This window comes from Lichenostomus cassidix, chromosome 12, assembly GCF_008360975.1.
Source record: "Lichenostomus cassidix isolate B80296 chromosome 12, HeHo_3.0, whole genome shotgun sequence".
In the NCBI taxonomy this organism is placed as follows: domain Eukaryota; kingdom Metazoa; phylum Chordata; class Aves; order Passeriformes; family Meliphagidae; genus Lichenostomus; species Lichenostomus cassidix.
Genome location: NC_139493.1, coordinates 4,462,008 through 4,689,708, shown reverse-complemented (window position 1 = coordinate 4,689,708; position 227,701 = coordinate 4,462,008). Strand labels below are relative to the sequence as shown.

The 227,701-nt window shown below is 44.9% G+C and overlaps 6 protein-coding genes across 13 annotated transcripts; 1 reads left to right on the top strand and 5 right to left on the bottom strand.

Annotated features, from left to right (window-relative positions):
- Window positions 1-3,911: 3,911 nt before the first annotated feature.
- EOGT (EGF domain specific O-linked N-acetylglucosamine transferase) lies at window positions 3,912-19,262 on the bottom strand. The gene is made up of 15 exons (XM_085072323.1): window positions 19,053-19,262; window positions 18,598-18,698; window positions 17,940-18,048; window positions 17,759-17,853; window positions 16,584-16,688; window positions 15,390-15,496; window positions 14,757-14,860; window positions 12,737-12,829; window positions 11,954-12,025; window positions 11,388-11,474; window positions 10,245-10,313; window positions 9,358-9,419; window positions 8,349-8,468; window positions 7,298-7,400; window positions 3,912-6,920 (listed from the first exon to the last, which is right to left on the bottom strand). The coding sequence occupies exons 1-15, from the start codon at window positions 19,260-19,262 to the stop codon at window positions 6,774-6,776; spliced, it is 1,584 nt and encodes a 527-aa protein (XP_084928449.1). The 3' UTR covers window positions 3,912-6,773.
- Window positions 19,263-21,758: 2,496 nt separating this feature from the next.
- Window positions 21,759-39,023, bottom strand: TMF1 (TATA element modulatory factor 1). The gene is made up of 17 exons (XM_085072317.1): window positions 38,718-39,023; window positions 35,466-36,706; window positions 34,556-34,659; window positions 33,571-33,697; window positions 32,564-32,669; window positions 31,783-31,925; window positions 30,941-31,107; window positions 30,640-30,796; window positions 30,112-30,204; window positions 29,308-29,464; window positions 28,417-28,609; window positions 28,093-28,162; window positions 27,917-28,009; window positions 26,800-26,910; window positions 26,124-26,270; window positions 25,689-25,814; window positions 21,759-24,868 (listed from the first exon to the last, which is right to left on the bottom strand). Exons 1-17 carry the CDS (start codon window positions 38,857-38,859, stop codon window positions 24,725-24,727), a joined length of 3,321 nt encoding a protein of 1,106 aa, XP_084928443.1. The 5' UTR covers window positions 38,860-39,023; the 3' UTR covers window positions 21,759-24,724.
- Window positions 39,024-39,714: 691 nt separating this feature from the next.
- On the bottom strand, window positions 39,715-51,652 carry UBA3 (ubiquitin like modifier activating enzyme 3). 4 transcript variants are annotated; one of them, XM_085072314.1, is made up of 18 exons: window positions 51,544-51,652; window positions 51,385-51,426; window positions 48,544-48,664; window positions 47,519-47,599; window positions 46,382-46,464; window positions 45,778-45,858; window positions 45,137-45,180; window positions 44,790-44,854; window positions 43,799-43,954; window positions 43,579-43,681; window positions 43,004-43,117; window positions 42,117-42,170; window positions 41,708-41,744; window positions 41,548-41,629; window positions 40,951-41,051; window positions 40,753-40,816; window positions 40,595-40,649; window positions 39,715-40,491 (listed from the first exon to the last, which is right to left on the bottom strand). In XM_085072314.1, the coding sequence occupies exons 1-18, from the start codon at window positions 51,561-51,563 to the stop codon at window positions 40,403-40,405; spliced, it is 1,392 nt and encodes a 463-aa protein (XP_084928440.1). In that variant the 5' UTR covers window positions 51,564-51,652; the 3' UTR covers window positions 39,715-40,402. The 4 variants fall into 4 exon arrangements, with proteins under 4 accessions (XP_084928440.1, XP_084928438.1, XP_084928439.1 ...); XM_085072312.1 differs by having other exon boundaries at window positions 51,533-51,592; XM_085072313.1 differs by having other exon boundaries at window positions 51,554-51,572.
- Window positions 51,653-53,460: 1,808 nt separating this feature from the next.
- On the top strand, window positions 53,461-63,474 carry ARL6IP5 (ARF like GTPase 6 interacting protein 5). The gene is made up of 3 exons (XM_085072315.1): window positions 53,461-53,750; window positions 61,212-61,429; window positions 61,738-63,474. The coding sequence occupies exons 1-3, from the start codon at window positions 53,575-53,577 to the stop codon at window positions 61,908-61,910; spliced, it is 567 nt and encodes a 188-aa protein (XP_084928441.1). The 5' UTR covers window positions 53,461-53,574; the 3' UTR covers window positions 61,911-63,474.
- A 1,806-nt stretch (window positions 63,475-65,280) lies between these two features.
- On the bottom strand, window positions 65,281-71,636 carry LMOD3 (leiomodin 3). The gene is made up of 3 exons (XM_085072310.1): window positions 71,164-71,636; window positions 67,931-69,316; window positions 65,281-65,808 (listed from the first exon to the last, which is right to left on the bottom strand). The coding sequence occupies exons 1-3, from the start codon at window positions 71,458-71,460 to the stop codon at window positions 65,782-65,784; spliced, it is 1,710 nt and encodes a 569-aa protein (XP_084928436.1). The 5' UTR covers window positions 71,461-71,636; the 3' UTR covers window positions 65,281-65,781.
- A 7,147-nt stretch (window positions 71,637-78,783) lies between these two features.
- FRMD4B (FERM domain containing 4B) lies at window positions 78,784-198,998 on the bottom strand. 5 transcript variants are annotated; one of them, XM_085072321.1, is made up of 23 exons: window positions 198,902-198,998; window positions 135,209-135,274; window positions 134,404-134,498; window positions 133,404-133,496; window positions 130,042-130,126; window positions 119,779-119,835; window positions 118,820-118,842; window positions 105,497-105,580; window positions 104,235-104,300; window positions 103,120-103,177; window positions 102,146-102,232; window positions 92,958-93,034; window positions 92,413-92,551; window positions 91,764-91,905; window positions 91,505-91,638; window positions 91,300-91,419; window positions 89,827-90,055; window positions 87,094-87,150; window positions 85,479-85,626; window positions 84,152-84,277; window positions 82,680-83,485; window positions 81,998-82,130; window positions 78,784-80,502 (listed from the first exon to the last, which is right to left on the bottom strand). In XM_085072321.1, exons 2-23 carry the CDS (start codon window positions 135,272-135,274, stop codon window positions 80,385-80,387), a joined length of 2,943 nt encoding a protein of 980 aa, XP_084928447.1. In that variant the 5' UTR covers window positions 198,902-198,998; the 3' UTR covers window positions 78,784-80,384. The 5 variants fall into 5 exon arrangements, with proteins under 5 accessions (XP_084928447.1, XP_084928445.1, XP_084928446.1 ...); XM_085072319.1 differs by lacking the exon at window positions 198,902-198,998 and adding an exon at window positions 188,239-188,260; XM_085072320.1 differs by lacking the exon at window positions 198,902-198,998 and adding an exon at window positions 167,480-167,677.
- Between the last annotated feature and the right edge of the window lie 28,703 nt (window positions 198,999-227,701).

Here is a 227,701-nt window from a genome sequence, read left to right as displayed (position 1 = left end):
CCTCCCAGAGCCCTGCCCAGCTCACCATGCCTCCCTGTGCTGGACACAGCCCTGCAGCCACCTCCTGCCTGTCCCAAGGGTCAGGGCAGCTTCCTACACCCGACAGGTGAGCATGATGAGGATTTTAACTATCTGCAAGATGCAGAACAAATCAAATGCCAAACTGGGATAAAACCTGCTGCAGGCTCCACCAGAGCTGCTCATACTTCAGGATCTGTCCATGTTCCTCACCTGACACAGATCCATGGAGAATGGCTGAGAGATGATAAATTGCACCATTCATTTGCTTCCCTGTCCATGGCAGCCTTCCTCTTCTCCCAGGGCCTGCCCACCAGATGGTTCTGAACTGGTGTTAGTCTGCATGGAATCATTTAGGTTAGAAAAGGCCTTTTGCATCATTCAGTCCAACCATTTACCCAGCACTGCATTAGTGAAAGTAAAATGAGAGTTTAGATGTTTTCTCACATATGGGGACACCAATGAGCCCCAAAGCTGGTGATGAACACACTGCTCTTGCATCACATCTCTCTTATTTCAGTGCTTCCATCATACTACAAACCTCCCCTGCTTTCCACCCTTCTTGCATGGTAATTCAAACATCCCTACCCTGTATGAATGTTAACAGTTTATTTTATTTTGCTCATCTGCTGACAGCTGTGGATCAGATATCAGGCAGAGAAATCATCTGGTCTGGTTTTAGCCAACACACTGGGATAACCCTGGACACCACAGCCCTCCTTGGGCAGCCAGAGCCCTCTGCCAGCCCAAAGCTTCCCAAAGCTGCAAAGAAAAGTCAACCAATCCCATTTTTAGCGAGCAACTGGGGGATAAGTTTGGAAAGGAGGCAATCTGCAAAGCTCAAATATTTATTTTTTTTAAACCAAGTCTTCATGGTAGTTGTGTTTTTTAGATAAACAGAATAACAATTCTGCCATTTTCCAATCTTTTCTTACTGTTTTTCAGGTGTCAGTGGTCCATATTTCTGTGACACCAGATGCTTCTGCACACACACCACCCTCCTCAGTGAGCTCCACTGGAGAAGTAATTAGGCAGTGGAAGGTGCAGGATATATTGCAAGGCTGGGTGATGTGTTGCATGAGTGAAAATTGAGACTTTGCAGCAAAACAGGAATTGCAGTAGCTACTAAAAGGTGACCATTTGGCACAAAGTAGTAGTTTTAGAACAAAACGTGAAGCAGCATTTTGTTACAAAAGATTGACTGAAAGTTATTTTCCAACACCAACTAAGTCGCTTAAAGAAAAACTGAAGAAAAATACACCAATATTACAGCTTCTGAATCATCCTAGGCTAAAAGCTAAAATCTCCATGGATTAATTTTTTCCTTCCACAAACAGGAAAGGGGAAAAACAAAATCATGACTGCAGGAGCAGTTGCTCTGCCGGCGGTGAGCAGATCGTGCATGTGAAATGAGATTCCCTTCAGCGGTGGAAAGGGCTCTAGTGACACCTACTGCACTCTGCGACAATAGGTAGGGAATGCTCTCCTGCCTCACCTGGAATAGGCTGTCCCTGGAAGGTGAGAGGCATTTCCAGCCTGCAGAGACTCTCTGAGCTGGGGCTGTCACCTCCCAGCACCACTGGTGCCACTGTGATCCTCTGAAAGAACCTCTGAGAGTCACTGAGAGAGCCACAGCACTGCCAGGGAGAGTGTGAGCAGAGACAGCAGATTGCAGGTGCTGAACTGGGGAGAAGCAGCATGGAATCATGGAATTCTTTAGGTTAGAAAGGAGGTTTTTCATGGATGCCAACCATTAACCCAGCACTGCAAGGCCACCACCAAACCATGTCCCCAGGTGTCACACCTCTGTGTCTGTTAAACACCTCCAGGGATGGTGACTCCATCACTGCCCTGGACAGCATCTTCCAACACTTGACAACCCGTCTGGGAAAAAAAAATTCCCTAATATCCAATCTAATCCTTCATTGGCATAACTTAATGCCATTTCCTCTTGTCCTGTCCCATGTCCTCTGGGAGCAGAGCCTGATCCTGGCTGTCCCCTCCTGTCAGGGAGTTGTGGGGAGCCAGAAGGTCCCCCAAGCCTCCTTTGCTCCATGCTCTACCAGTGATGATTTGGCAAAATTTCATCCTTTTCTGTATATTGTCTTTACTGAGAGTATTTGTATCTGACAGTGACTTTCTTTTCAGCTCAAACTAGAAAATAACTGATGCAGTCTCAAATTTCTCTTTTAAAATCTTGACTGAACGTCATCTTTTGTTCAGTTTTCACCAAACCCAACCCTCCACTACCTGGCAACTAGAATTAACATTGCTGACACTGTTTTGTTCCCCAGTGATGGGGGAGCTGATCTAGACAATTGATTTCTCACCCATTACTCAAAAGCTTTATGCACTTGGTGTACTACATTAATACTTTTCTAAAGGTCAAAACAAGATCTGATTTTGAAAAAATCCAAGCTAAAAGAACAATACCTCTGTAGAAGTTATACATATTCAAAACAATTTATTCTCAGTAATAGTGCAATTTGTCTCTTTTTTTTTTTTTTACCTTTCCTCCTTTTTGATTTGCTGTGGAAGGATTGGAAAGGGAAGGGAAAACAAGAAAACATAAATGGAATTAGAGACAGTTTGCTATTTATTTTTGAGTTTTATTCACCTTGTTGTTATTACCAAAAGATAATGGTAATAACAAATACTTGATGTTATATTATATATATTTATATAGTATTTATTCTATTTTATTTATATGTGATGGTAACTTTTGTATTTTATCTATATTATATTGTTATATTATAAAAATATTTCAGTATTCCAAGAGAGGACAGCAGTCAATAAAGAAGAAGGTGCTGTCAGCTCTACCCAACTGTGCCAACAGCCCCTTCCAACCTCATCTGCCCTTTCCTTCATCACTCCAGCACAACTCCCAGCACAAAAAGCAATGTTCCCAGCCCCCCCCCAGTCAGGGATGCTTCTCCCCTCTTCTGGCTCAGCCTCAAGGGAATTCAGAACTTTTCCCTCCTGCACCTCCTTGGAGTTTGTGATGTGAATATTTTCACTGCCCTCATTTTTGGCTCTGTCCCAACAGGGTTTCCACACATTACACATGATTTATAACCACATCCCCAGAGGTCTTCTGAGCTCCAGGCCTGGGAATGACTCCCTGCCTGTTTTACCCATCTGAAACCTCACACTTGTTCCTCCCTGCTCACCTCTCTCCTTCCCATCAACAAAAAGCTGTTTTCAGCCGCACTACTGGCACAGATCAAACTGCAGGGCTGGGTGAGGCAGCAGGATTGGGCTGGGCTGAGCCCTGGCACTGCCCCAGGAGGGCTGCAGTGGCACCTTCACACTGAGGTGTGGAGCTGAAATGCAAGAAGGAGGAGAATTCACAGCTGAACAACAAAAACCCAACATCCTGTGGCCATTTCAGGGCCAAAGCCAGAGGGTATTCAGTAGCAGTTCATTTATTTCAGGCAAAAAGCCCAATTCATGAGAAACATGTGTTCAGAGGAGTGGAAGTGAGAGCTCAACTTAAGGCAAACACTGCAAATTGAAACAATTATTCAATGTTGAAATCAAACATTTTAGCCCTCTGAGCACCTAAAAAGCTCTCAAGGAAAACATTTTCTTTGGTTTTTCTCCTTAAAGAAAATTCAAGATTAAGAGATATGCTAAACCCTGAGTTATCTCATTAATGGTACTGGTAAGATTAACAGCAAAAATTAAACCATTCCATTATTACTTAATGGCTTTTAAAAATGTATTGCCTTAATATTTATAATTGTACTCTTAAGATTAATGACGCTGATTTGCCACCTCCCTATCACAAACCATTTTTCACACTTACCCAATTTCCACAGAACTTCCCAAAGAAAAAAACTGAAATTACATTCTGTTGACTCTTGAAGTAAAAAGGAAAGAAACCACATGCATCCATAAATTATTTTTTATTCCAAATCCAGCTCTCAGTTTACATTGTACATTAAACACAAGCAACCCCAAATGCATTCAGGATTGGCAACATTACACAAAATCCCAAAACTGAATCCATCATGCTGATGCCAATGTGCCACTTAAACACAGACTTTAAACTTGGGTAAACTGGAGAGTTCAGAATTTTTTTTTTTTTTAATCAGAAATAGAAAGGAACAAGATTCCCATGGTCTGTTGGGAAAACACAACCTAGAGCTATATCCTGCCTTAAGATCAAGTGGCCCAAAAGTCTCATGGATTCCCTCAAATTCCAACTTCCAGACAGACCAAGACGGCCCAGATGCTCTTTAAGTCACAACCCAGACCTCTGCTGTTGTCCAAACTCCCTCAGGACTTATTGGCAAAACCCAAAAATCCAACCAAACTTCCTTCTGCTGCCAAGAAAATTTCGTGACTATTTGTAAAGTTAATCAACACAAATAGCATTTTCATCCCAGCAATATTAAGCCATAAAGGCTGAATAACATCTTGGCCACCAAGTGTTGACACTGCACTCAAATTTGCTGAAACTGGTGACTGTTGGCAGGATATTTTGCCCTTGGATTAAGTCCCTGCAGCCTCTCCTCCACACATATGTTCAACCATTTGTTTTAGTGATCACTTGAAAGAGCAGCTCCTCATTAGCTGCTTCTGTGCAGCTCAAGCACTCACTCACTGCCTTCAGCAGCATCACCTGCACCACAGGAAGTTAAATACAGACAGAGATTTTCACAAACCCATCTTCAAATGCCCAGCACTAAAGCCAGCAGTGCAGGATGGCAGGATTACCTCGGAATGATTCCCAAATAAAGAGATCTTAATGTCACTTTGGACCTCAGAACATCAGGCTGCCACGGCAGGAGAAAGCAGAGATATGTGACTCCATGCAATTGATAGTATTTAAAACATTTGCCTCTAAAACCTGGCAAACTATAACCAAAAATTTTACACTTTTTTTTAATTAAAAAAAAGCTTTTTATTTAAAAAAATTATGTGCACAGTTCATTATTAAATGTCTTCTTTACTTTGACTCAGTTTCATTCAAACTCAGGCATTTTACTGACTTAAATTTTATACTTTTTTTTTTTACTTTAAAAATTCCACAAGGTAAAAACACCAACAGACACATACAAATAGAAGAAATGGTATTGCTCAAGGGCTTTTTTTTTTCCCCTCACGTCAAGAAGTGCAATTTTGCTTCTATGGTTCTTTAAAGTGAAACAGTTTTCTCCCTCAGTAAAAAAACACTCTCCAGGAAGAATTGCACCACACACACAAAATATATGGAGGTCTCAGCTCTACCCAGCTTCCCCTACACACTGATTAAGGTCATGAGAGATCTATATGAAAATTGTGCTTACAGTAACTCATCCCTCCCAGTACAGACAGGGCAGTAAATGTTCCTACACTCTGTGAAATTGCTGGGGAAGGGAAGTCAATACCACCCACAATTAGAGTGGTGAAATGTTTGTATTTACCAGAACTCTCCTGCTTTTCCATACAAATGTGTTCCTGCTCTGAGCCACTGGGACTGTATGGCTGAGCTGCAAGTCCAGCATGAGGATACATTCCCCAAAAATCCATAATTTAATACAGAACTCTTGGTTTTTATCTCACTGATCTTGATTCTTCTACACATCCTTCTGGCCCCACTTAAGACAACAGAACTACCACCTTTATTTTCCCCACTAGGACATCTCAGCTCCAGGGGGAATTTCAAAAAGAACTCAGCTTTGGCTTAATATTCTCTTCACTGTAAACAGTGAACTGTGCTACTGACTTTGGAAAGATTTGATTTTAAAAGTTTTCTGGATTAACTTTTTAACATTCTGAGGAAACAAGAATATTAACAATTAGGTTTTTAGTGCCTCCAAGAACAAGGTTCCTCATGAATTCCTTTCAGCTGCAGCTGAAAGACACTCAATACATCTTATCATTGGTCATTAAAAAAACTAGAAGTCCATTCCCTTTAGAACCCTCGAAAAACTCAAGTTTTATTCCAATTTGCTCAAGTTTTCCAATGCAGAGTGCTGGTTTATGTGAAAAAGTAGGAAACACCCAGATCACCTGAAATTTTAAGTATTCACTTAGGAAAATATTTACCTGCTCTGAGACAGAAGACTGACTGAACCTACTGTGCAGAGCTGTTTTATTGGAGCATTTGTAACTACAGGGAGAAGAGTCAAAGTTTATATTTAAATGCAAAATCACAGACTGTGCTCTCTAACATGAAAGTGTTCCTAAATTTAAAGAAGAAGCTTGCAGGGTCTGCTGACCCTGGATCTACCCCAGAAAACCTTACATGAAATGGGTGGACATATCTTTGTACAAAAACGAGCATTTCAGAATTTGGAATGCAAAAATACAGTGCAAAAAAAACCCAGAAAGAGTTCTGAAAAATAGTTTTTACATATCAAAACCTCCCAGATTAGAAAGGGATTATAAAGACAAGGTATGGTGCTAAGAAGGAGTCTGACAAATTAATATTGGTTTATTTCCCTCATAGGGGGAAATTAATTTGCTTATTTATGGGCATGTAGTGAGAGGACATGGGGAAATGGCTTCAAACTCACAGGGAGTGGATTTAGATTGGATATTAGGAAAAAATTCTTTACTGTGAGGGTGATGAGGCCTAGAGAAGGTGTGGTGCCCCTGGATCCCTGGCAGTGTCCAAGGCCAGGTTGGACAGGGATTGGAGCAGCCTGGGATAGTGGAAGGTGTCCCTGCCATGGCAGGGGTGGGATGAGATGGTCTTTAAAATCCCTTCCAACCCAGGCCATTGTGTGATTAATTAAAAACAGTATTTCAGTCAGAAGTCTAATTTAGAATTCATCATGTTTTACCCTAAATGGCCACTTCGAATGCTGTGAAACATGATTTGCAGCCAGAAGCACCAAATACATGAATTCTTCCACATCAAAGGAGTAGTTTGTAAATTTTGGATGTTCTCCCAGTGTTGGGTGGTGTCCCTAGAAGAACAAGATAAGGACTTTTAGACAGAAAAAAAAAAAAAACCCAATACATCTTCCATTCAAAAAAGCAAGAAAAAAATTGAGGATCTGCCATTTTAATTTATTACTTCTGATCCACTGATCTGCTCTAAGGCAAAAGAACCAGCTAAATAACTGCATAACAGCCATGCTATGAATGGTTAATGGCCAATTAATTTCATTTCTCTTCTTCCCTCAGCCATTAATATCAAATGATTTCTTAATCACAACAGGGAAGTTAATTTGGTCTAAAGAATGAAATTCATATTTCAAATACCAGAACATAGGTAGGTAAAGCAAGATAACTGTGAAGTCCTTCATTTATAGCATCTCACCCTTCCAGTGACCACCCTCACCTGATCCTGAGGGAATACTTTACTCCTTTTCCTCCAGGTGATGTAATGAATGCCTCTCAGCCTTGCCAAATCCAGGTAACAACGTTCATCTTCACAATTATACCTAGGGACAGACAGAAAAACACATTTACCTACAGACATTATGCTGAAGTTTACCAGGGTGAAGCAGGAAAACAATCTGCAAGTTGAAATGTCTGCTGTCTGGTTCTAGGGGACCAAAACCATGGACAAATTCTGCTCCACTGATACAACAAGGGCTGCCTTCTGCTCTCCAGATGTGGCCTTGGAGGCAGTTTGAGGCACATCTGCATGTCAGACATGTCCCTGTCCAGCTGCAGCAGATCTTGGACATGTGGAAAACAACCTCTGGGCTTCTGAACTTATTTGGAGACTGGACAAAACATTCTCAAGCCAAGACTGTGCTGCAAAACACCAGCTCTGCAGCCTTCCCACAGCAGAATTTCCCAGGGTGAAGAATTCAGTGCTCTTCTGGATTTCTGCTCAGTTCTGTAGGACTGGAGTGTCTGCTAACACCCACACTTTTTGACAAAATACTTTTAAAAGGAAGTTACAAGAGAAATTTAGGCAAAACACAAAGCCACAGGGCTGACCTTGGCCAGCAAGCTGGTGCTCATGTCCTGAGCACAAAAAGAAGGCTACAGAAACCTCCAGGAGACTACTGGCACCCTGGACATGCACATAATCAATTCACCTGGATCACTGAAACACCATTAGATCTCAGACTTGCCAGGCAGAACCTGAGCAGTGAGGTTTTCTCATTATTTGCCATTTTCCCGTTATATTTACACCAGGGTAGATTAAGAAATCACAGGCTAAGCCTGCATGATATAATTACACTGTATTTTATAATGAAAGCTTTCTCTGTTTTGATCCCCAGGAGAAGTGGCTGCCAAAAAATGAAGTCCAAACAAGGCTGCAAGACAAACATCCATGGTCAAACAGCAGCAAGGGAGAGACTTCACTAACACACAGCAACAGACAGGAGCAGTTGTGTGTGAAATAGAGGGGAAGGAGAGACAAACAGACTTACAGCTCAAACACAACAGCCCAGTCTGGGAGAAAGAGCAGATGGGTCAGCCCAGCTCCGTGCATCCCAATGAAGATATCAGAGTTGTGGGTAATTCTCAATTGCTCCGAAAATTCAAGTTCCCTGCAGACAACACAGCAAAACTGGTGATGATGTGGCAGCTCCATCCACCACAACAAACATGGGGAAAGCTCAGAATTAGCTGAAGGGAATACTGAAAGAGAACTGATTTTTCAAGGAACTATACTAACAATGACAAATGCTGCAGCCAGCAGCTGAAATGATTCTGTTTCAGCATGGAACTAAAAGAAATGCAGGCAGGTTTCAAAACTCCAAAAGAATTTTTTTTTTAAAATATCTTTTGTCAGTTTAAAGTTTTTGTAAGTCTAAGGGTTTTTCTTTCTGCTTGCCTTTAAAAAAATGTATCACCTTAAAAAAACCCCCCAAAACTACAAACAAAATGCCCCAAACAAAACCTAAAAACTCAGCATAAAACACCTGTTTCTGAAACAGGATACAGTGTAATGTAAAATTCATAAATAAATTTCCTCCCACTGTCTCTGTTTGGTCAGAACATGGATCTCTCAGTGCTGCTTCAGTTTCTCACTCTTCCTGCATGATTCATGACAGCTCCAGATGGAGCTGCTGCCATTTAGGACAGCCATGCACTGTTTGGGAACTTTTCCTTCAATCCATTTCTTCCTGGCACAGTGCCTACTACACCTGGCACCACAAACTGACCTCAAGTGGTGTCTCCAGGAGCCACCAGAGCAGCAAATAATCAGATTATTAGTATTCATTCCTAAACCAAGGGTGATATAAAACAAGACACTAACATCATACAAGAGAAATGCTGACCTGCTGACCCACAGCTCACCCACCACTCCCTCAGGAACACTTTTCCTTGAATTTTGCCAGGATCAGAGCTGGGGACAGACACAGCACTGCCTGCAAACAGCTCCCACCAGCCACAGGCAGCACCAGCTCACACCAGTTTCCTCCAGCAACTCACTTGTATTTGTAGTCCACCACTCTGACCTCCAGCGTTGACACTGTTTTCAAGGCATTCACAAGCTGGGGAGAACAATAAAAAAACAATGACTTGGTGTTCTCCCTCAGTTAATTGCTCCCTTGCTCTCCTGACCTGGTAAAGATAAAACCAAGTTCTCCCTTTGCCATTTTACCAGAACACAACTTGCATGCAGCAGTGGAGGCATGGACTGAGGACAGCCCAGCAGGTAAAGCTCAAATGCCTTGCTCTGTCTGCTCTCTCACTGAGCTATTGCACCACACAACCTCAGTTTCTCCCTACATAAGGTGGGGATGATCATCCCAACTCATTCTTGTCAGGCACTAACAGCAGAGAATGAAAACAGGCATGAAAACTTTAAATATTATCATTTTACCATGAAAGAAGCTATACCACAAGTCCACGGAGTTGCATGATTCAAGAACATAAATCAGTATGAAAATTCATTAGGTTTTGAGTGCACAAACTCTGATTCAGGGGCTTGTGCATTTCAATCTGCAGGCATTACAAAGGGTTTTGTTAGACTTCAACACTGGAGATGCTATAAGTAAAAGGAATAATCTGAAAGTGAAATAATTTAATTTTATCAGAAGCTCTGCAGTGTCTGTTTGCTCAGAGGAAATACTTTTAGTATTACATTTGTAGTCTTCCACTGGATATTTAGAAAGGGCAGCAAGGTTCAGTGTCTGGGGTACAGAAATGGAGACTGCCTAGAAGCCATTTCAGAACAAATTAATATAAACATTGGACATATTTGTCCGAGCTTTGTCAGAAAATACATGTCTTGGCTGCACCTGAAAAAAAAAAATCAATCCAAAGAGAAAAATTTAACTCCTAATAAATCTTTTTTAAAAATAAAAGGACCACACCTCATTCTGGTTTAATATTTTCCTGTAATCTGTGCTGCGTGCGAGGATGGTGACTCGAATTTTCCCATCCTAGAAGGAAAGAAGCAGCAGTGTATTAGCTGAGAGGCAGCCCTCACAAAAAAACAACCCCAAACTCATCCATATTTACTTCTGGCAATTTTTTGAGCAACTAAATATGTTCCTTCCACATGTAATAAATAGATGATGTAATCACTTTAAAATTCATATCATATTTTCCAACAGATTCAAAGCATCAAAACCTTTGTGAAAGTCTGATTATTAGCCAAGAACAAAATATTTTCTGAAAGATTTGATTCAGTACAAAAGAGCCTTTGTATCACACATTACATGGCAGTTTTTGAAAGTGGGAGAGCTGGATGGCTTGTGCACAAGTTCCTTGGGAAAAAAATGTTTTACTTCTATAACAGCTCCTCCTTTTACCTCTTTTAATTAATTGGACTCACAGGGGTGAGCGTTCCAAGTGAAATAAAGAGATTTAACTGCATGACTCCCATTAGTGTCAGCAGGAGAAGCATAACTAAATGCCTGTGCAGAGCTCTGAATGTGCCCCTCAGCAATAATCTGTGGGCTACTCTCCAGCAGACACTTCAACTGGCCCAGAACTGCCCTGGCCACCAAGGCCAAGTGCAAAACCCAACAGTGGGAACAGCAGAGAAGCCCAGAGCAGACAGATGGTGCTGGGCAAGCATGGAAGGAGCAGATTCCAGTTTCCAGCTCTGATCTGAGCTCAGCAGCACCCAGGAGGGTTGATAAAGGGTGAGCTCTGCACTGCTCTGTGGGATCCCCACTGCTGCTCCACAGAACATGAGTCTGACTTTACTAGGGAGGAGACAAAGTCCTTGAGCACAGAGAATGGATGCAGGGATGAGACCCTAAGGTTGGAAGGAGAATGTTCTAAAGTCTGTCCTATGGAAATAAGGCACAAGGGCAACTTCCACAAGCATACACAAATATTTCCTGAAGGGCTTTACAGAAAAAAAAAAAACAAACCCTATACGTCACAGGAAAGGATAAAAAGTACACAAATACACCCTCATTCCCCACTGGGTTCAGTTTGCTGCTGCTGTTCTCTGGCAAGAGCCACCAGCTCCATATTACAGTTGCACTGTGCAGTTCCCATACCTTGGGTCCTTCCTGTGTAATGTTTAATCTGTGTAGCACATGCTGAGAAAACGCTCGGAACAGCCCTGTACCGTGACAGCCAGAGATCTGAAATTAAAAAAGCAATCGTTAACACACAAAGTTATTTTGCTCAGAAAACTGGGCTTTGTGCTCAGGTTTTTGCCATTCTTGTGGAACAAAAGCCCAGTATCATGCACTATGCTGCACATGTTATTACTCACTGCAACAACACGAGTGGCACTTTCATTTAGAAAGAAATAGAACTCTCTCTAGTGCTAGAGCCTGAGTGGGTGAGTTAATACCCTCAGGGAAGTCTGGCTGTGCTCAAGCTCTTGTGCTCTGCAGAAATACCAGTTAGTTCACAGGGAAGAGCAATAATATGCACCTCCTGTGCTGTGACATAAGAGGCTGCACACAGCCGTGTGAAGTAACTTTTAAATCCCAGTCTTTAGGGAAGATCATTCCATTTGAAGCTGGGGCATTTCATGATATTGGAGGGATTGATCAGCTCAGATTTTATCCTGCCACACCTCCCCTAGTGAGAATGGATGGATGAAGGGACTCACCAGAGGTGTGTTATAGAACAATCCATATCTCATCCGAGGCAGCAGAGAGAACACAGCTTCTTTAAAGCACACCTGCAAGGAAATCACAAGGAGTTACCCCACTGCTGCCTTCCCCATGCCCATTCATTGCCAGCCCTGCTCTTAATGAGCTAGTAATTACTGCTCCTGCCAAGGACAGCCTCACTTCCTTGGCTGTGCAAATGAGTGGAACAAAGACAGTCCTGATCCCAAAAGAGCTCTCACTTGGGACACTACAGATGCAAGTGTGGGAAGAGGTGATGAAAACATCCCAAAATAGAACAAATATGAACTAAATAGAAGGAAAACAGTGAGTTTGCAACTACATTTAAGAAACCAAAATGAGCTCTGAATGAATAGATCCATTTTTTAGTGTGAGTAAAATTTTTTTCATGATAAGCAGCAGGAATATCGACAGTTACAGGGGGAAAGAAACACCTCAGGAGGAATCAGAAGACTTGAAAAAGACCATTTGATAACCCTTAACTTCAGTTGGCAGTCCTGCAGAAGCAAAACCCATGCATAAATAACACTTGTCTGGACATAAAAGTAAGGTCCATCTATATAAAGGATAGACACACCACAGAATTAGGTTACAGCTCTGTCTCTGGTTTCTAAGGTAGAATACTCACATTACACAAATTAAACATGCATGGAAAGTATTAATGCTTTCCTCTAGAACACCCATAACCACAAGCAGCTCGAGAAGTTGTCCTATTTGTTCCCTGGTGACTATGAACTAAAAGAAAATATAGAATTCCATACCCTTTTAGAGTCGAAGGTTTTCAAGTGAATTATTTCATGATCAGTAAATGCCTTCCATGTCTCACTGAACAGGTCACCATAGCCATATGAGCTCTAGGAGGAAAGAAAGGGATACAACAATCATCTACAAGTTACAATTTACAAGTTCTGCATGTGAGTTTTAATATGTGCAACACCACCCAAAACAATCTAGCACAGAACACAGACATTACACAGCACCAAACCCTGTGTTTGCACTGGCAGGTAGTTCAAATTACCTGTCAGGTAGTTGACTTTTAATAAAAACTTCTATAAATTAGCAAACTAGACAATTTCTCCAGTAGCAGATTAGGGTTTCTAAGTTAGGAGTGAGAATTACTTACTACTTTTCCCAGAGTCAAGAGAACACAAGTTAAATTTGAAGTAACACAGACATAGGGATGGTAGAAGTCCTGAACCTCAACTCCTGAGACTAAAAAAAAGCACCTGGGAATTCAAGTGCAGCAATGAAGCTTGAGGCAAAAAGCCATCAAGCTTGTTTTGCTTTTGCCTGGTTTGGGATTGTCACTTTCATATTGCACATGTATCACAAATTGAAGGCAACGATCTGATTTGATGAAAGAAAGAGCTAAGGAGTTCCTATACAAAGAAGTAAAAATATTTCCCCTTTTCAGCAACACTTTAAGGAGCCATCTACTCCCCACAACATTATCCCAGCAGCAGAGGCTCCTGCCTTCAATCTGTCACATTTCCTACACATCCCAGGGCTGAGTCACCACCTCTTGCTCTTTGAATGCAATTAAATGTGCCCTCAGTAGCCCTGGTGCAGAATCTCACTAAGGCTTCCTTTCAACTCTGGGGCTGGCTCAGGCTGCTGGAAAGTTATGTGGGAACATTCTCAATAAGAAATTTGAAAATAAGACTACAAATGATAGCAGAAGGGAGCAGATACCTAGTGAAATGCAAAAGAATGTAAAGGGCACCAGATTTCCTTTAGTTCAAGGGGTCTTTCTCTTCCTCTGCCATTAGGTTTTAATGAATTTTACAATCCAGACTCCTTTCTGGCCATGGATTACAAGAACTGCTCTCCCAGATTAGAAGTGGAGAACTGATGAAAGCACCACTTTCTAACCCTCTCTGCTCTCCTTAAAAGTGCTTTATAAACATTGCTTCCCTGCTTTGACAGAGGATCTGCAAACCAACACCCAGTGGAATTCCTGCTCATTTTCTGCTTTGTTTAACCTCCATCTAAGGGCATTACTCTTTAATAAGAACAGTAGCTAGGAAGTATGGCCAAATCTAATCACATCAAGGGAGGAAAAAAAAAAAGAGAATGAATAATAAGCTCAAGTCCACCTTTTGATGAGCACAGACAGTTCATCCGCAGTTGACTGGTGCCATCACCTGGTTTTACACAGCAATGAACTCGAGCTGCCTGAGCAGGTAATGCTCATTTAAAATGATAACGCTGTGGCACTCCTTTGAATGGTACATTTGAAAGAGTTATTTGATTCAGCAACACGATATAAGACAAAGAGCTGCTTTTCAAAGTAATTTTCAATGGTGCCTGACACCTGATCTTTTCAGACAGCCATCAGAGCTGGATCAACAGGTCCCTGTACAACACCTAGAGAGCTTACTTATCTGCCAGATGGCACTGATTTTAGCTTTAAAATGTAATAGAATTTTTTAAAAGGGTTTCTTCTAGCCAAAAAGGTTTCTAATTGAATAGCAAGAAAGGGATACTTGCAGCTCTCTACTGAAGATTAGAAATACCAATCATGTTATTTTTGAGGTCACACAACAAAAGGCATAACTATGTACTAGCAAAAGCTGAGCATTTCAACAACAAATGGTTTATCATAGAAAATCCATTCCCTAACTATTACTCATGCACCTGTATTAAAAGGATCCAAAAACTTATCAGTTCCATGTGGCTATGTCCACAAGAGAGCTAAGGATTGGCCACTAAGACCATCAGAGCCTCTATAAAGCAGAAATACAACCCATTACAAACACATTAAAAGCACAACAGACTTACAGTGTCCCACATGACTATGTTGACATCAGTACTGAAGGAATTATTGATATGCTGGGTAATGTAAAGATTGACAAAATCACAGAAGTGATGGTACATATTAACACCTGAGAAAGAAAGAATTGTTAGCAAAACACTGCATTACTTGCCCCACTTTTATTGGTTTATGCATTTTGTTAGCATCTTGCATTTTATATTAGCTGCCCCTCTTGGAATATTTCTCTTGCCTGTCATCCAATCCACACAGAATTCTGTCACAGAGCACTACAGACACCCATATTTTGTGTGTCATGGTATGAAACTCATGCAGAAACACAGCCAGAGACTGTACAGAACAGCCTCTGGCACAAAGTCAAACCCTGCCAAACCACAGTCCAGAAAACAACTGTGCAAGGCAAACAACAGGAAATTGTTCTGATTTTTTTTGAAAATCATCTGTGGGAAATTATAAGATTTTCAAATTTCAGTTTCCAAGCTCATCACTGGAAGTACACAAAAAAAAAAGGAAATAAAAAGTCACACCATTTAAAACAAAATTACAAGTGAACTTAACAATCATAAAGGCACAATGTACATGGGCAAGTAGAATATGAGCTTTTTGACTGCAGTACAAAAAAAAGTAAATCTACCAATTACCTGCATCTAATTTCATGAAGTATGTTGGCTTTTCAATAACAATGTCACACTTCTCATCTTCTAGAGGCCTGAAGTCTAATGCAGTAAACGTCTGGAGCTCTGCAAACCTAGAAAGATTCAATCACACAGAACATGCTTTGACATCAACACACTTAAACAAATGAACTTCACATGTCTCAGGTTTAGTAACTGTCCATCCAGTCCATTTCACTTTACAGGACTGCTGAAAACTGATAGAGTCTGACAATTAAAATTATTTGAAATTATAACGGAAGGCTCTTCAGGGCTTCTAGAGGTTAAACACTGCCTTTGATCTCAGGAGGGAACAGCACCTTTGATCTCCAAATCAAGGCAGCAGAGATGTAACTAAGAGCCTCAGAGCCTGGATTTCTGGGTCCATCCAACTTGATCTGCATTGCCAAAGACACTTAAGCAAGATTTCCATGCTTTGGTTGGAATAACCAATGTAGATGCAGTATTTATTATTCCTGGATCTCAACAAGGATGAGCACTGTGACGACAATAGCAGACAGAGGAGAAAATTCTTCCTCCTTTGCAGCAATTCTTGACTCAAATTAACCATCAATGAAAAATGAGGAGGAGGGAAAGAAAACACAAGAAAAGCATAAAAATTAATTATTATATGGACCTTAACGGCTCCAGTTCCTTCGTCAATTAACTGGCAGCGCAGCCCTGAAGTGCTAACAAGCTAAAGTGATGCTCTGCACTTCCTGCCCAGCCTGTGGGCTCAGCCGACCTCACATTCCAAGCACAGGCTGCCTGGGAACACCGTGTGAATACACATCCTGATCACCCTCACCAAGGATTGGGTGAACTCACACACAAGTGCCAGCCTCAAGACATCTCACCACAAAACAATTACCCCTTCTACACACAGATGAGGCACAGCACCAGCACCTTGCCCAGAAAACACATGGAGGTTAGAACTTCCAATTGCAAGACATTTTCACATCTTTTGCTGCTGCAAATGAGGCAGGACATGATTACACACAGAATGGTTCAGACTTTCTACATAGATGTAATTACTTCTAATATGAACTCTCAAATTGACCTTAAAAGGAGCAAGTCTTTCCTCAGTACAAAATCCCCTACATGAAGCTGCTAATGCCAATGCCAAAAATCAGAAATAATTAGCAAGTGAACTTGGAAGCAGCCTTGACAGGAGATCCTTACCAAGACTGCAGAGGGCTCTTGCGCTGACCTTCAGCCAAAAATGCTTGAGCATCGAGGGTGCAATGACCGCCAATTTCTCCCTTCTGGAGAAAGTCTTCTTTGAATCTAATGCAAATTAGAAAAAGTCTATCAGCTTTTGTGCAACAGGGCTACCAGTGCCCTGCAATCTCAGTTACATACTCAAGCCAGTGCTGCTCAGTCTCACTTCAGCAAGGCACTAATACATATTTCAAAACCTGAGTATTTTTCTCAGCATAAATCAAGAATTTCCCATAACTCCCAAATAAAGATAGTGGTGTCCTTGAAGTTCAAGTCATCACCTAAGAAAACAGCTCTAATCACCCAGAATGTTATCAAGAATTATTTACACATACCCAAATGAGTAATTTAATTAGCTCTTGCTACACAATTACTTACAGGAGTATCACCACTTGGAGGTTTTGTTTGATTTTAACAATTTCTCACTGAAATTCACCTCAGATTTCACAACCCTGTTCACTACCCAAGGATTTTATGCCACATATGAAGAATGAGAACAAGTTTCCTGAAAACCAACTGCCAGCTAAAAGCTCTGTCTAAATTAGCTTTCAGGACAGGCTGTGAAAGCAACAAGCCCCATTCTGAAGGGTAATATCAGTGCCAGTCATGAACCAGATCAAGACATTGACTTCAAAGACAAGGCAGAGGGTCCTGCCAGCAACAGTGGCATGGCTTTTGATTCAGTTTCCCAATATGCAGCATTTTAATTTGGGATGTGGAGGATCCAGGTTCAGCTCTCTCCTCAGCATCTAAAAATGCAGCTCCTGGATCTGGTATAAAGGCACAGGAAAGGTATTGGTGCCTCAGACAAAACCAATTGTATTTTGCACATCATCTGATCAAGGAAGGGCATGACTGAAGACACAGAAAAGTCTTCCTCTCTTCCATCAGGGAGCATTTCAATCACCCATCAGCATTCCATAAAGCTGAGAACTTGGGTTTTTAAACAACCTGTGCTGCTGTCAGCAGCAGCAGGAGCCAGCAATGAAGAGGTGTAAACCTCAACAGGGCTGCAGCAACAGGACTCTGGTCAGCAGTAAAACCCATGGCAACAAGCAAACCATCTTTGTCAAACAAATTCTGAAATCCTCTTCCCTGCCATCCCATTTTTACTGTAACAGGCAAATCAGGGACACCTGTCGTGGTTTCTCTTTACAGCTCGTAAATCAATGTACAAGTTTGTTGCTCTGCAGTGCTGAAGGTACTGGGAACAGGTCAGAGACGAATCCCCCTGTTAAGAACAAGCAGAATTCTGTCAGTATCAAAGATTATGTTTAAAAACAAGTGCAAAGTATCACATCTGTCAGAAATACCCACTGTTGCTGCAGGCTTACAGTGGGTTTTCATTTCACTGAGCCTCTCTCGAACATATCCAAAGTCAGCTTGTTTCCAGAATATCTGCTGGGCTGTCTCGATGTCACTTGCCCTGATGTGTCAAGGAGAGAGGAAACAAATCAAGGTCTGTTGCTCAATTCTAGTAATAACTTCAACAGATAACATTTTTTCCACTGAAAGTGGAACAGAAGAACCAGCCAGTTATTTTATTGGCATTTAAGATGCCAAAACAGGAAGCACTTATCAGCTGCATGTAAGTGAAAACATCAATGACAATTTAAAGCTATCCTCCCGTAAAAGGGTATAAATTTTTTTTGACATTTTTTCCTCTGTTTTTAAAGCTAAGAAAGGAAATACAGTTATTTTGGGAATCTGAATTCAAGGCTAAATCAGAATAATGAAAACATTCTGGCAGGAAGCATTTCCAACAGTATTTTCTTCCTTAAAAAGTTAATTTCAAATCCTGTTGAAAGGCTCCTTATGTATAAATACATACATTATATATACACACAGGTGTCCACAAAGAATCATGCTTTAAATTCTAAAAATCACAATAATGTTTACTTCACAGCTATATCAAAGTGAGCACTACATTCTCCTTTTACCATAATGTACAGCAGAGTTTTAAAATGAAACTTACCATCCAGTTTCAACATAATCACACACTGGGTAACTAAACCTGTTCTCTGATCTGCAAGTTTTCTCATAACCCCAGCAGGATTTTAATTTCTTCAAGTGTTTCTGCAACACAGAATGACTGAGTCAGGTTTTGCAACAGGAAAAGGGGAAATGACTTAAGTTAGTTGCCAGCTTTTAAATGACCTTTTGCTCATAAATCTTGCATAAAAGGCTTTTGGTGCAGTCTGTTTTCAGAGTTTGAGAAGCAACACCCAGATTCTTCACACACAACAGAAACTCCAAAGGGAACACACATGCACAGCAATGTTACTCTTGTCTTTAACATGTTCTAAGGCAAACCCTTTCCCTGACTAATTGGCAAGGAGACCAATTAATCAGCATCTTAACTGCTACAACTCCCAAGAACAAACCACCCCAAGATGATATTTAAACAAACAGACAAAAAAAGCAACTTACTTTATATGGGCAAAGAGCATCCTGCTTACAGATGTCAGCAACATGCTGGTTATTGTGCAGAAAGTAGGGGATATGCTCATCTGGCAAGTTGATGGCTTTGTAGCTATATAATGGCTCTTCCTGGATGTTTATGAGCTCAGAAGGATTTTCAGCTTGGGAATTAGCCAGAATTTCTTGCAGTAGCAATCCAAACACGAGCAACATAAACATGGCAACCTGTGGGTTCTGTACTTTTAAAATAAAGTAGGGGAGGAAAAAGGAAATTAACATATCTGCAGCATTTCAAGCATACAAGACAAAATCCAGTCAGGGTCAGACACACACTCCAAGAATTTGTACTTGCATTTCTGGGGTGGTTTCTTTTTCCTGTGAAGACCAAACTTTCCCTGAGAGGCCAGACTGCACAACCTCAGGATTATCTTTGAATCATTAGTCATTGAGTGTTATTACGCACTACCAACTCCCAGTCAGACTAAAATGGGTGTGTTTACTTTAGCTAAATCCCAAGGGATCCCGAGAGTTCAACGTGGAAACTAAGTATAGAGCATGTAATATCCAGTGAGAAGGGAGAAAAAGTTGAAGAACTGGGGGGAGGGGTGAGAAAAGAAGGGTTTGTAGTTTCAAAATAAGTATAAAAATAACACATTCTCCACTTTGAACTATTCATTAGATGAAGGGAAACTATGCAGACGCAAATAAAGGATCACAGATAAGTCTGTTACAGGATGCCTGGTTTTAGTGCTTAACATCATGTTAAAGAAACTTGACTACTGAGTATATATATAATTCTATATGTAACTTTTATGTATAATATAAGTGTATTTATATATATACACACACAGGCCCACACATATCTGTATACCCTAAAGCTGACTGCATACCATCCTGGTAATACAACCTTCTCATCTAACACCTCTGCTTTGAACCATTAAACTTTCCAAGGAAAAAAAATGTATGGCCTGTATCTAAACTCCACCTTTTTTGGCATTACAATTTGCTAAAATTTGCATGGCTGCTTTCAACCGAAGCCTTTAGCAAAATTCCTGTGATACAAGTAGTTTTACCTGTTTGGTTTGAGGAGAACCACTTCAGATTTCCCAGCTACAGAAACCTAGAGCGGGGGAGGAAGGTGGAGTTAGATTTGTCCTGCAAAAGGAGATTTCCTCAGGACACTGTCCTGCTTCTAGAGATATATTTTCAGCAATGAGAGCTTCCACAGCCTGAGCATGCTGCTGAGCTGTCACTCAGGTCCCTTTCCTGGCACACACACCATGGGGGTGTCTTGCAAGGATCACACCTCTCCCATCACAGCTCAGACCCCGCCGTGTCCCCAAAACACGCGGCCCTTACCCACGCTGGGCTCTGGCTGACGGGCTGTCACTTCGGGAGGGTGTCTGACACCCTGTGCCAGGCCGTGTTTAGTGCCACAGTGACCCAGAGCTGGACCAGCCTGTGGCCCAGCCGGACCTGCTGCCCAAGCCACGCTCGCCATGCCCGTGTTGCACCCGGCACCACCACCCCGCCCTGAGCTCCCCGGCCCGGCACAGCATCACATCATCTCCGCGCATCTCCCCGCGGATCTCACCGCTCCTCAGCCCCGCCGGCCCCGCAAAGCCCCGCGGCCCTCGGGACCGGCCGCTGCTCCTGCTGGGCGCTCGCCGCCGGCCTCAATCCTCATGTCCGGGGGCAGCGCTCGGCCCGGGCCCGCCGGGCTCCGCGGGAAGCGCCGTGCGGGTGTGAGGGAGCGGCGGGCGGCACCGCCCCCGGGACAGCGAGCAGCCGCGGCCGCCGGGACCGCCCCGCCCGGGGCGGCGGGAGCCGGGCGAGGAGGCAGGGAAGGAAGGCAGGGTAGGAAGGAGGAGCCGGCCGGGCCGGGCGGCGGAGCAGTGCCCGGGCGCGGGTCGGGCTCCGGCGGCGCGGCTCAGGTGAGGCTCTCGGGAAAGCCACCTGCCCGCGGGGGAGCGGCGGCGGATCGGCCGCGTCTTCCTTCTGCTGCCGGAAATTAAGCGCTGCCGCCGCGGGAGCGGCGAGCGCAGGATGCGGAGGAAAAGGGCCTTTTCCTGCCGCCGCTCGGCAGGAAGCGCAGGCTCCGGCACCCCATTGTTCCAGGCGTCCCCCCGAGCCCCGGGCGGCAGCAGCAGGGCGGCAGCAGCTCACAGCAGCCCCCGGCGCAGGGCTCAGCACTGCCCGGCTCTCCGCGGCACACCGCACCGCTCTGCCGGGATTGGCACCCCGCACCCGCCTCCGCTTTGACCCAATTCCCGCACTGACGAGCGCCGGGGGAGGCACAGGCGCCAACATTCAAGAGCTTTGAATCCTCCAGCAGAGCCCAGACCTCTTCTCCCCTCGTCCCCAGGTGGGAACCGAGGAACAAACGCTCAGCCCGAGCCAGGAAACCTGCGGGAGAACGCGGGACGGAGGGCGCCGGCAGAGGTGCTGACCCCGCAGGGACACCGCTTCCTTACATAAAGGAAATTAGTCTAAATTTCAATTATCCACAATTCCATCACTGCGGTGCGTTTATAAATAGACCAGCCCCTCGTACCTAAACACCCACGGCACCGCACAGCTTTAACTGGCATCTGTAAACTATATTCCAACTACAGCTGGTATCTTCTAACTTGAGCAATACTTTCCTTTCACAGCACAATGTTCACACCCACAGAACTATTTTTAAGTCTTTTCTCAAAGAGAACCAGAGCACAGTGTTAGCAGAAAATTTTATTTCACCCTGACCCATGCTTTTTACAGTTTATACATATTTTACAACTAGAAACCAAGGGGTTTAATGTCACCGTGTGATAACCACTTCACCTCGTATTAAGGATCATTATAGCCCTTAGTAAAATGTAAGCACAGAAATTACTACAAACTTGTAGCAGGAAAGAAAATAAATAGAACTAACCCTTCTCTCATGTGCAGACACGTGGGATTTAGAACATGGGCTCTTGAGTTCCTAAAGGAAGTGAGCACCAGAGTCATCTATTCCTCATCCTAACCCACCTACATCCACAGAGGCATTTCCATTAGCAATTCAGCTCCCTCTGAACACTCCACTGAGTAACCTTCAACTAACGTTTCTTTGTACTTGCATATGCAGTGAAAATGAGATCTAAATTAGTTGTTTTCAGAAGGCATGTTCTAAAATAATTAATCTTGACAAAAGTTAATACTAGAATTCTAACCTAATTCTGTTCATTGTGCACATTACTCTTCTAAGCAATTTCAGTAAGAGCAATGAACTAAACATGTCCAAGCAGACATTAATGTTTCTTCAAAACAAGCATACAATTATATCAAAGATGATCAAACCAGAATACTTTAAATTCCATGTTACCTTCCAACAGCCACTTTGTTTTCTAAGGCTTTGATGATTAAGACACAGAAGGCCATCTGATTCTCAGGTGATAGTAAAGGTTGCACTAAAAGGGAATATAGAATTCAAAAATAGTCAATACAAATATTTACATCTACTTTAGTAAAATTTAAAAATCTACTACTTTTCACATTTTTACATCTAAAACAGTTAATGCTGATTGCATGTTAAAATTTCCCTTTTACCTAAGCTCTTCCTGAAAACTCAAGATAGCACAAGACATACTCAGAATTGCCTGTCAGCCCTTCAGGAGCATCTGCTCACATTACATAGGAAATGTTACCTTCAAAAGCACTGGCAGCAAGAGATCCCAACAAGAGTGTAAAGGATAATTTATTTTTTTTTTACTGCTGCATTTGTCTACCAAGATTGTAAAAAAAAAAAAAAAACAAAACTGAAAACCAGCAATTTATTGATTCACTGTGGTAGATAAAAGCTGAACAGAATTACTAATCTTTGACCATCATAAAAAGTTGTTTTCTTAAGGCTAAACTAACCCTTGCACATCATAATTTTAACACACAATAAATCAGTAAAGTTCCAGGAAGTGTTTTAATATGGACTGTTTTTTGCTTAGGGTTGATTTGTTTGGGGTTTTTCTGAAACTTAGAACAACCAACCATGCTTCAACATGAAGGCAAAGTGTTAAATTCTGAGGTTTTTAGAAGAAAAATTGTACCACCATGATTCCCAAAACTGCAATGAAGACAAGAGGGTAATTCCGTCCCACCACCTCCCAATGAAAAAAAAAAAAAAAGGGGAAAAGAAAAAAGTATTTTTTATTAAAGCAGTTAAAAATCTCTATGACAGATGGGGAGTTAAAATAAATTTTAGTGTTCTTGCTCTATGACTTTAATGAAATCCTCACAGAGTAACTGCGTGAATCTCAAACTAGACTAGGATTTTCCATGAACATTCTCTTGCCTGTGTAACTTCAGTGACTAACTGTTCTCCCAGTGAGGAATAAATCCTTAACACCCATAGTAAAATCATATTACCAAGAGACATTTATCCAGAAGCAACTTCTCATCCTTTGTCTGTCAGGCCACCAAATACCCAAGCAAGACAAGAGTTCCCAAATTACAACGTGCACTGGTCTGGGAAAAAAACCCTCTCCCAACAGAGGCACTGGTGTGATAAGCAAAGAATTTCAACTGCCCAGTATTTCACACGAGTAGGTTCTGAGATGCAGTAAAATATTTGCTCTCTGGAATGCAGAGAGGAAGACGAAAGCTTCTTCCCGCAATTCTCAGCATTCCCAAGGGTCCAATTCAAACATTTCCTCTGACATTACCAAAAATGCAGCTCAACTCCAAGTCATGTGAGTGCTATTTGACCAATACCTTGCTTCAGGAATGGCATGAGAAACACTCTGCAGCCACTGGAGACTTGCTCAAAAACTATTATTAAGCCACAGCTCATTTTTACAAGAAGTCTAACCCTTGCTACTTATATAAAAGGAACCATGAGATCTGCAGCAATTTATTTTAAAAAAAAAATCAGTTTTCTGCATTATTCTAAGCTGTTTTAGCTACTGTTAAAAATCAGCTACTAAATCTAGAACAGGTATTTAATAGCTCAGATTTCTGGTGTTAAAAGTTGAACACATTTATCATTACAAGCAGAGCTGTTGTCTCCAGACTGCTCATGAGAACACAAGCAATTTACAAGATGAAGCTGTAATTGGAAGTCTCATCTGAGTCTCACACTCTGTTTTAGAGGACTTAGTGTAGTCAGACTAATCTGATTTGTCTAAGAATAATCACCCTGACACGTTCAGATGTTGCAAGTACAAATCTAAGATTTTCCTGTCACAAAAATATCCACCAGTTATGCTTCAGAGAGCAAGTCTCTGCTACTTTGTCATTAAAAATTAAAAGATGAGATTTTAGGAAAAACTCTTCATATGAAGAACACTTAAGAAAGACTTCTAACTTGATTTTCATAGGTTTACAGAGATTATGAATCAAGGGCTGCTTTAGTACTACTCATGCCTTCCAGTGCTGTCTCTAACAACAACCATTTCTGCTGTTTCCAAGTAAAATGACCCACCTTTTAGCAAAAACTTAAATAAAGGGATGACTGAAGAAAAGAATTTAAATATTGCACAAATAATTTAACTGCAGACAGAACAGGACACTTAAAGCATTGATTCTTCTGTCAACATATGAACTCTATATAATAGTCACATTTTCTATAATACAAGGGCTTTTTACAAGACATTTAAATTCAGCATTTACATAAACAATTATCTTTACAGTCTGTCACCATCTAATGTTAAGAGTTCCATCAGGAGTTAATTTTGTCTTTGTTTTAAAAGTTCATCTATCTGAGTCTTGTACATGTTTTTCACATCTTCCAGATCCAGCCGGAGCTCCTCAGCCTCCTCTGCCTTCTCCCCATACATCTGGAGAATCGTGTTGTACCTTTGATCCAAATCCTGCAAGGACACAGTTTGTTATCCCACTGTTTCCAACTGGAAAGAAGTTGCTGCTGGGAGAGTGTTTTACACTCCCAGGGGAAATAAGTGCAGCATTGCTTTATCAAAGTGTAACTACAGTGAAGCACACAGTAAACTCTTCAAAAGTACTTTGTGCTATGAATATGGCAAGAGTTATATTCTAGGTGTTAAAGGAAGATATTCCAAAGATCCTAAGAAGAATTAGTGCTGGCTTCAGAGGACATCCCAAAGCATCTTCAAATTCAGTTGCTATAAGCATTAAAACCAGTTAGAAAACTGCACTGTTTTACTACAGGAATGACCAGCTTGTGAAATGTTTCATGAGAAAATTCAACATTCTGTGTTCAAAAATCTTTTCAAATATTTCAGTTTAAATTCTTTAACATTAGGATTCAATTATTTGTCCTGTTTCCTGTATCTCTGCTTGACATACATTCAGCTTCTGCATCAATCTCTCATAAATCCATGCTATTTATCAAAATACTCTCTTTATTGAAAAGTTCAGTTCCAGACAAGTGCCGTAAATGACAGAAACAGAAATGGTCTCTTCTCTCTGATTTAGCCCACAGTCTTATGCACAGCACACATTTCCAAAAACTGCTTTGAAGTGACTCCCTAACCATGGAGTGAGCATTTTTAGATTCTACTATATTAAAAAAAAAAAATCCTCAAAAATAAGGTTCTTCAGTCACTTTTGATTAGAGGCAGATTTGAATATTTTCTTAAACTGAGAGGACTATTCTTAAAGAAATGCAATTATCTACATTTTACAATAGATTTACACCAGGAATACACTTACCTTTAACTGTGTGCGTAATTTTGGTATTTCCTTCACTTTTTCTTCAAGTTCGTCGTTTTGATTTGTTAATTTAACCAGCTCTTCTGCCATTATTGATCGAGTTTTCTCCAGGTTTCCAATTTCCAGCTAAGGTAAACATACAGAAGTAGGAGAAGGAAAGAATTTACTGTATTTTTAAAACACTGTATCAAAATACACATTAATTAAGGCTTATTCTTAAGTCAGACTGTGAAACAGCACATCTCAGATCCTCTCCCACTGTCTCCTCAAATCTGTGGTTTAGGGTTTTTTTCATTTTTCAGATAGGTAAGTTTTCTGGATAGGTTCTTGCCAAAACAAAAAAGGAAGCAACAAATCCTTCTCATGCTCAACTCTGCACAGCTGTGCTGGTTCACAGAATTGTCATAATGCTGACCAAGCTTTCTGAAAAGATACCTGCAGATGTGAAATCTCTCCTTCTCTTAGTTTTAGCTGTGACTGAAGGTTTTCAATTATACTTGAACCTGATCCCATCCTTATTGCATCGTAGAGATTGCTCCCACTGGTAGCTATTGGTCCAAATGAGTGATCATGGGGATCATCCTACAAACAGAAGGTTGGAGAAGCTGAAAGTTAGACAAAACATGCCTATTTTGGAATCTTCCCTCTCCTAAGTAAGCCATCATTTAAGATTTAAAATCATGCTGTCCTAGGCAAGCATTTAAAAGCTTAAAACTTGTTTTTAAAAGAAAAGCTTAAGGTGAATAGGTACAGTTTGGGATAGCTCCTTACTATCAAGTTCTCCTGACACTGTGACATTGTTAACTGGATTGACAGGGGAGGAGCAGCAGTAGGAGACAGCAGAGCACAGCAGTCAGTGATGCTGCCTAGGGAGCTGGGAAGGAAAACTTTTAGTCCTAAACCAGGAGTGCAAATTAAAATAAATCAATTATACGTTTTACAGTCACAGACATTGTGTCAGCAGGTTTTAGATGTTTCTGCACAAGGAAGTTACCTTGTCTGAGGCCAGTACACTCCGGAAGAGTCATTTTCTACATTAGTAAAAGATCTTGAGGAGCAAAGTAAGTGGGTCTGTCAAGAAACATAAGCCATTATAGGTGATCTATCCTACCTGTGAGAGGAAAGAGGTCTGAAGACCTGCCATGTCCACCCCACTTATGGAACTGGAACGGGACATTGATGGAGTACTTGATACAGTTTCAACTGTAAATGACTTTCGGTCCTTAAAAGCAAACAAAGACATCCAATATCACCAGTCAGAAAAAGAAAAAGTTCACAATGTGGTAAAAGATTCTGTAAAGAGCCTGTCTTTTTCCACCAACAGTTACAGAACACTATGTGATAAACTTTCTACTTCTCCATCCCTAAAACATATGAAAGTTCAACAATGAAGAATTGCTGTGCTGCAACACTTTCCAGCCTATGTTCAAATTCTCAGACTTTTCAGGAAACTAAGACAGAAGCTGCAAATTACACCAAGAGTTTCTCTTTCAAGTAGCCAAGGGAGACTCAGAGGCAGTCTTGCATGCCCAAATGTATCATAGAGAAAATCTCTCATACCCAGAGAAACATCTCTTCTTTGAAAGAGCGTTAAGAGGAATGTTAAGACTTTCTTTCCACATTTTTAAATAAAGTGTATGGATTGAATTCTAGGATTTCTCACATGCTAAGGATTTAATGATATTCCTTCCAAACAGACTGGCCCCTTCTGCCAGGCAGCATCTACAACCATTCTAGCCTCTGAAGGGGAAAGCACTTAGATTTTAGGACTGGAGACAGTCCTAAAAGAAGAAGTAAGAAACAAACAACAGAAATCGTTTTACTTGAATACCAACAGCTAATTAGCAGTAATGAAGTTAATGACTATTGAGGTTTGCTCTGTGACTTGTGACTTCAGCTGGCAAGCATGTGGTACATTACACACAGTCATGTGAAACAAACCAGGAATTCAGAAGAGTGCTGGTCGTCTAAACAATGAAAACAAGTAGCTTCAGAAGAAAAAGGATCCAAGAGCACTCAAAGAACACAGAGGATTAAGACAATGATCCATATTTTATCTCTTAGGTTAAACAGACCATTACTCAAAACTTATTCAGTGAGTCTAACACAACACCTATTTCACTGGAAACATACTGCCAGGTATAGATAACTATGAAAAGTTTCAGGTTATAGAAAATACTAAAACAAAGGCTATATCAATAAGACTTAGAAATGTTAGGTTTTGGTACCTTCTCCTTTGCTGCCTCTTGCACAAGAATTGCCTTCTTTCTCTCCTGTTCAACTTTCATCTTCTCCATTTCTAACTGAGTCATCAGCAGTGCCTGCAAAAGTAAATACAAGTTGTTAACTTCCTGCTAGTTCAGATTTCAACCACAGCAGAGATTAAAGCTGAACTAGGCAATACCTTTTCTTTCTTTGCATCTTCCAAGGTTTTTGCATACTCATCTTTGAGCCCTTCTAGTTCAACCTCATACCTACATGGAGGAAAGAAAGAGATAGGGAAAGTCACTAAATAAGCATTCTGTGTTGTGTGTAGATTGGTATGTAAAAAAAAAAAAAATAGCTGCAAGGCTACAAAATGTTATGAATGTAACTTTTCAATCTTTAACATGAAACAAAATATCCTTAACAACACTTTGTAACACTTTGTCAACATTGTCCATAATTGTATCAACACTCCATTTCTTGACAGTTAACAAGAAATGCTGTTAATCAAACATGAAGTTACCTGCTGTTTTCATTTTCCATTTTCTTCAACTTGTTTCTCTCCACTTCCAGCTGAGCCTGAAGACGGGTATTTTCTTGCCTTAAAAGACTGTTCTGAGATTCAGAAGAAGACATCTGAATTTTATTAGCAAGAAGTTCCTCTGTAGCAGCCCGTTCTCTCTCAGCAGCTGCTGCTAGAAGAGTTTGAGACTCACCTAATAGTAAGAAAAGCAGGGAATTTAACCTTTTTTGATCAAACATCTATTATATGGGCCATTTATTTATGCATCAAAATTGATTTTGAGAATTTTTTTATATGCAATTAGTCTTTCTTAAAAATATATTATGGGGTTTTTTTTTTGTAAGGGAAATATTTTCCACACAGAGTCAGATGATCAAAGCAATGCAGAATGAGGATATTTCAAAAACTTTCAGAATGCAATATACAACAACAGATTGCCTCCACAAAGCAAATAATTTCTTTGGGTCCACCTTTGTCCTTCTAATGCACTGTTTTATTTAAAACAATAGGTTACCAGTGTACCAACCAATGTATGTATCATTACCTATGCAGTTAGGTAAGGAAATTATTCCAAACTTTACAATTCAGAATCTCAGCTGGAATACTTTCAGCGTCTCAATGCCTGTCATTTCTTTAGATGCTGTAAGGACATGCACACCTTAACCCCTCCACCTTACAAGCTTATGTTGCAGTGTGTTTTAGAGAACCAGTGGATCACCTGTCCAAAAACCATGGACAAACACCACTTCCTTACAGGAAAGCATTTTGTGCTCATCTCTCCTGATCCACCATCTATGCTTTGGCCAAATGTGAAGCCTTTTACATTTCCCTTCAAGCATCTCACATCTTCACCCAAGCCTCACAGTTCAGTAAAAGCTAAAACCATCTTACCCAGCCTATCAGAAAGGTTCTTTTCCAGTTTTTCCCAAGCAGAGGTCTGTGCTCCCAGCGTGGCCTGCAGGTTCTCTATCTGCCGCAGCAGGGGTCGAGTAGCAGAGGTGACACTTTGGCTCAATTCTTGGTTTCTGCTCTCTGCTTCTTGCAGTCTCTGAAGTCACAAATTAAATGTAATTAAGCTTTAAAATCATATGATGGATTGAAAGATTAACACAGAATTCATCTAAATGCAGAGCAGCTGTTCTACATTCTAAAATTATTGCTTTGCAGTTGCTTTACAATCTCACAGTTGTTTTCAGACTCACAGAAAAGTGTGAAATTCCAAAAGAGAAGTTGAACATTTTTTAGACACATGATACAGCAAGGGCCCAGAAATGTGCAGACCTCTGGTCATAATTTGAAACATTTTAGCAACAAATATTCTGGCCCTTAAGAAAAATAAAAATATTCTTAAGAAGCAGACAAAGAATCATTCAAAAACATATTTGCCAGCAATTTTAGATGAGTATCACAAAATTAAGGTCTGTATTTTGTCTCATATTTAAAAAGGACAGCATTCTATTAAAGAGGCGTCGTAAAAAACTGAATTTTTTTCCACTATGTGATTTAAAAAAACATTTCCATTAATATTTTTATTGCTCCTCTGTAAAAAACAACCACTAGGAAAATAACAAGGAAAGTAGCTAGGAAAATAAAGCCTCTCTTTCAGGCTGATCCTGTCATGGTGGCATCTTATTTTTGGGTTTTTAGAAGCCCTGCTTGCAGATACACATTGGCATCATCTATTTGTTTTAGTACCTGTTGCAGTTCACTGATTTCCTGCCGTAAATAATCTTCTTTTCTTGCTGCCTGCTGCTCTGCACGTTGCAGTGCCAGCCTCAGGTCTGCCACCTAAATAAATGAGTAATTGTTACTAAACTCTTGCCAAAAGTTCTGTCATCACCTATTCCTTGCCACAGTCCTACCTAATTTTCAGTGTTAGACAGGATATGTTTGTTTAGAAATTTTTGCAAGCGCACAAATAGTTACATTTATTTATCACTAAAAATTCTAAGAGGTAAGAGTACTACAAACTTAACATAAAGCCTACCAAAGTAATTTCATTTAGACAAGTAAAACTATAAGTATTTTAAAATAAAATAAGTATTTTAAAGCCTAACACAACCACCCCCAAGACCAAAAAAGTTCCATGGGAAAGAAATCCTGTGGGTGTTTGCTAAGTACACAAAAATTAGTTCCACCTGGTTCATTACATGAGGTGTACACAGCACCTCAGCACAGTCACTTGCTGAATTAAAAAGTTTATTGACAGCATTTCAGACCCACCTGAATTGCCAAAGCTTCTTGCTGCTGCCGAGCTTCATCCTGGGCCTTTTCCAGAGCCAACCCAAGCTCTTCCTTTGCCTTCATCTCCCGACTTAGGGCTGCTTCCTGAGCCTCACTGTCCTTTGTAGCATTAGCTTTATGAAGATCTGCAAGTTCTCTGAGGAGAAGAACAAACAAAAAAAAACCCCAATGCATTTACACTTTATACAACACCAACTTCGCAAATAACTTTGTTATATTTAATTATTTCAGCTAGCATTGCACAAGAGCTACAGGCTGAAGGTGTGATTGCTTTGCTTACTTGTATGCACTGTCAAGTGCTGCCTGGACACTCCTGTTCCTTTCTTCAAGGTCCTCCACTTCTGCCTGAAGTTTAGCAAGGTCCTTTTCTTGTCTCTCCACAACACTGTTCAGCTGTTTAATGCTGTCTCGATGCTGCTTCTCAAGGTCTTCCTTGCCATCAAGCACCTGTCAGTGCAATCGAGAAACATGAAGCAAACCTTAGGACGTGGGGCTGACAACACTGTCTGAGGACAGTGACAACAGTGGCAACCAATTTGGGATGAACTTACACAGTGATTAAACCCATCTAACACTTGGCAAAGAGAGAAAGGTTTTGCTTCCCCACTTTCCCCAGAGGAGGGAGCTGCTCTTCACCACAGTTTCACAAATTCCTCCTACTGGGTCTTGATTTTGTCATTATAGGTTTTCCAGCTAAAATGTAGTGCCCTGGATTTGGGCAGCTCACATGGTAACAGCAGTGCAAGTGCAAACAAGCAGCTGCTGAGACCCCTGACAGCAGTTTTACTGAGAATACACAAGTAAATCATAATTCAGTTCTCCAATAATGTGAAATGGCAAGGCCCTGGTACAGGGTGCCCAGAGAAGCTGTGGCTGCCCCATCCCTGAAGTGTCCAAGGCCAGGTTGGACAGGGCTTGGAGCAACGTGGGACAGTGGAAGATGTCCCTGCCCATGGCCTTTAGGGTTCCTTCCAACCCAAACCATTCTGGGATTCTATGAAAACAGAGAAGTCTCCAGAATTTTTTTTAAAAAAGTCTGTCTATCAAGAGCCCTCCCAAAAGGCAGCTCTGCAGCTTATATAAAAAATTAAAAAGAAAAAAAAACCACAACAAATATCTCACCTGTTTTAAATGCTGCAACTCCTCTTCCAATTCCTTAATCTTTTTGTTCTGTTTTGTGTTAATATTTTCTCTCTCTTTCTCTTTGGCTCTTAATTTTTTAATAATGTTGGAATTGTGCAGCTGCTGTTTGGAAAGCTTTTCTCCTGTGAAGGAAATGAACATAAAGTTAGTGCATACTGGTGATATTCTATGGATTCTCTCTATTCCCACCTGCCCTGCTCTTTAGTCCCATGAAAATAATACTCCAGTAAATATGGAAATACTTATGTTTTTTCATGCAAGTTCTTAAGTTTAAATATATATTATCCTGAGATAGCCTTGCTACTCTGAGCTACAGTGAGATAGGGTAGGATGTGGAAGGCTTTGAAAATAAAGCAAGTCAGCTCATCACATTAGGAAAAAAAAATGGCCTGTTTATTTTTAGCAATTATATCTTACTTCCAAAATTAAAAAGTATTAAAGGAGACACTGTAGAAATGTCATGAAAAATGCCCTAATTAGATTTCTTCTGAATGGAACATGGAACGCTGCTCTGCACACACTGCTTTCATCTCTCAGCACCTTTTAATGCATCTTGCAGGAAGCACTTCTCCAGCCATCTGTACCTGCCTAACCCCTCCTATTGCTCTTTGCTACTCACTAAATGCTTCACATGTTCAGAAAAGTGCAATATGCTTCAAATTTAGCATTTTTTCCCCACATAAAGAAGGCTTGTATGCAAGGCCAGTACATTTCAAACTAGTCTACACGTTTTTCCTACCAAAAAAAAGTTAACTCTCACCTTCCTCCATTAATCCTTTGATTTGTTCTTCTTTTTCTTTCAACAATTCTGCAGTTTCATTGGTATTAAGTCTAGTAGCCAATTCTTCTTTAACAGTCTTTACTTCCTGAATAATAGGATAAAATACTTAGTACCATTTATTAAAATGCATGTAGGGAAAAATGCACAATGAATTACACTGATCACTTTTTTTCTTCTGCCCTTTCTCTCAAAAGGCTTTGCTTGGAAAACAATTTAGGTTGGAAGGGAACTCTGGAGATTATCTGATCAAAACAGATTGCTCAGAGGCTTATTCCATCAAGTTTTAAAAACCTCCAAGGATTGAGACTCTGCAAATCCTCTCTACAATTTGTTCCAACCTCCCCATCCATTTAATTTTCTTGAAACTTTTGCAATAGAGAAAAACCAACCTGTCCTATTCACATATAGATATTGGATAATTTTTCTAGTTCAACTCACTGCTGTGTCAACACAGCGAAAAACAGCTGAAAAATATTTGTTTTCCAGTTACAAATTTGAGCTTCCTTTTTGCATTAAGCTAGAGAAATGAAATGCTGTGACACCAGGTCAAGATCACATAAGCCTCATAAACTTTGCTGCTGTAGATTTCTTTGCTCATTCCAAATCAATCTGCCATCAGCCCTTAATTTTCCTACTAGTTAATCCTCCAAAGAAGCCATTCCCATTCTTCACCACTTCCTCATATCCCCAAGCCATTCTCCCTCACCAATGCAAATACATATTTGGTACAAGGTGAATGAGAACAGACATTAAATCTCATTTTTTCCCCCAACCAGACTAACTTAAATGAGTTCCCTAACCTCATTCACAGCATGGCTCCAAAAGCTTAAGCGTCAACACCACGCAGCCTAGATGGCTGGAAACAGCTCATGTTGGTTACTCTCAGCCTCATGCTTTTCCCTAGGTTAATTTTTATTCATTTGACTCAAGAAATTAATTGTGTCATAAAATAATAAATATTAGTTTCACCAATAAAGTCAGATTACCTTTTTAGCTGCATCTCTCTCTTTGCAGGCCAGCTGGAGCTTTTTCTCAGCATCTGCAATTCGCTGAGCAAACTCCTCTTTAAGAGATGGAAGGCTACTGCTCTCTTCTTTCATTCTAAACATTTCACTACATTTAAAATGAACATTTCAGAACAGTTATGTGACATTTCAAGCAGTTTGCAACAGGTTGTCTTTTAAAAAGCTTTTTAATTGTATTACACATTAAAGCAGAAGTCAAAAAACCTCCCATCCATATTAGAAGTCCTAATCAAAGATCTTTAATAATACAGTAATTTACCCATGAAAACAATGAAATGCTTGATTTATCTTAAAACATTTTGCCCCTTAATAAAGTACTTTCTAACTAACCATAATCCATATAATATAGAGGATAAATTAGTTAATGTATTGTTTAAGTTAAGATCAATTTAGTCATTAAACAACAGCTTCACATATCTGTAAATTTTTTAACTCAGCATTTGCTCAGTGAACTGGTAAATACAACTATCCAATTTTTCCTCTTTCAACTTTAATCAAAATAAATAATGATTTCAGGTTTTTCCCTACAACAGCCCTTCTTCCACAGTTTCACTGCCTAGATTTTATCAGCAAGTTACTTAGTAAATCAGGTTCATCCCTCTGTATCAGGCAAGTCAGTCTCTCTTAATAGCTGTATCCAGTCCTGTAATACATATCTTTATTAATAACTAAGTCTGACTCTCCACATTTGTCATTCCTGCTGCTTGCTTACTGAAAAATTTGTCACCAGCCCCTTCCCAAGAGAGATTCTGGCACCCAGAAAATACATATCTTTTAAAAAATCCCATCACAGCACATGCAATCATTACTTCCACCTTTCCCAAACAGTGCACATCCCTTGCAACCTTTGCTCTAGTCATAAAGCTGCTTGTTTTACCTATTACCTGAGATTTTATTACAGCAAAGTCACAGTTACACCCACTACTGAGTGTATTTTCATACTTACTCTTTGAGGTTATCAAAAGCTTCTTCCAGGCGAGCCTTTTCTTTACTAGTACTTAATAACTGTGTTTCCCTCTTCTCCAGCTTCTCAGTTAATGAATCAATCATCTGGACAATGTTTTTACACACAGAGATCATATCAATGGGACAGTTAAAACACAAGAGGGACAGGCTTTCCCTTTCCCCCCACCCCATTCCATCACAAGATTATTTCAAACTGAACTGAACCTGTTTTCCACAGGACTAGAAACCCTACTAAATCAGCACATGTGGCTCAAGTAAGTTCCTCAACAAAATCATCAACAATGATATTTAATTATACATTAAATTTTTAACTAGTGCTGATAGCCTGTAAAACTATGACTATATTAAGCATTAAGACTGCCAATGTTCCTAAAGCCCCTCTTTACAGAATGACAGAATAACTTCTATGGGAAGGTCTCTCCTGTGAAACATTAGCACAAAGCAGCAGAACAACCTCAAATGAGGGAAGGAAACTTTCAGTCAGGGTCAAAAGCTCTTAGCTCATATCCTCAGAATCATTTCTTAATACCAGATTTTGGAAAGCTGAATATAGATAAATAACAAACATACAAGAAAACATACAAATATAAAAACCAAAGAATTAAAATAACAGATTTGACCTAGTAAGGCTTCCTGTTTGCCAGCCCTACACACAATTCACAATAATGATAACCAGGTGGATCAGGTGAAACCCACAACTATCGGATCAGAAATTTCACCAGTATTGTTTCACTGCAGGGTATTAAAGACAGTTTTCTACAGGGTCAGATAGTTCAGCATCAATTAATTAATTCAAATAAGCTGATGTAAGAGATATAGGACAATGTAAGGAAATGTCAGGAGTTCCATTTGTAATTAAAGGGTGTGCTTGCAATTCATGTTTTAGTTACCTTTTTAAGCTCTTGCTTTTCAGGGTCCTCTTCTACTACCTGTTCCCCAGCCTCCTGCTGGGGCTCAGCCTCCTCCTTCACAACCTGTTCTTCAACCGTTTGCACAGCAGCAACCAAAACAACATCTGGCTGCTCAGAATTAACAGGGGTTGCACTTCTCCCACTCTCTTCCATCTCAGCTTCCTCAGCATGCAACACAGGAGCATCATTCAAGTTTTCAGACTTATTTTTCAGGGCGTCAACCGTTTCCGTCTTTGGCACAGAAGGACTGACAGCGACAGACGCTGAAGCAGAAGCCCTGCCTGATAACTCATCATCTGAATTTATTTCACTAACACTCCTGCTGTCCAAGGACTGCACACTGAATGAATCAATTCTTTCAAAAGCATCCGAGGAGCTGCAGCTCTCAGTCATTTTCTGGAAGTCATCTAAGCGATTATAATCCGCACAGGCAGACGTGGATAAGAGCTGGAACGACGTCTGCATGAGGTGAAGGCTGGATTTTGAATCTGCAGCTTCCTGTCTGGAACTTACTGAGCTCTCACTTATCACACTTTCATGGTCCAGAACTTCAATATCACTCGTTGTGGAAGTGCCCGAGGAGAAGGTGCTGATGGGAGGTGATGGGGTATTGCTTTGTCTGTCCTCAGTCTTTCTCTCCTTCCCTTCCAAACCCAGGTCTTTTGTGCTTGCTCCAAGAGGCTGAGAAGTGCCCTCGGGTGCACCAGCTGCTCCATCCCCTCCTACACTGGATTTTTCAGTAGGAGAATTGTCAGGTTCTTCCAAATTTAGAGCAGACACCGTTTTGTCAGTAACTTCATTTGTGCTTGCTTCGTGCTGGGCATCAGATTGAAGCACTGCACTCTCTTCTAATTTCTCCTTGGGAGTATCGAGGCTTTTCAAGTCCAGGACAGCTCCAGAGGAATCCTTCACTTCTGCCTCTGTTGTCACCAGCCCTTCCAGCTGACTGGAGTCTTGAGACTCCTTTAAAATGCTTTTCACCTCCTCTTTGGGTCGCTGTGATTTGGCTGGAGGTTTGGACACCACTGGGTTTTTTTGTATACTCTGAACATCTGTCGGGGAGAGAAAGGCACTGAAGAAGTTTTCAGATTCATCCACCACTGTCCTCCTCACTGGCTTTGTGATGGCTGTGGGTGATGCTGGCTGATTCTGGGGTTCTGTATTTGACCCTAAGCCCCAGGAAGATGTGTCCCATCCTCCACTTATGAGAGAATTTGTTCCTAAAAAAAAATTTAAGATTGTTAAATTTTTAATAAAAATAGGCAAAAAATCCACTTTGAAGGTTGCAAGCAAGAGCAAATGTGGCTTCCTGCTTCCCTACAGTGAGAGGAGTCCAGGCAAAACAACCTGAAAAGCTGTAGTTAAGAGAATTATACTGATTACAAAAGCAGGAATAAATCATTAGCTCTTAAAAGTTATCTGCAAGTAGCACATGAATACTTCACACACCATTACAGAAAACAGAGGGGAAAATATTGAAGTATTTGAAGAATTTACACTGTAAGAAGGGTTCTTGCCCTCCAGTTTCTGACAGAGTTCATGTTTTTCCTCACACACCCAAGCACTAGCAAGGAGCTGACAATAAAAATCAGCAGCAGCCCAGTTGAGAATTTTCTTCTTCTGTGGAGAAATACTGAATTGTTTAGTTCTGAAGCTGCCCTAGAACAACATCAAAAAAATTTTTTTTATTTCTTGCAGGTTTTCCAGAACCTGTCAACAGCAAGAACAAGAATTTCAGCATGAAATTTCAGTAGCATCTGAAGTAAGAAAGGCAAATCAAAAAACAATATCCTATTTTGTACCTACAAACATAATCTGTGTAACATAACCATTTCAGGCTACTTAAACTCACTCTGTAGAGCAGCATCTATTAAAAACGCTGAGTTACAATATTTATAGCTGACTTCCACCTTCAGAACAGTTGATAGCTGTTGGCCTCATATCTCAAATTCAGATAATTACTGTTTTCATTGCCAAAAATACTACAAAGGTGTGATTTATTACTACAAACATCTGACTTATTGCTACCTTGTCCATGACTCAACAGCTTCAGAAAAAGCTCTAAATTAACTGTAATATTCAGAAGATATTTTGACATCTCTTAAAAACAAGTATGTTTTCCCTGAAAACCACATGCAGGTTGATCTTTGCTACTCTCCTTATGAATTACAGAACTACTACAAATAATACCGATATAAATAAAATTTTTAAAATTATAGGACAAGTCTAAAGCTTTGAGAAATTACGCAAAACACATTTTTCTATAAACAATTCCTGCAATTTGAGATGGCACTGAACTTCTTAAGTGACTGCCAAGTCCACAAAGGGACAAAGACATGCAAAACTGACCTTTGCTGAGCAACCAACTTGGAAAACACTTTCAACTGCTACAGGTTTCAGTTTTCAAAAATCTCACTCTGCCGTGCCTTCACCTGGAAAACAACCTCCTCCAAAGACACACAGTTCTTCTAGATATAGCTGTAACAAGGACTCTGATTCCAGATGACTTAGTTTCCCATCCTTTTTTAAAATTAATTCTCATTTCTAAGATATTATTTTAGAGGGAATTTTTAATGAGAGGACTCCTTTTTGCTCCTTCCCTTCCAACCAGCAGCTTAGGGCTGACCATCCCTGCAGGTTCTCCATTAGCACACCTACAGGGGAGACACTTCCTCATAGCCACGACAACTTTTCCACCAGCACATTCCTTTTAACAGATGTTGCAGTATTATGAACTGGAAGCCACGAAAAGTGGAACATGGACCAGACTTTCAGCTTCTACTCTGCCCTTCCTTTTGCAAAGAGCGAATCTATGCATGCTACTGAAAAGAGCACCATTTCACCTTTTTTATTACTGAGCAGTTTTTACCAATTATTAGCCTCTCGGCAAAAAAATACAAATAACGCCTTGAGGAGAAGGAGTATGAAGCTCGGTGCTCCCCATGAGATCGAAGCAGGACACTGGTGACACCCTCCAGGCTCTGAGGTGTCACCCTGCTCCGTGCGGTGTCACCCTGCCCGGCGGGCGCGGGAGGGACCAGAGATTATATGAACCAGGGGGGGCTTTGAATTGTATATACCCGGGGGCTTTGGGCGGGAGGGATGCGGTTAAACCTCCTCCAAGGTAAGGGGGACAGCGGAGGAGGCGGGCGAGAGGAAGGGCTGAGGGGAAGGGCCGAGAGGCTCGGCTCGGCTCGGCTCGGCACGGCGGCTCGGGCCGCCCGCCCTTACCGTCACCGTAGTCGGGGATGACGGCGTCGGGCCAGGGGCTCTCCTCGGCCTGGATGTCCAGCACCCGGTCGATGGACTTCTGCGCCTGCGACAGCGCCTGCTTGGCGAAGCTGGACAGCTGCGAGGCGTTGAACCAGCTCATCCTCGGCGGCTCCGCAGCGCCCGTTCCCCGCAGCTCCCCCCGCTGCCGGCGGGCCGGGCCGGGCGCGGCGCTGAGGGAGCGGAGCGGAGCGAGAGCAGCCCCGCGCAGGCGCCGCCGGATCCACGTCGCACCGGGCCAGGCGCAGCCGCGTCCGGCTCCGCACAGCCCGGGAGGCGGAGCTGCACCAGCCGGAATCGCGTTCAGTCCCACACAGCCCGGGAGGCGGAGCTGGAACCGCCTGCACAGCGTTCAGCCCCGACACGGCCCGAGAGGCGGAGCTGCACCAGTCGGAATCGCGTTCAGCCCCGACACGGCCCGGAGCTGCCGCGGCGGGGAGGTCGCTCCGCCTCAGCGCCGGGCCTGCCCTGCCCTCACAGCGCCTCCGGAGAGGGGTGAGCGCTTGAGCTCAAGGGCTGGAAGAGACCTTAAAGACCATCCGGTTCTACTCCTTGCTACGGGCAGGGACATCTTCCACTCCAGCCTGGCCTGGAACACTTCCAGGGGCCCACGGGCATCCACAGCTTTCCCGGAGAACCTGTGCCAGGGCCTCACCACCCTCACAGGGACGAATTTCTTCCTAAATTTTCCTCTTCCATTTTGTACCCATTACTCCTCGTCCTATAACCCTATTTCCCCGTTTCAATATGTACCCATTACTCCTTGTCCTTTAAAACTATGCAGTTCATAGTTTAAAAATAATGTAAACTTCAAACACAGCTAACTCATCAAACTAGAATTTTTGCTGAGGTACCCAGTGCTGCTTAGTCTCTGACCAAAACAACCAAATGATGCCCCTGATTTGTAACTGAGGTTATAAATGCTCTTGAATGTTCACAGAAAAGCCACAAACTCAGGTGTCTTTCTGATTTTTTTATTAATAAATACCTTAACAGCACCAGTGATATTTGAACATAATCTTGCAATGCTGTGCATGGCAGCTGCTCGGGGACAGTGAGGAGACACATCTGAATTTTCAGGTACAGCAGATCATTTTCTCCTTTTGTGTTTCTTGTAAACAAAGTCATCTCTTCCATATTTAACACCTTTCATAAAATTGATCAAATCAATACCAAATAAGAGGAAAATGCTCATTTTAATCTACTGCTTCTTTTGGTTTAAGGTGACTCAGCAAGTCTCAGGAGTGCTACAACTTAAAACCAGATCACTGTGGTTCCTTTCAAAAAGTCTTTTCTCTGCATATACATGTGCACACATGTTGAAAACAAGACTTTTGGCCACCTTAAAGTTCCATGTGTCTGAAAGTACATTAGCATGAACATTCTGACAACAAAACCAGGGAAAAGTGTATTTCTATACATCAGAGATCTGTACATGAATAAGCATTTATACAAATATAATCCACCAAATATTGGCTTCTACGTACAATTCTGAAATATGGTGATTCATTTAGATTTCCTAACCTTCAACCATGCTGGCACTAACAGGAACATTTCAGGCTGCTTTTAACACCCACAGAGTATGTTTGTTTCATAAGGTGGGCACAGATTTCTCTTGCTGTATTTGCACTTAACTTATGAACAAATTAAGTGGTAAAGTGAAGCTTGAACAACATAGTCTGTGGTGTAGTAACATCAGCAACTGCAAGTTCCTGGCCATCCACAAGCCCCAGCTCTGAAACAGAAAGAAAAGTTTATAAGATTAACCTAAGCACCCACAGAGGGCTGAAACTGACTTTCTGTAACTTGTAAATCTACACCTGACAGCTCCATGATACCTTTCAATGTCTTGGAAAGATTTGGTCTTGTTCGTTCTTCAATTGAAGCTACTGTCTGCAAATCGGAAAAAAAAAAAGCCAAAATAATTTTTTTTTTCAAATTCAGTAAATTTAAGTAAATTCACATTATTAAAGGCAATTATGTATGTTCCAATTACCTGTAAATACAGGGTTTTATTTCCTCCATACATAGTTGCTGTGATTGCAGGAGATTTCATTTGCCTATATATAAAACATTTAAAACAAACAAACAAAGCACAAATAATGCAATCTGGTTAAAAACACGTTTAGAAATTACCTTTTTTAAACACTAAACTAACAAATTATCAAATAAGTCAGAATGGTTGCAGACTTACAGTGAAGCATTATTTGTCAAGTAATCCAGGATCTCCTGCAATTTAGCTGATGGGGAAATCTCTATGTTTTGGGGAAGCTGGCTGCAGGCTGGACAGTTCTCCTACCACAAAATTGCACAAGAATACACATTATGTTAAATATGGTTTTAGAAATGCTGATAATAAGGTCTCAAAAGTGTTTGTGTTGGGATTTTTTTAAAGTTTAGCCCTGGAAATATTAATAGTTGCAAATATTATTGACAAAACCCATTTCCTTCTGAAGTCTGTTACTGTTTGATTGACTCTCAACAGCACTTAAGTATTTATGAATGATACATTTAACCTGAAATAAAATATAATACCACAAACTTTCAGATCAATTGTTGCCATGACCTCTTTTTGAGAATATTTGCCTATGAGTCGTCTTAGGTTTGAGGTTCTTATTTTGTAGTTCTACTCTGCAGACGTACCAGACCAGTAATGCAGTTTCCACTTTTAAAACTTCAGAATTATTGTTCAGTAAGGGCCAATTGATTCAGTATTGAGGTTCAGAAATACATACCAACTGCATAAATAAAAATCAAGGAAACAACTCTTCAAGCCTCTAATGGCACTAACCTTTCTTTCAGCTTCAAAACTGTATGTATATAATCCATCCACATCATTAAACACCAAGTAGTTGTTAAGGGGAACATATGCACTGTAATGACAAATATGTTATGTTCATACATGGCATTCTGCTGGAAATCATGTCTGTTATTAATAAGAAATTAAATACCTTGTGGCTATTTTAAAAACTTCAGTGGCGCAAACAGCTGGAATGAGAAAAAAGAAAACAATTTCTTCACCTTCTAGCTCTATCAGACAGGCACACATGACACAGTTGTACAAAAGAAGTGACTAAAAAAAATCAAGTATAGCAATCTATAAAGAGAAAAATAAACATCTGAAGGCAGCTGGTAGTTCTGTGCATTAACACTGCACATTTGACACTAATCTGAGGCTATGTCAAGCCTATGTACTGTATTTATACAATTTCTCAATAGAAAACAGAAATGAGACTGTAAGAATAAATCAGATACATTTAAAAATTACTGTTATCCTCCCCAAGGTCTCAATTCCAAAGTGTTGTCATACAAAACTCTCAAGTCAGTAAAGCAGAAGTGAAACGAGTTCTTTCAGCATACCTGCAATTACTGCATTTGTAGAAGCTACTGCTGGAATAATTCGTTTAACCACCCCTGTAAAAACAAAACATACAGCTCTGGGTTTCCCAAGAAACTCTACTGAGAGACTACTTTTAGACAGAGTAATTCCAAAGGGTGAGTTCAAAGGTACTTTAAAGTTTCCAGGCATTTCTGTAACAAACAGGTATAATGGCTTGCTGCCCCAGTTCTTGGGCACTTTTTTAATTTCAGGAATGGATCGAGCATGTTGAACAAAAGCAGGTATCAAACAAAGAGAACTTATGAACAAGCTCTGAAAGCAAGTATTCTGCATTTAGCACTGGAAATTATTTTTAAACTCTGTTCTACCCCTGTTTAACTGGAGAAATGCATAAAGGAAAGATAGTTGAGTTCTCTTTTCTATTTGGCTAGTGTTTAAAATGCTGATTAACTGAGTGTCAGCACACTGCACTTGCATGTGAACAGAGGCATGGACAGCAGTGAGGAACTGATGCTATAGACTTAATCAGCCTGAACAGCACAAAATGTTGCTATTCCTAAAAAAGAAAATCAAGTCCTTTTGTCCCTACTCTTTGACCCAGCAAGAGTGGTCACTGTGCAATGTAAACTGTGGAGCTGCTCCAAGTTAAAAATAAAATGACAAAAAGAATGTTCCGTTTTGTCCCAGATAAGTTCCTCTGATTCATCATGAATGCCTGAACATCAGATTTGTCATAAAAATATTTGTGCTGGCACAGAAAACAAGCTGCTTTAAGGGAGCAGTTTCTGTTTAAGAGAGAACTCTCTCTTTCTCAGCACAGCTGCCAGCTTAGTCATAACAAATACAAAGGATGCCAATCCAGCCTAGGTGCAAATGCCACAAACTTGGTGAAATGCCACCCCCTTACCTTGGGTGAGTCTGTAGGTAACACCTTTAATATTAAATTGTGATGCTCTTTCTAAAGCCTTCTGGTAAATCCACTGTATATGTTCAGGGTCATCTCCATCCAATGCAACACTTTCTACAGTAAAGAATTTACAGATATATTGCAATTATAGTAAGTCCTACAGAAACACAGCATTCTTTTGTTTAAGAAAAATCCCTTTAATTTAAAATGAAAACCCCATGAAGCTAGTGAAACTTGACATTTTAAATAACCAAAGTATTATTTTTACAGCATCTTTAGTTACAGCACGTCCTATACACCAACTATCTTCACTGCACAGATTAAGAGAGCTTCTACAGGTTACATTTTAATTCAGGGAAAACACTGTACAGTGTGACAAATATGAGCAAACATGGAGCTGGAGAGTGAGTTCAAGAAGAGAAAATCCATCTCCAGCTCATATGAGGCTTAGAGTCAATATGACAATCAATCACAGGAGGTTAAGAGACAGGATTGTTTTATTGAAAGTGTATACCCTTCTCAATTTAATTAAAAGGAGAAATATTCATTTAGCACCAGTACAATGCACTAATTACCTCCAAAAGGTTGTTCCTTTGGCCACTGCAATATCCTGACATACTCAATGCAATGCTCTGGCAGTCTGGGCATGGATGCAATGGTGCACATGGGAAAATTGACCTGGTTGGGCAGGGAAGGAAAACCAGAAGAAACCATGATACATTAGGTATTGTACTAAGAAAGAAATCAGCAAAACAGAGGAATATGAAAAAATGGCAATAGCATTGGCTGAATTACCTGTGGTGGATAAAGTGCAAGTGTGCACTCAACACATGCTGTCATACCAGGAATAATCACACGAACATTTCCTTTGAAACCTTCTGTCCCTCCATCTATTAGAGGTATGATGGAACTTGGATCCAGGACACCATCTTCATAATGCAAAAATGACATCTAAAGAATAAAGGGAGGGGGGTGTTTTTGTTTGGTTTGGTTTTTTAAACAAGTTGACAGAAGAAAAAAAAATCCTAAAATTTTATTCTTACTGGTACACCATAATATTGAATCCTTAATACAGAGTTTATTTTGAGGGTGCATAGTATATAAAACACTATTTATTTTTCAGTGCACAAGACTTTATCAACCATCTTTACCCTCCACTTCCTCCCCTTCATCCCTCTGAAAAATGCTGTTATTTGCTTAAAGTGGCTGGCTTTTTTTTTAAGGATTTGGGGGGCTGATTCTTGATTTATTGTATTGGTTTGGGGTTTTTTTTCTTAATACAGGTAAATGTTCCAAATCATTGTTTTAAAAACAAATGCACACTGGTAAAACCACCTAGTTTTTTTCAATTACCAGTTTTCTGGTCATTGAACTCTGTAAGAGTTCCAGCCCCAAAAAAATGGCATTTACAAGTTGCAGCATGATAAATACTGTTGGGGTAAGGAAGAAAAAAATCACAGTGGGAGCATCCAGAGAAGCTCTGGAACTTGCCTTCTTTATTTTCAAAAGCTGACTGCAGAAGGCCACAAGCAATGTAACACAACTTTGAAATTACCCCTACAGGGCATTGCACAAATGCTAGCTAACACTCCTCAATAAAAGAGCAGGTAAGAAAGCCTTCATTTCATTCTGCTCACAGAAAGAAAACAGAAATAGGTACAGAAAGCTGTGAGTTTCAACAGCCCTCATTCATTTTAATGACACATTCTACACAAGTACGTTCAATTTTAGTTACCTAACTAATAATCAAGCAATAATGAGGCTTTAAAAAGATTGAAGACTTTACCAGCATGCCATTTATCCATCTTCTTGCAATTATAGAGTCCAGCCCACAAACAATAATATGAAACTCTAGGGAGAAAAAAACATTATTCAAAATCTGTACTAATGCAGACTTCCTAAGACAAAGTATTCTGTTCATAACAAGGACAGTGACTGTAGCTTATCTCCCCAAGACTACCTGTTTCACAGAAGTACTTAAATTTTGTCTATTTGTTACTTCTATTTCCAGTATACAGTGGAACATTAAAATCATTAACAAGCAAACTACCAGGAAAAGCAGTGAGCAGCAACAACAGCAAGGCTCCCCTAAAGCACCAGTGGGTGTTTGTCAGGCAAACAAATTCCACTTACGTCGATAGAAGCTTTCATCCATGTCTTGAATCTTTTTAAAATATCTGAATGCAAGCCCAGTAAAGGAACATGTTTATAGTTAAGTTTATTGGTTTCTATTCGCTAACCTAAAACCAAAACAATTACTGTAGTTTTATACAATACCATTTTAAAAACTATGTGATTTGAGATTCAAATTCCCACAGCTGAAGCTGCAACATCTCACAAAACAAGTAAAGGGCATGATATAATAGTCACAAACAGGAGGAAGTTCAGCAGGTGAAATATTTAGGAAGCTCAAAACATGTGCTCTCACAAAGTCCTTTATCAGTAAGTGCTGCTCTATGTTTATAAACTAATGCCTCCTACCAGTACTTACTCAAAACTCTTTGGTGAATAATTCCAGTATCTCAGTGAAAATTACAATATTGCACTTGAATAAAACAACTCAATGGGAAAATACAAAATAGTTTCTGAGCCTTTCCCATGCAGATTCCCTGTATGCTAATGGCACAGAGAAAGAATTCTCAACTCACCAGCTGAATGAATGTATTCTTTATTGTATGTGAAACAGGATGGCAGCAAAATACTTCAGATACTCTTACCACCTACAGAGTTTTCTAGGGTTTTGAAGCCTTCAGGGCTTCTCTGTGAAAGGATACGGTACAACAGCACAGTTGGGAATGCGGCTGTTCAGGAATTCTGCTGCAACTTCTGCTTTTGGTCGCCCCACATCCTTCGGTCTGGGAAAAACCCAAGCAATTCCAAATGCATTATTTTAGCAGATTTTGTCTTTCCAGTCTCTATGCATTGTAGTACCGAATTAGGTGGCTAATTGTTACTTTAGGACAATTTATTGATATGGATAATAATAAGCATCCAACCCAAACCATTCCATGATCCCTGTAAAGCATCAGATGTGAGAACCTCAGAATTAACTAGTTATCAGCAACAAAAAAGTCCAATGATTTTTTCACTGTATGGGGAATAAAAAGGTACCAGAAAATCTACAATCTGTGTGCATTTATTCCTTGGTGTCATCTTTTCCATTAGTCATTAGCAAGGAACATATGTTGATTTTCTTCATGCCACAGATCCCAAAACAAGAAGGAATCACACGCAACACTTACTTAATCCTGAGTACTACTGGGATATGAAGGTCCAGTCATCTTTAATGACATTTTGTCCAACAAAAATAATGATTATATTAACAGGCACATTTGAAAAAACAGAAGTTGAACTGTGAAAATATAAAATATCACTCACCGAAACAAAAACTGTCGATTGAGGTTAGAAACATCTATAGTATCCATGTCAATAACATGGATCTGTCTAAAGCCAGACAGTGCCTGGGAAAAGAGAAGGTCAGCTTCATTTAATAAGAAATTAAATGCTTACAGAGCTCCAGAATTCACTCCACATGCCAAAAAAGCAACCTTTGGAGGAGCAAATGTATTTGCTCCTCACTGCCTGTGCAGACAGGTAAATGGCCATTCTTTGTTCAAAGGTGTTTTGTTGGGTTGCTAATGCTGGTATTTTGACAGATGGAATTAATAACATTCCAGTAATCAAAGACAATGTTCTCCTGAAGGTAATATTGCTTTAGTCTAATCCTAACACAGGGAAGCCAACAGTAGGTTGATTATGAGGGGAAACTGCAGTATTCCCTCTCACCTGGGGTAAATCAAAAGGGTATATTGGAGAAAAAAAGCACAGAATTGAAGCAAATACCATAATCACTTCCCTGCTTGGCAGGAATAGAAAAACAAAGTTTAATCCCTTTAAGAGGGTTCTTTTAGGGATGGACAGAAATCCTTGCTATTAAAAAGAAACATGGGAAACTACAGTAGTAGTCCCAACTACAGTAGTAGTCCAAACTACCAAACTCAAATGGGATCACAACACTGATACACTGAGATAAATATGACTGTCTGTAAGGACAAAAAAACATAATAAAAGGATAATTAAACCTGCATTCCAAACTACACTTCCTTGTACCATTATGAGCATGATTTGTTCTTAGTTGACCTCATTTCCCTAGATCTGGCAATTAGGGAAAATCAGCAATATCAGACTGGATCTAAGGCTGCACATGAACTTTTGGCTACTCTTCATAAAGAGCAGCCTGCTGTCCCTTAGGATGAGCTTTGAGATAGCTGAATAAATAACAAGCAACATATGAAAATGCCACCCTTCAAGTGCATCCTTCATGTTTGTTGTCTGTATCAACATGTATTTTACATATGTTGATTAGTACTTAGAATTCTAGTATATAATCTAGTATATAATCTAGTATATAATCTAGTATATAATCAAAACTGCAAAATTAGATAATTAAAAATATAGTTTTGTCAATGAAAAAATAAGAGTTCAAGAAGCAAAGGGTTAAAACTGAGTAATTACCAGGTTTTTCAAGAGTTCACATCCTAATCCTCCTGCTCCAATAACTAGCACTTTACATGTGCTTAACAAAAAATCCAGGGCCTGCAGAAAACATAAAATAAAAAATTAATACAACTTGTCCTTTGTTTCATAACCCTTTGCAAACACATTACCATAAATTTTCAGTGCCTTGTGAGTTACAGATAAAGCACATTTGCATTTGCAAGAGTAATTAAATATTGGACTTTAATCAGTTGTTGACTTCAAATAGTTCCTATATCCCCAGTTAAGAGAAAATCAAGACCTTTGCTGATATGAGTATTCTCTTTATGTTACTTTTGACCATGAAAAAAGCAAGGTCCACTCTTATTATTATTTGCTTTAGGGAGATCATGCTTTCCTTCTTCAAATATTTCACTGATACACAATACAAAATAAATCTAAACAGACAACTTGGCTAGACAAAAAGAACTGAAAATGTTAAATATCTAATTGATTTCTGTGAACTAGACCCCAGCCTCCAACCAGCAAACAATGAAACATTACATTAAAAAGATAACAGGAAAATACTTTCAACCATAAGCTCTGAAACAAAATGTACAACAAAAGAAGAAAAGCAGAAGAAATACTTAAAACAATCTAAATTTTGCTTTTCCCTACTACACATCTCACCCAATTCTCAAAGTACCCCCGTTAACGTTAATTTTCTCTTTAAGTACAATAAATTCCTCGCTGTATGAAGTTACTTAAAAATGGAGAGATAAATGCTGCATATTTCATGTGAAACTTAAAGACAGCATAATTCATATGTAGTTATATATTTATATATGATGACAGCAAGCTTGAAGTTGACAGTGTACAACTTAAAAATACAAACTTATAAAAAGAACACAACATGTTCTTCTAGGACCATAATGTTCAGTTGATTAAAACAAGCTTTTCATGCAGTTTTAGTACTCACACATTGCTGGCGAACAATTAATTAACCTGTTCACATTAATTTGCAACACACTACAGATATTTGATTGAAATTAAGTGTTTCTCACTTGAGTGCCTGGCTCGAAATCAGGATGTGTGAATGGTCCAGATCGCTCGAGGAACTTCTTTACATGGTTCCAGCGACCTTCCCAGTCTCCAGAGTCCCCACACCCACCATCAACAGCCATTCTGCACAGAACACAGTAAATTCAGCTGCAAAATCAGAGAGAAAAAGCCACACCTCCAACTTTTCTACACAACACCTAAAATTATTGACCATTCATACAAATGCATCTGCATATTCTTTATGGCTGTAAGTTATGCACGTGAGCATTTGCATGGGTGGGTTTTGTTTGTGGAACTAGAAAGCAGTAATATAAATATGCACAGAGGGGTAAAACAACCCAGGCATTTCAATAAACCCACTGATTCAACTGTTACTAGTAAAAGTTGACCTGCAGTGAAAAAAGGGTCCAGTCTTGTTAGTTTTATTTCCCTCAAATTTGAAGAAGACACAGAAGAAGAGCTTTTGCCTTTAGATTTTGAGGGTGATGGCTTTTTCATCAGTCAAGTCTTGTATCTTTTTTTTAATAGACTTATCAGCCTGTAACTGCAATTGTGAGGCGCTGAATACGTTACAGTACCATGCCCCACCATCATCCTCTGAATCTTCAGGATAGTTTTTTTAAAACAAATATTTTAAAAAGACATAAATCTTGAATGTTCTTCACCCTCAATTGCTATCATGGAGTTAGAACTGCCCCATTTCTCAGTCATCCTGAGCCTGTCTGCAGAAACAGTCTCACTTGAACAAAAAGGAATATTTGCAGTTATCTTCCTTTAAATTTTCAAGGCAGGATTTTACATCAAATACTCTACTACCCTTTTTCTCCTTTTGCAGGTCACTTTTAATAGCATATAAGTATAAATTTAAATTTTAAGAGACTTACTAGAATAGTTCAAAATCAGCTCTCAAGTAATTTTCTAATGTAAGATCAGCATCTACTACCCTATTAAATAGGAGTTCCACTCAATAAATACGATTATGTTCTTTGTTAATATAAAACTAAGCTTGTTATAAAAGAGCTCTGCCAATCCTGAGTGGGAAAGGATGTGCTACCACTGATAAAGTGTTATTTGCTTTCTCCCAGGAAGCACTATGAAAAACACTTGTCTAATAACTGTTGGGTAATGTTTAGAATTTTTAACAACTTCCTGGTAACTCAAAATAAAAGGAAAATGCAGTGAAAAAATTGTAGTTAATTCCTTTATCTTCACAGCATTCAGAAGAACTTGGAGAACACAGTATGTCTGTAGGAACTTAGATTACAGCCAACTGATTTTGCAAAAGATTTTCAGTAACAGGGAAAAACTTCTCTGAACTGCAGGAATAAATAAATCACAATTCACCTGTGGTCTCCCTGCCCATGGCAGCAGGTTGGAACTAGATGATCTTTAAGGTCCTTTCCAACCCAAACCATTCTAGGATTCTATGATATTTTGATTGCAGGCTGAACTCTTTCCTGATTAACTGTTGAAGGAAGTTACTTACTACATCAGCAATTAAATAAGACCTACAAAAATTATTTGAATTTGTAAAGGTCTTTTGACCTGAGTCGCACTTTCATGCCTCCTCCAGTTTTCACAATAATGTGAAAATGTATTTCACACAATGGGAAATGAATGAGTAAGTGCAACACTCCCTCTGCACAACCTCTCATCTGATTTCAGGAGGTGCCTTAAGCACTCACTTAAGCAAATAGAATGGGTTAACAGACATCACAAAAACTGCTTCTATGGATATTATAGTTTTTAGCTTTTCTGGAAATGAGTGTAGAAGCTGGTTTTGGTGACTTTAAGAATAATTTTTTTAAATTCTTTTATATAGTCCCCATAAACAGCCATTAAGCAGCAGCACTCCTTTTCTGTTTAGATGTGTATTTCTGTTTAGATATTATTTTTATCACTTAGGAAGGAAAATACACAAGATCTAGTTTCACTTTTGCAATACTACAGTTTGGTTTTTAGAAGGTTGGACATTGTGGAGATCTGAAAAACATCAGTAACTCAACCTGAGATTTTACATTTTATTTCAGAGCCAGTTTTTTCAGTGTTTATTTTTTGCGCTGTTACAGCATGACCAGGTGTAATCATAAGAGTTTAACAACATTTTTATTTATTTCATCGAGTTCTTTTCATTTTAAATTTTGTTCAAAGCATCAGAGCACCACAGTCCTTATGTTGCTTTAAGCTCAGACTCTTCCCTGCCACCTTGGCATCTCCAAAGCTCCATGCTTTCGGGGGACTTGGCATGCAGCTCTCCCATCCAACATGCCCAGGGAATGCTGTGACCCTCATCCCAACACCCATGCACTGCCAGTGCCCTGCTGATCGTGGCCAAGAGGGACACATGGAATGGACTAGCTAAGGGATGGAAGCAGATGATGCTCGAGATCTCTCAACAGTAGTTTCCACAGCCTTTAAGGCAGGTGCGGAGATTTTAAGGGTTTTAATACGCAGAGACAACCGTTCTGCAGTGTGGATTTTTAATTTTCAGCCAAAACTTTAGTCACCTGCTTCTAGCCTAGAGGCCCTCCCAGCTCCCTGACCGGCAAGGCAGCTTTTCCCCCTCTGGTCACCAAGCTCTTCAGCACACCATGCCAAGCTCCGAGCCGCACCTCCCACCCCTGCTCCTCTCCCCGGCAGCTTCCTCTCTCTCTCTCCCGCACTCCTGGCTGCTCACGGGCCCTGCCCCACCTACACCACCTTTCCTGGGGCTCCCTCCTCCCTCCCTGCGGTCCCGCAGCCTCCTCCCAGCCCTCAGCTCCGCGGGGCTGCGGCTCGCCCTCACCTACCCCCGCCCCAGCAAGCGCTGCCCCTGCCCCGCTCGCCCGCAGCCCCGCACTAACCCATCCGCCAGCAGCTCCTCTAGCCTCCTTCTTTTCTTCTCCCTAAAAGAGAGAGAATAAAAGAAGGGTCAGTATCGCGCTACAGAGACCGGGGAGGAGGGAGAGGGGACCCCGGGCCCGGGGCAGGGCCGGCCGAGCACACACATACAGGGCACTTACGGTTCCTCACCATCCGCCATAGTTCCCTCTGCTTCCCACAGTGCCCCGCGAGGGGCGGGGCCGGGCCCGCCGGGCCGAGTGCGGGCCTGCAGGGCGATAGTCGCGATAGTCGCCGCGGAGACACGGCAGGAGCCCCTCCGGACACCGCCGAGCCCTGAGACAGACACTCCCTCCCGCCCTGCCTGCCCGAAACCCGAGGGCCACCTCCCCACTCTCCCTGATGATCACGGAGTCATGGCATGGTTTGGTTCTTTCTTTAAGGAAAGAACCTTAAAGACCATCTTGTTCCCCCCTGCCATGGCCAGGGACACCTTCCATGTCCCAGATTGCTCCAAGCCCTGTCCAACCTGGCCTGGAACAATTCCAGGGATGGAGCAGCCACAGCTGCTCTGGGCAGCCTGTGCCAGAGCCTCATCACCCTCACAAGGAAGAATTTATTCCTAGTATTTAATCTTAACCTGCTCTCCATCAGTTTGAAGCCATTCCCCCTTGTCCTGTCACTCCAGGCCCTTGTAAATAGTCTCCCTCCATCTTTCTTGCAGCCTCCCTTCAGATACTGGAAGGCCACAATTAGGTCACACCAGAGCCTCCTCTTCTACAGGTGGAACAATCCCAGTTCTCTCTGTCTTTCCTCATAGCAGAGCTGCTCCATCCTTTGAATCATCTTGGTGGATGATTCTCCTCTGGACTCAGAACCTCCTGGGAGCCACGGAGGGCATCCTCAGGGACAGGTGTGTGAAGATTTTGGTGCCTTAAAGCTTCCAGAACGGCTGGAGTCCAAATGTGGAGATGGAATCAGGCTCGGGCTGGTCACTGCCTGCCACAACAGCTTTTGCTTTATCAGCACTCCCTGGACAGGGGCTGGACAGACACCACACATAAACCAGAGCAAGTGCAGGCCAGGAAGCAGATGAGCAGGACTAACATGGGTTGCACTCAAGTCTCAGGCTCCCAAACTTTAGCAACGTAAATGCTTCACGGATCAAGCTGTGAGAAGCAAGTGCCAACCTCTTTCTGCTATATGACATTTTAAGAAGGATTTTGATGCACAGTGCAGTAGTGCAGCAAACCTGGGGTGCTGTGTGATGCACAGACAGCCTGTGCTTGAGCCATGGTGGGTGAAGTGTGAAAGCCTGAAAGCACAAGTGTTCCAACAGGGACTGCTGGGGTCAAAACACCACAGCTGCTGGCACCAACATTTCCCTCGAAAGGAACCCTATTGCCCATTTTAGGAGCTCTCTAAGTACAGAGAGAGTCTGGTTTAGAAAGGACACATTTCTTGATCTGCGCAGGGTGTAAGGTGGAAGTTTCCACAAATCAAGCACATCAAGGGGTAAAACGTTACCTGAATTATATAGTGAAATTTACATGAACCCGCCTATCTAAGACACATTCTCCGCCTTCCTAATGCATATTTATTTCAGTGATGTAATCTTACGCAATGCTTGAAACCCAAAGTTCTTTTCTTCATTAGGCAACTTCCACTATAAAAATTATTAGACTACATGAATTAGGTTTGCAAAAGATGAGAAATTTCAGCCTGAAGAGAGAAAATTCAGCTTGGAAACATCAAAAACTCACTAGCAGAGCCCCCCCGCCATGGGACACCCCACCGTGCCCCGGCTGGGGCTGACACTCCGTGCTGCCCTCCCCACCCATCCCTTGCTTCACAGACGATGCCAAGTGGCTTCGCCACGTGAATGCTCAGCGCGCATCACCACTCGCTGAAGGAACAATGAATTTGCAGCGATTATTGACAGCAGCCCCTGTCAGCTGCCAGCCCTGGGCGGTGACACACGCCTGCCGCTTGTGCTGCTGCTCGTTCGCTCGCAGGTTCGGCAGGGCGGAGCGGCGGGGCCGGACCGGAGCGGGGCAGGTGTCGGTGCCGGTGTCGGTATCGCTGTCAGTGCCCGAGCCGCTGTCGGTGTCGCTGTCGGTGCCCGAGCCGCTGTCGGTGCCCGAGCCGCGGTGCCGGAGCCGCCCCGGGGCGGTGCCCGGCTCTCCCGAGCCTGCGCGGCGGCGGCGGCGGCCATGGAGGTGCAGGTGGCCCCGCTGCGGGCCTGGGACGATTTCTTCCCCGGCTCGGACCGCTTCGCCCTGCCCGACCTCAAGGACATCTCGAAATGGAACAACCGCGTGGTCAGCAACCTGCTCTACTACCAGACCAACTACCTGATGGTGGCCGCCGGGCTCATCTCCATCGTGGGGTCAGTGCGCGGCCTCGCCGAGCGTTCGCCCGGGCAGGGCTGGGGGCGGCGGGCTGAGTGGCCCCGGTCACCGGGAGGGGGCTGTGCGACCCGGCCTGGTGCCACAGAAAGAACCCGGCCGGCCCCCAGCGGGATGCGAGGCTACACGGGCGGGGGAGCTGCCTTTTCCTGTCCTCCGTCCTCCTTTTCCCCTTTCCCCCTCGGTTTCATCCCCGTTTTCCTTCCCCCTTTCTCCTCCCGCCCCTCCTTAAACCCTTCGTGTCGTTTAAAAATGCAGAGGCCTGGTGTGCAGCCTCCCTTGGCGGTGGTACGCAGTAACGGTGGGGTTTGTGATGTACCGGTGGGTCTGAGCGGTGTGAGGACTCGCTGTTATCTCCCTTTTCCCGGGCTGCCCCTCCAGGCTGTACCCCGGGCGGAGGCTGCGGACAGTCCTCCCGGCAGGAGCAGCGATGGTTGGAGTGCGGGATGTCGCTGCTCGGCGAGAACGGAGCTGCATCCTGCGCAGCGAGCTGTGCTTCCTCCTGAACCTGCCCCGCCGGGCTGCTCAGGCTGAGACAAGCTCAGCTTTGAATTTAAAAAAATGCATAGTTAAATTCTGCTCTCTGTCACAGTTCTAAAGCAATGTTCAGGGCAAGGGTTTATTTCTGAGCTAGCTCGTACTGAAAACACTTTGCTATAAAATAAATAAGATACCACTTCGTTTTATTTTGCCGGGAAGGATTGAGACCTTCGAGGCAGGACCATCTGCTGGTACAATGTTGTGTCACGCCCAGCGTTCCTGAAGGGAACCAGGAAATAACCTTATAATCATCTTCTGAATCAAAGGCTATGTGACTCTATTTCAGGTATTGCTCTAGGATCCTCGGTCAGAAAGCTCTTAAGTAAGACATGCAGCAGAAACTGATGATTAAGCTTTTAATATGGAAACTGGAATACTCCACTCTTCTCAACAAACAACCCGCAAATGCTTAAATTGGAGAATTGCCCAGCCACCGGGCCAGAGTGGCTTTGGCTGAAGTACATCTTATCTCTTCTGTTGCAGAGGCTTAAAATTATTCCCCTAAATCAATTTCTTTTTTTTTGGATGAGCATTCTGCATGCTGTTAGGGCTTTTGAATCTGTTGACCCAGCATTTAAGTTGGTAAAGATTCTCTGACTCACAGGGAGCTTTGACCTGTGCTCTGTGGAAGGATAGGCTCAGAATCCTGCATTTTCTTTTTGATGCATATGATAGTTTCAAGTTCAGCATAGTGGCATAGACTTTGCTCTTGTTGATTTTGGTGGGAATATGTTGCAGTGAGCTTTACAGACTACCTGTAGGTAAAATGAGACTTTGTGGTCTTGCTGTTCTTCTGCCACCTCATTCTAGATTTCTGTGTTCATTTACCCTTGTTTAGCAGCACAATGCTGTAGCCAGCTCTCAATGAAAAGGTAAATCACAGTGTCTCTGGAAAGCAGGGGTGCAGCTCTTCTGCCCTAGAAGATGGGGAAAGAATGTAAACAATCTTGATATCCAGTTGGAAAACAGGGATGGCAGCAGCTTTTACTCAGTCTCCTAAATTCCTCCTTTTGAACTCTGATCATTTTTCTTCAGATCAAGGGAGATTTGTCTCCCACTTATTTCCTGCTACTATGCTGAGGTGGGAGGCGGAGGAAGAAAAGAGCCACAGAAGTTGGAAACTTAATATCAGAAATGCAATTATAATATCTTAATATTGAGTGATAACCCTCCTCATTGAAAACTTATGGATGAACAAAACCTGAAGTGGGATCTTTATCTCAAGTATTTTTTTTTATTGCATGTCTTAGAGTCTTTGGTATATGATGAACCTGATTCTTCTAACACAGAAGTGAAATCAGATGGGAGAACTCTGAAGAAAATGGGATAATACCTCAATAGAAAAAAATCTATCAGTTTCTTTTGATAAAAATATTCTTTATTTGGCCAGACTGTGACTGGTAAAGAAAGGCAGAGAAAGGTAGACAAAGTTCTGATAAATTTAAATTGGTGACTAAGTTGTCTTGCACTTCATTCTATAATGGGCAGGAGCCCCTGAGTGATAAATGATGAATCATGGCTTTTTAGGAACTCCAGGCTGTGTCCAGGCCTAAGGGCAGGATTATTATAATCACTACTGTAGTGGTCTTCCTGTGATCAAAACTAAACTTAGCCTGTGATCAACTCTACCTGCTCATAAACCATCTAATTATATAAACAGGGTTGAAATGCAAAGGTAATATTTTCAGCTATTGCAGTACTTGGTAGCTGTGGTTGTGCTGGGCAGACACAGAAAATGTAGCCTGGAGCTTTCTTGATACTGGAAATAGTGCTTTTTGCCACATCTTTAGTTTACTTCCCCTCCTAGAAAAAAGCTGACCTCTCCAGCCATTTACCTTTTCTCCACAAGGTATGGAATAACCTTACCATGAGCAGAGTGCACTTGTAATCACCTTTACTGCATTGTGTCCCTGCCTTTCTCCCTCCATTTGCCTTCTCCCATAGCTACTGTAACATGTAAATGAAGTTCTGTGCTTTGCTACTTCCAGCCTACAGCGCTGGGTAGAAAATAATAAATTAGTGAACAAGAAACTACACTCCTGAATTAGTAGCACTCCACAAGTACAGGCTGGTGGTAGCAACTCTCTCTGTTCCACACTCCCTCCCTGCAAATTCCTTTAAGGACTCTGGACTTGTCTGCTTTTTCTTTTTTCCCCCTACAACTCTGTTGCAGTAGATTGCTGATAAAAACCAAGATCTTGACAAAATTGTGCCTTTTCTCCCAGTTACAGAGGAACTGGACTCCCTGTTCTTACCCTGAGCCAGGGCCCTGTCATTGTGAGTCCTGTATGAATTTTTATTAAAATTGGAGCCTTCTGTGCCTCCCACAACATCTTGCAACTCCCCTTAAACAGTCAATTTGGTTAATAAGTGAAACTTGTCTGTTCTTCCACCTACTCCAAGAAGGCCTCTCTATCATGTAGTTCAAACTTAACTACTTTAAATTAATGTAATTCCATCTAGGCTTTTGTTGCCATGTACTTGCTAAAAATTAGCTTCTAAATCTGACAGTTTTTAAAAAGCATGCTGGATTTCAGAGTGCTGCATCAGGGTGCTCATTCTGTCTTGAAATAATGTTCTCCTTGCAGTCTGAGGTTTAATGTCTCTTTCTTTTGCCTCTTTAAAACATTTACTGTCCATCTGTACAACCCCAGCAGTCAGTGACTGTTGTCATATTTTTTTCCTTGTTTCTCCCCCAGACCACTGCCTTAGCTAATGTACTTGTAGTGATTCCCTTTGCTGAAACAAAGACTTCAGAACAGCAAAATGTTTCATTTCTCTCATGACTGATGAAAGATTAAGAATAAACAAAACACGTAATTTTAAAACATGTTACATAATAACATTGGTGCATAACTTCATAAAGGTCTCCAGGAAGGAATCTGTCTCCTGTTCTCAAAGTCATGCAAGTGAGCAACAGTAGGTACAGAAGCATTGCTAAATCCATGGATGCTGAGGGCTGTCCCCAGAGACAATGTGCTATTTATAGTTTTGTGTGCTACCTCCAGTTACAGCTGTATAACTGAAGCTCAAAGTATGGGGAGAGAGGAGGCAGAACTTCCATCTGTTGAGTTATCTAAATTATTACAAATGAGGAAGGAGGCATTTTAATGCTCTAACCTGCCCATTGCTTGGGCTCTGATGGAGCAAAAGGAATTTTCATGCTTATTTCAGCCTAACTGAGCTGCTCTAAGTAAAAAAAATGTGGTTCTCAATTACTGCCAGTCTCCTACTCAGCGCCTTTGTTCAGACTTGCCTGGTCACATGCAAAAGAAACAGATGTGACAGCAACTGCTGAATAATCACCCCAAGACAATCATCTAAAATGGAGATGGTATGAGGATGGAGCTATCTTGGTTTTGCTTTTTATGTGGCCTATCCTATTTCTGGGCTCGTGCTGCCGGAGGCTACTTGTCTTGCACAGAGGATGTGCCTTGCCAAGCTCTTTTTCCCCTGTGCTCCAGCTGTATGTCCTCCCCCTCTCCTGCTGTGCACTAGAGCAGGTATGAAACAACCTGACAAGAAGAGGTGATGTGATAACCCACTGAAAGCAGAGATTTTTGGATTTTGCTGCTCCTGTGTGAGGATTCTAACCTGCTTGTGGTGCATGTAGGGCAGAGCCTAGAAATATGAATCTAGTTAAAAAAAAAAGAAAGCATTTCATCTTCATCTGTTTCTGCTGGCCAGAGGTAGCTGCCAGTACTGCTTCCCACCCAACTGCACTCCGTGCATCTCTGGTCCTCTGAGGCTGCTTCCCTGAATAGAGAGTATCCCATGGCCCTACTTGGCGCAGGACAATGCCCCTGTCCCTGCTGCCGTGCAGGGTGTTTCTTTTCATGTATTTGTTTTCTCTGTCTTTACTTTGTATCGAGGCAGATGCTGAAGGAAGCCTGGTATCTGCAGGGCAGCAGGAAACTGAATGTAGGTGATGGTTTTTCCTTGTCACTTTGTCCCAGCTGTACTGGAGGTCACAGCATCCCACCTCGTCACCACAGACAGCAAAGGAGATCATCCAGCTGGGGTCCTGTGGGCTCTTAGCACCCCCAAATGCTGTTAGTCTTGCCTTACTGACTGCTTTCAGGGTCAGAGAAGTTAATGGGCTTTATGTCCAGCCCTAAAAGAATTTTTCTTTCCCTGAGTCACCTGAGCAGTGTCAACTTCAAGTCACCGTATCCTTGCCATGCTGATAGTTCTGTGCATTACATTTTTAGGTATTTGAGGTCTCATAAATCCCTGCTAAAGGGAATTATATTTAGAAAGTATCTTGTAACATACTTAATGGCTGGGTTCCAGCCTCCTTGCCTGAGCACAAATTTTTTGCTATTGTGTTCTGACCTCTGTATAAATAAGGCCAATATCAATGCTGGTGGTTCAATAGTAAGGTGTCTTCTAGAGCTGTTACACAGTTCTCTTTTTCCCCAGTCTCTGGTGTTCTAATATTACATATCCATGTTTTTTCCGTTTTAGTGTTTAGCTATTGTGTTATTGAGAGCAGCATGCCAACAGATCTGAATAATGGAGGTCTGCCTTTCTGAAAAATACCATTGTTGTAGAAGAATTTTTAATATATTAATTTCTAGGATAATCTTAGTGCTGTAAATTATGCTGTGGGCGAGTCAAGCAGTAAAGGGTTGCTTTGGCATATGACATTCTATCCAGCACTGTAATCACCAGGAGTTAAGTCTATGGACACATGGCTGATAATTTGAATACTGGTTTTCAGTGGCAACTGTGATCCCCATCTGTGTTCATGTGCCTCTGAATGCCTTCACTTGATACTTCTGCTCACTGCTCCCTTGTACGCGTTGGAATGCAGCCCACTTCAGAAAACATGTAATTCAAATCACTTTCCTCAGAAAAGTGGGATCTTCTGAATGCATTCTCCCCTCACCCCCTTTCACATCCCTTACAGCCAGCCAGTTGCACAGAACCTGTTTGTAATACCAGAAAGAAATGTAGAGCAGAGAAGTTCTTTGGTCTCTTCCTTATAAATATGGAGGGATGGCTCTTCACCACAAGTTTCTGAAGTTGTAATAAGAGTAGAGGGAAGCATAGGGATGATAAGGCTTTGAGAGTATTTTCCAGGCACATGGAAAATGTAGAGTGGAGCTCTGCCTAGATCTTTGTTGCTTCCAGGATTATGTTGTCCATGGATTTTTAGCAACAAGAAATAGATTCCTGTGAGCTGTGTAAGTTTGGCCATTTCTGCTCCAAGACAGCTGAGGTGTGGAGGTGAATTCTACTTTAAGAATCTCACAAATATAACCCCGGCACCAGTGTGGTCCAGCCATGAGTCACCCTGCTCCTGCTGCAAAGGAGCACAGATGAAACTGATTTCTTTCCAGAGCAATGCCATTCACTTTTTCCAGCCTGGAAACTTTAGATTGACAATTCAGAGCTAAATATAATCTGGCTGGCTACGGGGAGTGACTCAAACGCAACAAGCAAGTCTGCCCTCTCACCACTTCCAAAAAGCCCCGTTGGCTTTTTAGCATGAGTAGCAGAAGCAGGTGGGGAGCTACTCTGAATTTTAATCTTTTTCTGTCCAGTTGTCCCATCTCTTGTTGGCACAACTGACTTAAAGAATCAAGAGGCTTTATTCTTGCTCTGAAATAATTCTTGGGGGTTCTTCCTTCTCCAAGAAAATGCTCCCTGGCACTTCAGGTGGAGTGCTGGCAATACCAATCCAGCAGCAGATTTCTTCTGCCTGGGCCGGATATGAAGCACAGACCACAAACCATAACATCCTCCTTGGCAGTGGGGAGGAGTGGTGAGTCACTGGGCCTGGTAGCTTTGGAGCAGCAGGACGAACTGCAAAGTTTCCCAGAGTAAACCTTGAGCATGTCTGGCTTTATCGGGGTGGTGTCATGCTGCTGCCATAGTTGTAATAGCCCAGAGGCCTCAGCTGCTGTGTAATCGGATCAGTGCATGTACAAGCCAGAAAAGCAGAATGCACATGAATTCACATAACTTATTACTATATAAGTGAAATACCATAGAGCCTTGAATCTGTGTGAGTACAGAAACAAGCTCAGCAAAGTCATTGCGGAAGGCTTGATTCTGAACGAGCTCTAAATACTTAGGAAAGTGGTTTAAGCAGGTGACATTCTTGCCCTCATCCAAAAAAGGGACTTGCTGTTTATAGTCCAAAGCTGATCCACTCGAAGGCTTGGTTTGCTTGGAAACTGATAACAATAACAGAACACAAACCTCAGCAGTTACTCTCTTGCCAGGCCTGACTCTTCCTGTAAGGCTTTTATCCCATACTCCAGTTGCTTCTGACCCTCAGGCATGCTTGCTTGGGACTGGGCTCCAATCTGTTGCGCTGACAGTGGCTAGCTACTTCTACACATTCATACAATTCTTTTGTTTGAATGTAAACCAGAAGGTTTATTTAGAAATGAGAAGTAACTTCCTTTACTCAGTGTTCTACCTTTGTCATTTTGCAAACCTAAACAAGATACCATGAAAAGCTAGTTCATCTAAAGGCCTAGCCTGAACCTGTTTTTGGTCATGTGTAGGGAAAGGTTGCCCTTAGGCAACTGTTGGCTGTATCTGCTCTCGGAGTGTGCTAACTCTGGGTGTGATATTAAATGAGTTGATTGTAGGGGTAGGAGGGGTCCTGGTGCCAAGTGCTTCTCTGATGTGCTGCAGAAACTCATCATCCTGAGCTAAGCTCAGGAAGAGAGCATAAAGACAGAGATTACCCAAATTCAGCATGAAGGGTTTCTTGTTCACTTTCACTTTTTACTTTTTTTAGCTCCTGCGAACTTGGTGAAGGTCTTGACAACAGCAACTGCCTTTTCAATGCCTTACCTCCCTAGTACCACTGTTCCTATATGGACACACATCATGAAGGTTCTGAAACTGAACCCTTTTTTGCTGTTCCCTCTTCTCTCCAGGTTTCTGAGTCCCCTGAACATGCTCATTGGTGGTACTGTGGTGGTGCTGGTGTTCCTGGGGTTTGTGTGGATGTCACACAACAAGGATATACTCCGCAAGATGAAGAAGCAGTACCCAACCACGTTTGTCGTGGCCATCATGCTGTCTAGCTACTTCTTGATCTCCTACCTGGGAGATGTCATGGTGTTCATGTTCGGGATCACTCTTCCTCTCCTCTGTAAGTATTTTTCTGTTCTCTGGGGGGGCTAGACTTATGTGACTTGAGCTTTCTCAAACGAGTGTGCAGAGTCTAAATCAGCTGTTACCTTTGTTATCTCTGTTTAAATTGTCCCAAAACAGAACTGGGGAAGAGGGGACACAAAACAGCACAAGCCTTCTTTAATGTTGTTATTATTAAATGGGTACCTGTGCTTACTTAAGCAGTCATTGATCTTCCAGTGATGTCATGGGGATGTGTCTTGAGTGCTGCAAGAACTATGCATTCCTCAGGTATTACCAACTAATGGGTGTGTTTGTGTCATGCAGTGATGTTTGTCCATGCTTCCCTGAGGCTCCGGAACATACAGAACAAGCTGTCAAACAAGATAGAGGGGATAGGCTTGAAGAAGACCCCGATGGGCTTCATACTGGATGCTCTAGAACAGCAAGAGGATAGTATCAACAAACTGGCTGACTACATATCTAAAGTGAAGGAGTAAGCAGCTGCAACATGGCATTTCTGCCTGTTGCAGGAGTGTAGTTGCTATTTACTATTGTTCAAGCTTGCTTTCAGTTTATGTACAAAACAGGAAATGCATGTGGTACAGGTTAATAGTTGCAGGATACAGGTATTCCAAGGTCTTCAGGGCTCCTCTAAGAATATAAGAACAGCAACTTTTTTTCTATTGTATAGCAAAATGTTCTGGTGTTTACACAAATACATACTAACTTAACCATGTTTGCTTGTCTCTTCTTCTGGGGTAGAGGAGGAAGAGATGGAAACCTATGGAATGCAGTCTCTCAAACTGTCTTGTAGCAAATTGGTATATCAAAGCAACATCCCTTTCATCTCAGTTCTAAAATATTGCGGTTTAGCCAGGTTATGCTGGGTAGCACCTTCAGCCTGGGTGATGCTCAGGTGAGCTGGAATGTATCAAAAGCAGGTATCTCTTGCATCCTCCAAATCCCACCCTCGAGTGCTTTGTATTACAGAGACCATGTTACCAGCTTAACTGGCACGTGGTAAAACTGTGCAGTGCTTGTACCCAGTCTGGGTTGCTGTCCTCACCTCAGCCCTCCTTTAGCAGCCATGGAATAATAGCTGTAAGCATGAAGAGTATACATGGCACTGCCTGCCAGTCCCAGTAACATTTACCTTCTGTCTCTCCAAAATCCTCATCTAGAGAACTGCTCCCTTCTGTAGGAGAGCCTTCCTTGTGTACCAGCTAAACTCTGGCCAAGCATGGGAGAAAAAGTTTGCAGATAGACTGGATTAGCTGGGTTTCTACCCCGTTGATGTTTTTGAATACTGCTACCTTAGGACTTACCTGCTTTAGTCTGCACAGGCTGTTTGTAGATGGAGGTGTATGTGTGCTCTTGAGCGTGGGTCATCTTTTTCTTTCTTCTCACCCAGAATGCAAAGATACAGGTCAAACCTGCATCTGTTGACTCTGTACTTCCAACACTCCTCAAAGGAATAAACTGGATTTCAGGTTTACAAGTAAAAGCAATAAATGTCAAGATACAATTTTTGAAAACCCATTCCAAATTCATGAAGATATTTGCCTGTTGAAACTCCTGATGTTGAGAGCAGTGTGGGGGATTCTTTTATATACACACAATTTAACTGCCAGCTCTGATGGAATCATCTGGGTAACAGGAGCTTACCAACAACAGGGGGGTAAAGTTATGCAGGTGAGACTCCATTTCAAATATTCTTGCATTTCTCTTTTCTAACCAAGTAATTAATTTAACAAAAAAGCAAGGATCCTTGAAGTTGAAGCTTTTATGTAACTTGCCATGCTGTTTTCATAGTGAACTGTGTAGAAATCTGAACATGTCATTCCATTTAAGTGTTAAAGTGAACAATATTTATCAAAAATGTCTGTATATTCCAGCTGAAGAGTCAATGGCCTGTTCCTCACTTGTAGCGCATGGTCTTTGTTTTTTGAAAACTGTTTCCACACCTAAAGAACATAGTAGCTATGACTTCATCATTACAGTAGCATTTTAAAAAACTGCACAGTTATGAAGAAAAATAAATTCTAATGGTTGGAAACTCGAGCTTGTGTCTGTGGTTGGGATGGTGGGAGATCTGCTATCACCCTTCAGCTCATGCTGCAAGTCTGTGCTGGGGATTAAGCTGCTGGCTCTGACTGCTCTGTGTCTGTGTCAGCTTTGTTGAGGCCTGAGGGACCTCTGAGCTGAAATGTTACAGCCTGGCTCTAGCATCCTTAAAAAGGCTTCTCTGCAGAGATGGAATACTTACAGTATTTGTTCATGGAGTTTTGGTCTCTTACATAACTCTGCTTTATTTAACTGGGATTTCACATTTCTGTTAACCTGAGAGGGATTTCTACTTCTAGGATTACTGGGAGCTGTTCCTTGAGCAGTACCAGGGAGCCAGCTCTGCTGCAGTCAAACTAATGGTGTGATCTCTGTGTCTGCCTCCCTCCTCCTGGGATCACTGAGAGGCTGCTCGGTGGGAGAACATGGATCAGAGCAGAGATTCACAGGTCCTGCTCTACCCACCCTGGAAATACGTGTCTGGCAGCTTCTGGGTGTAGCAGTAATTGGTGCCTGGCAGCTTGAATTGGAGATTGTACAGCACTATATTATATATTCCTTTGTGCTTCCCTCTCCCAACTGCTGCAGTGTGAGCTGTGCCAGCCTGGCCTTGAAGCTGGTCTGGAGAGCAGTGTGCTCCAAGAGCTTTCTGGGGGAGTTACTTGCTGCATTTATCACTTGCTCCTGTGCTCCGTGCAAGGGCTTGGTTGGAAGTACTAAGCTCCTTCCCTTTTCTACTTATATCCCTTACAAAAAGAGAGGGCTGCATTGAAAATCACTTCAATTTTTTATGTCACTTCCCCCTTACATACTTCAAAGCTACTCACTCTCTCAGGCAGTGCAGAAACCTACTTTCCCAAGTTTGGAGCATTACAGTTGCAAACAGAAGCAGAACTAAGAAGGAGCTTTACAAATTTGGAAGATGGAGATTGGAAAGAGATCAGGTGATAGGTACCAAAAGGACATATGAAAATTTGAACAAGTGATAGTAAAGACTGCCTTGGATTCAAGAGATCCTGGACATTGCTGATACTACAGGACTGTTAAAATATACCTGGGAAGGGGGAGCAGGGTGGGACTGGAATTTACCTGCCAGGGGAAGGTTGCTAAGAGTTACCATTTAGACTAACTCACCTGAAGGAAATCCTGCCAGGAGCTACAAAGCTGTGCCTTTGGATCAAGTATCAGCCACAGGAAGGCAGGGGTGCTGCATTTTAGCAAAGGGAAAGGCCTTTGTTCTTTCCCTATGCCTTTTAACTTTAAGAAAACCAAACAAAAAAACTCCAAAACAGCTGGTCTCTTGTGGATGTATTTCACAAGAGTGTGACTTACCTGCAGCTGCTTTACAAAAAGGACAGTGGAAGAATTTAATTATAAAGATTATAAAGAGGGAGGCAAAAAAGAAAATCACAAAAATATTAAAGAGAAATGAATTTGTGTATATATAGGCTTTACTCTCTGAAATCCAGCCCTGCCAGGGGTGTGATATCATACATCATGCTAGGAGGAATTAGGAGTTTCTTAAACCCCTGACACAGAGGTAAGGTTCATCCTCCTGCCACAAGAACAGTGTGGAGAGAGACCTAAAATGGCATTCCAAGGTGGCTGCAAGTAAGGATTACAGTAAGACAGAGGTGAATCATGGGGAATGAAGATCACAGCTCTCAAAGCAGAGCATGGCATCATCTTTTATATGCTGATCAGGTACAATACCCACTAGACGTTGTTCTGAAATGGAGCTTGAAAGGTGTTTGTTGTTCTATCTGTGAGCGCCTTGTTAGCGATGGAAGTGCTGCACACATCTTACAGAGAGAGCTTTATTTCATTTCTGTTTCCTTAGCCTAAAAAATGAAGCTGTATACATGGAAACCAAATACATTTCTCATGGACAAGAGAATAATAAAGTAGCATGTGTGTGAAAAGAAAGATAAGATAAAGCACAGCGCATTCCTGCAGAATCTGGCAGCAGAAGGACAACGTGGAAGCAAAATAGTTTGCTGACAAACTAGAAAGACAAGGTTATTGATGCCTCTGAGAAAATACTCCCACAACAAACTGAAGCCTCAACTCCACTTGGCAGACAGATGGCAGCGGGATTGTTTGATACCTGATGGAAACGCTCAGCACTGACTTTTCCCATGCCAGCCGTTTTCACCACACTTAGACAAGTGTGTATCGCAAGCCTTGTTCCCAAAGAGTTGAATTTACCACCTGGGTTCTGCAGAAAACATCTGCTGAAACAGTTGTAAGCAAAACTTGAATAGTCCTTATTCCAAGTTGTTTTCTTCAGGTCAGTCTGGTCTCTCACTCCAGCTGCTTTGGCAACGGCACCTGGACATGGACGTGAAGTGTTAGGAGGAGGAAATGTCTCAGGCTTATTTCCCAAGCCAGTTTAGTCTAATACAAACCCTCAGAAACTAAATATATAACAGCTGGGAGCTCCAAGAAGCTCTGGTTGGGAATTTCTTTTGTTTGTAATGCCCCACTTGATGTTTGGAATGCCTAATGCCCAGGAAATCAATTTGAAGGCATTGAGTCCTGCCATGGAGAGAACAAGCTCTCAGCTCAGCTCAAGCAGCAAAACACCATTTTAGAAATGAAGCTGAGGGTATTGAGGCAACTTAGGCATTGCCAAGATCATGCAGGATGAGGAGAATAACACACTTATGCCCCAAATCAAAGCCTAGTGGCCTGATGACAGAAGCCAAAAGAAACCCAACCCAAAACAGCCCCAAACAATCCACCAAAAAAACCACTGAACAACAAACCACCCCAAGCCCCAGCCATCATGTCCATCATTCATCTTTCCATGGGCTGTAATAGCAATTATCTGGCATATTTAGGATGCACCATGAACAAAAAACCTCTTGATCATTTTGGAGGGAATGGCTAGGATTCAGTATTGCTCCTGGCACCTGGCAGCACTCAGGTTTCTCAGTTATTGCTGTGCAAAATGAGGGCTGTGCCTGGCAGAGAACAAGTGCCATTGTCCTCTGTCTTCCTGAGAGCTGGGAAGGCAGCAGGTCCCACGGCAATGAAGGGCAAACCTGCTGTCACCAGCACAGATTGTGAGCTTCACATGAGCGAGTCTTGTTGCCTGGGATGTGAAACCAAAACATGAATCCTAGACTGGCCTAGAAAGGCCAGAAATGCCCTGAGGAGAGGCCCTGGCTGCAGCCAAGTTGGACAGGCCAGCAGAAACTCAGAATCCCCAAACTTGCCTAGGGACAGAATGTTCATGTTAATCCTGGACCAGGATCCGAGGTCACTGCAGAACCTGCACCTGCCAAAGTATCAGGACAAACTACTCTGTCTGGAGTTACTGAGGAAATAATTATTTCTTTGTAGTTATAAATAGAAGCAAAATTAGCCCCTCCATATTAAAATGTCAATCTTGAGAGAAAGAATAATTACAAAATACTACTTGACCATTTTTAATTACAAAGGATTTTCTGTCCTCTTCCTCAAGCCTTGGCAATGCAAACAGGCACCAAATACCTCAGTCAGCTTTTAGGATTTCCTGAATCATGGTACAACAGAAGGGAATATAACAGGTCAGGAGAGCAAGAGGTTAAATCTGGTGGCCAGCATTTTCAGAAGTGGCCCATGAATTTGGTACCCAAGTAAGAGCATCACCAGCAGGCAGTTTTCAGTTTTGGACTAGGATTCTCAAAGTCAGAATGATGTTGAGCTCACTTGAGTTGACCACTGAACCAATTTTCAGGGGCAAAGATTTACTTGAAAATAAATATAAACCCCCCCTGCAATATCACTATTCTTTTCCCATAACCCTGTTCTATCTTCACTGCTTGTCAATCTAATTTCTTTTTTTCCTGTTAGCACTAGAATTTTGCAGTTGATCTAAATAAGGACAAAAAAAAAAAAAAGGATTGAGCAGCAAAGGATCACTAAAATAACACTCTCCTTTTTACTGGGTGAGGCAGGGAGGAGCAGGGCTGCAGACTGTGAGTCCAGGCTGGATTCCAGTGTGGGCCAAGTGACAGTGCTCTCTTGAGTAAAGTGAGAGCTAAGGAAAAACACAGCTCTTGAAGAGAGAAACGTGGGGCTTATAGGGGACTAATATGACAAATAATACCTTTTGTACTCCTGAAACAGCCATCTCATAATGGCACATGCCTGTCATAAGTAATACACTATTACAAATATGGTGAGGTTGAGTTTCTGTGGGTTTGTTCACTTCCTGAGCGAATTTCCTCTTTTACCTTCTGGGTTCAGACAGGGATGCACAAGACTGCTGTGAGTTTGTGAGTTCCCTGTGCAAGCCACACCTAAGAGCTGCCACAACACAGCCACCTGCACCCCAGGTGACACGAAAGGGTGATGATGCCACATGCAGGTGCATTAGCAGCCCCACCCAGCATTTCCAGCCAGAGCTCAGAGCACAGCAGGTGAAGGTGATTCCCTCCCCTCTCTGCCACCCCTCAGCACTTACCGGCTTGAGATAAGCAACGTTGCTCTGACGGATGTCATTGAGGAGCTGATCTCTCGGGGTTATTTCCACCAGGGGAGGTGGTCTTCTCCTGGGAATTGGTTTAAGAGTTTTGATGACGTCCTTGAGGTTGGTTTTCTCAGCGGGTTCCACGTACTCTGGCACGGCGGGTTTGCGCTGAGTCTTCTTCAGCTTGACCACTTTGAAGCTGACAGGTTTCTCTCTGCGGGGCTGCTCTGGTGCTGGTGGCCTCACGTTCTCCTGCCTTTTGTTCAGTGACACAGCTGCAGGGTTGGGTGGTTTGGGGGCCTGCAGGGGCTCCTGCATCCTCAGCTGGGGCAGCTGTCCCCCCAGCATTTCCCACATCCCGGGAGGCAGCCCAAGTCCATTTTCCAGCATTGCTATCAACTCCTTCTGCTCTTTCATTTGCTGCTGCCTTTGCCCCTCTTGCCTCTTCTGCCTCTGCTTGTCCAAGTTCCTGCTGAGCAGGTTGGTCACCACCATCCTGGGCCCCGGCAGTTCAAAGTGATAGCCCATTTTAAGGAGGGTAGTGTTGGCCTTCAGCAGCCTGGCAATCTCCATCTCTGCCTGGTGGCCCAGCAGGCCCCTCTGGTTATGGAAGCGCAGCTCCGTCAGCGTCTCGTTGTACTGCAGGCAGCGCATGATGGCCACGATGCCTTTGCCAGAGATGAAGTTGGAGTCGATGTTCAGGGTGGTGATGCTCCTGTTCTCCCTCAGCATGTTGGCCAGAGCGAATGCCACGTTGTCATCAGCCCCCACATTGGCCAAGCTGAAGGTTTTTATGTTCTTATTCTTTTTCATGGCGTTGACAAAATCTATCAGCATTTCTTTGGGGACGTTTTCTATGTTGTTCAGGTTGAGCTCCTTCATGTCTGGGTTGTTTTTTCGGACTTTCTCCAAACTGTCTTCCAAATTGGTTTGATTTCCTGAGGGCCTGGCGCTTATCTTCATGAAGCTGGTATCCAATGCTAACTTTTGGGGGATGTTCAATTTCGATATTTTCTTTTCATTTTCCTTAGGCTTCTCTTTTATTTCTTCTGGTTCTGTACCTGGCTTCTTACTTACCTGGTTGCTGTGACTGTTCTCATTGGTGTAATTCTTTTTTGTTTCCAATTCAGTCTCACTTTTTTCTTCTTCCTCCTCCTCTTCACTATCTTCCTCTTCCTCCTCTGTTGCTTCTTTCTCATCCTCCTCCACCACTCTCTCTTTATGACTCCCATCTTTCTTTGTCTCCCCAGACTGTGTTCTTGAGTCAGACACGTGCTCATTTTGGTAATGTCTCTCTTTTCCCTCTGTTCCTGGCATCCTCCCTCCAGGCACCTCGTCGCTGCTGCTGGCCTTTCCTTCCATCTCCTCTGCAGCACTTCTCTGAGGAAGACAAAACCTCACAGCTGAAATAATTGAAATAACAAAGCTGGTTTGAGCTTTGTTACAATAACTTTCTGCTCAAATAAACACGTAGCAGCTGGATTTAGATCCCTCTATGACTATACGTTAGAGAATAATCCTTAAAAGTGTCATTGCTTTAAGTTCAGGCTGTGCTGGCTTGCTTGGGAACACAGGAACAATTTGTTCTTAGAGAGGCTGCAAACCAGTTTCTCATCATTGCCTACAAAATTAAGTCCTGACAATTAAACCCTGAATGTATTTAATGATATGTTAAGATATACTTTGAACCCTTCTAGGGGTTAAGAATCTCTGATCCAAAGTCTCTTTGTGGATTTAGTGTAATCTTTATAATTTCTTTGACAAGAGAGAAAGTTTCCTTCATATGCCACAAGACTTTGGAAATCAGTGTGAGGCACTGATGGTTTGCTCAGCCCAAGGAGGAGTGAAGAGGGCACATTGTGACACTGTGAAATCACCCAGCACAAGGGACAGCAAGGCCACCTGCTCTGGCAGCCCCAGAGCATCCCACCTAAGGCAGCACCTCACTGAAGAGAAAATATTTGCTCAGTTTGGAGGACAGAGATAACAAACCAGCCCCTGCACAAAGCAGTTGCAGGGCAGTGAGGCTCCTACCATCCAAATAAAATCAGTTGCAAACATCTACCAATCTCCAGAGACACTCCTAGCTGAGGTTTTTCTTTGTCAAGCATCTTTTTGCAAGCGGTTCCTCCATCACAGAGAAATGCTAATAAAGCACTAATAAAATCAAGCTACTTCTCCAAGATTTGCACTACTTCAGGCAGGAGAGTGTCATGGCTTGTGCTGCACCCAAAGTCACACAAAATGGTCCCAGACACTTCTGGGGCTGTGGCTCCTATTTGCTATGGTGGTAAATGGGTTTAGTATGGGGATTTATTGGCCAGTTGTGAATGCAGCAGCCAGTTCCACACCCAAATTTCAGATTTAACCTCAGAACTGTTTAAAAAAAATTGGTTTTTCGAGTATAAGAGAGTTGCAGGAGGAGAAAAACCCCACAGATTTGCCCTGACCCCCAAAGGCAGCACATGAAACCTGCCCTGGGATGTCTGTGATATACCGCGTTGGTGAGTATTAGCAAAATCACTGGTATTTAAAACAAAAATAAAATAAATCAGCTACCTCAAGCTCACTCAAGTTCAAGTATGGAGTGTTTCATCTGGCCAAGTTTCAATTCTATTAACCTATTTTTAAGTGTAGTCCTCATCCTGAAAGACATCTAAGTATGACCTTAACTTTATTTTAAAGTCATGGGGATAGTCAAATAAATTTAAGCACTGTATTGCGTAGGGTTGAACTAGTCCACAGAGTTTGCATGCTTGGTTGTTAGTGAATGTTTCACCCCATTAAAATACAGTGATTCGGGATTTTTCTCTAGTACCTCATTAAATTCTGTCAATTAATTAATTTAATATGTATGATTAATATAGTCTTCCATGGAAAAGCAACATGGTGCTGTTCCATATGCAAAATCAAACAAATTAGAGTCACATCCTCCAAAACTGATCTTGTGACAATTTCTCAGTGATTTGCTTTACTGAATCAGAATTAGGATTTCCTTCTATTAAAAAGCTTAAGCAAATATTTGGGGAAAGCAATTAAAAAATTACTAACCCTGACATCAGTCCAAGCTGGATTCTATCACTGATGAGGCTTTTAGGATTAATCTAAATTTGTTTGTACTCTACCTTATGTAAGGGACAGAAGCAGAGGCAGGTTAAGGTATTAAAGCTATCAAACACATCCCACTGCTGATGCTTAACAAATATTTGTGATTTTTTGCTTGTTACCTCAGAGGGCAAGAGGGTGACAGGAACTCTCTCATCCTCGAGCATGCGTCGGGACGCCTTCTGCCAGTACAGGTAGTCAACCAGAGACCTGTGGTCAAAGCTTCCCGTGGGGGGTTTCTCAGTTTGATCCTTCTGTATCATCCCAATGGGGACTTCAGGGTCTGGGGCCATGACTTCCATCTCACTCTGCAGCTCCTTTAGCTCCTCAGGGGACAGGTTTGCCAGGATTTCGTCTTCATCGATGTCCTCAGGACACACATCTTCGTCGGAGTTTTGGCCAAGATCAGACATGTTCATTCTTCCCTCTTTCCTCTAATACTTTTTAAACCTGAAGAGAAAGATAAATTTCAAAGGATTCTCCTTTTTTCTCCCCTCACTGGCAGCAGTTAATTCGGTTAAATCGACAAGTTCATGTTTTGGTCATGAGCTGTGGCAGCTCCCAGTCCCAGTGCTGGACACAGCCGTGCAGCTAAGTCTATATTAAGCTGCACTTGGCTGGATAAAGAGAATTTATGGCGATGCTCCATTTTCAGCAACCTGTCAGCTGTGCAAACCCTTCTGACATTTCAGTGCAGCTGGTGTGTCCCCCTCGGAGGGAGGCAGCAGACAGACATGTTCCAGAGGATTCCTGAGACGCTGCGCTGCTCAGAGCTTCACCCATGCTGGAATCACTGCAGGAGGATGGAGGGGGACATTAGTGGTACCTGTGAGGTGTGCAGGTGAAATCCTGCCTTTGGGAAAATTCAGAAAGGTCTCTGCATCCATTACATCTCTGATCTATCTCAAAATGGCCCAAGATCCCAGGCCCTGCACTGACTTTGGCCGGCTCTCAGCCCTGATTGACCATTGCAGGGGGTTTTGGTGTGAGCACAGCCACCCTCAGTTGGTGACCTCTCCCAAACCTCACATCCTGGTTGGGGAAAAGTCCTCCAGGATGGAAAAAGGCCAGTTCGGGTGGTACAACATGCACCCTGTGCCTGGGGACAGAACTCCATGCAAGGACAGGCAGCAGCCCTTTGAACAAGCCTGAGTGCTCCCAGAGTGAGCATTTCCCGTAGCATTTCCATCTCTGCTCCCACCCAGGGGCAATGCCAATCCCTGTTCTTGACTGGCCTGTCCCTATCATGGATGTCATTGTCACTGTCAGCACTTCTTGACAGGTCCCCTTCTACTTTCTACCTTTTTTGTTTTTTTCAGAATTAATAAGCAACTATAAATGTTTACTTCGTTATATTTGTAGACCTAATGTGACTCCCCAAACTCCTTTTTTTCTGTTAGGTGTCCATTCCATCTAAGAAGGGCCTCCCTTCTTTGTTCAGAATATTTTATAGGCTTTGAAATTCATACATCAAACCAGAAAGCCACACCTTCAGCATTACCCTGTGCATGGTTTCTTTGTAACAGCAGAGTAGAATGAGTGGATAATTTTGCTACTCAGTTTGGGCAGTTAATTGGATTGGGAAGATTTCTTCTCAAAATTTCAAGTTTTCTTTGCAGAGGTAATCCTCACCTTGCAAGTGCAACTTCCATAGGAACAAAACCATAGAGGAGAGGCTGTGAAATGAAGCCCCACCAATTTTTAAGCCACATTTCTCATCACAGTCTCAACCACACTCTGTTGGAGTCTGCCAGCAGCAAAATAGGCTCTGCATGATGATGGTGTCTCTTTGCTGTGTTTTGAAACATGAAACATGGAGTTCTAAGCCCTGTTAAACTCTCTTAAAAGTCCATTATCCAAAGGTCCTCATTTGATTCCTGCTGTTACACAGCAGGGAAGAGGGCAAAAATTTAAGAAGGGAGTAAGTGGTAAAGGAAAAGATAATAAAAACCCAAGCCAAGAATGCAATGGCTCCACTTGCCCCTTTGGTATTTCAGGGACATCCTTATCCTTGTTTTATATTATGCAGTGGCAAGCACAACAACAGACCCACACATCAATCTGTCCTAGCAGCTCCAACCCCCAGTGACTGCTGCCCATAATGGATCCATAAATAGTTTCCTCTTGTTATCAAATAAATCAATGCTCTTCAGTAGCCAGCATGTCACTCTCCCAAATGATGCAGCTTAGGCCACAGAAAGTGTCTATTCCGTTCTTACTTCTCACTTGCTAATTTCTTGCCTGTAAATAAAGCTCCATGCCACCTTCTTGGGTTTCCACCATCTTCAGCCAGGCCATCTTGGGTCTGTCAGATCATCTAAGTTAAGCTGGGTCAAACCCATGAAGTCCTCTTGAGAAGGAAAACAGGGATACTGAGAGCACTATCAGGTGTTTGAAAACCACTTTTTCTTCTGAGCAGAAATATATCACTTGTCAATACCACCATCAGGACACACTATACTGGGAATGATGCCTTCCCCATCAGATGCAGAGCAAGGGGCTGCCTGGTGACACCTCTCCTGGTGACATGGGTGCTAATCCCACAGATTTCCAAGGTGGGTATCACATTTTGCCTACTTTAGGACTCTCCTCAATAAATTATGTTTCCAGGATGTACTTCCTTTCCTAACACACTGCTTAGTGTTTTGGTGTTCTGGTAACAGCACATTAGAGCAACAAACAACACCCCTGAGGTGAGGACACACTCACAACAGGTCTAAAACACTTTCCCAAGCCTAAACTCCAATCTCCTTCCAAATAACATTTGCTGGTGCTCCCCTCAGAACTTTCCAAAATATTCCTGCATTTCTCAACCTTCATTAAGACAGGAAAGCCACTTCCACTGGTGGCATTTGCTATTTCCACACCAATTTGACACTTGCTCAGGAATCCCAGCACTAATAAGCTGCTGCATGAGGTTCTCTTTTAGCAGAGGGCAGAGCTGTGCTGTGCCAGAGCTGCACTCAAAGCCCCAGCAGAAGACAAGAGGGGCCTGCAGCAATCAGAGAAATTCCTACAGGTAGCAGCAGCTCAAAGTTCATGCTGAGGAGGAAACCGAGTGTTAAGAGCACTTTAGGAGCAAACTGATAGAAGAGGTCTGCCCTTGGTAATGAACAATTCAATCTCGCTGCTCGCTGTTTCTAAGGCAGCTACTCACATCTGGAATGAAACTCATAAGCAACTTCTCATTGATTCTTCTTTCATTTACATGTTTTTTTCAAAAATTCAAACCTATACCTCTTGAAAGCCAAAAGTCTGACAAATTCTTAACTCGAATATCAGGAAGGCCTGACCCCTGTGCCACCATCTGACACCAGGCAGCCCATGAACCCATATTTTGAGTGCCTAAATCTGTTCTATTTTTAAGGTAATTGATGGCACACACGCTGTCACCAAATATTTGAGAGCAGTGTTTATAATGTTGTCTTTTTTTTTTTTTTTTGCTTATAACCACCCCACACACATTTATTCCCCTCAATTACCAAACCATGGCATTTCCAAGTGCAACTGGAATGATCTGGAGAATGTGCCCATGTAACATAACCTTGCATCACTTTTAAGAACTCGTGGCCTGATGGGAGAGCCTAAAATTGACATCTAAAATTGACAAACAGTAGCATACACCAAGCATGTCCAGCAATGCAGTGTAACCCAAGACAGGGATTATAAAGGGTCAGATGATGGGATCTTAACAATAACAACCACTAAGGAGTGGGGCAAGTCAGAGAGAGACACCCTGTGGGAAAAACACCAAGATAAAAAAAAAAAACCACCCACCACACCTCCAAACTCTTCCAGATATAAATATATCAGATTAAGTTTGTTGCTTAACTAGAGTAAGGACATCTGTCTTTGGAAATCTTTGCCCAAGTGGCTTGACAGGGAGCTGCAAAGCCAAAGCAGCAGGCACAGCAGTGGCTGGATCAGGGCAGGATGGAGCAGCAGTGATGGGGACATGAGCCCTTCACTGCTGCTCAACACTGCTGCTCACTCAGCTCAACAAATCACCACATCTCACTGTGTTGAGATCTCTCATCATCTCTCCTGATCTCTCTCATCATCGCTGTGTTGATGTCTGGTGATTTCCTTTGCCTCTGGAGAAGCAAGCAGAGCTGCACCTCCTGCTTCACTGGGACCTGGATGCTTCTAATTTTGTCCTGTTCAGAGCCAAAGCATGTTCCAAATTTGACCCCCAAAAACTGAGTTTCTGTGCTTGTTTGCAACTGAGCAATGCTACACCTGCTCTGCCATCCCCCAGCTAATACAGATATGGTTTTTTTTAAGTGGATGGAGAAGCACCCCCAGCACAGGGGGGACACACTGCTGCTCTGCACTGTGTTCAGATACACAGGGCAGGTCTGTGGCTGCAGGAGGGAGTTTCTGCTCCCAGATACCATTTATAGCACAAACATGGGCAAAATGCTGAAACACTCAGCACTGGTTTCTGCTAACTTTGTATTTTCCTTTCCCAGTTTGTTATTTATGTGACCTTGGTGAAGTACTTCCCAATACCTGAATATTTTCATCCCTGGATGGTGGTTTTTTACCTCTTCTTCCCAAAGTACAGTGCTAACATCTGACAAAAGGAGTAGAAAACCAGCCTGTGGTGAATAGAAACAGGTCTGTGACAGACCATGAGCATTGGCTTCTGTCTGATGGCCACAGCTCGCCCAGACACAAGGAAAAGGTGGTGCTGAATCTCACACTACCCATGGGCATTACACAGAGCATTTACCCAAATGTTTGCTATTATTAACCAAGGGCTTGTTATTCCAAATCTGTGTGCAAAACAGGCTCAGAGATTCAATGTTCTGCATCAGAAATCAAGCTCAGACCTTCAGAGAGGACAATCTCCCCTAAAATGGTGTGAGAAGCTGTCTGCGCAGCATGTGCAATTCAGCAATTATTTACTGCTAACTCTACCTTTATTCTTATGATTTATCTGTGCTCTGGGTTTGCAGGGCAGAACCTCAGGAGTGGTAAAAGCCTCATGCTAAAATTAAATGTTAAAATGTTCCCTCTCTTTAAGACCAATCCATAGTTTCACTCCCAGCGTTACCTGGCAGCACTGTTCAATCAGAATTGCAGTAACAGAAATCCAAGGATTGTTTGGAATCATCACGACCTTTGCGAGGAGCAAACACCTCCACATTTTTGTGAAACTGAATTCAGCACATCAGAGGAGAAACAGAGCCATCCTAGGAAACAATGCCACCCTACACATTGAAATAGGGTGCATCATTCTTTTGTAGCATACAAACCTGTCACAGCCCCATACCTTGTATCCTTCTGCCACCAAAAGGTGTCCAGGGCAGGGATGCTGGAAAGGCCACGTGGGCACCTCGTTCTGTACACACAGGGCACGTCCTTCCCTAACCTCAGGCTGGGAACAGGTGGAAGGATTTCTTCTAGAGTTACTCCAGCTGAGCCCTGGCTGGCTGCAAACCCTTCTCCATCTGCAGCTCTTTGATGACACTCTAATGATTAAATATAAATTGGAACTCATTCCTGCTGGGCTGGAACTGGGCAGGAGATGTCCTGGGAGGCAGAGCACATCTCTCTGCAGTCAAGGACTTGCTGAAGGATTTATTGTGATTCCCTCCACGAGGGACAGACAGGGATAACGAAGTTGGATGGATGGCAAGGAGCTGCTTCTTGTTAAAAGTCTTGCTTCTCTGTCATTAAGGCCCTGAGCTTTGTGTTGTGTCCTCCTGGGCCACCAGCACTGATCACACCTCACACGGTGTCCTTTCTTCCAAGGTGGAAATGTCACCTCAGGCTTGACTTGCTCCATCAGAGCACAGGGTAAATATCTTTGATAAATCCTGCCCTGGGAATAGATTTCACTGAGAGAGATTTCACTACTTGTGTGAAGCCCTGCTGTAGCTGAGACTCTCAGTTTTATACCTTAGAAATGTATTAAATATGGTAGAAAAGTACAAAGGAGATGGAAGAATAGAATAGAATGCAATAACCTTCCTAGGAGTCGTGTGAACTTACCCAGACAGCGCCAGGCAAGCTCAGGAAGCTTCTCCCCAGGCTCAGGAGCAGCTCTCCTGCAATGATCCCAAAGCCCAGAAGATGGAGCAAAGCTTCAGTCTTTACAGGATTTCCTACACGCGTTTGGGGATGGGCTGGGTCCCGGTGGAGGCTTCTCACCCACCCAGGAGCTGCAAACATTGCTGCTGCACTGTTCACCCTTCAGCTGAGCAAGTCCAACATCATCAATGAGAAGAGAGCAGGAAACCTGCAGGAGTCATATTTTGAGTCACCTGGGCCAAAATGTTGCACGTAGGTAGAGTCAGGTGAATTTTAAAGATTAGTGATCTTTAAAGATTTTCTTGTGCTGGGGAAGGGGTTTCTGGCCTGAGCCTCATCCCTCCTTGCCCTTGCACTGGAGGAATGTCCAACATCAGCCTCCCACAGGGCTCATGGCAACTCCCACCAGTGTTAGTCCTCCCATATCTCAGAGTATTTTTGATCAAAACAGCAGAGAAAAAGCAGACAGCAATAAAAAATAACCAGGCATGGCTTATTTTAGCTCACTGCCCAAATTCCTTTTTAAGTATTCCTGGCAAGGACAGGGTTTTCTTCTCCATCCATTAACTAAAAGCACTCAAACACTCCACTACATACAGATTTAAGTGGGGTTTTATTTCCTCTTCACACTCCCATCAGCAGCATCTCCCTTCTGAAGAGAGACGTTTGTAAAATTGAACCCTGTGGGTCTGATGTTTCATCATGTTCACCTCTTGCCTTTGTTCTGGTTTTACCAAATAAGAGTTTCTAGATGTTTTTTCATACTGGAAGTGTCAAGGATTCCAGAGGAGCCCAAGAGGCAGGAAGGCTCTTTCCTTCAACTCTGCTGTCAGGCACTAGATGTCCTCAGTTACCCTGCTGAGGAAGGCTGTGGTTAAACAGCAACACACAGATGAGATAGGAATTCAAACAAAGCACAGGCAATTTGTATTTCAGCTGTGAACAAATAAGATAATGATTGCAAGTATGTCTTTATTGCCTCCTCAGCTGCATTTCACAGACCTGGTCTCCGTGAACAGTTGTACATGTGCATGAAAACATCACCCCAGAAATGCAACCAAGCAAGCTGCAAGTCTGCAAAGGGCATAGTCAAAGGTCCTGGGGAACAACTGGTAAAAATCAGGTGAAGCACCAGCTCCCTTGATGGGCAGGAGGTGCCACAGGGACGTCTTGCTCTCCCTTTCCCTCCCTGTGCCACCCAAAACTTACCCCTAAGCAACATCTGAGGAAAGAGAACTTGAATATTCTTATTCTCTCTTCTTCTGGGCCTCCTTCTTCTCTCTTTCTCTTCTTCTCTCTTATGAAAGGTGGTACTTCCACCTTTCATAAAAGTTCCTGAAAACAATTCTTGCAGAGCCAGGCATGCAGAGAATGACAAGAGGGGCTCAAGTTGCAGCTGCCACCACCCTGACTCAGTTTCCAGCTCCTCTGCTCAGCTCTTGCTTACTGGAAACTGCAACCAGGCTCTGAACTCTGGCCCTGGAGGTTTTATACACAAGACCCCCAAATATAGCAAACCATCCTCAACCCAAACCCACCTCAAATTCCCAACTTCATCCAAAATCACCCTGGTCTTGTCCCAGCAAGCCAGGTTGGGTGCCAACCTTGTGCCAACACAGATGTGCAGGGCTGAGCTAAATCCTGAAAAGCTAATACAAAACTCAGTGGCTACAGCATTAAAATAAATAGGAGGAATGCTGAAGTGGTTTTGGTAGCACACTTTGTAGTTTATTGACCTATACAAAATCATAGGTCTAAAAAATTCAGAAGTAGTAAAAGAATAAGCAAAAAGAGCTTTCGCATTTCTAGAAGGCTATACAAATATGCAAAACCAAGGAAATAAGTTATTTTTTATTTCGTTTTTGTTCGTTTAATTCCAAATCGCAACTCTAATAATACAAACAACTAAGTACCAGCTTAACGAGTGTCCTTCTGTATATATTACATGCTCTGGAATATTGGTAAAAAACGTCAAAAAAGTTTATCAGAAACCTTTCTATTCACAATATGAACAAGGAGTAACTAATCCTTTGTATAAAAGAACAAAAGAGCACCATTTCTGGAATCCTGAAGCACAGTACAGCTGAGAAACGAGAGAGATTTTACCGTATGCAGACGAGTCAGCAGGAATCAGGCAGGACAACCCCATGCCAATTTGTTCCTACAGATGGATGACCTGAGGTAGGTTTATCCCTCTTAAATCAAGACTGCATTCACCTTTTTTTCCCTACACAAATGGTTCTGTGAAAACGCTGTTGTGTCACTCAGTGACTTTGCAATGCACCTGGCAGTTCAGGTGGCTCGCAGTACAATCCTAATGCCCTCGTTTTAAGGCACCCACTTGGCTGTTTGTGTTTGCATCCACCTTGAAATACTGGCCAGAGCTACCCAATTGTTCTCTGGGGCTTCCCACTGCAGATCCTGTACCCACCATGGCATAGCAACCTGTCATTGTCACCTGATGGACAGAGGACACTGTGCAGCCACTGTGAAAATCTGCCTGCTCCTCCACACAGTGAAGTTGTGCCATGGAAAGGTCATTAAATGGGCTGTTGTTAATTATGCTTTATGGTGGAAAAGAGAGTTCCAAGTTTACTGCTTCTGTTTCCAAATCCACAACTACCTAAAGTTTTAGATGACATATTTGTCAGCAATTTTTTTTTTCTTTCCAGAATTTGCTTGTGGTGCTAACAAACACTCTTAACAACACGCCAAAACCTGGACAGACTCATTCAAACCTCCACAATAAAAAAAAAAATCCCAGCCTTCCTTCAAGTAATGTTCCAATACTGATTCAGTCACCCTTTGCCTCACTCACACACACAGTATCTATCCTTCATAAGCCTATGAAAGTCCTTCCAGGTCTTCATAAGCCATGGCAGAATAAATTTTCATTTTTTCTTCTTCTTTCAGGCATCAGACTTGTGCTCCTAGAATTCCCGGTTTTTCCACAAGAGTCTCCTTTTCACATTTTTTTTTTTCTTCTCTGAGGTTTGCCTTCAACACCTTCCAACCTTCCCAAAAAGTGCTTGCTAAATATAAATACTTCAACCAAGTGCTGCATCTGGTCATCGATGAACTGTGGCTTGCCCTGTGGGCTGTACGGATCGACAAAGAAACGCCATTCGTGCTAAGACTCTGTCAGTTTGCTGCAGTCCCCCTTTTAACGCTGAATATTCAGCCTTTCCCAGCAGAACAGCCTGCTCCCTCTTTGTGTTCCATTCAAGTTCCACCCGAGGTGCTCCTGGGAGCCGCAGCGCTCTGTGCAAGGCACGCAGGGTAGGAGAGAGGGGCTGCACAGGGGCTACACCAGCGTCCCAGGCTTGGAGTCCTCGTGCCAGAACAACCTCTGCTCGCTGCTGGGCAGGTCTTCCTCCAGGCCATCCTCATCACCACCCAGCTGGCTTGGCTCTGTGTAGGTCCTGCAGGACAGAAACAGCACCAGGATCAGCTGAGGGTCATCCCCAGGCTCCTAAATTTATGCACTTCCCCTGGGCTCAAAGCTATGCTGGTTGGTGGGAGTTCACCTCCAAACATAAACACATTTTTTGTGCTGTAATTAGTGGAATTATGGGCAAGAGGGATCTCAGCTGCTCAGAACTGTCATAGAATCACAGACTGGTTTGGTTTGGTGGGACCTTAAAGATCATCTAGTCCAAAACCCTCTGCCCAGGACAGGGACAGCTTTCACCAGACCAGGTTGCTCCAAGCCCCATCCAACCTGGCCTTGAGCTCTGTCAAGGCTCTTGATTATATTGATTGCTCATTTGCCCTGATCACATTAAACCAGAAAATAAAGCAGATGAACAATCAGATGAGTGATTCAGAATAAGGAAAATTAATAGCTAATGAACCTCATTTAGATAAAACTGCCAATATATGCAGAATTTTCAAAGCTCAATTATGGCAAATTAAGGAATTAGTAGAAACAGTATTTTTAAACACTTGCTGTAAATATTTTAAATCACTTCAGTAAAACAGCCCATAGCACTTAGCTTAGAAGAAAAAAAAAATCTAGCAGCAGCTTTTATGTATTCCCTTACACTTCCATTTATTTTAAAACAAACAAAATTAAAAATTCAGTATTTTCACACAAGTCGGTCTGGCAGCGAGCACAAACTGCAACCCACAAAGCAGGAGGCACACGTGGGGTACTTATTACACTGAGCATAAGTGTATTTAAATGTGATGGCATTTGTGGGGGCAGAGTCATTCCCCAGGGCAGGAGCTTCCTGTCCTCACAGCCAAGCACTCTGCAGCGGGGGGAACACATGGAAAATGTCACACAGAAGCAGTGAGAGCTGCAGGAATTCCTGCAAGGACCAGGCAGCCCCTGGGCTCTCTGCAGCCCCTAAAAAATCCCCCACAAGCACCACCACGTCCCCCCTGGCTCTTGGGTCCAGCTCTGCCAAGGAAGATGCACTTGGCAAAGGTGGTGCAGCCTCTGAACGCCAGCACTCAGACACGAGGCTGAAGAGAGGTTTTTGGAAAAACAAGGAAAAACTCTTTGTTTTTCCAGGAGTTTATCAATCAGCACAAGCACTACAGCTTCAGGAACCCAACAGGACTGTGCCCTGCCAAACTGCTGATGGGGTTCAGGAGAGATCCCCCATCAGCTTCACAGCTACCAGGAAGTGCAAGATCTCTTTTTGTCCACCAAAAAACCACCAGCCAGAGGAAAAAGTTGTGCAATCAATGAGTTCATCCCTCACTGGGACTGCTCCCCCCATCCTTCAGTGTCGGGGTAAAGTTGGTGGTACAGCTGATCTACTCCACATGGAAAACCTGCTCTCAGGATGCCAATTTTATAAGTACTCTCCATCCTGGCTCTCTGAAATCAAGCTGATTTTTGCAGAAGTTTTAAGAGCCTGTGAAATGCAGGAGGAAAGGCAAGAAATCTCCATATATTCTACTCACCTGCTCTGCAAAGGAAGGTTGCCATAAACATTCCCGTAACAGCTGGCGTAGGAGGAATGAGACAACGTATCGTAGTCTGAAAGTCCCAGTGCAAGGGGGTTTCTCCAGTTCCCAGCAGTATTTGTAGAAGATGCTGGAATTAAAAAAAAAATTACAATAAATTACATCTTTCTTCAGCTAAATCAGCTGAGGTAAATGAGACAATTCTCAGCGATCTCTGTGGGGTTTTGCAGGACACAGGCAGAAATGCAAACACAAAAAATTATTTATAAGCCACTGTACAGGTGGTATTCTGGAGCTTTAAAAATGCTTTCTGACACATTCAGTGATGTTCTCTGGACTGTATTTTGGAAGCCTTCACAGCCACTGCATTTACATGGCATGAAGTTTTGTCCATTGCTTCTACTTGGTAAATACACCTGTTTGAAATCCAAATGGCTCTTTGTGCTTCTCTGCGTTGCTGTGTTTACAATGAGCAAAAGGCTGTTTTACCCTTAGGAGAAAATAAGCAAACTATCTTTCCTCCCAAGAATGGAACAAGAAGATCCTACTTGGCTCCTCATCCACCTTTCAGGACAGAGCTCTGGCTTGGCTTCCACTCTGCTCTCATCACTGAGGCAGTGACGGGGGCAGAACCAAAAGGATTAAAAAAACACTCAGCCCAAGTGAAATCAGGATTTACCCGAAGAGAACGACGACACGCGGCTGCTCGGCGAGCACGGCGTCTGCAGACCAGCAAAGCCCAAACTCCTCTGAGATCCTCTGTCAGACTCAAAGCCTGCCTGCAGGCTGTGACCCTGCTCCTTCTGGCTGGAGGCACGCTGGTACCAGCCCCGGAGGTGCTCTGCTACTAAGGCCTTGTGAATGTTTTTGGTTATATGCTCCGTCTTAGCGACTTGCTTCCTCGGGAGCCTCAGGGTTGCGTAGGGGTTGTGTGGAACTCTGTCCACCTCGTCCTCGTGGTAGGACCGGAATTCCCTGTACCGGTCGTATCCATAGTGTGCCGAGGAGCGGTAGGAAGGATTGACACTGTACTGCCCCTCCGTGTCACTCTCATAAACGTATCCTCCGTTGTAGTAAACGTCAGGCTCGGTGTAGGGGGAGTATCCAGAAATATAGTAGTTAGAGGAAGGCTGCTCCTGATTTTTGTGGAAGACACCGTTGCGGACGTCCTTGTGGGCCAGGTTTGGCATGCTTCCTGAACTTGCAGCGGAAATATTGTGTTTCTTGGACCGCCTTCGACCCCTGGTCCTGTTGTCGAGGGTCTGAGTGGTGTAATATGGATTGGGAGTGGGTGTCACGCAGTAATACTCTGCACTGGACTGGCTGGTGTAGGATGAGCCATCGTCTAGGATCTCTGTGCTGCTGCTCCGCTGGGACTTGGACAGGGAGAAGGCTGTCTTTTCAGCAGGAGTCTCGGACAGCAGGTGGGTTTGGGATTCCAGACTTCCGCTGCGCTGCCGGCAGTGGTGTGGGGAAACATCTGGCCTGAAACAACACAGATGTTGGCAGGTTAAAGGCAGTCACACACAGACACACACACAGAGCTGGGGAGAGCACACAGGGACAGGTCAGCTGCCTCCCCAATCCGAGCACAACACAAATCCTGCCTTATCTTTCCACACAGGAGTATTTGCAGCACAGGGAACTCGGTTTGGCTGCATTTTGTATTGGCTGCAACAGTAGGAGATCTCTCATGCAATAATCTGTCACAGTGAGCAAGGTTAATCTGTGACAGGGACACACACAGCTAAGGTCACAAATGCACATTTGGTAGTGATTTATGGGAGGTCTCCCTCAGTTTTTAGGAAGGTAAAGCCTACAGAAGTAACAAGCTTGGAGCAGAACATGGGAAGATGAGTTTCCTTTGGATCTGTCTCTCAAGGCTGCATTGCCCCAGCCAAACAAACCTTGAGCTCTTGGTAACATTATAAGATCCTTAGCATCTCTGCACTGGAGACTGTCAGCTAACAAGACAGCTGAGCTCATATTACAGCTCTCTTCCCATAGCAACGTCTCTAATCGGCGTTTTGAGAGCCTGACCCTGCTGTGAGAAAACCATCCAGCAAAGGACCCTTTGCCTTCTCAACACCATTTCCTTTTACTCTCATGCCTCCCCAGCTGGCTGTGTCCCCTCAAGGCCAGGTCCCTTACTGGAGGTGGCTGCTGCTGTAGGCGTTGCGGGTGAGCACAGGGGTGGTGGGCATGCTCCTCCCGCCGTGCGGCTGCGCCGGCCGCTCCAGCGTCCGGAAAGGGCTGCTGTGCGTTGAGAGCACCTCCCTGCAACAAGGGAGAGGAGCAGAGTGAGGGGAAACAGCACAAAAGTCACAGCACACACACCGAGGATGTGCACCTGAAACCTTGGAGAAACAAAAGGAAGGGCAGAACAAACAGGAAAGGGCACTACTGGATGTGGTTCCCCCGTGGGAAGAGCAGAGTTGTTAAATAGGAAGAAAAACTCAACCTCTTCTTGTGGTTCACAGGATGATCTGCAGGACAAGGTGATGCTGAAGGAAAGAAGCAACAAAGAGAGATAGACCAGGTAACAAAGAAACAAAGGTATTAGGTTTTCAAATGAAGCACATCACAGCTAAATGGATACATATGGCTATAATTTGACTTCTGAACTTCATGTGGAGGAGTGCTCTGCTTATCTTGAGAGACAGATGAGAAAAAAAGCAAAGACATGGCACTGCTCAAAACCCTACATCGTTCTTAAGCTTGTCTTTTCCAACCTGCTCACACAAGACACTGTCCAGGAAATAGCAGGATCAGTGGGAATCCCTACACTGAGAACAGCTAGCACCAGATCTGACTCATATGATGTGATCACACATGACACGGTCACACAATCATCTGCAAACCTACAGCTATTGATGTGCTGCACGGAGCTGTTCTAGCTCAGCAAGTGCCCAAATCCCATGGATACACACAGCTGGCACCAGTGATGGAAGCTGGTTAAATACCAGTAATTATACTTGTAAATGGAGAATTGTCCATCAGGCCTTACATGTATTATGTCTGAATTTGACAATGTACCTGCTGAAATATTGATACCATCGGGAGGGGATGGGTAGGGTTTGGCGCTGTCTGAATCCACTAAGCACAGTCATCAGGAAAATGACAAGTTGTTTAACTAACACTGATAAAACCCCCAGAAACTGAGATGAAGAGTGACAGAAGTGGCAGGCATGAGCAACTCCTTAAACACAGCCCTTGCTATTACATTTCTCACCCACCTCAAGCCTCTTCACAAAAACCACACCACTTTTTGGTTCCAGATACTGTGTCAACTACTTACAGACACTTTTGTTCCTAAACAGGAAATTTAGCTCCCATCACTAAATCCTGTAAGCCCAGGAGACTGTGGAGGCAGTGGGCTCTGTTGAGTGCTGGGTAGGGGCAGGATGGAGCTCATGCCAGCAAAAATTTGGTTTTTTGCCAGCAGGTGGAGAGAGGGGCAGCAGTGAGATGTGCCTACCTGGAGTGTCTGGTTTCCAAGAGCTGCTCGTTTATGGATGACTTCCTGAGGTGAATTCTCTCCACCCCAAGGGACTTTGGTGGAGGAAGTCTTGGAGAAAGCTGTGCAGAGCTGGGTCTCTGTGCTGCAGCAGGTAGCGATTCACTAACTGTTGGAAAGGAATATGCATTTTGTTAGCAAAATCCCTATATAGGTATTTTTGCCCTAAATGCAAATCCATGGCCCACAAGGAGAAGCACTTTGAACTAGAGAGATGACAGGAGCTGTGGAGCTAGAAAAGCTCTCCTGCCTGCACTGAGCTCTCCTCCACATGGACAGGACATCGTGGAAGCTCCTACAGATCCCAGCAGCACTGACTCCTAGGGATATTGCACCCAGCTTGGGGCTCTGCCAGATCACAGAATGGAACTTCCTGGGAGAACATCTGCTTGCAGAGCAATCCTTTCCAGAGCCAAGCAGGCAAGCTCAGCCTCTGCAAAGGCCAGCTCCTCTCCCTCACCTTCCAGCTCTCGAAAATGACATTTTAAGAATTATTTTTGATCACAACCTGAAAGGGATTGACTTCAAAAGCGACTGAATGAGCAAAGACAACTGACAGACGTATTTGGCTGAAGGCAATTGGGAAGATGGTGGTTTGATCCTTGTTCTCACTTTGCTCAAGGCACAACCAGGTCCCGACAGAGCCAACAGGAAACTCCAACTAATACATATAAATGCAGGATGAGCATCACAGAGAACAAGTTCACAAGCCTGGCTCCACTTCTACTTGTACAAGCAGGAATCAGGTGTAAATCCGTTCTATAGCACCACTTGGTTTGTACAAGTCTCAAACTGGGACAAAGTGAGATCAGAATCAGGGCCGAACCGAAAAGTGAGTAATAATTCAGATAATGTTTGTCCCCAAATGATGATTATCCAGTTTAAGGGAGAGGCAGGCCAAGTCCTTTCCACCTTGTGGAACAGGGTGTGAGTGTGTCTGTGGGTGTGTGTGTGAAATGAGTAAGCTGAGCAAACACCAACCCATGCAAGATGCAAGCTCACTAGGGAACAGATAAAGGTAAATAGAGCGTTAATATCTGTGACTGTTCCACTTTTCTCCAAGTTTTATGGTAGCTGGGAGGACAGAAGGGCTGGGCTAATCCTCCCAGTCTGTAAGTCCTTCAGCTGCTCATCCAGCTCTGGCCAGGTCCTAGGGATGAAGCATTTGACATCCTCAGTGCCCTCAGCTTCCAGGTTGGTCACATTAAAACCAACTTCCTTCTCTAAAGATGACTCAGATCTGCTCACAGAGCAGAAACTTTCAATAACTAACCCATTAAGAGGAAGTACATTCCTGAGTAGCTACTTCTTCCTCTACTATAAAGTAATTTATCATCGAAAGCCACCAAAATTGCAGAATCATAGAATGACTTGCTTTGGAAGGGACCTTAAAGATCATCTTGATCCAATACCCTGCCATGGACAGGGACTCCTTCCACTAAAAGGTTTTGCTCAAAGCCCTGTCCAACCTGGCCTTGAACACTTCCAGGGATGGGACACGCTAAAGGACATTAAGTGAAAGAAATGTCTCCGAATGGACACATTTCTGGGGAAAAAAAGAGGGTAAGCATCATACCATCATCATAGGTGGTTGTGTCTGACAGGGAGCTGCTCTCAGATGGAATTATATCATCTGTGAAGAAAAACAAAACACTTTAAGCATAAAAGAGCCAACATCGACTGACAAATACCTGAATACAGTTTATTTTCCAGAGTTTCAGAGCCAGTTGATAATTGTAACTCTGCAATCCATTTTCTTTAGCCCCCACAGCCTGAAGACAGTCCTGGTACATCATCATTCTGTGTGTTCACTGCTGTTCAGCAAACGATCCAGGTAATTATCAAAGGAGATTTTTTTTTTTAATCTGTAGCAGGAATCAGGCCAAGATTTACAAAGGTGTTTTCCACCCGACTTCCAACAGATCTCACAGGGTGTTTTGGTGCTTCAGTAGGAGTCAGGAGCCTACACAGATATGTAGATCTTGGCTGTTAGCAGCTAATCTCCTCTAGGTACACCTGAAACCCCATCAGGTAGGTAAAAAAGTCTTTTGAAATCTGGCATCCGCTTTTGAATGTTTCATCAGCATAAAGATTCTGTTTCAATTAAATTAAGATAAATCCAGAATAATTCCACTGATCTCCATCAAGGTATTGCAAATTCCAACAACACAGAAAGCAGGAACTCTTGCATGGGCATACTAACTTGTAATTTCTTTCACATTTTGTTATTTATTCACAGCACTTCACTATACCTGCCTCACCTCGATGCTGCACACTGTCCCTCCCTGAGAAACAGCCTGTCCTTGCTAAAGTTTGGAGCAGACCAGCAGCAGCAGAGAAATAAGGCTGAATTAGAGATAATTAACCCAGTGACAACTCAATCCCTAGGCTGTTTCTGACAAGATATGGCACTGGTGGGGTGAAAAAACCTCCATGGATCTTCAAGCATGAGAGAATGGCAGCAACAAAAAATGACAGTGACAGCCACTTAGTGTGTGACACGTGGCTGTCCCCTCAGCCCCCATGAGCACATGCAATGTGGGTTTCTCCTGCTGTCACAATTTGCTGCCAGGAAAGGTATGCTTACAAGAACGTGGCAAATAGAGTAGCTGCTCAAGAACTGCAGAAGTCAGGACTGGCCCCTGCCCTGGGGGGACTTGTCAGACCACCAGGATGGGCTGCAGCTCTGCTTGCAACCTGACACTGGGAAAAAGCCCCAGGGGAGCTGATTCATGTGGATTTGACCACGGGGTGGTAAGGTATGGAACTGGGCCCAGTGCAGGGAAGAACAAAGGCTACCGAGGGAAAGAAAAAAGCCAGCCTGAAGCTACAGTGCTGGATTCAGGGGGGTCTGCAATGCTGACATATTCAGATATGGTGACATATCTGAATTTAAATCCCAGACCTGTGCTATTCCCTGTGAAGGAGGAAGAAACTCTGGGCTAGAGAGGGAGTCAAGGAAATGGAAAGTGGAAAATGGGGAGCAGTCCAACATGTCCTTCACTTCTTATCCCTCGGGGCTGGGATGAAAACAGGTATGGTTTGATTCAATAAATCAATAGGACTATTTAACATATTATTTCCAACAAGTCATTCCTCGAATTCACAGACACAAGTGACTCATCACTGCTCAGTCTCCTGAAACCTGGACCTGGAGCCTGAGAGCACTGCTGGTGATAGTGACAAGGTGACACATAAAATCAATTTCTGAAGCAGGTGACAGCTCTGCTTCAGGTAAACAAATACACACTGCAGGGTGAGAGTCTGGACTGGAAGGGAATGAAGCTGCTTTTTGCTGGCTTGGGCAGCAGGACAAGAAACTGCCAGGAACAAACAACAGCAACCATGGATGGATGGATGGATGGAGCCCCACAAGGCTCCCACTGCTCACCACCCTTCCTGGTCATTACCACACACCAGGTGTCCCAGGTAATACAGGACCTTCCACAATCAGTATCCAGACCGGTGAGCAAGAGAGTGGAAAAACAGATGTTTCCCTCCCTTCTGTCAATCAGGAACAAGCTGGGCCACATTAAATACCGATCATCAACCTTTCAGAACAAACACTCTGTGATGATGGATAGCCCAGTGATGCCTTGGTGTGTCAGGGGTGAGGATCCAAAACTCCTTCAGCTGGCTTGGATACTAACAGGTTTCCACAAATTATCCTATGAAGCAGCAAGAATCTCACTTCCCTTAGTAAAATCACACTTTCAGAGTGGAGGGGCCAAGAGTATCTGCATTTACTGTGCTCATCAGTGGCAAATGGGTTCAGTCAAAAATCTGTTTGCTACTAAACTGCATTCATAAACTCCTGAACTTCACTTAGGACTTCCTGGAAATCAGGAATTTTGAATCAAGAAACAATGCCTTTGATCCTTATTTCCTCGATCCTGCAGAAAAACAAATCTGCTCTATTTCTGCTGGAACTGAAGCGCTGCAGGAGGAAAAGGGCAGAGATCTCACATGTGGCAGCTCAGGTGAACAACTGCACTCAACACACCAGGAATTCAGGCACCAGAAAAGCTTCATCCAAGGTGTTCCTGCCAGCCTTTCTGTGCACAGCACCTTCAGTCCATACTTGGTGCTGGAACATGTCTGTGCTTGATCCTAGAAGTGCAGCTTACTCTGCCCTCAGCCTACAGCAGGGCACTGAGTGTATCAGATGCAGCAGCTGCATTTCTTTTTTCTTATTTAACTGCCTTGGAGAAGATAAAAACCATACAGAGAAATGTAGACACAGTTTCTAAATAAGCTAAATCACTTTTTTCTTCTCTTGTTTGCATCAGAACACGGGGAATTCTCTCACCTGGTAGAGCCAGAGTTGATTTCTGGGTTGGTTTTTTTCCACACTTGATTCTGTATTCATTTATGGAGTTTTCTATCTCTTGCAGCTTTTTTACAGCATCAGCATACTCCTGTTTTCTTTTCTTCTTCACGTTTTTGCAGAGGTCTGGCTCACTGGCAAGTTTCTTTGCAGCTTCCACCAGCTTTTGGTGTATGATAAAATTACTCTCCAAGTCCTGCAAAGTAGGATCCTGCAAATTCAAAAGATGAGTTATTTGCCAGGGAGTCCAGGGAGAAATTACCAATGAAGGTTATTAAATAGAAAATCTTTCTGGTTTTTTTGTGGCCATGTAGTGAAATCCTGAGCACAAAATACAGAAATATCAAAGTTTATACACAAGACAATCTCAGCATATAAAACCCTTAGATCTGACTAGGGTAAGATTATGAGATCACTTGGGCAAGGTTTAAAGTTCTCAAGCCTGGGTGACATAACAGAGATGTTTAAAATCAGGTTTAGGCTGCTAAACCTCCTGCTATGAGTCCAACCCTGAAAACGTATTTTCAAAATCTCTCTCTACTTTGGAGAAAATACAAATGGAAATTGGTATCACCATACCTACGTAAGAGGGAGTTTCAGGCTTTAATTAATTGTTTGTAAACTACTTTGAGAAGCTCAGATGAAAGGCATGGCAGAGGCACTAAGCAACACGTTATTAAATCTGGTCAGCAGGATTCTGGTTTAATAGCCTTTAAGCAGTCCACGTAAAATCACTTTGCTGCAGACATGGAGCACACCAGCCCTGCAAGCCAGGGCAGCCAGTTTCTGGTGAAATACAGATGCCAAGTGCCCAACACCTACTTACTTGAATGATACAGCTTGTTAACAAATATCACAAGGAACGAGGGGGAATGGAGGGTGAATTCATAAACATCTGAATTACCCTATCACTCCAGTCAGCCTCTGCCAGCAAAGTTCATTTTAGCTTCTTGAGCAATGCAGGGAGGTTTAACTCAGGTGGAGCCTGCATTGAGCCACAGGTAAGACTCCTCCTCCTGTCACCTGTCACACAACTATGCTCACAGACAGATGGTTTTGCAAGGGGGACAGTGCACACCCCTGCCACATTCTGGGTACAAACACAATCCCAACATGACACAAGTCAATGCTCCAGAAAAGCTCAGATCCATGGGCTGCCAAATGGCATCGTGCACCTGATCTTCTCTAATTAGAAGCAAAATGTCCATTAAAATTCATGCAGCCGTGGCCAATCAGGGGTTCAGGTCGGGTGAACCTAAGGCCATTAGAAACAGCCAATTTCCCGGTCAGCTCAAAGGCAGTGTGTCTGAAAGAAGGGCAGAACCCATCGAAATTTCCCACTCCATGCAAGCAACTGCCCCAGCTGCCTCCTCTTCAAACAGCCAGGGAAGAGCTGGGTTATTTCCAAGTGGCTTTGGCCACTGGTGTGGCCAGCAGAGGAGCTGCCCTGCTCACCTCCTCGCTGGGGAGCAGGTTGTCATCCAGCTTGAACGCCGTGCCAACGCGCCTTCGCACCTGGGGAGGCTCCTCTCCAGCTCCCAGAGGATATTCCTTGGGCATCTTGCCTGTCAGCTCCTGGGGACAGACAGGGCTCCAGGTAAGGACACTGGGACAAAAAGGCTCCCACCTGCCTGACCCCAGAACAAGGTGCAGCTCTCACCGCCTCTCGCAGGCAGATCTTCTTCAGCTCCTCAACCTTCTGAAGCAGTTTTTCCTGAAGGAGTTTCTCTTTCTTCTTTAGTTCCATGATTTTCTCCTTCTTTTGTTCTTCACTGACCTCTGAATCCTGAGAGCCTGGAAAACACGCTCTGTCTCAGAGGATTTCCAGGTAAAGGCCATTTTTACTGTCTGGTAGTTTAATTTCCCTTTTAACAAACACAAGCCCCATTACACTTGGCTATGCACACATGCAGTATTACCTGATGAGATCAAACTGCCATTGCTGGCCATAATAAGCTGGTTCTTGGCCTCTAAAGTCACCAGCTTTGACACTTTAGGTGTTCCCATCTCTGTCAGATCCATGGCGATATCATCCAAACTTCTGGCTGAAGGAATTTTTGCCTGAAGGAGTTAAAACAAAAAAAAAATCCAGCCTGATTGAATTACCTCTAATTAACTTCAGAACACATCACTGAAGACGACATTTCACACCTCATCTCCCACAAAATTAAGGGCTAAAGTAACAGCATCACACAGGTGCTTGTGGTGTGCAAGGGCTGCTCTGGCATTCCTCTCCCCTCTCCCCCAAAACCTGAACCACCTCCCAGCCCAAAATCTCTGCAGTTTTCAAAACAAACACAGGAAGGAGACAAAAGAAAAGGCAGATTAGATACCCAGACATGGGAATTCCCTCTTCCATGATTACACTTCCACAGCCCTTAACTGCAGGCAGGCTAAAATGGATCAAATAACAACAATACTGCCACTAATAGACTGCTCAAAAAGCTGACAAAAACAATTTGTAGTTTTTCTCTAGAGAGCAGTTCATCCGTGGAAAAACATACACTGAAGGATATGCAGGAAAGGTGTTGAAACCCATGCTCGCAGTAAAAATGCCTCATAACTTACTTTGCTTTGCTTTCTGTCCAAGTAAAACTGGTGCTGACTGATTGCCATCACCCAGATGGACTTGATCAGGGAAGTGTTTGCATACCAGGTCTGCACCACCAGCCCGCTCTGACCAAAGGTCCTTCTTGACACTGAAATTCTGAGGCGGTAAAAAGAAATGCAATTTCAAGACAGGTCTTTGAGGTTTAAATTCCACAACTCCTCTTTTTTAAGTAGGCAAGGCTCAGGCTTTACTTTAGCAAAGCCAAAACTCAGATTTCCTTCTCCCCATCACCCAGTCCTGCTGCAAATTTGGCCATGACAAATACTCCTCCCTCTGCTCCAGGAACTCCCTGAATGGACACACAGGGAACCTGAGAAGTCACCCAGAGCTGTGACAGCCCCAGCCTGCCCTGCCAAATGCTGGATCAGCCCCAAAGCCCAGAGCAAACCCATGTGTGAGTTAACCTGGCTGCACCTCCCACCCCATTCACCAACACGTGATGATGAGTTCCCATTCTGGGTGAAGATTAAGCCACCGACAGGACTGCCTCCTGCAGCCTCACCTGCGGGGATCGTGCACTTCCACAGCAAACTTCTTCTCACGGAAATAGAGATTTTCCAGCTGTTTCCATTGAAATAGCTAGGAGAGTTGGGAGAAAGAAGCAGAAGCTTGTTACTAAATTACCAGTCCTCTCTCCCCAAGGTGATATAATTTCAGCAAATTACAATTCCTGTGTATCCTCAGCTATGGCATGGACTGAGCAATAATTGCATTCATAACATCAATTAAAAGAAGCACATAAATATAGGATGCCCCCCCAGTAATTTCATACTCTTACAGACAATGCATCACAAATTGAGGATTTTGCCAGTGACAACATCTGCTTCCATCAACAGCACATCTAATTTCACTGCTAGAAGTTCCAAGAGACCTTGGCAGGGCAGCTAAAGTCATTTTCTCTCTGATTAAACGTAAAAATCTCTTAACAAAGCAATTGTACAGACAACTACGGTCTACTTCCTTGAGTCAGAACATCCCCAGGGAATGGCAGCAGCTCGGGAAAAGCAAGACCTTTCTCTTGTGAAGACACCGTGTGAGACATCCAGCGTGACATTTTGGAGCAGGGGTACAGCATGTACAGAGCAACAGCAGCTACAGGAGGAAGCCACCCCCAGCACATGCTCCTGCTAGAAACCCACATATTTCCTGCAAAGTGCCAGCTGGGAGAAGAGATCAAAGTCAGTCATGGCTTGGCAGCTGCACCCGTGGGATTAGAATTTCATACGAATTCACTCTCACAGCAGCATCAGCCACCCTCTGGGGACGAGCCATCGGGGACTGCATCTTCCCTTGCCCGAGCTGCTGGGTTGGCAAGATGCATGTGCACCCCTGTGGGGTCCCCAGGGATGTCCCCTGACCACGATGGGGTGCACAGGTGCAGCAGCAGCACACTGGGGTTTCCATCAGCTGCTTTCCAGAGCTGCAGCTCACAGGGAGGTACTGGAGGTGTTTCCATGGATCTGGACAGGCAGGGACAGGGCTCAGTGAGAGATCAGCCTCTGACAGCAGCGATCCAGCAGAGGCACCCAGGCCACCAGAACAACTCCCTCCTTCCCCACTGGAGTTTTTCCAAAGCCTCCAAGGGTGCAGCCACCACACCAGAAACCCCCAGGACACACAACATTCCTGCTGGCCTCTGCCAAAACCTGACTTGCCAAGCTCCCTCCCACTACAGAAGCACTTCAAGTTTTGTAAAAAATTACTTTTTACGCCGTGCTGCATCTGAGACATTTATAACACAATGAAACATAACCCAGTCCATTTGTTTGGGGGGAAAAGTGGCTTTTCCAGCAGCCTTTCCCTCTGTTTAATTAAAACTTCCCTTCCTAGGACTACAACTGACTATTAGAACCTGCCGTAGAAAAAGCGAAGCCAAATGGAAATTCAATTTACTTAAATTAATAAATCATTTTCCAGACGCTCGTGGAAGTTTCACTCTGCTGCCTAAGTAGGTTTGTCTTACAGCCCCTCCTGCCAATCCCACTGCTGAGAGAGCTGCCTCTTTACAACTCCGCGCTGAACTTTGAAAATAAATACATTTAAAAAAAAAAAACACAGAAGGAAACAGCCCAAGCGGAGTGCCAGGGCATTGAGCAAGAGCAGCGGGGCTGATCCCCGCCGGGATCCCGGCACAGCCCCGCTGCTCCCCGCACTCACCTGGCCGCAGCCCCGCCGCCGCTCCCGGCTGCCCGGCAGCCCCGGCCGCTCTCAGGGCTGGCATGGGCAGGGCAGAGCCGTGCTGTCCCTCCGTCCCTCCGTGCCGCTCTGCCGTGGCAGCTTCGCCTCCCTCTGCTGACACACGCCTGACATCACCACCCACCAGCTCCGCTGCGACGCCTCCCACACCCCTTTCCCCCAGATAAAGGGAGAACCCAGCGGCGCAGGGAGCCGGCAGGATTGTCCCGAGGGGCTGCAGCGCTCGGAGACCCCAGCTGCCTGCGGGGGACAGCGGTGTGGGGCTGCCGGGGTCCCCCCGTGCCGAGCCGCAGCCCCGCCAGCCTTGACTCACACCCAGAGGCAACAGGTTCAACCAGAAGCATCATCCCGGCGTTCCCGGCCGCGCTCCCACGCTCGTAAAAACCATGGGCGTGATTCAAACATGACCTCTGGAGAAAAAACTGCCTCGCTGCCTCTTATCGTGGCGGGGATGACTCCCTGTCCCCTTATCATTTCCTTTGGGTTTTTCCCCTCCGGACGCGCTGGGCATTGCTGAGGGCTGCGGGAGGAGGGAGCGCCTGTCCCAAGGCGAGGAGGGTCGCCTTTGGCAGCAGGACAAAATGCAGCAGCCCCAGCGGCTGGAGCATTCTGCCAGGGATCTGAGCAGACCCTTCCCTCCTTCCTTCCCTCTTTCCTTCCCTTTTGCCAGTGCAAGTCCGACACTAGGATCACTTGCGGTGCCGAGAAAGGAAAAAAAAAGCCTTTGCGTTTTTAAGAAAACCTGCATGGAATTGCCTCAGGATGTGGGTAGAGCTTTGCCCCATTTCCTCCCCACCCTGTGAGATCCATCCCAGCCCAAAAGGAGCTGACAGGCGCCCCAAGCATTCGCAGCTGGGTACATTCAGCACAAAGACATCTCTGCCTCCTTGCCCAAAGTCTGGGATAACTCCAGCTTCCCCCTCCACTGCTCCACAGCAGCAGGATGGGGAAATGGTGTTGCACCCAAAACATCTTTGTTCTTGAGCACCGAAAAGTGCCCTGTCCTCAAAACCTCTCACTTAAGAACAATATAAGCTCCTTAGCAATTAGCTCCTCTGGCAAACCCTCCTAACTCGAGTCCTTACAAAAAAGGCTGGTGATTAAATTAACAGCTTCAGAATAAGTTGTGAGCTAATAATATTTATACAGATGCACATAAAAATAATCCTGAATGAAAGTATTACAAGTTTCTGCTTAACACACTTGGTCTTGAAGACAAGATATAAAAAATGGACTCAATACAAACATGGACAAAAAAATTAAATAACCTTCAACTGAAATTTTTCTAATTCGTGGTCAAAATGCAACACTCAGGAAACTGTCACTGCACTAGAGATATCCTGCTCTCTTCAAATACTCCCTACCCTGTACAGACATGTTCCTAAATAATTCCTAATTTCAATCCTACCTAAACTACATGCATATTTAAAGACAAAAGAGTGGCAAAAAAAAAAAATCTGGAAATCAGGAACTGGTTTTTGAGGGCTGGAAGAACAATTAGGAATAATTAAAATGTTTTTGTGGAAGTTTTGCAATGTATGTTTCCTTTAACCAGATGATTAAGTCCACCTGAGCTAATTAATGTTTTCTTAATAGCCTTCCCATCCATGTAGGTTGTCAGATCCTTAAATGCTCCTGAAAACTCCCACTGAGCATCCCAGGGGCTGCTTGTCTGACTCTTTGGGAAGAATTTGGCTTGGTCAGGGTTGGTTTTCTGAGGGTTTTTGATAGAAGATGGAGATGCAGCTCAGATCACATCCCATTACCCAGGCACCTCTGTGCACCAGCCAGACTCCTACCACCCAGCTGCTGCTTTTCCAGCCCACGAGTTTAGGTTTCCTGCATTTCTACTGTGATTCAATTCCAGATACCAGGGAGCACTGAACAAAAAGAGAACTCCCTCCTTCCCGTGCAAAAAAAACCCTGTAATAGTCTAAGGCAACCCAAAGAGACATGGGGTGCCTAAATGTTGAAACACCTTAATAAAAGAAGCAGCTGGTTTTTTTTTCCTGGCTGATCTTGCATCCAGTTTTGAATAAAATGCAAGTTTGTCAGGGCCTGACAGCAGGAGCAAACTGGCTCAGAAAAACGGCCCCATCAGGATCACAGGCAGGAGCTGGCAGAGCCCCTGCCTTGAGACATGCAAGAGAGCTGCTCAGGGGCTCTTGGCTCAATATTCCTGTGAGCCTGATGGATTTTGTTTACAAAAATAATATTTTAAGGGGTTTTTTTCAAGGTTTTTTTTTGCAAGGAGGTGAAAATGTGGAGAGCAGCTGAGTGCAGGGGCTGTGTGGCTGCTGCACCTGGGATGTTTGCAAGGTTGATGATAAATTCCAACCAAGAGCTGGAACCAAATTACCCAAATCTCTGCCTTTCCACCCAAGGGATGACTGGATGAGGTCAGCATGGAAGTGCAAGCCATGCCACGGTGTTTGCAGCAGCCTTTCCCGGGGGAAGCACTTCCATAGCACCCCGTGGTACGTGCAGTGCCTGAAAGGAGGCTCAGCAAGCAGCACCTCGGGAACTGGCTGGGAACAGCAATCTGCAGACAAATCTGGCAATTCCGAGCAAGGAAACATAAAAGATTCCTGCCCACAGGAATGCACCCCACCCGAGGAGGGAAATTACCACCCTGCCAGCAGCGCTGGGAGCAGGGCTGTGTTTCAGCCCCTCTGCTGCACTCTGCTGCCTGGCACTGTGCCTTCAGCTGGAACCCTTCTGTGCTCCACTGCTGAGGTGTTTGAGGAGATGTTTGAGAGCCAAACTGCCCCACCTGCAGCAGCTTCTGAGGGAAGGAGGCAGACAGCTCCCACCTGTGCCAGCAGAACCTGGCAGAGCTCACCTGCAGGCATCCTTCATCCCTTAAATATTAAGCCAGTCCTCTAAAAAGCTCTCAAATAACTTTTTTCCCTAATACTTTATGATCCATCGTTGCCTGGTACTCACTAAACATTGGCATCATAACACTGAGAGATGTCTCAGCATCAAACTGCCCCAGAATGTTTTTTTTGCAGCAGGTGATGTTCAAGCAACTTTCTGCACATCTGTAAAGAACTGAATTTCAGAGCAGCCTTGTAAAAGCTCTGTGTTTATTTTAAGCAATTAAGTGAGCTTAGTATCTTCTATCTAAATCAATGGCTTGGTGAGAAATAAACACCATAAAAGAAATCTCTGCCTAATTAGAGCTGCCTGCTGAGAAGGCTATTCCAATGCTGCTGTGTTCTGAACTATTCAGCAAAGCAGGACAGCAAATTTACATGAAGTAAATGTTCTGCAAGGGACAACTTTCAGCATCAACTCTTAGCATATGTTGAGTTAAGAAAGAAATATCAAAATATCTCCTCCTCACAGCTCAGGAGCAATGCATCCCAACAAAGAGAAAGTCAGGCAGAAGCATCAGGAGGCTTGCAAGGATGAGCAAAGAGCTCCTGGACAAACTCCAGCACACACAAAAAAAACCCCTACAGAGGTGGGGAGAAATACAGAGAAATTGTCTGAGCAGCCAGGGGTCTGGTTTGGAAAGCTAAAGCCCTGAGATAACTGAATCCAGCCAGGGATATTGTGAGGGTGGTGAGGCTCTGGCACAGAATACCCAGAGAAGCTGTGGCTGCCCCTGGATCTCTGGAAGTGTTCCAGGCCAGGCTGGACAGGGTTTGGAGCAACCTGGGCTAGGGGAAGCTGTCCCTGCCATGGCAGGGGAGTTGAAATGAGTCTTTCAGGTTCCCTCCTATCCACACCATCCTATGATAAACATCACCCATTTCAAACCAAGTACATGCTAACAAGAGCACTTCTGAGAACACAATGCAGTCAGGACATCAAGCAGCAGAACCGATATTCTTGGACATTTGGGACAATAGCATAGCAAGATTAGTTCTTCTCTTCAGATAATGCAGTTAATTTATCACGAGGGAGTCGCCCACAGAAACACAATGAAGTGGGAGAACAAGTCCAAGAGCCAGCAGCCTGCCTTCTCCAGCTCTCAGAGGATCCCCACATATTGGCTGAACACAGAATCAACTCAGCTCATGCCCTAATACACCCTCCATTAACAAGACACACTTTGTTTATCTCGCCAGTGAGAAGAATGGGGTAGAGATAAAGGGAGATCTATTCTAGCTTGAAATGACAAACAAAGTCCTGGAACCTGTTTTATACTTTTCCTGACTGATTCAGAGGATACTGGGGACAGGATCTTGGCATGCGACCCCACAGCAAGCAGGAGGTGTCTCTCAATATTAACTGCAGCTGAAAAAGAATATGTTTGCAAAGCAGCAGGACTGCAGAGCTAATCCCAGGTCGGAGCTCAAATCTGGGCAAGGGCTGCCAAACCCAGTCTGTTTCAATGCCCCGTGAGACTTCAGGATGATAATCAAGTGAGCTCAGTGTAACCTCCAGCCAGTGTGGAGCCACTGCTTTTATCTACAAAGACAATTTTCATAAATGACACACAAAATAATGCTCCCTTTTCAGTCCATTACAGAGCTGGAGCACAGTGCTTCCCTCAACACCTCAGCTGGGCGAGGGGCAACACTTGGGCTCTGCAGAAATTCCTTCCAAAGCAACACAAGCTCCCAGGAGTGACTTGGAGCAACAAAACTCCCTTGTCCAAACCAGCCCAGGTCAACCAGCAAAATATTAATAGCCAGAGCCAAACCTCCCCAGCCAGCTCTACAGAGGCAGGCAGCCAGGGCAGGTTCTCCAGGTCCAGCCCCAGTCACACACAGCTCCCAACACCACATGCTCTCCTCACGGATGGTGATGATGGAGAGCTGGCAGGGCTGGCTGATAGGGATCTGCAGATTGCTTCATCCAGGCCTCTCCTGCAAGTTGCTTCCTGTGAGGAGCTCTCAGCCTTGGACTTCATGCAGCAGTGTTGATCCAACAACAAACTCTTGGGGATAACCACTGCGCTCCAAGGCTCGTATTTAGGTGTCTTTGCCTAAAGACCTGCTTGGATAAAGCCAAAAGATTTCACTTTTTGAGGAGGGCAGTTATATTTGTTTGGATTTAACTGATCCTCCGTTAATGGGTGCAGCTAATATATTTTTTATTTCTATTATTAATAAATTTATTCTAAATATGGACTTGGTTCTTGCCAGATGCCTTTGATTCTATTATTAAGCAAACACAGCAACATCTGACAGCAGCCATCAGCACTGCAGAAAAGACACAGGGAGCAGAATAAATCCGTCTGGTGTGAATTTGCTGGGGCTCAGGCACCAATTCCTGTTAAAAACTTCACATCCAAAATGCTGCAGCTTTCCCACCAAAACCAGTATCAGAGAGGTTTGCATGCTCAGAGATCACTTGTGGCTTTAAAATTCAGGAAGGCCAACTTGGTCTTCATTAGACTTGAACTCAGCCTTTCCCTTTCACTACTCTCTATTTACTAATCAGCTGCATGTATATTTAAACATCACCAACTGGAGAAGTGGAGCACAATGAGGATGCTCTTTTCCCAGATGGCTAAGGATAAACACAACAGCAGTTCTGATCCACAGAATGAACAGCTGGATAATACCAGCCCATGGCAGTTGTGAGTTTGGCTCCATCCCAAAAACCAAGAAAATTCCAAAAATCCAAGAAAGCAAGAAAATTCCACTAAATCCAGCAAAACTAGCAGCTCTGCTCCGAAAGACAGGAATAGTTTACATGCCTATTCCCCTCCTGCCTGCAGGCAAGCTGTGCATATTCTTCTTTCTCTGAAGTAAATTCTGGTACATTCATAAATATGAACAAACAACAATACTGATGAAAAGGAAACTTCTCCCAGCTGCATCGTAGGCAGCAGGGCTGTAGGTACACTGAAATAAGCAGCAGTATCTCAGCATTTGAGCTCCAAACCCAAGTCTGGATGTGGTGCCCCTCTAGACCTGATGCCTGCTTTTCCTCCCAACAGTGATTTGATTCAAGTCACTTATCCAAAGTGCACTTTGTATTTCAAACTCTGAGACATTTTTCGTATCAAGAAACTGCATACTTAGCCACATGTTAAAGGCAGTCATGGCTCAGGACATGCTGTGGCTTAAACCATTTTTGTCCCTTTGCACTGACACCAGACAAATCCTTAAGGATACCACAGCCATGTCCATCCCTACAGTTTCAATGAGCTTACTGGAATTAAACCTTCCATTTAGGCTCCTCTCTCTCACCTTCCCTTTTAATCTCTATCCTCTGTTGCATAATTGTAATTTCAGTAAAGCCAACAACTATTCTCATTTCCATTGTAACACTTCCACTGCAGAGATGACCTCTGGTTCTTATTTTATTTTTCTTAAACACAACTCCTGCTGCATTCAAAGGCAATGCCTCGTAACTAACTGTAGCAGGGTGTGACTTGGTATCTGGGCCCTGCTGACCTTAAAAAAAATTTCTTAATCTGCCTGGTTGATGTTGTAAACTGAAATTCCACAGGCATAAACAATGCTTGGCGAAGCAATGCTTCCAGCCAGGCAGGCTCCATTTTCTTGGAGAGCATTGCTGGTCACAGCTGGACATCTTGGCTGCAGCATGATCCTCTCCTGGCTGGAAAATCCTATAGATGTTGCCTAAAACCAGGGAAGAGCTCAAGGGCAAGAGGACCTTCTTTTGATGCCATCCTTTGACATCCAATGGCTTCATCAAGCTGACTTGATTTCCAAAGGGTTCCTCTTGTGTTGCTGTCTTTTAGTGCAAGCATGGGAAGAAACACCTGGGATGAAAATCTGTGTTTTACTAAAAAAAGCGAAGGAAGGACATGAGAGCTCAGCCTTAGACACACAGGTACATAAATACACCAAATGAAACCAAGTCATAGCCTGCTTTGGAAAAAGAGAAGAGCAAGTTGGAAGCTTGAAGGGGGATTACTCTTTAAAAAGGAAGTTTTGTTTAGCTGTGCTTTTTGGCACCAATATACTAAACAATATCATTTTGCAAATTTAAAAATTCCCTGGCGGGGAGCACAACTTTATGTGAACTCCTGCCCAGATGGTTCCTGGGGAAAGAAGAACAGCAAACTCCCAGATCTCCATCTCCTCATGGCTTAGCATTCATTCTCAATTCCCACTTAAAATTTATGGAAACACACCATTGCCTCTACAAGCCTGCAATTTCACACAGTTCCCCTCATATTCTGCCTGTATCAGTGGAGCCTTTTACACTTCATACACAAAAAAACACCTACAGAAGTGAAGTGAAAACACTGCCTGAGCACAAGGCCTTGCAGAAACACAACTGCTTCATATTTCTGCAGTTACCCCTGGAGGCTGCCAAAATTCCCATCCTGAGACCACCAAACTCAAGACACGTCAGCCAAAGCTCCCAAAGGGATTTTCCACTATCTAGGAGAGGGAGAGATTTACTGCCTCAGTGCCAGCAGAAATCTCCTTCTGCCTCCAGCCTTTGGTTTTTTGCCCACCAGTATAACAAGCAACAGTTTAAAAAAGTGTATTCTGACATGAAACACCATCCCATATTCCCCACATTAAAAAATCAGATTAAAAAAAAACTTACTTTTCTGGGCTTAACTTTGTCTTGTAAGTCGTACTGGCCGATTCCTTTGTAACTTATTCCAAGCCACCATGGGATTCCTTGTTTATCCTGAAAAATAGATGTCCATGTGAACCAAGAGCTACCTAAGCATGAGGCAATTCCAAGATCAGAGCCCTTTTCACTCTGTGACAAGTACAAGTAGGTACAGAACAAAGATTTTTCAGCAAACAAATTGAGGTGAAGTGGATTGCTGGGGTGAACGTGGAAACTTTCTCCCTCTGCCTTCTGAGGCAGAGGCACAAAACCAGGTGGTGGCTGTGCAACGTGGACAGAAAAGTGACAGTGCTGCTGAGACAACAGGGTGTCACTGGCTGGAGGAGTGCCTGTGAAGGGGACAGAAAAAACCTGTGGCCAGTGACTGCATCCACTAAATTCAGGCATGGAAAGCCATAGGAGGAGAGACCAGCACAAAACATGAGCTTCTCAGGTACCACAGCCATGGCTCAGAGTAAGGAGACATCATCTCTGCTGAGCTCTTCAGCACAAAGCACTTTGGCCCCAGCTCTGCTCTACAAATGGGAATAAATGGTGTATTTCCATCACTCTCCAAAAGTATTTCTCAATATCTCCCCACTCCAAGCACGCACCTCTAATCACCTGCCAGTTAGAAGGAGGCTTTTCCACATTTTATTTTTCTAATCTTGATTAATGTCTCTGGGGAAATTATTAACTGCTTTGGGTCTAGAAGTGAAATCCAGTTTAATTAAGGTGACAAGAATTTAGCTCTTGATAGGATTACATAAGGTTTTGCAAAGATTCCTTCCTGCTCTCTGGAAACAATTTTGAAAGTGTATTGAACGGGGAAAAATTACAGAGGTTGAAAAATGTGGGGCTTCATACTGATAGAAGGGCACTGAATCATCCAACTGCTCCTTTAGGAATGCTATCCCACTTAATAAGCTCAGCAATCACATTATCTATAGGCAGTTACTGACCTTTACTCCATAGTAATGAACTCCATATGTTGGCAAAGCTTCCACCACTTTCATGTACCTGCAGACAGATTTATAGCATATCACATGTTTTTCTCTGCAGGGAATAATATCTATTAACATACTTTTTTCACACATACATCCAGGACATGTCATTTATCATTTGCATATTTTGAAGGCATTAATAAATGAAGGCCCAAGTTATCAGAAAAGAAAACTTAGCATCTTGGCTTGGGGAAAGATGGGATGTTTTGGCCCAGGTGAAGCAAAAGGAAAATCTCTCATACAGCAGAACATTCAATCTCTTATCAGAAGATCATAGAACTGAAAGCAAAAATTCTGAACAGAACATGTGAGCCTTTTGGGAAATGTTGGCAGTAAAGACCTGCCTGTAATTATTCCATTATGGAGCTCTGGTTACAAAGGATAGGCTCCAAATGAACGCGTTTATGCCGTTGTACAACTGTTTCATGAGGCAATTCAGAAAACCACTGAGCAGACCATTTTTCCCCTGTTCCTACTGAAAAAAGACCACAGATTATTGAGACAGATTTACAGGCACTGAGGCACATGAGAAAAACTGCAAGGAGCCTGCACTGTGCAGCCATGGCCATCATCTCAAACATCTCGTAACACATCCTACTGCATGTGCTCGTAGGAAGAGCAGTAAATATTAATGGTAAATGAAAAATACAGTTCCACAGGCTCAGTGTGCAACTTGGAAGACCTTGATGTTTTGAAAGCCAAATTCTGAGTATTTCAGAATTTCTTATAGGACTGAGGGTAATACTCACCCTTAAAGAGTTTGGAGTGAAAATTAATTGATGGCAAGCAAGGTATGGAGAAGAGTCTTCCAATGAAGTAAGATCCAAATAATTTATTTTGCATTTGAGGTACCCAAATGACTACACAATGGCTGAAGTGCAAGCTTGTGAAATGTGAAACTTCCAAAAAATTCCACTTTGCAATGTAACTCAATAAAAAGAGAATCTCACAGGTCCAAATGGCATGGTTTGCAGGCAATAATGACCCAAACAAGCCTGCCTTGCCACTTGTCAACACAAAAAAGGAGAAAAGCAAAAATATCATCTTCACAAATTAACAAGTGTCATACTCACTGAACAATGGCTTGTCCTCTGGTCAGACCTTTTATTTGTGTATAATGCTCAATTACTCTGTCCTCACTGCAAACCAAGCACAAAACCCAATTTAGAGGCTCAGTGACTTTGTTCATGTGTGACGGCATCTGCCGAAGCTCAGCCACCTGCTCAGCATGCAGAGCAGGGTCCCTCTGCGTGTTTCTTGCTCTGGTTTACATTCTGGTTCTTACTGATTCCTTTCCCACCCTTCATTAGGCAGCGTGGAGCTGCCTGGCTGATCCCCACCATCGCATCCTGCCTCCCAGACTAATTAACGAATCGTTTCGGATCAGCCTGTTCTGCTGCAGATGCTGCTGCAGAATAATGGTGCTAATTGTATAAATTCATCTGAACCTTCTAAAGGACCCAAACTTCAAAGGCTGGTTAATGCTCCATATGCAAGACAGAAGAAGTTTAACCAGAGCTGTTTTCATTCCAGCGTATTCTTTTTCCCCCTGACATTTCATAGGTGAAAAAAAAAATACACATTTGTCAGCAATGACCTTTTTGCATTTTTCCTCTTATATATTTCAACATTTTGCTTTGGAGGAATGTGAAATAAAATATGCATTTATGTGTCAGACACTTGAAAGCAAAGAAAAACCCAGCAGAATTCATTCTGAGACAAACAAATAATCAGCAAGCACGGTGTACTTGAAAATCCATCACGTACACATCAAGGCTAAAAAACCAAAACAAATGAGGGAGTTAAATTTGCACAAAGAACATCAATTCCAAGGAAACAATATCATGGATTCATCCTAAAAGCTGTGCTCCTTCAGTGCAAATTCAAGCCCCAGAATTGGAACTGCCTCTCCCTTTCCAGCCTTTCTAGATTGTTTTCTTCCCCTGTCCTGTCGAGAGGAGCTGGGTGGGCAGCTGGCAGCCAGCAAAGGTCAGCCCACCACAAAGGCTCCTCTGTGTGACAGATAAAGACTGAGGTGCTCTCTGCAAACCCAGGCTTGGCTGGAACTCAGATTCCAGCTTCTTCTATTGCAGGGTCCCCATATATTCAGATCCAGCACTTTCTGACACAGCAATTTAATTTCAGCAAACTTTAAGGAGGAATTTGCATCAGATCTTGCATAATTTATAACCTTCTAAAAACTGGAAATGCTTGAACATGAACAATTAACTCCATGGCCCGGGCTGAGGACTTTCAGAAGAGTTTGCAGAACTGCTTAAAAGTGATCTTGTTATCATTCCTAGCAATGATTTACATTTTAAATTAAAGAGCTCACCAGTAAGCGAGTGATGGATGCTCCTGCAGTGTCTTGGTAGGAAAGACAGGCAGCGTCTTCAAGTCTTTTCTAGTGTTCTCATCACTGAAAAACCAAAAATGGCCCAGAGTCAATGCTGGTGAATCAGAGATGGACTCATCATTTTGGGCAGAAGGAAGGGCTGTATTTTCTCCCCAAGAACGTGGCGTGCTGCCCCATTCAGGCTGCCATAGCAACGTAACTCTAGAGGTCCTCTCACATGACAGTGATGGATATGGTGTCCTGCAGCCTCATTACACACACACGTGATGCTCAGGCCACCACCGTATCAATATTTATTCTGCACACCCTCACTCTATTTGTTGAGTGCAGGAGGAGCCCTGAAACAGCTGCAGAAGGAAAGCCTCTGCCTGAAAGCAAGGCTTCTAGTGCTAGGTTTTGTTCTCTCTCTAGCTGAAGCCCCACCTCTAGACAATACATTGCATGAAGAACCATGGTATTTGTTAAATCTCAGAGTTTAACAGTGATCTGATTCGAAACAAAAGGTTTCAGTTCATATGCTTTAAAATATTTTCAGTGAAAATAGTTCTCCTGGACTGCCCATTGTAGAGAAAGTTCAAATATTCTGGACTCCAGGCCCAGCATGGAATGAAACACAGGGAGGTTAAAGTACGTCAATGCAATTTGTCGTGACAAAACCCCAGCAGAATATTTAAAAATCTATTTACAGGCATCAGTAAAATGGTTCATATTTTCTCCTCACACGGTCCATTAATTAATCAGCTGAAACCTGCACGCCCCATTTGGGCAGGATTTCTGCGTGCCTTCGCAGCAGCGCCAGCAAGCACCAACACGACTTTTCTATGCAAAGAATGCACCACTCACGTCCACCAGCATCTGCCTCAACTTTGTCCAGGCTTTCCTTGAAGGCGTTTTTCTTCTCCCGACCTCTGCTTTCACCAGATTGCACTGCCAGAGTTTTCCTCAGAGCTACATCCCCTCTTCTCCCCTCAGATCCCACACCCTGAGCATCCCTAGGGGGGATCCCTGGGCACTGTGGATGGAGCTCTGCACACACAGCAGCCAGCAATCCCCTCTATAATCCCCATCTCCCAGATGCCACACGGAAAGGGGAGGAGATGAAAGGTCTTTTTGTTCCTCTGGAGCACGGGCTAATCGCCCTGCAAGGCTCTTCCCCAGCGCTGACAATGGGGCTCAGCCCAGAGTAAGGGGGACCACCTCTGGGGACGAGGAAACAGTTCAATCAACAGCCTATTTATTCTTCCACGTCTTTGATGAAGCTGCCAAGAAGGGGTCAATTAGCGCCGAGGAGCGCTGCTTGCTGCACTCTTCTGCCAGGAATATCCATTTTTCTTTGCAGGCTGGCCAGCACCCAAGTGCCACAAACGGGGACAGCTGGGTAGAAAATCAGGATCTCTCCTTCCTTCCAGCGCTCAAATACAGCCAATGCTCACAAAAGCTGAGTTTTATTCACCCCTTTACAAGCCCATTTTGATGGGATCAAAAAGCTGTAGGACAGCTCAGCTTGCAGAGGGAAGGTAGATTTCCAGGGGTTTGTAGGGTCACATGGAAATGCAGGCAGAGCACGCTCTTCTGAGGCCTCAGAAACCAGAGCAAAGAATTAAAAAAACACCCTAAAACCCAAAAAACAAGTCCTGAGCAACCTGGCCTGAACTCCCTCTCAGAGCTGGAGGTTTGGCCAGATGACCTCAGGAGGTCCTGTCCAGCTTCAATCATAGACTCACCGGATAATTGATTATTAAAACACAATTTTCCTCCTGTTTCTAAATCTGACTCACCACTGCAAAGGCTGCTGTAGCAGGCGGGGTTGGCAGGGACATACTCTGAAGTAGGAGAGGGTTTGGAAGGAAGTAATAACAAAATAGCTCATTTTCTACCAAACAAATGGGCTGTTTCTGTCAATGGAGATTCTCAGCCCCGCAGTATTCATAATCAAGGTTTAATGGGTGGTCATTAAACCCCTATTTAGAATCCTGGTTCTAAGGGCTCAGGCAATAAGGAGGCTGATGCTCTGGCAGAGGCAGCCAGGCATGGGGACAGCTGACACCCCAGCTGTCACCACCACACAGGGGTGGAGAGGTCCCAAATTCTCCCTCATCAGCCATTACAGGGCCAGGAGCGTCCCCATCACTGAGAGTCTGCAGCAATGCCACAAATCCTGGCAGCTGCATCTCCCATGCTCTGAAATGCCACCTTTTGCTCCATTCCTGGCCTCCAACAATGCTTCCTGCTTGCTTTTTGGACCCCTTGCCTCTCTAGATCTGGCTGAGTAGCAACTTCATCCTCATCAATGCCAAAACAAAGCTGCTAGTTAAGCCTGAGTGATGAGTAGCAGCTCATCAGTATGAAAATGTCTACCACTGAATTTAAATTTTGAGGGCCAGCCAGCAAACGTGGCTCCGAGCAGGGCCTGTGGGCTCTGAGCTGGGACACACAGTGATCAAAGGGCTGTCACCACGTCTGTGCCATGACAGGGGACACGTCCCTGCAGCTCTGTCCCAGAACCACAGCCCTGCTGCAGCCTGTCAGCAGGCAGAGGCCATGGAGATGTGACAGCTTACAGCAGAGCTCAACCTTCTCTCTTCTTCTGCCAGCCTACAAACCCATCCAACTTCTTGCCATAGCAAAGAATACACTTATTTTACGAGGCAAAGTTGGCCCTGGGACTTGTCCTCCTGGAGGGAGCCAACCTCACACCCAGAGGTTCAGACATGCCATCCCATCCACACGCTCCGGGAGAAGTCCATCAAAATGGACTTATAAGGCCTGAAACTCTCTGAGTAGCAACATGAGGATTTTTTTCCCTCTGCATAATTGTAAGCTCAAGCATGAAACAATCCAGGAAAAATGTGAAAGACCTGGGAGAACCAGGGCACAGCTCCTTGAGCGCTGGATGCCTTCAGAGAGTGCAGGCTGGCACGCAGCAGCCTGGATCTGCTGACTGCACGCCCCGGGATTAACATTTGGGATGATTCACGGCTTCAGGGATAATAAAAGCCTCAAATGGTCCTCCCCCTCCTTCCACCGAGTCCATTATCACTTCATCTGCACCAAGCAAGTCTCCCCTTGACCTTCAGGATCACTTTCCCAAGCCCTGTGAGACCCAGCCGTTCCCCGGAGGTGACAACTCCCGATAGCAGGAGCTGGCGGCTTGAATTATGAGCTGTTCCTGTTTGGTTTCACCGCGAGACAATACAGCCAGCCCAGGGTGGACAGCCCCGGCTCCAGATGTCCCACCAGGCACACTATCTGCCAGCCAAACAGCCCCGTGTTGTCTCTGGCACGTCCAGGGTGGGTTCCCACCAGGAGGAGGACACGGCTATCCGGACAGGGAGGCTCAACTTGCATTTAATCTGACCTCTGCTGTGGAAGGGGTTTCTGGACTGGTGGTTTTTGGCATAACTCCAATACATAAACTTAAAACCGCCCAGAGTCAATGGGACTGAACATTTTTTGGCAAAAGGTTTGTTTATTCCCCAGGAGGAGAATATAGGAAACTCTCATCTCAAGTATTTTTCCACTATGGAGAAGAATTAAACAAAAGCAGCAGACAGACCCTTTCCTTCCTATCCCACCCTCTAAACAGGAGTTTTCTCTCTGGCAGATATGAAGCAGAACTTGAATCAATCTGGGCAATGCAAATGGAAATAATGAAAATCTGCATCAGAGCCTCCTCACGCTGAACCTCAACTTGCACTCCTGGTACTGCCCATAATTAATTCTCTGTCCCAACATGATCAAACGTTGGGCAAGATGCTGTCCCCAGCACGCCCTGCTCATCAGTGCCAGCTCTGTGGAGAGGCACGGCAGCTTGATTCTAAAATAACCAATAACAATATTTAATCATGTACCATATTATCAATAGGACTTCCCCCCTGAAACTATCTCCAGCAGCAAACCTGGACCAATCTCATGAGCTTCCTGCAACTTGGTGATGTTACAGGGAAATTTTAGGCATCTTGCTAAAGCCTCCACCAGAAATCCACGAAGGAACCAAGCCAGACAATCGTGGCATGCTCTGCCTAGAGCACAGTACTGAAAATTAAAAAAGAGTTACATATTTATGGCCCCAGAAAGTACATCCTGACAGCTTCTAATGGAATGATACAACACTCCCTGCCAGGCAAAGATTTACAGAACTCTGCTAATTAGGACCATTTGTCACTGGGTTCCCCAGAGTTTCCCTGCACCCACTGTCAAAAATCAGCTTATGCCTGTTGCTAACGCAGGTAAGAGCTTAGATGGAGTAAAATGTGGTTAATGGGATTAACAAAACATGAAGAGCAAGTGACACACCCAGCAGCAAAAGCAATATATTGGACTACAGCATAGAAGCTTATCAGCCCACTGATTCTTTGTAAATATTAACAACTCGACGAGGACAGGACTTCAGACAACTCTTAACTGACTAAAGGAAGGGCAGGTGTGTCTGCCTCTGCTGAATTGTGCTGATAACACATTATAAGGTACAAATTTATCACCAGGGAAAGTGCTTTGTATAGCGACTTTCCTCTATTCTTGGAGCCTCTTGACCTGCCACAAATACTTTTTCTTGTGTTGCTACAGGATCATTGGAAGAGCCACTCCTGGGTCCTCCTGAATGTCACTATTTCATGTTCAGTTAATTCTTGAAATGGATTTTAGGCATAGCATAGGTAGAATTTAGAGTGGTTTTGCCTTTAGAAGATGTCAACCAGCCTCTCAAAAGTAACCTGAAAGTTATTTCATAGACAACTAAATTATCAGTGAATCTGAGAATTACACAAGATACAAGGAAATGTGGAGTTTCACAGCAAAAGGATGATAAATTATTACTCTACATCGTGAAGATGCTTCAAAACATCTCCATTAGGATTTGTCACCTTACTCTCTTCAAGCTATTTAGAGCTAGCAAAGTAAATACTCCAAAACAGCACTCAATTAGAGCAGATGCTTGAAAGTTTGACAGTCAAGGGTTTCAGAGGGCTGATGTCAGTCATAGCCCTATTTTTTTAGAATAACCACCAAATGCCTTTGTACCAAACTGTACAAGAATATCAGGTGATGCTGCCCGCACCCCAGCCTGGTCCTAAAGTGACTTTCTAAAGTGACCAGACTCAGGCAAACATCACCAAGGTCTCCAAGGTGCTGCCATTCTTTACTTTCCCGGATGAGAACCAGCTCTGCCCTTGGAGGCACCACGAAAAACAGGTGTGAGGAGCAAGCAGTGAGGCAGTGGAGGGGAAAAAAACGAGCAGGGTTAAAAGTGCAGGAGAAAAAAGAGGGGGAAGGAAGAGAGAGCAGGAGAGGTACAGGGAGAGACGATGGATTTAGCAGCTTTTGAGCATGCTAGAGCAGCAGGAGCTTGGCAGCAGGATCTTGAAATGTGCTCTCTGACAAATCCTCTTTTGTGACAAATGCCAGACGTTTCCCGTCATTTCCCAACCTTTCAGTTTATGGTCTGCTGGCACACTCAAGAAAGCTATTTTGCTATTGAAGGGAGCCCAGGATGTGGAAAGGCCATGAACAAGGGGCTCCCACTGGCACAGGACAGCCAGAGCCCGACCTTCCCTGCAGCCAGCAGGGGCTTTGCTGGGGCAGGGCTGCAGTCTGCCACTTGAGCACAGATAGCAGCCGCCTGCTCAGAGAGGCATGTGAAGGGGCATTTAAGAGCCTTCCAACCCCATCTGTGGAAAGGGCCCTGATAAGCAGTGCAGATGGCTTTTTCAACCCCAGTTTGTTGGACATTTAGGGTGGCAATGCTGTAGGTTCCCACCTTGTGCAGCTACAACAGCTTTGATTTCACAGCTCACGGGGGATCTGCACCAAACACAAAGTGTGGATGGGACTGGGTGACCATTCTTCACACTTGGACTCCCAGGTCTGACCTCCAGCTCCAATCCTGCTCCCTGAGCCAAATTTCTCTGCATGCCGAGCACTGCCTGATTCCTGGGCTGAGCAGTAGCACCTACTTATCTGCTGGGGTTTGCTGACCCCACACATTGGCTTTTGAAGATGGATCAAAACACTAAGGAAAATGCAACATTTCTCCTATCAGATATATCCACATACATGGATGAGCAGACAAATGGGAGCAGGAGCTGTTCCCACAGCCACCCTGACAGAATTTCCACTTTGCACACAAGGAACAGGGTGCCAAAAAGCAGCTCTTTATGGCTAGAGAAAATCTGCAACCTAAAGCTGCCCTGAATCGTCAGGTCTTCTTTTACAGCTCTTGATGCAAAACATGAATATTCTGAAGAAAAACCCTTTTGATCCATGGACCTACCACCTACAATGGGTGGTGGATCCCATCCCACAGACTGGTATGACAGATCCATGTTCAAAGAGCTGCTTGGTCATACCCACAGCACACACTAGCACTGCTCCCCCGAAATCCAGACACAAGCAGGATGGCTCTGCTTTACCTGGGGATTTACTGCCGAGCAAGAGATGCATATTCACAGTTGGTACAACGCTTGAAGGATTCCAAGCCTTTCCTCACAGCAACAGACTGTTATTTCTAACACTCTCACTTTCTTCCTGTTCACACAAAAGTCAGCTTAGCCATATTAGTTGTGGTTTTTTAGCATGTCTGAGTACAGTAGCAAAGTTTAAAGCTTGTTATCACAGCCCGGCTGACACAGAGATACATGGGACCACAAGAAAAATAAAGTATCCAAATAATGATAAAGACCTGACAAATCTGCAAAAGCAAAAAAGCTGAGATTGAAAAGCTGTCAGTCCGTTTCCTCAAAGCACAAAATACACCTCACATGATGGAACTCAACCACCATGGGAAGGAAAAGCAAAAGATTTACTTTTGCTTTTCTAGAGTGAGGATGTTAGGAATCAGACCAGAGCTAAAACTCCTGCTCACAGCTGAGGGTGCAAGACTGGAAAAACTCTCTCCAGACCTGACAAAGTTTTTCAGATACTCAACAAAAGGGAGGTGAATACATTAAAATGCAAAACCCATGAAATGTGTTTTTTACAACAGGGAAAGGCCATGTGTTTTAACGCTGAACCTGCACTTAAGGGACTGTCTAGGGACAAGGGAAAAGCATCTTTTACCCATGACTGTGGATGTCATGATGCTACTCCAGGCCTGACAGCTGTGACAGCTTCTCCCCTGCCCAGGAGACAGCTTGGGGGATGATGAATTTCCTGGCACTGTGCTTGCCTTGTCTCTCATCTGTTTTGGATGCAGAGCACACACAAAAGACCTCTCCAGGTGCCTGGGTTGTACCCACTCTAGCCCTGCTCTCTGAGTTAAAAGTAATTAAAAAAAAAAAAAAAAAAGAAAAAGAAAAACCAAAGAAAAGAAAGTACTGTGGAGGGACAATTAAAAAGGACAAAACACAATGACCCCTTTTCTGCCCCTCTGGAAACTGTACAAAAATCATGCATACGAAATGTAAAACTTACTGTTCCTTACCCAACTGCCATAATTATGTGTGAATCTTAACAGTTACATTGCTATATGCAAGGAGTAAATCCCATGAGATCAGGTTATTAAATTACTGCAAACATCCTTTTTTTTTCCTCTTCATCTAATCCTTTTTGCTCATTTCCACCCACAATGCTTCCACCTAATTAATCTGCTACATAATAAGCATTCTATACAAATTCCTTGAGAGCCCTTACAGACCTGCTTTAAAATAGGAAATTGTAAAAAACCATTACAATTACATCATTGCAGACTCTACATGCTTTGGTCTGCCATGAACTGGATGAATCTACAAGCAGCACCAATGGGAAAAACCCTGTTGCTATGAAAAGTCTATCCAAAAAATGGGGTCTTAGTACTTTTTTTTTTTTTTTGTATTTGCACCTGTTTTACATGAAAAATAATGCACCAGGAGCAAACAATGTTTTTATCTCATAATTGCTGCCCCACTGCTCAGGGAGATGGAGCTCAGCAGTTCCCTGCCTGGCTCCTCTCTGCCTGCCTTCCCTTAGCTCCTGTTCTTCATGGCAAGGACTCAGCAAGGAAAGCAAAATTTGCACCCTGCTACAGAAAAATCACTGCAGTCTTCAACCAGCTTTCTTTGAAGGGGTTCAATTTCAAAATTCAATTAAGCTCTTGGGAAAGTGGATATTTGATACCTGTCAGTAGGGGAATCAGCATCATTGCATGAAATAGATATGAAACATGACTTTTCCTAAACTTGACTATTTACCACCTTGGTTCATCAGCCATTCCCAAATCAAGTGAAATAATCAACCCCCTCAACTAACAGGCTCTGAGTGAGCAGATCTTTGCTCATCTTGTCCCAAATTAGCTGTTTATTGATAAAGAAGGAGCTGAGGAAAGCACACAGCCAGGTCTGACCAAGACAGAGTTAATGGTTCAGAGCCAGTGCCTCAAAAGGTATTTAAAGAAAAAGTGTTGGGAGTCACAGCTGAAAGGCAAAGCACACAATGAGTCACTTGGCAAACAAGGGCTGAGGAGCACAAGGGGCACAGGGCAGCAGCAGAGCTGAGCACTGATTTACAGCCAGCAGACACAGCCCACGGGGAGCTGGGGAGAGACTGAGGATATCAGTGCATGGGCATTTCAAAGTTGCACTGGCATGGAAAAGAACATCCAAACCTAAACTGTGGCTCTGCCCATGACAGGCACCACATGGATGCTCTGAGAGTGACTCCTCTGGTGACCCACCAGCTCTTTGTGTCACCCACTGGCTGGCACAGGTTTGAGGAAATCCTTGGGGCTGAAAGAGGATGCAGACTGGGCTCCAGTCTTTGGCTGCCAGATGAGATGTCCTCTTGTAACTCATCCCCAAACTTTGTCTTCCTGCTCCAACCCCAGTCCTGGACGTGGCCACACCTGGAGTTTTGGTCACATGAACCTGGCAAGGTTCCCAGAAACAGGCTGGACAAGCCACCTCTGACAGACCTCAGGTGTGTCCTGTTCCTGAGGGCACCTTAATCGTGGGGTTAGCAGGAGAGTGAGCAGGTGCTTTGCTATCAGACAATTATTAACTTCTTTCCAACAGCTATTTTCTAGCACTGCCTACGTCATTTTTCTCACATTCTTTTCTACCAAGAGATCTTCCAGTTTGTCTGGCAAAATATTCAGCTTCCCAAGGAAACACTACCCAAAAATCTAGCAGTGAGCACTCACTATTAATGAGAGGCAAATTTTTAATAGTAGTTATCTGCACCTAGATCAAGAACTTCACTTTTCTCTCACAGTAGAGTTTTAAAACTCAGGAGTTTCTGAACCAATTACTCCATAGGTTCAGTTGCAGGGCTATCTCTCACCCAAACCTTTTCCTTTCACAAACTGCCTTTATCACTCCCATAACGATAAACCTCGGTGCCTTGCACATGTCAGCTATCAGGAATTCATTATTTTGTCTGTGTTATGTTATACCAGTCGGGAGTTATCTTTGCAGCCCACAGGCCAGAATCAAAAACGACTGTGTCAGCTATTTAAAGAAAATAGAAGCCTCCTCCAGCAATTTAATTAACTTTCAGGGAGCATGGCTGGGTTTCAGTCCTGGAAATGGTACTGGGGAAAATATAGTCCAAGATCATCAGTCAGAAAATAAACTTTTTTCTCCCAAGTTACTTTCCTTAGCCAGTCCCTGTAGCTAATCTGATTTTAATAAACATTTTTCCAGCGCTAGGACAGCATTTAGGACTTCTCAGTTATAAACTGTCTTTCTGATCAAGCTACAAAGGAAAATAAAAGTATATAAAATTTTACAGCATTTTTGAGGGCAGATGCTTAATCTGTAAACTAAATACAGCTCAATAATTTATTTCCCAAGGGGGCCAGACTTTTTATGTTGCATATTTACAACATGAATAATTAACAGATTGCCAAAACATTACGTTTCTATAAAATTTAAATAAAATTCCTAAAATAAACAGAACACGTATGCCTTTCCCCCCAAACTAAGCCATGCCAGAAGCTGCAATTTGAATCACATTCTCTTTTTAAAACTTTCACACAGCATATAAAAACCAAGATTTCATAAAACCAGGCTTGCAGATTTTTCTGTTTCATCTGCAAATAGGAGAGTGGAGAAATGCAATTAACTCACACAGAGTTTCAAAACCCCAATCAATGACTAATACCTGCTTGCTTGGGGTTTTTATTGCAGGAGCTGGGTGAAAAGTGCTGGGAACTCATGTTAAACAGAGGAGCAGTCATGAGTCGTGAAAGCAAACTGGAGCAGAGTTACATCCTTCCTCTTGAGCAAAGCCTGCCCAGCGCTGAGCAGGGAGGCACAGGGCAGGAATCTGCAGCATCCCAGGGAACAGCAGAGCTGCAGGACTGTCTGGAGGAGCTGCTCTGCCCAGGGCAGTTCTGACACCATCCCACGGAAGGAGGAGAGTGACAGCTCGCTGAGCATCCCCGTGACATGCTGTTCATCACACACAGCAGGGATTATCTCAGCTGGGATCACCGGTTGGGTAAACAGGAAAAGGAAATGGAGACACGGTGAGCTGCACTGGCTGTGGTCTGCTGCCACCTTTGTGCCTCATTGCTCCTGGGTCCCAAGGCCAGGCTAGGCTTCCCTGGAGAATCCCCAAACCTGGCACATGTGCATGGGCAAGCTTTGGGTGCAATTCTGAAGGATGTCCTTAAGTTTTGTAAAGATGTCTTCAAAACCAGGATCCTCTCAAAGTGGGACTTGGGTGGTCCATCTTACATAAAGCTTCTCTCCAAATAGTAATGCACAAACCAAATGATTGTTAAGGTGCCTTCCAACCCAAACCATTCTATGATTCTATGAATCCCCCCATCCTGTAAGAGCCCAGCCCAGGACTTTGGGGTCCTACTGCAAAGCACCTGCAAGGGCCAAACCCCAAAGTCCCTGGTATTTCCAGCTGCCAGTGCTACCAGACTGCAAAGCCCCTCCAGAGTGACCTTTGTGGTGTAGAAATCGAAAGTTTTTTACTTTCTCCAAGCGCCCACGCCGTCAGGTTTGCTCACTGAAAAGAAACAGATTTCCAAGGAATGTGCTCACCCACTCAGCAAGGGGCAGGGGAGGGTGTTTCTCAGGAGGCTGCTGCTCCCTGCCATCAAGGCGTTATCTGAGAATTTGAGCAGTGGATTGGGAAAGAGGTTCCTGCAGAGGCTGATGCATTCGTGCCCTGGTACGGAGCTGACGTCAGTGGGATTGCCACACGGTGACCCCACCACAGGATGTGTCCCCGTGGAAAAGGTGCCTATGGGGTGTGTGTGAAAATTCAGCCAGGAAGAGATCCCCCAGAGTTGCCTGGACTGGCCCAATTCTCACTTCCAGAGGGCTAATCTCCAGGACTTCAGGCAATTCCTGTATTTACCAGCGTTCATTCATCACTAATCCAATATTAAAAAAATCAACCTGCCTGTTCTCACGGAAGCAGAAGTGGTGCAAGAGGCAAATTCCAGAAGGTGATTCAAAGCAGAATGGCCAAATGACAGCGAGCAGAGAACACACCAAGCCCAAAGCACTGCAAAGGGCCACAAAATCACAAGGCACAGGAGCACTGCTGCAGGGACACTCTCTGCACCACAGCAAGCTGGGCAGCCCTTCAGTACTGTCGTTAAGATATGGTGCTAATTAAGCCAGTGCTTTATCAGCACTGGCCCAAAGGACCACTTGTGATATGTGACATGAAATTCCTTTGCTCCTGGTGTGCTCACTGGGCCTGGGACAGCTGGCCATGCTCATTTGCTACAGGGGCATAACATATGCTCAGTTAACCAGAGCAAACAATGCTGCAGCTATTTCCACACAACTCTTAGGGGAAGAGCTGCATTTGGAAATCACTCTTGTAGCAGAGTGCTCTTCCCTCCAATTTTCTTTAAATACTTCTGAAGGTAACCACGGGCAATCCACTCCTTGCAACATGTCCAGGGAACCATGGAAAACAACCACAGACACAGTTCTTGGGCTCGTGAAGCCATACTTACAAACCTATTTACGGCAAATGATAAGGAGGCAGCCTTCAGTTAAACCACATAGGGAGGTTTTCATCACAAAGGTGGTTTTTAACCTTAGCCCCTGTTCTTGAGAATCAAGAGCACTGTGCCACCAGTTGCTACAGCTTAACAAGTTACTTATTGTGGAGTCAGCAGTGATTTTCTGGTTATCTGTGCCTAAACTGAGTAAACTTAGGGTGTCCCTGCGAGATCAGGCAAGATAAGGGGTTTATCTAGAGAAAAATGCAGCAGACTACAGGTATAAGCAATATACTGGGGGTCACAAAGCAGGTCTACAGCATGAACAGGAACAGCAATGGTTTGCACAGCCAGCCCATGCAGCTGATCAAAGACACCTTTTTCTCCCTGCAGGTGTGACAGCATGCCAGCAAACAGGAGGAGGAGGTTTGATGGACTTCACAGAGCGTGTCCTTCAGTGGAGAAGGGACAGACCTTGGAGGGAAGGGGTCTAGGGCAGTGGCACTTTACTTGACAAGTGCCCCCTGAAGGGAAAGCAGAGTCACTTTGGCAGTCAAACGTGACTTGCTCCCTGCATTTGGGCACACAGCTCTGTACTGAGCCTCTCCAAAGCTCTCGTAGCTAAAGGGTAAAACACACCTCTCTTCCCACATGGAAACTCAGCAAGCAGTAAAATATTAACATGACCAAAGCCAATCTTCTGAATCTCTATTTGCTTAGTGAGCTGTTTCTAATGGAAGGTCTTTCCCCCTGGCTCCAGCAGGTCCAAGTGTGACCCCACCTGCCCCCCACAGCCCCTTGTCACAACCACAGCAGGGTAAGAAACACCTCCAAGGGGAAGCCCAACCTGATGCTGCAGCTTGAGACAGCTCAAGCCCAGCCAGGAGGTCATACATCAGCCACAACACAACTGCTGGGTCAAGTGTGGGGAGGGAGAGGCCCAGGGGCAGCTGCAGGAGAACACAGCTCATTGATCCCCGGGGCAGCTGATGGCCCCATGTCCCTACACATGCTGCCCCTGCACGGGCAGGGCTGTAGGCAAGGTCACCCACATGGACCCAAACACAGTCCTGCAAAAGCACAGGTGAAAGTCTGCTTGGCAAAAGTTTGGCAAAGCACAGGTTTTCTGGCAGGGAAGTGTGGGAGCTTTCCCCTTCTCCCAATTCAGCACCCGCATTTGGGAGGGGAGCAATGCATGGAGTCCTGAAACCCTGTTTTGACTCAGAGCTTGCTCACAAAAGGCATTACTCACCCTGCAGACTCAGATTTTATCCAACCCAGCAGCACATTTCACTTTCTTCGGGCACTGCTCGCAGCTGGACTTTACCCCCATTTGTGATTGTTTGCAATACAATGCCAACACAGAAAAACACATCCATCAAGAGCACCAGCATTAGAAAGGAAAATGTTATTACCTGGAATAGTCCCCTTTGGCTTCCTACAATTGAAAAACAGTGACAGAATTAAAACATGATCTCTTCAAAAGCCCTCGATTTTCCCAGCATTGTTCACTTCCCCACTCCCACAGCTCTGCTGGCAGATCCTGACCCCACCACACTCCCTGCAAAACACAGAGCCTGCCTGCATGTGCTCCAGAGCTACACTTGGCCCCTTACGCTCCCAGCTGCAGATAATCCACCTTCAGCATAAATAAAACTGCTTCCAAAACGGGGATGAATTTCACATTGCAAATCAAATGTCGCTTTTACTGCACAAGAAGTGAAATACAATTCTCTCTCCTCTCTCTCATCCAGGCAAAGGTTGGCTGTACAGTCAGGTCAGCACTTGGGAGGAATTGTGCTCACTCGAGATGAAAACAACTGTTCAGGCAGATCAAGCTGCCGTAGCTTTGCTGTGGCACTTCGTCAGTGACAATGCAATGGGGGAAAACCCAGAATATTTTAAAGGTAGAATTCTATTTCACAGAAAGCGGTAAATAATTGGAGTTTAAGTCTCAGTACAACAAAACTTGATTAATGAAAGGGAAAACTGACACTGTATATTTCAACATAACAGAGGTATCAAAACCATATGCTCTGAGAAGAAGATTCACAGGCATAACATAGCTGATTTAGCTACAATATTTACACTTTTCTTCCCAGATCGCTGGAATGTATTTAAATTAGGCTAAGCGATAAATTTAATGGAAACCTGCCCAGATAAATGACTTCCCTTGATGAGCTTTTACTCTTTCAATTTAAAACTCCTCAAACAAATATTTCTCTATGAGAAAAACAACTCCTGTGCCTTCCAGCTTCCCCTCTACTTCCCAGCCGCGGAGACCACAAACAACCCTGCGGGGGTTTGTCCGTATGGAGAGGGAAAAAAAACCGGGAATGGGAATGAGCTGAGCCAAACCGGGGGAGAAACTCACCTGCAGCACCAGGGCGGCCAACTTGAAGACGGTCTCGCTGTCCACCTCGATGTGCCCCTGTTGCGGAGAGAGCAGAGTGAGCCGGGAGGGGCCGGCAGGGGAGGGGGCAGCGGGAGGCGGTGCTGGCTCTGCCTGCCACAGCTCCCGCCCCGTGTCCCCCTGCTGCCACCGAGAACACCGACACACCGTCCTGTCCGCCGCCTGCTCGCTTTGCTTTTGCTGCGTTTCTGGGGATGCTGCTCGGTGTGAGTGCAGCCCAGCTCAGCGGGACGCGTTACGGGGGGATTGTAAAGGCTTGAAGTTCACCCCTTCCTCAGGGCGAGGTCACAGGGACTGGTGGGGATTGGGACCTTATAACCATCTCGTTTCAAGCCCCCTGCCATGGGCAGGGACAGCTTCCACCAGGACCAGATTGCTCCAAGCTCCATCCAGCCTGGCATTCAACGCTTGCAGGGCTCGGGCATGGCAGGCTCATGGCTGGATGGCACCCAGGAGCTGACACCAGCTGGACAAGTATAAGTGTTTGACAAGATCTAAACCCCTGATTCGATCTAGAAAAAAGGGTATTTCCCAGCTCGGTGCTCTCCAGAGCACAGAAGCTAAGCTTGGGTGAATCTATCCACTGGGATTGCCATGTCCCAGCCAAGAGAAATCCAAGAAACTGCATCCATCTCTTGGTAAAGAGTTTGGGTGCTTATAGGTTTAGGACCATTCATTCTTTGTTGTGATGGTGGTTCACAGCCCCCCAGTGCTAAACCAGTTATACTGATAAATCACAAGGACAGCATAACCGTCCTTTGTCCCACTCAGTCTGGATCCTACAGCCTCCAGTTCTTCCAAGCCCCCGGAGTTCTAGAGCAATGTTCAGGAAAAACTCACAGACCCCCATGCTGGAAATTCCTTGAGCCCACTCCAAAACCAGCCCTGTCCTAACAGCACTGTGTACTCAGTAACTCTGCAGGTGCCAAAGCATCAAAACTACATCAGGATCATTTTTTCTCCTGCTTACAAGCTTAAGCACAAACCTCCCAAGTTAGTTTCTTACCAGAAAAAAAACTAGCCTTAGTTCTACTCTGGGACCAGCAGTAACACTGGAAGAGTAAAGGAGATGCACTGACAGTTGTAGCCTTTATACATCCTGCAAACAGCAAGTAAAACACAGAACAGCCTATGAACCAGCCCACAAACACAGATTTTTCTTATTGACCTCTGCAAGTGAAGATAGTAGACATGATGCCTGACATGTCACTGAGATCCCAACACAATCCTTGTCCTCAGGATCTGCTGGCTGAATGAGGAGACAAAGCAGACCAAAAACTGAAATAATGCCAAAACCAGGGCAGCAGGAAGACCTACAGAATTACATACAGATACAGGGAAATGACATCTCGAAATATATTAGGGCACATCTGGAGCTGAGCTAATTTACCACAGCTGCAGGTCTGGCCCACAGAGACTAAATTCAAAAGTGAACAAACAAATAATTCAATTTTCATGGAAAGGAAGTTTTTTGCCAGCTTTGTCAATAAAACATTCCAGCAGCAGCACTCCCCCAGGCTTCTCCGACAGGCAGACCAAGAGGAATTTCCCCTTCCCAACAGGTGTGGCAACAGCTATGCAGGAATAGCCTCCAAAGCATTCCCAGACATATTTTATTAGAAGAAGAGGAGGGGTGCATCACAAGTTAAGAGAAAAAAAAAATAGCTGGAAGTTCATCCTTCCTTCAGATCTGTTTCATGTTGATGCTTAAGAAAAGAGGCAAGATTGCAGCCCAGAAACTCTTCACGTAGGTGCAATTTTAAAGCACTTTGTTACTTCCAGGTCTGTATCAGGTTAGTCTTTGTCATGCACATCTGAGCTGCCTTTTTGAAAGCTTGAATTGCATCTGCCCGAGCAGCCTCTGAGGCCAGCTGTGGTGGTGAGAGGATTACAGGGGATCAGGTCACCCCAGCACTGGGCTCTCCTGCACCAGCAGGCAGAGAACTCAGATGGGAGAAAATGCCATCACAGGGAACCTCAGCTCAGCATGAAAGGTGAGGTCTGGCTCAGCAAAGCTGTCCCTGGATCACAAAATCAGGGAACACAAGACCAGAAGGGACCTTAAAAGTTCATCAAAACCATCTCCCTGCCCAAAGGTGAAATCAGCTACATGGGGCTCATTGCCTTTTAAGCCTACAAGAAACTCAAGGAGATTTAACTCCCCAAGGCTCTCTCGATTTATTGCTGGCTCCCAGATAAGCTCGATGAGCTGCTGCAGCACAGAGTCTGTGCTGATCCCCAGCAAGAGCTGCTGCTGGCCTTACAAGGGTGCTTGGGGCTTAATAACCAAGCACCTCCTCACTTTTCATCTTCAAAGCACCTCACAGCCATTAACTAATTAGCAATAGTAATTACGAGGCTGCTCTTCTGTGTTTATTTGCTTTTTCCTAGATACTGGCCTTAAGAAACTCTGGTCACTTTACTGGCTGCTATGGCATGGCCACAAGTGTTAACAGTGATCCCACAAACCACTTCATTGAGGGATTTAGGAGACCAGAGAGAGCATGAAGGGATCTGACTTCTCCAGGTGATGAAGTTTCAGTCTGTGCTTTCAGAGTGAGGGATTTGCTGTGCCAATGCCCTCAGTTTCAAACACATTTGCTTAGAAGCTGTAAAGGAGTGAACAGGTAAGAGGATCCTCTCTAAAATGACCTCTTGAAGATGTTGCAGATGTCTTGAGCAAGCAAAGAGGACAAACAGGTCACCCCAAGAGCAGGGCTGCCACCATGTCTCTCCAGCTGCTGCAGACCTCTAAACAGGATGGATCAGCACTAGTTATTATCCTGTATCACCACACAGTAACAGTGGCAGGACACTGGGGCCACTCTGAGGCTCAGGAAAAAAAAAAAACCAACCAAAAAACCCAAATTCACCCCTGCCCTCCCCCCAAAAATCCCAAAAAATAACAAAAAAAGGGAAAAGATCCAGGGAAGTGAAGGGACTGCCCAGAAGTCCTGCAGTAGCTAAGTAGCAGAGCAAGGATTTGAAGCAAAGGATGCCAAAGCCCAGCTCAGCCCGTATTTGACAGACTAATGCTCTCCAAGTGACAGTGTCTTGGACAATTCCCTCTGAGCCTGGAAGTGTTTTTCATCATAATATGACATTATTTGCCATCTGGCTCCCCAATTGGCCATTGCTGTAATGTAATCCAGCTCTGCCCTGGGCTGTCATGGAGCTTGGACAGCCCTTGGCTTGACACAAATCCAGACAGTGATACGTGTGGCTCTGGAGTGCAGGACCATGACTCTTCCCACTCACTCCAGCAATATTTTGATTTTATAATCATCCTTCAGCCTGGAGGTTGGCAGATGGGGGTTTCTGTTTTAGCATTGCTTTATCAGCAAGGTCAGATTTCAAAAATAGATGAGGAAAATGGCTGTAAGAAGATTAATTTGCAATGCCTGCCATCGCCAGGGTAATTCAAGCAGAGACTTCAGTGAGCAAATGGGGAGCCCTGAGAGCCAGGGCAGCCAGTGCTCCCACGGCCACGGGCTGGAGATGAAGATGGAAGGTTTTCCTATATTTATCCCAAGTGGGAACAAGGTCACCAGCACGAGGTTAACTAGATGTATGTAATTCAGATAATGGAATCTGAGTCTTTTCCATTTGAGATGTAAATAAGTTTAAACAGACTAGTGACTGCAGCTCCGGGGAGGGGATGAAACTGATATTTTTCAATTAGAGTTTGCACAGGGACCAATCCTTTTAACCAGTGAGACAGATTCAGCCAAAAGACCACTGGCTTATCTAAACACTGCACTTGGTCCAGCGGATTCAGGTGGTGGCTTTTGTCATCCTGATAAACATCAGAGCAATCAAAGGCTGCAGCAGGTGTCCAAACTGGTTGGCAATTACTGCAGAGCAGGACTAGGTCACTGTCAGCATCTGGTAAAGACCAACTCAGCCTTCAGTGCCCATGGGCAGAATTTGGCCCCCTGTTCAGATATGAGCTAAAGTCTTTTGCTGCACAGACACAGACTTAGAATGTGATAAAAATCACAAGCTCTGTCATGAATAGAGCACTGAACCCTCATTAGACACAGCAACAACACTAGAATTTACTGCCATAGAGATACAAGTCTGAAATCCTGATGAAAACTCAGATCAAGAGTGATGATAGTCAGATGAGCATTAACTGTGCTAAGCAAATCTTTAGGCTGTAAACTCAGATTAAAGCAGATTTAAAAAAATAAGCAACACACAGGAGCTGTCATTTTAACTCTTTAGAGCCAGAGCAAGAAGTGAAAGCAGACACAGTTTGTTCAAACCACATGTAACTTCCAGAGGTTAAAGGCTGATAAGAACATTTCACCCGAAGATCTGAGAACTGAGATACCAACACACCTGTTCCCTCAAACCAATTCCTTAAAAATACATATTAACCAAAGACACCCCTAAAAATGCACACACTGCGATTGAATAGCCTCGAGACAGCCACAACATTGACTATAACTACCAGTGATTACTGAAAGGTGATTAAAAAAAAAAAAGCTGAAAGAAGGGTGCAATTAGTCAGAGGGAAAGAAAGGACCCAAACGTCTACGTTCAATCTGAGGCAGGCAATTAGCTGGGTGTGGACCCAGCACAAGTGAACAGAGCAGTGCCAGCACCCCTGTGCCCTCATCCAGCACCGTGGTGACATCCCACCGGGCATCCAGTGTCCCTGCTGTGTGTCCTGGCAGCCAGAGGATGGGCTGGCAGGTCCCAGCAGTGCAGAAAGCTGAGCAGCTTTTCAGCGTTTAAGGCTTTTTTTTGCCAGGCTGGGGAGGGCGGTGGGTGTTGGCCACAACCTGTTACACCACCCAGGCTGTGCCGGAGGAACTAGGTCAGGCAGCTCCTGTCACTCGCCCTGCCGGAGTGGCTGTGCTGGTAATTAATTACTGCACAGAGACAAACACGGGCAGCGCATGGATAACCTCCAGCTTTAAACTGCCTGTCCCAATTACCAGCGCTCACACCTCGGTCCCAGCCCTGCTGGTGTCACCTGCTGTTCACACTGCTGGCTGCACCAACCCACTCCCTGCTGCATCAGATGCTCCGAGCTCTGCTGAGCATCTTAACCAGGACTCACTTCCCAAGGACAGAAACTGAGCTGAGAAAAAGCTCAGCAAAGCAGGATCTGCCTGCAACACCTCGGGGAGGTAAAGCAAAGCACAAAAGCAGCAGAATACGAGCTCTTGGAGGAGGAAATGGAAGTCTGTTCCTTCTGACCTTCCTCAGAGGAGCACTTCAGGTTTCCACTTGTGCTGCATTTCCCTGCAGCCTGGGTGGCTCAGGAGGCCTCACAGCTGCTCTGCAGCGTTCAGATGGTCCATGGTGTCTTTCATTTCATGCACAGAACCTCACAGCCCTTCCCACCAAGGGAGCACAGCCTGAGACCAAACACAGTTCAGTGCATGTGCAGAGGGCAACACAGCTCTTTCCTGGCCAGACCTGCTGCTTCCCACCTCAGGGGCTTAGGCCAGCCCAGCCCAAGAATAAAAGCTGTTAGTGCCTGGTGGTGAGGAGCAGCTTCAGGTTTCTGTGTTAGACCCTTTATTTGGCTGTCTCTGCCAGCCACTCTCGTCCATCTCCCTTTGCCTTTTGTGCCTCAGCCAACACTGAGATGAAACTCCAGGGACAGAGCAGCTACTCTGAGACTCGCCTGCACAGTGTAAAAGGAACACATTTACTGCCACTTTTTTTTTTCATTTATATAAGAGTAAAAGAGAATGGAGGAAAGACATAAAGACTTCCCTGTTTGCAAGCCAGGGCACATAGCAATTGTCATTAGGCTTAACATATAATCACAGCCTTTTGCTTTCCTTCCCCAGCATCTCATTGAGATATCCAACACACACAACAACTGAACTGGCTGAGCTGTCACAGCATCTTTGCTCTGTGGCCAGGAGATCAAAGGTGTAGAACTCTTCATGGCAATTAACTCAGTAGTTAGACCCAGGAGGAGGTGACTACATCAAGAGATGTGAGGTACAAAACTCTGGCAGTAAATCAACTGGGTCTTCATATGCAATGGGGCAGCCCAGCTAGGACACAACCTGCACCTCACCAAGAGCCTCACAGGAACCTGTGGCACCATCACCCTTTGCAGCAGGCAGCCTTGCATTGACCTCAGCACTCTCAGAAGAGTTTATGTGGTGTGGATGATACCCACACTATGGCCAAGTCCCTCCCCAAAGCCACCAGCACAGCCCCATGTGAGGTCTCTTGGTGAGCCCCATGGAGATCTGCCAGTGTACATCAGCATGGGGTCCTGCCTCCTCCTCCTCCTGTCACATTTTGTTCACAAGCACAACCACACTCCATTCTCCTCATCTGCTGACATTCTGCTGTGGAGGTTTGGCCACAGGGATGGCTGCAGTGGCAGAATCCACAGGAGAGAACAGCCCTGGAGGAGCCAAACTCCAACTGGTCCTGCTGAACCTCAACCTGGGCTTCCCCTGTACTGTCTTTGGGAGCAGAACAGCCAATCAGGCAATGGCCAGAGGGTATTTAATGGCCTTGGCTAGCATCAGACTACACTGTGTAACAAGGCTACATGGGAACATTTCCCTCTCCCTTGAGAGGGGGGAGAATTAGGAAATATCCATTATAAAACTTTCGATAGCTCTCTGATATATGACCACTTTGCTCCCCATGAGCTGGAAGCCAGCCAGACTTCATGCTCACACCAGGGGTCTGTTTCAGCAGCTCTTCTTGGTAAGCACTGGTCTTCAGGCTGCCAAGGGCTCACAAACATTGCTGTTCATGGAGCTATCACAGTTACAGACTCCTCTGAAAACTTACATTTCCTTTAACTTTTCTCATTTTTTTAAAGCAATTCTTACAAGTCCTTGAAACAAATGGGAAATTAAATAAACCCCCAAACACCCAGAGACAGAGAGGAAAAGGGGAATACAGCCAACTTGACCAAGATCTTCGTTTACAGAACGTATTTTAAAGCCTGGCAAAGAGTCAACCGTATGGCTGCAGAGCTATATGGAGGTTAGCTCTAATGCATAATAAACTTGACAGTGCCTCACTAGCCAAGTAGGGTGTTATTTTTCCAAACTTGGCTCTTTCAAAAGAAGAAAAGACCAATTTATCTTCCCAAATTTATCATCAGCATGTGCGTGACCAGTTCAGACCCACCTCCCTAAAAGTATCCCAGCCATGGTCACGGGCTGTGCAATAACACACTGAACATTTTACAGAGCTCCCTGTGCAAACACATCCGTTCTGAGATACCCATTTCACCTGGAACCGAGCACCAGGCTTCCACTCTCTTAAATTCCAGCTGTACAGTAGATCTCAGAGAGCTATAAATCTTAACCCAGCTTCTCGAAGTCAATGACAGGAGAGAAAGTGTTTAAACTGACGTTGTCACTGCTGAAGGTTTTCAGGCAGTGATGCTCAAAGCCTTGGAAAAGAGAGGCAGGTAAGGAAACGAGAGCCCAGACGTACACAAAGCACTTCCAGCCTTTGCATTCTCCCAAAATACATGTGGATAAACGAGTTTTTAACCAAGTCACTGGGAGGCACTTCCAGAGAGCTGGATATATAATTATCACCAGCTCCCACCTCCTGCTCGGTGGTCCAAGCTGTTCCTGGCAAAGGATGTGACTTCTCCAAGCTCCAACTCCAAGAGCACGGATGCTGGAGAGCAGGAGCCAGGCAGCTGGAGGGACCACACAGGGCTGAGAGGTCTGCAGCATCAGACCAGGGGAAAAATGGGCAGCTTGACATGAAAGGAGGGCAGGGTTAGAGCCCTGGCAGCATTTGCTGCTGGCTGGAGGCCCAGGTTTGTGCAGTGAGGGGGCACTGGGCACTCTGCAAGTGCAGCAGCAAATGTTGGGTTCTGTTCACATGCAAAGGAGACTTCACAAAAGTCAAAGTGAGGTCTCAACCCTCTTGTGCCTTGGGCAAAGGGTCTCCCCCAGCTGCCCACATGCAAAGGAGAGGGCACAGAGAAGAGCACAGGTCACAGGATGCACAAACCTGGCACTTGCCAGCAAAGGTCCCAGAGGCACAGGGGAGCTTTGACTGTACAGAAGAGCATGGAGGTGGGGAGTGGGTGGGGAGGAGAAAGAAAGACATTTTTGGCAGCTGAGATTTTATTGTCTATCTCGTCCCTTCCTTGCCAAAATGTCTACAGATTGCAAAATGCACAAGCCCCAGATTCCTCCAAGTCCTGGCAGGGTAAAGCACTACCTGATTTGCAGAAAGGAGCAGAGAGATTTGCAAGAAGGAATGTGGGGTTGAAAGGTGAGGAAGAGAATCGTGGCTGTGCACAGCAGAGCACTAAGCCAGCCTTCGCCCTTTTCAGAGCTGTCATGCAGGCTTTTATTTCATTATTTATTACTCATAATCCTATTTTGTAATGTATTATATAACTAAGAATATAGTTAATATGGTGTATTATTTACTCTATATTTTTATTCATCTGAGGCAAGATGGCACACATTGCTCAGCAGCTCCAGCCTGACCCCAGAGGTCCTAGATTTCACTGGGGGTATTCAGTTCTCTTAGATTAGATACAGCCACTCACAGCAGTTCACATGCAGATCTCTCAAAGAATACTGTAAATACATTTCTGATGCAGCCTCTGAACCTTGTCAGCCAAGAATAAATCCCCTCCACAGGAAAGACTGGCACAGAGCTTTGCCATTGTGCTGTGCTCGCCCAAGCCTTTGTCTGGCTGCCCTGGTGTGTCCCATGTGCCAGCAGGAGCACTGACATGCCTGTGTCACATGCAGGGCAACATCTCCCTCTCCCCTCTGCTCAGGAGAACATCACTGAAGCACAGAGGCCATGGAAGCACAGGTAGCCACACACTGCTGGGCTGTCAACACATGCCAGTGCTCAGGAATGTCACAAGAGCACTCAAGCATCAGGCATTTGCACCACCCTGGATTTGGGTTTCCCCTATGGGGAAAAGCTGCAGTGAAAACTTTGGAAACACCTTTGTGAAAGCAAAAAAAAACAACCAAACATGACTGACTTTTAAGCAATCTTATCCACACAGGTCTTAGCACACCCCAGGTATTGCAGCAGGTGTCCCAAACCACATTCCTGGCCCACACAGAGCAGAGGCTTCCTGCAGAGATCCAGCTTAGGATATTGCCCTGGCAGGGCATCCTCTGGCACTGCCTGGGCACTGGGAGCTCTCCTGAGCACGTGGGCTGGGTGTGGATTCCTGATTTTTGACACACTGGGGTTTCCTCACTCCATGAATGCAGCAAGGAAAGGAAAGAAAAAAACAAAAGAAAGAAGAAAAGCCACGATGAGGCAGGTCTAGCCTCTTGGAGCTGGATTAACGACTGAGAAATGCCAGGGAACATTCCTGGCTGTCATCAGTGACCATCAGCCTAGTGGAGCTGGGGATCTGCTCCTATTCTGATCTGACACTGCTCATCCCAGGGCTCCTTCCCTGCCCCACAATGGAGCCAGCAGCACCATGGGACAGAGCAGGCTGTGGGAACACATGAGGTGTCTCTGTGCATCCTCCTGCCCACATCCCAAGGGCTTAAAGATGAGCATTGGCCCCACATGCCCTTCACAGCTACTTGAAACCGAGAGACTGACCCTAAGTTTGTCACGTAGGACAGAATATTTTCACAGGAGGTAATTGGAAGGTTAAAAGCTACTTGAGAGTAGATGAGCTGGCTCCTGCTAGGAGCCACAGGGCTGTTCTGAGCTGTGAAACTGCCAGCAGAGAAGGCTGCAGGCAGAGCCAGGGATCCCCAGCTTTCCCTGCCTGCTGAATCACCTGGTGCTGCCCAGAGATCCTTCTCTCAGGAGGAAGTGATGCTCCTCATCCTCATCCCCGAGCTGCCCACAGAAACTGGACACAACACAGAGCCCCTGCTCCTGGCAGTTTGGCTTGCAGGAATGTGGAAGCCACACTTTGGGCTGCTATTCAGGGTGTAGGAGGATGTGCCACTGAGCAGAGCCTAGCTGGGAAGTTACAACCCAGATCTCAAATAACTTAAAAGCTTTGGAGTATTTGAGACTCATTGCAGAGCACTGAGCACACAGCAGGGCTGTGAAAGCAGGACTAGGAAACCATCAGCCTTATCCATTTGCATGAAGCATCAGCATTCAAGGGAAGGAGAGTCACCATGCTGAGATCTTAATACTTCCATTAGTTCTAGAAATCAGACACAGCTCCTACCAAGTTTGCAGGACTCCATATGTGGCAGAGGAGCAATAGAACAGAAATGCAAAAGCAGCTCTGAGTCTTACCTGATGTACACAGGACTTGGCATTCAGAAAAAACAGCTCTACTGTAGTTTTGTCCTTGAGAAAGGAAATGCTTTCAATGTAGAACCTGAAAATTTAAAAAAGAACAAAAAAATGAGTTACTCTCTTGAATAGGTTTCATCTTCCTCCCAAGTAATTTTATTTCCTCAGTGTTTTGTTCTCCAGCAGTAAAAAAGCACAGAGGAACTATGAGCTACTGCACTTAATTTCCTGCCTATTAGGAGGGAACAAGCAGAAATCACAGGCTGAGAGCACATAGGGAACAGGGACTCCTGATTCCACAGATCCTGGATATCTGATGGCTTTTCAAATGAGATGAAAATGCTGTTGACACTAAAGGAGCAAAACCCATCCCTCCTCTGCAGACAAAGTCACGGCAGTGGAAAAGGCAACTCCAAAGGTGTGGCGGGTGGGGAAGCCAGTCCAACACTCTGCTGGAGGAGAGGGGCTGCTGGCAGCCCTGCAGGACCACCTTCCTTCCAGGAGGAGAGCAGAAATGTTCATCAGAGCCATTAACTTTGCTCCAGATCCAGATGCTCCCGCCAAATATAGGCAGAAGATACATTTTTTTGACAAACAAAGCCTTGGATCACCACCACCAGTGCCTCAGCAGTGCAGATCACCCCAGGGCATCCCAACGCCTTGTCCTTGACAGCAGAAAGGTTGGATGACCAACAAAGGAGAATCAGAACCAGACCAATCCCTCCCATAGCCCCAGGGTGCTCTTAGGGCTCCTCACAGCCTCCAACTCCATCCCCTGATGACTGCACTGATGCTCATCTCGGCACAGATGATTTGCAAGATTGGAACACATCCCCAGCAGCAGCACAGGGACAGCACGTGGTAGGGAGCAGGAAAGCTGGGACCTGCCACACGTGTCAGGAAGGTTTGCAGTGTTTATGCTGCGACTTCAGAAAAGTGAGACATTAAACAGTAATTGCTTTAATATTTCACATTCCTGCAGCATGTGCCATCAAATTAATTTTAAAGCACTCTCCAGAACGCCTCTGCAGATAATTTCCCCATTTCACAGGCATGCAGCCTGTCCAAGGGGCAGCCCAGCAGCCTGCCCCAGACATTTGAAAAGCTGTTATACATTTCCATGACTCACCTTCCCCCATGAACTCTACGAGCCACAGGTATTTTCACCCTCTCTTGATCTCATCTGATACATTTTTTTTCCCCAAGAGCTTTGCTAAACTTTACTTTAAACACCTTGGAGTGTTTCTCTTCAGAAGTGCAGAGCAGAGGGCAGGACCCACACTCTTCATCCTTTCCTAACCTGCTGCCACACCAGCCCTTCACAGAGTGGACCTTCCTCAGCCTGCTAAAGCCTCCATTGCACCAAAACGTGATTTTCCTCAACTAAGGACCTCTTTTGCACTTGCAGGTTCTTTCAGCCAGGCTCAGGTGTGGCTGGCTCACCCTCAGAAGCAGGAAGGTTCTGGTTCTGGAGAGGCAGCTCCCAGTCACTGCTGGTACAAAGCAGGAAGCTGTAGGGTCTATGGATTTAGGATGAGGGCACAGAAGGGCTCTGCCCCTAACCCCAGCTGTGTCCTGGGCTCTATTTTCTCCATGGTACAAGCTGTACCCTCTTATCAGCCAGCTGGGAAGCACTGGCCACAGAGATAAGGATGTTCAGGGGATGACAGGCATATTTGGAAACACCATAAAGTGCACATTCTGCTTCTATTTCCGATGCTGTCAGCATTCTTGAAACTGGAATGACACTTCTGTAAGTCCTCAATCTGCATTACAGAGCCCTTCAGCTGAGTGTACCATCCAAAAAACCTCTGTGACTGGACTGAGTTTATGCCAGCTGGCAATAATTAAAATCTCAAAGGATTATCACATGTTTCCTTATTGAACAGCAAAAGCTCAGGGATGAGAAGCGATGAAGAAAAACCAGGAATCAGAGGATTCATCCATTTCCATTAATGCAACGAGAAACTGCAGGTCTGGAAGTGGCTTTTCTGCTGGAATACCTATTTTCTATGGATCAGACAGTTTCTGTAGTGCTAATTATTTTGGTAATACTATTATTATCCTCCTGCTCTGCATCTCACTGCCCACCCTCCTTGGTTACCTGTTTTGGATCTCATCACCCCAGAGCACTCAGACTTAAAAATTCCCTCATAGAAGTTGATTTTTCCAAGCCCACTCCTCACACATTAACTCTTGCCCAAGTCTCTGCACACCCTGTCTTGTCCAGGACCATCTTGCAACAGAGAGAGCCAAAATGAACACCATGAGCAAACAGCATAAATTCCAACCAAAAGAATGCTCAAGTGAGAGGATTGCCTTCACAGCTTTCTTGGGCAGTCACAGGCTTTAGCCTCAGATCTGATCAAACATTGTAAATGGAGTGAAGAGCCCATCATCCCTTTATAAATGGATTTTTCTTTTCTTTCTGTCCCAAGTGTGGAAGAGGAGCTCTGACCACCATCCCACATCAGCACGTATTCAGGCAGAACAAAGTGCCACTTGTTTGTCCCATTCCCTTGATGACCAAGAGGGAGCATGGGGAGGCAGCAGTGCCAACTGACCCAGCTACACAACAGGCTCTGCCTTGGAAGTGCTTCAGATAATTAAGCACACAAGGCATAAATTTACCCAGATCTGAAAAGCAAATGAGGTCAGTCTGCTCTCATTTTCCTTCATGGACTGCAAGGAAAACAAAAACTCCAACAATATTAAGAATATGATGCTTGGTCTTTTCTGCCAGCACAGCTCTGTTTCATAGGATATGGTTTTTTTCAGGCCCTTAACCAGCAGAGCTTTGCCAGCAACAGCCCTAAAGTAATGCAATTACACTGGCCAAAATCATCATTTTGCCAGGGGTTTTGCTCTTTCCTGGGGACTTGTTAAGCTGTGAGCAAAAGAGCCATCGGCAATCCCTTTAATGTACAGACAACCCTTAAGTAAACAGAAGGAAAAAAGTAAGTATGATTGTTTAAATAAACTGTATTGCAATTTAGCACACTTAAAGACAAGTCAGGCAAAGAAGGTATCTAAAATATGAGGTTTAAAAAAAAACCAAAAAACCAAAAAAACCCCACCAAAACCAAACCAAACAAACAAAGAAAAAACCCACCCAAAAACCCAACCCACCCCAGGAATAATGTCCTAGTAACAGTTTAAAAAGTAGCAGGTTCCAACCTACTTCATTTCATAAATACAAAAGAGAGCAGCACTTAGCCAGAGCCTAATCTCCCTCTAAAAATAACCCATTGCTTTGGCATTTATTTCCTTTATCAAATCTGCAATCAGTCCTTTTAAACAAAACCCCCTGGTGATGAATAAACCCGAGTGGCACTGTTTGCTGGGTGGAAACAATTACTCACCGAACAGCAAAGTACAAAGTTGCTGGCCCTGGTTTCTTGGGCAAGTCATGGTCCAGGACACGGTGATCCAGCTGCAGCCACACACTCTGACCTCTGTGCAAACAGGTTGGGGAGGAGGTTAAAAACCGGGATGGAAAATGCAGAAATTGGTTATTTTCACTGCCCGTTTTTACTCCAAGTGTTGCTTTAGAAAGTTCAGCACTCAGCTCCAAGGCAGGCAAACATCTCCTCCAATGATTTCCTTTTTTTTTCCAAACTCTTCACCCTGCAAGGCTGAGCCATGGGTGCCCTCCAGAGGCCACAGCCTCCCTCCTGTGCCCTCAGCTCTGCAATCCCACTGCAGTTTCTGGGGAAGCCAACAGCTTTTAGATAATCCCCTGGGCAGCACTTTGAACCTCACGGTGTCTCAGTGCTAGTGACCAAAAACATCCAGGAGAATTTCATGGCAGCTCTTGTGGGGGAAAAAGAAGCCAAGTGCAAACAGGCTCAGCAAGAGGAAAGTTGTTTCTGGGCAGGACTAACCTCACAGCTCACTCTGCTTGGGAAATTTGGGGTTAAAAGACTCAATAATACATTTGAGATGCAGGTGCAGAGCAAGAGGAGCAATTCAGTTTGGAAATAAATGCAAAATCTTTTTGTTGTTACTAAAAGTGCAGAGGAGGAAAGCTGAGAGTGTTCACATGGGAAATTATCATTGAATCAGTTTTTTCACTTGTGAGACAAAAATAAAATGTGAAAGCATCAGGAAATTATTTTACAAGGATTCTCTGGTTTGTGCCCAGAAGATACCTTCCAGATATTTTCTATTTTGTGCCTTCTCTTTTCCTTAGCCAAGGAGCACAAGCACAAGGTAGAAAAATCTTTCTTCTTTGAAAAAGTCATTTTTCCATCATGCCAAGCTGCCACAGTGTGAGAGATAAGGTTTCACATTGCAATAGTCACACAGCTTTTTAATAACAAATAAACACACTCACATATCATCAAAAAATGTTATACTCACGTATCATCAATAAATGTTATCCCAAAATACTCCTTTTCTTTCAGGTTGAAGTGTGAGGCCACCAGGTCCAGTAACTCCCGAGACAAAAGTTTGGGCTATTGGAAGAATAAAAATAGTTTTTTTTCATTTCAGTCCAGGCTTTTCATATGAAATATTTTTTTTTCTCTACAAATACTGACATCTAAGTTCTCATGACCATCTTGAAACCCTGTTGTACAATTCCATAGAGAAGTGACCTATCAGACTCAGGGTGTCTCTGTGGAGCTTTGTGGGATGTGTGGAGCATGGAGAGGCAATTCTGTGCTTAATCCATGACATTAAGCCAAAGGGCAGAAGACTGAGTGTTGCTTTCCTCTTTCTGGGCTACAAGTCAGCATCCCAGGCTTTCCTGCACTTATAGCAGGAAGGATTTTCCAATTAAGAAAATGTTGTGTAGTGGAGGATCTCGTGCTTTGAGTTCTATTCTGGGAATAAAACAGCCTCAAAATCACAGAGTTTTCTTCCCATCTAAATGACAAAAACCACCTCCCCAAGGGGTGTGTTTAATGTACTTCATGAATTTTGGTGAAAGCAAAAACTGAATGCAGAGCTGATGGCAGGTATTTTGCCCACAATACCCAGGGAAACCCTTCTGCTAATCCAGGTGTCTGGGGAAGCACATATGCCTGAGCAGGTTTATTCCACTCCTGTGAGCTTTTCTAGCAAGAGGTATAACTTTTCTTCAACCCTCACTTCAGCCCCCAAAAGAAACCAAGCAGAGGATTCTGGCACTGGCTGCCAGTCCCCAAAAGAGCAAGGTCTGTACCTGAACCAGCAGCTCCAAGTTCCTGTCATCGAGGAGATGCACCTGGCAGTGCCTGCCCTCGGTCATCTGCAAAGATAGCAACATGTCAGGAAGGGCAGCATTCTTGCCTGGCTTTCACCAGAGGGTTTCACGTGAGGCTTGGGGACAAGGAGAGTGGGGAGCAAGTGTGTGATTTGCATGGGTAAGGGAATCAGCTCCATACCCGAGCTGAGAGCTCTTCTGCAAGGACTCCTCTGCGGAGCTGCCTCAGCACTCTCAGCTCCAGTCAACTTCAAGCTGGAATTAAGGGTGCTTGGCAGCACTCAGGATCAGATAAAAAACCCATAAATGCTGGGGGAATTAAAAGTGAGGATGAGGCAGCCTGGCCAGTACCACAGCCACAGCCTTTTGCTCTGGTGAGGAGCAGATGACCAGGGACCTATGAAACAGAGATGGAGCCAACTCTCCCTGCAGAGGGGTCAGCCCAGACCTGTCCATTGGTCTGTGTCTAGAAGAGAAGGATTCTCTATCAGCACAATAACATTTTCCATTGGACAGCTGCTGGAAATCTGGAAATCTACTGCCTCCATAGGATTATCATACATCAAGAAGGTGCTTGAACTGAATGATTAAGAATGGGATGAGTTCTGCAACCTCTGATGCTATATCTGAGCCAGCTATTTCATCTCACATTTATCTCCTGCAGACGAAGTCTCTTCCTTTCTTTAAGAGGCGAGCCGTTCAGAAATAGCTGCCCATTATGCCCTTTTAATATCTGCCCTTTGAAATCTAATACATTTCAATGAAAGCTTTTACATTATTTAATATCTGTTCTAATTCTGGGCCTTTCAGCAGCTCCAGCGAGGACCAGCTTTGCAAGAATCTCCGGGTGAGAGCTGGTGAAGGAAACCTGGCTTTGGTATTTATTCTCCCAGCCTCAAAGTAACTCATTTCCCTGACAGCACAAGCTTGCAGCCGACTGTAAATCGTGAGCTGTGAGCAGAGGCCGGGGGTGGTTTGCTTAGGCAGAGGCTCCCAGAGGGATTAAACAGTAACAAGCAATGGTTTCTCCTTTCACATCCCTCTGGCTCCGCAGGGATAGCGACAAGGACAGGGCTGAGCTCTAGTGCCACCAGCACCTCTCATCAGCTCCTGCCCCTGTGCATGCTGCACAGCCAAGCCTTACAGAGATTTTAAAATAAACGTGATTTATACGTGGTTACAGTAGAACCAGAGACCTCCCACCTCTGCCCAGACACAGCCGCTTCTGTCACCAGCCAGCCCTTCTGCCCCAAACATCCAAACCAACAAAGCTCCATTGTTTCGACTAATTGAGCTCGTTTTGACCAAAAGCCGAGAGGGAGTGCCCTCCTGAGGAGTTCTGCAAGCAGGTCAGAGAGGAGCGCCTGCAGGCACAACTCTGTAGTGTTTGGGAAAACTGGGCTGCAGCATCTGTGCCCCAGCTGTGGCAACTTGTGGCACTGCTGAGCATCACAGCGCCCTCCAAACCAGCAATACTGGCTCAAAGGCTGTTTGCAGAGAGTCTAGAGGAAAGAAATCCCTTCCTTCCCCTTTGTGTTACTGCTAGGAACATGAATTTGTACAGAAGTGCTGGACGAGGAGTGACACATCTTGCACTCAGCATCTTCCCCCATGCCCTGCACTCCCTGCAAGGCACCACTTCCAGCTCTTCATCCTTTAGGTGCTGGGAGCAAAGCTGCACCACCCCAATTCCAGCTTGCAGCACGGTCCCTCAGATTGATCTGCTGTCCAAACACAGCACCCAGAGCCCTTCAATCCATTGTGATCCACTCTCAGGTCCATTTGTTCCCCAGAGCTGAAGGGCTGCCATGGCACACTCATAACTAAGTTGCACGTTCCCATCAATTAATCATTTCATCAGCGCACCCTTCAAGGTGCAGCATATTTCTGGCTCTGACACACTGTTACCAATCTGCCCCTGTTGGGAAGTGTGTCTGATCCAATAGTGTTTTTAAATCATTCCCCATCTGTTGCTCTGAGATAGCACCACGGTTGCCATTATTTAATTGTGAGCTGCTTTAGCTTTCACCCAGTGAAATCACATTAATCACTTCTGACTGTTTTAATTGCCTCGGTTGTCTGTTGTTAAGTAAAAAAGGTTTCTATTACAGCAAACACGTCCACGAAGCCTCGTGCTGAGGAGAAAGAAAGGTATCTAGGAGGTTTAAAACATAAAAGAAATACCAAACATCATCTGTACTTCTATTCAGCTATCCAAGGTAATTGCAAAGCACCTCAAAAGTAAATAAACCTCATGACACCCCTGAAGATAGGCAAGATGTAATTATCCCTGATTTTATTGATGAGGCAACATAAGGAAACAGCTTAGAAGTCTGATTTACAAACACAGATAGAGACAACATTTAGGAATCTTTTGTCAGAAATCGCACATCCACTTCCCAGAGCGCTGGAAAGCTCAGTCAACAAGTTGCAGAAGATGCCAAGGTGCTCAGTGACAAAGCACTGTGAAATGGCATTGCTGTGACAAACCCTGCAGCTCCCACCTGTGTCCCCAGAGCTCCCTGTGTCCCCAGGCTCGTGTCACCCCAGGAGCCCTTTGTCACATGGAAAAGCTACAGGACAGGGCCATGGAATGCTTGTGGCTGTAGCTCCAAGAAGAGCTGCTTGCACTCCTCTGCCTTCCCAGCCCATTGCTGCTAAAACACCTTTCCTAGGCAGGATGACACAGCAAGGATACTCACTGCGTGGCACCACAGCCTGATGGAGGAACACAAACCTGCTGCTGTGACCACCCTTTGCATCTGCAGGCTCCAATCCCTAAACAAAGGAGTGTTAACCTGGACAGCCTGAGCCCTTCTCCTCCTCCTGCACACCCAAAGCTTCAGCCACTAGCGCCCTGGTCCTGCAGCTGTGCAGGAGCTCTCTCCAAGTATCCCCACCCCATTCCTGCTGGGGCAGAGTGCACTTCACTTGGCTTACCCCGTTCTTACAGTCAGAAGCAAATCACTCCAAATTACTATCACAGGGATGCACAAGCCCATCCTACACCAGGAATGTCGCCCACCAGAAAGGTCAGCTCCAGGAGACAACTCTCTCCTTGCATGGAGTTTTCTCCCCAGTCCAGTCAGAGCTCTGCTGTACAAGGCATTACTCACATTTCACAAGCCTTTTCTGTACACGAGGTAGAACCAAAAGCTTTTTTTGCTATTGCAGCTGCAAGCTCACCTCACAGACCTTGGAGTGTCAATTGCCTTCCACCAGCCCTGTATGGTCCCATGTGTGCCATGACTGACACAGCAATGCCACAGCAATGCTCCAGCATGGTCACAGGTACCAAAAATCTGGCCCCATCCTCTTGCCTGAAGAAAAGCTGGAGAGCTTCATAAAGAGGTTCCCATCGCTTTCATTAATGGATTTTGGCTAAGGAAGGGTGCCTGCAGCTCAGCAGCTGGAGACTCTGAGCTCTTGGAGCAGCAAAGTACTCGTTTTTAACTCCTCCAGTGACACTGGTGTGATTTATTTGATTTATTCCCTGCAGCACATCCGCTTGCAGGTCTGTTTCCTCAGGCTCTGGGAAGGGACTTGTGCTGTCTCCCAACTCCCAGGGCACTGAGCTCCTCAAAGACCCAACACCCTGGAGTCCTCACTGATACATTTTCTTTCATCTTTAATTCAGGATGCCCTGCTAATCTGAACAATATAATTGATTTTCTCTGTGTTGGACCAATCCACCACGAGATGAGCACAGCTGTCTGGCTCAGTCAAAAGCTGGTGTGAACAGTCCTGAGATATTTATACACACACACATCTGTTTTCAGCTTATTCTTATTGATTTGGCATTGTCTGTGCAAATGAACAATTTTTGCAACATGCCCCCAAACTGTTCGTCTTAGCAGTTATTTTGAAAAGCCTGCTAATATTTAAGCTATTATCCAGTGAAAGAAGTAGCAGCATGAAATTCATGAAGCATCCCTGTGTCTCATCTCGTTCCCAATAGGAAATTAGGGGAGAGACATTACACAGCCCTATTTTTGGCAAAACCATACTGAGAGACTGGGACGCTGGATTTTTATTGTTTCCCAAAGGCACTTGTATTCTCTGTACACAAGTAAGCAACAAAACCTCAAAAATGGAAAGGACTGGAAGGAGGCAAACACTGTCCAATGCAGAAATAGAGTTATATCAAAATACTGCAGTTCTCCCAACTTACAGGCTGTCAGCAAGAATCTGTTTCAGCCAAATCTTCAGTAAATAAGGCAGATAATGAAGGAAAAGAAACAATTCTCAGAATATCCATGTATGGATATTAAAACATATGATGAGATTGTAATTCTACATAGCAAATTAACATTATCATAAAGGTGTCATTAGCTGTGAGGAAACAACATTTTGTCCTCCCTTTTTTTGTGACATAAAAATAAGACAAATTCTCCACCTAAAATCATCAAGACAGATTTTCTAAAACATCCATCCTGTAAAAAGAAAGAGAAATCAACAAGGCAGAGAGAAAAAACTACTTCTTGGCTATTTAAACCAATTCCCTATGATATCCTGAGCCTAAGTCTTTATTTGGGGAAAAAGCACATGCAGGATATTTATGCTATTTCTCTTGGACAGAAACATCCTCCCTATGCAAAGCCGGTTGTTACATGCAATATTTTTAGACATCCATGTGTGTCATCCCGTTAGGGAAAAAATAAGAAAAAGAGTAATTAGACAGGGTGTAAACAGGAAATCTCAAAAAAAAAAGCCCCCTTAAGCCAAAAAAAAGCTGCCAGAATAACACATCTCCTGAAGGGAAGCTTAGGAATGGAGAATCATGAAGGGTCTGGGTCTGGAGCAAACCCCAGTGTGTTGCACTACCTCCAGGTCAGATTTTATCTCCCAGAATTGGGAGGCAAATTACAAATAAGTCACTTGGCCTGTCTGTCATTGATTTCTATTTTTAAGCCTTTTTTTGTTTTAAGGTCTGGGGAAAGCCCAAAAAAACCCCCAAAACCCCAAAAATTCCCTGGCCAAAGAAGAGAGGATTACACATAAGCTGCACATAATGAAGACAAAAGCAGGAGCTGTGTGTGCCAGTGGCAGTCTCAGGGCTCTGTGCATGATCCCAGCTGCTCTCCCTGGGGGTGTGCCATGGTTTGGGCTCAGCAGCTCCCAGGACACACAAACTGCACCACTGAGCAAGGACAGCCTGCCCAGGACAGGGTGGCTGAGCCAGGGTTCTGCAGCCACCTTTAAAATCATCTCCACCCACATCCAGCAAGTCTGCACACCTATAACACCCTACATTCCATGAGAAGTCTTTTGGAAGGAGCAAACCTCTTCCCCCAGTTCTCCTCTCCCTTTCCTCTCAGGATAAACCCTTTTGCACAGGTCTGGATGTCCTGCAAACATCCAAGTGTTGCACCAGGGATTTGGTCCCAGCTGCACTGAAATGTGCATGTTATTTCCACGAGCTTCTGGCAGGTTAACCTCGTGAAAGTAAACCTCACCAGGAGATGAATAGCTCCAAAAATATATTTTATAGGCAGGAAAAATCACCTGTATTGATGCATCCAGCGATAAGAGAGAAAGGGGAGCCATTTTCACTAAATAAATGGTCAGCACACAGCCTTAAACCTGCAGTTTGACAAATGAGGTATTGGACTGTGGTACATCATTAGTATATAGATTATAAAAACTGGCTCATTTACTCCTGAAACAGGCACACCATGGTGGCTCAGGCAGTCAAGAGCACTGAAGAAAATAATGCAGATAACAAAAAGCCAAAGAGCGAAATTCCCAATTTCAAGTCAATGATGTTCCTGCCATGAAGGCATCCCAAAATGCTTCCATCCTGCTTTTGCCCAGTGACTGAGAGGCAGCAGCACTGCTTTCCAGGTGCACAAGCCCAGAGCACCAGCCTGGAACTTGAAAGGATTTCACATCCAAATCCCTACCTGAGCTGCAGTTAACCACCCATTAAAACATCACCAGTAATTTCTTGTAAAGGTTCTGATTTTTTTTATCCAAACCTCTCTTCTGTAACTCATAAACCTGTAAGAGATTTCAAAGCTTAATCATGAAGCCCCTACACCGACTTCAGATTTTCATTGGCATTTAGATGTTTTTTTCCTTTGGTTCTGAAGGATTTAGGATCAGCTCCTCAGCTGCCTCAGATCAGCATTGCTTCACTGACTTTGGTACAGCCAGTCAGCTTGTCTGGCCCCTGAACATGCCCAGCCTGATCAAAATGGGAAATCACATGCCAGAATATCTTGCAATAAGCAGCTGCCCTAACCAGGCACATCTCAGGAAAATTAAAACCTTTGCCTGTCCTTCTGGAAGGAAGGGGCCTGCATGCAGCTGGGGGGAAGAGGGAAAAAGTTATAATGGTTTAAATGACCTCAGAGTTTCCTGGTGTGTCTGTTGGGAGAGCAAAGCTTCATCATGTTCCAGCACTTGGAGTCACTCAGAACTTGAAGGAGTAAGCAGAAAAATAACAGACAGAAGTTTGGGGCTATACCAGCATTTCTATGGAAGCTTTTCAAAGGATCTGCACAGATCTCCAAAAACACCATGATACAAATTCTGGGGAGTCTGTCTGCAACCCACAGGTCCTCCCTGACCAGTGTAGGTGCCACCAGCCAGTGTCCCATGGTGGGAGGTGCTCAGGGTGAAAGGGATGGATGGGGAGTGGAAATGCTCCATGCTGCCATGGCTGAAGATTTGGGGAAGGGAAGAATTCCCCCATCCCACTGCCACATTCCCATCCCACTGTGTGCCTCTCCAGCAGCTCCTCTGCCAGAGAGCAGAGCAGTGCCCTCCCCTCTGGACTCACTGATACCTCCTGCAATGCACAACAGGTCAGCTCTGGGTCCAAAAACTCGTGTTTTCCCAGTCTCTGGGCACCCCCAGGACAGCCAGTGGGCTCCTGCAGTCTGGCTCACACAGACACAATAAACCTGCAGTGATCCCTTTGAGGGCAATGGCAGAGCTCCCACCAGCTTTATGGGGGCAGACCGTGTCTCCAGACATACTGCCTCTCCTTCCTAATCTTCAAGTCATAAAGAAGCCTTTGGCTGAAGTCCTGTCTCCAGTGTAGTCAATTAATTTTGCCATTAATTTTAATAGGGTCAGGTTTTTGCCTTAAATCATTTGTTATCTCATTATTAACCTTTAACGGAAGCCATATCTGCTTAATGTTAAATAGCCAGTGATGCTCTGCAGTGGTTGCCTACACCATTTAATCCTTTGTGCTCTGGCAAACCATCCTGTAGGACCAATTTCACCTCATCAGGTCACTCCAAGTGCCATTCCCATCCCTCCTAAGGGACACAGAGGCCACCCTGGCTCTGCACACTCATGGAATGCTTGCCCACAGTGACTGCAGGGGCTGTACAGAGCCATTCCCAGCCCCTGGGTGCTTTCTCTCTCTCAGGACCAGCCAGGCAGGGACAGACACTTGAAGCCATAACTGAATGACATGCACAGAAATAACATTTTAAGATGAGACAGGCTGGAGAAAAGTGCAAGCTTTGCACTTTGATGCGCCTTTGATGATGCTCTGCATGGAAATGTTGGCTCTGCTGAAGTTTGGCAATGAGCTGGAGATAAAACACAGTGCCTGGAAGAGGGGGCTGAGAGGCTCCCCGGGTTGCATGGCACCTTCCTAAAATAGCCATGTGAGCTGCAGATACGATATAAAAAGTGGCTCCTGCAGAGCATCAACTGACTTTCATGTAAGCCCCACCAGCTGAGCCAGTGAAAAAGTCTGGCACAGGAACAGCCCAAGTGCTCTCCCTCACTGCAGGCACTGTGGCTTTGCAGGGCCAAGTGCCAACAGACTTTCCATGCAACCCTCCTTTTCCCCGTTTATTCTATTATTTCTCATTGCAGGGGATGGCAAATCTAAGGGACTCTTTCATTGGCTCTATTGATGGCTTGGACAGGATGACAGGCACTGCCTCTTGGGGCAATTACAAAGATCCCACTCAGCAAAGCAGGTCGTGGAGCTCTAAATCTCATCCTCCTCTCCCAAAATTCTCAGAAATAACGATGAGCAGAATGTAATAAAACCCCCAAACTGAACAAAACCAAAGAACAGTGAAACATTAAAATCCAGGGAACAAGTTAATCCAGTCTTCCTCAAAATGATAAATCCAGTTACCCAGCCAGGAGATAAAGCCCTTTGCTAAGAGCAAAACAAGCAGGAGAGCTACATCTTCTTGCCCCCTACCAGAAGCCTGCAACGTAAAAAACTCACCCCTCTCCTCCCCATGAGGAAATCTCGCAGTGTGGCTGCTTTTCCTGATGCTACCCATGGCTTTTCCTGTTCTTGCCTTTGTTCCATCCCACGTGGGTTGTTCACTGTGCACTAGCACAGGGATGAAAGCACTGCACTGCACAGGCAGCATTGGCCCCATGGAAGGAGACAGAGGGAAGAAAAACCCTAAAAACCCTTTCCTGGCTCTGCTGGCCTCAGACTTTCCAGCTGCCAAGCAGCATCCAGACAGCATTTCACCTCTCCTGGCACTGCCAAAGGCCACAGGATCTCTCTGGCAGTGTTATCACCAATGCTGAGTCCCTCTGACAGAGGGCGAGAGGTTAGCTATCCTCTTGAAGGATGAGCCCTTTTGTTGCAGGAGCATTCTCCTTAAAGGTGTCTCCTGCTGAAAGCTGAAGTGTTTCTCAAACAGGTCACATCATTCCACGAGTGCTGATGTACCATTCCTGCCATTTTGCAGTGTACTTAGAACAACAGCGAGAGACGAATAGGCAGGCAACTCTGCAGCTAATCTTATTTAAAAAAAAAAAAAAACTATCAGGAAAATTAATAGGAAACAATCAGTACAAATCTGCCACAAATATCAAGTCAATGAAATCCAACATCTGCTTTCCTTGGCAGAACACAGCCAGTAAATTTGTGTCTGCCGGAGACACGCTTATCACCAGCAGTGCTGAGACACTGCAGGCAGGTCATTCCTGCACACAGCCCACGGTGATGTTTTGTTCCAGACCAATCTCCTGGGATTTCAGGGGAAAAAAGTATCCTGTGGGATCAGAGAGCTTTCCTGATGCTACCTGACAGAACAAACGCAGAGGCAGCCCGGGAAGGGGCAGAGCCTGGAGGGAGCAGCATCCTCTGTCCCTGAGCGAGCAGTGCCCACCGAGGGGCAGGACTGCCCACCCTCCCTCCTGTGACCTGTCCTGACCTTTGCTCCTCAGCCAGGAGGCAAAGCAGTTAAGCTCCTGCTTCTTTGCTTAAGTCTCTACAACACGAATCTCAGGGGATATTCTGTGCAGAGCTCCTGGTAACTTTTCCTGAGTTTTGCCTCACCCCAGAAGCCATCCCTGACCCACTTGGACAGACTCAGCTTTGCCCCTTATGGGAATAGTTATAGAAGATTAAAAATACCTTTACAGAAGGGTAGTTTCTCATCCCTGGAGACCCACATTATGCCCTTGATGCATTTTTGCCTCTCCCCAGGCCTGAAGCTCTCCCCCATTCCTAAAAGCTTCTCACATGATGCTCCTCTGTCCTCTCCAATCTCCCTGCTCACCCCTAGGCTGGGTTTTTGAGGGAAGGCTCCCAAAACAGGAGACATAGGCAGAGCAAGCCCTGACTAAATATCTGCCATCCCCTCCAGCCAGCATCTCATCCTCTAAAGGCATCCTGAATCTCCTCCTCTCCTGCCCCATCCAGGTCCCTGCACCCAGTTCATCCCTCCTGGACTTTTCCAGCCACTCATGCTTGGCAGTTGCCCCTCAGGAAACCCAGATGGCATCCTTGGACAGACATCAGGTAAGGAGGAGATGAAAAATAATTTTAAAAAAAGGCTAAAGCACAAGTCCTTTAAATCTGTAACTCTTCCAAAAATTGCCAAGAGCGACAAAATAGACCAAGAAAAGTCACAGCAGTGGCTATGGGTTGGAGCAGGCAGCAAGCAGTGTTTCTGTGGAGGTGAGGAGCCAACATTCCCAGCGCCAGCACCTTCCCAGGCACTCGGGGGGCTGATCTGGATGGCTCCACATTTCACTTTTAAAGCAAAACAAGTGCTTTGGATCAAAGGCTCTTTTCCAACAGCCGTTACCCCCAGCTCTAGGTGCACTGCTGCATCTCCAGGAAACCTCTTCACAGGGTTTTTTTGGGGGGTGAGAGGGGAGGGGACCCTATGAGGAGATATTTAATAGTTGCATGCTGAAAGGAGCTACTGTGCCAGGCACTGACCGCCTTTTCTCGGGACTCATGAATCTGTGCTTTGTTCGGCTTAAATCATATCTCAGAGCAGCCCATAAGGGTAATCTCTGAAAAGAGGTTTTCCCTCTAGCCAGAAGTTATAGATCTTTGCTCCAGCTGCAGTAATGTTACCAGAATCCAGCTTGGATTTAGCCCTTTCCTAAAGCAGCCAAGGCAGCACTCACAACAAAGGCAGGAAAAAGCAGCTGTAAACGCTGGGATAAACAAACAGCCCCTTATCTCCACAATGGAGTGCAAAAGATGCAAAGACATTTTTATGCACTGATCTTTCAAGGCAAAGAGACGAGCAAGCAGAAAGGTTTCAGCCCACACCACCCCAAACTTTCCTTGCTCCGTGCTGCTTTCTGGCTGCCAGCTCTCCTGCACTCACAGCTCTGCGTGATGTTTAACTCAGGACACACTGCAACAGCACTAAACAACATTATCTATCACTGCCAAGCATCAGCGATTAAAATACAGCCTCTTACCTCCACATCACACACCCTGCTGGTTTAAATGGACTGGAGACACCCAAGAAGTATTCCCAGCATGCATGCACTAAGCCTTCATGTTTTCTGTCCATTTGAGCTGGGAGGAAGAAGGGAGACACAATCCTGGGCTTCTTCCGTTGCCATGTAATCTGAAGGAAGTGACCTTCGTGTTTGCTGCTTTGATTACAGATTCAGAAACAAAAGCCCTTCCAGTGTGAGTCAGGGGACACAAGGGGTTGAAATGGGATTGTTAAAAATGGAAAAGCATTACAATTGTGAGATTTTTTTTTTCTTCCATCTGTGATATTAACCCCTTTATTATAAAACAAAACCAAATGAAAAATCAGGAGTTTCTGACCAAAGGCACAGCACTGGTGACAGTCCTGGGGCAGTGAGACACCTCGGTGTGGGATCACAATCCCTGTGTCACAACCATGGCTGAGGACACCCCTGACAGCAGTTCTGTGCTCACTGGCAGCTACCACCATCCCCCTGAAGCTCCTCCACCCCACACACTCCTGTCCAGAGAGTGTTTTTTGTGTACAAACTTGGCACAGCACTGAAACTTCAAGCCATCCCCAGTCTGAGCCCCATGGAGCTAGGCTGAGCTCTGTGGCAGCAGGGACCAACCCACCTGAAGGGATACAGGGATGGAGATAACCAGAGCTTCTCCTCTCAGCCCAGCCACCCTCACCTCAGACACTCACATCCCACAGTCCCTCCCTGCAACAGACACCCCCAGGTTCAGCATTGCCCTGGATTTCCCCAAGTGCTTTCCAAAGCGTGGGTCTGCTGCCTCTGATGTGGGGTGCTGCACTCTGGGGAGGGAACCAGGAGTGTGGACACAGTTTACACCCTTGGCCACCAATGTGAATTTGCTCCTGGTCTCAAGGAGTGCACTTTGCTGCTGGTAGAGGAGTAAATCACCTCCCTGCTGTTCTGCAGCTCCCTTCACAGGCTGTTCTCTGTGTGCAAAACACCGAGTTCTACTCTGATTCCCTGATCTCTTCCCCACTGGCACATCAATCCTCAAGGCTTCACAGCCCCTGGGCTCTGAGGCAGCAGCACAAACTGTGTAAGTGTGTCAGGCACAGCACAGGTGTCACACAGGCACAAAAACAGCTTTCAAAGAGAAGCCAAACAACTGACAGTGCTTGCACTGAAAATGAAAAAACATGACACCAAAGAACTGTGCACCCAAATCCAGGAAGCTGCAACTCCCAGAGTTCCAACCTGACCTCCAGGAGGTACACAAGAGGCGGGAGATCCCAAATTTACACATGCAGTTACTTCAAAAATCTGAATGCTGTTATTCAGTTATTTATGCTCCCAACTGAGCAGTCACTATGCATAGAGAGGACAAGCTATGAAGACTTTCCCACCCCAATTTTTATAAACCCCAGTTTTTATTTTAACAGGAAAAAGAACTTAAGTTCAATACTTGGAACAAACTAACTTGCTTCACACAGGGTGAGTCAGCCCTGCTCCCCTCACCTCCCTAAATTACCACCAATCCAGACACCTCCAGAGGGCAGCTCCCCCAGACACCTGGGATGCAGTGAGGTGCCAGAGGTGTCTCACCCTCCTTGTTTAATTCAGAAGAACCAGCTTTGATCAAATAACCACCCCTTAAATAGCTGCAGACAGAGAGTTGTCTTTTTTCCCAAAGTTACTTTGTAAAAGCCAACATTCTCATAGTCATAAGACTACAAAAGCTTTCCACGCAATACTCAATATCACAGGTTTCATGAAAAAACCATAAGTTGGCCCCACATCAGGCAGGAGGGTGCCAGGTCAGGTCCAGCCAGCTGGTCCAGACTGCACCAGCAACCTAAGGGGTGGCAGCGAGACAGTTTTGGGAGAGGATTTCAGAGTAACAAACTTGCATTTGTCTCCAAAACACAGACTCCAAAGCCCCAGAAATAAGATGGAAAATAGGCAGTGAGTCATGTTTCCTTAGAGAAATGACGTGAAGGTTACCTGGGTGGTGCCAGCTTCTGCCCTGCTGGGATAACCACAGGGACAGGAATAGCTGGAGGAGGGAAAGAGCCCAGCTTCTCAGAGGATCTGTGCCTTCCAAAAACACAGACCAGGGCTGCACAATTCAGCTGCACAGATAACTTTTTTTACAAGAGAAAAACCAGAGTTTAAAAGAAATACAGCACACCTGTAAGAGGTAGGAAGATGCTGGGAGTTGAGCACAGGGAAATCTCTGCAACTCTGGGGTACAAATGAGCGGAGTTTGGGGAGAGAATGAGCTGAGTTTGGGGACAGAATGAGCTGAGTTTGGGGACAGCAGTGCCACGACCCCTCCCTGAATGGTGACCCTGCAGGGAATGCACAGTCCAGCTCCCCAGCAAGGTGAACAGATGCAGTGTGCTCGATATGAGAGACGAATTACTGCCACTTTCACTACAGCTTAAACACCACCCTGCTCACACCTCACACCCTCTGTCCAGCCTAGAGACCACTGGCCCAGCCAAAGGTAAAGCCAGGATGCTCAGCAACCTGCAGATTCTCAGCAGTGCCATGGTGGAAGTGCAGTGACTTCTCCATGCCCATTCCCCTGATGGACAGCAGGAAGATGCACGCTGGGCACCCATCACAGCTCCTACCCCACATCAGCTGCAAAAGCAACCACAGAAACATCACAGTCTTAATCCCAGCATTTCTTGGACTGTCAAAGATGACTTTTAATGGCTAAACCCCCCACATTCAGGCTTTTCTCAGCTTTTTGATGACACTTATTCTCCCTGTCTCCTTCCCCAACACACCATTGATGCATGTTTAAATGAATGACAGATCGATTAGTGGGGAAAAGTGTACATGTGTATTTGTGTGTGGGAGGGTGTTTAAGCTAATATATTCCAGCACTGATAGCTTTATCCTCTTTGCAGTCTCTGAGAATGAACTGGCCTCCATCTGTACAGAAGATTAGTAGAATTACTAATCACTAATTATGACTCAGAGGTTTTAAGAGCAATGCAGACTGTACAAGGGGTGGCCTGATTTTCAGAAAATGAGGGGACAAAGATAGCACAGTGTTATTTTAAGCACATGGACAGTCCATCCAAGATCACAAAGCGCTGCAGTGACAACGCCAGCTAAAGGAGTGACAGAGAGATAAACGCTCAGAAGGACAAAAATGAAGCTTGGAAAAACCAGCACGTGCTGAAAGACTTTTAATTTACCTTTTCATACAGCTTATGTCCAGTCAGAGCAAGCTGGCCAGCCTCTGCAAAGGCCAAAATGGAGATTTATCCAGGCCAGCTCATACAGTGATACCTTTGTAAAAGACTCTCTGAGAAGCAATGCCAGCGACATTTGAAATCTAATGTATTTTGTGAGCTGCGTCACATCGGAGAGGAAAAATATTTATACAGGCCCAAGTGGTTTGTGAATAGAAGGCACTGTTTGAAACTGGCACTGTGACACTCCGAAGGAAATGAGATGAAGTTCGCAGTCTGGTTGTGAAGTTTGTCAGCGAGGGAAGAGGGAGAAGCGGTACAAAAAAAAAATTGTATTTTTGTTTGAATAAACTCTCTCAAACAGAATATGCTATATCATGAGCTCAGATGGAAATATATCTGGCAGAGAGCTCTGGAAAGCTGCTGTTGGTAGTGTGCAGAGCCAAGTTTAACTCTAAGCTGTCAGGAAGAGCCAGTGCCCAGAGCAGGGGCTGTTCTTAGCCCTCCTAAAGGCTCCCCAAAAAGTCCCAGCCACAGGGACATCTTCACATGCCAGGTTTGGACATGATGGGACTTTCAGCAGAGCCAAAGCTCTGCAGGCAACACATGGGCAGCATCACAGCATTAGATCAGATCCCTTAAAAAAGCAAAACAGCTGGATGAAAGCAGCCAGAGCAAAGCTTTTCCAGGGTAACCGGTAATCCCCAGCGTGCAAGTTTAAATCTTTGAAGGGACACAGACACAAATTCAGCGTCCTCTAAAAAGGTTTTCAAGCTCCCTTTGAAAAGCCCTGACCTGTAAGAACACCTGAGAAGCTTTTGTGGAGCATCACTCCTGGGGTCTGTCGGGTGTGGAACAAAGTTCTGTCCTGACACGGCAGCCACCTCTTTGTGCTCCCCCTTCAGCACTCCAGCACTGCTTCTCATCATCGTGAAAAGGGAAGGAAAAAAGGCATCTCGACTTGTTGTCAGCATTTTTCATAATGAGAAGTTAAGGTGTGGTAGCAGAGGAAGCATGGGGCTCACTATCCAAACCAACTACGTTAGCACTGGAGGAAACAGAAGTCAGGCGCTTCCTCTGCTGCTCCTCCACCCCAGGTATCGAGGGCCAGACACACAGACAGGGCTGATTTATTGTGCTTCATCAGCAATATTGTCTTCACTTCACACAGAGCAAATGTAATGACCTTTCAGAGGTTAAAAAGCACTTGGTCCAAAAGACCCACACAGAAAGCTCACACTTTAATGCCATAATTTATCAGACAATTACCAGTACAATTGATAATTGCAGTTACCCATAAGCTGCTTAATCACAGAGGTGCTCCCAGACCTGCTTTCAAGTCCAGCAGATCAATCACAACATGCCATTGTGTCCTGCAGGGAGTTTGGGGACAGTTTGCCTGATTTCTTTTCCACTTCTCATGGAACACACTGACTGACACACATTTAACTCTGACACTAAAGCATTCACTTGACCAGTGAACCAATTTATAAAAGTTACTTGCATCATCAAACAGACTTTAATGCAATGTTTCATTCATGCTTAACCATAATGAGGAATCACTGTGCTGTGGGATGTATTGGTGGCAATTGGTATTGATACCCCAGGGGAAGACTTTGTGTCAATACCCCAATGAAAATCAGGCCAATGATAATATTGGTAACTTAACATGGGATAGATGTTGATCCTGAAGGATTTTGGCTTTGCAGCTCCTTATTAACCTCATTTATATAAGAATTTCACTTTTTACTGCTCTATAATTAAGACAGGTGGCCTATAAACCAGCATGTGGAAAGCCCTGCAGAAAGCTCTCTTTTGGAATAGTATCAGGACACCTAGAAATGCCATGTTGTCCCATTTTGGGCATCAGGAGGGTCTCTGGGAAGACCCCCCCAAAGCCACAGCACTATGTGCCACAGCTCCACAACCAAATACAGCCCTCACTCATTTCTCTGGCAAGAAATGGGAACCCTTGAGTGAAGGCTTCCATGCTGAATTCTCACCCAGGACTTTTTCCAAGTCCTAACAGCCCAAATAACTCACCCTGACTTGCTGCTGTTAGAAGAAAGACCTGTGCCAGCTTTTCTACCAGCTGCCTCTGCAAATCTGTTGTTTCTAGGACAGGCTTCAACTGTTCCCTGCCATGGACAAGACAATGTTCCCTGGCATTCCCAAAGGATCAGAGAATAAACTCCCACACTGTATAGCCCCTCTCCTGTGGGGATTCAGAGGTTATTTCAGAGTGAAACAGGATACCCCAGCAGTGTTTTGGCTCCCAACCTCCTCCAGATGAATGAGCTCTGGGCAAGCTGGACATCCCCTCTCTTTTGGCAGGTGGCACAGAGGATGGGAAGCACCCTGGAGCAAGGATCAGCTCGGGGGAGTGCCTGGGCTGGGGCTGAAGTCCCTGTGCCAGTAACCAAGTAAAACCACAGGTAAAACCTTCAAAGGTGTTTCCCACACACACATGCCAAAGGCTAAGGAAAAGGTGACTGACAAAGGCTGGGCTGTGCTTGTTGGGGTGGGTTTTAGTTGTGCTTAAAGCTGCTAAGGCAGGTAAGGGCTTTATGCTGGCAGAGAGGATTTGAGCTTGCCCCGTGACCACCTCGGCACCTGCTGGCTCCCCAACACAGCTGGGGACTCTGCTCAGGCACACCAGGGTGTTTGTGGCTTCTCCATGCTGGAACTCGAGCTCAGCCCTCCCATAAGGCTAAAAAGACTAAAAATCCCCCTCACCACAACAACAAATGTAGCAGCCCAAGGAGGAAGAATCCTGCTGGCTTTCCTTTCTCCACAAAAATGTACTGATGATGAAACAGAGCAGCATCCAAACTCACACAAAAATAGCCACTGGCCCACAAAATGTGATCCCCAAATAGTGATCAAGGCAAGCTGAGGCTTCCAGGGCTGACCAGCAGTATAAATGCCTGTCACCTCACCTTTCCCTGCACAACTCTTGCACGTAGCTCAGTGACAAAGCTCTGCCTGGTGTCCTGATCTGTCACACTCTGCACAGTCCAGGGAGCCCTCTGAGAAGGCAAAAGTGTAAGTTTAGCCAAAAGAACCTGCATATAAAACCCGTGGTATTTTTCACATCTGGAATATGAATGCAGAGGAGCTACAGAAGTATAAGCATTCTCCATGAAGCCAAAATGGGAAAGGATTTGGTTAAGTACCTGTTCAGGGGTCAATTTGAATAGGAACACAGGGCAAAAAGGTCCTTTCATGTGGCTGCAGTAACTACAGGACTTCTGGAAAAAACCTGAGAGGACAAATAGCATCCCTGGCAGGTAGGAGAGTGGTGTTATACCCTTTTTACAAAGAACAGGGAATGTAACCCAGTGTGGCTCAGAGTTCATCCCTGTATGCAAGGGTCACCCTACCACTGCCTCTAGCTGTTTCCTTAGCTTGAAGTGCTTCAAAAACTTGAGAAAACCAATTCCATTCAACCTCTTGCAGGGCTCTGAATATTTGGGTGACATTTGATGCTGTGTGTTCAGTCCTGCACTCACTGGACTCAGCCAGAGGTTTGAGTAGCTGAGAGCCAAAACTTCAGCACAAAAAGCAAAGTATTACACAACCCAACAAGGAAGAGCTGCAGGGCATTCTTTCAGCCATCTTGCTTCAATACTCCTCAAATTACCTCTAGCAAATTCCTGATGTTAAAATGTGAGAGTTGCCTTCTTCCTGCAGAGCTTCACCTCCCAGGGAGAACCCTCAGAGCAGTGAGTGGGGAGCAACAGGTCCCTGCATGTCCCCAGCAGTCTGGCTGTGACAAACTGTGGGCAGAGGAGAGAGGGAAGGGGCATTCCCTGTCCACTCCTCTGGCTGCCTGGTAGGATGAGAAGGACAAATCTCTTTTTACCCATTTTCACATCCCCACTTTCAGACACAGACACATGTCAGTGATGCTTTTCATAAAGAAAAGACAAGACAAAGCAACCACTAGGACACAGTAAGTTTGGGCAGAGACACAGTCACACTTTGTTTTGAAAAAAATCTCTTTTCACTTCAAGCCAGCCATTGGAGTATGGCAGCTGAACAGGCTGAATACAGCTGTTGTCAGAGCTGCTCCTCACCGAGCCTTTATTCCAGCCCTGGAGGGATGGGGTTTGCCTCCATGGGGATAAAGTGGAGAGGAAAGGCAGTCTGAGCTCCATGCTCTTTAGGTGGCTGGACTCCAAAAATAACATATACACAGCACAGGTGTAGCTGGATATTATTTACAGAGGAAGAAGAGAGCCAGGACTGTATCCCACCACATTCCTACAGGTCAGTAAAGGTGGGCAAATGAGGAGCAGTGATGCCTTTACCCCTGCACTCCCTAACTAGCCATGATCCATACATGCATCCATATGCAGTGACACCTGTGTCAGACACGTCACAGGGTGTTTACATCCATCATCCCCCCAAGACACATTCAAGCACTTGTACTTCTACCACTGCAAAGCTGCTCTCCCACTCCTGAGCCTACCTTAAAGCTAAATACCAACAGATCGCTTTAGGATTAAACAGGCACAGATGTCCTGTTAGCATGACTTTCCCATGGAAGTTGCGTCCTGATGGTTCTGGAGAGCTGTTTGCCCTGACCTGTGATATTCTCTGTATTGCAACACAGCAGGGAGAGGGAAGAGGCTGCTTTGAAATATTCCCCCTAATGTGGCAAACACACACAGTGACACTGAGAGTGGCACGCAGCACAAGTTCGCATGCGAGACAGAAATACAGACACGCAGAAATAAATAGCTGCCAGCAAAAACAGACCCGAAAAAGAGTGACACCACCCTCGCTGCAACTGGATACCACACTAACTGCAAGCACAGGGCTGTGTTTGCTCCCTGCAGGAAGGGGAGCTCCCCAATTGCTGCTCCAGGACTCACTGCAGCCCCCCAAGCAGCAATCTCTCTGCCATGCAAGGGACTATCACGTTACAAGCTGCCATTATTCAGTGACACAAACAGCAGAAAAAGCCACAGCCAGTCTCTCCCATGGGAGCATCGTGCTCCGAGTGCACAGGCAGAGAGGAGCTCTGTGCTCCCCACATCTCGAGCACAAGGATGGTGACAGCAAGAGGGACTCCGAGGGGCTGTGATGGGGGGGGCAGCCAGCTGCCAAAACACCATGAGACTGACTGATAAAACACATTCGGCACAGAAAATACCTCCCCCAGACCTGAGTTCAGGCACAGAGCCGGCACTTGGAAAGCAGCACGGGGCTCAGCTCAGAGCCAGCACAGGATCCTCCGAGCACCTTGGCAGCTCTGCCTCGATGCTCTCCATCCCAGCCGCCCCGCCGGGCAGCGAGCAGCTCTGCGAGCGAACGCATCACAGTGTTCCGAGGATAACCCAGGACCAGCAGCAGGGTTTTTTTACCTGGTAGACATCGCGGAGGCCACACCAGGCTCGCAGCGCCTGCCGGCACGCCCGCAGCCTGGCCGCGTACCACCTCCGCAGCGCTGCCACCGTCACCGTCCACACGAAGCGGCTGCCGCTGAACAGCAGGTCCTCCACGCCGCACATGAACACCGAAGCCATGAGCTGCTCCGCTCCGCCGGGCGCGCCGAGCCCGTCCCGTCCCGTCCCGCCCGGCTCTGCCTCGCTCAGACGGCTGGCATGAGGCTGCCCGGCTTTATAGGGCGGGCAGGGCTGCTGCACAGAGCCAGGGTCAAGCCTTCGAACAAACTCCTCTTTCACGGCGCTTCCTGGGCAGATTCCCAGGCATGCCCCGGCTCCTGACGCCCAGCCAGCGGCTGCAGTAGCTCAGCCCTACCAGCAGCTCACACAGCAGCCTTGTCCTTAGCGGCTTATATAAAGCTCTGTTAAGCTCCAGTAGCTACCACTATGTTTACTAATTAAATTTTAACCCTTTTGCCATGTGCGCTGACAACAAGCCCATTTAGATGCCGCGGGAGGAGAGGAAGGCGCTCGCCGGCGTTCAGCGCTGCCGCACTTGAGCGAGCTGGGCAGGCGCTCCACACACGAATAAACGCTATCTGCCTCCAACACCTCATTATCTGCTATACAGGGAACAAAGCTGTCATCGTTTTCTCCCGGCTGAGCCCGTGCTCAAATTATACACTAGAAATCCCACTTGAAAAAGGCACTTCTGGGAACCAGCAAGTGGAGAAAGGAGGGGGTGGGGGGGGGAGAAATCAGTCCTGCAGAAATGGAATCATAGAATACCTTGGAAGAGACCTCGAAGTCGATCTCGTTCCACCCCCTGTCATGGGCAGGAACACCTTCCACTAGACCAGGCTGCTCCAAGTCCCGTCCTACCTGGCTTTGAACACAACTTATGCCAGAGCCTGACCACCTGCATAGTAAAATAGTAAAACTTCTCTTCCAGCTCTGATTGTGGCAAATTCCCACAGCACTGAGCCAGCCCTCTGTTCAACGCTTCCCCCTTGGTTGTTGCACCGTATGGGTAAAACACCCAAAACGTGCTGAAGAGGTGATTTGCTCTACTCTAACTCCATTAACACAGCACTTGCTGCATGAGAAAAACAAAGCCGGGCATTGTAGCCAAGCTCTTCACAAACACTTCACAGTAAATAAACACTGAAGTAATAACCCAGGAGAGACTCCAGCCTTGCCTTGAGCCAGTTTGCAGTTAGGCAGCACCCTGCCCTTCTGGGGCCGAAAGTGTTAATGCTCCCAATTCGAGAGCTCTTCCCCATTACAAGCTAAGGGAGGGTGGAAGAAAGGGGATGATTACTCTTTTTAAGACCCCCACTCAGAGGATTTGACACTTCCTAAGCTTTTCGGGACAGAAGCTGCAGGGAGCCCAACATGCCATCATCAGCACCTTGCTGAAGAAACGATTAAAATAGCAGATTTTTGGCTAAAATCATCAGCAAGATTGATCTGCAAGAGTAAACTCCTGTGCAATGCAATGAATGGAAAGGGGCAGGAGCAGCTTGCATACAGGCTAGATGGGAGAGCTAAATCCCATGGCATTGCTGGCACTGCCTGCCTGTCCCAAACAGTGCTCACAGGAGGAAAACACCTGTGTGCCCACAGCACAGCACAAGTATTCACAAACCCCACTTCATTCCTTATTAATCAGCCTTCTCCGTGCTGCAGGAGCTCCGCTGAGGCAGCTGGGTGATGTAATTCTGCAGACAGATGACTGCCTGCCTGTTGGAGACAGGCTCTGGACCTGTGTCTACCAGATCACACTTTTCCCTTTCGTGCAGAACAGAGTGAAAGCAGCCCTGCTCCTCCTGGTGCTGGTGTCCCTTGGCTGCACTGTTGCCAGGGAGTTTCAGTCCCTCCAGTTCTTGTTTTCACGTGGGGAAAACAACAACCATTTTTCAAAGCAGCTGCTACAAGGTGAGCTGAAGCAGACAAGGATATGGCTTCCTGAGACAAGCAAAGATTTGGGCTTTCTATTGAAATCCAGCATTCATATTCCCACTCCAAGGATTTTATCATCCATGGAACTACTTTAGAACCTGTAGCCACAAAAAACTCTTCCTCCTCCTCCAGTGTTGCCCACCACTGTGTTTAGAGGATTTTGACAGCATCCCACATGTACTGCATAGAAAAAGTTTCCCTCTTCCACTGGGAGAGAGTGGTGACAAATATCCATAGGGTTATTCCAATATCCTGGGCCAGTACCAGTGCCAGGCTTGGCACTGGGGAATTGCCACTCCCTCACAGAACACTGCTTTGGAGAAGAATCAGCCAGGAAAATCTCCAATGGCATCCGTGTACTGTGGTCAAGTCATACCCAAATTTAAACACAGAGATAAAAAAATCCAGTTTTCAAGTGCCCTTTCTAAAAGGAGAGAAAAGGAGCTTTGTAGCTAAAGAAAAAGTGCAGGGAACAGCCCTGTCCTGTGCCAGGAAAATCCAACAAACCCACTAGGAAAAGTTTACATGATTTTGTGTTGTGCCTGCTGCCCTCAGTGACTTTTTGTTTTGCCTTTTTTCCCCCCCAGTATTGCCTAACTAGATTGAAAAATAAGGATGATGAGGATTTTCTCCTTTAACAGAGCACAAGGATTTTGTGGGAGTTTTTTGGGGGTTTTTTTATGTTTTTTCATGGTCTATGATCTATGGTATCTTTCCGCTGAACTTACATGTTCTGCACAGTTATTCCTCATGCTTCATAAGTTCCTGTGAGCCTCAGCAGTTGCCTCAAATGCTCCATCTCAGAAAGCAGAGCCACAGGTACTGAGGCTTTCTCTCCTCAGTGCTTCCAGCTGCTTTTCCCATCAGTATTCCCATGACCTTGTGCAGGTTTTTTTCTCCTACAGTGCAGTTACAGCTCCATGGGTAGGCTGGAGCAAGGCAAGAATCTTTTCCTCACCCTTACTCAGAGTACATGGACTTCTAGTCCAGTCTCAGGAATAGAAACTTCACCCATTTTTTCATCCTTTGACAGATGAAGTAGGTGATAAAAGAAGTAAGAATCAAGTGCCATCTGGACACTTCACCCTCCCAGCTGACCCAAGTACATGGTGCTCTGTCCCTTGAACCTGGATAGTGCTAAACACCCACAGAACAAAACACAGCAAAGAAAGTTTGTGATGCAAAAAGCATCTAAATGCAATTTAGGATAATTTGGTGGGGTTTATATGCAGCTGATGAATTATCCATTCATGTCAGTCTTAGCCTTTTATTGACTTCCACTTTAAGGACCTGATTGCAAGAGGGCTGGTTTGAAATACCTAAATAACACCCAGGCTCCTTAGAGTCAGAACAGAAAACAAAATTCAGCTAGGGAAAGCCAGCAGGATAAATACCCAGGTGGTTTCCAAAGGCTGCCCCATCCAGATTTCTATTCTGTGAGGAAAAGGAGGGGGAGAGAGAGAGAGGGAGCTCTCAGAAAATGTCTTTGTAGATATATGTCCCACTGTCAGGGGAACACAAGAGACAGCTACTGCAGATCTGTTTGATGTGCAGTCATATGAACAGCACAGCACTCAGTGCTGATAAGGAATGAGCCTACACAACAGTGATCTGAGGAGAATGCCACTTGAAAAGGCAACAGAAAACCTGACGTGTGGCAGACTCATGCTTCTCCCCATATTATTGACTGTAGATCCAGAATAATGAGTAATAGAAAGAACAAAGGTTTGCTACCAACACAATAGGAAAAAATGATCCCGAGTGGATTCCCAGGCTTCTTTCTGTTATCTCCTATGCCAAAATTAATGGAACAAGGCTTAGCTGAATTCCTGCTCCTCTTTTCAAAGTCAGTGATATGAAGTTCACATGAACAGAGAATTCATCTGCCTGTGAGGCCAGAGGAAAAGAGCATCAATCTGCTTTTAAATCTACAATACAGTATTGCTCCTAGATAGGTCTTTTGATTAGGCATACAGGAAAGGACACACACACACACCAAGTCCTGAGTGATAGCTAATGAAATTAAAGCTTTGATCATTTTAGGTCTCTGAACCTTCCACAATGAAAGGTGAGTTATTGTGCAGATGCACAAAATGCCTAATTCTGCAGGCTTGCTGTCCTAACCAGAGCTTTAAAACATGCTTTAATCCATAATTTGCATTTATATTGACTACACGTGATTGTAGCCAATCGTTGTCCTCTGAATTCCCATCAGGAACCAGCTGCAATCCCACTTCATCCCACTCCACCCAGACATGTTTCTCCTTTCTGTACAAATCTGTGCAGATTTGCATCAAAATCTTCCCATTTTGCTCAAGTTAGAAGCCTACAGCACACAGTTACACTTCCTTTAAAGACAAATTTAAGCATTGCTTAAAGGTGCTGTTTTATAGGGGGTTTCATGAGCATGAACAACAGGATTACTTGGGAATTAGGACTTTCAGACAATGCTGAAGGCTGCATATCCCCCACAACTTTATTTTTTAAATTCCTGTCATGAACCAAGCCTGTCAAGCTGGGAGCATTAATGCAATTAACCCCAAATAAAGATGAAGTGACTTTTCAAAAATCGGTTTTGCTACACTCTGGCCCTTAATTACCAACTTAAATACAAAGTGAAATGCAGACATTGGGCACTCTCTCTTTGATGTTCTAACCTCTCAATACATAAGATGCTTAAGCAGCAGCACCAGTGCACAGGATAAATCTGTAATCCAACCTGCCCTGATCAAGAGCTTTTGAACCAAGATTCAACTTCTGGTAAAAGTGTTTGCAAATCAATTGGGTTCCTTGAGAGTATATTTAAAAATAGCTATAATGTGCTTCTAACTAACTACTTAATCCTTTGTATTAGCACAAATCTGGGGACCTCTCAGAAATTAATTCTACAATTCCACAAAGATTTATTTACTGTCATTCACGTTATCAAACTTTAATTTAGAAGGAATGAAAGGGCCATGCTACTCTCCTTTAAAACAACAGCATCCAGTGTAGGTATTTATTTATCAGGTTCTACACCAGGAACTTCAATTCCCAGCTTTTTACCCACTGAGCTGCACCAACATCAAGTGCCTGATGTAGCTGAAAGTCACAAAACTACACCCAAAATGATCCACATTAGGGAGATGGTACCTAATGCTCTCCTCTCTGGATGAGGCACAGCCTCTAATAAGCTTATTTAACAGCAGCTTTACATCTTTCCAAATGAGGTGCTGATGTTTTCCCTCCTCTCACAGAGCCTGGGCTGTACTATATTGCTCTACACTAATGACATAAACATAACACTGTGACAAACACATTTTTAAAGATGAACAGCCACTGTGCCAGAAACACGAATTTCCTGCAGCCTGGATCCCATAGTAAACTAATTAGCACTTCACATCAGAAATGAAGTGCCACAGTCTTTTAACTTTATAAATGATTAAGCAGCTGCTGTCTGATTCCTCAAACAGCAAATTTCATACCTGCCATACCTACAACTCCAAAATCAGGTCAGGTTCAAAACAAGTAGCAGATGCTCCAGTTTCACAAGTCAGGCTTTATCATCTTGCACTACCACGCTATCACCAAAAGAACAGCATCACCCAGTTCTCAGAACACAAACCTAGTTCCTCCAGCACCCTAGGGCCACTGCAGCAGGGCTGTAATTTGGCTTCAGTGAAACCTCACGTGCCCAAAACACACACAATCAGGTGGGGGATGTTCAAGGAGCCTACGTGAGGTTTGGCAGCAGAGAGCAGGACTTCTAATGCAGGTCACTGTTAATATATACCTGCATACAATTTGTATTTAAATTTGTATAAACCTGGATTTCTAAGGTGGGACAAGTTTCCAGCCTCAAAGTCAGTTTGCACCAAAAAAATGCACAATAAAGGGACACACCATCCCAGAGTTGTGGGAAAAGAAGGATGAGGAAATGGGAGAAAAAAACTTGATCTCCAGCTGGAAGAGGATTTGTTTTTATCACTCGAAACAGTCTGTGAGTGCTTTCCAACTACACATTTATGTCCTTTCTCAGCAGCATGGGTGATGACCAGCAGAGCAGGATGGGGACTTGCAGGGAGGCTGACATCTACCCAGTGACCAGCACCACTCTCTGCACCCCTCTGGGCACAGAGACCTGCCCAGGGACAGTACAGGATGTGACACTGCCTTCCCTGCTCCAGGATGGGGCAGGAGCCTGGAAAACCACCCTCTTGTTCTCTGCCTCGTGGGAAGGGCTTCCTCCTCAAGGAAAACTTCATCAGGAGGGGAGAGTCATCACCGGTGCCATGGGAAATCATCCTGCACTTGGTGCTACTCCCAAGTCACATCTGGAGGAAACGAGAGATCAAAGAGCACAGGGTGGAAATGTGGAGCATCCTCAGAGCTCCAGGGAGAGCAGCAGTGCTGCCTTCACAGAGAGGGCTTCACCCAGAGCCTCCCTGGGACTGAGCTGCTGGGGGAAATGATTCAGCCCTGCCAGAGGGAGGACACCCCGACCCCCAGCTCAGGGCTATCTGTCTGGGAAGCATCCATGGGAAGTGATGGCATAGGGGAGAGAGGCTGTTGCTGCCTTTGGAAGCTGTGGTAGAAAAGGCAGTTTCTCTCCAAGCTGCTGATTTCACCTTCCCAAAGGTGCTGATTTCACCTCACTGCTTCCCAGCTAGGTCCCAGCCCAGCAGCAGGTCACTCTCACTCCCATGCAGGCTGTGCTGTGCCTCCTACCCCAATAACCAGCCCTCAGAGATGATCCCCAAGCTTGAGAGAGGACACAGACCCTCCAAAGAGAGACTGAGACCCTGCAGAGCAGAAAGACAAGTAGCTGTCACACTCCCTGAAAATAAATTACAGGAAGAGACAAACACAGGTTTACTCTCTACACCTCCAATCTCAGCAGTCTCATACCTCCATCTCACCCCAACTGGCAGGGCTGTAATAAAGTGCACAAAATACTTTCAGCATCCTAGTTTTGGAGGCAGAACTGTAAGAGCTTCTGTGCACTGACACACCATGCTGACAACATTTCTACCTCTTGTGCCCAATTATTCAGGTGAGTCAGTAGAGTCCCTTCACCTCCCACCCAGACCTGCTGCAGCTTCCCAGCAGCTGGAGCAATGCCAAATCCCTCTCTGTGGCTGGACTCTCCTGTCCATCACTTTACTGGAGCCATGAAATGCTTCAGGGTCTTATCAGAGCTTCAAAGTCTGGAGAGCTAAGGGCTGGAGTTCCAGGCAGGTGACACATCCAGCCTCACCGGTTTGTCCCACACCTGCCCGGCAGCAGGAGGGTTTCTTGCCCAGCTCTGGTCACTCAGATGGACACTGTGCTCCCCAACAGGTGCCACACCTGCTCAGCTTCCCTCAGGCACTGGTCCGGGATGGATGCTGCCACTGCCCTGCTAATGTCCCAGGCAAAAATGGGGCAGCGTCTCCTTCATTTGGAGTCGTCAAGGAGTATTAAAGGGAGCCTGGAGAAGCCAGGTAATTACTTCTGGATGAAGTATTTCACAGTAGATGGAAGTACGTGAGGAGCGTGAAAAGCCACGGCTGCCCCAGCTTTATGATTGTTTTATAGCCTCGTTAATCTGTGGCAAATGGGGCAGAATTACTACATAACCTAAATACTGGTCAGAGATCTATGGCTCTGTAAGAGGAAGCATAAATGAGATAGTAAAGTTTCAGCATTTCACATGATATATAAGGACACAGAGGCAAAAATAAGAACCCAAACCTACCAGTTTCCTGACAAGAATCTTTTAAAGAGTGAGAATAAGTGATATCTAGCTCTTATAATTATATCCTCAGTGCATTCATTCTCTTAGGATGAGTAACTCGGGATGCTGTAGCCTGCAGAAAAGTCATGACTCACAGCAATGCTCTGCCCTTGATTAGACTTCATGGGTCATGCCCAGCCCAGGAAAGGTGTGCACCTATGAAAGGACTTGCCCTTGCCCATGTACTGCTCATATGAGAGTTTAGATCACTGCATCCCATCAAACATGAACCTAGATGACATCTTGGGTGTCTTTGTGCTTCTCCCTATCCCCAGTTCCAGGCCACAAACCCAGCAGAGCAGGATTCATTTCTGTGCCCATTCAGCATTTGGCACACCAGAGCACTAATTCTGATAAAAGCATTCCATCAAAATGCTTATTTAAAGTAACCCACCTCCCTGGCAGGGATGAGGGCAGCAGCTGATGCTCTCCCAGGGCCACCAGCACTCACTCCATGTCCCCAAGGTCCAGCCCCACCACTCCAGCATGCTCATGAGAATGGTCCTGCTGGCATTTTTATCTGGGAATTGATCCTGCACAACCTGAAGACAACAGATCTCGCTGCACCTGCCACAGGTGAGGTAAGTTCAGATCCTTTCGAGACAGAGCTGTGTATTTTCCCAGACAGTTTCTGCCAGGGGAGAATCACCAAGCAGTGGAAAGAGAGAGCACTGATAAATAGAAGAGGCAAAATAAATTGGTACTGTAAGTCTATATAACAAATTGCCAGCACTTTTGGTGCTAAGGACTGATGTTTTGTGTAAGCACAGGTCTGCTGCAATTATGCTTCTCAAGCTAGGAAACACAAAAACAACATTTCACAATGTCTCATCTGTTGCTACAACAATTAGTGCCTCATTTTATTAACAAAGTACCTGTACAGTGCTCATTTACCAGCTCTGGACAAATAAATGGGCAATAACCATCTATAATTTGAAAGGAGGCAGGTGGGGATGTTTTGTTGTTAGACCAGATGAGCTCTGGTGTAAAGCATCTCTCGAAGGTAAGTATGATATTCACTGATTCTGGGTTTCTGGGTGTTTTCCTGTGGAGAAGGAAACAAGTTGAGCATTGGCATTTTCCCAGAGAGGGGTCACATCGTGGCTGCGGGGTGCAAGCAGCAGCTGATCCAGAGGAGAAGGAGAAAGAGCAGCCACTGAAAGGATGTTTTCATCCTCAGAAGGCGTCCAAAACAAACAACCAGCATGCCATGGGCTCCATCCAAAGCCCATTGAAATCAGTGGAAAGCCTCCAGCTGCCCTCAATGGGCTCCTGGGGAGGCCGGGAATGCCTCAGGAGCCCCAAGTGCTGCCCCACCAACAAACACAGCCCCCCCAGGGGGGACTCTGCACCTCCTGCAGCTCCTCCTGCCACTGCTGCTCTGTTCTTCTCAGCCCCAGCGCGCGTTTTGCAGTCATTAGCTATTCAAACCATCCAAAATTATATTTTTTCAAATTATAGATATATCTATCTATATCCATATCTATCTATATCTATATCTATATCATCTATATCTATCTACCTACCTATATATATATAAAACCAGATTTTTTTCTACCCAGCCCCAGGAGTACAGGAACACACACACAGGTCATGAATCCATTACCTTCAACATCTGCACTAAAAGCCTGACCCATAACTTTCTGTGCTACTCAAGGGTTCTCTTCCAGAGCCACCACACAGGTCAGTCCTACTGCAGTTGTCACCCTTGTGTTTGCCCTGGAGCTTTCAGTAGCTGGACAAGAAATCTGCACTGATACTACAGAAATCCCAAGCTCCTCTCACCAAGACAGGTCAAGTCAAGACAACACATTTTTCACGTTCAAGCCAAGTAAATCTCCTTCAAAAGCAAGGAGCTCTGATCCAATTTTCCCTCCCTTTTTAGAAAAAAAAAAAAAAAATATCACCAAAAGTCCTGACGGCAGCAGCAGTATGAGATGGGAGGGATACTCCCGCAGGGTGGGAGCAGTGACGTTGGGAAATGTCACAAACAATGAGAAAGGAAGCGGGAGGGAAAGGCGGAGGGGATGGCTGGGATGGCCACGGTGGCTGTGGCCCTTGCTGAATCAGCCCACTGAGGTCACCAGGACCTCACCCCTGCGGGAAACAGGGTGAGGTGTTGGGCAGGGAGCTCTGTCCCTGCCAGGTGAGGCTCACCCACACCTCAGCCCATTCTCACAGCCCCCCCGGCCAGCACATCTGTCCCCACAGCTGGTGGCCACAGATCCAGCGGGAAAAGCTGTCCAACCTATTATCCCAGTGTTTCCAAGGTGCAGGGGTGGAGGTGTTACCTCAGCCCACTACTCAGTCACTCATTTTGTAGCTAACTGGGGAGAACAAAAGGGGAAAGGTGATGGGAAAGCCCATTTTGCCAAAGGACTGTTGATAAAACAAACTGTTCAAACTCAATATTGTTCGGATCCAATGTTTTGTTCTGCTTTTTAACTCCTTAAACTTTTCCCTCATCACCTTGGAAAAAGGGAAGCAGAACAGACATGCTGAGAGTGGAGCTTTAGCCCAGCCAGGCTCCCCACAGTTTCCTAATCTCACTTCTGGCCCTCCTGCAACAGCCTGAACTCCCCAATGGGGGTCAATCTGAGACCATTCATGCACTTGAAAAAGTTATTCCTGCTGTAATGGCCACAAATGAGAACTCTGCATTTGCTAACAATTATCCCAGGCAATAACTTCTGTCTCCCCCTTGCACTTCAAATGGAAACAATGCAGGAACTGAGCAGTACCTGTTGGCAGAGAAATATTTAAATAGATGGATAAGAAGGGCCGAAATGGCTTCCTAAAAGAAAAATTCCCATTGCTTCCCTCTCCCCACCCCTCTTGGGATGTAAAGCAGACTTGAAAACTGCCCTTGCCATTATCAGAGCTGTGATTCAATCAGCCTTTCATGGTCCTAATTAACGGGTATTTGTTTTCATGGGTGTGATTCCTCATTTGCCAAGACTGCAGAATTATAATGCATTTTTCCCTTCCTCCTTGGAGAGGAGATGAGAACTCAGCCAGGGAAAGGAAGCCATTTGGAGCAGGAAGAGGATGCTTGGAAGCAGAGCTGGGGTGCTCATATTGGGCAATTTTGGAGGTCAGAGGATCAAACTGGCTTTATTTTTTCTTTTTTAAGTCTGCTGTTCTCATTCACATTAATGGTCAAAATTGTAGCACAAAAGGCCCTTTGCCTGCCTGAGCAGGCCAGTCTGTCCTGCCCAGCTGCTCCTGGAGGATGCTTCCCAGGAACTCTGCTCCCATCCTGTGCACGTGGTTGGAAGGGGACAGGGGACATGGAGCCCAGAGAAACCAGAGCACCTGATCCTCCTCTTCCCACTGCTCTGCATCAGAAGGAAGAGCTTCCAGCTGCTGCTGACTGCTCCCTGCTACATCCAGTTTCATTCACTGCTGCCTCATCCTCCTGTTCCTCAAGGCAGGTAGCAGCCTTTGGGTGGGAAACACTCCAGGACTAGGGCTTTGGAGAGTAAAAAAAGCACTGCTGTAAGCTGAAAGGGGCTCCAATGTCCTACAGGCTGCCTGCAGAGACAATATTATGCTCCTCATGGGCACAGAGAGAGGGGACTGTCCCTCCCTGTCCTTCCCACCCTCCCCAGGCACTCAGTGGCATTGGCAGGACATGAGGACATGTGTTCTTTCTGCACAAACAGCAAGCCCCTCCAGCACACAACTAACCCACGGCTAGAATTCACACAGAAGGGGAAAATAAATCCTGGGGTTCGAAAACAAATCTACATCTTCAAATCCTCAGGGAGTTAAAAAAAATAAAAACATAAAAACAGCTACATGTAACATCCTTTCCCCTTCCCCTGCTGAACGTTAAATCAAACAATCCCTCCCCCCAGCAAGAACACAGCAGCCACTGGAATACAATTCTTGTTTCTGTATTGCTGAGTGATGCATTGGCCTTACAGCAGGTAAAATTGTAGCACAGCACCATCTGTTCCTCAATATGCTTGCTGCCAGCTTCCATCGCAGGGATTTACTCCCAGAGCCCTTCCAAGGCAGAGCTGAGCTGTTGGGCAGAGCATCTATCACAAGAGAAAGGGATCTGTCACCTGCCCACTACATATTTGGGACATAACCTACTCAAAGGTGGGGACAGAACATTTATTTTCTGTCATACAGCACAGGCTCACAGTGCCAGCTCCAGTGAATAGCCCTTGATGATGCTACACATCCTTGAAATATTGCAGGGGAAGGCACATTTTCCAGCTGTTTGTGCCTTGTGCCAGAGCACATTCAGATCAGCAATTTCTCTTCTAAATATTCTGAGGGTTGCTGCAAATTTTTCCACTATGGTAGAGTGGAAGGAGAAAAGCAGCCAAGAGTTGCACATCTTCAGATTGAAAAGAAAGGGACTTGTACACAAGCACTTGTGGAAGCCTCAGACATCAGTCAGTCAGCTTCCAGCTTCTCGTGGGTATTGGTTTCAGGCAGATCTCAAACAGCAAGCAAAGCTGCAGGGAGCTCAGGACAGAGCAGACCCCAGAGGTGACTGATCCCAGGGGGGATTTAGGGGGTGCCTGAATTAAATAGATGGATAAGAGGGGCTGAAATGGCTTCCTAAAAGAAATATTCCCATTGCTTCCCTCTCCCTGCCCCACTTGGGATGTAAAGCAGACTTGAAAACTGCCCTTGCCATGATCAGAGCTGTGATTCAATCAGCATTTCTTCAGCCCCAGTGTTGGGGTGCAGAGCTTTCCCAGGGCTGCCCCATCTGCAGCTCCCTTGAGCTGAAGGACAGAGCTGGCAGCAGCAAAACTCACACCCCAGCTCAGCCCAAATTGCTGCTGTTCTGCCTGTGGAGCAGCTGGTGGGGCTCTGAGCTCAGTGAGGGAACAGAGCCCACCACAGCTCCAGCAGCAGCTATCATTTTGGGGCTGTGATGTTCTGGACAGGCTGCAGCACCTGGCCAGAGCCAGGACAGCATTCCTGCATGGTCAAACCTCCATTCCCTCAACACCCATGGTCAACATCATGGCCAAAATGGATGGCTGACCCACCAGGAAACCACACCAGGAGGAGGTCTGCCATGAGCAACACCCATAAATACAAACTTGAGAGGTTCATAATAAAAATAAACTCCCCAAATAAACTTGGGAGAGCCCTCTGAATTACCCTTCATGCTCTGTCACTTCTGACCCAAGCTCCAGCAGCACCCCCACCACCCACAGGGACATCCCCCCAACTCATAAAGCAGTAACATCTGCATCTCCCAGCTTCACTCAACCTGCCAACCCAAGCAACAAGCTCCTCTCACCTGAGACTCAGGAGACAGGCACCTTCTGGAAGGAAAAGCAGCTTGCACACCTCACCCTCTGCCACACGCCATAAAACTCTCCTTTAACTGTATCCGGACACTCCACTCAGTCCCCAACCTCAGCCTGGCTCTTCTGCACACTGGGGCAGTCCGTGGGGCTAGCGCTGGCCAAAGGCTGCTGGCCACACACCACTGCACTCTGAGCTGGTGGCTGCAGGCAGGGGAATTCCTGCAGCACCAGGAGAATCAGCCAAGCACCTCCCAGGGCAGCCGGGACAAGAGAGCGCCTGTCAGGAGACGAAAGCAAGGAGCAAACTGGTTCAGCCTGTTGCTGCTTCTGCTGAAGGCCAGCTCGGCACAGGAGGTGTTTAAGTCATGTGTTTGCTCCTGCCCCGGCTTGGGAGGGGAAAAAAAAAAAAAAAAAGTGGTTTCGTAGGATTTGAGACTTTCACCTGAGTGCTTTCAAAGAGGATGTTTGATGAGTGAAATAAGGACAAAACAAGACCTGGAACTTCAATGCCAAAGTTGGAGCAAAACAAAGCCTTCCTTCTCCTCCCAGATTTTTTTTTTCATATATGCACCTCCTCTTCTAGAGCCCTAATTTTATTGTTTAGGTGAATCTTGTTTCCACTTCTCTTCCCTCCAGCCCCATCTATCTCACAGAATAGAAATCAAGGCCACCAGCATCACTTTACAAACAAGCAGCCCCCATCTCCCATGGAAGGAAAGGAGAGGATCCATCCATGCTTCAAAAAGGTCCAGCTGATCTGGAAGTACAACCTGTTATACTCTTATATACCTTGAATATCTCGACTCCCACGGCTGCAGGTCTCAGTAGCTGTTTTGCTGCCTACGGGATGCAGCACACAAATGCACCACAACACACAGCTCTGAGGCAGCACAGAGCCAAGGCAAAGGCTGATCCCAAGCTGAGCCAGCCTGGCACAGGAGCCACTGGCCCACCTGTGGCTGTGGGATTCTCCCTTGATGCCATCAGAAACACAACCTCACTTCAGTTCTCCGGGAGAGCCCCAAGGAGCTCAGATCTCAGGATGCTTTTCCTCCTTTCTCCCAGTGAAATTACTTCCTAGGGAGAAATCATTGGGCACCTCATTCTTCATCACTGCAGCACTGTTAGTGCCTGTGCTTTCCTGCATTTCTGCTCTCTAGCAGAGACCTGCTGCTGCTTGGGGAGAGATTCAGCTGCTTCACTGAGCATCCTCGAGGATGTGTGTAAAACCAGCACCCCAAAGGAGCCACTGCCTTGCCCACAGCATCCAGAATTCCACTTGGAGATTCTGACATTCAGGATTTAAATATCTTAAAGCATCTCTGCACGAGTGCACTCCTGGCATATTATTGGAATGCTTTGCTGAGAAAAGCCTAATCAATTCATACCCACAGATCTCCAGCCTTTGCTCATCCTCAGTTTTATACACCATTTATGGATTTCACCCTTTTCATTACTTCACTATTTTTGCTGTGTCTTTATGGGACACTGCAAGGCAGAATATCTATTTTCCCTTGCAGAAATCTCATGCATCCTAAATGGAAACATTTTTCCCGATTTTTACCCACAGTCACACAGAACAACCTCCTCATCCCAGCCTGTGAGAGCAGACATGGACTAGAAAACACCAAGTATAAAGCCAAGAGCCTGGTGCAGGCTGAACCACAGCACAGTTCCCTGGTAACATCCCTGTGTCCCCAGCCCAGCAGCTGCTCCTGCTGCAGCCTTGGTTCACTCCAGATGCAAACCCCTCCTTGGCTGGCATCTTTTACCTTCATCTCTGCATAATCCTTCCCTCCATTAGGCTAATGAATGAAGTGTTTCCAAGGAGCAGAAATATACTTGTTACCTAATTACAGGAGTCAGGCTGAAGCAGATCCTTTAAACAAACACATCCTGAGTAAGCTCTTCTAGCCCTGTTTACCCAATCTCCCCCCTCCACGCCTGGGTATCCCCAAAAAGCAGCAGCACTTTGCTGCTGCAGGACCGGTCTTTCCATGGCCCAGGGCACTGGCGACTGTTTCAAGCCTGCCCTTGTGCAAGGAATCCATCCAATTCCCCTCCTGGGTGGATTCTGCTGTGATTCCCCTCCTGCATCCCCACACCTGCTCTTGGAAAGGGCAGCTCCAGCACTGAAACCATCCAGCACTGCCAACATCTCCTGCTCTCCCTGCTTTTCTTTTCTCCTCGGCAGCTGCAGCATGCTTTGCTCACAGTTTTGGGGCTCCTCGTGCATAAAAGCCAAGCTTGGGGAAGCTGCTTGGGCAGCCTCTGGGCCTCAGGGTTGGCAACCTCATCTCAAAAATTGCATTTTAAATCCTAGTGGTCACAGTGATGATGGTGGCAGCAGGCAGGACTTGCACCAGTTTCAACCCTCCCCACACTACAATATTACTACAATACACAAGCAGCCAGAGAAATACAGTATAAAAAAGCCCACCAAGAAGTGTTCCAGCCCTATGGATGCAAAGCAAAACCTTTCCCAGTGCTGAAATGGAGTGGCTGGCACAGAGGGATGGCAGCCCACTGTGGTACCCAGAGCCTGTCCCATGGCTGGGAGGAGCAGGGCACACACTGCTCCTGTCCCCAACGCACTCCTGAAGTCATTAAAAGCCACCCCACAATCTTATTAAATTTTATCCTACAGATACCACATCCCCACAGGCACCTGCAGAGGTGATGCTCTTCAGGAAAGCCAAACTTACCCTCCATCTCAATTCACACCCACTAATCCATCAGGGCTCAGATTCCCACCGGGAAGGCAGAGCATCATCAGGCTGAGGTTAAAAGGATTACAGCAATCACAAACTTTGCCAGGCTGTGGATGGAGAGCAGCGATCCCTGCCCGGCTCTCCACAGGGATTTATCCCGGGCAGAGCCTCACTAGAGGGCAGCCAGAACACAGCTCCCACACCCTGAACCTCTGCAGCACAGAGCCTCAGCCTCCCAGAGAAACAGATCAACCTCACAGTGGGGTTTCAGGACTGATAATGTGAAAAGGGACAAATAAAAAACCTTTTTAGCCCTGTTCTGTATGTGGTGTGGCTCAGGCATGGGCTGGAACTCTCAGAGGATCATTCCTTGCTCCTGATGCCCTGACTGCTCAAATCCTCTCACCACCTCCAACATTCAACCCCACTTCTGATAGTTTTCCCCACAAAAGTGCCAATATTTAGTGAACAATGCAGGTTTTTCAACAGAACCTCTAAATTTGTCTCCACAACTCCAGGAAAGAAAGGCAAAGAGTTACTTGGCTTCTCACAGAGCAGAAAAAACAGCAATTCATTTAAAAATCCCAGCAATTCACACACACACAATGCAGGCCATAATTTTGTTTTCTTGCTTGTATCAGGCAAATACAAATCAATCAACCAACAGCACCACAGGAGAGTTCCCCTTTCCCATGGAACTACCCAGGACCTCACCCACTACATTCCTTCATGCCAGAAACAGTGAGATCTAAACCCCAATGATGGGAGATCTACTCTGCATTTCAGGTATTTATTGTTATGGTAAATGCTTACCATGGTGTAATTGCCTCTGTATGGCAACAAGATCTTATCCTATTAGAAATGTCATGGGAACAGGGATTGAAGGGAGACAGTGTAAGTCTTCACCAGGATTTAACAACCTCCACTAGGACTGATTAGCTAGGATCAATAGTTAAACAGATCAAATATTCCCCAGGGACCCTTTTCTGATGGAATGTTATTTATGGGAGGGACCAGCAACCTGATCCAAAGCTTCCTGGAGCCTTTCCAGGCTGGATCAGTCCCTCCAGTGCCAACAGATGGTTCTGGAAGGGTTTGAACCCAGCACAGCCCCATGGATGATCCCATCTTCCTGCCCTTCAGTCAGTTCTGCTCCATGTCCTAACCAACCAAATTCAGTTTTATTATAGATAAAAGTCTTCACAAATTGATCTCTGGTAGAAGCAAATTGCTCTCAGACTAGAAAGGGACATAATTTAAAATACACCGCAGAAAAGAACATTGATTTCTAAGAAGGGGACAATTTTCCTCCTTGTTTTATAAGCTGCTCTCAGCTCTTTGAGGCCATCACAGTCCCAATTCCATACCCAGACCCCAAATGTCAGATTCTAAATATCCCCTTGCTTTAAGGAGTAAAACACCCTGTATCCAAGAATTCCCCCATGAGAAATCAGTCTTGTCCACAGCCACTACTTAATGAATGTTTTCCTGCTCTGTGTATTCTAAGAGCACACTGGCAAGCTGGAATTTGTTTCATACACATTTTTTCCAGTCTGTCCCCCTTAATCCACCTGAACTCACAGCAAGATGACAGGACAGAGGTCACCCTTCATTCTGTTACTAGAAAGTGAGCCTGGAGGAATCCCACTGTGGGAAAGAATCTGCAGGGCAGCACATGAAGTCACTGCTCCAGACACCTGCAGTAGCTTAGAAACTTGGACAGAATGAAGAATTAGCCCTTTTCCAGGATTGCTGAATATTATTGCTCCTTTCCTTGAACAGGGATTTTCACTTATGGACACTTATGTATACACTAGAAATGAGAAAGCAAGATGGTTTGTATTAAACACCATCCTAAGGCTTTATAAGCAATACTTACATGCCAAAACCTCATATTGGATTTTCTTTTTTATTTTATTCTCCGACTTCAGTAATTTAGCAGCACATATTGATCTTGAAAGAATGGGCAAAGTTAAATAGGCAGGATGCAGGGGCAGCCAGGAGTAACTGCTGAGCCAGAGAAAGGACTACAGAGAATAGGAAAAAAAATAATATTACTTAATCAAAAAAGATTAAAGAAAGAGTCCACATCTTCCCCCATTTGAATGGCAAACTTCCCATCAGATTAAAGAGACCACTTAAAACCAGAATGTCTTCCCTCAGAAGTCTGGGTACAAAAAAAGAAACCAGCTCATATTGTCCAGAGGCTCAAATATTATTTCAGTTTATTCTAAAAAGAGAAATGTACAGAAAAAAGATAATATTTTTTTTTTCCTCAGTTAAATACATTTTCTGGCAGTGACCCTGGTGCTTTCCTGCAGGACCACAGGGTCCATAACCCACTGGGGAGGCAAAGTCCCTCCCAGCAGTGCCAGCTCCACATGGGATATATGGGATCAGCCCCTTCACCCTGCCCTCAGGGGAACCACACCAGCAAGAGGCTGCAGCTGAGCCTCAGGGCATCACCTGAGGTGAATATTAAGTTTCCCATATTCTGGATGGGCTCTGGGAAAGCTCCCACCTCCCCAAAAATGACCTGCAGCACGGCGCCAGGCAAAACCTCCCCCAGCCCTGGGGACAAGGGGACAACACAACCTTCCCCTTTCTGCAGCACAGCACAAGCTGCCCGTCCTCTCCTTGAGCAGAACTGTATTCTGCTGTGTAAAACCAGGAAAAAAAGAAACAGTGGATGGGGACAGGATTAGTGTTCAAAATTAATTAACGCATAATGCCCCAACAAATGAGTTTCATCCCGGTTTATTCACTCCGTCCCAGAGGGAGAACATCCTTCTTATCAGAGCAGCGGAGAAAGTGAGGACAAGTCTAATAAAAAGACAAGCTGTGCTTCCGAGAGCTGTTATTTTTAACTAATTCTCCCTTTTTGTTCCACGTTATTTTAATTAAAGAGCTGAGATTGCGGTAAGAGCCCCAATCTTGCACCAGCACTAATCTGCAGTGCCCCGCAAGGCAGCGAGGGGCTTGGCTCCAGCTGCTGAGCACAGTTTCTCAAGAGGCTCTTCTGATACACAGCACAGTTGGGAGCCTTTGCCATATTACCTCAGGAGAGGGAAAATCCATGTTACTGTGGAGCTGTGGTGTATTTTCCAGGGGATGTCTCCTAACCATGTACATGTGCAGCAGCGGTGAGATTAACACACAACTCCTCATTTCTTCTGGTCCATAACACCTCCATAGGTAGGGCTGGTGTTTGGTGATTTGTTTTGGGGTTTTGGTGGGTTTTTTTAAAAGAAATTTTCAGCTCTTTTTCTATCAGGGGGCACCCTTCTAACCAAAGCATCACTCTGCTCTTTTGTAGTTAAATAAAAGCTCAGGCTACGCTCAAGATTAGATCTAGCAAAGACTCAGAAGTGACAAGCTGTTCCTAAAAGCCCATCAGACAAAGCAGGGGCTTGCCCCAGGACCAGAAATTGTGAGAAGATGGCAGCAGGGTCCCTCAACAACACACATCCATATGTGCCCCACGATGGGCCACTTTGCAGGGTACCACCCACCCAAACTCACAGTTACTGGGGGAAAAAGGAAGGAAAATATTTTGACAGAGCAGTGCAGAGGTTCAGCTGGCAGCACACTCCAAGTGCAGTTTCCCACAGCATCAGGCACTTCAGGATTAGAGAAGAACTCTGCCCTCCAAACACGAATCCAACAATTTCACTTCATCTCTGCCCCAGCCAAATGAATCCCTGATGAATCCCATGGGGTTCCTAGTGCTTGTAATTTTCCGAGGAGCAGGGCTGGTGAGTCTCCAGCCCTGACAGGACCCTCTGCAGCACACTGAGGATCCTCCCTGCCAGAGCCTTGCAGCAAGAGCCAGGGGCACCTTGCTGGAAACACCACACAGCACCCTGTGCCTTAGCTAAAGGCTCCCAGGTCAGACTTCTGTCTCCAATTCGGGTTTGATAAATGATGTTCTCGGGCAGTAATCACTAATCCTGTAAGAGGAGACCTCGATGACAACAGCAGTGAGTCATCCTCCCTGCATAGGAGCCCCCAGTGCCTTTCACTCCCCCTTCCAGGATTTGATTCAAAACAGTCCCATCTGTTTTCAAAGCTTCTTATCTGTTTGCTTTAGCCTGCAGCTCACAAGTTTGCTCTTTTTCCCTTTCCTTAGGGAGAGGCCAAGTACCAGCCAGCGTGGGCAGTGGGTTTAGGCAGCAGTGAGGAGGAATGAATGGATGTGGCTTCTGTCATTCCTTGGCCTGAGTGATCTCTGCACCCTGAATGACACTGCTGAGCCACTCTTCACAAGTGCTGTCCTACACAGCTGCAGCTGAATTCAGCCTGGAAAAACATCTATTCCCTTCACCACCTAGGGAAGTTTATTTGCCTTTAGTATGGACCATTACACATGATACAATCTAGAAGAAGATGGCAAGGAAAAAAAAACCAGACACGTTATAAAGTGCATATCAAGTGCAAAATATTAGTTCTAATATCAAAAAAAGTCAGCTGTAGGTTCTGCTCGTTTTCTGGGACAGGTATGGTAAAAGAAAAGGATCTTGGAAGAATTCTTTCAAAGCTTAAGCTGAAAGGGAAGGTGGGAGAGGAAGCAGCCCCCTCCAGCAGCACATTACCCAACCATATCACAAATGCAAATGTGGACAATCCAGTTAAACAGGCTCGAAGCAATTGAGTCTTACGGTGCAGTTCACTGAAACTACAGGAATTTGCCCTCGAAACCTTCCTTCAAGTACCCATGTCTACACTTAGAGATCATAGGAGGCATCTAATAGATAAAATTATCGACCTTTCGAAAGCTCACTTTAAGCTGCCTACAGGGAATCACATAATTATGGGATGAAAGATAAAGCTTTGTCTGGGATAAGACAGCATAAAGCAGTGAGAAATGCATTATACAGTTATCATCATTTGGGCTTCTTTCCATTTGCCTTCTGAGGTTTCTATCTCCAGGATCTCCTCAGCTGCCCTGAGATACACAAACCGACCAAAGGCAGAGCAGCTACTGCAGTATCAACACTCCAAGAGTCTGGAATTTAAGATGCAAGAAAAGAAATCATTCCCCATCATCTGTGATCTGTCACTCTGTGATTACCAGAAGGGTTGGAGTTGCAGCAGCACCTAAAAACACCATGGGCAGGCAGCAAGGGAAAATAAAACCCCATTCTTAGGGCACAGAACAACCACTAAATGACAGGGGTTAGGCTAAAAGCTTCCTCCAAGGACTGGCTCGCCCAAAGTTGCTCTGAATCAAGATGCAACTCTCAGCTGGCTCCTGTCCCTTAAAATTACTTCCATCTGCCTTCACCCAGCCAAGCTTCTGGCATAAACAAAACCCTTACAACCAAACATCCTCTCCCTCCACACCCCACCGTGCATTCCATTCTGGGAAGAGCAGATTCCATGCTGACCTACAGCTCTGTAAAACAAGCTTCAACACCCCTGGCCTCATTTCTTTTGCAGTGTAGAAGAAAGTGGGGGCAGTTGTCTTCCAGCAGGATCTTTCCTCCTCTTGCAGGGGAAGAGGTACACGCTGGCTGGTCCCTGTGTCCTGCCACCTTCACTAAGAGACAAAAGGACATAACCCACAGCAAAATCTGCAGCTACCCAGCACCTGGCAAAATCCCAGGATTTTTCCATGTTGGGTCTTCTTCCATCCCATCCCATCTTTTTGTCAATCCCTGGGGAGAGGAGAGCTTTGCCCACAAGACCTCCCAATGCACCCTCAGGACTTGCTGTGTGTTTTGAAGCACTCAGCAGTCAGACTTAGAAAAACAGACCCATTTTGCTCCAGGATGGCAGTTCTGGAATGCTGGGCTTGTCATGTATTCAGCTGCAATGCAAAAGACCACATTAAAGTTGATATATTTTGCAATATTCTCATGGACCCCACTCCTTCATCACAAAGGAACTGAAGCACAGACCTGACTGCACACAAAAAGCCACTTTCAGAGCTTGGAGCACAGCTACATCCCAGCCTCAGCCAGAGCTGCATTCCCTCCACCAAACAGTCCACTGCACTGTACTTCAGCACATAAAAAATAAACCCTGTAGTAATCCTTTTGCCTCTTTCTTTTTTTCCCCCTTTTTTTTGTTTTGTTACTACTGTATGCTCCAACTGCTGTTGCAAAGCAATTTCTGAATCAGGCTCTAGGTCCATTTAACAATTCAACTAATAATTGTATTTTATTTCTCAGACTATTAGCATGTAATGGAGCAGCAGCAGCCTTGGCTCCTGCTGTCTGGGAAGAGAGAGAGTTTGTGCCAAGGGCTAAGTGCATTGCCTTGGGTCAGCTGGTCCCTCCAAACCCCAGAGTACATTATCTTGGCAGTGGGAATTCACCCCACTTTGCTCTCAGCAGGAACTGGAGCTTCCATCTGCTTTTCAAAAGATAAAGAAATATCAGTAGGTTTCCTAGCACTTTCTCCCTTTCTATACTTCTCCAAATAACAGAGAGCTGCTTAGATGAGATGTGCACACTCACAGAACAAGTTAATTAATGGTCTCAGCCTAAATTGGTGAAACCAGCATGCCCTGAGCAATGATTTAGCACTTCAACACTGCCTGCCAGACTTTCACCCTCCAAGAGGTCTTTAATCCCCTGAATTAACATTTAGCTCCCTGCTGAGGGGCTTCTTCCAAAACTCATCTCTTTGGGAACTTCTTCTCAAGACAGAAGCATCCCAGATTCCCCTGCAGAGCTGAGAGGGACTGAGCACCACACCGTGACAGCAAAGGGATGAACATCTGCAACATCTGCCACATCTGCCCAGCCCTACAGGGATGGACAGGAGAGCCTGCAAGAGATGAGCTCTTCAATCAGACCAGCAAAGAGCCTCATTTTTGAGGTACCAAAGTTTCTGCAGAAGCAGGTTTACAACTGAAATCCTTCCTGCTGAAGCCCAGAGGGCTTTTCCAATCCCTGTGATTCTGAGATCAGACTCAGGGAGCAGAGGGAGAGCTGGAGCACAGCTGGGTCCTGCTCAGCCCATTAAGGGGTGAGCTCCTTCCCCTCTTCCACAGGACCTGTCTGAGCCCTCAAAATGCAAACACAGATGGGGAAGAAGCAAATCAGGGCTCTTCCTACTCACCCACCCTCACTTAATCTGCAGGAAGAGCAGAGGCACCAGCCCTGTTCCCTGCCCAGCTCCAGCACAGCCCTTCCTTGCTGGGACACACCAGTTAAAGCACTGGGTTCAGGAGGGGACATGGGGACAGCAAAGCCCAAGTGATGGAGCAGTTTGGCACCTCTGACCAAAGCAGCCAGGGAAGCAGTTAGACACAGAAACCTACTCCAGCACTCACCCTGTTCTTATCCAATTATGACATAACTTTTTCCTTCCCCTAAAGGATTAAAGCAACAAAGAGGGAGCACAAAGGGAGAGGTGGGAGGACTGCAGCAGCATGAGGGAGATGAGAAACCAGGGGCTCCTGCCTTTGATGTTTGGATGATCACATCATTGCAATTACTATGTCAAGGGCTCTGCAGTGTCGCTGGTAAATAAATCATCCAAGGAAATTAACTGTGCAGGGAGCTTGCACCACAAGTCACAGCAGGTAAAAATGAGAGCAGAGAAGTCAAAGCACTTCAAGCAGAGGAAAAACTCCAAAATGCTAGGAAAACAAAGTAACTTATTTCCAATTATTTCTATAACAAATATAAAATTTGTGTCGGTGCCTGTACAGGGAAGAGAGAGACTTTAGATTCTACTTTTCGTTGGGAAATGAAGCCATTATTTAATCATGTGTAGTCTTATTGCAGACAGAGAGAATAAAGAAGTCAATTTGTCTTGTACAAGAAAGAATCTGGCACTTGAACCTGTCCTGATACAGCATTAAAAATAATGCAATACACTAATTCTCCTTCATCACAAATAATACCTAAGTTGCCTCTTCCCCTCCTCTGCTATCACAGTGAGGTGATCTGTGCCACATCACGATAACACTGAATTTCACACCCCACTCTGTTTCAAGAGTGATCCAATGATCAGTTGATTCGAGTCTGACACAGACATTCAGCCCTTCTCTTTCTTCTCTCTGTCCTCTGCTCTCATTCACTCTCTCCAGGCTCAGCCAAGTCCAATTTCTTCCCAGCTGTTTGCCCTAAGCTATCTCCTCCTTCCCTCCACAGGCTCCCAGCCCAGGGGTGCAGCTCCACAAATGCTTTCTAAATGGCTGTTTTGCAATTCAGGACATCCCTAAACTCTTCCATCAGCTCAGTATTTGCCTGTAATCCCCCTTGGATCTGAAGTGTTTATACAGTATTACTTGCAAGATTTAACTCAAAGATAATTAATTCAGTGCTGTGATTTTTGGCTTCATTTTGATTTTAGGGCAGCAAAAGGAAACCTTTGCTTGAATCAAAGCACTTAGAAATCTGACAAACTGATCTACAGTTCTGAAGAGGACTCAAATTATTTTTAAAATACAAACTGGTTCTACTTTTACCCTCTCCCATTTTTATTTAAACCCACCTACCGATGGTGGGAGTACAAATTCTATAATCACACGCTTAACTGCTGTATCATGTTTATTCTAATCAGAATCCATCCCATTCCAGTTGCAAGTATTTAAAGCCCAGAGCTGGAGTGGGAGAGCAAATTAAAATGAGAAAAGCAGTGAAAGTGATGGCAGCCACCAACATGAGCAAGCACAGCACTGTCACTGCTCTGCAGCCTGCCCAGGGCAGGGGCAGGCAGGGGATAAGGGGAATGGCTTCAGCCTGACAGAGGGCAGGGTTAGATGGGATATTGGGAAGAAATGTTTATTGTGAGGGTGATGAGGCCCTGGCATAGGGTGCCCAGAGAAGCTGTGGCTGCTCCTGAATCCCTGAAATTGTCCCAGGCCAGGTTGGACAGGGCTTGGAGCAACCTGGGATAGTGGAAGATGTCCCTGCCCATTGGAATCCAATTATCTTTAATGTCCCTTCCAACCCAAACCATTCTATAATCACAATCACACTGTTTATTGGCTGAGGCTGCTCACAACACACAACAGAAACAGCTCCCCCTCATTTGAATTTTGCTAATTGAGCTTCTATTCACTCAAGCCATGCTTTGCCCTCTCCAGCAGCATCAGTAAAAGTGCTCCAAGTTTGAAAGCAGTCTTTAGCTGCTGCCAGGTTAAAACCCCTATCAGGGCAGCCCAAGCCTTCACTGCTCCCCTGCTATCCTTTCACATGAAATGTGACATTTAAATAACATCTAAAGGGTCTCAAACTGCCTTTCAGCGAGAGCCACCAGCTACCACCACACCTTCCCTGCAAGAACTGTATAAAATTGCTGCACCTTCAAGCACCTCTAATTTCTCAGACTGATGCAGCACCAGAGTTGTGAGTCTTCCCACCCACATGACCCTGAGTAATGGAGTGCTCCTAAAAAGTAATTTATCCTCAGACCAGTCAGGAAAACAGAAGCCTTATTGCTTTCAAACTCAATACCAGTTACATTTTCACAGCTACAAGAAAGCGTGATTTCATCTTAATAATAACAGATCACAGATTGCTTTGCAAACAATCAGTGAATCCTCACAGACCAAACTACAACCGAATAATGATCCACTCAAGAGTCTAAGAGGGTAAAACGTACCTGATAATGATCCATTCGAGAGTCTAAAAGGGTAAAACACAGGCAAAGTGAGGGGGTTTCAGGTTACTGATGTCCCACGGGAAGCAATGGACGGGAAGTTGCTCACAGATTTCTCCAGTCCTTAGCCAGAGATGTGACACAAACCAAGTCCCCCACAAGCTTTACAGGGTGACCACCCTGCACTGGAGCTGTGTGACACCAACTGAAGAGCAGCTTGGCTTGAGGACCAGCAGAGCAGACAAAGCATCACAGCTGGACAACACATTAAAAGCTCCAAGACCCCGAAAATGGCCTTGATCAGTTTTCCCCAATGGGACTACTTTTGCAGCAAAAAATGGATTCATTATTTATAGCAGAAAAGGAGGTGGCTGGCTGCAGCTGAGGATGCCACTTTGGATTGAGTAGATGTCCTGATATGGTGCATTATGTAAATAACACCTACACACACGAGGCTCCTGTCACCACAGTAAGAAGTTTTCCCTGTTTTTTGTAAGGAACAAAAGCTTCTCCCTTTTAATTTCAATGGAATCAGAGTCTGGATTCTAAAATGTCTATAAGTTTGATGGATGACAGCTAAGTTTGGTTCTCTCCATCTGAAGCTCTCCAAGCTCTCTCCACTCCCCTCTCTGGCCACTTTCCAGTCGGTGAACATGACTTGATTTTCAACCATTAATTCTTCCCACTGGATGGCCAAAGTCCTCAGATTTGCTCCCCCACACCATCTACAGTCAAGGGACACAAATTCAGGGCACACACTGTGACACTGATGCAGTGCTTTGTTGAATAGTTTAGGAAACTGGGCACCTCAGCCTCTCTAGGACTTGACACGAAAGTTCAAGCTGTTTATTTTCCATTAAGCAGCACCAAGCCATGGTACTTTACCTAGGCTGCTGTATTGTCTACCATGATATTTTTAACACATTCTTTGCTGGGTGACCAAGAGCAACTCCCTGTTCCCCAGGGAGGACTGATGTGATGTGGCTACACTTCAACAACACAGCTCAAAGTCTTTGCAAAGGCTGTGAAGTAAAGGCACAGGAAAAAAGAGACAACATGAAAGCAGAAATTCAAATGTAGCTTGAATTTCTTGGTTTTGACTGCATGCCACAATTAGGGTAACACAAAAAGAATTTCTCTGTCCTGAGTGGCTTCACAGAAATCAGACCAGGTACTCTGCACAGCCCACAGTGAGATAACTGCAGCCAGGCTCAAGACTTCCTGCCAAATGTTTTGAATGTTTGCTCCAATAAGAAATATGGCATATGAATCCAAAATAGTGTTTATTCTATTATTCTACCAGAGCAAGAGAACCAAGAGAAGAGTTCTCTCCCTGTATTGCTTTTACGCATCACTGTCAGCAATGGCTTGGTGAGACAAAGTCCTTTCAAAAAAGAAAAAATCCAAATGTCTATTTTGGGAAATTCTTGTCCATCACATAGCATTAGAGACACTACAGGGACTCTGGCTTTATGTGATTTAACATGGAGATTTACACCCCACCTCCTTATTTTAGTCTTTGGTGGCATTATGCTTTGAGGTTCAGTAGCTCCAAGTGAGGCTTCTATTTAAAACCATCTTTACTGCAGGATGTTTTGTTACGTTACCTTTTTTGAAAAATACTTTTTTTGGGGAAAAAAAGTATCAGATGACTTGCTGACTTCTGAGACATGCAGATGCAATGAGGGAAAAGTACAAATCCTGCTGGTTTGACCTAGAAAAAGGCACCCTCTAAAGTTTAGAAATACAGAACATCAAATTGGAGAGGGGAAAGAATAGTTTAAAATATTAAAAATCCACACCTACAGGCAAAGGAGCAGGGGGAAAAGACAGGCTTGACATGCGGTAACAAAAAATGGGAAATTCTTCCTTTTACCTTACGTGGGTAACATTAAAATACACACACACATAATTACACAGATTTTCCCCTGGGAACCCCACATTTATGCCTGGTCTGTACCAGAGGACAACACAGCTGTGACAGAGAACAGACCTGTAATTATGTCTCTGTTGTGCCATCAACAAGCCCAGCATTTATGAACACACATCCCCAGGGATGCGAATCCCTCGCAGACACAGCTGAAAGCTCATCTATCTCCTGCTCACAGCCTCACCTTCTCATGCATTTCATTTGGGGGTTGATTATTAGATGCCCACAAGCACCTATTAAATAGACAGAAGAAACCTTGGCAGGGCAAATCCCAGCCCTGCTGTCAGACAGGTCCAATAAGCCAGGAACAAAGAGAGAGTGCACGCTCACCACGCTCCTGCTGAGCCCTGCAAGGAGCAAGGACCCTGGAGGAAATGGCACTTGCTCACCTTGGTGGCACGCTGTCACATCAGTGGCACTTGCTCCCCACTGTTTTCAATACAGGTGAGAAGTGTGGAGCTGTGGTTGTGGCTGGAGGTGCAAAAATCTGCGGCAGTGTGTTTTAAAAAAGGGATATTGAAGGGACAGCCCAGGCAAACCAATCCTCCAAAGGACTCCTGGGGATACAAGGCTGCTCTCCACAGGGGAAAACAAAAGCCTGCCCCTTTGCAAACCAGGAGGAGGAAAGCACAACTGCCACAATGAGCTGGAGATGAGGTGCAGCAGCAAGTGAATGTCAAAAACTGCCCAAAGCAGGGGGATCCCCATTGTCCCCAGGAGCTTGTGTGGGAGCAGGAATGGCCAACACCTGATGCCTGGCAAGCTGCTCATCCATCTGGGCCAGAACTCCCCAAACCAGGGAAAAGGGCCTGTCCTGAAGTGTTAAATCCCCAGGGCAGACAGCCATAGACATCCAGAAGACACTGTAAAAACAAGTATATTTTCTACAGCATCATCACATTCCTCATTTCCTGCCACAGTGACCTACCTGTGCAGGCAAAGGACCTCCATTGCCAACAAATCAGAGCAGCAATGAGCCTTCTGCCCCAACAAACACACCTAGCCATCAACAAAACACCCAGCTGCAAGATTTGGCTGCTGCTTATATTCCTTACCCTATCCTAAATGAAGGCAAAGGGCTATGAAATGCTTTTTTGGCCATGCCCTGTAGTGTGCACTGACACTTCCTGGGCCAAGGAGATGTCAGCAGAGGGCTGAGCTGCTCTGAATATCCACTGACACGGGCACAACATGTGCCACAAACATCCTCATAAAACAAAACCCTTTTGGGAAAATCAGTGATCTTGCTGCCCAAGAAATGCAGGCAGGATATTGTCTTTTTTCCCTTCCTGGCAGGGATCTCTATGGGAATATTTTATCTATCCATGTTGGTTCCCATTGCATGGCTATAAACTTTCCCATCCTGTAAATACACAGCCAGACAAGAAAATATCAACTCATTTTGTGTATATTTTCACTCTTCCCTTTACAGCCAGTGCCAGCACGATGGTAATTCAAACATTGTGACTTGGGATTCCTTTCTGGCAAGTGCCCACACTAATTTTAAATAAGGCAGGCTTGGCCTGACACCAGCCTACAGAAGGTGGGTTTTCCTTTGTCTCAGCAATGCAGGAAGCAAAACAGCTACAAAAAGAGCCAGAGACCACATTGTGATGAGGATGAGGAGGTTGCAGAGGGGAGAAAAGAGAAAGATTAATGTGGAAATACCTTGTGACAGTTTTCCAAAACAGAGAGGCTAAAACTAGGAGGGCAAAGACGACTTGAGAGCAAAGATTGAATGCAGAGAGCAAGTGAAATAAACGGGCAGAATTCCAGTGAGTGGCTGAGAGCAGAGCAGCAGAGCCATTAAGGAAGCTGTATCCCCACAGCTGCACTCGCCATGCCCGGCAGCACACACATCAGGATAATGTGGTTGTAACTCAGACAAGCATCAGCAAACAGCAGTTTTCCTGCTCCCTGTATAATTTAGCAAAGGCACAGACACTGCTCTGTCATATTTCTCCTCCCTCAAAGCAGCAGCATCACTTTTTCTAAGGTTATTTTGATGCTGGTTTAGATTTTCTTTGACAGAGAGCTCTGGATTAAGCAACCTTTTTATTTAAATAGCAGCCCAGGTTCATTGGTTCAGAGCAATCCTGGAAGCCAGATAGCTCCAAACAGTGTCAGGTTTCAGTAACAGCTTGAATGGGAACACCTTGGCACACATCCCTGCACAACAGCATCGATGTGCCTGGAAAGCCTTGAGAACTAGAACTCCATTTAACACTACCAGGAATTGAGTGATCAGTGTTCAGAAATACAGGGACATCAGAAGACAGCAGTCTCCCCACACACACCAGGCTGTGCCACCAACACAACCACCTGCAAAAGTAGCTAGATTTATGGGCATTCCTGGGGAGCAGCTGTGCAGTTATCCTGCTCACTGACATGCTCCTGCACACCCATGTGTGCTGTGCACCTCAACCCTGGACACACCAGCAGCAGCTCTTTCCTATTAAGAGAAAATTGCTTTTAAAATGAGGCAGTGAAAGCTGTTGTTAGAAAGTTCAAGGCTTTATCCTGGCTAAGGGCCTACATTTACAGCCCCTTTAGGAAGGGGAGGACCTAGGTCAGGTCTGCAGCTACAGAGCAGCACTGGACAAGCTCCCTCCTGTAGCTCCACACAGAGATGGGGATTCCTCCTCCTCCATCTCCTCTGCTATTTGCATTCATTTCACCAATTCGTTCAAACCTCCTGCTCTACCACAGTCTGCTCCAGGAGCTGCACCCATCCCAGGGCCAGGAACAGCTGCCAGCACCTCAGGAGTGCTGGGATCCCCAAGGAAAAGCAAGCCAAGGCATGCCTGCCAGGTGAGACAGCACCTGGAGGAGGTCCTGTACCAAAACATCTCTCCTCCAGGATTTGCCACCTTCCATCTCACTCTAAGCAGCAGGAGAGGGGCAGAAAGAGCAAGCTCAAGTACAGCACTGCCTAACAATGTGAGGAGTCCAGGTTTTCAGGCAGAGACTGTCACAACAAGGGGCAGGAGAAGTAGTTTCCACTGCAGAGCTGTGCATGCATGAGAGAACACACAGCCAGCTTTATCTTAGCAATTTTTCTTCTTTAAATGAATCTTTAAGATACACCTGAGGGGGTTCCACCTTTCTTCTCAGCTGTTGTTGTAAACCAGACCCTCCCAGCTCACAACATGCTTGAACCCAAATCATTTGCACAGCAAAAAATGAGGAGGTAGCCAAGGCTATTTTGCAGAAGAGGAGCCTCAAACCCTTTTGCAGACAGGCAGGTGTTTTCTGGGCAGATATCTCAAACAAGCACCTCCCCACTGATGCAGAAGAGCTCCCCTTACCTCCCCTGCATGCACCAATCTCATCCCACTTGTGTGCACAGACAGGAACCAAACTGGGAAGATAAGAATACCCTGGCAGGGATGTTGCCTGCTTTAGTTATTCAATATCTCCGTGAGCCAACTAGGGCTTTGTTTGCTAAGCAATGACAGAGTATTCAAATTATGTTGATTAAAACCATTCAGTCAAGACATCATGCCTTTAGAAATACTGTTTAGTTTATGTTACAGCTATTTTTTTTCCCTCCCTGAATTCAGCAATTCATATTGTTCCTCCAGCAAGCCAAACACATAGATGATTAAATTCTTGCACCTCCAAAGCACAAAGGCATGACAATATTTGGCCTTTTTCAGAGCAAAGTTTGAGTAAATTGGAGTTTTACCAGGACTCAAAGCCACTTGGACACTTCTGGACACAAGCCAGTTTCTAACCAAGATGAGAAAAAACTTCTTGGGAGAAAACCAACCCAGCACACGCAGAACTTTTGAAAATCAGCTCATGAAGGTGCTGCCAGGAGATGAGTATTAAACTGCCCGATTCTTTCAGATGATTTCTACAGGCTTTCAGATGATTTCTACAGGCTTCGCTTCAGACTTTAAATTTTGCATGAAGTTTTCATCACCTTCACAGTAGCAAAGCTGAAAGAGTGTTTAACACAAGAATTTCATGGTACACCACGACAGCAGCACAGAGGCGCTAAATCACAAACATCACAAACTTGTTAACCCTCCCAGGCAATTGTACCAAGTTAAAGGTACTTATTGCCTCTCATTCAAATAATCCCTGGGGTTTTATTGTCTGGGAAGAGGAGTACCTTGCTTTGGGACAGCAATTTCTTGGGAAGGAGTGTCTCTGACTGCTTCTGTCCCACCGGTAAAGCCACCCAGATCCATTCTCAATTTGGCAACATAAAGGACTTTTGCTCTTCCAAACTTGCCCTATTATTTCCTATCACACAGCCAGTCATTAATAAGGGATGTGCAGCACTCCAGGACACAAGCTGGATAAAATATTCATGTAGTAACTGTCCTAGGAGCTGTACAACCATGAGAGGCACATCTTGGCTGCACCAGAGCCTCTGACCAGCTTGGAGGAGACTCATGGAGACAGGAGGCAGAAAAGCCAAACAGGACCAGGGCAAAGAGCTTCTGGAAATGTTTTGACAACAACAGTTGGGAACCACCACGCTCTGGTTTTACCTTTAACAAGTTTCTCTGAGTCAGCTCCCTCCCTTCAGCCTAGAGCAATCCTTACAGCTTTTTTTCCCTTAAACACATTATTCCCTATAGGCTAGGAGTTAATTTATGGCAATTCATTAGACTGTTTTAACTCAGGCAGCAACAATTCATGCTGTAACTTTCTCAAATGAATTCTTCTCAAAAACACTACCCCACCCTGGCAAAAAGTTAATTAAGAATCCTTTTACCTGCTCTCTGAAGATCACAGGGCAGATGCTGTCAGACAGGTTTGCTTTCTGTTATTACCAATTTCAGCAGCAATTCACCTCTCCTAATCCCATTCTGAATATCAGGCACTCACACAGACATTAAAATGAAATAAAGAGGATTATTGTAACCACCCAGGTAGCAGCATTAGTTGGGACAGAGCTTGCACAGAGGACAAGACACAGCTGAGTGTGTGGGGACGAGTTGCTCTCCCTAAAATCTGGAGGACATGCTGTTCTTCTGAAGCCCCCCTGGCCTTCCAAATATTTGTTTGAGGTTTCCTTTATATGCAGAGTTTCCTAGTGGAATGGCGAGCATGCTGAGCACATTCCTCTGCTAAGTGTCTCCTCCAAAATTCGGGTAAATACCAGAGCATTCCTGCCCAGCTCACACAAACAGTTTGGATTCTAAAGGCAGAGCAGAGTCTGCAAGGACAGCTATTGCTTTGCTGCTGGTTTTAACCAAGACCAAGGGCACAACTGATTTTGTGCCCTGCTAATCAATATAATTAAACTCCCCAAGTGGACACATTTATCCCAGCAAATGGTTGCTTTAAACGGTTTTATTCAGACAAAAGGGGAGCTGTAACCATGTTCTTGCAGGTAAAAAAAAAAGCATCCTGCATGAAACGGGCTATAATTTGTGGCACTGAAGCCATTGCTAATGTTATATTGGTGTCATATTAGTACTGAGAATTTACTGGACAGTGGTAAATTTCAATTTAATTAATTTTTTCTTCCTGTCTTGCCCCATCCTCCCTTTGGACATGGGTGTCACAGCTGCAGAGAAAATTGCTGGCTTGAAATAATTGCGCAGTGAAAAGGCAAAACTTTCAAAACCTTTTGTCCTTGAGAAAGGCACAAAGCACCATCAGTAAATCCCTGGGAATCCTTCCTCCCACCACGGTAAACTGCCATACCTTACCGAACACCTTACTCAGGCACAAAAAAATCCCAGTTCCAAGCAAAAGAAGGTCAGGGTAACCCAGAAGATAACTGACACAGTTAGACATGAACACTGTTAGAAATACAAATATATCTCTCACAGCCCAGGACAGTCACTAGGAGATGCTAATATTGGGAAAACTGCATTAAAGCCACAAAAAGTCCACCCCCTTGGATCCCATCAGTGTGCCTGCTCCAAGATTAATCTGCTTCAAAGCCTCTGCTCTGCCTTGAACCCTCTGCTCGTTTTTCAAGCCAACATCCTGGGGCCTGGCAGGGATTTTTAGCTGCAGAATTCCCTAACACAGGATCCCCAAAGCAGGCTTGTACCTGTTTCCTCAGCTCTCTGAGCTGTCACTCCTCCTCACACCATACCAAGGGGTTCTCCTGCCTGCAGGTTTGCCCCATCCAGCATTTGTCATGGGTTTTTTTACACTGCCCTGTGCAAACCCCCCTTGCTTTGATGTTCATTGCAGCCCTGGCTTGGGCTGTAAAGAGCCCCTCGACTCGGAATTACAGCCCTTAAACTCATTTACTCTCTGAGTTACTGCACCAGTTACAAGAACCAGCTCACATAAGAGACCACTCAACCAAGGAAGTATTTCAAGCAGATCTTTCCAACTCCTCAAAAACACAGGAAAGCAGATTTTGCTTTGTTTTTAACTGTCCATTACTTTTTCTCCCTGTGCACAAATATATTTCACATCCACACAGAATTAAGCTCTGAATTCAAAGTCACAAGCCTTGGGGATCACCTCTCACATTCCACAAATGAAGGTAAGGGTTGCAAACTTGCAGAATTTCTCAGGATAAAGAAACCATTTAGGATGAGCTTATTCCAAAAAGCCTTACCTTCTTTTTCTGGGGAATAAATGATGCTAAAGCACCACGATAACCAGCATCAGGACTGATCCTGAGACATCCAGAACCAAACAAAACCTGTGAAGAGTCAGTGCTACCAGGGACTGAATGGGACATTAAAAGTCTCCCCAGCCTGAGGTGATGAGCATTGCTGCTGAAAGCAAATCTTCCACCTGTTTTAGCCTCAGAGGAAGAAAGCAGACTACACACAGGTGTTATCATTCATCTGCTGCAAACTTCCTCATCAGACACCACCTCCTCCTCCTCCCAAACCTTTTATTCTCTTCCAAAAGCCTATCAGCTGCTTTGGGCAGAGTGTTATCATTCATCTTTTTCTCTACAGCAGGAATTTCCACTCCTGCCTGCTCCAGGGAGGTGCAGCAGCCCTGAACCCCCCCTGGGAGAGGCACTGTGTTTGATGGCTCCAGGGTACAGGATTGGGAAGGGCTGGTGGAACAGCTGGAGGTGGTGTCAGGCAGAGATCCCCCTGCTCTCCATGCAGTGCTCACACACTCCCTCCTGCAGCACATCCCTGACACCCCCGAGGCTCAGCACCACTGTCACACAGCACCCACAGTGGTGCTTCTTCTCACACGAGTTTTGCAGAGGAAGGTGACAGGCACAAGTGATGAATTGCCAGGGAAATCCACTTCAACCACAGCATGATCTTGGCATCCTCCTGAAGCAGCACTGACAGCCCTTTAGTACCAAATACAGCACAAGCACATGTGGTTATAAAATACACCCTGTGCCCTGCTGGCCCCTAGGATGCTCAGAGGAAACAAATATCCCATTTTCCCCTTATTCTCTCCAGTTCATTGTGTAAAACAATCTCCCTGACCACTTCTTCCAGCAGGGTGAACAGCCTGCTGCAGGAACATCTCAGCAGCACAGCCAGTGGTACCACCAGCAGATCCTGTGTTAGATCCATCAATATGTTCTTCCAAATGGGAATGACTCGAGTTCATACCTTTGCCTCCATCTCCTCCTGATTTCAAGACTAGTCCTGTGAGAAAGGAACCAGGATCTACATTGCTGCAAATAGCTTCATATGCCATTTCCTCTTAGCTGGCAGCTCTGCACAGCCCTACTTTGCAGCCTGAGGATACAAAACTACCTGGGTAAGGGAAGCTCATACCCAAAATCCGAGGGTGTGAGGGACAGACCCCACTGCCCTGCAGCTGGATAGGTGTGGAGGACAACACAGCTAGGTCAGGCTGTAGTCTCTGACCTTCCTCCTCTCTTTGCTTCCTCCTACCTCCCTGCTGTGCACTGAAGATGCTTACCTGCTCCACCACTGAGTAAAGTATGCCCACTGTTGTTAAAGATCAGCTGTTACAGGCCAGCACACCTAAATGTTAGCCAGGGACTCAAAGATTTAAAAGACTGGACTGTAACTGTAGAAATTACTTACACATGAAAAATTAAAAAAAAAAAAAGAAAAAATTAAATGCAACTTCTGGCACCTCATAGTAGGGGTTTGAGCCTGCAATCACTATTCCTTCATAAGGCACATCTCTAAAAGACCCATCATGTAGGAGTTATGAAGTTAAATTCTGAGAAGACAAGTCCCAGGCTGAGCCTCTCCTCTCCCTGCAGCTTCCCCAGCTCAGCTCTCAGCTCAGAGAACAGAACTCATCTCCCAGGCTTATCCTCATGTTTTTGCACAAGCAAGGCAAGGGAATCACACAACATCTTTCTTGACTGATACAAAGAGCCATAAAAGCAAACATTCCTCCCCAAGCCTGCAGCAGGACTGCAGGCACTCTGTAAAAACGGCCAGGCTACAATCTCAGGTCACCTTTCCACTCACCTGGGCTCACTGGCTGAGAGTTTCTAAGGATGCAGAGCCAGGTAGTTCATTCCCTGCAGCATTTCCACCCTCACTGCTCACTGAACGCAGCTTGCCTTCGTCCCTTCTCTGGCTGCTCTCCCCAGCTCAGTCCCACCCATGGCTCTTCTTACTCGCTTGGGTTGGTTGTTGGTTTGTTTCCTTTTTTTTTCACCACGTTTTATTTTAGGACAGGACTACAGAGCACCCCTAGCACGCAAAACCAAAACCAAACAAGTACAACTGTGCAGAGGAAGTGCCAGACACACAGTCTGGCACACAGCACACCCCACCACTCTGTACTCAAACAGCAGAGCTGGAGACAACAACTGTTAAAGCAAACTGGGAGTCTGACTCCTGGTGCCACTGAAATCCCACGCAGATATGTTGGAGATGAGAGCAAAGATGACACACTCAAATATATCTGAATAAACATTGTGTCTCAGCTGCTGCACAGCCCAGGCTCCATTCACGTCTTATGGAGGAGTCTGGAGCAGCAAAAAGGATTTCTCAGACAGGGAGAAGAGGTGCAGCTTGTCCCAACAAGCGTGTGATGCTCTGACAGGGTGTAACTACTGACAGACAAGATGTTAATGCGCTGCTAACAAAATTTTCTGTCATTAAGCATCAAAGCTACTCACGCTGGGTTAAAAAAAGAGGTTCAGGCTGAGAATGAGGAGGTTAAAATTAGTCTAAACACCAATTCTCCTGTGTTTTAAGTGGGAAGAGCCAAGTTAGCAGCCAAGTTGACTCCAGGCAGCAAGATACCTTCAAAGTTCTCCGAGACAGGGTTAAAGATAGATTTATACACACACACCAAAGACCCTTCTCCTCCCTTCCAAACCCACCATGTACCCACATGGCTTTTACCCACATCCTCCCTTGTCTAGGGGTGGATAATCAAGAAATCCCCATCCCTAAAGATCCCTCAAATGGTGTGGTGCATCCCTGGCTGATATTCCTGCAGGTGTGCAGTGCTGAGGCAGTGGTCACTAAAACTGTTAAAGCTGAACAAGTAATGCAAGGGAGAAGATCTTGAATCACACCAGTAAACCCCAGTATGCACACAAACTCACCTTCTTCCCTCCCTGCACCCACTGTCAGGCTGACTGGAAGAAGCCCATGGTTTTCCTCTCCTTCCCCCAGGGATAATCAAGGGATAAACTGAAGAAGCCTTGATGCTGCTGTGTTTATCAGCTTCATGCCATTGCCTACAGGAACAGCTGGCCAAGTTTCCTGGTGTCTCCTGAATGCCCCAAACTAACACAACACAATTACACTTCAACTCCATTTCACCCCCTGTTTCATGGAAACCCATCATTAGATGACTCCTCTCTCGTTTCCAGCAGATACTCACAGCCAGCCCTCGCTGTGATTTTCTAGTAAGTGCAACCAAGGCAAAACCATGGAAAAGGAGTTCTGCTGTTGCCAAGAGAGGAGACTCACACGGTCAGCATTAGGAAATACTGACAGATAAGCACATAACTCTGTGCCAGGTAATTCATCAGCCTCAAGGCTGCCAAGCAGACACCTCCTGGAGCTTCCCATTTCTGCCTCCCATGTAAGCAAAATCAGGTGGGGCTGGAGAAGGGATTAGGAAAGGTTGTTTCTCCAAACTTTCTCTTCTGAACAGCAGTACAAACCATTAAATCAGAAAAAGATGCAACTGATTTTCAAAGTGTTTGAGACAACAGCAAAGTTGGGAAAAAATCTGTTACCTCAATTTGAAAAGAAAATTTAAAATTTTGGAAGGGAGAAGGATGAACCAAGTCCAGGCATTCAGAATCTACTACATTAGCTACACAATACATACACATCTCTCCAACCCACTAACAAGGATGTTTACAATAAATGCCAGTTGTATTTTAGCTGCTAAAACGTTAGATTCTATGAGCTCTCTGCTAAGCTTTTTTGACAGTGGAGGAGAAACAAGTGATTTGAAACAGTTAGCCTGTTTCACCATAAAATTGAGTAATATGGTACTGATTAGAAAGACTCCTACTGCAGCACATCCCTGCACAGTTCCCACGCTTCTCATTTCTGCTCCATGTGCAGCTATCCTATGGGGTGCAGTCATGTTACTGAGTTTTATTAAGATTTTGGTCACTTAAAATTTGCTTTCAGCCAGGTCCTGCTGTCAGGCAGCATTCCTGCAAACAAAGACATTTCCTTGGTATTATGCACAAGAGGGAACTCAGAGTTAAATACGTTTAAATTGCTGGATCTGCAATCCAGAGGGGTTTCTAGTTTGTTTTCTAAACGAGGAACAGAAGTCTAAACTAAGACGGAATAGGGATAAAGTGTGGGAAGAAAGTAAGAGGGACTCTCCATGCTCTAGAGACAGCCTGGAGATCTTCCTAAACTCCAGACACACATTTTTCCATCATTATCACCTTCAGAAACAAACACCACGATAGAGCATGTCAAGGTTTAATCTTAAACATGCACACCCCTACCTTTTTTTTTTTTTTTTCTTTTGAGATTTAAGATATTTTGCCTTTATAAGAACTGCTTTCTTTCCTGGTTGGACTCAGCCCCTTGCACAACCTCTACCAGATGTGTACATCTGCTTTCCATAACATCCAAGCAGGACTGTTAAGACAGATGCAGGACCTGTGTTCCCATAACCTGTACATTTAGCACTGCAATGCCTCTAGAGGAATTCTGTCACATAAAATCCATCAGCATGCTGTGATCTCAGCCCAAGGCTGGATTTCAGATGGCAGCCACCTTCTGTGCCATGCCCAGTCCATAACAATGACTCTGCCTGGCTCCTCTCCTCTCCTCTCCAACCTGAATTTTTTTCCTGTCCTAAAGCATTTTCCTACTACATCTCTCATCCTCCACCTCTTCCTCACATTTACCCCAATCTGAGAGCATCAAGCATTGCCATGCAAAATTACTCCACAAGGTCTGACTACAAAGCAACAGCCTCTGCTGTGTTCTCAGGGCCAGGGCAGGCTGACTGCAGTGTGAACACTCCCCAAAAATATTCACTGATTATTTTTATTCCTTTCAGACTTCTCTAAACGAGACAAAGTGGTCTCTGTCCCCAGATACTTCAAATGCCTCTACAAGTGCTTCTAGGACTTGTTGGGAAAGAAGGGAAGGGATGTACAAATTCTGCTGATCTGTTTAACCGACTATTTAAAAATAATTGAAGTATTCCAGGCGTCTCTTTCCTAATCTTATACTTCACTTCAAAGAGGGGAGAAATCAGCCAGATCATTTATTCATAAAGCTGGAACACCTGGGAACTGGCATTTCAGTGAAACTGCAATTTCATGACTCTAAAAGCACACAAATATAGTATTCCAATGAGATACTTATTTAAAACACCAGGCAAAATTCTGGTCTTGAGATTCCCATTCATTCAGGAAGCTCAAGATTTTGTCATCAATTTTGGATCTTTTGTTGCTTGATTTTCCATAAGAATTTTCAGGATTGAAAGCCTTGAAAGAAATCTCTTTCCTGGGAAGTTCTTAGCAGAGAGAAACATTCTCTGAAACCTTTTATTTTGACACCACACAGCAATAATAACCAAGACCATGCAGAAAAACGTGTCTCTGTATGTGCTTTGTTTCTGCTTTCAAGTACAGGGGGTTTGTTTTCAATGCAACACGAAGTAAATGGATTTGTTTCTAAACCACCTCTCCCCTACACTGGGATCTGAAAAAAAAATAAAGGATTAATTGTATGAAGGAGATTTATGTATGGGGAGATTAACCAGCCTATGGAACTCTCTTTCAAAGGAACTAAAGATAGCTCAGACATTAGCATGAGAAAAACTGTAGGGCTACATTTCTTACATATATTAAAGGGTTTTAGATGCCCATCTCCCACAGCCAGGGCACGGCCACACAGCAGAGCCAACCACTGGAACTGATCACTGCTGATCAATAACTGCAATAATTGATCACCTGCATTCTCCAAGGCTAACAAGCAGTGGCTGAAACGAGTCTTTTGGCTCAATAGCTCGACCATAAAATCTCAACACATACCTAAAGGGTCTGAAAAAGTTCAGCTTTGAACTTGAGGAGTGTAGCAGTGATCAGTGCTGTCCTGGCAGAGGAATGAAGGATTCAGGTGGTTTGGGCCTTCTTACATTTGAGTTCTGGAGCATCTTGGCAAACACTCTCGGACAACAGTTTTTATAGTAGTTTGTTAAACTGACAGATAACCCCAGTAGAACTGCATTTCTTCTACCCCTTCAGCATCCCCCTTCTTCTGCACTTGAAGTTTTGACAGCTGCAGAAATTCTGAAGCTCTTGTCAGCTCTGTGTACAGCTGACCTACTGAGAGTTTAGTCCCTAAACAAAGAGGCCATCACACAAAAGTATATCCTTTCCTGACACTGCCCTGTAAACAGACTGCCCAGAAAACAAAGGACCGAAATTACAGTTTGCATGTGTTCCATGTGCACTCTATGGTTTTCAAAAATTACTAGAATTCTGAAGGAATTATGGTTTAATGGTTTGTTGTGTTGCTTTAAATAGCAAAAGCAAACAGAAATCCCTCCTTTCCCTAACCTCTATCATTTAAGCACAGAACTGTTAACCATTGCTGAAAGCACTGATGCATTATGGCTTGGGGCAAGAGGAAGGCTTAATGCTTTGAGATGGCTGCAACCAAACAATAGCAGCTTTGCCTGTGGGTTTTCAACGTTACATTGGAGGCAAATTGCTCAGCCCGTTCGAAAAATAAGATAAGCATGCTCCAAACTGGCCAAGGAATTGTTCCTACAACTCAGCATTGCCACACAGCACTACTGGCAACATACACAAGCCAAGGATGTAAACGATGTCCAGCGATGACCTATTTCCTGCCCTCGACTCTTGACTGAGTCATTCTCAGCAAACAGTTTTAAGTATTGACCAATCTTGCAGCATATGGCGTGTGCTGGTTTATCTGCAGCCTGATTGCAAACGTGGAGGTGCCAAGCCCAAGCCTCCCATCGGTCTTCTTGAGATGATAAGGTGCTCTAAAAACCTTGATCTTTCCTTATCTCCCTTGCAGTGGTGTGTGCTCTGCAGCTGTCCTCGGCTGCTCAGAAACCCTTAAATCAAAATACAGCTGCTTTATGAAAACTCTTGTCTGCAGGCAACTCTTCACAGTCACTCTGCAATCAATTTCCATGTTAAGCACAAAAGCTGTTTCACTGTGGTAGTCCAGTTAGGAATAAACAGAACACGAGTTAAAACATAGTATTAGCCCCTTAGAGAATTTGCTATTTTATTATTTATGTTTTGGTATGTAATCCAAGAGGAAAAGTCTGAAATGTGATTTAACCACATGGGTCTCATAGCAAATGAGCTCAGGAAGAGCTGTAACTTTTTTTGTCACCTAACCAAAACATTCAATGTCTTTCCTTCCCCATGACACCCTTAGAAGGGGTGACCAAGAGCAGCCCTAAAGTTGGCTCCTGCCCTGGTGTGCCATTTTTCTGGGCTGGCTGTGCCACCCAGCTCAGACCACAGATAGGCAGAGCTCTCCTGAGCTGGACCTGTCAGCTGAAACCAGCACAGCCTGGGAAGGGAACTGGGCAACACCAGCTCTGTTGAGGAACCAGGTGATGAAAGATGCTGGAAGCATCTCAGCTCCTCTCACCCATGGAATTGGATTGGCTCCAACCACTAACTCAGATGTACTCCCAACAGGAATGGAAATCTACACAGGAAAGACCAAAAATTGGTGTCCTGTGCATGATCTCATTGTTAAGTCAGGCACTTCCAGTCAGATGAATAAAGTCAACATCCTTAATAAGCCCTCCTCCCCCTCCAGCTTCATTCACTCATTAAAGCTAGGCCAGGCTTGGAGAAAGTAGTGCCACCCTCAGGAATCATTTAACACAAATTATAGCTCCTCTTCTGGCTTTCCCAGACACCACATCTAAATAAAAGGTTTCTGTGAGCCCTGGGATTGTACAGCTCTGCTGTCTAAGGCTCAGTGATCACCAAGCCCATGGCCCCAGAAGACACAGGGATGCAATTCAGAGCCACCTTGCTTTGCCCAAAATCACACATCAGCCCACCCTAGGGAGCACAACCAAGGTTTCCTTGGTTTCAAAACAGCCACGACTCCCCCTACCCCTTTTGCTACTCTTCATATTCATGTAACTGCTGTAACACAGCATCCTGGGAGGAGAAAAAAAGCAAACAAAAGACATTAGAGCCAATTTGTATGGAAAATCAATTAAGTTCAGACATCTCATTAACCTTGTAACCTCCTTATCCCCCAGCTTTAATTTACACTACTGCCTGCAAATGGATTTGACACATTGGCCCACGACTTGCCTGGGAAGGTGCAACAGGCACGAACAGAGTCCTTGGATCCCAGAACACTCCATTTATCCAGGTCCTTCCCTCCCTCCTCCCTGCCATTCACTTCATGCTAAGAAGCATTGGAGGAAGAAAAATAGGATACAGAAAATATGCAAGAGCTCTTTCAAAATCATGCAAGCCCTGCGGTGGGCCTCCTTTTTACCTTCTGTTGCTTTAATTACCAGAAGCTACAAGCAGAATTGCCTAAACCAAGAATGCCCATCCATGGCCACATCAGCAGTGGTGGTAAAGCCACATTCACAGGAGACTTCTCATGCCACACTTCAGTCCCACACTCTCACAAGACTCAGCCAGACAACACACATTGAAAATCAGTCATAGGTGGTGCGTGGAGTTTTGGTTTTTATGTTATGGTGCAAAATCTAGGAAAGAGCCCTGATTTCTGTAGCTGAGATGCGTTCACAGCCTTTACTCTGGGGAACTCTATGGCAATTTCATCTCACTGCCCAGAAAATATCCAGCTTCAGAGAGCACAACCCCAGCATTCTCAGGAGAAACCACAGAAAAACGGTCACCTGCATCTTAGACCTCAGGACTTCGTTCACTCCTGTCATGTTTTCAAAATTGTGGAATTCCAGGGCTTGCTAATGCACTGAAAGGTTTCTGTACAATCTCTTTTGACTAGGATGACATGCATATTTCAAATGGCCTGAGGAGCAAGTTCTTAGAAAGAGCTTTTACATGTTCAATACATCAGAATCAAATTAAAAGGATCAAGGCTGATGTGGCTGCACCCATGCAAGTCCTAGGGAATCAGCAAGATGGATCTTCCTATAAAACAGACCAATCCTTGAAATCCATGCTGTTGCAGGGAATATAAATCTTTCCAAGGCAAGCACTGGTAACTTCTGCAGAATAAGCTCTTCAAAAGGAGGAAAAGGGTCAACTTCAAGAAAGTGATTTTTAAAAAGCAGAGAACATGGGTGAAAATAGGTTCATTTTTCTAAACCTGTCTTCCTGCCTCTGTATGAGCCAGAGCACTACAGCACTGCAGTCTTCCCCAGCCTGCAGACACAGCTCTCCAGCCAGTGCCCCTGCGGCTGCTCAAAGATTTCCCAAGTTATAGCCAAGTAAAAATTGATTAAAGCCTTGACTATCTCACTGCGGCTATTGGGAATCCGGCAAAAGTTACGAGAATGAGCTCAGCTGCTCTTTGCTTCCCATTAGGCAAAACTCTAAATAAAGGCAGTGCTTAAAGAACACAATCCCCTACAGGAAAAATCAACAGCCCCCCTGGCAGCAGCTGCGCACTGCCCTGTTCCAGCAGAGACACAAACACTTTCTAATGGATCTGTGCCTGAAAACCAACACAGGACAGGAGGTGAGGACTGGACCCTTTTGGAGACATTGTTCTAACAAGCTGGTCTCTCCCTGGATCTCACCCTCTGGCCATGACAGGCACTCTCAAACTTGTTTCCAGGAGTGACATGTTCACCATTAGCAGTTTTCAGCTGCATTCAGCAAGGCTACACTAATTTAGCCAAGGACCCACCTATTCCCATGTATAAAAAAAAACCCCAAAACCAAAGCAGTAGTGAGGTCAAAGGTAAAGCATTACCTTATTCTACATCATATCAGTGATAGGTTAGAAAGCCTGGTCTAAAAGCACACAGTGCTCAGTGTAATTGAAACTGATATCGAGTGCACAGGCAGGCAGAAATCTCAACCCTGTTATGCAGCAGGTCCTAAGAGAAGTTTATTTCAATTTACTTTAAACCCATGGAACGGCAGATTAAGTAAAATTTAAACGCTCAGGAAAAAGTGGAATTTTCTCAAAAAAGGTATGTCTGGACTTAAAAATGCCACAGGGAAGAGGGAGGATGCTTGTCAGGGTATCAGGTCCGCAGAGAATCTGTGCTAAGGACGGGGAGAGGAAGAAGGAGGCGAGAGGAAACACACGGAGAACAATACTGGGAAAGAGGCTATTCTGGGCCAGTGGGAGAGCGCCGGGCAGGGAAACAAGTGTAACAAAGGCAGAGGAAGGGCTTCCTCGCTCGGCAGGGATAGATTTCTGTCCGATTGCCTGCCCACAGCCCTGACGGACCCTGTGCGGGGCTGAGCCCAGCGCTGCTCGGCTCCTCTCTGCAGAGGAGCGAAGGGACAGATGTCCACACCGGCGGGGACATGCTCGGCAGAGTGAACGAGGCTGGGGATGTCCCCCGGAACGAGACTGGGGATGCTCTGAGCCCCACAGCCAGGCGCTGGTCATCGCCCCAGGGAGTGCAGATCCCATCGGCTATCCTCAGCCCATCGCTGCATCCCGCTGGGAATTTCACCCTCCCGAGCGACTCCGGGCTGGCTTTTCCCGGCGGTCCCGTGCTTCTCCAGACCCCGAACTCGACCCAGGCTGTCCCCACGGGGTTCCCCTCGCACTGTCACAGCCAGGGGAGCCCGAGCAGCGCTGCCCATCACCCGCCGGACCCGCGGCCGTGCCCCGCATCCCGCCCCGAGAACAATACCCCTCCCGCCGCCCCGGCCTTACCTTGGCGGGGGCTCCGCGGTGCTGGCAGCCCGGGAGGGGGGCTGCCGGCCGAGCCCAGCCCGCCCCCGGCCCCGCCGCCGCCTCTCCCCGCGCATCCACCCCGGCGGCCCCAACCCGCTCTCAGCGCCCGGCGGGGCAGGGCTTAGCTCAGCCCGCTGCCCCCCGAGCAGGGGCAGGGCGAGGGGCAGCTCCGCCCCGCCTGGGGGAACACGGGGCTCGGCAGCCTCTCCCTGCAGCGAGCCCGGTGGCTTTCACAGCCCCGTGTCCGTGGGTATCCCCGCTCTCACCCCTCGCTCACGGGGGACGCGGCAACTTAGAGCATCCTGGTCCTCAACTCGGGCAGCAATGAGCCGGAGCGGGGAGCGGCCGGAGCAGCCCTGCTCCCCACGGACACGGGTGGTCAGCGGCGGCAATTCCCGGGGAAAGCTTCTCCCGAGCCGCCGCGGGTCCTCCCCCGCCTTTGTTTTGCTCCCGAGCGCAGCCCACAATGCCGACACCAGCCGTGTGTCATGTCCTCCGAGGTGATGGATGCTGCTCGCTCCAGGGCACTGCCAAGGGATGGGTTTGCCTGAGCCCAGCTACCTCTGCTCGCAAGGAGCCTTTGTCATCCCCGCCGTGTGAAGCAGAACAATGAGTTCAGCAGTACCCATGCTGGTATGTTACGAGCAGGCTCCTAATTACCATATGCAAATGAGCTGCCTAAAGTAATGAATCGCAGCCTGGCTATTGTTTGGGGGGTGTCAGATCAACTGGAGGTGCTGGCAAGCGGTGCTATAAACCAGGCTGGCTGTTTGCAATGAACAGCAGCATAGCGAGTTCTGTATATTCCACAAAACAAATCACTGCAGCTAAAACAGCACTTGGGTATTGAAGAAATTCACCCTAACATTTTGCAAGGAATGAGTATGCTGCTATTCTTGCAGAAATCACACAAATCCTTGTTCATTCATTTGACCAAAATTAAGAGGCTTACAAGAGCCTTCCAGGAAAATAAGATTTTTTTTTTTTTTTGGCAATAGAATTATATCAAATAATGGTTATTAGCTCCAGAAACACAGGGTCTTCCTATTTATCACATCTACAGACTGCAGTGCCAGACTACCTGGTGTTTTTCTGAAAGCAGAGCAATAAACACAGCTTGACTCCCTCACGTATTTTGCATTCATCTCCATCTCCACTGCACAGCATTCCCTGGCTGTGTCTCACCCATGCCATTTTATTGCAATGATCTCTTCGTGCTCTCCTGGTACTTGCTGCATCAATCATGCTAATGATGCTCATTCTCTTGCCTCTGTTCCCTCAGCGCTGCTTGCACCTGAGAGCCACCATGCCTGGTTTTTGCTGCCAGCTGACTTTTCTGGGGTTTTCCTCCCCTTCAGTTCCTCTGGGATTGTGGTTTGGGCACTGAGAAGTGCTCCCAGGTATTTCCACCTGTCAGGGAGGTGCCAACATTTGCCTCTTTTGCTCCAAACTGACTGAAGTCAAGAACAAGGCAAGAACAGCTTCAGCTCATCAGGTATTTTACTTCACCCCCCATAACTTTCTCCCATATGCTCTGCAGGTACAGCTCCTTTCTGCCTGTTTTACTGCAAGTTCCCTGCACATTCATGTGATAAAAAGTTAATCTGCTCCCCAGAAATACCAAATAGATTATTTTAGCCATACCACAGTATCAGTAGTCTCATCCCTCTCTAATTTCCAGATACCATCAACCACCAACTCCCAGTGGGCTCTGTACAGAAGATGAACAACTCCTATGCAGTATCCCTAAAAAGATTGTTCTATATCACAAGAAATCACTGCCTACTACTTCAATCATACCCTCCTTCCTGCATATAATGCTTCATTAGGGGAAATTACACTGACAGATATTTTGATGTGATGTATGCATCCATTTGCCCTCCACAAATTATCCTAAATCAAAACCTAGAGGCAGAGGAGTGAGCTTCCTCTGAGCAGAGAAGGTCAGCCAATATTTATAGTGGCTGAAATAAATGCTCTTTATCTGGTTTATAGCTGTATTATAATAAAATCAAGAGCTTGTAGAAAATACTGCAGCTGCACCTGAACAAAGTATGTACAGAAAATGAGTGATAGCAGTGCACAACAGCAGGAAAGACCTTCCAGTGTGATTGATGAAGGGACTCAGGGCAAAATTCTTCAGCTCAGTGATCTCTGCTGGCTTTGCACTTGACCCTGAGACACCAACCCACACCAGGACCCCATTGTGGGAGGTGTCTGACAAATCTGCAACAGCTCTTGCCCTCTAGAGCAGAGAGAGACATGAAGGACAGAGAGAAAAACCTGGAGACATGATTTGCCTGAGCCACAGCAAGACACAAACAATTGCTCCCACTTTCAGCCAAGCTAGCTCAGACTGCATCTCACTATAGATACCTTATAAGGGTTTGCTGAGAAATTCCACTTCTGGTCCATAATGGGCAGCAGAACTCAAAGAAAGACTCAACAACAAAGTCCTTTTGCATTGCTTGTCCCAGCTATTTACACAGTTCAAAACTCCAGAGATTAAATGCACTGCAGCACAATTAGTCAACACATCTCTTTCCTGATGGTTTGCAGTCTCAAACAGAATCTCTGCATTGCAAGCCCTGAAACATTAGTTTTTTGGATATCAACTCCTTAAGTAAATCTCTAAAAATGATGGACATGAATCAGCCTGGGGAAAATGGCTGAATTTATGCCACTTTCCTTATGTGGAAGGCAGACCCAGCTCTGACCAAAGCTCTCCCCAAAATCCCTTTACAGCAAGGAAGGAATATTAATGTTTTAAAAGGTACTTTGCCTCTCTGCCTGAGATTTTCCACTGCTGTTAATCTGTACAAACTGCCAGGGTGGGTCTCATTTATTATTTAGGAAGAACAGTGCAATGCCAGGCTAAATGAACTGCTAGTCCAACTCATCACAGCACTCTTCTGGGAGACCCCCAGACAAGCTGTTTATGTAGTTTGGCTCTGACATGCACAGATCCTAAAGTGAGGAATCATTAGAATGGTGAGGCACACACTTGCTGTATTTCATGCCCTCTGCACAGCCAACATTCACCCAGCAGGTGCTCACAGCAGGTAACCAGTTTTTGGGGGATAGAGAGGGAAGAGTTGCTGCTTAGCTGACATCAAAAATCATCTTTAAGGTTCTTCTGGAGCTGGAAAAAGAGAATCATTCCAGCAATAAACCACTTTCCATGACTGGAGGTTCTTTCTTGCAACCCAACTGAAAAACCAGAATATATTCTCACAAAAAATAATCCTGCCTAATTAAAAATGCTTTTATTGCTGATTTCAGCTAAGCTGGCTGGTTTTACCCTAACACCAAGATGAGAATTCACATGCTGAAGCTGCACACCTGAGGTGGAGCACAAACCTCGAGAAGAGAATGAGAGCAAACAGCTTGGATGGGATATGGGATCCAAGTGGTGCATTTCAAATATCTTCATAAACCTTTTCAGTATGGGCACAAAATATGTTAGAAACAATTCAAGGTAGACTATGGTCAGCTCCAAATTCCCACAGCCACCTCACAGGAGCTCCAGGAATGCCAAAAGCCACCTGTTGTGTTACAAATCTAAACCAGAATGTGAAGATTCTAAAAGCTGCTCAATCCTACCAAAGAATTTGGATGCTCTCTTCTAAAATTCTTTTCCAGTCACAAGGTTTTTTTACCCCTTTCAGAACAGGTCTGCTGAGCTGGTCAGCAAAGTCTTAACTCCATAAATCCCACTTGTGCAAACTGATTTCCCATTTTTCTACCTCAGAGGACAGGAGCCTGCAGGACAGGTGAGAGCTTCAGGTAGCTGTGCAGAGCTCAGTGAGGAGGAGATCCTGAACACTGCTGAGCACAACCCTCCTCCACAACAAAAGGAAGTTAAAGGAAAGCAGGAAGGATGGGAGGATATTTCCTCTGCTCCTCTAAAATATCCTTGGGTCTGTTCCTCATCAAGATCTTTTGCAAGCAGAGTCTGTTTGTGTGGTATGAACATTTAAATGAACATTGTAGAAGACAAGGGGTTGCTGGCTTTTCTCTGTTTTCAGATCCATATCACTGAGTAGCCAGCTTTTGTATATTTTTAGAAAAGGAAATGAGGTAAATAAATTGCAGAAAGATAGAGTAAAATGATGTCATTCACCTTAACTGCCAAAGCACACAGAGGGCTGTTATAAAAATACACCAGCAGCCCCAAGTCCTGAGAATATCTCTGTAAAGCCAACTTTTAGATGGCATGATTCAAGTCCAAGGTCCAAATTCAGCAAACACATTTGTAGATGTTTAATCTCAGCTTTCACTGGGGCTCCTGGGGTATCCCTGGGGCACCAGGGCACTCCTGGTATTTGCACCAGCCAGGTTTACAAAGCCTGGCACAGCTGAAGTGTCTTCCCGTACATCTGCACCATGACAACTCCTGCTCTGTTTCCAGGGGTGGGTTCTTGTGCATTGTCCACAATAATTAACCACATTTTCCTTATAATTTCCTTTCAGTGCTTTAAAAAGCTCCTTGGTCAAACCTGCCTGATATTAAATTATTTTTGAGTTATCCTTTGCCTTAAATTTAGATACATTGATGTCATTCTAAGGTACTAAACTATATAAATACATTACTTAACTTGGGCAAAAAAATAGAGTTGCTAATTATGTCCAACAGTAAACCTCTTAAATATTGCTGCACAATCTTTATTTTTCATTTAAATGTGGCTCTGTTCACAGATATTCTTCTCTAATACTATAAAGGCAATTAGAATTGGTAATGACTGTAAACACCATTAGTCCTGGTAATTTGCTTTTTCCTACAAATCTGACACACCCAATGTCCCACTGTCAGTTTATTCTTCCATGTTACAGAGAGATGGTGATGATCTTTTCTGGCCTTCACCCAGATTTAGGGGCCTAAAATCAAGGGCTTAAAACTTCAAGGCCCGGCTGGATGGAGCTCTGAGCAACCCATGGCAGAGGGGTGGAAGGAGATGATCTTTCAGCTCCCTTCCAACCAAACCTTTCTATGAAATTAAATGAACCTAAGCTTTATCTATGCCATCACCCTGCAACACCCAATTCCACCTCCCAATTTTGGCTGTTTGTGTTGCAAATGAGATCCTGTCTCCTTCATGCAGGATTGAGAATAGCTGAGCTCAGAGACTGCAGATAAACTCTGCAGAAGGAGCCAAAGAATTTTTCGAAGTTTACATTTCCAGGCCCCTAATTTTGCCAGTGTTTCTTGACAAGAGGCAGTTCTGCAGGAGAATAGGACAAGAAACACACCTAGGACCTAAAAATGCTCTCACAGACCTTTACCAATGCTCAATAATATCAACAGAAACTGGAGACATGGGTGTTACTCCTGTTATCACTAAAACTGTTCTCACAGAAATGATGCTTATTCTGATGGCTGACAGCACAATCTACTGGGCTTTTCTTGCATTTCTCCCACTTCATTATTCAGCAATCCTATTCCTGTTTCCGTAGAATTAAAGGCAGGTTAGGAAAGGGAAAGGAACACAAAGTGGCTCTTTACAGCCCTTCAGCCCAACCACCCTGCACTCCACCCACCACAGCACTGCATCCAGAGGTTTCTGAAGGTCTCCTGGGCAAGAATGTGTCTTTCTGGAGAACCTTCTCCTCCATCTGCAGCACCAGTGATGCCAGAAGATATTCTGCTTCTAAGCATTCCTCTGCAGCTCGACATATTTATGTCTAAATGGTAGAAAGATTTTACACTCATATTTCTGATAAACTTGTGCATTCAGAATAATTTGAAGTATTCATTGTTTTTTTTAAAGATACACTAATAAGACAATTCTCCAATTTGTTCCATATCCAAACAGTTTAAAATCTGGCTTTCTAGTGCCAAGGGGATCTAAAGACACTGCCATGGACTGAAAAAATTACTACTCATTTTCTCCTCAGGAGATCCAAAAGTACATTACGGAGATTAGTCCTAGCAGCTTCTTTTATTTTTCACAAATGGAGACAGTCAAGGGTAAGAAAGAAGAACAATCTGACCAGCCAAAAGCTACACTCCTGAGTCCCAGTCCTTCTCACAAATCCATCCTCCCACACAGATCCCCTCTGTGTGTCTCCAGCAGTTCATTTACTTTCCTTTTCATCCCTTGCTAAACTACATATAGTGAACTTCAGCTGAGACCCAAACATCAGTCACCCTCACCATGCACCACAGCAGCAGAGGAGGCTCACAAAATGACTCTGCTGGGCTTTTTCATGAGTCTTGAAGCACTGCTTTGCTGGAGGCTCAGTTCTCAAGGATGGGCAGAGCAAGCTGCAAGGACAGCCACTGTGCCCAGCCCAGAGCTGGCTCTGAGATGAAGGGCAGAAAGCAGCTTGCAAGATGCTCTTTATGCCCTTAGCACTTCACCTCTTTCTCTTCCTACAGAATATTTTACAATGTGCCCAGGTCTGTTCTCCACCACTTTATTGTCCTGTGATTTCGTTTGATCACTAGGGAAGGGCTGTCAATTTCTTTTTTCCATGCTTCAAGAACAGAATTGCTTTACCCTTATTTTGGCTCTGCTATATCAGAGCCAGAGCTTAAGGCTTCTATGGAAGGCACATTTGAACTTCTATCTCCAGGCACATTTGCCAGCCATAAACCAGAAGCACAGCCACTCTCCTGGGTGTCAGACATATCCTGATGGCTACATGGAAGGTTTATGTGAGGGCTTTTTGTTTTGCCTTTCCACCAGCCCGTCTAGGAAGACACATTAAAATGGAAACCAGCATAACACTAGAGGCATTTAACCAGCTAAAAATATTACCAGAGGTCAATGGACATAATTCTGACAAACAGAGTCCTGCTTGTTGGATCCTGTTTATTTGATCATAAGAGCTGAAACTGCTCCAAAGGGTTTTGTTACGGTGGTGTCAAGGAGAAATAATGACACTGAGCCCACGAGATTTGCTCTGTCTCTTAGTAATGCAACCTAGCTCAGACTGTGACCCATTGCAAATGAACTTGCTGACCTCCCATCAGCTCTCCCAGCCTCTGGAGTGCTCTCCAGGAGTACTCTGAAATGACTTCTGGTGGATGAGTGAACCATGCAATTACACTCACACAGTCTTGGCCTCTCCACATGTCAAGGGACAGAGCCTACAAACATTTCCATCATGCAGCTGAGCTGTGAATCAAAGGGGAGTGATTCCGTGTGCTTCTGTGACTCTGTGTTGTGTAGCTCCATGAAGATGAAGCCAAACATTAAGTGTTCCCCCCACTGCAAGACCCCAATAAAAAATGAGCACTGGGTGGGCTGCTCAGGGCTAATCAAGCTAATCAGGGCCCTGCCAGAGACTCTTTCAAACTAGTTTTGAACGACTTGCTACAGTGATTTTAAAGCTTGTTCCACAATGGGAATAAAGTCTGCACTTCCTGCAAATATTCCTCTCCTCTACATGACAGTGTAGGCATCTCCACTTCCAGCAGGTTGACAGAAGAGGTCAGAAAAGTGCTTGGAGGGGAGGATTTAGATAATACGGAGGGTGTCTGTATGGGAAAGGCAGGGGGACAGGAGACTGCATCAGGCAAAGACCTTAAAGCAGCTCTGATTCTTAACCTCTGACTTGAGAGCACTGTGAGAGCTTCACAGAGCTGGGAGGGCAGTGAGACCACTTGAGTCAGAGCCAGCTGTCTTTTTTTCTCTCCTTGCAATTGAGAATAGTCTTTAAAGCCAGAAGCAAGTTTTTTGTTGTTTTCTGGCTCGTGCATGTTAGCACAGAAGGCTGGTTTTGATAGATTTTTATGTCTAGAGGAGGAGTTGCATTCACACCTGTTTATACTGTATAAACAAACAAACAAAATTTGTGATTAGGCCACAACATGTCAGGGCATCCAGAAATTATCCACAAGCATCTGCCTCATTAAAATCTGGGTTACCTGGGCACCTGCACCTGTGAATTGTAAATTTTGTAAATCCCACCCTACAAATTCAGAAAACATTACCCACTACCAGCAGAAAATTTGTCTGGGAACATACAGAAAGTACACAGGGTTTCACAGCAGCAAGCCTTTAATTACCACCGGGTAATCACCACAGTGATTAAATTGTCATCAGTTCTTTGCTAGTTCCTCTTTAACCTCCTTTATCTGCACCAAACTAGTAAGGAACATGGATCAAAGGACTAAGAGTGAGGTGGTGACTCACTGTCCTTCATTTCAGGAGTACATTTGTATCAAATCAGCTTTATTTCTTACGTATACTTAACATGTTGCAGCTTAGAAAATGGCAATTTCATGTGAAAGCATTAGAACAATTTGGGTTGTGTTTAGGGAATGCCATCTTAAATCTACATTTTCTGCTTTCTTCAGCCATAAAAGGTTCCCAAATCCAGTGTTCTTCACACAGAGACATTTATTCAAATCGCTGACTAACCTTGCCACCCCTGTGCCACTTTGCTACTTTTGCCCCTGTAATAATCACGCACTTTCCAGACATGGAAATTGTTGTATCTTAATCTTAACTGCAACTTGATTTGTATTCACCAGAGCAAGTGGATAATCCACAGGAGCCTATGCTGAAAAATTGCTGCCAAAGTCAGGGCAGCCAATGCAGATGGCTACAGAGCTAGAATAATCTCTGGGTGGGTTTCATCCATTGCCACAACAGCCCAGTTACAGAACATCCACTCCCACAGGAACCAACAGACTAAAAGAAGCATGAACAAACAAACAAACAAACACAATAAATTGGATAGCCAGCCTGCCAGCAGATCAAGTCAAGAAGGAGTATTAAGTTGTTTGGGTTCTCATTTAAAAATAAATAAATCGAATCTCCCAGTCAATCTGCTTAATGTCTGATTGACATTAAGTAGATAAGCAGTGATTTAACCTTATGGGGTAGATTTCTTCCCATGATGCAGAGGTCGTGTCACACTTAGAAGATGACAAAGTGAATTTTTTAATTTCCTGTCCTACCCCAGGCCAGCTCTGTATTTGCTGGGAGAGGAGGGTGCTCCTTGTTTTTGTGTCTCAGATGCTCCTGGGGCTTTCTGACAGGGACCAGCAGGGTGGAAACAATGCTGTCAAATGGCACAGCAGTGCTGTAAATAATTCCATGCAGGGAAAAATCACCTCATTTAAGGCAACATTGAAAGATTTAACGTGGGATATATTCATGTGGTCATTCAGCATTTCCCATTCCTGGGAGGCACTCTCCACAGGTCCTTGCAGTGTACACCCTCACTGGGGCTCCAGGAGTGCCAGCAGAGCCCAATGTGCCAAATGACCCAATGCCACAGCAGCCCCCAGGTTTGCTGCAGCGTGTTTTATTGTGTTGATTTATCTCTCCATTTCTTACAGACTGATTGAGCTTCAATTGGCTCGCACAGCTGAGCTTCCCCAGCCGCTTGCCAGCTTCTGCAAGAGGTGATTTTTCATTCTGTGCTCAGATGTCAGTGCAGGTCCCTGCACCCGCTGCTGCCTTAACCCCTGAGCCCCAGGGGATGTCCACTCTGATTCCTTCCAGGACTGGGCATCTCCTCTGCCATCCCCTTGCCCCTCCAGGCAAGATTAACCCATGCAGCACCCTTTCCCCATTAGTTTTGCCCTCTTACCTCTCCCCTCCCTCCTGAAATAAATAAGTGCTAAGCCCAAACTGGAAAGTTTGGAATGGTTATTACGACCTTTGAGCATTTTGTTTCCTGAGGCACAATTTTCTAATTTTGTGACAGAAGGTGTTTTTTCAGTCCTGTTGACAGCTCCATCCGCAAAATCAAAGCACCTTAAATACGTCGTTAAGATTTTCCTTTGTTGACAGCTGATGCTCCACAATGACAATATAAAGAGATCAGCACAATCCAGTTCAATCCATTAACTCATTTAAATCGTCTCTGATGCGGATGTCAGGCAGGCCAGGCACCCTCAATGCCTTCTCAGCCAACTGCCAGGACAGTTGTGCCATCCAGCTGTGCTAAGATTTTTTTCAGACCGAAGCAGGTTGGGATTTCCATACCTTCCAAGGTTTGATCCAGACCAGCCAGACCAAAGCTGCTGATGTCCTTGCCTGTGCTGGGAACTTGTTTTCACTGAGCTGCAGCATCTCCCATCTCCTGCTGCCACTGCCTCTTACGGCACAGCTCCACAAAAAACATTGGAGTTAGGCTGCCTTATCGCAGGGGAGCATCTCCGTGTGTCTCCCACACCTCCTTGGGAAGCATTCCTGCAGGAATCCCCAGTCTGGCCACAGCTGTGCTGCTATCTGTCCTCCACAGAGCAGCTTTTCACGGCATTGAGGAGCCCTCCTGCTCTCAGCATCCCTCAGTCATGTAAACACCCTTCCACTTCCATCCTCCCTTCCTGGCTCAGCTGCCACTTTCCATCTTATCTTAAAGCCTTTTAATTCCAATGTTATTCCCTCCGTCTCTCCTGTAATTCATTTAGCACACAGCTGCAGAGATATGAGTCCCTGCTCTCCCCTCTCACTGGGCTCTGCAGATAGTCAAGGTGTTTTTACATCCTCACGTTTGTCGCCAGGGAATGTCTCTGATTCACTGCCAGGTCACCTCTGCAGCCCCCCAATGTCACCCTGCTGCATACAGGCTGCTTGTGGAGCAGCTCTGGAGAGGCTGCAGCTGATAGCACAACACAGCACAGCACTTTGGGGTACCTCAGCAGCACCTCAAAGGAGGTGATTTAAGAGCTGACTAAGAGAATTTCTACCCCTACTCTGAAAAGGGAAGCAGGATGTTGGGGTATGCTGTTGTTTCTCATCCCAAGGAGCCCTAAAGATCCTATCTGTGCCATTTCTCATGGAGCAGGGATTGCTTGCCCCTGCAGTTCCCAGCACTCCAAACATCACACATTTGGATCACCAAGTTTCCAAACCTCACACAGCCTGCAAACAACTCCTAAACACTCCAGCCTTCACTCATGAAGATGCAGACACATGAAATTACACAGGACAAGGAGCTCTGGGGTGTGGAGAACATAAGAAACACTCTGGACCTGCTTTGCTCTGAGAAGCAGTGATGGAAAAATCTGGGAGAGGTCGAAGGAAAAGTTGTTACAAAAGGAGATACTTTAGGTCTCACAGCAAGAGAAGTCTCCTTCATAAAACATAGAATCATAAAAATTCATAATTCATGAAAATATTCATAAAGCATAGAATCATTTAGGACCAGAACTGCCTAATTTGGAGAGGGACAGGAGTGTACATACCTACAGCATCACCTGGATGTCTATGGAATGGTTGGGGTTAGGGCTCTGTCAGGACAACTGCAGCAGAGATCCGAAGTGTGCTCAGCCAGCAGAGCACAGGTCTGCTCCTGCAATCTGTGTAACCCTTCAGAAGGGCTTGGAGTTTGAATTTCAAATGTCAAATGTCTCCCGTGACTGGGTCACCAGGAAATTACCAAGCAAGGAACATTTGTGGAAATAATTTTGTAATGTTTTAACAATCACTGTAACATTTGGGTAAGAACTCAACCTGTTCTCAGGCAATTTGCAGGTGGAAAGGGAAGAATAAATTATTCCCTGGGAATTTATTTTTTTTTTTGCCCAGGCTATTTCACAGCTGTTAGCCGAAATTCCAAACCACTTATTTTTGTTTAACATCCTAACAAAGGAAATATAATTCAGACTGAATGCCTCTAGGAAATGTGTCTTGTGATGATCCTCTTTTGCTGAAAATTGTGTGATGTGTCTTCAATCACAAAGTCTTTGAATGAAGAACTTTTGCTTCCCCGTAACTGCAAATATCAAGAGGAGAGTTTACTCTGAATATTGTGTGTCTAAGCTTAGCAAATCAGGGATGAACTTCATTTTCTGCAACAGAAAAAACCCCTTTATTTCTGTAAAATTATTTACAATGTCTTTAAGGCAACAAAGCAACAATAAAGAGCAGGAAAGCAACCGAGGCAAGTGTGGAAATTTCCATCATACAGACAGGTTCCCTTGCACGGCCAAGGACATGATTTGTGGCCAGCTGAAAAAAACACCTCGAGAGGCATCACAAAAGCTCTCCACTTGCATGCTTGAGGAGCTGAAATTGCCCCTTTCTCCTCCCTCTTCTCCCCACTGTACTTCATACAGTGTTTAATTTCAAAGGTCCTCCGGGGCTTGGCCTCTGGCACCGTGACTGAAATGAAATGTTCTGGCTGGGAGCTGAGGAGGGGGAGAAGGGAGGGATGGGAACAAAGCCCATGGGCTGAGCTGTGGGGAGAGAGACTCCCAGGCTGTCACTGCTCCGGCATGACCGACTGCAGACAGCTAATTAACAGTAGACACAAATAATTAACAGCCGTGAAGCCAGACAGCGTGGTCTGGGGAGCTCTGAGAAGCCAAGCCAGCCCGGAGCAGTGGGGTCTGTGGGTTGGTGACAAATGCTCATCCCAAATGATTGAAGCTCAGTCTTGGAGGGCAGAGCTGCTCCTGCCAGGATGCTCGAGTTGGGCATCCCCAGCAAATGGCAGTGTGGTTTGTGTGGCAGGGTTTGTAGACACCAAGGCTGGCTGAGATGGCACAAACCTGTGCTGCCCTCTTCATTTTTTTCTGTGCAGGTTTAGGAGGTAGAAATTCCTTCACTGATGCAAACAGGTTTTGCTCACAGCAAAGAGTAACACAAGGGAAAAGCTGTGATTTCTCCCCAAAAGCCAGGCATGGTTTATCAGCCACTACCTGAGCCCATTGGTGGCTATCTCCCTTCCACACACCAAGTGCCTCAGCAGATGTGACTCCCAGTATTTATGACTTTTATGGTGTAATGCTTTGGCGAGAAATTTAAATAAATTACAGCCCTGCAACACAGGCAATGCTTAGTTTTGATGCCACATAACACCAAGTTGTGTCCTTAAAGCTTTATTCAGCCAGATGGATGGAAACCCTGTCCCTGGGAGAGCACCCAGCAGATTCAGCACTCCATGAAACTGCTCATCCCCAATTCCCAGTGCTGGGGCTGTGCTTTTCCCTTCACTCTCCAATAAGCAGAACAGGACTGTGATAAAGCCAGATGTGCTGCCTGATCACCTGGCATGACTAACAAGGCTGCATGGTTGGAGCAATTTCCCCAGAGCTGAAGGAGCTGGGAACCTCCTGGCAGCACATCCCTGTCCTGGTTGGCCATGCTGGGCAGCAAAGGGAGGCACAAGGTGTGGTTCAGCATCCTCAGAGGGACACAGACTTCAAACCCACAGCTTTGCCCTGCAGACTTGAGCTTGATGAGAAATAGGGATGGCTTATCAATGTAGGCAGTTCAGGGAATGCTACCTTTAAAATTCCCTTGGGACTGACTAAAAATGCAGCCTCCCTCCAGAAATCTCCATATATTCATTTATCACCTAGCCAGGGGCAGCACAGCTCAGGGTGGGACTAAACATGCACTCTGCAAATCATTCAGAGCTGCTGAGTCCTGGCACAGCCAGCGGGGCTGATAAAACACACCCTGAAATCAGAAATCCACAATATCCCCATTGAAGTACAAATTGCCCTTTGCATGCTCCATGATCATATAATGCAGGAAAGTTAATTTTCATTGGTTTGCAAATAGCGTGTAAGAGCAGACATTTCCTTTGCATACTGAATACTTGGAATATTTGCATATTTAGGTAATGACAATATTATTTTATGCTGTAGCTTTGCTTGTGGTCATAAATCCATCATACACTTTAAGGCTTTATTGTCCCCCAAAATGTGATGTGCTTCAGTTTTTCCAAGTTATGAGCATGCATCTGCAATTCATTAAGCAACTGAGCAACACATTTTCCATTTCACAGTCACTATCTTTGTATGACCTCTTTGGTCTGATGACTCAAACATATTTCATAAATTATTAACGGAGATTACATTATTGAGAGAGGAGCTGTGTAATTAGTTGAAACAGTGCTCAGAATTGGGGTTGCAGAGATCTTCTGAAATCAGAGAGGGAAAGGTTGTCAGGAAGACTCCATAGGAGGAAGGGAAGGAGCACAGAAAATTTAAACCCAGCATATTTGCAGATAAAAAATGAGCCTTGAATGGTTGCAGCTCATGACTCTTTCTGTGAATTTTAGCTGTCAGATGCTTTAGGGACACAAACCTCCATCTCTCTCTGGCCCTCTATGGGAAACACAATTTTTGAGGGAACTGGGACTTCTTGTCCAGTGCTGTGAAGATGCTCCCTGTCCATGAGTGCAAAGGTTGGGATGTGGCAGATGGACTGGCAGGTGGATCTGAAGGACATGTACCCCAGTTTGGGATTAGCTGGTCCAGAAAGGCCCTGCTGCCCCTGCACTTGTGCCTGCAGTTTCAGAGTTATCTCACTATCACTGATTTTCTTTCTTGCATTTGTCATATGCTTTGCCTTGCCCAGCAGCTTTAAACGTCTCAGAGTAAATGGCTTTGCTCAGCCCATGCAGCTTTAGTTTTGTCCAAATCAAACCAGCGAGCTGTAACTCCTAAAGTAATAAACATTATTAGTGTTCTGATAAATGAGAGCAGTGTGGCAGAAAAAGCTGTCCATCCTAATCCATGGAAAGGCTCAGCTTCAATCATATCTTATTACTTTCAGTGTATTCAATCTTCATCTCAAATCACTCCGTGGCAGTTTAATCAATACATCAAAATCATGCACAATTCCTGATGCTTAGGGAACAGCTGACATCAGAAGTGGTTTCTGGGTTGTGTTCTGGAATTAGGCAAATAATTAAATCAAAGGACAAGTGATAGAAACATTCCTGAAGGAAACTCATTGTTTTCTTTATGATTTATCTACATTTCCTGGCCTCAGTTTGTACATAACACTGAACTCCAAATAATCCTTCAAATCCTTTCCACACATTAATTCTGAAGGCAGCAGTGCAGTCCAGTTAAGTGCTATGGATATATCTGAGCACAGGTAATCAGAGCAGGGACAGGGGTTACCACTGCCCTCACTGGCCACTGCTTTATTGGTTTGAATGTTTTAAGACTGCAAAATCTAACCTGAAATTCAGGTTTTAGCTCTTGGCTTATTCAAAATCATAAATCAATGGGCTGCTTTGAAAAAGGTGACATTAAAAACATGTCTAATTTCCAATATTAACTTGTAAATGGCCCTGGACTTGGGAATCCTTTTTCCTTTTGTATCAAAGCAACATCATGCTTTTCTCCCAGCACTCTTCAGGAATATTTGCTCAAATCCTGATTTCATCATTGTGAAGACAAACTCAAAATATTAGTTCTGCTGCCTTCTTCACCTTTTTTCCTAGTCTATATCTTTATTTTTAGCACACTGTAGGTTAGAAGCCTTATTATATGTAAGGGTCAAAATGAATGCAATAGTTATTTGTGATGAAGGGCTCTTTTTTTTTCATATATTCATTATTCTCCTCTCAAATAGAACAGTGTGCTGTCCTGGTATGATTTCCTTGTTGCTGTTTTGAGAAGGCACTGAGAGCAGAATTCACACAGGGATGGAGAAGACTCAGTCACAGCCTGCACTGGGAGCTTTTCACCTCTTTTCACATGGCAGGTGCCTCAGTCCAGCATCCCACCTCTTCCCTCCAGATGGAAATGTGGGGAAATGCACACGTAATTGCAGTCAGTGGAGCATTTAACCTCGAATTGGATTTGTGGTAAAATAAGCCTGGTCCAATTTTCTTGGTGAACTGAACAGCACTGATGAGAATTCCACGAAGCAGCCAGCAGGAATGTCCCCACACTTCCCACAGCAGCCCTGGCTGGGATAATGGCTTGTTTAGATAATTTGTGCGTGGGAGAGCTCTGTTCTGATGAAATGATTGAATGGTGATAAGCAGGCAGAGCAGCAGCTCGAGGAGGCAGTGCTGCGTCACTGTGAATTCCGTGGTGCTTCCATACCTGTCCCAGGAGCACCTCCTTGCACACTCCAGGCATCACTCACAGACCTGGGATCAGTGCTCCCCTCAAACCAGGGCTGAACAAGCCATGGGCATTCCAGTCTTTCACTGGAACTCCATGAAACTGTCACTGACTTAATGAAATTGCCATCTCTCCACTGCCTTCAAAGAGAGATGGGCTGGGGCCAGCCATCAAATTACCATCAAATCACAATAATCCCATTCTTCTTTTGATCAGATTTCCTCCTGTCTTTTCCAAGGTGATGGAGAGCACAAGTACCTGAATTCTTTCGCGATCAGGTCACTTGCTTGAAGTAATTTTATTCTGCACTCTGTGCATTTTTCTTTTCCTAAGAGAGCTTAGCAATAGACCTTGTGTGTGAGGCACAGGTTGGCCTCCAGCTGTGACAGCATGTGCTATATTATAATTGTTTTCTGCTCTGATATGTTGCATAGAGAAAGATGGGGCCTGTCTCAGAAGGCACTGATGTGGCTATAATGTGCTTAAACTGTTTTTTGAGAACAACAAGGCTGCTGGGGCAGTGGGATTGGTTTATTTGGGGCTCTGCTTTTGGCAGAACCGTAGGAAAAAGGTGTGTTTTAGCCTGTAGTGTTTGATTCCTTCACCACAAATGATCCTCTTGGGCTGCACCAGATGGTACAGGAAAACAGCTACAGACACTTCTCCACAATATTCACACAAAAAAAAATCAAAGTATTTGATTCTAAAACACTGTGATAAGCCTGATGTACCCTGAACACCACCTGGCTTCACTCTCCTGTGAAGTGGGATTGCTCACTAGGCTTCCTGCAGCTGGATTTTCAAATCAGGTCTGAATTTAGTTAAAACCATTTTCACGTTTCATTACTAAATATTATTTCCCACTCCCTCTGCCTTCTCCAAGGAAAGCCTGTGGGTTCCCTCCCCATGCTTGCTCCTTCTTGACGGTAGGATTGCATTATCCAGATATCCAAACACTACCTCCCTCACCCTTCAGTCCCAAAAGGATGCTTTTTATGAGGATATTTTATTCCCTGGTGTGTAAAGCCCATCTTGGGGTCAAATCACGAGCTGCATGGAGATGGCTGAGTGTGTTGGGTGTGAGATCAAAGCCATCACATTGCCCTGAGGATGCAGCAAATGCCAATGGCCTGGCTGTGCACCCCATGGCTTTCAGCAGGATTTGGGTTGTCAGAGTCCTGCTTTTCTCCTGAGAGCAGATTAAGTAGATCCACACTCACAGCAAACCCTCAACACCCACTGAGAGCAGGGGAGGAGGAACTGATGGGAAGAAAATGCCTATTTTTGGGGCTACATGATTATTTTTAACCTCGCCAGAGGAAACCAACAAAGTGGAAAGGAGCACAATGAAGAGCCACACAGCTCCCAACCCCACAGATTATGTATGACCACTTTGGCCATGCATTATTTATCACATCTACATTATTCTGGCTTTCTGGCTTTTGCACAAGCCTGACATGTAAAAGGCTGGCATAGAAGAGCATTTTTTTTGTTCCCTGGGCTTTGCTGTTGGGAGAGAAAATGGTAACATGTGGTGGAATCCTGCATAAGAAGGCAACACAAATGAAAAAATAGCAAGCTTGTCACAATGGAGTCAGAGCATTGCTTTCTAAATGAAAACCAATTGAGTAGTTAATTTTAAAGTAAATTGCCCTTTTTTCTCGTGGTAAGCCATTTTGACAGTTGTGTTGACAGTTACCCAATTAAACGGGAATATTTTGGTGGCATTTTGAGTGTAAACCAAGCCAGGTGTTTCAAGGGCTGTACAGATCTAATTTCTATTAATGAGGACAGTCTGTTCCCCTCCAGGTATCTGAGTGGCAGAATTCCATTATTTTTTTTTGTGGAGGAAACCTTCACTGCAAGCAGCAGCTCATGATGTTGCCAGAGGTGATATGTGATGTGCACCAAGGAAAAAGGTTATCTGCTTCCCCTGTAATCTTTTTATTGCACAAAAGCAGCTTCTTGAGCACTTTGTGGGCATTTTCAAGCCTCCTCCTTGGCCAGAGGGAGAGTAGAAGCACCAGGAGCACAAGGATATGAATATTTTCTGCTCTAGGCAGCACCACAGTGAAAAACCCAAGAAGAGAATCCAAATAGGAGGAAAAATGCAGTAAATGGGGAAGGGTAATAAGAAGTTTGAGGGTGGTAGGAAGTTTTTGCTTTAAAATGTGAACTTTAAATGACAATTCCCCACACTGAAAATCCTCAGAAAGGTGTGGACTGAAAGGAATTGGCCATTCCAGGCTAGAGAAATGTTCATTTGCTTTGTGTTCACACAGGTCTCCAGCACCAGCGGGTGCTCCAGCACAGCAAAACCTCTGTTATCTCCAACATAATGCTCAAAAAATCCTCATCTTGGGAAGCTGCCTGGCTCTGTGAGCCCCTTTTAGTGGAAACAACCTTTCTCTCTTTTTTTTTTTAAAATTTCAAAACATAAAAAAAACCTGGAATATTAAGCCCATTCGCTCACGATGCCAGGAAATATCTGTCCAACTTTTTATTCCTGCTTAAGCCAAGAGGATTTCTTGCAAATGCAGCACAAATATGTACAAGCAATAATTTTGACTCATGTGGGGCCTTTGGCTTATCCACTTGCCTGGACTTTTGCATCCCATGTGGGAGTGAGAAAGGAAATAAAACTACTCCTCGCTGGGGGAAGGGAAACTGAGGCAGGAAGGCACCAAATCCATGAGCTCTGGCTTGAATCCTTCAGGGTGCAGAACTTGAACCTCGTGCACAATGAGCCTCCCACCCTCTCTGCCTCTCACAGGATAATTCAGAAAGTCGAAATAATGGGACAAGAGACTATTTGTTCCTGTTGCTATTGGCCAGTTGCTATAGGAGATTTCAGCACTCCCCTGCTCTTCCAGGGGGGATCTTTTCATGTGCCTGAGGGATGCATAAAGGATTCGACTTTCCAGACACAGTTTTGTGCTTAAAATCTCTCCTTACACAGATTAAAGTACCTCTTTCTGCTTTAGCAGAGACCCCTTGAAAGGCTGGATGGAACACAACATGGTTTTCATCCAGCTTCAGCTGCCAGGCTTAATTAGGGGAGAATTAGAAGTTTGCCTGATGGGAATTGTGCTGACTTAAAGGCTGATTTTCCCTCTTCCACTGATGGCTGGTGGATGCTCAGACCCCATCCTGCTCAGATATACTTGAAATACTGCAGGAGAAAACAGCATCCCACCCAGCTGTAGAATTACACTTTTCTAACTTTGCCCTTTTGAGGGGAATTTCTCCATCCATCGGGGCTCAGCTCCCTCCCTCCCTGTGTAACCTGGGAGTAGCAGAGTTCACGTGCAAACCTGGTGTGAGCCAGAGGATCTCAGCCTGCCTGGAGCCACGGGCTGGCCTGGGGCCACACTGCCAAATGTGCAGCTTGGGGAAAGTAAATAGACATTAACATAGCGTATATATATATATAAATATCTAGAAGGATGAGTATTCTTTGCTTAAGATCTCTTTGAAAATGACTTCTGTATTGCAGAGACATTCCCAGCTGGCCCATAGGCATTTCCATCGATGCAGTCACACTTTGAACTACACCAGGAGCTCTTCTGCTTTCATATCAGAGTATTGAAAACCACCCTCAAAATTTTAAGTGAAGGAGAAATAAATGATTTATTACTTTTTTTTTTTTTAAGTTTAGCTTCCTCCTGCCCTGTGAAACCTGTCTGTTCTATTTAAGGACTGTAGGAACCCCTCAGATTCTATTAGACTTTCTCAAGCAAACCCTAAACCCTGAATCTTGCAATGCATGAAATGACTGAGCATGTTTTATACCCTATGAAAGAAATGTAGAAATTATAACATTTGAGGGTGAATAAGTAATTTAGGTGTCCACCTTGAATTCCTGGATGCTTCAGGAATCAGGCTGCTCCTTCTTCTGCTGCTGCTTTAGTGAGTTCATCCTGTTCTAGCAGAAGGCAGAAGGAAATGCTGCTGAAGAAAATGAATTTGTACCTTTGATGCCAAAGTGAAGGAAGCTCTGGCTGTGGTTAAAAGAAGTGTTGCTGCAATATAGAAGGTAGAGATCTTACCTTATCTTGTATCACTGCTAGATGGCATAAACCAGCCACATTTATCCACTGGGGAATTTTAAATGAACCAATTATTACTTACAGAAAAGGAAAGATATAGAAAAAGAAGGTGAGAATAAACTATAAAAACTGTAGAAAATAAACTTTAGAAGCTATAGAAACTAAGAACAGAGGACAGCAACACATGCTGCAGTTTACAGGTAATTTATAGCTTTAAATGGTATTTTAATTTTATGAAACTCCTGCCTGATCTATTCCAGTGGGTGAAACAATTTCTCCAAGCAACTCCATGTTATCAACAGCATGTGAGGTAATACAAATTCTTTTGGCAGGAATATCCAGTGTTGGAACAGCAAACATTGCTTTACTAACCCCAATAATGCAGGGAAAACATCTTTCTATTGTGCAAGCAGACAGCAACAGAACACAGAATTTCCCCGCAGGAATAGATTGAGCTCTTACAACAAAAGCTTGTGAAAGCCTTTGTTCTGATCCCTAAGGATTTTATGATTGTCACACAATCTATGTAGATCAGCCATTCATTCTGATAAGCAGACTTTGCATTTCTGTGATAGCTGGCTGCTATTTGAATAGCAAAATAAAATGAAATTAATTGAAATGAAATGAAATGAAATGAAATGAAATAAAATGAAATGAAATGAAATAAAATAAAATAAAATAAAGAGATGCTTTGACCATTTTGAGAAATAATTATTTTTTTAAAGAAGATGCAAGAAGAGGTCAGAAATGCACAGCTGAATAGTGTGAGTGTCTCTGACTGACTGCAGCTAGACCTCAAGGAGGTGTAATATCCTGAGTAGCCTCTAAATACCTATACAGGTTTTGAAAGTGGTTTTTGTACTCCAAATCCACTCTGCCCTTACATGAATCTTTACAAGCCCCTCAGTGTCCTGCTTACTTTTTGTTGAGATATGTATCAGCATCCCACATATTTGCTGCACTAATTCTTGTCACACATTCAGTGATTACCATCTGATGGAGATGTTTTCTCTCTCTAGGTAGAGAGCAGCAGGGATATTCCTGATGCTGCCTGTGATAGTTTGAGAGCAGTAAATGTGTGTATAATGTCTATTCCATGCAAAGGAGCCTGGACATGACCACTGCCAGGATTCCTGGAGCTACAGACCCACCATGGTGACACATTTTTCAAGGGATACTTCCCACAGCCATTTTTATAAAATCAAAAACCAGGATCCTGGTATTCATAACTCTTAGCAAGGAATGTCCCTAGATTGTAATAATTCATGAGTCATGGCTTATCGATCATTAGAAAAGTGATCTGAGGTCATATTTGTTCAACTAAACCTGATTTCCTTCAATCAAAAGGGCTGCACCTTGCAATGGTTTAATACATTAAATGCACTTAAATGTGTTTTACTCCAACCAGTAGCCCACACTTGGGGCAAAATTGTAGGAGCTAAAGGGGGAATTAAACCAGCAAAATTTGTATTTGACTACATCTAGGTTAGCTCTCTTTGCCATCAGGTACTTTATGAAGTGCTGGCTAGTGATTGCCATCACTGCTCCCTTCCCTCTCCCCCTGTCATTAGCATTCCCCTCCCGTGCCAGCTCCAGAGGGGAGCTGTAATTAAAATTCAATGTGACAGAGCATGTCAAATGCAAAGGGTCCCTTTTGCACAAAGTCTTTGCTAAGCTCCTGTTCATTCTGTGGTTGTTCAGCTCTGCGTGCTGCTTTCTAAGAACAAATGGACAGGAGGAGGTTGGGCTTCTGCAACATCCTACAGCAATTTTGTTTAGATCATTTTCTTGACCATGAAATGCCATGCAGTTGTTGATTCTTCTGTGCTTATGAAAGCAAAGTGATAATTCATGAATTATTTCTCTTCAGAGTGTGGATGTGCTCAGTGCAACAGAATATTGTCCCTGCAGCAAGGGCAGCTCTCCCAAGCTGCTGCTCCTTGGGAATGTGCAGGGAGGGCAGCAGGGAGGGATGGAAGAATAAAACCAGTCCAGAGCAGAGCTTCCCAGTGTGGAAAATCTCCCCCTGATTCACCGAGATGATCTAAGGAGCAAGAAATACATGGCAGTGCTTCAGCAAGGAGGCCTTGAGGTGTGGTTTGTGCTTGAGAAGATCTTGCCAAAGGGGCCTGGGGGTCTGATGGATGGGGTTTGGCTCAGCAAGGGCAAGCTGAGGACTGGCAGCAGCCCTGTACTGCTCAGCTCCCCCAGAGTCACACCCCTGGAAGTCTCAGCATCCTGCACTGCCCCTCAGGAGGAGCAGATGAGTCAGGAAGCAGAGAGGAGATCCAGCTGGGATCCCCTTCTAAGGAGGTATTGACCTGCAAGCCAACCCCTGAGGCAGCTGCGTTACCACATGAGGAGTGCTGGCTTAACTGCAAAAAGGAGATTATGGATGAAGAGGCTGTGCTGCCAGGCCTTTAGCTTTTGAGCCGAGTCACTGTGGGAGCTTAGGAAGCTTCCCAGCTAGCCAAGGGTTTGTTATCATATATTAATGATGGAAAATACAACATCACTTTCTCCTGAGGTGTGGGAACTCTGGTAGCTGGCACTGTTGAGCACAGGGTTAATCTCTGGGAGGATTTCTTGACACCTTTTCCACTTGGAGCTCACTGAAATCTATGACCATGAGTCCAATGCCTTAAATGTGTTTTAATTCATCCCTGGGCTGCTGTGGGCTCTGAGCAGGAGCTCTGTTTCTGTATTTGTTACAGTGGGCTGTGAAGGGGAACACCAGCATTCTCCTCCCTCTGGGGTTCTCTTCTCCGGGCTCTCCTCTTGCTCTTCCCCACCATTCCTGTGGTACTTCCAAGAAGCAGGTAGGACTGTAAATTGGGTTTGTGCATCCTTTGATTAAAAGAAGGTTCTTCCCCCTCTAACTTACTTCTTGCATTTTATCAGGAAGGCTGTAGAGCACAGCAGAGCTTCCAGCTTGTCCTCCAGGTGTCTTGGTCCCCTCCTGGTGACTGACTGTGGTCCAAGAAGCACTGAAGGAGAGTGTTGGAGTGTGTAAGGAATGTGCACTGCCCTCCCAAGAGCTTCTTTACTAAACAGAAGAAATCATGTTAACTCTCTACTTGATGCTTTTCTGAATATGATCAAGCATCATTCTACAGGCAGTAGAACTCAGTGTCAAAGCACCAAAGTAATTTATTTTACCCAGTCCATCCACGCCCTCCTACTCAGAACAGAGTAATGCACACCAGCTGTACTTCAGGGTCTAGCTGGCTTTGAACATTATGAAGATATAAGCTAAATTCAGGAAATTACCTTGCTAAGGGCTCATTGAAGATTTCCATATATGGTGCTTATTACTGTTATTACAAATGAATTCATGGGAAATTTAATTAAGTTCTCAAAAAGAAACAAATGGGTTTCTATCTATTAAGTACACTGGCCAAGCTTACTTTTGGCATATTTCCTCGTCCCATAAAGGTTTTCAGAACATTATTTTTCTCTGAGTAATCTTGTTACTAATTTAAGCCTTGGGGTCAGCACCAGCTCGCTGTCTAACATGGGAAATGTTGATAACTCCAGTGTGCTGCACCTGCAGCCAAGGATGCTTTAAATATTGAAGTCACCACTCTCAAATGACACTCACAGAGGGATCACATTTACTTTCCCTGCGTGTGGCTCCTCTGTATTTCAGAGTGGATATGTGCAAACCCATCCAGGCAGCTCTGGGGTCAAAGCCTCCCCTGCCATGCTTGATTGTCCCTGCCAGGCTGGCAGAGCTGAGGATCCTGGCACTGGTTTTGTCCCCCCAGACCCTAAATCCAACACCCTGGTTCAAAACAGGAGTTCAGACACACCTGCCTGCTTCCAGATAAGGGCTGTGCTAATGTGGGATGAGCTATGACACAGCAGTGGAAGATGGGGATAAATCACTTATTTCTAACCTGCTAAGCCACAAGGAATTGTGCAGGAGAGCACAGGCATCCAAGAGAACAATACAGGGAGTGATAGGGCAAAGGGGAATGGCTTTAAACTGGCAGAGGTCTAGATTGGATATTAGGAAGAAATTTCTCCCTGTGAGGATGGGGAGGCCCTGGCACAGGGTGCCCAGAGAAGCTGTGGCTGCCCCTGGATCCCTGGCAGTGTCCAAGGCCAGGTTGGACAGGGCTTGGAGCAACCTGGGATAGTGGAAGGTGTCCCTGCTCATGGCAGAAGAGTTAGAATACAATGATCTTTCAGGTCCTTTTCAACCCAAACCACTCTATGGGCATATTTTGATGAAGTAGCCAATCCTTTCTGCTGGTTTAGGCTGTAAATCCAGAGTCACTTATCAGCAAAAGGAATATTACAAGCATGAGCAGCAGTATCACCACATCTTCTGCTTTTCTGCTCCTTGCTATCTCATCTGATAGTGAGGGTGAGAGGTGAATGAGATTTGGTAACATAGATCAAAATAATATCAGGCATGGAAAATATTCCTTCTAAATCCTGCTACTGCAGAGCAACTACCTGTTCATCAGTCAGTACTGACTGAATCTCCTGTGCTGAAGGTGCTTTGAACAGGCAAAAAGCCTCACTGCACTTCAGTGAGACCCTTATTCAGTGCATGCATCAGAACACAGATGGGTTTGCTGGTCTGGAATGAAATCCAACAAATCTTCACCCCAAATGAGAATTTTCATGCTTTGTGTATTTTATCAGTGCTCTGGAAATGCAGACTGGTCTCTTTTGGAATCCATGGCAGGGAAAGTGGCATATAAGACTAAACACCATTGACACTGCACTGCTTTACAGCCATCCAGAAAGTGATGCAGAAATCATCTGCTTGGAAACAGATGATTTTCCTTCCTCCTGAAGCTGCAGGAGGCATATTCAATCACCACTTCATGGTGTATATTCACACCCTAGGAGCTCCAAACTGCGTGTCACAGGCTATATCTGCTCCCTGGAAATCTAGATAATTTAGGACCCTTATTCCTAAAATCCTGCCTCTCTGCCTAGGGCCTGCTGCCCCAGAAGAGCAGGGGATGGGCAGCAGATGGAGGAATGCTCTGCCTGGCCCAGCTGATAGAGGCTTGCCCAGATCTGCAGGGCATCCCAGCAGCCTGCTGGGGAAACTCAAGGGCAATAATTACATCCTGAGACTTGCCCAAATTAACTTTGTGCCAGAAAATTTGGTGGAGGGGATCAGCCTGGGGTGGGGCTTGCTTGCTGGAGTATGGAAGCTAATTTAAAGGAGCATATTTCAAGTGTTTGCTGCAGATTCCTCTGAGGACAGCCATCCTGAGTTTGGAGTCATGCCACAGAAAAGTGGGATTTGCTGATTGATCCTAAGGTAAGGCTTTTTATGAATTTAGCAACAGACAGTAAATGATGTAATGCTTTGTCTCTTTAGTCTTTCTAAACCAGCTGTATGCTTCTACCTCATTCATTATTTAGAGCTGATATGTTGCTTTATGTGGTGAGGAATTTATGCTCTCAGGTATTGATTTGGTGAAAAATCATAGGGCCACTTTGGGTACTTCTATTTGAGCTTGGAAAAATAATCTATGTCACCTGTATGGAGGCTGCAGCTGGCCCAGGACATGGTCTGACCTGAGGATGATGGAGCAGGCCAATAATATTACTAATATTTCTAATAATAAAAATAATAATAGCAATGAAATTGAGAGAGAGGAATAAAACTCAATTACTCAAACTACAATTGCTCACCACCCACTGACCAATAACCAGGCCATTCCTGAGCAGTGAGCAGTGGCTCCCAGTTTGTGTTGAGTGTGACATTCTCTGGTTTGGAACATCCTTTGGCCTCTTTGGGTCAGCTGTCCTGAGCACAGGGCAAATTCTCCAATTGGGAATTGGAGTTGGGACAAAAGTAATTATTTTATTTAGGGTGAGATCCTAGGTGTGTTTACATCTATGTAAAATTTTTTTTTTACTCCCAAAATAGATCCTACACATTAGCAAAGAATTGTTCCCTCGTATTTTCATTGACTCATCCTAAAACCTACCTGCTTTCTAGCTGGACACTTGCAGGGGTGCAGCTAGAGCTGGACAGCCCTGGGATGGGTGACAAACACAAAGAAGGGTGGGAGGTGTTGTGCTCTGATCCCTTTCCCCAACACGAGTCTCTCCCAGAGGGTGCCTTGATGTCCGGGCAGGGTGTTTGCTTTTCTGGCTCCCGGCGAGTCAGCAGCACCATCTGCTGCAGACAGCCCAGAACGGCAGGATTGGGGATGAAATGTGGATTTCAGGGCTTAGATGCTGACTGCAGACCGAGCTGTAAATCACACAAACATGAAGCCAAAGTTGCTCAGCGCAGCAGCTCCCGAACTTGAATGTAAATCTGCCTTGCTAAAATAAGAAATGTCAAGTTTCCACAGAGCCTTTGAGACATTTCAGATGGAAAGGAGTAAGGGGAAATAGGTCTTCCCTAATTATAGAAGTTGGTCAAAACCTCTGATTTAATCCCAGAAAAGGAGGAAGTTCAGCTGTGACCACTGCATCTGAGAGCTATAGGACACAGCAGTTTTGGGATGGTGTCTGCAGTGGCACTTGGTGAGGTCATTAAATGAGAGGACTGACACTGCTGTGAGAGCTGTTTGGAAACCTCTCTGCTGCCCTTTTCCACCCTGTAATTGGTAAACTGTTTTTCTGCAAAGAATGGAAAATTGAGCAATGTGCTGAAGGCTTGATCCAAAGCATATTGGCTTCGAAGCCCATCCCAAAACTTCAGCTTCAGGGGAATTTGGAGTGTACTCATCCCAGTAATCTTCACTTGAAATAGTAGAGAACAAATTTATTTTTCAATAACCATATAGGAGGTGCCAGACAGATGCACCAATCACCCAGAAATTTGGGTACCACATAATGGACTCAGCAACTGGAAATACTGTGGAAATTGTGTTCTTGATTGAACAGGAACATTTTACCTCAGAGTCCTGTGTACACGAATAACCTAAAAACTGCTTGTAGGTGTATATTGTCTCCTTGAAATCTTTTCTCTGGGAAGAGTGGAGGTGTCTAACACCAGGTCCTTGGCAGACTGATGAGCAGATGAAGCATTTTCCAGGAGCTCCCCATGGCATGGAGGGATGGTCTGACTCTGAAGCTGGTGATGCTCTGTGGCTCTTGGCTCTGCTCCATCTTGCTCAATGCCCAAGAGCAAAGCACAGAGGAGTGTAAGGAGACACCCCAAACAGCCTGATTGTTGCATCTGTTTTCCCTTGTTCTGCACCCAGCAAGGGCAGCCCAGGGCTGTTTGGCCTATCCAGGAATGTGTGCTTCCAGTAAGCTCCTCTCATGAGAGGAAGACATGTTCAGGAAACCCAGAGCAATCTTATTTCCTCATTTCTAGACACACAAACAGAAAAACCCCAACAAAACCCAGAAATGCTGTCAGAAACTCCCAGCAGGATAAAAAAATCTGGTGGGTGGAGGACATTGGTGAGGAGGGGCTTTGAGATGTTCCAGCAAGCCCTTGGCTGTGTAACATTGGCCAAGGAACCCCCAGAGCACCCCAATGCCAGGAGAGTGTTTGATGCCCACTATAATATTGAGCCACAAGCTGAGCCAGAGAGTGCAGTCAGCTTTCTGTGGGGCTTTGGAAAGCAATGTCCAAAACTGGGATGAGAATTTCCTAAATTACTGTTAGCCTAAAGAGCTTCATCATAAATAAGGGGCTACTGCAAAAGTGATTTGAAATGCAAAGTTCTGCCTTAACCCTGTACTTTGCAAAGCCCTGTTGATGGTGGGTAGAAGTTTTAATTCAGTCTCAGTCCCACCCATTTCAGCTCACCCCTGATGGCTGTTCTGCTAGTGGGGCTCTGCCTTATCTTCCAACTGGAAAGCACACAGACCTCTTAGAGAAAACACCAAGTTCATCCTCTACATTTATTTTGTGGACAGACTAAGGAAGGAGCTAAGATCCTGACCTACAGTTACATCAGCTTATTCAGCTTCAGCAGCCAGAGCACGTGGCTATTAGTAATCTAGTGAAAAATGTAACAGCACTTGCTTAAAAATAAACAGCCTACTCAAAAAAGGAAGTCACAATAAATAATCTGCATGAGAGGTAGCAATAAAAACTTCATGGCTGGAGTCATAATTGGCTGTAGACATAAATGTCTCCAGAGCAGGAGGTATTGAATATCTTCCTCCATACGTCTTGCCATTGAAACTTGCCCAACTGGAAGAAAGCAAGTGCTCTCAAGCCTGAGTGGCAGGGAAGGAGACATCACTGTATTTAGAGTCACCTCGGTGCTTCTGCCCACACAACTTCCTTTCTTCAAGTCACGCTGGAGAGAGAAAACGTTTCCCTTCCACTTGCTCAGCAGAGCATGGTGAGCTCATGAGCAGGAGACTTCAACTTTCAAAGGTTGAACTCGGCCAAGGGCTGATTTCCCTCGTTATTTATGTTTTCTTCAGCAGCTCCCCTGAACTGAGGCACTCTCTGCTAAACTCATATTCACCAGCTTTCACTCCTCCTTGTCTGGAAAAGTTGTTCCAAGTGGCTGTGGTTGGCCTGTGAGTAATCCCCCAGAATTACTGTGATCCCAGATAATAGGGACTTGCCAGATGAGACAGGGACAGCCCAACAGGGGGGTGGGAGAGGTGGCTGCTTGCATCTTCTTTTTGCTAGTTGTGTGTAATTTCAGCTCAAAAATGAATTGCTTAAGAACTGCTCATAAACAGAGTGGTAAAAGCAGACAAAAACTTCTCTAAAATAGAGTGGTAAAAGCAGACAAACTCCCACCTGGCTTTGTACCACCAGATCCCCAGTCAAAGGAGAAAACCCAAACCCATTTCCAGGGAAAGGACTGACCCAGACCCCAATAAAGCCACACAAATTCTGCCAATCTACTGCAGCTCTGACCTGACAGAGTTCAGAGAGTTGTTCTGAACGACAACATCCCACCCCATGTTGCAGAGATGATATCCTCCCCCACGTGTTGATATTGTTCTCCAGAAGGCGTGTGGTTTTTTTAT

Bases quoted from the DNA above. Each gene is read 5' to 3' on its own strand.
- ARL6IP5 (XM_085072315.1), top strand. From the start codon at position 53,575: ATGGAGGTGCAGGTGGCCCCGCTGCGGGCCTGGGACGATTTCTTCCCC. The intron at 53,751-61,211 runs GTCAGTGCGCGG...TCTTCTCTCCAG, and splicing joins GGGCTCATCTCCATCGTGGG to GTTTCTGAGTCCCCTGAACA. The intron at 61,430-61,737 runs GTAAGTATTTTT...TGTGTCATGCAG, and splicing joins GATCACTCTTCCTCTCCTCT to TGATGTTTGTCCATGCTTCC.
- FRMD4B (XM_085072318.1), bottom strand. From the start codon at position 154,625: ATGGCTTCGGTGTTCATGTGCGGCGTGGAGGACCTGCTGTTCAGCGGC. The intron at 93,035-102,145 runs GTAAGTTTTTTT...CAACTCTCCTAG, and splicing joins ACAAAGTTAAGCCCAGAAAA to CTATTTCAATGGAAACAGCT. The intron at 85,627-87,093 runs GTATGATGCTTA...CCTTTCCAACAG, and splicing joins CACAACCACCTATGATGATG to TTAGTGAATCGCTACCTGCT.
- UBA3 (XM_085072314.1), bottom strand. From the start codon at position 51,563: ATGGCGGATGGTGAGGAACC. The intron at 51,427-51,543 runs GTAAGTGCCCTG...TCTCTCTTTTAG, and splicing joins ATGGCGGATGGTGAGGAACC to GGAGAAGAAAAGAAGGAGGC. The intron at 41,052-41,547 runs GTTAGTGCCATT...ATTTTGTGGTAG, and splicing joins GTTTTGAAGCTGAAAGAAAG to GAGAACTGTCCAGCCTGCAG.
- EOGT (XM_085072323.1), bottom strand. From the start codon at position 19,262: ATGTTTATGTTGCTCGTGTTTGGATTGCTACTGCAAGAAATTCTGGCT. The intron at 14,861-15,389 runs GTAATTGGTAGA...TTTCTTTCTCAG, and splicing joins CTTCATGAAATTAGATGCAG to GTGTTAATATGTACCATCAC. The intron at 8,469-9,357 runs GTGAGTTGCTGG...TGTTGTCTGCAG, and splicing joins GTGGTGGACTACAAATACAA to GGAACTTGAATTTTCGGAGC.
- LMOD3 (XM_085072310.1), bottom strand. From the start codon at position 71,460: ATGAACATGTCTGATCTTGGCCAAAACTCCGACGAAGATGTGTGTCCT. The intron at 69,317-71,163 runs GTAACAAGCAAA...TGTCTTCCTCAG, and splicing joins TCACCCTCTTGCCCTCTGAG to AGAAGTGCTGCAGAGGAGAT. The intron at 65,809-67,930 runs GTAAGTGCTGAG...GTCCATGTCCAG, and splicing joins ACGTTGCTTATCTCAAGCCG to GTGCCGTTGCCAAAGCAGCT.
- TMF1 (XM_085072317.1), bottom strand. From the start codon at position 38,859: ATGAGCTGGTTCAACGCCTCGCAGCTGTCCAGCTTCGCCAAGCAGGCG. The intron at 30,205-30,639 runs GTGGGTCTGAAA...TCATTTATTTAG, and splicing joins AAGAAGCTTTGGCAATTCAG to GTGGCAGACCTGAGGCTGGC. The intron at 29,465-30,111 runs GTACTAAAACAA...TTGTGACTTCAG, and splicing joins AAATCAGTGAACTGCAACAG to AGACTGCAAGAAGCAGAGAG.